This window comes from Podarcis pityusensis (assembly GCF_964106645.2).
Source record: "Podarcis pityusensis genome assembly, chromosome: 11".
In the NCBI taxonomy this organism is placed as follows: domain Eukaryota; kingdom Metazoa; phylum Chordata; class Lepidosauria; order Squamata; family Lacertidae; genus Podarcis; species Podarcis pityusensis.
The window spans coordinates 45,550,499-45,838,856 of NC_138036.1; the positions used below are offsets into that span (position 1 = coordinate 45,550,499).

A 288,358-nucleotide genomic window follows, 5' to 3' on the forward strand; every position below is an offset into this window, starting at 1 on the left:
TGTCATTATTTAATATGTTTAGGTTTTGTATGCCCAGCTGGATATATTGTTGATTTTTTTGTTATTGTGTTGTGTGTGTGTTGGGGGTATGTATTATGCATACACAAGTGGAAACTGCAGCAAAATGTTGTAGCATATTCCAGACCCCAGAAGAGGCAGTCTGGTACACCTTTTTGAACCTTGGGAACTTTAGTTTACATATCAGAGCTATGATTCCCAGCATTCTTAAACTACAGTTCCCAAGAATATTTGGGGGGAGTCATGCACTTTAAATAGATGGCATGTACACATTGAGATAGGGATGCGGGTGGCACTGTGGGTTAAACCACGGAGCCTAGGACTTGCCGATCAGAAGGTCGACGGTTCAAATCCCCGCAACGGGGTAAGCTCCCGTTGCTCGGTCCCTGCTCCTGCCAACCTAGCAGTTCAAAAGCACGTCAAAGTGCAAGTAGATAAATAGGTACGGCTCCGGCAGGAAGGTAAACGGCATTTCTGTGCGCTGCTCTGGTTCGCCAGAAGCGGCTTAGTCATGCTGGCCACGTGACCTGGAAGCCGTACGCCGGCTCCCTCGGCCAATAAAGCGAGATGAGCACCGCAACACCAGAGTCGGCCACAACTGGACCTAATGGTCAGGGGTCCCTTTACTTACACATTGAGATACCCTTCAGTACTGTATAGTAAAATCTTGATTTCCCCACCTCAAGAGTCGGACAGCCATGATGTGCCCACTGAGCATGCAATGGGACTACTGGGGGCTATTTCTCACTAACACCCTGTCCCCAGGTTTAGTATCCATAAACCCAACCGCACTGTCCCCTAATGGCTGGTAGCAAAGAATACACATTTATATTATATATATTATAAATGTATTTGCACGTGTGCACACAAAATGGGGTGGTGGGGGCCTTGCAAAACGAGGCCAGATGACCTAGCAACATTGGTCGTTGCTGGGGGGAGCCGCTTACCCCCCCCCAAAAAAATCAAGTAAATAAATAAAAATACTTAACTAGAAGTAGACATTGTAGAAAGATTTTGACAGATTTTCCTGAGTACTTGGGGTCAAAAGAAAGCGATTTAAATGGCCATCTGCCATGGATGCTTTAGCTGAGATTCCTGCATGGCAGGGGGTTGGACTAGATGACCCTTGGGTCCCTTCCAACTCTACAAACAGTTGAGACATTTCGTTCCGAATCTGATAGACAAGAGGATGATGACAGACGGGCGTCCTGTGCCGGTTGAAGGAACAGGAGCGCAGAAGCTCCCAAAGGCGGGGCACTTCAGAAAGGAGAGACACGTGTTTCGCATTCCCGTTTCTTTACAAAGGATTAAACCATGGAGAGAGAGAGAGAGAGAGACCACGGCTCTCTTGCGCCTGAGACACGCGGCCAACAAAACTCCCCCTTTCCCGCTGGCGAGCAGCGGCCAACGCCCTGCCGCCACTGAGGGCGAAACCTCAGGCGGCGCACCTTTCAAACCTCCGGTGAGACCCCGCCCCCCAGCCCTCTCCTCCGCTCTGCGATTGGCCCGAAGTCTCAAGCCCCGCCTCTCCTTGTCCCCCTGTGGGGCCAAACCTCTTTCTTTCACCCGCCTGTCACTCCGAGCCGCGCTCTCTCGCACGCCCAGGGGAATTGGGAGAGTTGTGAGGAGTCGTCAAGGTGCTGCCGCCGCCGTTGGGTTTCCCCTCCCCCTCCCAACGGTTTCTCCACGGGCTACACAGTGAGTGTGACGTCGTGGCCGCGACCCTGGAGGGAGGGGTCGGGGGGTGTGAGGGGGGGGTCCTTTATGACGAGAAAGAAGCAGCGGCAGCTTCTCCCCGCCCGTGACGGGGAAATGTTCTTTTTAAATAGTTTACGGTGGGGGGGGGGGGCGCTCTGAGGGGAGGCTTCCCTTCTTGGCTGGGGAAACGTCTTAGACTTCGCTGAGGAATTCGTGGGATAGTGAGTGGTAGACACACACACATAGATAAATAAATAAAAATAAAAATCACAGGTTACCATGTTGGTCTTATTCGAAAACCACCCCCAGATGACGCTCACATAATAGTCCTGCTGGTATGGGATACAGAGCAGCCAAGGCCCCTTCGCCCCTCCCCAAATAAAATATTTGAGGGGCCAGCCCCTCCCCCAAAGTTGATGGACATTGCCATTCAAATTGTGTGTTTGTGTTGTGTGTTGCACCATGTGACCAACTATTCCAGGCAGGGCTTATATTGATTGATTGATTGATTGATTGATTGAATTTATATACCTTCCTATACACGGAGGTCACAGGGCAGTTCACAAATATTATTTATTGAATTTATATTCAATATATACCTTCACCCCAATTATTATTATTATTAGAATTTATATACTGCCCTATACCCAGAGGTCTCAGGGCAGTTCACAGATATTATTATTTATTGAATTTATATGCAATATATATCTGTCCCCCATTGGCACCCCAGTTGGAATACCAAGGAGAAGTAGGACTGCAAAAAAGGGGGTGCAAGATGGAAAGCTGGAAATCTTGCTAGCTGAGACTCTTCGTCTCGGGGTTGTGGGCAAAATATTCCTGCAGTGCAGGGGGGTTGAGCTAGATGACCCTTGTGGTCCCTTCCAACTCTACAATTCTGCAAACTCCTCTTTTTTGGAGGGCGGGCGGGGGAGAGAATAAGACGCTGTTGCTCCTGCAATCCCATTAAGCAATTGGGATCATTGGAAGGGGCGCCTCTTGTTGAAGTTGACTGTCTGCCCAACTCTCGCAGGTTGGGTTGCTGGGTCAGTTTGTGTAGCTGTGAAAGGCATATTGTGGCTGCTGCTCTGGAATTTCCAGAGGCTTGCAGCTCCAGAGCCCTTTCTATTCTTTTCTCGTCCTTTTGGGGGGTTCATTGTGGAGCTGGCCTTTAAAAACACACACATACACACCACTTGAATGGTGGGTTTACTTCTAGCCTGTTGTTCAATGTGCTTAGAGTGGCTTCTAAGTGTGGCTGTAGAGGTCGCTAGGATCTAAGCAACTGCACTGTGTAAGCAGGACTACAGCCGTAAATATTTAATGTTAAATATATGTTAAATGTACGGTACATTGTTAAGGCTATTTAAGGCAAATGGATACCAATTTAAAAGCTTCGGGGGTTGCCATTCTGTGCTGTACTATCTGTCCTGCCTGCTGCATTTGTACACGCAATGCAGTTCAAAAGACAGTTGCCAAATAATAGGAAGGGCCATAGCTCAGTGTTAGAGCAAAGATCCTAAATTTCATCTCTGGCATTTAATGGTAAAGCTGGGAAAATCCCCGTCTCAGACCCCGGAGAACTGCTGCTCCCAATCAGTATAAATAATACTGAGCTAGATGGACCAGTGGTTTGAATTGGTTTAAGGCAGCTTCCCATGCAAATAAATGCAGCCTATATATCGACCAGGGATGCGGGTGGCGCCGTGGGTTAAACCACAGAGCCTAGGACTTGCCAATCAGAAGGTTGGCGGTTCGAATCCCTGCAATGGGGTGAGTTCCCGTTGCTCGGTCCCTGCTCCTGCCAACCTAGCAGTTTGAAAGCACATCAAAGTGCAAGTAGATAAATAGGTACCACTCTGGCGAGAAGGTAAACGGCGTTTCCATACGCTGCTCTGGTTTGCCAGAAATGGCTTAGTCATGCTGGCCACATGACCTGGAAGCTGTACGCCGGCTCCCTTGGCCAATAAAGCAAGATGATCGCTGCAACCCCAGAGTCGGCCACGACTGGACCCTAATGGCCAGGGGTCCCTTTACCTTTACCTATATCGACCATCTCCAACTTGCAGTTCATTATCTTTGACTATTGACTTTGCTGGCTGAGGCTGATGGAAGTGGCAGCCCAAAACACCTGGAGGGCACCAAGTTTTGGGAGGCTTCTGCGGCTTATATACCAGGGATCCTCCAGATGTTGTTAAACCCCCCAACGCACATCAGTCCCACCCAGCATGGCCAGTGATCAGTGATGATGGAAATTATAGCCCAGCAACACCAGGAAAGGCACATCTTCCCCATGTCTACTATATGTGAAAGGTGTGTGTGCATGAGAAGAAAGGAAACAAATGCCTTGGGTTTTTTATGGGTGCAATTAGAAATTTACATATTCTGTCAAAATAAATGCATTTTGATTTCTAATTTGAGCAAGCCTAAAAGCAGGAAACAATATTAACCTATTCAAGGAATTAGACAATAATGTCTATTATTGATTAACCTCCCGAGAACAATGATTGTTCAAATTAAATTACTGCTGTGAAACTGTAAAAAGAAAAAAGGCATGATCATAATGCTTGACACATGGTGGTGTTTTAATGATGAAGTTTGTAGAATGGGAAAAATAGTAAGTTTGATGGTGATTGTAATCAAAGTATTTATTTCATGGGTTTCTGCCATGGGAAAACTGGGGGAAATGGAAGTATTCAAACAGGTGTATTTTGCTTCATTCGCCAAAATATATTTTCTTGAGTTGTTCGGAAAGAAGATAAAAAGTAGATTAAAAAATTGAATAAGTGTACAGTATGTGTATGTGCATGCACACATCTGTTATACATTGTATAACATGTTTTGGGTGATGTGGCTAAACCAGATTTCTCTGGTCAATGTTTTCCATTTGTAAGCAAACTAAGGTGACCAATGTAATCATTCTTTTGCTTTTCCTGTCATCTAAAGCAAATATTTGCTTTTTAATAGGTATATACTTGATACACCTGCTTTGTATGTATAATGTGTATTTGGTTGGGTGTAGTGCAGGAAGAATAGGACATGCATCCTGAGTTTGGCAATGATTCAGGTTTGTTCTGGTAGATAGTTCAGAACAATCTTGTCTTGCACCTTGTACCAGACTCCTGCCTTAAATATCAGTGAAAGCACCCACATTAGAACCAAAAATCCTGCGTAGGCCAAAGTTATGTTTCTCTGCATGCCAGTAATCCAGAGCTCTGTATTTTCTTCACTTAAAAATAAAATAATGGGAAAAGAATAGAGTAGGTACTGATACTCCATATTCTCTGTCAAGGAAAGCTAAATTCTGTGACAGTGCAATTTTTTATACATTTGATTTGTGTATATTACCTTGCTTCCACTAGTTAGTGGAGGTACAAAACATTATATAAGCCTCTTGGTAACCAGAAATCTTGCTTACTGCTCTCTCATACCAGAGGTTTCACTAGGCATTAACCTTACTGTTTCTAAAAAGAAAAAAGAGATTTTCAGGATGCTCAATTTTATATTCCTGTATGTATGTATGTATGTATGTATGTAAATTTCTACACTGCCCTTTTCCCAAAGGTCACAGGGCAGTTTAAAATATAAAACACAAAATATATACCATAGTACCAAACAAAAATCATACCCCCCAGTATTAGCATTCCAGTACCCATCTCTGTACTTGTGAAATGTGATTTGTGAACTACCTGGATCTTTTAAGGACAATTCAAGAAAGGAAAAGACTTGGGGCAATGTAATGTGTGGCCATTGTAAGATAGGCAAACATTCCAGTAATACAGGTTGAGGAGTTTCTGGCCCACTGCTTAGAGAAGAAATGTCTGGAAAGGGTGTGAACAGCCTTATTTATATTTGAGATACGGGTAGCAATCATTCAGAAATCAGATTGAAGTTTTGCAAGATTTGGATAGATTGGAATAATTTTTGAAATAGGATGTTGATAGGAGACAGTTTGGCCTTGGTTGTAAGTTCATCAACTAGTAAGAGCACTGTGATTAGAAATTTCCTCTCTTTTGGAGCCCTGTTTGGAGCCCTGGTCTACCTGAGTAGACTCCCTCTCAGACTTAAAACCATGATTGTGCAGCAAGACTGTGCACTGAGAACAGGCTCCTCCACAGACATGTCCCTGCAGCAAGTGGATGATGGGGCTAGGTTGGTAGGGATACTGGTACAAGGCCAGTGGGTGCAGCCTCTCATCTGAATGTTATTCTCATGAAGATTAATTCCAAATAGGGCTGCAGCGTGTTGATGGCTATCTCAGGGACATGGGTTCAAGCCCCAGTTTGGGGCCCCTTGCAGGAAATTGGACTTGATGACTCTCATGGTCCCTTCCTACTCTACAATTCTGTGTTCTTGCCTGATCAACAAATCTATGCCTTAACACTCCCACAATTTGAAGCAATGTTTGGTTTAGTCGTCTTTCCAGCGACCATCTGGACAGCTCTCCTGACTGTTGATGGAAGTAGGTAGCATACTTCCCTATACCAGTATACTCTTCAGAAAAAATCTTTCAGTTACTGTTGGAATTTCTGCCTTTACAACAGCAGAGATTAATTTGGAAACAACACATAATATTCAGCAGCAAATGTGTATTTGCTTCCATAGTGTGCATGTGACATGGAACTTGGGTCTTATATAAAGCCATATATGCCATGTACATATGTAACCTTTTTGTGTACTTGTAAAATATTTTAGTATGTTAAGCAGCCATTAGCAGTCCTAGTGTATTCCAGGGTCTATCCTTACCACATGAACTTGCAGACATAATTCTACATGTCACTGCCCAAAATGTGGTGAAGGGAGAAAAGTAAAATCTAAAATACATTACCATGATTTTAATAAGAATTGTATTTCCGGAGAGCTTGTTACAAGGGCAAATGGGTTTGGAAAAGTTATTGATTTTTTGCTTCAGTGGGGAGAAAATGAACAATGACAGATAGGTCAATACTCTTATGCTGGTGAAGCTCCATGTACATCATGTAGTAAGGAATTTGATAGGAAGCATTACCTTAAGTTGTCCTTGGTAAGGAAGTTGATCTCATTTGAAGAACTGTATCCTTTGTTTTCAAAGGCTAAACTAGATGTGACTATGGCAGCCTCACCGATCACATATCTGTTCCATTTTTGTATTTTCAAAAAGCACAATGTGGGTAATATTTAACATCAAAAAGAGTTGTATAGCTGACAGCTATACCCTCACATGCCTTATCTTCCCATGGCCCACTGGTAAGAGCCCTTTCCCCTCAACCTGGTGCGCTTCTAGCGTCGTTCAGATGGTAAGCCCCTGGAGGGTAAGTGGGAGAAGATTCAGTTGTCTTTACATGTGTACTGTACACTTTTTGCTGTAAATGTTAGCTCCCAGGTGATGTGCATAAGCAACAAAAATGGATGGCTCCGTGGATCTAACAAAGTACTTTACAAGAAAAGAAAATACAAAAACCAATAAATTTAAACAGTAACAGAAAACACTGAATACCATGACAAAGTTAAAACCTCCAGTGTCAAGTTAAAATTCATTAAAAGCCATGCTGCCTTAAAATATGTACACTATGTGTATGATGTAAACCAGGTTTTTCTTCACACACGTGTAAAGGCATTTCCTGTGTATGCGTGTTCATTCATCTCAGCACAATGTAGGATAGCAGAATTCTTGGGCAAAGTCTCCTGTATGAATGGGACTACAAAATACTATGAAGTACAGAAGATTCTTTGTTTACTTCATTTTCCATTCTTCTGCATGCGCCTGTGCGCTGTACCATCTGGCACCTGCAGGCCAGAAGATTGGATCTTGCTTCTGTTTGGGAGGAACAGCACCTTCATTTAGCAGGGTGGAACCAAGGAACTGTGCAGAAAGCCTAAAGTTTTTGGCTGTTTCCCAACATAACCATTTAATAAGAGGGTGTATGATGATTAACGAATGTCTTCCTTACATGAGCATAATTGCTAAGTTCTTGTTCACAGCTTAGACTTTCAAGATGTTGAAAAGACAGGAGTGATGGGAGTGAGGAACTTTTACATCTGTAACCTGTGCTTATTTGGGCACCTCCTTAGTGCATCTTTTGTGGGCACCAAGGAGTGTTCGGAGGTAACAAGACTCTTTCTTGGTGCTGTTTCAAGAGGTGCTTGCTGGTGGCTTCTTCAGCTACTGCGTTCATTTAAAATGCTATTATGGGGCAAGCTCTATGTATAGCCTGTAGGTTTCGGCTAAAACTCTCCCCATCACTGATCATTGGAAACTGGCCAAAGCCTGTTGTTGTAACATTCATTCACAAGTCACCAACCTGTTTAGACCAATGGGCACATTCAGATTTTTCAGTGAGATCCATGGGCAGTATATTCACTAGCCACACAAGTCGGAAATTACTACACCCAGATCTTGCCATAAGGCAAGCAGGTAATATTAACACAGTTAAAGGGCATATTACAGCCAGTCAAAAGCACTTAAGAGCATGAAAGCATGATGATGTGTAGCCTAGGAATGAGGGAGGCATCATCTGGGAAGACTCCAGAGTCTTCCCAGAATAGAGAGGCCTAGGAGGCTGATTTTGGTCCAGGGTCCCCCACCTCATCCTAAATGATCCTATCCACCTGCCTTTGGTACTAGGGGAGGCTTCACTTAGCAGTGTGGGGTGCACTGGTGCTTTTCTTTTCCTTAGTATGACTAAACATATAGCTGCATTGCCCCCCCCCAATTGTTGACTTTTATATTAAATTTGAATTTTCCACCTGAATGTTAATGATGCTGTATATAAGATGGAGGAAAAACAAAAATATAATTTTCATTAGAGAAACATGAATCGTAGAGACAAGTGGAATACATTTTCATAATGGTGTCTGTATTTCATATTGTCATCTAATCTTCTGTCTATGCTTACAGCAGTGCAAACATGGCTTTCTTTGCATAGCTCCTTATTTAGATTTGCATAGCAGATTCTGGAACTAATTTGTGGATGAGCTGCGCAAATGAATTAAGCATATAATTCAATTGGTGTATGCAAAGAGAGTTAGTGGGAGGCCTTCATTCTGAATATGGAAGAGGCCTTTGTCTAAACTGAACATGGTATGGTGGTAGCAAAAGAAGAATGCCATCTCATGAATGAGAAAAGTTACTGGACATTAAGATTTGACTTTGTTAATATAGAGCACTTTATTTTTATCATCTGATACTGGTGAGTGGCAAGAAACATAACCAAGCTGTAGAAGTATATAACACTAAGCCATGGTTTGTTAAACTATGGCTTTTTTCATCATCTGAACTCTGCCCAGAGACTTAACTATGGTTTATTAATGTCCAGCGAACTGCAGTATGAAGCAATAGTTTGTTCTTAAGAACAAACTTTGACTATGTTTTAACAATGGCTTAGTGTTCTGTCCTTAACTACGATTTGTTTGCTGCCTTTTCAAGTTCACTTGCCTCTCCAAGAACCTGTGCAATGGAGCTACCACAACACCACCCAGTGCAGGATGAAAGTGAGTGCCTTCAAAAAGAAGTCAAGAAAATTGCCACACGAAATACTCAGTTGTATTCCTTTGTATTCCAATACCATGGTGATTCCTTTCTATGATAAGCTGACAGCCATCCTTTTAGACCAGAGAGCCGTATGTCCTTTAGCATACTGCCCTCTGGATGCTTTGGACTAAAACTCCTAGCATGACTCCAAAGTAGCAAAGTTTTCAGTTTATTGAATGAGCCTGGGAAGCAAAATAGTGCCGCATCCGAGGGTGGATTGATGCTCTGCACCATGGATGCCATGTGCTGAAGAGTAGGGGCAGGGCAGAGGCAGTAGACTAGTGGCAAAATTGGCATTGCCACATTTCAACTAGGAAAGACAGCAAGGCCCCTAAGAGCAAAAGAAAGCTTGTTAGTACCCTGGAGAGCTCACTTTGGCCAGTACTGACTAGGATTCTCTCTGGGAGAGCTGTGGTCTCAGTAGCATGCTGATGCCTTTTAAGGACTCCTGAAGGCTGGCTGGCCTAACCCACCACATAGCCCCTATTTCCTCTGAGGAGCTGTTCTTAAAAGACCATTGTCTTTTTCTGTAACCACTGGCTTCTATGACATGGAGGTGGTGAGGGATGATTTAGAGGGGCATCAACTGAGCTGGAGGGGTCCAGTGGTCGGAGAACACAGAAGATAATTGGGAGGCTGCAGTAGGAATGGGGTGTGGGCTTACCCTCTTTTTACCTGTTAGAAAACGGAGTGTGAAGAAGTGAGGAGCACTGAATTTTACATTATTCAAAATAATGGGTCAAATACTTCTGAGCTTTAAAGGGCAATAAAGACATTCATATTTTTTAGCATTTTATAACACACACACATATATACACACATATATTATAAACTATGTAGTTTACTTAATAAAGAATATTTTATTAGACTAAAATATAATATATAAGAAAATAATACATAAATTAAAATAAATCTTCAAAGAATCAGGAAGCGATCAGCTGTGACAAAATGACATATTGTGTCTTTGTCCTTTCTTCTGCTCAGTTAATATATTTTCAGCTTAGTAGTAGATTTTCTTCATGTTTTCGCCTAGTATTTAATGCATCCATGTGCATATCAGTGTCTTTTCTTTGAATAATAGGGAAATAGCTTTGTGCTGCAGATGGAAATGGAGCTATTTGAATACTTAGTTAACACATAATAACCTAAAAGACAAACAAGTTAGGCTGACTTCTAGAAAGGTTTCCCAGAATAAATAGGCAAATAAGTAGTGAAGTTGTTGAAAGAATTACATGAACTGTATGTGAAATAACATTTTGCCCCCTAGTCAAAAATTCACAGAATGAATGGGGGAAATCACTGTGGTTTACATGCAGTATGGTTGCTCTAACAAAGGAAGGCTCTTTGATTCCAGCAGAGGTTGTTGTCAGCCAAAAAGGAAAGGAGGCTATTTTCACCAATTTGTACTCCTCCTCACACCATTTCCCATGCTGTTCTAAAAGAACTGCCAAACTTCTGGAAAAGGTTTTGGGAGGTTATCAGTGCTGCTAAAGGAAGGGTGAAAATCACATTCCTTCTCTCTTCCACTGATAAAACCTCTGCTGGAACAAAGAGTCTTCTTCCATGATAGAAGCTTTCTGGTTATTTTATGTTAGAGAGCGTTTGCCTTTATATTACATGAACTCCAGCTTTTGTGTAAGCTGCTACAAGTGGTCTGCACGTCAAGCACCCCTAATCCCCCTGGCTCTATGTTAGGCCTTGTGTTGTCCAGACCCTTGTTTATTTATTTATCTACTTTTGTTGATTGTGTTTTTCCACTGGCTGATGCTGGAGGGTAGTTTTTGCAGAGAGCTAAACTGGGAAAGGCAAACAATATAGAGCTTACCAGTGTGTATCTATGTATATGCCAGAGGGATGAACATCATCTATTGATACTAAGAGAAATGCTGTAGTTGCATACTTTCCAAATGAGGTCAGAGAAGCGAATTGTGTTTCTCTCTTTGATTTTAGTGCTCTGTAATTAGTGTTCTGCCCTCCACGTTGCCATTTGTCTGTCAGGTATTCCTTTAACATTGAGTATGTCTAGCACTTTCCCTATGCAGCTTTCGGCAAATACTGAAGATGCACCTCTTTACCCTGGTCTTTGACACCTTAGATGTGTATTTTCAGGACCCACCCTATTCATGCAACTGTGATTTGTTTTAAGTATTTATATGTCTGAATTTTAAATTATTGCAGCAGCAGCAGCCCTCCTAGACTTGTTCGTGAAGGATGGGTAATAAATTACATAGTCTAGAAAAGTAGTATGCAAATAAAGTGACAGTGACCCAGTTTGAATGTCATGCTAAACCATGGTTTATTGTTATGTGCTGTGCTTTTTAAGCAAAAAAGGTGCCTTTACTCACCATGAAATTGTTACAGTAAGTGCCACACTTTTAACTTGGGGGGGGGGGGGGGAGAGATGTGGATACTGCGTACCCTTGAGTACCCGCAGAAGAAATATAATAATAATAATAATAATAATAATAATAATAATTTATACCCCGCCCATCTAGCTGGGTTTCCCCAACCACTCTGGGCGGCTTCCAACCGAATATTAAAAACAATACAACATCAAACATTAAAAACTTACCCAAACAGGGCCGCCTTCAGTTGTGTTTTAAAAGTAAAATAGTTGTTTATTGCCTTGACATCTGCTGGGAGGGCATTCCACAGGGCAGGCTCCACTACCGAGTAGGCCCTCTGCCTGGTTCCCTGTAACCTGTAAAAAAGCATGGGTTATGTACATGAGCTACAGCAAACTCCAGACTTCTTAGCTCCCCACCTCTCCTCCTGCCATATTGTTGGGTGAAGGAAATCATAATCCATAGCTTGTTAAACCATACTCCCCAGTTTGAAAGAGATGAGAAGCCATTGCTTAAAAAAAGTGAAACTAAAAGCTTCACATAAAGCATAGGAACTTGGGAAGCTGTCTTAAACTGTGTCAGACCTATGGTTCATCCAGTTCAGTATAGTCCACACTGACTGGCAGCAGCTCTCTAAGGAGTTCAGAGTTCAGGTCTATCCCAGCCCTACCTGGTGATGCCAAGAATTGAGCTTGGGACTTTCTGTATGCTGAGCAAACACTCTACCACTGAATCTCACTGTGGCTCATGTGTGATTTATTGTGATGTGCAAATGTGGCCAATGAGAACCTTTTAGTAGGACCAGCATTCTAACTGGTCCTAATAAAGGTAGAGGCAAGTTTTTGTGTGTTTTCGACTCCTGACTTCAAATTAAGCTCAATATAAATAAGAGTTTGCAATGAGAAATGCATGAACAGTAAATTGTATTGGTTATTATTTCTGAACGATAACATAACACATAGGTGCCTATTTGTGTGGTTTGCATTTGTGTACAAAGTATAAGTCAAGAGATAATACCTCATTTGTAAGAACATGAACTCCGCAGCATAACTTAACATTTTGCAGTTAATATCTCAATTTATTTTCTTGAATGCTCAGTGACCCAAATGCCCCTCCCCTGTTAATGGGCCAGTTTAAAGTGTGTGTTAGTGCTCAAAAGACCACTAAAATCCAAATGTAATAATGCAACAATTCTAGTCTTGCTCGTTTTTGTTGTTGAATCATTGTACTTTAAGGAACACTTTTATAGCAGGATCCTTGAAATCATTAGATGAGCTTACAAAACACATCACTCCTCTATGTTTTCACTCCTCTCTTTCCTGTGTTCTTAAGAGTCTTTATGACTCTCCCTTTTAATGTTTCCAGAATTCACTCTGTGACTATTAGATGTTTGAGCAGTGATACTATGGGAACACCCATGTTGTAACATGACTCATATTTGTTCTTATTTGCAAGGAGGCTTAAATTCAGTTGTGTCATTCCTACTACTTGGGATGCATTTGCTTATTGTTGTTGAGCAAGAACTGTGATTGCATTCCAGCTTACTACATCAGTTTCCACTTAAGATAAATGCCATGGTCATGGTTGCATCAATACTAGGCTGTTCTCTAACTGGGAACAATCAAATATTGCATCTTATCACTAGGTATATAATTCTGCAGAATAATTTAGAATAATGTTTCATCTCAATCCAGATAATATGGAAATGTTGACAAAGTTTCATCAGTTTGATCAGAGATTTGCCTGTTCTGTTCACACTCTCTCCACTTTTAATGATAACGTATGCAGCTTGTGTTTGCTTTTAGACGTAGAACTGCATATCCTGGTGGCTGCTAAAGCTGAAGTGCCTTAAGTACTTAAGACTGATGCACCAGTGCACCAGCTGGTACAGTAGAAGACAGAGTCTTCTGGCCTCTTCCATATATGCTTTGCTTCTCTCCAAGCCTTAAACGATTAGGGCTGAACTGTCAGGGTAAGGAAAGTTTTGTATCTAGGCTGGGGCCAAGGATAGGGGATAGAAGTGAAACTTCCATCCCAATGATGATTGTAGATAGGGAGACATACAGAGGTGGGTGAAAGTATATAAGTGGGAGAGAAGGGCTAATTACATCAAAGCCCTTTGCCCCTCTGCTTTGACTGCTGCACTTCAGAATCTGGGAGTGCCTATCAGCTGTTCTCGTGGCCTCGTGGTGGTGGTGATGTTAAATGATGGGTCTGTCCAGAATAAAACATCCATCATCCAGAGTTTGATCATGAAAGAGGGAGCCGGCTTGGCATATATAGCTGAGACCTGGGCAGATGAGTTTTTGTGGTGTTGGAGAAAGCTTTTACTGTGGTTTGGGGGGACTTCAGTATGTGTGATTTTCACACAATTACTCCTCGCCATCACTGTTAAGCATGTATGTCACCTTGGTACTCCAATGACCTGTTGATAATAAAACAGGAGGGCTACAGGCTCTCCAAAATCTAGTGTCCAGACTTGAAATTTCATCCATCCCCATCCCTAGCTGCTTATGTGTATCTCCAGCTGTGAAATCACCTATGCATGAATAAAGGGAAAGGCTGTGTGGCTAACAAATATCTGAGAAGCATTGCGAGCCTGTTTAAAAAGTGATGATTGGACTGAGTTTGAAATACTGTGCTATACAGAAGCACTGTAAGGTAGCTTCCCTGACGAGTTTTGAAGCTAAACATCTAGAAAAATAAGTACCACCTTTTATTTCTTTGTTGACTAAACATATACTTTGTTTGCTGCTCAGATGAATTTGTTTGCACTGTGCATAAGCTTTGTTACATGGCTATTGGAATAATCTGGTTTGAACAAGAAGAAAGCAGAATCCTAAGGTCAAATGTAACGGCTGCAAAATAGCTTTTCACTCTGGTTTTTAGCACACTTGGATTCAAACCATTTGGGATGTGGTATCGATACTAATAACAAACTTAGAAAGTCTCTCAAACTATATATAGGAAAGACTTGATGAAATTTTGACTTTTCTTCTGATACTACTATAGAGTAGTATTCAATGCTAGTCCTACTTTGAGTAGACCCATTGAAGTTAATATGCATGACTAATTTAGGTTCACTAATTTCCATAGGTGTACTCTGGGAATGTTTTAGTTGAATGCAACCCATAGTAACTTGTGTCAAACTTATCTAATTCTTCTCTCCTGTATTTTAGTGAATGTGGCCATAAAAGAAATTGATATTTATGTTCATGGATTTGTGTGATTATGTGGATTGCCTCCAATAACCTTGTTGAAAATTAATCATTTTAACTGATATAGTAAGAATACACACATATGTACAGTGGTGCCCCGCAAGACGAAAAACTCACTAGACGAAAGGGTTTTGCGTTTTTTGAGCTGCTTCGCAAGACGAATTTCCCTATGGGCTTGCTTCGCAAGACGAAAACGTCTTGCAAGTTTGTTTCCTTTTTCTTAACACCGTTAATACAGTTGCGACTTGACTTCGAGGAGCAACTCATAGAACGCGGTGTGGTAGCCTTTTTTGAGGTTTTTAAAGACTTTGGTGATTTTTGAAGCTTTTCCAAAACTTCTTTTGCAGCCATTTGGTAAGTTAAACTTTTAAAACTTTTTTGGGGGTTTTTGGATTTTGGGTTGGGGTGTTTGGAATTCAAGGACTTGGTGTTGGGGAGGGGTTTGCAAGAATCTGGAAGCTTGTGTGTTTTTTTCTGCATTTTTATGATTTTTTGTGACCATTGGGCCACTCTGCTGTTTTTTAAAAAAAATTCTGGATTTGAATTTCTGTGTGGTGGGTGGCTGGGGGAACAGTTGAGGAGGGGTTTGCAAGAATCTGGAAGCTTGTGTGTTTTTTTCTGCATTTTTATGATTTTCTGTAACCATTGGGCCACTCTGCTGTTTTTTTAAAAAAATTCTGGATTTGAATTTCTGTGTGGTGGTTGGCTGGGGGAACAGTTGAGGAGGGGTTTGCAAGAATCTGGAAGCTTGTGTGTTTTTTTCCTGCATTTTTATGATTTTCTGTGACCATTGGGCCACTCTGCAGTTTTTTTAAAAAAATTCTGGATTTGAATTTCTGTGTGGTGGGTGTGACTTTAAAGAGCACTTAATAAACTCTTGTTGTACCAAATTTGGTTTTGTTTTGACTTTTTATGACCATAGGAACGCATTAATTGAATTTCAATGCATTCCTATGGGATTTCGTGCTTCGCAAGACGAAAAATTCACTAGATGAAAAAACTCGCGGAACGAATTAATTTCGTCTTGTGAGGCACCACTGTATATATATATAGTGTGTGTGTGTGTGTATACACACACACACACACACACACACACACTAAACTTGTGTAAAATTCTTGTGAAGTTTTAATGCTTCTAATGGTTGTGTTCCAACCAGCAGCAAACTTGTTCCTGTGTAAAAGGATATGGTTTCTTAGTGATGAAGTGCCATCTAGTGCCATGTTGATGTCAGGAAAAAGCACCAAGGCAAAAGCCAGCTCCAGATGGCTGGAATGCAAAACAGTGCAGATGTACTGTTGGAGAAAAGGTGGAGCCTATTCTCTGTACTGAGCACCGGATGTTAGCTCAGTGTGTCATATGACCTGTGCTGGAAGTACAGGGGAGGAGTGTGAGACTCTTCTAATGGAGTCTGAAGGGAACAGTCACATTTCTATGTACTGTTGACTGACAGGAATAAAACATGTAGAAAGGACTCCTGTCTGTCTCATTTCTCCTCCCTGGGGAGAATGCAGGGAGGGAGAGAAGCGGAGAGAAGCAGAGGGTGTGTTTTCCTCACACCTAATGAGGGAAATCGCCGGTTTATGACCTAGCCTGCCGGGTGAAGCAGCGGAGAGGTCATCCAGTATCTCGCTCAATTGCCTCGGGGGAGGCCAGGTACCTCTGCCTGTGAGTCAAGAAGAAGATACTGACATATGGTAGCAGAGGATGGTTGCGATTCATCGGACATCTGCATGAGAGGCTGGTGGATTGTCCTCCTCTGCTCCAAGGGAGAAGGCAAGCGTCTGACAGAAGCCAGAGGCTCCACAGACGGCTGGTGGAAAGAAGAAGTGTTTTCCAGAGCAACAAAGTTCAAGGTATGCTGCATTTCGGGCTAAAAGTGTGAACGCAGTCTGATTAATTCACTGGTTCACGGGGAGCTGCGTTTTGGAAAAATACAGCTCCGGGAGAAGAGGCCTGCATTCCACAAATTCTTGTGGTTGATAAGATGTCCTATTGAAATGCATTGTTGCTAAGTAACGGAAAGTTACTGGCAGAGGGGCTGGACTGTGAGCCTGGGAAAGCGAAACAAAACGAGAGAATGTTTTGGCTACAAGGTTTACGTGCCCTTGGAAGGGACTGTCAATAGCAGCCTGAGTTTAGCTGCCAGGTGCAAAAGGGCGTAAACAACATGCAGTTTGCCTGCCTGCGTGAGAAAGAAAAAAAACAACTGTTGGATTTTACAGCTTGTTTGACAGTGTGAGCTGGAGGCTTGGATTCAAAATGGATGCCAAGAAGGGGGAGACTTGCCCAACTCATCTCCCCTGACCAGAAACAGTTATTCATCAGGGTCTGGATGGATAACTACCCCAGAAGGGGTGAGCCAAGATGATGCTGGCCAAGTTCCTAAGAGCTCAACGAAAGCTGAGGAGAGCTTTGACCCCAGAGGGGAGAGTGCAGGAACTGTGGTTGTTGGAACTGTTGGTGTTCCTGAACAAGGTGCAATGGGTGTTGCTGACAGGGGGAGGGAGGAACGGAGTTCTAATTCCCCCACTGCTGATGCTACTGGGAAGCATGGAGTAGCATGGAGTGCTGTCCAATGCTACAATTGTGGACAGACTGGGCATTTACAGCGAAACTGTAAGAAGCCGCGCCAGTCAAGAGGAGCAAAGAGCAGCTCTACGAAGCCTGAGGCGTCAGGCAAAAGCCGTACCAAGTGCCAGGTGAAACCTGCAAAGGCTATGATGGCGAAAGGAACCACGCCAGATGTTGGGAACTCGTTCATAATTGACACGGGCGCCACGGTTCATATGTGCCCGCACAGACAACTATTTTCGACGTTGAGGAAGCAAAGCTTCACTGTGAAACAGCCCAACGGTCAGGAGTTGGAAGCGACTGGAATTGGGACTGTGTATCTTGAGAGTCTGAACTTGACTATAAGTGGTGTTTACCTGGTTCCAGAACTGAGATTTAATCTGCTGAGCGTGTCGCAGATTGCGAAGAAAGGACTGAAACTGTCCTATGATGCTAAAAGCTGCAAGATCTACAAAGATGGAGAACTGTTTCTTACTGCCAAAGAGAAAGATGGACTGTATTTGTTGACTTTTGATCAAAGTGATTACATGAAATGTAATTCTTCTGTTTCTAATGAAATCTCTCTTGCAGGTGTGACCAGTGTGAGCACCAGGAAGGTGTCGAAGAAGGTCGACAGAGCATTTCAGCGGGTGTATGCTGATGTGATTGGTCCTCTAGAACCATCTAGAGGCAGTGCAAAATATTACCTTTTGTGTGTGGATTGTTTCACTAATTATTCTTGGGTTTATATGATGGAGAAACCGCAAGAAACTTTAGAAAAGTTTCAGGAGTTTTGTGACAAGGTTAAAAATATGCATGATGCTAACATTGATTGTCTTTTCACAGATGACAAACAAGTTTTCCTGTTACAGAAGTTTCAGAAGTTCCTGGATGGAAAAGGGATAGACCACAAAGTTGCAGTTTCGCAAGAAGCGTGGAACAGGGGGGTCTGTGTGAGGGTGAACAAAGAATTGCGAAAGGGGATGAATGCGCAATTGCTGAGTTCACATTTGTCACATGAATATTGGGCCGAATCGCTAGCGTCCTATCTTCATGTGTGGTTGAGAAAGGTCTCAACAGAGTTGGGATGTTCTCCTTTTGAGAAGCTGTTCAATAGAAAACCTTCTGTTGCCTATTTTAAGGTTTTCGGGTCTCATGTGAGAACAGAAGCTCCAGGTGGAGTAAAGAATGCCAGAGGCATTTTTGTGGGTTATGAAAAGGGTCTCTACAGAGTAATTTTGTCTGAATCTGGTCAGGTGATTCTCACAAAGTTCCTAGAGAGTGCTCCAGAGCAAGAGCGGGTTGTAGAACACACATTTCCCACAGGAAACGATTCAGATGATGATGATGATTTTTCTGATGTCACAGATTACAGTGGTACTGATGATGATGACACTGATAGCTCAGAGAGTTCAGTTGTAACAGTCATTGAGAGAAAATCTCACACAATGGATAGACCTTCACAGATGAAGGAAGAACCACTGATTGCTACTGGTTCTCAACAGAGTCCAAAGGTTGAACCAGTGAGCACAGAGGATCAGAACCTCATACGCAGGTCTGAGAGAGTTACAAAGGGTGTACCACCAAAGAGGTACTCAAAAGAGTTTGCTAACTTAGCTGTTGCATGTGTTGCTATTGTTAACAACTCAAAGCAGGTTGAAGCAGTGTCTAAGTCAGAGACAAAGACACAACAGAGGGTAGCAAGCCAAGGTAATGCAGAAGCACTCATTCCTTGGAAGCCAGACAACCAGAGAGGTACACTGGTGAAACCAGTGGTGGGGAGTTCCAAGGGTGGAACTGAAACAACAGGGGACTGTTATATGTATAACAACTGTTTGTTCTTTTCTCTGGATCATGTTTTGCCAATTGATGCTTTTGGGGGAGGATGTCAGGAAAAAGCACCAAGGCAAAAGCCAGCTCCAGATGGCTGGAATGCAAAACAGTGCAGATGTACTGTTGGAGAAAAGGTGGAGCCTATTCTCTGTACTGAGCACCGGATGTTAGCTCAGTGTGTCATATGACCTGTGCTGGAAGTACAGGGGAGGAGTGTGAGACTCTTCTAATGGAGTCTGAAGGGAACAGTCACATTTCTATGTACTGTTGACTGACAGGAATAAAACATGTAGAAAGGACTCCTGTCTGTCTCATTTCTCCTCCCTGGGGAGAATGCAGGGAGGGAGAGAAGCGGAGAGAAGCAGAGGGTGTGTTTTCCTCACACCTAATGAGGGAAATCGCCGGTTTATGACCTAGCCTGCCGGGTGAAGCAGCGGAGAGGTCATCCAGTATCTCGCTCAATTGCCTCGGGGGAGGCCAGGTACCTCTGCCTGTGAGTCAAGAAGAAGATACTGACAGTTGATACAACTACATTTTCTAAAGCTTGAACCAAATTTAGAATAGATAAGAATTCCTTAATTGGGGTCTGTTCACACAGTTTTAAACTGAGTCCAGATTACTGAATTATGCATTTATCTTGGGGAAAATAACTAGATCAAATCTGTAACATTAATTCTATCTAATTTCATATGGGATTCATACACAGATACTACTGCATGGCAAAACTCTTTTGAAGACAAAAGCAGACTTTCAAGAGAGAGGCAGGTGCCATGTGTGTTTAAGGTTTTAAAATGAGTGAGTGCAAAAATTAGCTGCTTGCTTCCAAGCCATTATTAGATGTCTTCTGTGTTTTAGTATGCAGTTTAGATGACCTGTTTTGCATACATGCATTGCAAATGAGCTTTCATTTGGCCTTATCATACATCTGTGGAAGGCAGGAACCAATTATGTTGGTTTTGATCACATTAAAACCAATAGCTGTATGGGAATTCAACTTTTCCTTGAATAAAGCATCCTAAAAATGTCTTTAAAAAAAAAAAAAAACCCCAGGAGTTGTGGAGCTTCCAAGTTCCTGTAGAACTCTTGCAGGGAGGTGGGACCAATTTGGATGGTCTGCCCCTGCCACTTAATGGATCCAAATGGTTTCCAAAGAGTGGTAGGGGATGCTTTATCCCATGTTGATGGCCTTTCAGCTGATTCCCTGGTTGCCCGCTGGAATGTGGAGTTAACCAAGGCTATTGACTGTTGGCTCCAAAGCGCGCTCTCCGGTTGCATGGAGCCCGGACAGCCCCGTGTTTTTCCAAGGATCTGAGGGCAATGAAACAATCGCTGAGATGGCTAGAGTGCCGGTGGCAGATAACTCATTCTGAAGCTGACCGGACACAGCTTAGAGCTCAATGTCGAGTCTACCAAATGGCGATAGCGATGGTGAAGAAGACATTCTTCACTGCCTCTATTGCATCTGCAGAAAACAGCAGCAGGGAAGAGGTAGACTCCACTGTGGGAGCAGGGCCAGGGCGGGAGAGTGCTAGAGTCCTGTCTAGTCAAGTTGTGTGGGATCAATTCCAATCTGTTGCCTCTGAGGATGTGAACAGGCTTCTTGGACGAGTGAAACCAACCACCTGTCTCCTTGATCCTTGCCCATCCTGGCTTATAAAAGCTAGCTGGGAAGGCCTGGGCAATGGGCTTCACGGGGTGGCGAATGCTTCTCTTTGTGAGGGAGCCTTCCCAGACCTGCTGAAAGAGGCAGTCATTAAACCACTTCTTAAAAAAAATATCTCTAGACCCGGCCAATATAGCCAACTATTACCCAGTCTCAAATATTCCATTCTGGGGCAAGGTGATTGAGCGAGTGGTTGCTGAACAACTCCAGGAAGAAGAAGGATCATTTGGATAATTTCCAGTTGGGAATCAGGCCTCATCATGGAACTGAAACTGCCTTGGTCGCACTGGTCTCTGGCGGGCTAGGGACAAAGGTGAGAGCTGTTTCCTAGTTTTGCTGGATCTCTCAGCGGCTTTTGATACCATCGACCATAACATCCTTTTTTTTTTTTTTAATTATATTTATTAAGGTTTCAAAAGACGGATACATAAATAAGAAAGAGAAAAATAGAAAAAAGAAAAATACAAAATACAAAAAAAAACAATTAAAAACAATTCCATCTTTTCATCACTTCTCTTACATTTACTTGTTTCCCGGACCTCCTCATACCTCCCTTTTTTGTATTCCAGTTCAATTTATTAGTCCAGCAATTCCTTTCCCTCCTTTTTAATCCTGATCTTTAATCTTAATATATTATAGCATTAGGTTTTTACGTATTGAAAATCCAATTTTTCCATATTCTTTTATACCAATACAGCTAGAAACCACTTAACTTCAATCCAACATCATTCTAACATTCATTAATTTTACAATATTTCTGTAAGTAGTCTTTAAATTTCTTCCAATCTTCTTCCACCAACTCTTCTCCCTGGTCTCGGATTCTGCCAGTCATTTCCGCCAATTCCATGTAGTCCATCATTTTCATCTGCCATTCCTCCAGTGTCGGTAGATCTTGTGTCTTCCAATGCTTTGCAATAAGTATTCTTGCTGCTGTTGTAGCATACATAAAGAAAGTTCTGTCCTTCTTTAACACCGATTGGCCGACTATGCCCAGGAGGAAGGCCTCTGGTTTCTTCAAGAAGGTATATTTAAATACCTTTTTTAATTCATTATAAATCATCTCCCAGAAAACCTTAATCCTTGGGCACGTCCACCAAAGGTGAAAGAATGTACCTTCAGTTTCTTTACATTTCCAACATTTATTATCGGGCAAATGGTAGATTTTTGCAAGCTTGACTGGGGTTATGTACCACCTGTATATCATTTTCATAATATTCTCTCTTAAGGCATTACATGCCGTAAACTTCATACCTGTGGTCCACAACTGTTCCCAGTCAGCCATCATTATGTTATGTCCAACGTCTTGTGCCCATTTAATCATAGCAGATTTCATCCTGTTTCATCCTGAGTATTCCATTTCAACAGCAAGTTATACATCCTTGACAAAATCTTAGTTTTGGGTTCTAACAATTCTGTTTCTAATTTTGATTTTTCCACCTGGAAGCCGATTTTCTTGTCCAAATTGTATGCCTCCATTATCTGATAATAATGAAGCCAGTCTCGCACTTTGTTTTTTAGTTTTTCAAAACTCTGCAGTTTCAATCTATTTCCATCTTGTTCCAAAATTTCCCAATATTTCGGCCATTTGACCTCCATATTGAGCTTTTTCAGAGCTGTCGCTTCCATCGGTGACAGCCACCTTGGGGTTTTATTTTCCAATAAATCCTTATATCTTATCCAGACATTAAACAATGCTTTCCTGACAATATGGTTTTTAAATGCTTTATGTGCTTTGACCTTATCATACCACAGATATGCATGCCATCCAAATACATTGTTAAAGCCTTCTAGATCCAAAATGTCAGTGTTTTCAAGAAGCAGCCATTCTTTCAACCAGCAAAAAGCTGCTGATTCATAATAAAGTTTGAGGTCTGGCAGGGCAAATCCACCTCTTTCCTTTGCATCTGTTAGTATTTTAAATTTTATTCTGGGCTTCTTGCCCTGCCAGACAAATCTAGAAATATCTCTCTGCCACCTCTTGAAACAGTCCATTTTGTCCACAATTTGCAATGTTTAAAACAAAAACAACATTCTGGGCAATACATTCATTTTTACTGCAGCAATACGACCCAGCAGTGAAAGCTTCAAATTTGACCAAATTTCCAAATCTTTTTTCACTTCAGCCCAGCATTTTTCATAGTTATGTTTAAATAAGTTCCCATTTTTTGCTGTCATGTTAATCCCCAGGTATTTAACTTTCTTAACCACTGTTAAACCTGTCTCATTCTGAAACCTCTCTCTCTCCATTGGTGTTAATTTTTTCTCTAAAACCTTAGTTTTTAACTTATTCAATTTAAACCCTGCAACTTGACCAAATTCTTGAATCAGTTCTAAAACCCTTTTGGTACTAGATTCTGGCTCCTGTAACGTCAGTACTAAGTCATCTGCAAATGCTCTCAATTTGTACTGTTTGGCTCCGACCTGTATACCTTTAACCAACTGGTCCCTTCTTATCATATTCAGCAGAACCTCCAGGACCGATATAAAAAGCAATGGGGAGATTGGGCAACCTTGTCGTGTCCCTTTTTCTATCTTAAATTCTTCCGTCACCACATTATTTACAATTAATTTAGCCTTTTGTTCCGAATATATTGCACTTATACCATTTTCAAAACCTTGGCCTACCCCCATACCCTGTAGATTTTTTTTCATAAAAGTCCAAGAAATATTGTCAAAAGCTTTCTCCGCGTCCACAAATATTAAAACTGCCTTAGTATTTATATTCACTTGTAATTTTTCTAAAATATTAATTATGTTTCTCATATTATCAGATAGATGTCTTCCTGAGACCATAACATCCTTCTGGACCGTCTAGAGGGGCTGGGAGCTGGGGGCACTGTTATACGGTGGTTCCGCTCCTTTCTCCTGGGCCGTGTCCAGAAAGTGGTGTTGGGGGATGAACATTCAGACCCCTGGGCTCTCACTTGTGGGGTGCCTCAGGGTTCTGTTCTCTCCCCCATGCTTTTCAACATCTACATGCAGCTGCTGGGAGAGATCATCAGGGGTTTTGGGCTGGATGTTCATCAGTATGTAGATGATACCGAGCTCTACCTCTCTTTCAAATCAGAAACAGTGAAGGCGGTGAAGGTCCTGTGTGAGTGTCTGGAGGCAGTTGGAGGATGTATGGTGGCTAACAGATTGAGGTTGAATCCTGACAAGACAGAAGTATTGTTTTTGGAGGACAGGAGGCAGACAGGTGTGGAGGACTTCCTGGTCCTGAATGGGGTAACTGTGCCCCTGAAGGACCAGGTGTGCAGCCTGGGAGTTATTTTGGACTCACAGCTGTCCATGGAGGCGCAGGTCAATTCTGTGTCCAGGGCAGCTGTTTACCAGCTCCATCTGGTACGCAGGCTGAGACCCTATGTGCCTGTGGACTGTCTTGCCAGAGTGGTGCATACTCTAGTTATCTCTCGCTTGAATTACTGCAATGCACTCTATGTGGGGCTTCCTTTGAAAGTGACCCAGAAACTGCAACTAATCCAGAATGCGGCAGCTTGACTGGTGACTGGGAGCGGCCGCCGAGACCACATAACACCAGTCTTGAAAGATCTACATTGGCTCCTAGTACATTTCCGAGCACAATTCAAAGTGTTGGTGCTGACCTTTAAAGCCCTAAATGGCCTTGGCACAGTATACCTAAAGGAGTGTCTCCATCCCCATCGTTCTGCCCGGACACTGAGGTCCAGTGCTGAGGGCCTTCCTGCGGTTCCCTCGCTGCGAGAAGCCAGGTTACAGGGAACCAGGCAGAGGGTCTTCTTGGTAATGCCACCTGCCCTGTGGAACGCCCTCCCTCCAGATGTCAAAGAGAAGAACAACTACCAGACTTTTAGAAGACATCTGAAGGCAGCCCTGTTTAGGGAAGTTTTTAATGTTTAACAGACCACTGTATTTTAAAATTTTGTTGGAAGCCGCCCAGAGTGGCTGGGGAAACCCAGCCAGATGGGCAGGGTATAAATAATAAATTATTATTATGATGATTATTACTACTACTACACAAAATACTGAACCATAGGGCTTGGAAATTTGTGAAACTTAGTAGGAAAGGGGCTGACATGTCATGGTCTGTTACTGTGCACTACAGTGTCAATGTATTGCCACTCTCAGCTACATTACTTACAGTGCAATCCTATACATGTATACTCAAGAAGCGCCTTGAATTCAATAGTGCTTATTCCTACTTAAGTGGATGTAGGATTGTAGCCTAAGGGTTGGATCCAGTAAAGTTGTACCATTTGCACAAAGACTTTTGCTTGCACAGCAGAACTTTACTTCCCTCTCCATACCCACCCCATCTCCTGTGGAGGGCTTGGGAAAACACCCAGAACAGGATGCATCAGTAGCGGAGGAAGGGAGTGTGTGTGTTTTGGGGGGGGGGGGTGACACGGGCAGCACTGGGGCTGCAGGGTACCCTCCAGTGTATGGGCCCAGCACTGCCTGAAAATGCAGCATGGGACGCATGTGGAGCGTGGCCTGTAGGCTGCCCCAGCTGCCGCCTTTCTCCCTGCCACGGTTGCCCTCTAGCTGGCCCCTGCCTCAGCTCACGCTGCCCAGTGGACAGCTAGCTCTGCCCCCATGGTATCTCATCCCATTCCCCATGTGGATGCTCGAGAGGCTAGCTATGCTGCTGGTGTGGGGGGCGGGGGAGAAGCATTCACCAGGCTGGGGAAAGTCGAGTGGTGCAGCCACCCACCGCTGGCGCCCCTGTGCTTCTCCTTCCCTAGACTTTAACGCCTGCTGACTACTTGCTCTGACGTGCGCCTGGTAGCTCTGGCTCCTGGCCTGGCGAGGGGAGGAGTGTGGCAGTGCTGCTGGTGTGGAGTGGAACCCTCTCCTCCGCCTCCGCCTCCTGCTGTCAGGAAAAGCTTCAAGGAAAATATTTCAGATGTTTCTCTAAGTTACATATTGTTTTCCCCATATTTATTTACCTACTTAATTTATACAGCTGCCCCATAGCAGAAGTACTCTCGGAAGCCAATGTGGTTCGAGTGTCAGACTGAGACCTAGGTGATCAGCCATGAAACTCACTGGGTGACCCTGGGCCAGTCACAGCCTCTTAACCTACCTCACACGATTGTTGTAGGAGAGGGTTGGACGTAGTACTCCTTGGAGAAAAAAGGTGGGATATAAATGCAATAATCTCTTCTGTTTACCTGCTTAAGAAAGCTGGAGAGGCCAGCCAGATTGAGAGTTTAGTTGCCAGCCTGGCATCCAGAGATCTCCGCATGCTCACAGTTGGACCCGCACCAGTCGCAAAATGTGCCTTGTGCCTGGCTACTTTCTGATACTGCCTGTGCTTAGTGGAGAGTAGCTGGGTACACTTGCCCTGGGCTTTGAAAGGCTAAGCCAGCTGGGGGGGGGGGGAGGCTGCCTGACTTAGGCTGTTGTGCCCAGAATGCCCTATGCTTTCCAGCAAGAGAGAGGCTGTAGGATGCAGAGCTGGAGGTTAAGAAAGGGGGGAAAGTGAGAAAATGAAAATGGGCAGTGTGGTTAACTGGCTTTGAAGGAAGGAAGGAGGAGGGGCTGGTGAAAGGAATGGATGGTTTGAGCCTCCTTTGAAGAGGGGGGATTAAAGGAACTTAGGAGAAATCCAGTATTTATAATATGAGTACTGATAAACCGGGAATAAAGGGGAAGCAGGGGAAGGGAAGCTGTTAAAGGAGAGATTAAAGAAACTGACAGTTTGTGGAGTGGGGAAAGGGTACAAGTTAAAGGGGTGAAACGAGAGGGGAAGATGAAATTTTGGATGGGTAAAACTATTTTGAGTCGCATGTGGAAGTGAAAATATAAAAGCCATCTCTGCTTAGACATAGATCAGCAAATTCTGCCTAAAATAAAACATAAACCACCATGGATGTTCCTAAAAAGATAGTCTATAAATAATTGTATGACTAAGAACAAATTTATAAAATAAAATGGAGAGTCTAAATCATGTTGCCTTCGAAGCCAATATCTGTTCTTAACTATTGGATTTCCCTGCCACAAGGAAATTGCTGTGACAAAGAGATTAGATAGAAGTGTCAGTAATTGCTCATCAATTATACCTATTTCTGTCTCTATTGACCATCATTTTGTTATCAACTCTGCTCCTTCACTGCCATTTTATGAGTCATGGGCCATCTCAAGTGAGCCCTAGGAGGGAATTTTGAGGACTGCTGGACCTTATTGATCAAAAGGAGAACTTTGGATTGAGGTCAGAAACATACTGGAAAACAATAGGGATATTTCAATAGTGGCAAAATGTTAATTGTGGAAAACCCCTGTTAATATCTTCCTGTATTCAGAACCAGATGAAGTTTCTTTGTGAACACTTAAAAGGCAGCCCTATTTGTCATGAATTAAAAACTATCCAGTCTGGATGTTACCAGGGCAAGACAAGGCCAGATTCAAAAGCACTCCCGAGCTTTGAACTTGCTGTTACAGGAAAAATACAGCACTCTTAAAAAAAACCAAGTTAAATATTGTTCCGTTGCTCAAGTAAATTCTCTACCAACATAACTTAGATTTTTCTGTTTTGCTTGTTTTCATTAACAGTATTTAATGCTCAAGAGATTGGTAACTCGCCAGTTGCTGTTTGAGTTGACAAGGCACAGGGAGAGCTTCTTCACATGTAGTCTAACAATCACCTCGGGCACTGTTGGTACGAACAGTGCCTCTTCCACAAGAGACCAATACATCTCATGGCAATTACCATGACTGACACAATTGCAGCAGCCTTTGGTCTTACAAAGCACCACAAAAGCCTATTGAAGAAGACACTTAGATTGTGCAGAGTTGTTGCAAGAAGAAAGCGCAACATTAGTAATGATATTGTCATCCTGAACTGTAACATTAAAACAATTTACCTAGGACATTCTTCAGTAGAAGCAATTTCAAAACAAAAGCATAAAACTTTTAAACAACTTAAGAATAGGCTAATTACAGAGCTATGTCACTATCAGTAAAACCGATAGGTCATACAACAGTAAAGGTTCAATATTCAATGTTGTAATTTTATGTTGTAAACCGCCCTGAGACCTGCAGATGAAGGGCAGTATATAAGTAATAGTAGTAGTAGTAGTAGTAGTAGTAGTAATACAGATGCCATCCTAAATGATGGTTAAGGAAACCGAATTATGATTCTGTATCATGTCTGAACTGATGAACCTTTGCTTGCAATTGGACACCATAGTTTGAAGTGGGGTTGGAAACTATGGTTCACACTCAATTTGAGCCAGTTGAGACAGGGCTCCAAGTACTTTGAGAACCATGAACATACCTGCCTGTCCAGAGTACTTGACCCACCTGTGGTGGCTCCACACCTGCATGTGGGGACATAATATGTGAATGCTGCCCACATACATACACTAAGACCTCCCAGTTGATTTCCTAAATGAAATCTGGTATATGCATAGGCATAATATCACACACATGCTCGACCATGCACATAGTGAGACTCGAGTGGTGCTTGCATGCTGTCTGGGTGAGGTTGGCAGGCAAGCTTGTTCTCCCCTCTCTATCCAGTAGATGAGGCAGGTGTGTATCATCTAAACCAGCCCCAAGATTTGGTATACAGTGGTACCTCAGGTTACATACACTTCAGGTTACATACGCTTCAGGTTACAGACTCCGCTAACCCAGAAATATTACCTCGGGTTAAGAACTTTGCTTCAGAATGAGAACAGAAATCATGCAGCGGCAGCAGGAGGCCCCATTAGCTAAAGTGGTGCTTCAGGTTAAGAACAGTTTCAGGTTAAGAACAGACCTCCAGAATGAATTAAGTTCTTAACCTGAGGTACCGCGGTAATGCCTCCGAAACCACAGTTGCAGACATTGTCTCCATATGCTTCTGGCCCTTTCAATTTAGCAAAGCTGAAGGGCAGAATGTAAAAGCAGACAAGGTACTGCAAGTCATGGTTTCCCTTGTGCATTTGGAAGCACAAACCATGATGATGATGAATATACCACCCTATACCCGGAGGTCTCTCAAAGCCATGGTTTGGGTTCTAAACTCTGCTTACAACAAACAGTGGTTTAGCACCAGATCTATCTGATCTGAGACATTAAAGGTGCGAAATGCACAGATAAGGGGGGCAGGGGCAAAAATATTTCACCAAAATTGCTCCTGTTGTGGACAGATAAAAAGCCACAGTCTGAAATAAAGCTGGAAGAAACAATGCTGAAGTATGTATATTTTTATTTTTTAAAATATACCTTTTCCTTCCTTGAGTCTTTCCCACCCACACCCACCCTATAAAGCAATTCATACTCAAATATCAAGTTAATTCTTAATAGCTCAAAACACTGTTTTAGACAATTACAGTTGGAGGTTGTAGGCCCATGCTGCTTGCCAGCCTCTTAATGAGATATTAAAAACTTAGTGGCTTTTCTGCTGTTTTGTCTTAACTGCCTTTCATGTGCATGTGTGCGCTCACACTGCTTAGCAGGCTCTAACGAGTAGAAGTCCACCATTTGAAAGGCTAAAATAGAATAAAATATATAAACTGTGATTCCTAGCAAATGAAATGGGTGTCTGCAAAGGTGCTCCTTTTCAGACAGTTGCTCAGAATGCCATTCCGAAAGAGGCGGAAACTTTTAGAGCAGCTGAGCTGTGATTCGTTGGTTTCACAGAACTTTTCCTCTCTTAATCCCAGCCCCCCTTTTTTTCTTTTGAGAAGTTGACTTTGCTGCTTCTCAGACGCGCACGTCATCTGCAATCTCCAGAGATTTAGTGTGATACCATGAGCGCCGAGGCAGATGAATCTAAAGAAGGTATGACTTTAGTGTTTTCTAAGATTTGGGTTTTTGTTTTTGAAAAAGTTCGCGACTCCTTCAGAGCTGCTTCTGGCAGCAATATGAGATGATGAATAGAGATTTGTGCTCTCTGTAGCACTGAGCTCTTCGTAGGGGAGGGGAGAAAGCAAAAGGCATCTAAAGACTGCTGTTCAGATTTCACTGAAAATGCAGAAACACGAGCCTTGATGCCAATGGCGTTTTGTTTGTGCAATGATAACTATATACAATACACAGTATTATTAATGTTCAAAGGGCTGAGTGCTATGTATTCACACAAGCAACAATGGCTTAAGTTGAAAGGGGAAGATACTTTTTTTTTAAGTAGATGCAGTGTTCCTTTTGCAAAAGGAAGTTGTGTAATACAGAGAACTGAAAGATCGTTATTTTTAGGAAGGAGGTTTCTTGGCGTTAACAACTTCTTTTTCCAGTGTGGGTATATACTCTTGATGTATGTATGCTTTTAAGTAAGACTAGGTCTGAAACAAAGCTTGTCAATGTGGAAAACGATTTCATTTACTTTTATGATATGGAAGAGCATGTGGAGAGCTGGAAATACCCCAATTATCTGTGTAAACACAGAGGAGGGGGTATCTGGTGGAGGAAGGGAAGAAATGGCTTTCTGAAATGTTAATACAAAACCCATTTAAATCAGAGGTTTGGTGAAGGGGTGGGAATGGGGTAAGGACAATGCCTTAAAAAATGTGGGCACACTTTTAAAAACTGGAATTTCCTGACTTGTTAAGAAGCCAGATAAACTTGCCTTAAATAAAGGGCTGGTATAAGCTAGTCAGAGCACCAGTTTGTAGTAAATCAGGAAACTTTTCAAAACACTGGAATGCTCCTCTATTCTCCCCATGGCTTATCTGATACCCCCACCTTGCCAGTGTTTTCAACATAGCTCTTATCCTTCCAGTTGGAGTTGAAGGAGTATGTATTTCTTAGCACAGAAAAAACACAGCCTACTAAATGAAATCCACAAACTGCAGCATAGCTAATTAACAAATACATTGATGCTAAAAACATTTTAATACTCATCCCTTTCCTTTCCTCATCAACCAAGAGGATAAATGTGAATCCATTTCCATTGAACAATTGTAAAACTGTACTAAACCTTTCTCCACTGGCAACTCCTCAGTGCAGTGTTCTCCTGGCGGCACGTTCATTCCAACCCTCCTGTGTGCGAGATGAGTAAGCAGCATGCATGCTATGACATGACACAAGGATTGCAGGAAAACCTTTTGAAAGTGGCCTTCGTTTCACATGAACATTCAGTTGATTTAAGATAAAACATCCAAATTGCCCCTGCTATCTTTGCTACAGGGTGATTGTTCTTCTGCTGACATCTTGAGATGCCCCTATGTGCTTCTGTTTTCTACAAAACTCCTGAGTTTCACATGGAGCAAGGTGAAACTTCTCTCAAGGGGGGTAATTAAGGAAAACAAAGTAGAACACATGTTGGCGTTTGTAAAAGTTGAATACAGTATATTGTGTCTCAGTTTACAAACCTGTTTCAGTGTGTTGGGGGCACCTCTAGGGCACATTGGGTGGGGGGCTATAGGGAGAGGGGAGAATGGCAGGAAATTACCTACCCCCCAATTCGGTTGATGGATTTCTTCTGTCCACCCAAAATTTAGGTTGAAATATTTCAGTTTTAAGCGGGATTGATGGCTGTTGTAGTTAGATCTTACGATGTGAGACATAGAATGGAGAAAAAGGAAAATAATGATGAAACCAAACAATATATTTGTTATAAAGAGGTGTATCCAGAGTTCCACTCAGGTGTTTAAATTAAAGACCACAAACTTTTGCTAATTGTGTTGATGTAGGTCATTACAAAAAAAGCATTGTAAACTTTTGGGCCTGATAACTTACCTGTTCCTCTGTAGATGCTGGGATCATAAATGAGCTCCCCTTGCCAGTGCTATGCCTCAGTTGCAATGCAATCCTATGCATTATTGCTCAGAAATAACTGTTCCCAATGGGGAGCTGCTTCTAGGTAAGAGTGCAGAGGACTCCAGCCTTGAACAGCAAGTTAAAAGGAACAGTAGCATATTGGTAGTCACACTCTCCTAAAAAGACTTATCAGGCCTGTTTGTTTTCCATCTTTCGCTGGCCATCTATGCTTTTTCTTTTCCGACAGGCCTTTGGACAGTGTTGATCCTATTCCTGACTCTGATTACTGTGTGTGTGGCTTTTTATTTAAGCTGCATTTTGTGTTTGTGTGTGTGTGTTTGTCTTATAAGCTGTTTCAGAAGGGCTGCAAGGGGAGAGATAAAAAATAAAAATAATGTATTGGGTTAGGAAATTTGAGTTAGGAAAATAGGGCTCTTAATTTTTGTTTTGGCAGAGGTCTTGTTAATGTTGTTCATTTCATTCTTCCATGGCTTTGCAGCATTTGTGTGTTTCTTTCACTGTTTTCTGTATTTTCCAGATGAAAATTGCTCACATGCTTGCCTTTTAATATCCCATAACAAATGATGCTGCTAAGGAGCAATTGCACTGGAACATTATAATTGATTTCTAAACCTCAATGGATCAATAGAATTGTGCTTTTTGCTACATTCTGTATTAAATTTTGTATTAAATTTTCAACCACAAACTATTATTAGAGGTATTTGTACTGGACTGATGTTCAGCACAACTAATTTTAAGCTAAATATCTGTAACATCATGTTCCCTTAAATACTTTGGGGGGAGTGAGTTAATGTGAAAATTGCCATCCTGGTTAGAATAATTCCTTTCTTAGTTGTGCTGGAACACATATTTTCCCCAATTTAGTAGTAAAGCTTCTCCTTCTTTCACAACACAGTCATGTTGCAGTATAGTGTGGGCAGGGTTAAAGTTAGAGGAGGTTTAAAGTTAAGTCAGACAGATGTCTCAGCTACTTCCTTGATTTTGGGATAGATGGGGTGGGAAAGGTTGGAGGACATTCTTTGCTAAATGGTGTATCCCACGTTAAAAAGCGGCATTTTGACACTTATTTTTTGGGTTTGAATCTGTTAGGTGTGCAGCCTCACCTCTGTGCTTTTTCACAGTATACTTCTGGGTAAGATGGAAAACTGTATTCGAACTACTAGGACTTAGTACTACTATTAGAACTTACTAATGCTTCATTATTTGTATGATCAATAAAGTCACACCAGAATTGTGGTGGTGCTGGTGGTTCATATTAAAACTGCTTACCACCTTCAGGCAGTGGTTGTTGTTGCAGCTTGGCATGGGGCCACGAGGAGAGCTGTTGTGAGAATCAACTGCATGGCCAGCTGATGTCAGCAATGGTCTTGACGGCTGTGGGGAGCTGGCAAATGGACCAATTGGCACCCTAGTGGGGGCGCAGTGCCCCAGTGGCAGACCTGACAGTCCCAGTCTTCTGTTTGGTCCACCATCAGCCATAAAAGCTGGCTGCGCTGGGTGTGGGGCATTGTCAGTGAAGTTAACTCTCTTTATTCAGAGAAACACAACAGCTCAGGCCTAGTGAGCGCAGCAACTCTTTCCAGTAGATCTTGCCCCAATGAGGCAGCTATGAGAACTGAAGGTACCCGCTGGTGCCTGCTGTACTCCTCTGCATCCAGCCAGTCCATGACACAGAGTTTATCAATATAGCAATTGCTATGGCTTAAATATTTAATAAATCTTTCACGATGTCTGTAGAAAGAGGAAATGGATCCAATGTTAGTATGCATTTGCTTTAAGTTATTTGATTATTCTGCGATAGTCTGACCATTTACTCTTCTGCAAATGACTGAACTGAGGTGGCAAACATTATAAGGTCAGAATCTGACCTGTGGTGGTTGTTTAGAGTTAAATAAGAGAAGCCAATCAATACCTCAATGGGTCTTGAACCAACTTGCAAGCACACTACATCATAACGCAGCATGAATGATAGTCTGGACATATTGAATGATGTGGACATTTCATGTCACTATTACATTAAACATCCACATTATCTGTTGTTGTTGTTTAGTCGTGTCCAACTCTTCATGACCCCATGGACCAGAGCACGTCAGGCACTCCTGTCTTCCACTGCCTCCCGCAGTTTGGTCAAACTCATGCTGGTAGCTTCGAGAACACTGTCCAACCAGCTCGTCCTCTGTCGTCCCCCTCTCCTTGTGCCCTCAATCTTTCCCAGCATCAGGGTCTTTTCCAGGTAGTCTTCTCTTCTCATGAGGTGGCCAAAGTATTGGCACCTCAGCTTCAGGAGCTGACCTTCCAGTGAGCACTCAGGGCTGATTTCCTTAAGAATGGAAAGGTTTGATCTTCTTGCAGTCCATGGGACTCTCAAGAGTCTCCTCCATCACCATAATTCAAAAGCATCAATTCTTTGGCGATCAGCCTTCTTCTGCATGTATTTAGAAGTTAGCCCTTCTTGTAAGCTTCCCATAGATAACTGACTGGGCATTCTGAGAAATAGGATGTTGAACTAAATCAGATCCAACCTCCAGCAGGACTCTTGCTACATCCTTATTTGCACTGATTTGAATGGTTACTTAATTTCAGTAATAATTTATGTTCACAACCTTCAAGTTACCTGTTCATGTCCTTCTTTCAGATTTCTGTAATTCTGTTAAAATGTCAACCTGCAGACACATTTTCCGTTTCCATATATAGCTAACATGTTCAATATCATAATTTTCCAAAGTTTCATTACTTGGCAACAGCTTTTCAAAATTACATATTACATGTTTTTTGTTTTGTTTTTATGCTGCAAACTGCCCTGAGAGCTATGGATGAAGGGTGATATGCAATTTAAAACACACACACACACAAACACACAATGACTCAGAATTTCTCTAATTTTCTTCTAGTGTTCAAATACCTTTTCCAAGAAAATAGAGACTAGGTTAATGGCACTTGATTTTATTCATAGTTTTATTTTGTCATTTGGTGAACTGACAAAAAATTTTTATGTTAGGAACAAAATCAGATGAGCTTGGGACAATGAAACATATGTTGAATGAGTATGTTATTTTTGCCACAAAAGCCTGACCTCAGCATCTCCTTATCTTTTTTTCTTAAAATAATTAAGGTTTATAAAGAAAAATACAAAAATTATTGTCAAACATACTTTCTTTATCCAAACTGAAACATTAAAGGCAAAAAAGAGGGAGAGGAGAAGGAGGAGGAAGGAAGGAAAATGAAGAAAAAGAGAAAAAGGAATAGAAAAAGATTTAAGAGAGAGAGAAAGAGAAGTTAATAAACTAAAGAACTTCAGAAGTTCTTTAGAATTTGATCTCCCTTTGGATCAGCTGATATGAAAGGAGAGTGATCCTGCTCAGCACTGATTTCCTGCTTCGTGTAGCATTTCAAAGGCTCCTGACAACCAACTGGTTGCCGGTTGCTTTCGGAGCTGGACAAAGCAGCTTTGGTCAAGCCCCACCGTTACCTGTATGACATCAGGTGTCATGGGGGTGGCCATGGCTTACACATGGTGGACTCATGTGCCAAATGGGGAAGTCTGGTGGGCCAAGATCGGCCCATGAGCCAAAGGAGGATCTCTGATCTAGAGATACAGAAGTTCACCTTGGGAGCTGAAGGTCTCTCACCTTTCCTCAGGGGAACAGTACAGCCCTGTGAAAGGTTGAAGGCAGTCTTGAACACAAAATGAATTTTAACACAACGTAAAAGAACACCACAAACACAGGGAATAATGTCCCTATGGGAAATGTGATTATGTGGTTAAGGCTTGCCAGGTTCCACAAGGAGGGATTGGGAAGGAGCATGTGGTTAAGCAAATTACATGTGCACTGGCCATTTGCATTGCTGAGGCTCACCTCTCTCTTAGAATCACTACCATTAAAAGTAGCAAAACATTTCTAAGTGGTTAGCAATGTACTTCCCATACCTTAGCCAGTCTTAGCATGAAGCTAGCCACATTCACAGCTTTATAATTTCTGGGTTGTGTAGTTATGTGAACAACAAGAAAATGAAAGAGGGAAGTGTTCTCAAAGTTTATTGTAGTTTAAAGGTCCAAGACATTTCACTATTCTTTTCCTTCTTCAGGGGCACTTCTTTTCATTGGATCACTGCAAATATACATACAGTTAATGCACACACACAAACACAAAATTGAGACTTCCTCCTTCAAGCATGTGGATTCAAGCATGTGAACAGTAACATCTACACAGCAACAATAGAGACATGGCTTCATTTTTTTCATGGGCTGGTAAATGTTAAACACTTTGTTTGCGAGGTACACTAAAAGCTAGTACAAATATACCTAGATCAACTATCAAAAAATGTTTGATAATGTTTGGTGATTTGAGCAAATATAAGGGTGTTGGTTTTTTAAATAGCAAATACTATCTTTGCAATGTTGCACATAATAAATGCATTTGCACCTAACTTTGCTAACTCCCTCCAAGTGAGTAAATATACCTTCAAAAACTCCCCTTGAATTAGTTTTGGAAATTTGCATATTTTTGACTTAAAAATAGAATTTGTAAAATAAATTTCAGTGCTACAAGTGTGACTTTAAATATTCCAAATGTTTTGTTAGTGCATATATCCATTCAAGGTAGTACAGGATACAAAGGTAAATGATACATAAATTAATCAGTGTATTGAAGTAGATACCATGACTAGGTAAAACAGTAAAATATTAAAATGTCCATAATGAGTTTTTATGGTAATTAATTTTTTTTTTTTTTTAATTGCTTGGATTCAATCCTTCTGCTATCTCTTGAGCTCCCTGAAAATCTGCTTTGAATATTGGGGAACCCACAGGCCAAATGTTCCCTACCACAGTTAATTCTTTCACATCCTTCCAATGAGGTGACACTGAACCTGTTGTTCACTTGAACCGAACAGACATCTGAAGGATTGGGTGCTTGGAATATAATCTAGATCATGGTTAGGCAAACTAAGGCTCAGGGGCCGAATCCGGCCCAATCGCCTTCTAAATCCAGCCCACACACGGTCCAGGAATCAGCATGCTTTTACATGAGTAGAATGTGTGCTTTTATTTAAAATGCATCTCTGGGTTATTTTGTGGGGCCTGCCTGGTGTTTTTACATGGGTAGAATGTGTGCTTTTATTTAAAATGCATCTCTGGGTTATTTGTGGGGCATAGGAATTTGTTCATTTCTTCCCCCCCCCCCCAAACAAAATATAGTCCGGCCCACCACATGGTCTGAGGGACAGTGGACCGACCCACAGCTGAAAAAGGTTGCTGGCCCCTGGTCTAGATGATGCTGGAAATTCCCATCATCCCTAACCAGCGTGATAAAAAAATCAATAGATGGGAGTTTAGACCAACAATGTCTGGAAAGCCACAGGCCCCCATCACTTCTCTTGAAAGTCAGCTAGCTTCTTCCTAGAGAGGCAACATAACCTGCCATGTCTCTACCAAGGATGTTCCTAACCTGGGTTAGAGCCTCCCCTACCCCTCTCTAACAGACAAGGCTCTCCAGCCACCCGCAAGGTCTGAGGGACAGTGGACCGCCCCCCTGCTGAAAAAGTTTGCTGACCCCTGATCTAGATCATGGAACAGTGTCAGATCTGGACACCTGGACCATGAAACCCCTGCTCTGCTTTTACACACCTCAAAAGGAAATGAAGAATCAACCTGATGTGCATCAGAAAATGTTTTCTCAACCTTGGAAGTAAACTTTTCATTTCAGGCAGTCCCACAGTATCTCCAGGGGTTTCTCTTCCCTCCTTACCTTATTTTTTCCCCTCTTTGCTTCCTCCTAAAGGTATTGCTTCGTTCAGCAGGAAGTGGAACATCACTTTGGGGTAAAGAGATGAATAAATTAAAAATGTGAAGCTGCTGTACAGCTCATTGGTTTCCTGAACAGTAAAATAGTGCAACAGAAGCAATGACTCACAATTGGCCTTACACTGATCAGGAAAAGAATGTGGCACTTTTCCAGTGGACTCAGTCAAAATGCAAACTGTAAACTACTTTGAGAGGTCAGCATAGAATTTTTGATGCCTTTTTGGAGAGGTTTAGCCTTTGTTTTTTGATAACTGTGGCTTTTCCAGAAGCTTTTTCTGTGCAAGATGCTTGAGGTCACAAGCTTGTTTGCAGCAGTTTTAGATGAGAATCCATAAAGCTGCATGTCATGACTTTATCTCCGAGCTCATGAGAGGGGGGTGATGCTGTGGCAGGGATGGAATTGCACGCAGGATAACTTCAAGAGAAACTCTGCAATAAACTATTATACCAGCTGCTTATGCTTTGAAACTGAAGAAAAAGCCTCCTTGCTTCATAACAGTATACTCACAACTTATGGACATTTAACTTGTGTGCATTCAGCTTTATGTGCTTGGCAAACATTAAAAAAAAAAATTAAAAGGGAGAGGGCATCTGGGGAAAATACTATGGCAATCCCACTCACCATTGCACCCAATGTGTTTTGACTATATGCAAGTTTGGCTTTACACACTATCCCCAGAACATAAGCCCTTCATAAATTGTGGGTCTACTGTACTTTAAAAACACAACCCTCTTTACAGCAGTTTCATTGCAACATCCATGTGAGGGAAATGAAGTTTGAGCCCAGAGTTCATGCTGTCACTCGTGCTTTTTATACAACTCCCCACATACCCCTGAAGGAGAGAAACTACAAACGGGGTTTCTGGAGAATTGGACCCCAGCATGGGCACCCAGATCATATGTTACTTCCCCAAACACGACTTGGATCATGTATGATCCAAGATAAGAACAACCATAAGGTAGATGAATATCATGAAGCCATGGATTAGTCCTGACTCCACAGTACATGCCCACTGTCCTATGTTTTAGATGCCAAATTTTGACTGGATTGTGTTATGGTTTGGGGAATGAATACGCCTTTATGTTCGTACATTGAAAATGGTGTTTTCAGTCATTAGATTTGTCTATAGGTTATAAAATGTAAGTGCTTGTATTTCATACATGTTCATTGTGTACATGCCAGAAGGACATTCTATTGTGCTCAGACCACTACCAGAGTGCAGTGAGGATTTCTTTAATTTAGAGTACCCTCCCACAAAGTTGGCAGCCTGATCAGTGATTTTGCACATTTTCCTGTTGTTGCCTCCTTCCAGTAATCTTCCACAGCATCCTGGGGCAAGATAATTCTTTCATATATTTGCATCTGATGTGATTGGATCATTCAATCAATCCAGGTGTAGAGATGTAGCAGAGTTGCCTGTCTTCAGAAGAGGCTGCCCATTGAGTCTCACAATGTATTACTGCTCTGAGCTAGTTGCCTTCCAGTCAAGAGACAGGGAGCGGCCAGCAGGAAGGGCTGCTGCTGTACATCTGGCCTCCTGGTAGCAGCATTGCTGCTGCTCTTTACTGAATGGGCTGAGATGCCAGGTTGGGTCTGTGAGGGCTCATTGGCAGGAGTACCAGGTTGGCTCTACTGGTGCATCCGTGCAGTTCCCATCTCCACTGCCACCTTGCCCCTGTCACTCTCAGCAAGCAGCAGAGACTGGGAGGCCAGGTGCTTAGTGTCACCCCTCTCTGCTGACCACTCTGGCAGGAAGCTTATCCAGAGCCAGTGTGGTGCAGTGGTTAAAGTGTCTGAATAGTATCAGGGAGATCAGATCTGTATTAAACTGTGAAGCTCACTGAGTGACCTTGGGCATTTCACTATTTCTCAGCCTGAACTACCCTACAAGGTTGTTGTGGAGATACAGTTAGGAGGAATAAACCCTGTATGCTGCCTTGAGCTCCCCTGAGAAGAGGCAGATGCCTTGGTTATCTGAAATTTGAAAAACATTTTCATTACCCAGCTACAGTAGAGCTGGTAATATCAGTTTTTTAACCTCTGCTTTAGTAATTTGAAATTGATACTACTCACATTGCATGACTTTCCCCTGCTCATTTTGATGCTGGTTCTCCCAGCAGAATGGCAGTGCTTATCATTCCGCAAGTTTAAGAATTTAATGTTGCCTGAGGTACCAACTAATAACTGTAGCACAGCAGTACTTGTGCAGATGCACTTATTGTTACAGAAAGGCAAAGAGGAAGGAAATGTGTTAACGTTCTGTTATGTTCCCTCATATAGATAGAAAGAACTGTGAATCAGCATTCTGTATTTGCATACACCATATTTCTTGGCTTAGAATATATGAATGCCTAGGCTAAAGCACTTAAGAATCACTGCCTTATGTTTTAGTTGTAAGAGAAGGTAGAAAGTCATTGCACATAAATGAGAAAAGAGCAGTTCTTGATTATGATAATCCAATGCTAGCTACGTTAATAGTTGTGTGTTTTAAACTAATCATTCGCATCTAATTCACAGGAATAGTCTCACTAACAACACTCTGTGCACTCTCCTGTTAAGTAGATCCATGTCATTCAGAGTATTGAGAAGAATTACAGGCTTATACCTTGTTCTGAAGGTTGCTCCCATGCTGTGTTTGTCCACATTATAATTCTTGTATTGCAGAAATGAGTGAGTGTCATGGTTTGAAGGGGAAATAGGATTTTATCTAAAACAGTTCTTCAAGGCAAAATCAGTAAATATTTCAACAGAATATGCAATTCAGTCACAATAATAAAAATGGTGATTGTGATATACTCCACATAATGTTGCTTAAGCCTTCTCTAACCACAGCTTTGGACAGCTAAGTATATGCTTTAGCTGTATGATTAAAATAAAATGTGTGTTTCTGGGTTATATTGTTGGTCCATCCATCTAAGCCCTACTTAGATATTCTGATACCTCATATTAGTGGGCTAGTTCCCTTCTCCCTCAAAAAAAAAACAACAACAACAACAAAATGCTGTACCATCCACAAATTGGAGCATTAATTTCTGAAGTATGGAATCTTTTCTAAATGTATAGGCTCCTTGTGCTGTTTAGGACCCAGCTCTGCTTTGCATTGCAGACATTTGCCTCTAACTTGGAGAGAGTGGTGAGAACAGTGACAGAGAGCTGAGCTAGCAACTTGTTGCCACTCTTCTTCATGTGATTCTAATTGCATAGGATAACTGGAACACTCAAATAGGGCTATAGCCCTACAAACTTTAGACAAAATCTCCAAGAAGTTAAACTAAGGTTAGTTATACAAATGGGACCTGTAATACATGTTGCAGCATGGGGATGTTTAAAGTGCCCACTGGCCAGTTGTGTCCTTTCCCAGGATACTCCATTCCATTTTTGTCATCCTGGTTTTTGGTCCCCACCCCACAACAGTCAGCCATCATCCCACACCAGCTGAGGATGCTCAGTACTCATTTGGCTAGTTTGTTGTTCTTTTCACCCTCTTCTGGCTAAAGATTAACACTTGGAAGATGAGATCAGTATTACTGTATAGCATGGCACTGTCAGAGTAATATGTGAATCTGTGTCGTCCTGCTTCTGTCCGATTGCACCTTTACCCACATCCTGTAGCAAATTTCCTCCACAGCCTCTTATGGTTTTCAAATGGAGCAATAAAGAGGCTTGAGTATATCTGCTAGAAAAGAAGTGTGGTTAGATCTCCTCATGTTCTGTTTTGTTCCCCTCTTGGAAAAAGATAATATTTCTAATATTCTCACTTTGCTTGCAACCCATATGTATCCTGCAGCAATGACTTTAGAAGTACTCAGGAAACTGTAACTTGAATGCAGAAGGGTGCAACTCTCACTCAGAGACTTTGTACTGATTACTATGTGGAATTATTTTTTTTGGGGGGGGGGACACCTATGGCCCTTTAGATATTGTTGGAGTCTGATTCTCGTCAGCCCCAGCCAGTATGGCCTAGTAGTCAGTTGTGCTGGGAGTTGCCCAACAACAGCTGGAAGGCCACAAATTTCCCATGCCTGGTGTAGGACAGTTTACTAAAACTTCTTAACAGCCATTTGCTTCATTACTAGCAGTGAGGTTGATACCTGGACTTTAGGATTTTCCTGGATCAGTGGGCCTAGGCTGCTTCTTTATTGACTTGAGGATAGAGTGTGGTAGGGCATTCCCCCTTTACGAGGTGTCATACCTGTAAGGACCCCGGCAGAAAAATTCTGTGCAATTTTTGGGTAAAATAATCCTCCTGGGCAACTGCAGTCTCACCATCTGACCTGATAAAAGCAGCTTGGCCTACTCATCTTCCTTTAAAAAAAAAAGGTTTGAGATATGCAAATCAGCAGGTGAAGGTTTTTAAGGCATGGAACGAAACATTTCCACCTGCTAACTGCTGCAGACCTGGCTAGTGGTTAAAGGGCAGCTACAGGACCTGTTTCTAAGGTTGTCAGCTCAAATTGGGAATAAGCTGTATCACTGAAGCTGCTATCTCATTATGGTACTATCAGTCTTCTAACAGCAGAATCTACCATGTGATTGTGTGAGGTCAGTGTCTGCCACTTTGGGGTTTTTTTACATGATACAGAATTGAGATGGTTTGAGTGCAGAAGCAGACTGTTTGAGAAACAGATATTATGAGTGATGGCCCTGCTAGCCAGCCAAATTCTGCTATTAAGCAAAATTTCCTCATTCTCTTCGAGATAAAAAATGGTAAAACGTTTGGAGCATGAAGCGGTGATGTACAATAATCCATTCATTGTTTTAGTCATAGTCACCTGTCATAGTAGAAAGGCAAATCTGAATGTATGCATTTTGAATATAATGGTCTCAGTGAGTCACCTTTGGTACTATGATCCTGAAAATACTCACAACAGAGGTTTCAGTAGTCTATAGCCAGGCTTCAGTAGAGCAAAAAACCCCAAACCACTGCAGTTTCCAGCATATATGTTACATCTTGTCTAATTAGTTTGTAAAAATGCCAAAGCAAATAGTGGAAAGAAAGCGTCAGGGTGAGAGTAGTTTGACTGCTGAAAATGTGTTGGGCAGGGCCAGAGTTAAAAAATGCCATCTTTATTATGAAGTGAAAGTTAACCATTGGGGTTCTTTTATATTTTGTTTCCAGGTCATTAGCTCACAATTATAAATATGCCCAAAGTGTTCTTTTATATCCCTGAGAGCAAAATATGTCCTTAACACTGAAGGTTATCAGGTGTTTGACAGCAGCATCCAAATGTCAGGATGTGGAATTAGACATGGTTAAAAAAGAAGAAGAAAAAGTCTGAACTCAAGTTAAAAGAAGTGGCCTGTGTCTGTTTAGCATCACTCTGGTCCTGTAGTTGGCGGGTGGGGGGGCGAGGGGGAGGAGAGGAAATATCTGGCTGATCTTTGTGTCTCTTCTGGCTGTTAATGACATCCTTCTCTCCAGTGTGTTTATCCAGTTCACGTCTACTCCCCCCACCCATTGCTCTGTATATGTTTGCACCTCCACCGCCTAGTGTTCTCTTTGTGTCTGGCCTAATAGTCCTTTCATCTCTAGTTGTTTCCTTCCCTTTTATTTCCCATATCCATCTTCTTCCTCATTTTGATCTGAACAGCTCAGGACCACAATACCTCAAGGACCACCCCTTCCCATATGAAACCTACCCAGACCCTGAGATCATGCTCTGAGGCCTTCTTCATGTGCCTCCTCCTTGAGAGGTCAGGAGGGTGGCAACATGAGAATGGGCCTTCTCTGCAGGCTCCCTGTCTGTGGAATGCTCTCCCCAGGGAGGTTCGCCTGGTGCCTTCACTATACACCTTTAGGCGCCAGGCAAAACATTCATTTTTAACCAGGTCTTTGCCTGACTTGATCTACATCCTATACCCTTTTTAAAATGCTGGCTCTTTTTGGGGTGGGGAGGTTATTGGGTTGTTGTTGTTTTGATTTTTATGTATTTGATATTTTATGTGAACTGCCCTGAGACCTTCAGGTATAGGGCAGTACAGAAATTAAATACATACATACATACTTTTGCTCCTCTCTCTTGTATCTGCCCAAATGCATTATCATGTTCCTCATTTACCCCATTATCCCAGACTATTTATTTTTCCTTTCCATGTTTTTCTACCCCTCATTTCCTTGACTTTGTTCAACTGAAGCTTAACCCAGATAAGGCTGAGGAAGTGTTAGTTGGTACCGGATAGATGGGATTAATCTGCCCTGGATGGGATTATGATTCCTCTGAAAGAGCAGGTATGTACGTAGCTTGAGAAAATGTCTGGATCCACTGCTATCACGTGAGGTTCACGTGGTTTCAGTGGGACTGAGTGTCTTCTGTCAGCTTTGACTGGTGCCCCAGCTGGACAGGGATAGCTTAGCTTCCATTGCTAAGGCTCTGGTAACCTCTAGGTTGGATTACTGCATTGTATGTGGGGCTTTAAAGATGGTTAAGAAACAGCAGCTTGTGCAGAATTCAGCAGCCAGATTGTTGACCAAGGCAAGACGGTCCACAGATATAACACCAATTATGGTATGACTGCACTGGCTACAAATTATGTTTCTGGCCTCAGTTTAAAGCACCAGTTTTGACCTGAAATGCCTTCAGTTGCTCGGGACCCCAGTATCTCAAGGACTGCCTCTTCCCATGTGAATGAACCCAGATCCTTAAATTGTCGTCTGAGATGTTTTCTTTGTGTCCCTTCCACAGGAGGGCAGGAAGATGGCCACATGAGAACAGACCTTTTCAGTGTTGGCTCCCCACTTGTGGAATGCTCTCCCTGGTGCCATCCTTATTTCTTAGGCGCCAGGCAAAAGCTTTCCTTTTTACTTAATTTGAAGGGTTTCATACATTTGTTGCCTCTTTTAGTGTGGTGGGATATGTATGACCCGTCATCTGCATAGATGTGCTTTTTAGGCATTTACTGGTTGTGTGGGTGTTATAACTGGTTTTAATGTTTATACTATTTTTGTAAGCCGCTTTGCATCACTTTTGTGAGGAAAAGCAACTAAAAAATTAATGATAACGTCCCTGTGACTCTTGTGCAAAGAAAAACAGAGTGCTTTTGCAGTTAAATAAATGTTAATACATGCTGGTTTTAAAACTGTCAACTGCCATTGGCATGCAAAATCTAGGCTTGATGGATAGAAAGTTGGAATGTTAGCACAGAGGTTGTGCTGAGGCAAAGCCTGCAGCAACAAATCCACAAATACCATAGCCAACTGTCACTCTCTCTACTCACATTCATTTGGTTTAAAATCTTTGGTCAAGCAGTAAGCTGTGTTTGTCTGCAGCTGTCCCATACGTACAGGGATCAAACTGGCTACCTTGGTATTTTCAGCACCATGTTCTAACCAATGGAGCTATCCAGGCAATATTATTAGTTATAGTGTGGCATGCTGCTGCCTCTTTTGTATTCTATGCAGTTTTGTTGTATTAAGCAAGTGATACAATCTTCTATTCGCACAACTTTCATTTCAAACATGACTCCAGTTTGCAGTTTTGATTCTTACAATTGAGACTACAAGTGAGCCATTAAGTTCACTATTTATTTCTTAAATCGACTCTCCCTCCATCACATGGTTAAAACACAAGTTTGTCCATCATGTGATCCCAGTTGCTTCTCTTAAAATAGATCACAATAGTTCATCTGGCATCTGAGTAGCTTCATCTGTGAAAATTGGGCTATTAAAAGACATGTTTAAATGATCTGGGAGTTAAAATAAACTGTTTAGACTGTGTCTAATAGCAGAATCTTTGTCATGAGCGCTAGTAGGATATCTTGGATACATTCCAAGTTCCAGGATTTGATCGGTAGGAGTCTTCCAGATGTACATATTTTGCTCTTGGAGTAAGACTTTATTCAAAGTTCATTAGCTATTCTCTCAACAAATATTGTCTAGGAGTAGACATGCATAAAGCTTTGTGCTAATCCATATGCATGTGATTAGCTGGATTTTAAAAACAACAACAAATAAAGCAGTATTCCCCTTAGCTGTTGCAAGATCTAAACTGTCTTTTGGAGGGCCAGATCATATTTCTCAGAATTGCTCTATTTTTCTTCCAGTGGAGTAGTGTGTCTGAATTAGCCCACTTGTGTAACTTTCCAAGATAAGGATGGCTCTCATGATGGACTTTAGTTTTGTCTCTGCAGATATTGTGCCCACAGCTGCTGTGTTGGGAAACAGGGGCTAAAGCTTTTGTGGATTTAGGAAAAGCAATTGAGGGAGCATAATAGAAGTTTATAAAATAATGTTGTGATGTGGAAAAGATGAATAGAAAGAATCCCCTCACCCCCCCCCCCCCCAAAATCCTGAATTGTTTGGCACTAGATTCAGGACAGACAAGGTGTTTCTTTATACAGTGCAGCTTTTTGTGGTGTTGCAGATGGGTCATGTGTCCTATGGGGAGTATGTCAGCACAGGCATGGAAATCTGACACTTAAGACAAAGAACCACAATCCTATATTCCACTCAAAACAAACAAATTGTCCTTACCAACCAAAGTGCACATTTAGTGTTCAAATATGTACATTCAAGGCGCAATCCAAGATCCCACTAACTACCTTTTTAGCTTTTTAGAGCAACAGGGCCACTGCTACATCTGCAGCCCTGCTGCTCATAGTGGTAGAAGTGGAGAGGGCAGGATGATAGAGCCTAATGGTGGTAGTGCTATGCCCACACCAGCTCCATGCTGGAGCACCAGCCAGCCAGATGCCATCATGTAACAGCAGTGAGACCGGCTCAGGATATACTCAATCCAGGATTGGCTCAGCCATTCCACAGCCCTCAGAATATCCCATTTCAGGACTTTCTAATGGCTCCCACCAGCATGTTTGGTAGGCAGAAGGGAGAGTCTGGCTTCTGGCACAGATAAGCCTCCGCTCAATCAGTCCCCCAGCCCAATTTAAGGGAAGCTTTCATTGCTCAGCCTCTTCTCATCTCAGGATAAACTGCTTTGCCCAGTAGCTACCACCCTTGCTTCTTGAAAATTCTGGGTATTTTGCCTACAAATAAATAATCTTTCTCTGTGTTCTTCAGGTGTACTTCATCTTTTTTTTAGGATTTTTATTTTTTTTAGGATCTGTAATTAGCTTCCCATTGGTTTCAGGATTCCTTTAGGTGATTATATTTCAAGTAAGCAATATAGGGTACCATTCACTGAAATAGTAATACCAACATCAGTACTTAAATATAAAAAATATACCCTCCTAAGTAGTATAAAGGTTTTAGTTCTTTTAATTGTTACACAAGGAAATTAATCAGCATTTTAATACAGGAAATATATGTAGTGGGAAACTTTAGTTATTTCCCCCTCACACAGTGCTTTAAAATGCTTTCACATTCAATGGATTGCATCAGATGGTCTGAAGGTACTAACATCTACTCCTTTTCTTCCAGTGGCAACAGATGTCTTCAATTCCAAAGGTTTGGCCATCCAGGCCCAGAAGAAAATCCTTGGCAAAATGGCATCTAAATCCATAGCAAATGCTTTGATAGATGACACTAGCAGTGATGTGTTGGATGAACTTTACAGAGTGACAAGGCAATACACACAAAGCAAAAAGGAAGCGGAGAAGATCATTAAAAATCTCATTAAGACTGTAATCAAGTTAGCAATCCTCTACCGGAATAACCAGTTTAATGAAGAAGAGATCATCCTTATGGAGAAATTCAAGAAGAAAGTTCACCAGTTGGCCAAAACTGTGGTGAGCTTCCATCAAGTGGATTATACCTTTGACAGAAAGTTTTTGTCAAAACTCTTGAATGAATGCAGAGACCTGCTTCATGAAATCATTCAGCGTCACCTAACTGCGAAATCTCATGGACGAGTCAACCACGTGTTTGATCACTTCTCAGATTGTGAATTTTTGGCTGCCTTGTACAATCCATTTGGATCTTACAAGTCTCACCTTCAGAGACTCTGTGATGGTGTCAACAAAATGTTAGATGAAGGGAATATATAAGTTACTGCATCGGTGGTGTATATTCATAGGCTGAGGACTACTGATGGTCTGGATTCAAAGAAGGAGGGCTAGAAAAACTGTGTGTGGTAATGGCAAAATTGAGTACCAAAACAAATGCTAAATATTTAGAAATTTCTTCATCAAATTGACCCATTTATTTGGAGTCATCTATTGCTATTCTTTCTTTTTTGCAGTACTTTGCTTTAAAACGTGGAGCAATAAAGCCATGAAACGGGATTACTTGTGAAACAAAGCTTTTGTAAAATAGACAGGAAAAGTGTACAGCAAGATAATCAGAATCAAAATGCATATTTCTACATGTAGAAGAGTATTTATAATCCTACAAAGGATCAATATTTTTTTATATACACAAATCATGACTATGGCACATATATGATAACTGGAATTAGATTTAATAGAACCTATGCTACTTAATCTAGATCCATATATGCTATACATAAATGCTTAGGTCACATGGTCTTAGTTATACTGTTAAAATAGTTCTGCTTCGTAGGGCTGGTTCTCATATAAGACAGTAAGAGACCACACAATTGCCTTTGAAATGTGCAGGGCTGCCGCCAGATGCATCTGGAAATACTTCATTGGCATAAACTGACATCTGTACATGACAGTCCCTGTTCCCATAACGATAGTAGTAGTTCATCAAGCTGTTGTCCTGTAGTTATTGCATCTGCATATGCTTCACATGTATTGGCATAGTTTCACATAACATACTTCCACCTCTAAACCTCGTGGCATGTACTCTCGAGGGAATTCACAAAGGCTGTTTCCATATGACCCTACCCTTAATCATATCATTTAAGGCTTTGGATTGTTAATCTATAGTACCATAATTTTGTGTGCTTTATCAGCTGAATGGTCTGGATTTGATTGATGTATTGCTATTCTTAGTTGGCTACAGTAATAAAGTGTGGCCAGGAAAACTATACATTAGTAGTGTGTGGTTAAATGAAGCACCCATATACATTTTGCCATTCTGCTAACAATACCATCACACAAACCAAAAATTAGCTTAATCCAAAATTACTGTCATCGCTAAGGGGCTTGCTTTTAAATAGAAATTGTCCTAAATATTCCAATCCCACAGTGGGCACATGGAGTTCAGTTTGCATATGCCTTTTCTTATTTCTGTAGAAGAAGGTACTTCCAGATCAAGTTCCTCAATAAAATGAGGCACCCTGCATGCACAAGTCAACATTTTGTGTATGTGAGCACATGAGAATCTATAGTGTGGGGTGACAAAATACAGTAACTATTTTATATATACCGTATTTTTCGCACCATAGGACGCACTTTTTCCCTCCTAAAAAGCAAGGGAAAATGTGTGTGCGTCCTATGGAGCGAATGCAGGGGGGAGGCAGGCGGGAAAAGCCCCCAAGAGCCGCACACAAGCTCCGTGCGCTCTTGCGGGCTTTTCCCCAGGAGGGAGAAGGGACTGACTGGCCGCATCAGTCCCTTCTCCCACCTCCCAGAAAAGCCAGGAGAAGCTACGATCTCTTTAAAGGGGTTGGGCGGCTTCTGTGGGCTTTTGGGAGAGGTGAAGGAATCCCCCCACCTCCCAGTAAAGCCAGGAAAGCCCTGCACAGCGTCTCCCGGCAAGGAGAGGCTGCACGGGGCTAAAGGGGAAGCCAAAACAGCGAGCGGGATCCATCCCGCTTGCTGCCTTGGCTTGCTCCATAGCTGTGCGCAACCCCTCCAGCAAGGAGAGGCTGCACGGGGCTATGGATTCTTTAGCCCTGGGCAGCATCTCCTGGCAAGGAGAGGCTGCATGGGGCTAAAGGGGAAGCCAAAACAGCGAGCGGGATCCATCCTGCTTGCTGCCTTGGCTTGTGCCATAGCCCCGCTCAACCCCTCCGGCAGGGAGAGGTTGTGCGCAGCCTGTACGCTGCTCTTTGGGGCTGGGGGGGGGGGGAAATATTTTTTTTCTTGATTTCTCCCCCTAAAAACTGGGTGCGCCCTATGGTCCGGTGCGCCCTATGGTGCAAAAAATACGGTATATATAAATGGGTGGTATTGTGAATCTGCAAACCATAAGTACCAGCACCAAATTCTGAACGATATTGTGTACATTGCCTCTGAAACAGAAGTCACTGTGTAGAACCTAGAATAAATGTATAGCAAATATGGTGAAATGCATCTTATAACTGCAGCAGCTTGTATAAGATTTCTTTAAAATACAATATTGAGGTGAAAATAGGACTATCCAAAGGAATTTGCTGAAAATGTAATGTTTTTTGTATGTCACACAAGTCTTTGCTGATTGCCAAGTTTTAAAAAGAATTGTTACTAAAAGAATATATTCATTATAAATGCTGTGCCTGATTTTCTATGGCATAACGAATCAAAAAATGGATATGCACTACTTAATTAAATCCAAGCCATGTTTTGTTCCTTCTTGACAAGTCTCTAATAATTTTTGTACATGCCATTTCTATTATGGGTAGTTGCTTTCCCTAAGGTATTGCAAAATATATGTTTTATTGCTGCGGGAAGAAACTTGATTTCCCTTAAGTTTTACCACTCATTAGCAGAGTTTGAGATCATTCTATTAAGACTTATTTAGCTGCCCTTAACACCACTACATTTAGATTGAGATGGGTATAATTCAAAGCATGGAGAATGCCTAAGAAAAAATATACACTGGTACCTCTGGATGCAAACGGGATCCATTCTGGAGCCCCATTCGCATCCTGAAGCGAACGCAACCCGCGCCTGCGCCTGCGCATCTCGCAATTTGCCACTTCCGTGCATGCGCGTGACGTCATTTTGAGCGTCTGCGGATGCAGCGAAACCCAGAAGTAACGCGTTCTGTTACTTCCGGGTCGCCGCGGAGCACAACCCAAAAACGCTCAACCTGAAGTGTATTCGACCCGAGGTATGACTGTACTAGAAATTTGAGTGCTATCAAACCCTGGATAATGTATAATACTTCTGTTATATAGGTGGCACATAATATTCTAAGGCTGCAATCCTGTACATACCTTAACTGGGGGTGACCCATTGAACTCAGTGGGACTTATTTTTGAGCAAACATGTTTCTGAATGTGTTATAATTGCATTTTAGCTGGCAAAATGTCATATTGGAATATCAGAAGTGGTACAGAGTAGCTATACAAAGCATCATCTAGTGGAAAAAGAAATCTATGGAATAAATTACTGAACATTTCTACATTTGTCTACCTATTGCTCTTGATTCTTTATTTATGTGCACCAACTATTTCTAAGGCTGTTTTCTCCCCTTCTTGCAAGAAGATAATGAATCAGTGTCCTATAACATTCATCACTTTTTAATTTTTTAAAATACTGTAATCATTACATGATAGGCAAAAGGGGTGTGCACACACAAAGAAAGATGGAAGCATAAGTGTTTTCTCCCATAGCAGAAAAACTGCCCACCACACTGGCTTTTATCATCCCTCCTTAATAAAAGAAGCAGCCTCAGGAAGTGTATGTTGAACATAGGACAACTAGCTAATGGACATGAATTAACAGCAAACTGTATGGCAGTTGGTACCTCTGTTTCAGCTGATGTGAAATAAATCTCATAGGCCAATAAAATGGTGGCCAAAGCAATCAAAAGTGCAAAAAAAAGGCAGATGACAGTTGCTGCAGAGCTCCTCAAAGAAGTAACAAAATAAAACTCATCTGTAAAGTGGCAGGCTGCCTTCAAAAATTGCTGAATTAAAGCATAAAATTAATAATTAAAATGCACTACTATGGTACCATTGGATATGGGGATGAAAAAGTGTTTTAAATATGCACTCATGGAATTTTCTATTAAAACTGAATGACCAGGGAACTTGTGGGTTCTATAGGAATGTGAGGGTGAAGAACGGGGACAGTATAGGATTCCAGACTGGAGGGTTGGGCTCCTGAACTATCTAACTACCTGCATTGGATATAGATGGCACTCATCACAGTTTAGCCCCCAAACCAAGGGCAAACTCATTCTCCAGAGACACAAATAAAACTCTTGAAAATTTTTCAGTGAAAGGCAAACTGATGAAAGCTATCGGGACTAATAGTGAAAATAAATTAAGGGAATGTGTAATTAAGAGATAACCATGGATGATTGCCAGGGAAGCTGAAGGAAGTCCAAAAGAGATGTTTTGTTACAATTTGGTTAAAGATGTATAAATGTATTGGAAAATTAATAAAAAATTATATATTTTAAAAAAATAGTGAAAATAAATTTGAAAGGAAACCATTGGTAAAGCTTCAACATCTGAATGATGAAACAGATGCTGAATGGCTCTTAGTTCAACCACAAGAAGGTTCCAAGTGACTAAAATACTGTACACTATTGCTGAGCTTCCAGTTCTGTCTGGTTCACATTGATAGAATGCCTCACTTTGCTACCACCAAAAAACCACTCACAAATCCTGATACTGCTGAATATAAACCTTTATAGAAATAAAGGTGAGCTAGAGGAAGCAGTGGCTGGAAAATGGAAGACAATACCATCTAAGGAAGTGGCTATCGAGCAAGATGTGGATGTTCCAAGATCAATGCGCCAGTGAGATCTGGTTCAGTCTCCACCTAAAAAACATTACTGTTAAAAACCACAGGGACTATGATATCTTGTCAATAGAAAGAGCATTGCTTGATTTATGATTCTTACCAGGTCATTACATAGATGGCCATCTTGAGCAATAACATAAATAACATAGTATGTAAAATGGAGATGGGAAGAAGGGAAAAAGTGAGGGATAAATAAGGGAAATGTGGAAATGAAAACAGGAAAACGAAACAATTTGGAATAATGTTGAGTTACTGGAAGAGGGGAGGAAAAAGAAATACACCAACACTTGCTAGGCACAAAACACTCATGGCAAATTTTAAAATGGAGTATCCGTTATTGCTAAGTACTATTGACTGGGATAAGCTCAAAATGGAGAAGCCAGTATCATTTTCTGTTAGTGTCAGCAAGAACACAGTAATTTTTTTCCGTTTCTTCTGTTTGCTTTTTTCATCACTAGTATAGATTTGGTGTTCCCTCACAAGATCTGAATAGAAACCATGTATTGATTACTGCATTATCTTTTGCCACAGGGAAAAAAATTGTCCTTCAAATTCTACATTCAAAGTAAGTTATTTCTCCCTGTGTTGTCCCCACATGAGCACTTTAATACTTTTATCTTTAGGTCTTCTGAATTTCAATTGAAAAACTGAGAATAACAACTGAACTCACTAGAATAAAGAATAATTTTTAGCCATATGTTCAGCAGCCTGATTCCACTTCATTTCACATATGTACTCAACTACTTCCATCAGTTACATATTAAACAATGAGGCTTTCCTACAGGTCAGACCCAATGGATCCAACTAGTAGAGAACTAAACTGCTGTCAATATTTATCTGAGCAACTGTCAATATTTATCTGGAATTGTCATATTCTGTCTGAATATGCAAACTCCATCTCTGAATAGCAACTACAAATACAGCTCAGTGACTTCATCCAATGTTCTCTCCTCTCACCAATAATTATGGTGGTAGTTTTAACACACTGGATAAATTCTACAGATTAATTCACTCAATGACCAAATGATCCACATTTGTCCCCCTATGGCTGTAAATTTCTACCATTTTAAGTTAAGCTGCAGTCCTGAAAGTAAGCCCCATTGAATTTGATGGAGCTTACATCTGAGTAGACATACACAGAAGTAGATTGCTAAGAGTTCTCTATAATTCAGACTACTGCATTGTATCTCTAATAGTAGCAAGCCATATACAGCACTTATTGTAACAATTGTTTGTTACATTATTTGTGGCCAACCTAACTAGTGAAACCAGTATATTAGCACAATGAGACACTGGTGCCTTGGGCACAACCTAACTAGCGGAACCAGTAGCTTGCCAGACCTGGTGCCTTAGGCACAACTAGTTCAACAAATACATGCATTACAAATGCAAAGCTTGGTTCTTGCAAGAAAACAGGGGAGCAGACCTCTCCTATGAAAGTGGAAAGTTAAGTGCTTCTCAAATGTTTACCTTTGTCAATTTGTTCTTTAGAACTTCCCACTGTGTGTTGCACAATATGCAGTTGTTTGCCATCAAATCCAGGAAGCAGCTTTTCAGATACCACTGCTGACAGATGATCAACTGCATGTATCTGAAAAGAGGTTGACTTCACTGCTTTTGAAGCAACGAAGCAAAGGAAATAACATGTTTATAGTTAATCTATAGGGACACTACTGAATTAGTGATACACCACAGTTGCTACAAACACTACTTCCAGTGCAGGCATTTCAGAAAATATATTGCAAACTGGGGGAACATAAAAATAGCTGTTAAAACAAAGGGAGGAACTTTCCCTCCTTATGCAAGGTATTTCAGACAGGAAACTGAATTTAGGATAAGTATAGCTCCTTCATCAAGATACACTTTTCAGTTTGTTATCAATAGTTGTAACTTGTCTTTTACATGGCAGAAAATGCCTTTTTTGTGCAACCCAGTGTATAAGGGTATGCCATTGCTCTGCATTAAAAGACAAGTTGTACAAGCTTTGATTTATTCATGGAGGACATTAGCTTTGATGCATGAAACCTAAAAGGGTTTCAGAATTCAATGAAAATTTTGTCTCTCTTTTCCAGGGGCATGTGCTAAAATCAAAGAAGTAGGAAAATAAAGATTGCTTCTCTGGGATGAAAAACACTAAAGCAAGCATGATAAATTGTCTGAAGTTAACACATACAACACAGTAGTCAAAGGTCTCTAGTGTGTATGTAGCTTCCAAAATCATTTTTTATGTTGTAGCTTGAGTCTGGGGGCAGGCGGGAAAGGCATATCTCAGAGCACATGCAATGTTTTCCTCACTACTAAGTAACCAAACACAGCTGATGGAAGCCTGTTCTACTAGCCATGATTTTGCATGCATGATTTCCGTCACTGTCCTTTATACAAATGAGGGATGTGGATACAATTACTACATCTCTTCCTAAATTAGGCTCTGGTGCCTAGTGGAGAAAAGTGCTCTTCAGGCATTTGGAAGAATCTGTGTGGGTTTAAAGTTTAAATCCCTACCCCAATATCCCCTGTATACTGAGTTCTTTGCTGACCTTCACATATTCTGTGCAATGGTTCAAAGGGGAATTATAACAGTGTTCAGTTGAATGTGATCCTAATACTCTCTGCAACTGGGAACCCTGCACAATCTGGGTTCCAGTTAGAATCTTCCTGCATACCTTTATGCTGAATGAAAAATGGCAGAAGAGGAAGGAGTTGGGAATGTTGGGGTGGGGCTAGAATACACATCCCAGCACCCCTACATAGTTTGAACTCTCATACATTATGAAAGACTGAAGATGCTAAGCAGTTGGCTGTCATTCTTGTCACACTGAAATGGTGGGCTGCACAGAGCCATTGACACAACTGCTACTGAGTGCCTTTGGTGTCACCACCAGTGGCAGAGCTTCATGCTCTGGCACCGGGGGGGGGGGGGGCAGAAAACAGACAGATGCTTCGCTGGTGCGCATCCTGGGGGTGTGGCACACCGCCCACAGTGGCGGAGCTTCATGCTCTGGCACGGGGGGGGCAGAGAACAGGCAGGGGCGTGGCTGGTGTGCATCCTGGGGGTGTGGCACACCGCCCACAGGGGCATGGCACACATCCTGGGGGTGGCGTGCTGCCTGCAGGGGGCAGGGCAGCCGTGATTGCACCCCACCGGGATCACGCTGCCAGGGGCGGTGTGCTGTCCCCGCCCCCTCTTCCTCCACCAGTAGCCACCACTGCAACTGCAGGTAGCTGTCCAGCAGAGCTTCCAAGCAGCAAATGGGCTGTTGTCATCTGGCCAAGAGAGCTGCTCTGACACCCTGAGCAGCCTGCTGTGACAAATTTGTTCTGCACTTTAGGGACAAAATTGCTGATTCAAAGCAGGACAGTACAGTTAGGTAGAGCCATCTATACCTACTTATTTTTCTCAACCTCTCAGTGACTTTTGATACGGTTGCCAATGGTATTCTTCTGAAACAGCTCAGGGAGATCAAGGTTGGGGACACTGTACTTCAGCAGTTTCACCGTTACCTGCAGGGTGGCTTTCAAAAAGTAGTTATGAGGGCATCATTGTTTGGTGCCATGCAAGTTATCTAAAGGCAGCCCTGTTTAGGAAAGTTTTTAATGTTTGATGTTTTATTCTGTTTTTAATCTGCTGGGAGCCACCCAGAGTGGGGTGGAGTATAAATAATAATAATGCTCCATGCAAGCTGACATATTATTTAACAGCTATGTGAAACTGCTCAGTGTTTCGTAGTGAGGTGTCACCAATATGGAGGACACCCAGTTCTGTTTCATCTGAATCAGAAGAGATTGAAATGCTAGAATGGTGCTTGGAGATGGTGTAAAACATACTTCAGTGAATCCACTCCTTTAAACTGGCCCTTTTTTCTCTAATATGTTAAAAACAAACAAACCAAAAAACCTTGAAATTAAAGCAGCAATGTTCTCTCTTTAAGAAACTGAAAACATGCCAGCAGCCAGTCCTTTCTACAGTAATAAATCAGGTTATCTAATTATTAAGATGCTAGAGATAAAGCAATCCTGAGGTTGGTGCAAAGCACTGGGAGGGTGCAAAATTGTGTAGTTGTGTCAGCAGTACAATACTCCCCCTAGTGGGGAGGAAATCAGATTTTGATGTAGTATTCTTATCAGAGAATATGCAGCTCTCTTTTTTGCAGGATTACATATATCCCTTACACGTCCTGTGTTTGGGACCACCGGCCTTGAAAAATGCAGAGATCCCCTTGTGTAGTTTTATTTAATTTAATGTTAATTCGTTTTCAAACGTTTCCATAGTCTGTGTGTTGCTACTTGTGTGGCTTTTTGAGGTTGACAAATTGGACATTAAAAAGGGTTTGAGATTTATATTACAGCGCCGGGAGGCTCGGAAAAAAGGCGGGGTTTTGGGCTGGGAATAATTACAAAAAAAATAGCACGAGCGTTCCTGGCCATGTGCAGAGGGCACCCACCAGCCCCCCCCCCCCATGAGGCGGGCGCAGTCATTCCCCTTCCTCCTTGTCGCCGTCACGCTGCGTCCGGGCAGGTCGCGTCTCCCACGCCTAAAAAGAGCGTGCCCTGCCCTGCCGGCCGCCGCCGCGCCTTACCCATCTGAGAAGACGCCTCAGCGCTAAGCGCCGCCATCTTGTCTCGCCGACCGAGCCCTCGAAAGCCCCGCGGCCCGAGCGAGGAGCGCCCCCATTGGCTGGCTGGGCAGAAGAACTCGGGTGGTCACGTGCTACTCCCAACTGCCAACTACGTCGTATCGAAGAGTAACTGCGCGTGCGCTCTCTCTCTCTCTCTCTCTCTCTCACGCTGGCTTCTGTCGGAAGAAAGCAAGTCTCGCGAGATTTGAGAGTACTTTTTGCAGCACTGTTACAGAAACGGACTAAAGTATTGCGGTGCTTTTAAAACACCGCTGGGCACCTAGTGTATTACCCATTATTTTTTTTTAGAACTTCCGGAGCAGCTGCCGTAACCTTAAAAGATTCACCCTTTTATTATGGCACAAACCTTTTCCTTGTAGGATGCTAGGGTTGGGCTTTTCGGTATATAAAGAAAAATCTGCAGCGTCCTTAACAAACGACAGTGCTCAGAATATGTTGAGGGAAATAATGTATTTCGAACGGATGGTGGCTTTTAGTTCCAGCAGTAACCTGAAACTTGAATAGTCTCCAGACAGCTTAATGACTAACATATGGACTATGTAGTTCACTTAACCATATGCATGCATCTAAATTTCCATATGGAAATTAATTGGAGTATGCTGTACTATCTCATTCTGTGACTAAATGTATATTCTAATGCCAAGCCAGCTTCTCTCCCTTTCTCCCATGCAGCCTAATAAGAGAACAGAGGAACACTAAAAGTTGGCCCTGTTTTGTTACATTTCAGTTGGTCTTAACAAATATTGTCTGGCCATGGATTTTGGATAGTCTTTATTTTTATCCTGCATCTTGCACTTCTTGGCTACGAAGAGAAGGGATGGATCCCGTCTTCCAATTCCACAAGCATGCCTCATACCAAGCTTTGCACCTCGCATTTCTCAAACTTTTAACATCCTCTGACGAACCGAAGTTTCAAACATATCTGTAGGTCTCTTTAACTGAACAAATTGTCCCATGACCCAGCCAGCAGAGTTGACAAGATCAGAGGTGCCTTTTCTGTTTCCATTTGAAAGATACATCTGCCGTGGTTTGAGTAACTCTGTGAACTTGAAAAACTGCAACATAGCAGTAATTGAAAGCATCTGGCAAAGTTTAATTTTTCAGGAGACTTTTTGCCTTCTCAGAAAATGTGTGCAAATTAACAGAATGCTGCTGGTATTCTTTTATAAATATGTTTTCCCAAGCCTTCCCTCCTCTAGAACTAAAACAGCACTCGAGTTTGAGGCTGCAATTCTAAACCCACTTACCCAAGAGTAGGTAAAGGTAAAGGACCCACTTGTCTCGTTTCAGGCCAAGGGAGCCGGCATTTGTCCGCAGGCAGCTTTTCGGGTCATGTGGCCAGCATGACCAAACTGCTACTGGCGTATATTGGACCGTGACAAATGCCAGAGTGCACTGAAATGACATTTACCTTCCTGCTGCAGTGGTACCTATTTATCTACTTGCACTGGCGTGCTTCCGAACTGCTAGAAGTTGGGACAGAGGAACATGAGCTCACCCCCATTGTGTGGATTCAAACCACCGACCTTCCAATCAGCAAGCTCAAGAGGCTCAGTGGATTAGACCACAGCGCCACCCATGTCCCTTTTACCCATGAGTAAGTCCCATGGAACTCAATGAGACTTACTTTGGAGTAGACATGTACCCTATTGTGCTGTGAGGCACAAATGCAACACGCATTAATATCCACAGCATAACCTACACATCCTTTGCCCTTCCCATTACTTTTACACCTATTGCCAGTTTCTACTCCAGCCTTCCCCAACCTGGTGCCCTCTGAGCTACAGCTTCCATCAGCCCCAGCCAGAACAACTGATGGTGAAGCATGATGGGAGTTGTAGTGCACAACATCTGGAGGACAGAAGGTGCGCTTCTGCTCCTCCCTGAACCACCTTTAGTCGGCTGCATGAACAAGGAATCAGATTTCTTGGTTCACATGGGCGCTGCCATTTTTAAATATCTCCTGGGGCGCAAGTGAGAGCTCAGCTGCCAGTTCAAAACGGCCCCACCACTTACATTCTTCATTCTTAAAAAACGGGAAGGCTTCTCTTTGCTTTTACCACCTTTTGTTTGGAAGTGCTCAAGAACCTCTGCGTTTAACATTAAAGGGAAGGTCTCGATTCCACCTTCAGAGGGTCTATGCCAGTTGGCCAAACTTGGCCCTCCAGCTGTTTTTGGACTACAACTCCCATCATCCCTAGCTAACAGGACCAGTGGTCAGGGATGATGGGAACTGTAGTCCCAAAAAACAGCTAGAGGGCCATCACTGGTTTATGCAGTGTTTCCCAAACTTGGATCTCAGACTACAATTCCCATCATCCCTGATCATTGGTCCTGCTAGCTGGGAGTTGTAGTCCAAAACAACAATAACATATGGGGACCTACGTTTGGGGAAATCCTGGTCCATTGAAACCGATCGTTAGTACTGTATTTAAGCTGCGCGGCTCGGAGGAGGTGGCCGCTTGCTCCAACGAACTACAGTTCCCAAAATGCAACGAGCCAACTCGCGCACGCGCTCTCCCCTTGCCCTTTGGCCGGCTTCTTCCCCGCTTACCCTCTGCGCTGTGCAGCTGGGGAGGAGTGTTTCTCGAGTTATTGAAGCAGCATGTCCGCTCCCTTGAGGTTTGACGGGCGGGTGGTGCTGGTGACTGGCGCAGGGGGAGGTAAGCAGCAGCGACCTCGAGGGCTTGCAAGGTTGCTTCTTAGTTAGCTTCTTAGGGTGCAGGTAGGAGGGGGCCGCCTGCAGGGTCTGCAGACGTGGGTCCCAGGCTTCTAGGTGTGTGCTGTCAATAGTAGGTTGTCATTTCTTTGCGAGGTTCTTTTTGGGGGGACGAAACTAAAGCTGTGCCCTGTTACCTGGGAGCAAGTCCCACTGGGATCTGCTTTTGAGTAGACATGTACTGGGCTGCAATACATGGGATCTGCTTTTGAGTAGGCTGCAAAGATCTTCTATGCATTTAACCTACGTTTCATTTTTGAGTAGACACTTTTGTACTAGAAGATCAATCTAGTTTCTGGCAGTGTCCACGCAGATTCTTCTGGAAAGCTCACGCACACAGTCTTGTTTGTTCCCAGAATTTCTTGTTCAGTGAAATCCTAACCCCTTTTATATGCAGCTTCTTTTTTACCTGTTATGGCTGGCAGGTATTCATAGACCGTTTGTGTTGAGAGTGTCAAACTAGAAATGACAAGACCCAAAATCAAATACTCAGTGATGAAGCTCCCTTTCAGCTACTTCCCAGCCTAACTTGCTTCACAGGACTGTTGAGAGGACTAAAGCAGGGGAGAGGTTAACCACGCTCATCTCTTTTAGTTTCTCAGAGGAAAACATAGGTAACGAAATAAATAACAACCACTAATGGCTTTGCTTATTGCCACATCGGTTTGCAGTGAATTACGCAACTTAATGCTGAATGTGATAATGTAATTGTTGCTGACACGGGGACTGCAAAATGGTCCTTTTACCTCCCCACCCTGCAAAACGGCTGTTGTTACAAAAATGACAATAAAAAAACTTTGGAGTAAGTTGTTAAGTTGCAAATCTTTTCAACTTCATATTCTTAAAAAAGGTAGGCAGTGTTCCTAACTTCACTTCAGAATATTGCCTAGATCCCTGAGATTGTGGGTGGGAATACGTGAGTTTCAAAACCTGCCCACTCACAGATGAAACAGTTCCCAAGGAAGATAATAAACATGCATAACAAGCCAAGCCTGTGTTTTGCAATATGTACTGCCACAAACTTCTTGAACCATTCAACGTGTAGGTGCCCTTAATGCAAAGTATTCTGATTCTAGAGTTAGTACCAGTGTTTTATCCTTTTTTATTAGAATAATAAAATCATCCAGTTGTATAGTTGGAAGGTATCAAGGGTCATCTAGTCTGAGATTCCTTCAGGAATCTTAGCTAAATCATATATGATTTAATGACTTTGCTATCATATCTTTTCAGTTAGTATTAAAGCCATATATCTGAACAGCCATCTTTTCAGAGTCAATGATTACCAGCTTCTAGTATACATTCCTGTTACTGCTTAAAGCATAAGGGACGATTCACCTCCTCTATGGGCTAAGTGAGATCCAACTATTCAGCCCCACTACCAGGACATGAGTGGGAAGACTCAGGGAAGATGTGCCTCCTTTACCTCAGATAATAATAAATAATATTTTTGTTATTTGTACCCTGCCCATCTGACTGGGTTGCCCCTGCAACTCTGGTCAGCTTCCAACATATATAAAAACATAACAAAACATTAAACATTAAAAGATGACTTCATTGGGCTCCTCTTTAGTAGGCAGAGGGCAAAATGCATACGCTTGCCATACGTCAGGAAAATTCCTGACATGTCCTGGTTCTTGGGTGTAAAAATGGCATCGGGGGAATTTTGCCAGGGAGAACCCGGATGTATGGCAACACGATGGGAAAAGCAGCGGGAACAGCTCACTATTTTGGGGGCAGGTCAACAATTTGGGTTTGTTCCTAAAAATAGCTCAACATTTCTGGGGTCTTCCTAAAAAAAGCTAAACAAATTTGTGTGTGTCAGGAATTTTACTTTTTGAAGTATGGCAACCCTCAAAAGGCAGCACCTGAGAAGACCAAGAATGAGGGCAGGAAATGCCACCTAAATGATCCTGGCTCTAATAAGGTACTTTAGTGTTTGTTTTGTGAGCATTTTTTGTAAGGGACTTTGAGAGCTTCTCGGGGCCAAAAAGTGCACTTAATCCACAAAGCATTTTATGAACTGGCAGGTTTAGTCATTCAGTTCTGGCTTAGCGTCAGCACCAAGCATACTGGGACATTGGATAGTGCCCATGTGCCCTGGCACAGCCCACCAGGGCTGATGCCTGCCTTGGTGGATGCCCTCAGTGCCCCTTGAGTCCCTCAAGTGGAAGTGCTGCTAAACATGCCAATCTCCTGCTTGTGCACACTTGTGCGCTTACCCAGAAACAGCGGTGACTCTGCTGTATTGTGATTTAATTCTTTAAAGCATTTCTAAATTGCTCTTTATCTTAGGGTACACAAATGGCTCGCAGCTCATTTTGGTGCCATTGCCACTGGGTAAACCAGTAAAGGAGAGGAGGGCATTTATAGCCTAGCTGCTGCAGGGAGTAGAGGCACTGGAGAGGGCTGGTGGCCCCCACCCCTTGCTTGTCCAGGGCCTCCCAAAATCTATAGCTAGGTCTGACCCAATTAAGCAAATTGCAATTAATTGTATGAGATTAGTTGATTCATTAATCACCTGAATCTTACTAAGTTGCTGCATGAAACTGCTGTAGATCTTTTTGCACGTGAGGTGTGGGAGTGCAGGTTTGGAATAAGGATTCTTGAGCAGGTTGTTCAGCTAGATAAGCCATGCAAAAGAGGAGTTAGACAAAACCAAGGGAGGGACATGAATTGCCCATAATTAATAACTGGCTTGAGATATGAGTTTCGTCCAAGTAAAGTACATTTTGCCAGGGCTTTGTTACCAGCTTTGGCACAAAGATCAGTTGTGGGAGAAGGTGTCTGTGTATCAGGCCACTTCAGGTTTGCTAGTGAGTCACATTAGCAAGTTATTTGGTGCCCATTGGCTACACAAACCGTGGTATAACCAAGATGCAAGCTTCAAGAGGGGTAACTGTCGCAGCAAAAAGCTCAAAGCGTCTCATGACACTGTGAAGTCTAACAGACCTATTGTGTAATAAGTTTTTTTTGTTTTTTGATTAAAAAAAATTGTTAATTTTATTTGTGTATTTTTCGGTTTACACTTTGCACCATCTTATCTTACTATTACCTAGACTTCCCAACCTATCCCTTTTCTTTGATTTGCTACATTACCTTTCTTTTTCTACCTTTTCTATCCCTACGATTCACTTACCTTTCCCCCCCTGCTTTATGTCCACTTGAAAGTTTGCTTGATTCCATCTCTTTTTAAATATTCTCGAAAGCAATCCCGCTCACTTTTTATTTTACTGTATTTTCATCCCAGTTTCTTATTTTTGCCATCATACTCGTTAGTTCCGCAAATTCTGTTAATTTGTGTAACCACTGCTCCTTTGTCGGAGTAATCCTTTCTTTCCAGTTTTTTGCGTAAACTATTCTAGTGTCATAGGTTTTTGCAGACTTCATTTTGTTTGCTGCATTTAATTTCCCACTGAACTCACTGTTTACAGTTCCCCTTGCATGCACCATGTGTATATATCCTGAGTTATAGGCAGTGCTTTTTTCGGTGGGGGGGGCACAGGGTACACATACTCCTAAACATTTTGTGAATCTAAGTTTGGCCTCATTGAGGGGCAGTATTTCAATATGAGAAGGAAAATGAGAGTACCCCTAAACATTTTTTAAAGAAAAAAGTACTGTTTATAGGTATAGAACACTAAATGCATCTGATAAAGTGGACTGTAGCATAGCTGTCAACTGTCCCTTATTTGGCGGGAAAGTCCCTTATCCCAGTGCCGTTTCCCGCTGCTGTCCCTTATTGATGATGTCCCTTAAATTTCCCGGGTTTCAAAGGAAGCTGATCCTCTCCCTCCCTCCCTGCCGGCCAGGTAGGAGGGAGGCTCCAACTGTGTTGCTTGGCTGCGTTGCTCACCCAATAAGGAGTCTAAGAACGACTGGGGGGTGGAGCTTGCATGCCTTGTGCCGATCAAATTGGCCGCGTTGCCTGGGGACTTGCCTTTGCTCAGCGCTTCCCAGCGGAGAGGTGACGGTGGTTTCCCTTCCTGCATCCCCTTTTCCGGGTTGCTGCGCAGTGGGAACCACTGCTTGAGGCTTTGTTTGGCTGCTGGCTGGGCTTTCTGCCTTTGGCTCGGAGGGGCTCAGAAGTTGAACATACCTGTGCTTGGAAAATCCCTTATTTTGGCTGCTGATCCCTTATTTTTGAGGCTGCTGGTCCCTTATTTTCAAATCTGTAAGTTGACAGCTATGCTATAGTAATAAGGAACAAAGGAAAATACCTTATATCAAAGCAGATCATTGATCTGTCTAGCTCAAAATTGTCTATGCATATTGACTGTTGTTCTGCATGGAGATGCTCTGGACTGAACCTGGTATCTTCTACATCCAGATAAGATGCTCTGATCTATGGCCCTTCCTGAAATGTTCAGGAAGTCCACAAAAGTTTAGGCCATAATAAATGAGTTTTTAAAGTTGCACAAGGCTCTTTGTTCTCCAAGATGCCTATAAATGTTAAAGCTGCCAGTGTCTCAATGCACTTGATAACTGAATAGAGCATTGATTCTATTCACAGAGCGTTTGTTGGGAAAACAAGTTCCCACAGATACGCTGCACTGGTCACTTGCGAATAACCGATTCTAATTTATAAATGCTTTTAAGAAACCTTAGATTTAAGAACATTGCACTACCAACTTATCTTTTTCGTGGGGGGCATCTCAAGAGTGATCTCATGAATTAGCCCAACAGTTGGGTATTGTGGGTTGTTGAAGTTGTGTGTTGCTATTTTGCTTAGCCAAGTGCCTGTTCAAGTTCGTTTTTGAAGCCACTTCATTTGTATGTAAAAGGGCTTCAGTTTCTGTCTTTGCATTCTAAAAAACTTTTCACAAGGATCAATTATTTTCCCCCCACTAAAGTGGCTTTTGTAATTCAGTTGTCCATGGGCTCAAGGCTGAAATAAAAATAGGAGAAGGACAATTGGATTCTGTTACAGTGCTGTTGTGTACATGTTGAACAAATGGCCCCTACTGAAGAAAGAGTTTTTGCCTTTAGTGCAAAATGAGGAAGGCAATCTAATGCTCCAGCCCTAAACTCCCCTACATTGAGAGTAAGCCCCAGGACTTACTTCTGAGTAGACCTGGTTAGGATTGTACCGTAAGGTTGCAATCTCATACCCACACAGTCAGTGGGATTTCTGTGTAGACAGGCGTAGGATTGCACTGTAAATGTATTTGTTGGCATCCATCTGTTTCAAAAGACAATGGAGTGTGCCTCTGGGGGTGATCGCTGGAGAATCACAGCGCCTGCTGCGGCTGCAGAGACTGGTAACTTGTAACTGCTGCCTCTTGTGTTGTTTTTGCTGTGTTAGCAGCATCAAACTGACCTCTTTAGAGTGTAGGCCTGGGCTGTGTACATGGAGGTCCTGGGCTGCTCAGATGGCAGAACCCCTATCGCGGCCTTGCTGATGTGGTCCAAAGGAAAGCAGAGCAATCATTTGGACGCGGGTGGCGCTGTGGTCTAAACCACTGAGCCTTGGGCTTGCCGATCAAAATGTCGGCAATTCAAATCCCCGCGACAGGGTGAGCTCCCGTTGCTCGGTTCCAGCTCCTGCCAACCTAGCAGTTCGAAAGCATGCCAAAAAATGCAAGTAGATTAATAGGCACCGCTGTGGCGGGAAGGTAAATGGCATTTCTGTGCACTGCTCTGATGTCGGTGTTCTTTTGCGCCAGAAGAGGCTTAGTCATGCTGGCCACATGACCCGGAAAAACTGTCTGCGGAGTGGACAAACGCCAGCTTCCTCGGCCTGTAAAGTGAGATGAGCGCCGCAACCCCAGAGTCTTTCATGACAGGACTTAAGTGTCAGGGGTCCCTTTACCTTTACCTTTTTACCTGGCTGCAGGAGTTGCCAGAAGGAGGTGTACAAGATGCCATCCCAACTGTCTTAGGGACTCTGCTCCGGATTTGTGTAGTGTTTACCCTTTAACCTTTTCTTTTCACAAAGATGTCTCACAAAGTAGCAGGTACGAATTTTCCCTCAGGGTTTACTCCCAAAGCCTTTCTCACAAATGAGTATAGCCGCTATTTTGGGTGAAGATGAGCATACATTCTAAAGTATGGTGGCTTGAAATGAACATACACCTGCTGTATGTTCAGAAAACATAAGCATCAGAATATGTTTTCAAACTACAGTGGTACTTCGGGTTAAGTACTTAATTCGTTCCGGAGGTCCGTTCTTAACCTGAAACTGTTCTTAACCTGAAGCACCACTTTAGCTAATGGGGCCTCCTGCTGCTGCCGCTCCGCCAGAGCACGATTTCTGTTCTCATCCTGAAGCAAAGTTCTTAACCCGAGGTAATATTTCTGGGTTAGCGGAGTCTGTAACCTGAAGCGTATGTAAGCTGAAGTGTATGTAACCCGAGGTACCACTGAACTTCCCCCACTACAATCTCCGTGACGGAGGCATATTCTAAAATGTTCACTGATGTTAAACTTAAACTTGCAAGGCTACCATATTAACTTGGGAAGTAGTAGATTAATCTACCAAGTTTATTTTCCTTCACTCCATCCATCTTCCCAGAATGAACCATGGCTGCCTAATTTCCTTCTCTACTGCACAGCTTAGTTAAATAGATTGTTCCAAGTATTTCTGCAGATGAAAGGACTTAAGCGATTAGCTTCTTCTGGGATAGCCCTCTTGGGAACAAGATCAGCAAGTAAGCCAGGAGTACTGATGACATTCGCTTTGGATATCTCTTTCTGAGCCTCTGCTTAATTCCCTATATCAGATGATTGCACAAAAAATGGATGTGAAGCAACCTCAGAATAAATGTTCCTTTTCTTGTTGGGTCATCCACACACACAAACTCGACTTCTTTTTCAGTGTTTAAACTGTTGAGATTCTAAAAGAACTTCTTTTTAATCCCTGGTAGGACTGGGCAGAGCCTATGCCCTGGCGTTTGCTGAAAGAGGAGCTTCTGTGGTTGGTAAGTTATTTACTTGATTTCTTTTGCCAGCAACCTTTGTCATTTGTGATTTAAAACGCTGCAACTTGTCCCAGCAACCTTTGCACTTCATTTATTTATCTATTAATTGTTGCATTCCTTTCTTGTGGAGATCCACTGTTAAGCTTTTCCGTTTTAATTTCTCTGACCTAGTTTCGATGGCAAGACAGCTAGGGGTTTTATCTAATGGCATACTGGCATTTGGGTAGTACATCTTCTTGCCCACAGGCACAACGTGTTTATAGGGAATCTGGTGTTAAGTTGGAGTGGTAGCTACTTACTGGTAAGGAAATGTTTCCTGAAAACAAAAACACTTGCGGTTCCACAACGCCACATGCAATATTTTAGAAGAGTGTTGTGTGTGTGTGTAATTTCTTTCATGTCATGTTAATGGTGCTCATGCAACATTGCGGGACTTTAGTGATTAATTGACTTGTTTTTCATAGTTGGGCAACAGCAGCTTCATGTGATTCATTAAAGGGAACCAAGCAGTTCCTGAGTGCGCATATATGCACATAGGTTAGGAGCATACTGGAACATACTGGAAACTCTGGAATGTGTTTAATACATTGGAGGATAAACCAAGTTATGGAAGGGTCTAAAGACAACAGCAATATAAAATGTGTGTTATAGATTAAGTCCTCTTAGTTTTCCTACATGCATGGAAATGTATGTTAATCCCCTTCTGCCCATTAAAATAACTCGTTTCTAATTAGCTAACGACACTTCCAAGGCTTATTGAACCTTGAAATAAGCTAGGAAATAATATTGAACTAGGAAATAAAACTCACTGCATTCTGGGTAAATTAGTTCTGAGTGAAAGGCCTAGTTTTGGCCTAATAATCACTTGCGTTCCATCTTGAGTTCCTCCTTCTACTAGTTAGGGCACTTTTCAAATTGCACAACTTCTAAGTGTGTGTTGAATTTTCATGTAGGTTTACATAATTTGAAACCTTGAAATCTGGAGCAAAGCTCTTAACACATGGCCTGAGAGCTCTTTCAATGAGTAGCTGTAGTTTCCCAGGATTGCACTTACGGTAGATGCCTTTTCAATGCCTGTTTAGCAAGAACATTTTGAGCTTCGGTTTTAGCGGCAATGGACAAAAGTTCACAAATTAGTGCAAAAAATTAGAAAATGCAATAGCGGGAGTGAGTTGAGCATGTTCCATTTAACACTCCACTCTCTGTGTTAAATTTAGCTCATCGTAAACTGATTTGGGTGCATAGTGGGTTGCAAATTTGCACCATGTATCATTAACCCTGATTAGGGTTTGCTTCAAACCATCGTTTATGATTTTGGTTTGGAAGACAACCATAGTTAGGCCATTTGAACATCACAGCAAACTGCAGTCAGTGCTAAACAGGAAAATGACAGGGAAGGAAAATTGGAGGAAAAGGAGGTAATGTCTGAGGGGATGGTAATTTGATCATGAATTGAGTCAGTGACAGAAGGGTTGGTGGCGCTGAATTAAGGCACGGAGAACATGTTTTTCAGATGTTTAGGTAGCTCAGAACTAAGCAGAATTTCAGGCTTCATTAGCGATGTAGCCAGGAATTGCTATCCTATTTGCTAATAGCAGTGGGCAACTCTAGCAGTTTATAAATGGCAATTAGGAAAATAATATATATCACTCATATTTTTCTACCAAGCAGCTATTCTGTTTTGCAACTCGCAAATTTACAATACAATCTAAAATTCCTGTTTCGCATTGCAAACTGCATGTTGCAGCCAGGGCTTTCTTCCACTGCCACAGCTCCAACAACCAGTGCGACAAGCTGTTTAAACCAAGCAGTTGTCAAAGCAGCTACAGCACAAACTGCTCTAAAAGCTTCAGAAATGTGTGCAGTTCCTTTTCATTTTAGCTAACAGCTGCTCTGAATTACAGCTTTTATTCTGGAAGTGGTTAAAGTTGTTTGAAATGCGAGCCTTCGTCATTTTCAATGTAAGAATGTTCAAAACATACTCAAAAACAGAGGCTTTGCAGCACTGTTAGAACAGAAGCCTAGTGAACCAAACCTTAAACCCTTCTTAAGTTGGCGTCGTATTCTAACTTCTTTTGTCCTTGTGATTCTCAAGTCTTTCAGTACAAGGTTTCCAGCCACTTCAGTCTAGTTTAACATGATACACTTCCAAACAATTGTTAGCCTTTGGGAAATAATCCTAGACATTTGCAGCAGAGACGACTTGGAGATCTATTGCTTATTACCCCAGGTCCTTCCTTTAATGCCATATGTTTTCTGCATAACTGTCAATGTTTTGTAAGTGGAAGACCAGAACACTGCAAATATATTCAGCGCATAGTTTCTATATACGCATAGTTCATTTGTGAGTTGTACAAGTCTCGGTCTGATGGCACGTGAGGCCTTGCAGTACTTAAGCAAGTCTGGGACTGGTTAGTGCCTAGTTGGGTAACAGCTGGGAATCTCATGTATACAGCCTTGGGGTCAGTGATGGAAGGCAGGTGGCACCATAAACATAAAAAGGAAATAAATAAAATTCGTCCTTCAATGTGGGTTTCCAGAGATGCCAAGTATACAGACCCTATATCCATGAAGGAGCATCTCCACCCCATGGTTCAGCCCAGACACTGAGGTTCAGCTCCGAGGGCCTTCTGGCGGTTTCCGTCAATGTAAGACTACAAGAAACCAGGCAGAAGGCCTTCTTGGTAGTGGCACCCTCCAAGTGGAATGCCCTGCCATCAGATGTCAAGGATATAAGTAACTATACAACCATTAGAAGACATCTGAAGGCAGCCCTGTATAGGGAAGTTTTTTAATGTTTAATGTTTTGCTAGGTTTTTGTATATGTTGTAAGCCGTCCAGAGTGGCTGGGGCAACCCAGTCAGATGGGTAGGGTACAAATAATAAAATTATTATTATTATTAAGATGGCTACTTGAAACTGGCACGAAACAGAAATATAATCCTTACCTGTCAGTCCATCTGTCTATCATCTACAGAGCTTACTGCTCTCCCTTACAATTAATCAATACCCATTTTGACATTTGGAAGGCTAATAGAGATATGCATGTTTAAGCCTCGTGCGTGCAAGCAAATAACCACCCACCCCTTCACTCCCAGTTTTTGATGTTAGAAGTATATGTAAAAATAGGAATATTCAATAAATCTATTCATTAAACAATAAAAATGGTACCCACTTATAATTGGTATCTTTCTGCTGTTAGGTCATAGGAAGAGCCCTTAAATGAGTTTGACTAGAGGTCTGTTCGTTGTCTCCTGTGAAGTCTCCTTTTTTAGCTTTTGCGATCTGAGCATGTATTGGAGCTTCCTCTGACACGACTTTCCTTATTTCAGCTTCCAGGCTACTGCAGAATGAATTTTGCTGTGGGGGGAAAAACAGGGTGTGAAATCAAGAATTAAAACTGGCAAGGCTTCCTCTTGCAAGCTCTGTTACGGAGGACATTAAATCTTCTGGGTCTCTGGAAACCGCTTTGGTTTTTTTTTTTGTCATCGCATTAGAGTTGGCAGTCTCGAAGCCTTTTCTGTTCCCCTTAGTAGCGATAGCTGTGCTTTGACCAAAGCCAGTATGATTCTGAATACCAGAATGCAGTCCTATACCCTCTTACCCACTGAAGTCAATGAGACTTGCCTCTGAGTAGACATATATAGGATTACACTGTAATTAAATTTGAGATACAGACTTTTTTCTTCACTCTACCCCTCTCTCCTCTCCTTCTATCACAACTGAAAAGAGTGAACAATACAATCAGAACTTTAGCTTACTGTAACATTCTATAAGGGACGTGGGTGGCGCTGTGGGTTAAACCACAGAGCCTAGGACTTGCCGATCAGAAGGTCGGCGGTTCAAATCCCCATGACGGGGTGAGCTCCTGTTGCTCGGTCCCTGCTCCTGCCAACCTAGCAGTTCGAAAGCACATCAAAGTGCAAGTAGATAAATAGGTACTGCTCCAGCGAGAAGGTAAACGGCGTTTCCGTGCACTGCTCTGGTTTGCCAGAAGCGGCTTAGTCATGCTGGTCACATGACCCGGAAGCTGTGCGCCGGCTCCCTCAGCCAATAAAGCGAGATGAGCGCCGCAACCCCAGAGTCGGTCACGACTGGACCTAATGGTCAAGGGTCCCTTTACCTTTTACCTAACATTCTATAGGTTTCCTTTACATTTGTTGTTTTATGCAATTCTAGCTGCTATCATCTGTGGAGATCTGCAACTCACACACCTCACTAGAGATCTCAGTCTGTGTAATTTGTCACATGCATGTGATTCCGTTTACTGTTGGATCAAAGATCAGTCTCCCTTCAGTAAATTTGTTTGCGAACACCTGGCTTAAAGTTGTGCTACTGTGCTCCACTTCTCATTGGTGAATCTGTATTCTTTATTGGTTTCTAACATGGTCCACTTGGAAGTAAGTTCTATTGAATTTAGTGGAGCTTACTCTCAGGTAAAGTAAGGTTGGGATGCAGCCTTAGCCAACACTTAGGCTAGTAAAATGCTTTTAAACAGATCATGAGGTGTCTGCATAAGGATATTAATTTTATGCTATCCCCTGATTCTGTGTATTTTTCAGAACAAATTTTTATGGACACCTTTTTAATGTACTTCATTAACCCTGAAGAATTATTGAACACAGTGGCAAATTTTAAATTGCATTATTTAGTTTGACCACATGGGGGTAATCCTGCTTCATAAATACGATATATATACATATCCACAAGCACAATTTGCTTTCCTTTTTGAGCTCTCCAAGATGAGTTGCTTTGCATTATTATTACGTAACCTGGATTTTCTGCATGCTCTTGTTATATGTCTGAAAATATGCAAATAATCCATGCATGTTTCTTACAGTTCAAAAACGCTGAATTGCAATGATGAAAATAAACTCTTTCTGCCTGGCTATGAAGTCTAATTAGTGCGCTGCAGGGGAAGAAAAGAAAAAGATTTTGCAGAATAACTGCATACATCCATGATATTGGGGGCTCCTGTTTTAACTACTGAGTGTGCTTTTTAAACAGAGACTGCCAATAGATGGCCTTCATACGGTCCTGAAATACTTTCGCTCACCCTGTAAGCTCTTGTTGGGTTTCTGACAATTTTAGCTCAAAGTTTATATGTAGTCTTAGCCTTCCCTGTTTGCACAGGTATCCAATTACAGAAAAGCTCTCTGTGCCAGAAACATTACATTAAATGTCCCAGAGTCATCTGCTCATGATTTTTCAGTCTAGGAAGTGTTAGTTTAAATAAAGGACATGGAACCTGTGACCCTCCTGATGTTGTTCGACTCCAGTCCAATAACATCTGGAGGACCGCAAATTCCTTATCCCAGATTAAAACTTAACATTGGCAGACTAAATGCGTACTTATTCTGACCCATATATAGTGGTACCTTGGTTCTTGAACTTAATGCATTCCAGGAGTCCGTTCGACTCCTAAAACCGTTCAAAAACCAAGGCACGGCTTCTGATTGGCTGCAGGAGCTTCCGGGTTTGCGGCATTCGGGAGCTGATTTGTTCGACAACTAATCCATTCGGGAACCAAGGTACCACTGTATGTTAGGTCTGGCTCACACATCTTGATAAGCATGACTTTCTGGCATTTTTGCACAGTCGTAGTTCCCAGTGGGGAGCTCACTCTTGCTTTGCTCCGACCCCTGAACTTTTTTGTTGTTGTTTAGTCGTTTAGTTGTGTTCAACTCTTCGTGACCCCATGGACCAGAGCACGCCAGGCACTCCTGTCTTCCACTGCCTCCCGCAGTTTGGTCAAACTCATGCTGGTAGCTTCAAGAACACTGTCCAACCATCTTGTCCTCTGTCGTCCCCTTCTCTTTGTGCCCTCCATCTTTCCCAACATCAGGGTCTTTTCCAGGGAGTCTTCTCTTCTCATGAGGTGGCCAAAGTATTGGAGCCTCAGCTTCACGATCTGTCCTTCCAGTGAGCACTCAGGGCTGATTTCCTTAAGAATGGAGAGGTTTGATCTTCTTGCAGTCCATGGGACTCTCAAGAGTCTCCTCCAGCACCATAATTCAAAAGCATCAATTCTTCGGTGATCAGCCTTCTTTATGGTCCAGCTCTCACTTCCATACATCACTACTGGGAAAACCATAGCTTTAACTATACGGACACAGAATGGCAACTATGCCAAGGTTTAGCTTAGAGTGTCATCTGACCCCAGAGTCATGGTCAACATACTGTAGGAGCCAATTCCTAGGGGCCCAGGTCCCTTTGGCCTTATGTAATAAAATATTTGAGGGCCCTGGGTCTCCCCAAAGTTGATGGCCATTGCCATTTAAATGCTGTAGGTTGCACCCCAACATTCGATCAATCATGTGGGGCGGGGATTACCCCCCCCAATATTTTATTTAAGTTGGCGCTGCTGATCTTTAAGTCTGGCCCTACCCTAAGTTGCAGCAGCTGGTCCTAATTCTCATTACAATCTTCTCTGTTTGATAACCAGTGAATGATCTCGGAGGTGACTTCAAGGGACATGGAAAGAGCTCGTCAGCTGCTGACAATGTTGTTGAAGAAATCAGAGCCAAAGGTGGAAAAGCAGTGGCCAACTATGGTATGTTTCTCCCCTCTCATCTCTATCCCGCCTCTCCCCTGCCCAAGAAAACACATGCTGACAAAGCTACTATTTCTAACGCTTGAAATATGTAAATCCAGGTGAGGTTCTTAGAATTTGGCAAAATTATATATAATCATAAATGAAGTTTTAAATGACTGTTGCACGATTAGTGGTTTCCTAGAATTTTGCTTGCCAATTGTTCCTAATCTCAGAACTGGGGGGAAAAGTTTGGGAATTATTGTCACCCAGCTGAAAGGTTAAGAGTACCCAATATTATTGGGTCTGCTGTGACTAGGAAGTCACATGAACGATAAGCCCACACATTTTAGAAGGATTTGAAGTTATGCGATTCATTGCGGCTATGTAAGTGTGATTCACTTTCCAACAATTATCGTTTTTGCAGCCAGTGCTGTTCAGAAGCATGCTGTACGCTGTTGCATTAAATGAAAACGTACACGTTTAGCTTACCTGGGGCAGGTCATGAAGGCTAATATTTATGCTGAGTCCTTAAATGGTAGCTCTGTTTCTTTATTCTTTAAGCATCTGTGTGCTGCTTCATTGTGATCTATCTGGTAATTTCTTAGTGGCCATGGGATGAGCGTACTGTTCTCTATTCGCAGCGCATGCTGCTGCCTTTTGAAAGTGGTTTCCAATCTTGCATTTTATAAAGGCTTAAGTCCACACACAAATGTAACACACATATGACATGCATGTATTTACCTGCAGCTCCCATCCACCTGCATAGACTATGGCAAGCACTATGAAATGCATGTGCAACTGTGTGATGTAGGCTGACCCTTGTGTCAGAAGAACGTCAGAAAATAACCTGCAACATGTCGTGAAATTTATTGATTCATGTCCTTCTAGCTTCAAGGCACAGCCAGGAACCGAAGATCATGGTCTGGTGCTTTAAATGAGCTTAGTGTTTTACCCATCTGACACATGCAATTATCCTTAGATAATAAAGCAATATATTGCTTACTTGACTACAATTCCCATCATCCCTGACCACTGGTCCTGCTAGCTAGAGATCATGGGAGTTGTAGGCCAAAAAAATATCTGAAGGACCGAGGTTGAGGAAGCCTGCTTTAGATTGTGATGTCTGAAGCCCAGGCATCGGGAGATATTTGATGCATTAAAAACCACTCAAAATGCTGCTTGTTCCCACATTTAAGCCTTTTTTTTTTTTTTTTTTTTGGTTCAGGGTCTTAAATATGTGTTACCTTCCAAGGACATGTGCTCATACAGTGGCTTGGATCCAGACAACAGCAGTACACATTGTGCCATACGCAAAGCAGGGTTTTTTCCTGCTTCATACCCCCTGGTGCCTCTCTGCAAATTTACTTCTGAGAGCCAGGAGACCCCCCTGGAATGGCATGTGCCGGAGAGGCTGCAGCTGGGATGGGTATTGGCGCTTCCTGCTATGAACAAGCAGAAGTGGCTTCCACTCACCCAAAGGGCTCATAGGATCTAAGGCGGTGTTTTCTTCCCCATTTCGGCTATTGGGTCTATCCACAGGCATCTATTTGTGAGCATAATGTCTCTGGTAATTATGAATGCAGCAGGAAGAAATCGCAGTAGCTGCAGTTGCAGGAGTTACTGCTGTCTATGGTAATCAACTTGTTCATGCAAATGCATAGCCCAGATACTCTGTGCATGAGCAAAATTTGACGTGTAATGGCCTCTAGGGATCACATTCAGGTTTTCTAGTGTCCTGCTTTCCACCAGCATGGGTGTATTCTATCTAACTAGAATATTCTCATTGGTGATTGAGGTTTAAGTTCTTTTTCTATAACTTCTTTCTGCAGATTCAGTGGAAGCCGGCGAGAAGCTTGTGAAAACTGCACTGGATGCTTTTGGGAGGATAGGTATGATTATTTTTTTTTTAATGAGACAGGGTGCTTCTGTCCTAAATGGAGGTTTAGGACAGACTTAGGAGGTTAGCTCCCACATAGCTGCCCTGATCTTTCAGATGCAGCTCATGAAAAGGCTTCTGTATCCACTTGTGTGGTGGACAGCTGCATGAAGGCATCCTTCTGTTATCAAGAGCCAACCATCCTATTGATGAGAAGAGGGAGGATTTCAGCTCACCTGGAGCACCATGTGGGCATCAGGGCATTTGAGGAGTCCTGTCCTGAAGCTACTGTGATTAGGGCAGGACTGTTAATCTCTTACTCATTAGGGCCCAGCCATGTACATTTTTGAATGTCACTATGGACGCGGGTGGCGCTGTGGGTTAAACCACAGAGCCTAGGACTTGCCGATCAGAAGGTCGGCGGTTCAAATCCCCATGACGGGGTGAGCTCCTGTTGCTCGGTCCCTGCTCCTGCCAACCTAGCAGTTCGAAAGCACCTCAAAGTGCAAGTAGATAAATAGGTACTGCTCTGGCGGGAAGGTAAACGGCGTTCCCGTCCACTGCTCTGGTTCGCCAGAAGCGGCTTAGTCATGCTGGCCACATGACCCGGAAGCTGTACACCGGCTTCCTCGGCCAATAAAGCGAGATGAGCGCCGCAACCCCAGAGTCGGCCACGACTGGACCTAATGGTCAGGGGCCCCTTTACCTTTACACAGATGCATAAAACGGCAAGGCAAAGTTTTATGGCGCCACTTCAAAATACGTAAGGAGTATTGAATTTGAATTAACTCTCTTTTTCACATTGCAACAGCATTATATATTCATGCTAAGTTGTCTGGCGGCCTGAACCTTGGACTTGCTGTTCTAGCAAATGCTTAGGATAGAAAGCATAAGCATGTCCTTGTCCTTTGTTTGAGAGGCATTGCTTCATTTAGATATGCAAGTGCCCCTGAATTTGAATGAGGCTGTTAGGCCAGTTACGTTCCAAGAAGCACTTTCGTTTGCCCAAATTTTAGTAACTGTTCATTCATTCCAAACAAAAATGTGGGGCGTTCTTTTCTCTCTTGCCAGTCTGTTACAAGTGGCTGGGGCAACCCAGTCAGATGGGCAGGATACAAATAATAAAATTATTATTATTATAGTAGTTGTTGTTGTTATACCAACCTGATGTGCTGCAGCCAGAGACTGGAGTCACGTCCAGCCTTTAACAAGTGCAAGCATTTTGCATTCCTGAAATGTACTCTCTCTGTGTCTCAGGACTGGCCAGATTTGCTAAAGGCAAAATTAAATGCAACTCAAGTAGTAGTGAAGATTTTAGCATGCATATCAAAACTATGTATAGCGAGTATATGTCTATATAACATTTTGTGTGCATTTATTTTGCAGACATACTTATCAACAATGCTGGGTAAGTAGATCTGACCGACAAAAACTTTTTCTTCTGCCGCAGATTCATGACGTTGTGATGATTTTGCTTCCTTTTCTTCTATTTAGGATACTGAGGGACCGTTCATTCGCTAGAATTAGTGATGAAGACTGGGGTGAGTTGACTAAGTAACAAAGCTCAGTGACATGGATCAGTGGTGGGGAACAGAATCTGGTCGGTGGGGCATATCATTATCTCCCAACACCCTCCCCCCATGTTTGACAGGCGGGTGGACCAGCCACCTGTCAATCACCTGATGCAACAGTGACATCAGGTGACCCATTTTTGCCCACATACTTTGAAATGAAACAGTGAGGCCGAAGGCACAGCCTGCAAAGTGCCAAAGGTCAGCTGATCACTGGGCATTATGAACCCCAGTGCACAGTTCTTCATCAGACCTGATAATCTTCTAGTCTTTAGCACAGAACTTTCCAGGTGTTGTTGATCATCAGTACCTGTAAATTCCTTTCAGCTGAGCCATATATTTACCTGCCCCACACCTGATGTCATATATGGTGTTGGGCTTGGCTGAAAAGACGTTGTAGGCCAAATGGGAAGCTTTGGTGGGCCTAATTAAACTCACAGACTGAAGGTTCATCCTGTTGGCTTAGATCCAAACTGAGGTTCCATTGATGGAGCAGAGCAGAGTTCCACTAATAGGATCCTTTTTCCAACAGAAGCTATTATGGTAGTTTTTGCAGATCTTACATTTACTCTGCAGACCCTTTGAAAATCTGTTCTGGATTGTTGGGGGACCGACCGTAGCTGCACGAGAAGTGGCACAGAGGGCTAGTCAGACTCCAGGCCATTGTTCCAAAGAAAAGCATCCATATTGCGCTTTAGAATTGACCTCTTTCACTCATTCAGGAAACACATGCATTAAACTGCTTGAATTCCTTCTAGATATAATTCACAAAGTTCACCTGAGGGGGTCTTTCCTGGTAACCCGAGCTGCATGGAACCATATGAAAAACCAGAACTTTGGCAGGTGAGTAGATTGGATTGGTCATTGAACATACTGCAGGAGGGATCCAAAACTCTGTTGAATTAATAAGAGTTAAAGTACTCTGTGGTTATGTTACCACCTGTTTCTCTGTAAAATCCATAATACTTTAATCTTAAAAAAAGAAAAGAATTCATCTTTCCTTTTAAAAAGGAAAAAGAACCCTAAGGTGGTAGACAACCATCAAAACCATGATGTAATGGTTATTAAATATAAGCAGTAATAGTTGTTGTTGTTGTTCAATAATACTAACAATAATGCTTAATAGCTGTAGAGCACTTGCATGTGAGGAACCTTGAACACTGGTATTATCTAGTTGTCCTCCATACAACAGCCCCCTAAGGGATAGCAAACATAGTCCCTTCCAGATGTTATTGGACTACAATTCTCATCCCTGCCCATCGGACATGCTGGTGTAGGAATGATGAAAGTTGGCAACATCTGGAGGGCACCTTCTTGGCAACCCCTGTACTAAGGTTAGCCAATATTATTGCCCCAAATAGCCAGGCAGGGGCAGGGGGCTGAGTGAGAATAAATTTGCTATGAGCAATCATGGTAACATACCCAAATGTCTCTCTTAATCACTGCCATTTCAATAGTTTGTGGGACTCTACCCTGAGATAATCAGGGTTTATTTAAGGAAATCAGCTCTGAGCTCACTGGAAGGACAGATCCTGAAGCTGACTCTCCAATACTTTGGCCACCTCATGAAAAGAGAAGACTCCCTGGAAAAGACCCTGATGTTGGGAAAGATGGAGGGCACAAGGAGAAGGGGACGACAGAGGACAAGATGGTTGGACAGTGTTCTCGAAACTATGAACATGAGTTTGACCAAACTGTGGGAGGCAGTGGAAGACAGGAGTGCCTGGCATGCTCTGGTCCATGGGGTCACGAAGAGTCGGACACAACTAAACGACTAAACAACAACAACAACCCTGAGATAGCAGAATATCTCCTATTTGCTAGTCACTAACTTGCACTTCCAAACCTTGCTAAATGACTTGGCTGTTCTCTTACTAGATAAGAGGGGAAATCATTTTGCCTGGTGCTGTTTGCTGACTTGCCCTATCACATTACAGGATTCATCTCCCTTGCTTTTACTGGCCTAGTCCCCTTGTCCCCTTTCAAAGTGTTTTCTGCCATGACATATTAATGCAGGAATTCACTGCATTTTGTTTTCCAGAATAATTATGACTTCCTCAGCTGCTGGGATATATGGCAACTTTGGCCAGGCAAACTACAGTGCTGCCAAACTTGGTCTTTTGGGTCTTGCGAACACACTTGCAGTCGAAGGCAGAAAGTACAACATCCATTGCAACACCATTGCTCCCACCGCAGGTTCTCGGCTAACGCAGACTGTCATGCCTCAGGGTAAGCAATCTAAATATTAGCAAAGTGGCTGATTTAATATCACAGAACTGCCCATCTACTTTTCTGTTCCTGACATTTCTTCCATTTCAGGTGAGCTTTGGCTGTGTCATTAAATCACCGAAACGGTGGCAAAATTACAAAGGATCACACAGTCAAATGTTTTTCCTTTTTCCTTTTCTTTATTTGTTATGTTAGTAATATGCCACTTCTCCTCTAAGGAGCTCAAAGTGGTGTACATAATTCTCCCCATGTTATCCTCACCAAAGCCTTGTGTGGTAGGTTAAACTGTGAGTTGTTGACCGTTCAAAGTAACCTCATGGCTGAGTGGGAATATGAACCCAGAACGCTAACTACTGTTCCACACTCTGGTGTGTCCCTAACTACCCTGAATCAAAAGCAGACTAGAACTTCAAGTTTTGAAATGTTATTTGTTTTGACTGGTCCCCAGCAAGTGCAGATTTTTTTTGAAAAGAAGGAGAGAGAAAAAGAACGGAAAAAAATGTAACAGAGAATAGATCTACCATTGGCTCTTCGCCATAATATTTAAAATCAAAATTCTGGACTTGGTCGCTTAACTTTGGGTGCTAAGAAATTTTGCACTAGCAGCATGTCTGTTTTTCTTTTGCAGTAATGATACCTTTTCCTGGATCACTGGAAAAGCTATTGTTGGCAACACAGTGTCTGGGATTTAATGGAACTGTAAACTAGATTAAACTTTTAGTCTAGTCCTTCAAGGAGCAAAGAGATGAGCTGATTCATGTAACTCACTCACCGTAAGTGCCGCATAAGACTTTTAGAGAAGCACATGCTTTTATTTTTCCAAACAACAACTGAGGAACAACTCAAAACTTATTTTCACAAAGCATGCTGGGGATTAAATAGGTCTAGGCTCAGTAAAAGCGAGGCCTGAGAAAATTTCCTGCCCCCTGTTTGGAGACACACCTCTTTTGACCACCTCTTGCCTGGCACTGATGGATTTGACTGCTTCTGTATGAGACCACCAGTGCTGCTGATTGTGGTGTTTTCAAAGCAACTTCCGTTTGCTTCATTGCATGATGCTTGCGATGCTGGAATAGATGTGCTTGTGTGTGAAGCTCACTTTAATCCTGTATCTTCATATCGTTCCTCTTGTCTTCCAAAGACAAACGCAGACCACTAAGACTCAGAATCAAGCTTTTGGTCTTTGATGTGCTGTCACTTGGACTTACGCATAAAGCGCAATGTTCTGCATTGATGCACTTTGGAAATAGTTCTTCAATGAGCGATTCAGCCCAGTGGCTGCTGCAAACCTTCCAATATCTCCCAATTTTAAAAATAATAAATAATTTCACCACTTTTAGCGGTATTGTTTCAAGCACATCCACAAATGCAGCATACAGTGCCTCTTATGAACCAGTTGCATGTTCCATTAGAACAGGCATCCGTTTCTGGGGCCTAATGTGGCCCACCGGTTGGTTTAAATCCGGCCCCTGTGGCAGTTTATTTCCCCAGGGTAAAATCCTAAAAAACGCTCAACAACTTCAATCCTAAAAAAGGTCAACAACTTTGGTTGGCCCTCATGCATGTTCACTGCATCAAATCTGGCCCTCTTTGAAAAAAGTTTGGATGCTCCTGCGTTAGAAGAAAGCAGTTAAAAGCTTCCCATCTGATACAAGCAAAGTTATCTGCTCATAAATGGGGAGAAAAGACTGTTCAGGACATAGTGTGCAAGATTCACCCTCCTGAATTGTAGCGAGCTACAGTTGTATCATCTTTAACTGGATATGGCTTTCCGCCTGTTTATGGCCTTTGTTCTAATGCAAGGAAGCAATATGAGATACAACGGCATTTGTGAAATCCCAGTTCCCTTTCTCCCCCAACTCCTAAATATATTAATCTTGGAGTGTTACTTTGTCATCTTCTTCCACAGACATTCTTTTAGTGTCCTACACAGACTCCCATTTCATTTCTGATTAAGGTTAAAGTAGACATTTACTTGAGTGTACCCGGCGTCGACATCCACCTCTTAAGTGCTCAGAAAAAACTGTGCATGTTTTATAAAAAGTAGATGCCAACATTTTTGTTCATCACTCAACTTAATGCCACATGGGTGACTTCTAATGTGAACCTATAAGGGCCGGCATATTTTATGTGAGCACCATGTTATTGAGTTTTTAAACTGAAATTTCAGTCTTCAGCATGCGTTCCTCCAAAGTGACAGCGGAGGTTTTAGGGCAGTGCAACTGCTTCCCTCGCACTGGGTGCTGAGTGGAGGGCACCCCATAAACACTTGCCTGGCTATGGGAAAGAGTTGTGAGGGCTCTGACAGGGTCCTCGAGTCCTTCCACCTTCTTCCCAAAGCCTAGTTAGTTCTTGCCCAGCTTTGGGAAGGAGGTAGATGGACTTTGAACCCTGCTGGAGCCTTCATGCCTCCTTCCCAAAGCCTGGCACGGCAGGAGTGTCGTGCCATCTCCAGAGGAGGAAAAACTTAAAACACATTGCAGAGTTTCTAAGAAAAAAGATCAAAGGCAATTGTACTTCATCCAGCAGAGCTTTACTGCTACTGAAGGCAAATGAGCACAATGGTCACAAATCCAATACATTCAGGATTGGCAGAGTCTATAAAAATCCAGTTGCAGCTCTTACAATAAAACTTACAATACTTATAAACCTTAACGCTATAGCACACACTACAGAACACTAGAACAACGAGATGGAAAAGAGAAAGTAAAGTGAAGGCCAGGCTCCTTCTGGCCTATTATAGTCAGCATGACCTTGACAGAGAGATAACAGAACCAGTTTAACCCAGCTGTACTCAGCTTCCCAGAAGAAATAACCCAAACAAGAACCTTCTGCAAGATTCTCTCATGCAGAAAGAAACTTTCCAGAACACTCCTGAATTAAACAGAATAGGAACACATCAGATCAATATTTTCTGTAGTAAGAAATACAAACTGACAAGGACGTCTGCTGGGGAGGGTGCCAAATTTTGACCTAGCTTAGGGTGCCACAGTATCAAATTCCACCACTGAAAGTATGTATGTCACATTAATAAAAAGCATTTGGGGAAAAAAGGAAGAAAAGAAAGTATGTATGTCACATTGCAAAAGGAAGAGCAAGAGGAGATCGCACGCCAGACTAACGTTGATATAGGCAAAGCTAATTTGGGAGGGTTTTGTTGTTTTTTTGCTCTTGGTGCGTGTGAACCAATGTTTATTGAATTTGTCAGAAAACTTGATAAGCTGCTTGCTCCTGCAGCAACCATATTTCTTCTGTAGGCTTGTCCCACCATTTCCTGCCTCTTGGTGCAACATCTGTTCTTCCCATGGGTCTTTGTAAAAACCATGCGGTGTACATAGTAGTTAGGGTGTCAGACTAGGAACTGGGAAGGTGGGACTCAAATGGCCACTCAGCCATGAAGCTCACTGGGCGGCCTAGGACCAGTCACTGACTCTCAGCCTTACCTACCTCACAGAGTTGTTTTGAAGATAAGGAGATGGGGAGAGCCATGTAACACTCTTTGGAGGAAAGGTGGAATGATACATTGAAATGTGTCCCAACTTCTGTCTCTGTGCTATCATGCCTGGATGAAAACTCCATGCTGGGTGTTTTTGGACAGCAAGTTATCACTTGCAATGTTTTATTTTGTACACCACATAACGCTCTTAAATTCTGAAGGCAAGAAGAGAGGCAGATTGGCTCCTAGTACATTTTCAAGCACAATTCAAAGTGTTGGTGCTGACCTTTAAAGCCTTAAACGGCCTTGGCCCAGTATACCTGAAGGAGCGTCTCCACCTCCATTGTTCAGCCCTGACACTGAGGTCCAGCTTTGAGGGCCTTCTGGCGGATCCCTCACTGCGAGAAGTGATGTTACAGGGAACCAGGCAGAGCGCCTTCTCGGTAGTGGCACCCACCCTGTGGAACACCCTCCCATCAGATGTCAAGGAAATACAACTATTTGACCTTTAGAAGACATCTGAAGGCAGCCTTGTTTAGGGAAGTTTTTAATGTTTGATGTTTTGTTGTATTTTTAATATTCTGTTGGGAGCCACCCATAGTGGCTGGGGAAACACAGCCAGATGGGCAGGATATAAATAAATTATTATTATTATTATTATTATTATTATTATTAGTGCCCCCTCTCCCCAAGGAGGTTACAGTCTAAAATTACGGGGAAGTGAGGAAGAGAAACAAGGATAACAAAGGATGAATGTGAGCATGCACTTACGAGTATCAGTTAAGCCTGGTATTTTATCTCTTTATATACAACTAGGATGGGGAAACTGTGGCCCTCTAGATGTGCTAGGACTCCCAACTCTTGTCAGCCATGGAGAATGGTTGAGGATGATGGGAGTTGTAGTCCATCAGCAACCTGAGGACAGCAGTTTTTCCATTCCTGGTGTGCAACGTCTGTACTAGAGTGTATATTTTTGCAAACTTACATTATTTTAAACTCCATCTAACCTAGATATGCTGGATGCTTTCAAGCCAGAATATGTGGCTCCTCTGGTTCTTTGGCTTTGCCATGAAAGTTGTCAAGAGAATAGCGGACTGTTTGAGGTAATATCCCTGTATTATCCTTTCCCGGCAACAAATTGTTCACATGGTCAGCTGTGAATCTTTGAGAAACGAGAGTTAAAGTGAGGTACATGCGTGTGCAAATTAGGGTGAATAAGGTAATCGGTGGGGAATTTACATTCCCGATATTGGGTTTGCCTACCCACCTAACAGCTTTCTTGAAGCTAGGAGAATAATATATTAGGGTTAAAGATACATGTGAAAGAAACAAAATGCAGAAAAAATTAAGGGCAATATTCAACCAAGTTGTACTCAGAGTAGACCTATTGATATTAACGCACCTCACTTAGCCATGTTAATTAATTGCAGTGGGTGTACTCTGAGTAAATCTTAATTGAATACCACACAAAGAGTATATACTGTTTGACTGTTTGATGTATTGGCTACATTCTGATTATACCTCAGCTTAATACATGGATAATGAATAAATCTTTTGCTTGCCCGTTCAGCTCCCCAACTCTTGCCTTCACAACAATCAAACCAAGAAGCCTCTTATTAACCATTGTTTCTTGTTCCATCAAAATCAGGAAACTATGATTAGCTGCTTTGAAACAGGCTAGGATGTTCAACCAAGGGTTGAAGCTGGTTTAATATTATGACTTGTTACAAAGTAGTAACCATAATTTCCCATTTCAGACAAAGCAGGCGATGATAGTTAATTAGAGGCTTCTTGATTAGATTAGCTGGGAGAGGAGGACTGAAGAGGTTGAGTGGGTGGGCAAAAGGCTCATATTCATATAATCTCCTTATTAAACCAAGATATGATCATCTGAATTGGGCTATTGTTGTCATCCCTATTGAAATGAAACATACTGCTCTCTCCAGTATGGCTAGAAGTACAGTTCTGTCACTGCTTGCTTTTTAAGGTTATATTAACTTTTAAAATTTTATATTGCAGGTCGGAGCTGGGTGGATTGGAAAATGTAAGTGGTCTTGTACAATCTGGTCTAGTACTTGCAAAAGAATCTGAATTTAATATGAAATGAAATCTTTATGTTCTCATCAAATAGAATATGGAAACTTTAATTTGTTGCCTATTAAGGGTAGTGGACCTTTATGCCAATACTTCGGAATTATACAAAGGGGTATTTTTATCCATTTTAAAACCACGTTTTGGTAAGTAACTGTGGATTGAACTCACATTTATACTACAAAGGCATATAGTATTATTTATTATTGTTATAATTAGTTATTAAATTTGTATACCACCTGATACCCACAGGTCTCAGGGTGGGCCACAACACAAAATCACAATACAAAAACACATAATACGTAATAAAAACAAAAACAAGAAAACCCAATAATCCTGCCAACATGTTTTAAAAGGGCTTATAGCGGAGCAGTTTACCATACATCCATGAAACAGTTCCTCAAAACTCCATCTCTGCTCCCTTTACAGGTGTTTTATGGGCACTCTGTATTATGTGGACCAGCTTTTTGGTCACTGATGGCAAATGATAGTGTGTTTTTATCAGATCTTATTTGAAACTGAATAAGGTGCTTTTATCATTCTTACAACTACTGTTCTCTTTAAGCTTTCAAAATGATGCAAGCTGTGAATGCAGATAAACAAAATGGCAAAAAGCCATATTCAGCAAAGCTCTTAAAGGTCTGAGCTAGAATTTCTGCTCTACGTGGGGGGTCTGAATTATGTAAAAATCAGGTTCTATTCTTGGCAGGGAGAGATAATCTAGACTTTTGTTTTGATGGGAAAGGCTACTACTTTTACGAGGAAGCAGTGGTCCTGAAGTTTCAACAGTTGATGGCTATCTCTTCCTATCGCTGTTTGCTTAGTACGCTGGGAGCGATCGCTAGGAGCCATTGTCAGACAGAAGAACCAGCCGATGACACCAGAGGAGGTGCAGAATAAATGGGAGACGATCTGTGACTTCAATAATGCCAACAAACCTCGAACTATCCAGGGTATGGGCACTTAAAATTCGCTATATTTCTCAAATAATTGTGTGGTGGTCTTTTCATTGAAGAACCAATTTTATTCTTTAAAAAAAAAATCAAAAAATCACCCAGCTAAACATCATGGTACATGACTCATGTTGCACTTTTGGAAGTGTCAGGTCTTACCATAATGCATATTAAGGGAAAACATGAAACTCTGTTTCTTTCCGAGGAGTTTTCTAGCTTTCTTGAAGAGCAGTCTTAGATATTTGACACTTGTGTTCGCGTTCTGATGAATTGGAGTAGTCTGGCAGTGAGACTCTTAGGAGCTCAGTTTGTACTAGGCTGAACAATGTATTGATATATTGTCCAAAACCAGTTTGAAGTCCATATTATGATACTGGTTTCATAATTTTTGACATGGCAATATATTGCGAATCATGGGGTTTGTGTGTGTGTGTGCTATGCAAAAATCATGAAGTGGGAAAAACTGTGATGCCAGCCAATGCTACATAGCTCTATCCTTATTTCAGGCATTGTGATATATCAGAATATTGAGATATTTAGCTGGTGATATATCACAATGTTGAAAACCAGATATTGCCCAGCTCTAGTTTGCTCCTCTGATGAACAAATTGGTGGGGCTAAAATAATCAGATATGTCAATCTGAAGATATGGTACCCAGTAGACTTCTCCATTTCAGAGCATATACTCTTGATTCTAGGAACTGAAAGCAGCAAAAGACAAAGGAAACATTGTGGAAATTGTACAAGGCTAAGTCATTCTTGGAAGAGACTTGATGGGCCTTTGAGTTTGTCAGAATCAGGAATGCTACCCTTTTTCAAGGGACTGTTCATACCTGATTCCTGTGAAGAAGATGATTTTTTGACGATATGTTTATGAGTGGTGGTTTAGTTGATCAGATCCTAGAAAGTTCAGGTTTTACCCTTCAGTTGTGGACCGTGTTTGCAACCCAAGTTATCTACTAATAGTGTGGAGGATCATGGCTACTAACTAAAAATAAAAAGTGGAGTTCTAGCTATACATCCCAGCCTCTCTCAAAATAGCTTATTAATATGCCCCCCACTACTGGTACAGCCTTAACAGATTATGCTAACACAAGGACGCCAACTACTAAAGACTAAGGGAAGAGCAGTTGGGTACATTTAGAAGGAGAGTAGGATGCTCTCCTCTCTTGATCCCTCAGTTAAGTCCAGTCAAAGGCGACTATGGGGTTGTGCACTCATCTCGCTTTCAGTCTGAGGGAGCCGGCGTTTGTCCACAGACAGCTTTCCGGCTCATGTGGCCAGCATGACTAAACCGCTTCTGGCGCAATGGGACACCGTGATGGAAACCAGAGCGCACGGAAACGCCATTTACCTTCCCGCCGCAGCTTTAGCTATTTATCTACTTGCTCTGGTGTGCTTTCAAACTGTTAGGCAGGAGCTGGGACAGAGCAATGGGAGCTCACCCCGTTGCGGGGATTCGAACCGCCGACCTCCTGATCGGCAAGCCCAAGAGGCCCACAGTTTAGACCACAGCGCCACCCGCGTCGCAGCAGACACTGTCAGCCATACAAACACCTAGTCCAGTACCAGATTTATTTTGCCAAGCACTCATTTCTCAAACTAGAGAAATCATCCCCACTTCTCTTCTCCATCCCAGTGAAGCCAGGTTGGTCCCTAGATGTGGGAATCGGCCATGATGTTGTTACTATTTTCCATATGGGCTGAGTGGCTGATGGCTTGTACATAAAAATAATAATATAAGTATGCGTTGAATATTCTGATAGAATAAACTCCACCCAGGAGCTACTCTATTTTGCTGGCTGAAAGTTAAACTAGTTGTTAACATTCCAAGGGAAATATAGCATGCTCGATCCAGTGCGCTTTTACATTTTTTCTGCTGGGTGAAGAATTCAGTTATGTTCTTGGCTGTGGTTTGGATGGGAACGTGCCTTTGATTAATCTCTCATCTGTGAGAATTAGCAGAGAGCCTGGTAAAATGCTGCTGATATCTGACATCCTAATTCATTTAATTTTTCAGTGGAACGACATTAGAAAATTTCCCTTGGTAAGAAAGTCCCTTTCCTTAGTGCCTCAAGGCACCGAACTGTTAAGTAAGGAAAACTAATTAGAGTATTCACATTTAAAAAAATGAAAGCTATGTTACTTTATATCTGCAAGTTCAAGCTGTCCCCAGAGATTTCATTAAAAACTATTACCAGCATTAATGTAAGTAATTTGATGTTGTGAAAAGCTATTATATACTAAACTATCATATATAATTATACAAAAAATGCCAATTAGTGTAATTATTTACCTATCATTTGCGAGAATAGCCTAGAATTAGAACCACAAAATGTGGCTTATAATGGTGTGTGTGGCTATTTAGATGCTGCGTGTGTAGGCCTGATTTTCATTTACCCCAGATTAAAAAGCACTGAAATTTGAGCTGTATCATTTTCAAAAAGTGATTTCTTCCTCTATAATGATCTCACTCTAATTAGGCTTAGGTCTTAGTCGGGGAAGGGCAAAACAAGAGGTTTTCTGTGTATCTTTGCTGGAGTTACAGCATATTTGTCTCCAAACATTATTAAAGAAACTAATAATGAATTCTAAATTAATTTATGCTTGACACCCCCACCCCCACCATTTAGATGGAAGCTGATTCAATAGCCGGTCCTCTAATGACCTTCCAAATATATTGAGGCAAAAAGTTTGGGCGGCAGTATGCTATGTTGGTTTGTGTGTGGCAGATTAAAGTTTTAAAACCCATCTAGGCTCTGATGATCACCTAGCAGCTTCTGACAAACCACTCTATGCATGTTCAGGCATTTGCCTAAATATGTGAAGCATTAAACTGGGATAGGGGTAAAAGGTAAAGGACCCCTGACAGTTAAGTCCAGTCACAGACGACTCTGGGGTTGTGGCGCTCATCTTGCTTTACTGGCCAAGGGAGCTGGCATTTGTCTGCAGACAGTTTTTCAGGGACATGTGGCCAGCATGACTAAGCCGCTTCTGAAGAAACCAGAGCAGCGCACGGAAACGCCATTTACCTTCTCACCGGAGTGGTACCTATTTATCTACTTGCACTTTGGTGTGCTTTCAAACTGCTAGGTTGGCAGGAGCAGGACCGAGCAACGGGAGCTCACCCCGTCGTGGGGATTCGAACCGCCGACCTTCCAATCAGCAAGCCCTAGGCTCAGTGGTTTAGACCACAGCGCCACCCGCATCCCTAGGGATAGGGGTACACCCCCCAAGTCCCACCCCATGTGTCCAGCTGCTCTTCAGATCTTCACACAGTTAGCATGCAGGTCTGAAGGTTTTCAAGCATGTTTGAGCACTTCCAGAAATTTCCCTATCAGTCCAAATCCTTTTCAGGGTTTCATGTTGTGGGAAGAGATTCGAAGCATGTTTAGCCCCTTTCTGCTAGTTGTGGGGAGGCCTAAAGTGTAGCTGGCATGCTTGGGGACATGGAGGGCAAGGCTTGCATGCACTTCTCTGTTCTAGTCCTCAGTTTAATGGCCCATCTTATTTCCTCATGAAGGGACCAGGCCCTTGACAAGCAGAGGTCGAAAGGGAACGTTCTACACCTATCTTCCAAACACTGAGCATTGCTGTTGGTTGGGAGAAGGATGAGGCACAGGGAGGGAGACATGGCATGGGGAGGATTGTTGGATTGGCATTGCTACTGTGCTGGCACTCCTGCCCACCCTTTCCCCTCTTTGGAACTGGCAGAGACGCTCAGTGTTCAGGTAGCTGGCAAAAGAGAGAGAGAGAGTGAGAAACACACACACACATACTTTTCAAGTTTATATATTTCACTAATTTTATACATTTCACTAATTTAACAATCATTTTGACATTTCAAAATTTGACTTCCTTCCCCCTCTTTCTGTGGTTCCTTAAATGTATTTTTAATATCTTCTGCATAACCACATTAACTTAATTTGCTCATTTAATCATCTTCTTTATATATATACTCTTATGAAACTGCAGGTTATTACATTGATCCTGTCAATGTTTTTATTTGTTTACAATTTATCTGTAAATATTCAAGAAACCATTTCCATTCTTTTATTTTTTAAAAAAGAAGTTATCTTGATTTCTTATTCTTCCGGTAATTTTTGCCATTTCTGCATATTCCATAAGTTCTTGTATCCATTCTTCCTTTGCTGGGACTTCTGCTTCTTTCCATTTTGGGGCAAGTAACATTCTTGCCACTGTAGTAGCATACATGAATGGATTTCTATACATTTTAGGTAGTTCTGTCCCTATAATTCCCCAAAGAAAAGCTTCTGGGTTTTTTTTAAAAAACAAAGGTTATTTTAAACATCCTTTTCATTTCATTATATATCATTTGCCAGTAAGAGGAGGCCGGCAAAAGATGTTGTGCGTTGACTGCCACTGCCCTTAGAGAAGCGTCCATTGTACAGGTATAGGCTCTCAAAGTTGTGAAACAAATCAGAAATTTCCCAAAATTTAGATGTGAAAGTGGAGAAACAGAATGACAAACGTGGAAGGCTGCATCTCAGATTGTGGTATGCTTAATTCCCCCGCCACTTTGTCTCCTTGTCCTTTTTACAAAGGGCTAAGTGTGGTGGTTTAGCCTCATAACAGCTCCATGAGGGAGGTAGAGAGAAAGAGAAAATTCTAGGTGAGATTCAAACCACTATTCCCAAGGTATAGCTGTAGCCTTCATACTGCATTGTTAGTTCTGCTGTATAGCTCCTTTGGGGAAGAACAGTGATTTAATACATACTTTTAATAATAATAATAATAATAATAATAATAATGCTCGTGTCTGGCTTTTGCCTAATGCACCAGTAGCACTTCTAACATAGTGAGTTTGGTTACTGTTATTTTTTTACTTGTCAGACTGTTAATGCCCAGACCTGATAACCGCCACAGGGCACTTAAGTTTCAGACAATTCATGTAATCCAATTTCCTTAGCATCTTGGTTGGAGACACTGGAAGTGTGACGTTGCATAACACAAGTTCCGCAGCCTATTCAAGTGCTAAAATATCATTGCAAATCTAATGCTGGAGGTTGGGACTGGAGTCGAGTTTCCTATGCCAGATAGCAGAAGGTCAGCACTCTGTGCTATTGCAGTTCTCTCCCCCCCCCCCTTTTCTTCTTGTTTGTGTTCCCTGTGAGAATTAATATATAGCAGAAGTTACTCCCAAGAAGCGGAGAAGGAAATTGCATACCAGACAATCGGTAGGCCTAGAGAAATAGAATAGGTGACAGATTGCTATTTGCACCAGAAGTTGTGCTTTTGAATAATACTAGAAGGAGTCATAGCTTACTGAGAGACCAAATGCTTGGCATCAAGAAAGCTGCAAGTTCAATCCTTGACATCTGCAGGTAGGGTTGGGAGAGACACCTGTCTGATCTTTTGGAGATTCACAGACATTTAATGGAGATAATACAGGAAGAACAAGTTAGCGAATCAACGGTTGAAAGGATAATGAAAGGAATAAGGTAAAGGTAAAAGGACCCCTGACCATTAGGTCCAGTCGTGACAGACTCTGGGGTTGCGGCGCTCATCTCGCTTTATTGGCCGAGGGAGCCGGTGTACAGCTTCCGGGTCATGTGGCCAGCATGACTAAGCCGCTTCTGGCGAACCAGAGCAGCACACGGAAACGCCGTTTACCTTCCCGCTGGAGTGGTACCTATTTATCTACTTGCACTTTGGCGTGCTTTCGAACTGCTAGGTTGGCAGGAGCAAGGACCGAGCAACGGGAGCTCACCCTGTCGTAGGGATTCGAACCACCAAACTTCTGATTGGCAAGTCCTAGGCTCTGTGGTTTAACCCACAGCGCCACCTGCGTCCCCTAATGAAAGGAATAGATGAGATTAAAGTAAGCAAATTTAGAGAGCTGGAATTTAAAAAAGTTCTAAAATGGTACAGAACTCCAGCCCGGCTAGCTAATATGGTAACAGGATTGAATTCTAACTGCTGGCACTGTAAACTAGCCAAGGGATGGTTTTCCCATATGTACTGGGAATGCCCAGAGGTAAAGGAATTCTGGAATAAAATCCAAAGGTTATTAATGAACTGTTTAAAGTGAAGCTGTCAATAGACTTTGATTTCATGACAGTGGGTATACTTGGAAATGCGGCTATAGAGAAAGGGGACCAGTTTACTTTCAAAGCTATGATATTAGCGGGAAAGGCAACGATAGCTTTAGGTTGGAAAGATAGAGAAAAATGGACAGTAGAGGCATGGAATAGTTATTTGTTTGAACTTACCGGTACTCAGTCGGACATTGTCGCAGTAATGTCACAGGAAACAATGTGGAAGGTCAAGTCCACCACAATAAGGAACAGATGAAACTCCTATCTTCAAAGGATAGAAACTACTGGAACAAAAGACATTCAGTGGAAACTAAAGACGCTGTGCCCGTGGCTGAGGATAATTGTTTGAACCCTTCCAATGGATATTGGGGGGTGGGGGGTGGGAAAGGAAAAATTGTACGGGAAATTTAAAAATTGGAAGAAGATAATATAATGTATGTAAAATTCCCCACATTTTTTTTTTTAATGGAGATAATACTAGATGAGCCAGTAGTCTGGCACAGATGTAAGGCAGATTATTCTGTTCTGAAGATATATGTGGGGAAAAGAAAAGAAGTTGATAGAGATGCTAAACACGGGGGTGGGGGGGAACCTTAGACCTTTGATGTAAGTACTGGAAGACTAAAAATATACCAGCTTTGGAAGAGGTGTTCAAATACTTCGTGGTGCAAAGCTGGTACCTGGCAGTATTTTTAATTTGCCAGTTCAAGTACACTTCCTTCCGTGTCTCGATTACTAAGTTAACACTGATTGTTTCTGATGTTAATTTAAGCAATATTTAAAGGATAGTGGGGCATACTTCGAGAGCTGTTCTCCAAACTCTCCACTCTTTTAAACAGTTAGCAGGTTGTGAGGGAAGGGGGTGGGTGGGTGGGTGTTTGGGGTGAGGTGTGCTGTGGGTAACAGTCGTAAAATGGCTGCCATGGGGTGGGAGGTGTCGCAACTCCAAATGTAGCTGGTGGGATGTGCTGTGTAACACAAAATAGTTGCTACATCTAAAAGAGTGCGGGGGGGGGATCATAGGAACACGTAATAGCGCTGGCCTGCCCCCCCCAGTCAATGGGAAAAAGGCAACCACACCAGCCATCACCATTCTTGCTCACAGAAACAAGCTATTTACATCTTTCCTTTGTTCAAAACAGAAGGAAGAGTTGGTGTCCAATTGTGTAACCCGGCAAAAAGTCGGCATGTTTAAGGGGAGATGGGTTGTTCTATGTTGCAGAACTGAGCAGAAAGAGCAAATCGCATCTCTCACATTGTGGATTTTTGAAGGGGTATTTACTGAGACCTTTAACAGGCCCTGTAGGAAGTACAGTCGTACCCTGGATCCCGAATGCCTTGCAAGTCAAACGTTTTGACTCCCGAACACTGCAAACCCGGAAGTGAGTGTTCCGGTTTGCGAACGTTCTTTGGAACCCAAAAGCCCAGCAGGGCTTCCATGGCTTCTGATTGGCTGCAGGAGCTTCCGGCAGCCAATCAGAAGCCGTGCTTTGGTTTCCAAACATTTTGGAAATTGAATGGATTTCTGGAATGGCTTCTGTTTGACTTCCAAGGTACGACTGTACTGGCAGGCACTGGAGCCCACAGACAGCATTGGGAACCTCTATAATTAATATGTGAGGGTTCACATTAACAAGTGCAATGTAAAGCATATGAATGGTTAGGAGGCACTGTGTTAACTTCAAGAATAAGGGACTTCCCCAAAAGTGAGGTTGAAGTGTCATGTTAGCATTTTGTGACGGTTGTATTTTTGCTTGGAATGAAGCTGTGGAACGACTTATTTTTGTGTGTGTGTGGTTTCAAAACCATTTCCCTTCTGTATTTCCAGAATCAGTCAGCATGCTGAATGATGTGTTAAGTCAAATAGAATCCCAAGATGTCTCCCCCAATCCCACAAGCCACAGTGCATCAAGATCCTCTACAGGCTTTGACCCTGTAAGTAAAAATGCTTCTGCAAGGTACTTGGCTTGAAGATATTCCGTTGCCTGGAGCCAGGAAAAGCTACTGTGACACATGAATCGGAAGATGCAGTGTACTGTCTCAAAAGGTCAATTTTAAAATGTGAGCTGGAGAAGGCGGTGCTTTCCCCCACACTGTTCCCTTGTACACTATTCCATAGTGTAAAGTAACATTTATGAGAACTGATTAGACTAGAGAATTTGCTACTTCTTCTCCGAAGAATGCAGACACTCTAGTTCTGCAGGTTTGCTAGTCAGGTGTAATTTCTCCAGGCATTGGTTTGTAGGGCAGAGTAACATCTCTTTCAGAAAGTTAAAAATAAATGATCCCTCTGTTTCGTTTTGTACCGCAGCTGCTAAAATCTAGCATCACATTTCTCTTTAAGTGTGTGTGTGTGCAGCAAACATGCATTTTGAGAAGCTTGGCATAATTTGTGGACAAAGATATGTGCTGCCTTAAGGTTATTTGTCCCTAATGGGCTGCTGTCTCACTGGGGAAAGGGGAAGGCTGTAGCTCAGCGTATCTGCTTTACATGCAGAAGATCGCAGGTTTGATCCCCAGCATCTCTGGGTAGGACCGGGTATGTCCTGTATCTGAAACCTTGGAGTGCTGCTGAGAGTCAAGTGTAGACAGTAGCAAGCTTGAAGGAGCAATGATCATCCCTGACTACTGGTCCTATTAGCTAGGGATGATGGGAGTTGTAGTCCCAAAACAGCTGGAGGGCCAAGTTTGGCCATGCCTGCCTTAGATGGAGTTGGAGGACCCTGTTTCAGGCAAGTGGAGTGGCACTGAGTTTTGAAATATCCTAGTTTTGCGATACCCTGGAGCCGTAGTAGTTTAGACATAGAACAGTTGTCCTAAAAGAGAATCGGTACAAAATATTTAACTGGCACCCGGAAGGGATTATCTCTTCTCAATTTCCCATCACCATTTTGAAGATCAACTATGAATGAGTTTCTGCGGTCTTGACTGGTATTCAGGTTGAGTATGTGTCCCTATATGATATATACAAGAAAGGAGGAGCCAGTGTGGTGTAGTGGTTAAGAGCGGTAGACTCGTAATCTGGGGAACCGGGTTCGCGTCTCCGCTCCTCCACATGCAGCTGCTGGGTGACCTTGGGCTAGTCACACTTCTCTGAAGTCTCTCAGCCCCACTCACGTCACAAAGTGTTTGTTGTGGGGGAGGAAGGGAAAGGAGAATGTTAGCCGCTTTGAGACTCCTTCGGGTAGTGATAAAGCGGGATATCAAATTCAAACTCTTCTGGATACATTTTCTCACACATCCTTTACCTTTTCCCAACTTTTGATATCAGTGGTGTGAAGACTTTCCTCTTTCGGCTGACCTATTAATGGATGAAATCAAATTTAGTACATTTGTATGAGATTTTCACTCTGCATGGGATTGAGTAAGATTTTTTTTCCTTCCTATTTATATTTCAACCATACATGTGAACCCATAAAAGTTATTAGACTGTAAAACAAATGAGCATCTTATAAATTGGAAGCAGCGATGGGCGTCATGTGCCACTCCTAGATGTTGGTGGATGTTCAACTCCCAACAGACCCAACCAGCATGGCCAGGGGTCAAAGATTATGGGAACTGTTGTTCCACCACGTCTGGAATGGCTACAGATTCCATCTCTGGTTAATACACACTTGTGTCTATTTTATTTTATTTTTAGCATTCATATGGCCTGAGAGAAAATCCAGTGTCTTCACCTTTTATAACAGCTTTCTCTCTTTGCCTTGAGGTGCTTCTCATTCACCAAAGACTACTTGTTAATCACTCTGAGCTTGCTTTTGGTAGGAACGGAAGATCTAAATTAATAATACTAATGTGCGCTCCTGTTTTCAATACCCACAGTCGCAGAGCATTGGCCAGAAGCTGCCTACAATGTCTTATGAGTACAGCCATTTGCAGCCCATCTTGTATGCACTTGGCGTGGGCATGTCAACAAAAGATCCGGACCACCTGAAATTCCTGTTTGAAGGAAGCGAAGAGTTTTGCTGTCTTCCAAGCTTTGGAGTTATACCAGCTCAGGCCTCTATGCTCGATGGTGGGTTGTCTAGCGTTCCAGGACTTAATATTGATTTTACTAAGGTGAGTGTGAGCCACAACAATTGAATTGATTTTATGTATCAAACTGTTAGCAAATGAAACAGCATGCATAGCAGATGCAGATTTAGCAACAGAGGGGAAAATTTTTTGGATACATGGAAATCTAATGCATTAATCATCAGTAGTAAACATGGAGTCAATATTGCTTGGCTTTGAAATGAAGCAGTCTGCTTTGCCCTCATTTGCTGTTGCCCCGGATGATACATTCCATTAAAACTTTGGACAGTGATGAAAACTAGAGCCTAGCAAGCCCAACCGACTGCAACACATGGCAAATTCCAAATGCGAGTGGTAAAGAAATACCGTATTTTTCGCTCTATTGGACGCACCGGACCATAGGAGGAGGAGAATAGGGGGAAAAAATTTTTTTCTTGTTCTCCCCCTCAAAAACATGGTGCGTTCAAGGTGCGTTCAAGAGGAGGCCTTGCCGCTGCCCCCCAAGCTTGTGGGGCTGGTGGTGGGGGGAAGCGCTGCTTTCTCCCATCGCCAGCCTCAAAGATCTCTGAAGCCTTTGGAGCGCAGCTGTACTCCAAAGGCTTGAGGCTTCGGGGACATCCTTTGTAGCCTCCGCAGGGTGGCGGGGTGCCTTCACCCCGCCGCCCTGCGGAGGCTTTGCGCAGCCATCCCAAAGCTGGAACAGCGAGACGGAGGGCTGCGCAGTGCTCCGTCTCGCTGTTTTGGCTTTGGGGACAGCAGGCTGCTATCCGCAGGCTCCACAGGCTTGCGGAGAGCTGCCCAAAGCCCGGGGTGCACAGCGCCGTGCTCCCTGGGCTTCTGGCTGCAGGCAGCTGTCTGCAAGCCTGCGGAGCCTGGCGGGAACTCCCACCGGGCTCTGCAGGCTTGCGGAGAGCTGCCTGAAGCCCGGGGTGCACAGCGCCGCGCTCCCCGGGCTTCAGGCTGCAGGCAGCTATCCGCAAGCCTGCGGATAGCTTCCTGAAGCCTGGAACGCGAGAGGGATCAGTGCGCACCGACCCCTCTCGCTCTCCAGGCTTCAGCGAAAGCCTGCATCCGCTCCATAGGACGCACACACTTTCCCCCTTCATTTTTGGAGGGGGAAAAGTGCGTCCTATAGAGTGAAAAATACGGTACTCATTACCTCCTCAATATCTCAACATTACAATGTCAGTCACGATACAAAGGAGAAACAAAGAAACTGAAAATAATGTGCTATGCATTTCACTTGCATCAGGGAAGCGAACCTATCATCTTTCCAGATTTTTCTGGGCTACATTTCCCCTCACAATTGGCCAGTCTGAATGGGGCTGAAAGGGTGTGTGACTCTAGCGGTATCTGGAGGGAGTGGGTGGTGCTGTGGTCTAAACCACCAAGCCTCTTGGGCTTGCCGATCAGAAGGTCGGCAGTTCGAATCCCCACGATGGGCTGAGCTCCTGTTGCTCTGTCCCAGCTCCTGCCAACCTAGCAGTTTGAAAGCATGCCAGTGCAAGTTGATAAATAGGTACTGCTGTGACGGGAAGGTAAATGGCGTTTCCTTGCACTCTGGCACTCGTCATGGTCTTCTGTTGCACCAAAGCTGTCCGTGGACAAACGCTGGCTCCCTTGGCCTGAAAGCGAGATGCGCACTGCAACCCCATAGTCAAGTTTGACTGGACTTAGCCATCCAGGGATCCTTTATCTGGAAAGCCACAAATTCTTCTTGCATCAAGTTTCTCCTATGACCCATGAGAGGCCTGGGGAAAGCATCCAGAGACTTCCAACCTTCTTCTTTAATAGTTAAAGGGCAAAGATAATGTTAATAATGAGGTGAGATTCCCCACCACCACCACCATAAAGAATACCTAAGGTGTTACCTGTTTAACAAAATGGAAGCAAAGTGTGAATTGGACAAAGAATTACTCTTTAAACAGAAAAAGGTGAGGGATGGCGGCTATGTATCTGATAGTTTACCCACCTCAGACTGAAAATTTACAAGGCCATAAAACATATGATAACTATTATCCCTCTTAATGGGCAAAGTGCAAACCCTTTTGAGGAAAAGCGACCTAAGTGTTTGTGCTTTGATTCACATCATGTTTCCAGATCAAATAATAGACTGTCTTTACCCGAGGGTCTAATATAATATAATATAATAAATATAATAGAATAGAATAGAAATAAAATAATGATACATTGCGTTGTCATGTGTTAACGCAGTAAAAAAATAAATAAGTAAACATACTTAATCTCTTTATATCGTTTTAAAAACTGCAGCAGTATAGACTGCAGTTTGCTGACAGCAGTGCAAATGATGCAAATTTCTGTCTTATTATAGGTGTTACATGGTGAGCAATATTTGGAGGTGTATAAACCTCTGCCAACATCGGGTAAGACTTCAGCAACCCTAATTAATCTTTGTGTGTGTGTATGCGTGTGTGTGTGTGTGTATATATATATATATATATAATCATATATATGGTGTAGTACTCTGTGGGTGTTTCTACCAAGAGTAATTAGTATTATTCTTCATGATCTCTGTACAGTTTCACGTGGAGTTTCTCTACCTGCAAAAAACAGCCTTCAGCCCATTCTTTATCCAGGGAACTGATTCTCATATCCTCTCCCTTCAAGGGGAGGTTTTTATTGTATTATGCATGTGTCAGGGGCCAAGGCTCTGTTCTCACCTTCCAGCTCAATTCTCACTATTTAGTATGTTCTACAATATACTTGATCCAAAATTCAAATCATGCCATGCTATTCTTGGGTGTGTGTGGATTTTATATCGCAAACTTTAGCTATTGATTTTCTTGGGAGGCCTGTAAGTATTTCTGTGTTACTTCTGTGTCATTTCTTTTTCTTCTTTTCGATTTTAGGAAAACTAACTTCGGAGGCCACTATTGCTGACATCCTAGATAAAGGCTCAGGAGCGCTTATTCTCTTGGATGGTAACTCTCCTACTATGTGTTAAGAGCAAATGGGCAGAGAAATCAGTCTTTAAAGCGGTGCCTTGAAGCCGTCTTGGAGGAAGGCTTTGTAACAGCTACTGGAATCTTGTCTTGCCCTGAGGGCAATTTCAATATTATCTGGGTTTGCCACACATCTAAAGACATAACATATGTGAACTGGCCTTGATATTTTGCCAGCCTAGTTTTAAACCCCCAAAAGTGGTTAGTGTGTTTGTTTGTGCATGTTCTGGAATGCATTACAGTGGTACCTCGGGTTAAGTACTTAATTCGTTCCGGAGGTCCGTACTTAACCTGAAACTGTTCTTAACCTGAAGCACCACTTTAGCTAATGGGACCTCCTGCTGCTGCCGCACCACCGGAGCACGATTTCTGTTCTCATCCTGAAGCAAAGTTCTTAACCCGAGGTACTGTTTCTGGGTTAGCGGAGTCTGTAACCTGAAGTGTATGTAACCTGAAGCGTATGTAACCCGAGGTACCACTGTATAGGTTTAGGATATAAGAGTTTTGGGTTTTTTTTCAGTGAAGACTTCGTGGGGCCTACCCCTCCCCACAGCCAATCTCATATTTATTGTCTTTACTCTGTATTCATAAAGCTCGTCTTTTATTTCAAATATTCTTATGCCACTCTTTAGTAGAGATTTCTAACGCAGCTTGTCACGTAAAATAGCAGAATTCCAGAAAATAGAGGAGCGTGGGTGAAGATAATCTCAAGACAAGTGCAACAAGGCATATAACCAGCTTATATTAAATGACAAAAGCCCAGGCAAATGAAATTGTCTGTGTATGGGCCCAAATTTAACTTCAGAAGGTAGGGGGACATGGAGGAAGACCCCTTAGAAAATGACCGCAAGGTTCAGGCGGCCTCATGCAGTTAATGAACTTGGGTCAGGGCAGTGAAAAGGAGGGGCGTTTCAGTAGTTTTTAGACAGAAGCAGGGTTTTTTTCCAGCCAGAACTCAGTTCCAGCACCCCTCAGGTGGGTGCCATTGCCATTCTAAGCACATGAGGTAGGTGTCCATGGTGAGTTCTGGCATCTCTTTTTCTAGAAAAATAGCACTGGGTAGAATGAATAGAGTAAAAGAACTATGTAGCTCTTCTCACCCAGTTCCCTGAAAATTTAAGTCAAAAGTTCTCCGCAGATTTCTTAGTTTCGCTCAACACTATGTTAGTTTTTACTTTAGCATGCTGTAAACAGAGCCGCAGCTAATACCCTGCAGTTATGTCATTATGGGTTGTATTTTAATAAAGGAAGGTATGTTGTTTGCAATTGAACTAAAATGGTTCTTTTTTTGGCCTGATCTTGTCTAGTCAACACATACTCTGGAAAGGACCTTTTGTGCTATAACCAGTTCTCCGTCTTTGTTGTCGGAGCTGGCGGTTTTGGCGGGAAACGCTCATCTGAGAAAACCAAGGTAATAGGAGCTTTAAGTTGGGCAGCATGGGTAATTTGTGAACGAATTCAAAATGTATTTTGAACCAGGGTTAGACAGCCTAAAGCCAGAGCGTTCCAAATTGTGTGTCGCGACACATTAGTGTGTCGGCTGCAGTGCGTAGGTGTGTTGTGCAAATGCTCCCCACGCTCCTCCCGGGGCTGGAAAGGGATTAGTTTAACTTCCGGTTTGCTAGTAAAACTGAATTACTGTGTTGTGAAATGTTGCATGTCTAAAAAATTTGTCACCAGTATGAAAAGTTTGGCCTAAGGCCTGGAATCTGAATCCAGATCTCTCAGGAGGGATTATCAAGAGTGTGTGGGATTGTGCATGGAAACCACTGGTCCCAACTCTATAGGGCTGAGGTGTCTGGCCCCCTCCATATCTGTGGGGAGAGGGTCAGGCGCTCATAAAGTTGAGGGGGTGGAGGAGACCAAGTGTGACACAGCTTCAGTGGTCAGCTTCTTCTGGGCGAGAGAGAGAGGAGGAGCCACTGGCCATTGAAGCTGTTCCTTGCTGAGCTCCTCATGATGATGTGACGTCACACGTGCATGATGTCACACACATGGAATGCATGATTTGCACATGACATCACACTCACCCCTGCCGGACACATGATGCCGTACGCATGACATCTCTTCGGCTGCCCTCCCCCACTGATTTTCTTCCAGCTCAAGTCATGCCGTTTCAATAGCCATCTCCTGCCCTTTTCCTAAAAGCTTCTGAGGCAAGGATGACCTTTGCATGCCTGAAGGACTGGCAGCTCTCATGATTAAGTCCTCATGATTAATTAAAAAAAACAATATTGATACTTATTCAGAGAGATACAAAAATACATGCCCCTTACAAAATATATTTTTATATTTGAAACATATATGTTTCATATATACATAAACTGATATGAAACAACTACTTAGTCTAAAAAAAGAAAAAGAATAAAGACAGAAAGGAGAAAAGACAAGGAAAGGGGAAACCTAGAGAAAGAGAAAGAGAGGAAAGAGAAAAAAAGATTAGAAAAAGATAAAGAAGAATAAAAGGAATTCCAGCTCTCTGTGCTCCAGCTAAATATAGTATTCACTCCTTAAGATCCAAACATCCTATCTTCTATAAACCAGTATTTTTCAGTCTTCAAATCTAACTATGACAAGTTCGTTTTTTCTTTCACGCAAAAAGTCCATGAGAAATTTCCAATCCTTAGTAAATGTCAGTAATTAGACATGTTAACTTCTCTGCTGTCTCAGCCAAGTCCAATAGTTTTATCAGCCATTCTTCTATAGTGGGCGAGGCTGTATCTTTCCACCTTTGTGCATGTAGCAAAAGACAAGAGAAGTTCTCAAGCATCTTTGAGAGTGACCATTTCCACGAAGGAACATACAATTGGCCTAGCAGCCATTGAAAACTGTATTCCCTATGCTGTTTGGCTTTAAAAAGTACTCCGTTTGAACATCTGGGCTTGCAGTACTAGTCTCAGCGGTTTTGGCTGGTGGTGCCTGGCTCCTTTAGAAAGACGAGTCTCAAAACTGAGTAACGTACAAAACAACCAGACATAAAATGTTACTAAGAACAGGGGCAGAGTGCTTATTTATCTTTATTTCCAGGTCACGGTGAACCCACCCAACAGACCACCAGATGCTACTGCCATGGATCTCACTACAGGAGATCAGGTAAATAGTTTACTTCCTGCCAAATATATATATATATTTAAATATCCCTGTGAAGTTGGAGGTGTGGTATGGAGTCTTGTATTTAACAAGTCACCTGGTCGCCATAGGTCATAGGGATTTCAGGCAGGCAGGCGAGCAGGCTGATGGAAGAATGGCGAATCACTTTGCTGCGAATCACTTGGTTTCTGTTCTAGCTTTTCCCTTCCAGACATGCATATTATGAAACAACTGCACAGTCTACTTTCTTTCCTTTTTCCTATTCTTTGCAGAGTAACTGAGTTACTGTGTTCGCTTCCATAAATCTTTGAGTAAAAAGGAAGTGTTGACAGAAGATCAAAACCAAGTCCAAAAGCATTTAAATTGTTAACAGTTTGTGGAGAGATGAATCAATTAATTTCAGCTCTACAGGGGGACTTTCTACGTGACTATGGAGTTTAAAGGATCATCTCATTACTCTTTCCTGCCAATTATCAGATTGATGTTTCAAATCAATGAAGAAAGAATTGTTCTGCCAAGGGATCAATCGCACTATTGAAATATGTGTTCTGTGACCCATGTCCCGACTGATACGTTTTTTCTTGTTAGTCCTTTCCCAAAATGTATATTAAGAAACATTTTTCGTAGAGACCAATGGAGAAAACCCTCAAGTGGTGATTTACAGGTTGTTGTTGTTTTTTTAAAAAAATACAGTGAAGAAACTATCACTATCTGGCAGCCTGAGTACAGAAGGAAATACTGTGTCGTTGTAATACATGTCTTCTGTGATATTCTGTGTTTCTCCCAGGGAATAGGTTTGAGCTTAATAGAGCTTTAATTAACTTCAGTAAATGACTTTTTTCGCAACTTGCAGTATTTGTGCTGGTTGTAACAAATGGTGACAAATTGGGATTTTCATGAATATCATTTCAATCTTGTTACCTTTGTTCCTTTTCATTCCTGATTTTAATACTTCAGGACTTTGTTCTGCTTATTACTGCAATCAGACCTAAGAAGCCTTAACTGGCAAAATCTCTCTCTCTCTTTATGTTTAGAAATTAACTATGTTCCACGTACTGTAGTTATGCAGCATCCTGTGAATGTATGGGAATATGCATAGTCTCACTAAAGTTGTGGTTGAGTCTAGTTAAAAAAAAAAGAGGATTTTAAATATTGATCACAGCTTTTCCTTAATATTCGCTCTAAACCACACCCAAGACTCTGTAAAGTGCAGAATTTACACCAGCATTGCTGGCTGCCTCGGACATGCTTTCACCTCTTTTGATTCTTTTGCTACCTCAAATGCCCTTTCGTGGGGTTTTGGAGTTACACAAGAGGACTGGCCTTAATTCACAACGCTGCTTCTTGTTAATCTAGCAGATAATCTTGTGTGGGGAATTAATCCCATATTGGGCAGAAGTAATTCTATCTCGGACACACTCAATAGAGTCCCTTGGCCTGCCACTGATTGCCAGACGATGGAAAAACACAGCCTTGGGGGAACAGTTATTCCCTCGTTCTTTTCTCCTTTCTTGAAGGGATAGCCATCCAGCAATTCAGTTCATCTTTACCAGGCATAGGCAAACTCGGCCCTCCAGATGTTTTGGGACTACAACTCCCATCATCCCTAGCTAACAGGACCAGTGGTCAGGGATGATGGGAATTGTAGTCCCAAAACATCTGAAGGGCCAAATTTGCCTATGCTTGATTTTTACAGATGCCTTACTCTGTTTTGAGTCCCTTACTACTACTACTACTACTACTACTACTACTAATATTTCACCCATCTGGCCAGGTTTTTGAATGTTTTATGTAGTTTTATGTAGTTTTTATGTAGTTTTTTCAATTTCATTGTTCTGCATGGGACAATGACAATAAAGATATCGTATCGTATCGTTTCTCCAGCCACTCTGGGCGGTTTTGAGCACATATAAAAGCATAATAAAACATCCAACATTAAAAACTTTCCGATACAGGGAAGTTTATGCAACAATTTTGAATGCAAACATTCCTGACAAGGTCACATTTGTATGTGTGTGATCTTATTAGTAGTCTCACTCACGTGCACACACACCACATTTTTGTTGTGTATAGGTGAAAATTCAGGAAGTCCCTTGTGCGTGAAGCTAGATAAATTTGCACATTTTTAGGCAACACATGTCCTTTTCAGAATGCACTGAAAAGTCAGGGGGTTTTTTTTATCCTTTCTCCCTTTCATGCTAAGCACTTGCAGATTTAGTATATGCAGCTATCTGATGTAGCATAGTGGCAAACTGCATAATCCTCAGCATATGTACTCGGAAGCAAGTTCCACCTTGCTTCAATGGGATTTAGTCCCTAAAAAGTGTGTTTGAGATTTCAGTCTAAGAGTGAGGTTTGAGCCACGAAGCCCCTGCCCCACATCCACCCCAATCAATTATTTTTGCCTCAACAACAACTTTTTCAGGGCCCAGTAGGGATTGCAGAGAAAATGTGTGTGAAGCTCTCTGTAGAAGTAGAATTCCTCCTCAGGAATGTAGAAATGAAACCGCGGACACAGTTTTATTACTTTACTCTCTCAGACAATAAAAACTTGATATTGCGGGCTGCTTTGAGTCTATTTAATAGTCATTTTCTAATACGAGGGCCAGCCCTTAAAATACGTTATCAGAGTAGCTCACAATAAAGTATCGTATGTTGTGAAATAACTGATGCAATAAAATAAGCTAAAAACTGAAATTCACTAAAAGCAGCCGCTTGGGTAGCAAATCAGTGTTGTGCTATCAGTGTTTTAAAGCTCAACAAAAGTTTTAAAAGCTGAAAGCCTGTTAAGGAAACAACAACCAATGCTTTCACTTGGCACCAGAAAGAAATTGGAGTGAGCTGGCAGGCAAGCCGCTGAAAAGGTCCTTTCTCCAGTATTTTAGGTACAGTCTTTAGGTATCAAAGCCCTTTTCTGGGTTTCATTGCTAAGGATTCAGAGTATGGACAAATACCTGTCTGGGCACAGTTGGTGCTTCAGGTAACCTGGTCCTAAGCTGCAAAGGGCTTTAATTCAAAAGCATTTTGAATTTAGCCTGGAAAGCTCTGTTTTGGTTCTACAGCAGGGATAGCCAGCAGGGGCGCTTCTGTTGTGGATAACAAGTCCCTCCAGCCCCAGCCATTATGGTCTTTGGCCCAGGATGGTAGGAGTTGTACTCTCCAACAACTGGAAGGCGCTGCTTTGATTCCCCCTGTTGTGCAGCAATTGCATGTGTTTATTGTTCTTGATATCATTATTAGTATTTGAATTTATATACCGCCCTATACCCAGAGGGTTCAGGGCAGTTCACAGAACAAAATCAAAACATAAAACCACAAAATATATAATCAAAATAAAAACAACAACCCAGTAACACCCCCCCCCAAAAAAACCCCCCACCATATTTTAAAAGGGCATTGGATATCAATCAAATCAACCAAAGGCCTGGTTAAAAAGGAATGTTTTTGCCTGGCACCTAAAGGTGTATAATGAAGGCGCCAGGCGAACTTCCCTGGGGAGAGCATTCCACAGACAGGGAGCCACTGCAGAGAAGGCCCCGTTCTCGTGTTGCCACCCTCCTTGAAGAGGTGGCACACAAAGAAGGGCCTCAGAAAATGATTTCAGGGTCCGCATAGGTTCATATGGAAAGAGGTATTGCAGTCCTGATAAATGAGGAGATGTGTGATAGAAGTATACATACTGTGTAGAAAATGATCAGAAAGAGGGTTTTCTCCCTCTCTCATAGTACTAGAATCCCGGGACCATCTAATGAGGTAATAATAATAATATTTTTGATCAGGCATCGCTCTTTATGCTGTGAAGTTATTATTTTAATTTTGAGTCCTGAAATCTTACTTTCTTTTAATATTCTTAAAATTATTTGGTGTATTTGTTAACAAAACCATTTGTTTCTGAGAAACACTTTCCTAATATGTAGCAGTCCCCACCTTCCCACTTCCTTGCAGTCCTTCATTTTGTCATCCATGATGCACAATAGCCATAATTAGAGGGGAACTTGCAACTGACAATCCCATTAAACAGCTATGCCTTTACACCTATTAGTATCGGCTTTTGTGACAGCACTAGAGTTACTAGCACCAATAGAACCTGAAAGAAAAAGGGGGGGAAATGCCTCTGGTTAGTACTTGGCAGTGTGTAGAAATGCACAATTAATCCAATTTAGAACATTGTAAACGATATCGCGGCCAAAAATTTAAATGCATGCTTAACTCGAAGCAATGATTGTTAATCTCACCCTCGTTGATAATTTAACCCAAGTGTTGGATTACTTTGCTGCTTCTCTTTTGTATTGCTACTCCGAATCGAGAGATAAAGCTTATTTTGATGGCATGGTTTCAAGTGCTTGCCTTGGCAGAACGTAGTGGGAAAGAATGAACCACTTTGAATTTATCTGAATGGGAACAGCAGATGCAGCAATCACTCAGGCCTGGAATATACAGATCATAAATACAAAGGTTTTGCTCGTGTATGGAATCGTGCACAGTTGGTTTCTGGAATAAATCTTAGACCAAGAGTGTTCATTTCATCCCAGTGCAGTGGAACTTGCTGCCAGACTGCCGCTTCTTGCAGCCCAAGGTAAAGTGAGAAATCTTGGGCAGGAACATCTTGCAGCTCACTCCAATTCTTGTGTTAACTCTGTTTGTGAAGGAGTTGACGCTGGCATGGGAAGGAGCTGCAAGTTGGGTTCCTCCTGTGTATTACGGGCCTTCTCTCATTACCTTGCAACGCAGGTTAGGTGCAAAACAGCTTCCATGCCTACACTTGCAGGCTGATTATGACAACTGAGAGCTGTTCTGTGCACTGGGCAAAATGAATTGTTTGATGGAGGTGGCAGAGTTTTACACTGTACCACTTTAGCCTGCCAGTTTGGGGATGGGTGGATTGCACTTTTCACTTCTCTTCCTGTATATTGTAAACGAGCATATCAGAAAGAAAATAAAGCTTTCACATAGCATTCTCCCTGGTGTGCTAATTTGACCACATGCTGAAGCCTTGTTATGCAGGAAAGCATTCACTCTGAACTGCTTCTTTATATTGTCAGGTATCTACCAAAGATGGGACGCGGGTGGCGCTGTGGGTTAAACCACAGAGCCTAGGACTTGTTGATCAGAAGGTTGGCGTTTCGAATCCCCATGACGGGGTGAGCTCCCGTTGCTCGGTCCCTGCTCCTGCCAACCTAGCAGTTCGAAAGCACGTCAAAGTGCAAGTAGATAAATAGATACCGCTCCAGCTGGAAGGTTAATCGCGTTTCCGTGCGCTGCTCTGGTTCTCCAGAAGTGGCTTAGTCATGCTGGCCACATGACCTGGAAGCTGTACGCCGGCTCCCTCGGCCAATAAAGCAAGATGAGCGCCACAACCCCAGAGTCGGCCATGACCGGACCTAATGGTCAGGGGTCCCTTTATCTTTACCTTTATCTACCAAAGATGTATCATTTTAGGCTCTTATGAATCTCTTGCCTATCTGTTGTTGGTCACCATTGCCCTCTCCCTTCTATTTACATGCTGACAGTGGTAAAGATTATAAACTCCTTGGAGCTAGCCTTTTTTTTCATTGTTAGTCCATTTATTTGCTTGCTTTTTTGCCACCCATCTGACCAGGTTGCCCCAGTCAATCCGGGCGGCTTTCAACAAACTAAAACATCAAATGCAGTAAAACATCAAACTTTAAAAACTTCCTTGCCTTCAGATATCTTCTAAAAGTCAGATAGTTGTTTATTCCCTTGACATCTGATGGGAGGGTGTTCCACAAGGTGGGTGCAACTACTGAGAAGGCCCTCTGCCAGGTTCCCTGTAACTTCACTTCTCACAGTGAGAGAACCGTCAGAAGGCCCTTGAAGCTGGACCTCAGTGTCTGGGCTGAACTATTGTGTCAAATACACTGGTGGTACTATATTGGACCCCTTACAGATTGACAGCTTTCAGGAAAATGCCACAAAGATAAAATTAACATATCCACCCCCCCTTCAAGTTCTAGTCCCAAATCAAATTGACACACAATCTCTTTTTTTTTTTGCCAAAAGTTAAAGATGCAATTCTTTTAATTGGGTCCTTTGCTCCTAAGTATCTGTGTTTTATTACCAAAGTATTGCATGCTTTTCCAGAGAAAAATTATTTTCAGTATGGAGATAATATTGTATTGGAACACCTGCTATTGTGACAGACCCCACCCTACCCATTCATAAAACAGTATGTGATTGTATAACAAGACTGCTGTTTCCCTTAGTTTTGCCAGTGACCTTTATTGTTGACAGCAGGCAAGACTGAAAAATTGATGCCGACAGGTTGAATATTGCCTTTCCTCTTTTGATCTGGCAGAACTCCTAAATTGTTAGGAAATAAAACTTGACAATTTGTGTTATTAATTGGCGAGCAATCCAACCATATTATGACCAACTTCAGTCTAATGCTGCTAATCAGTTGACTTTTGTTATGGTCTAAAGACGGATCGGTTTTTATATGCTAATTGAAATAATACCATCGTTGGAGCAGTGCGGAAGTCAGAGCTTTTTGAATCTCTGCCTTTGCAAAGTCTTGTATTTTTTTTAAAGACTATTTACTTGTTGAATTAAGACACAGTTCAGAAGATTTCATTTCCCCATATGGCATCATTGGCATAGCTATAATAGAAGCATAAAGAAGAAGTAACCAGTTGGGATATTGTTAAGTCTAGGAGATTTACTAAATGCCTGTTGCCCTGGTAGGAGTTCTGTCCATGTGAAACAGCTGTTCTGTGCCTGCATCCTCACACTGGCTCCATCTCAAGAGGCAAGTGCGCATTAGCAGTCCATCCACCCTCCAAATGTAGAAGTTGCTGTTTATATGCTTCTGTGGTGGGCAAACTAAATCTGGACTCATAAACAGACAGGGTATGCAAATTGAGACCCACCACACTGTATTCATAAGCCAGAGTCAGGTCACACCAGCACAGAACCTATGAGTCCTCCATCGCTCTGTTCCTGTGAACCCATTTCAAATGCTGTTGTCTCTGTCACGGCGCATGTCATTAATTGTACATCAACATGTTTTGCATGAGGGTTTCTAGATTTGCTTCCTAGCACAGGTAGGAGCAACATAACAGACACAATCTCATCTTTTCTGGTTGTTTATACCAGGGATGGTGAACCTGTGGCCTGCCTGAAGTTGTTGGGCAACGGCTCACATAATCCCTGACAATTACACTGGGCAACAATTTTTTACTTTTTGAATGTTGTCTAGATTTCTACAACTGATTTACGGTATTTTTGCACTGCTGAATCAGGAAATGGCATCTGTTTCTCTCCATCAGGTCAGGTTTACTGTAAACTGCATGTACACGTAAATTGCATGTTGCTTCACCATTTTTCAAACTTCAGGGCTTGAACTTCCATTTCTTGGAACTCCTGGAATGCTCAGTGGCAGGGAGGTCTCTCTTCAGAGTCCAACAGTAGTCAGCCATCATGACTGCGTCCCAGCGACCCTGATACCTGGTCTCCATCTCTTTCATGTCCTGATGGAATCTCTCCCCCTGCTCATCACTCATTGAACCCGGGTTCTCAGGAAACCGGTCCATATGTGAAAATAGGTAGTGCATCTTGATGCTCATGTTGCAGCCCAGGTTTCTGAAAGCAGTCAGCATGTTGTTAACAAGTTCTGCGTAGTTTCTGACCTTATTGTTGCCCAGAAAGTTCTTCACTACCAGAACAAATGCCTTCCACGCTTCCAGTTCCACTTCGTTCATTGAGTTTCCGAACTCTGGATCTCTGATGAGCTGACGGATCTGAGGACCGTCAAAGATGCCAGCTTTCAACTTCTCCATGGTCAATCCTGGAAAAGCCTGGCACAAGTAAGTGAAGCAGTCACCATCCTTGTCCAGAGCCTTGGTGAACTGCTTGATTAAGCCGAGCTTGATGTGCAGCGGTGGGAAGAGTATTCTGTCTCTGTCCACCAGAGGGTCATTGATGACGTTCCTTTTTTTGCAAGGCACCAATTCCTCCCACACAGGCCAGTCCTTCTTTGTGTAATGCTGAGCACGGTCCCTACTATCCCACATGCACAGAAAACATGGGTACTTGGTGAAGCCAGACTGTTGTCCCAACAAAAACTTCACCATCTTCAGGTCAACACAAGTAAACCACTTATGCTGATCATAACCAATTTTCTCCAGCACATACTTCACCGCTTCATAGTTCTCCTTCAGTGTACTCGAATGAGCCAGGGGTTTAGAGGCAAACTGGTTGCCGTTGTGTAGCAGAACACATTTCAGTGATCGCTTGCTGCTGTCAATGAACAGTCTCCAATCTTTGGGTTCATACTGTGGCACTCCAAGCTTGAGCAGAAGCTGCGCAATATCTGCACGGTACACCAAGTCCTTCTCTTCCGAGAAAAAACGGAGGTACTCTTGATGCCTGTTGCGGAAGAAGCTGATGCGAGCACTGTCAGAGAGGAGGTTTTTTTCCTTCAATCTGGATGCCAACAGTTCGGCAGAGTCCTTTGACAAGCTGAGGTCGCGAACTAGATCATTCAACTCCTTTTGGGAAAATGGATGTGGAGCATCATCTTCAAGAACCACTTCTTCTTCTTCATGTCCTTCAACACTGGAGGCATCTTCGTCACTAATGTCAGGAAGTTCTCGGAAGATAGGCACTGGAATTTCATCACAATGAGCTACAGGACGACGTGCTGATTGAAGATCAGGATTAACTTAGTTTTGATCCCCCAACTTTATGCTTTGCCGCACCAATTTATGGAAGATTTCGAGGTTTTATGACTTCAAACTGATCCCTTTTCGACATAATCACCCAGAACTATAGGACCTGAATACTTCTTGTCATTAAAATAATCATTTCCAATCAAAACAATTATTCAACATGGCATTTTACCCCCACCAACTTCTTCTAAAATGCTCCACACAAGCGTACATGTGAACAAAAATGTAAAAAAATGACATGTGGCCATAGCTCAAAAACTTGACCTGATTGAGCAAAACCAATGTGATTTTTGGATTCAGTGCATCAGATTCGTCCTAAATCAACTGAAAAAACGCAGACAACAAATTTGTTGTTGACCAGTGTAATCAATCAATACAAATCTGAGGTTCTGCCCCTTCTCACAAAAGACTGCCCCCCAACAAAAACCTGCCCCCTAACAAAATCCTGGCTATGCCCATGCTGGCTGGAGCTGCTGTGAAGTGGAGCTCAACAACTTCCAGAGCCATGGTTCCCAATGTGGGGCATATGCCCCACAGGGAGGCAATTTGATTTTTAAGGGGGGCAATTTGAGAATGAGTTATTAACAGTTAATGGCCTTTTAGGCTTCCTCCATGTGAATAGGACTTCCCTTTTTGAATAATAAGAATTATATGTCACCGGCGGGGGCTGGGGGGAGCATCAGGATATTAGAGATGCTTAGGTGGAGCATGGCTCAAAAAAGGTTGGGAAACCACTGTTCTAGAGGACCACAAGTTCCCATCCTTGCTATTAATAAACAAATAAAGAGGGACAGGGTTACTTGTGGAATGTCCCCGAATGATCAACCTTGAACCATGTTCTAACAGCCTCACTGACTTGATCCTTTTGAGTCAGTATAACCTTGTAGTGTGGGTGTCTATGGATGTTAAAACTGTCTGTACAGTGGTACCTCGGGTTAAGAACTTAATTAGTTCTGGAGGTCCGTTCTTAACCTGAAACTGTTCTTAACCTGAGACACCACTTTAGCTAATGGGGGCTGCCGCCGCCACGCAATTTCTGTTCTCATCCTGAAGCAAAGTTCTTAACCCGAGGTACTATTTCTGGGTTAGCGGAGTCTGTAACCTGAAGCGTCTGTAACCTGAAGCGTCTGTAACCTGAGGTACCACTGTAGTTTAGACAGCTTGGGTGTTATCTGCCCATTCGACCCCAGAGTCACAACTTCCAGAAAGTAGGAGTGATTCTGAAAAAGTCAGAAATGATGTGCTCGTAGCTCTCTTTAAACTTTGCAGCAATGAAAAGCATTTGTACTACGGTAAAGAAATCTCATGCATAAACTTGAGTTTTGTTCAGTCACACGTGTAATCAGGTAGTGTATGGGAAAGCGTACAGTGTGCATACAGACTACGGGCTGCCCAAAGGATCAGTCTGAGGAGTGAAAAGCAATAAGAAGCGACGTGAATGAATCTTTGAAAGCTGAAGGTTCCTGTGAAAGTAACAAATACTGAAACTCTGTGGCTCTTGGCTATATTTAAAATATCTCCCTTGATTTTGAAGAAGTGTCTTTAAATATGACTTCGGTGCAACCATAAAGCCGTGCGCACACACACACACACACATATGAATTCTGTCCTATGTACAACAGCAAGCTCTCATTTTCTTGGGTGCTAATCCTTATGTAACCCAAAAAGGGCACAATCCACACCTGCGAGAGATGACAGCAAGTGTGCAGAGCCCTAATGTTTGCAGAACTAATAAAAACATTTTAAGACAAAAAAAGGGTGATCTGAGCATGCTCAGTAGGCTGACTCTTTGAAGGGGAGCCTGCGGGAACGGGGAACGAAATGGCTGGCTGGAAACCCTGAGCAGCAACGTTTTGTTGCAGACCTCACCTAAAAACAGAGCTCTGAATTCAGTTCTTTATTTAAGATGAACACAAATGGCATGTCTTGTTTTTTTGGATTACTAGTAGTTCTGAATCATTTGCTTCAAAATGAAGGTTGTGTTTCTCCCCCCACTGCCACTGCCCTTCTGCCTTGGCACATTCAGGTGGGCATTTATTCGGGCACTGCAGTCTGGAGAAGTTATGGGGAATGGTAATTATATCTTGTCTTCAGCCTGTCCTGCCTACTGGGTCGAGGAACGCAGCTGTCCTGAGCTCATTATGTTTTATTATGGTGTCTTACGACAGACATCTCCTGTCTGTGTTTTGCTTGCTGCAATTCATTGTGAGGTTCTTGGGATATTAATTGCTTTGTTCTATGATGCTGGCCATAACATTTCTTGAACATTTCTAGGCAGTATGGAAAGAGTATCAATTGTTCGGCATATAAATAAATAAATTGTGCTCCTGGCAAAAAAAAAAAAAAAAAAAAGTTGCCGCTGTTTTCAGTTGTTTAATAATTCCTAATATTTATTATTTTTTTATCCATAGGCTGCTTTGTATCGCCTGAGTGGAGATTGGAATCCTTTACACATTGAACCTGGTTTTGCTGCCCTTGGAGGTAAGTTTGAAGGAACTCTCTTTTGCTTTATTTTATTGACAGGAGTCACAAATGCATTTTCAGCTTTTTCAGCAATATTCTTTTTTTTTTTTTTTTAATGCATTTAAGGTTTGAGAATTGACAACTGCTATCCTGAAATAAAAAAATTAACCAAATGTTGAATTTTCAGCTGGTAACTGGTATTTTTGAAGTATAGGTGGTTTCCCATAATTTTGAGTTCTAAACCAATTATTTCATTCTACCACTTTCCAGGTGGCAGGATTGCAAGTTGTAGTTATCTTTTCCTGCCTTTCATTTAGCTTACCTCGGAACCTTGCTCCCATGAGGAATATATAAACCAAAATTCAGAGAGCTGCTCTTAGGCACTGAGCGTGTCTGCTGCATTTATTTATTTTTTTTAGCGTTTTACTTGAATAGCAATGACACATCAGAAACAGTTTAGGGGGTGTTCACACATTACATTCAACAAGTATGCAATCTTTGTACAAAACAGTTGAGCTGCAAACCTGTACAAGTATTCACATCTAACGTTCAAAAAGTAAATAATATTTGTTCATGTGTACTCAAGAACCGAGCTGTAAAAATCAGCAAGCACACACTCTTTCACATGTACATGGGTGAAGGCAGCTTTTATCAGTGTCACACGTGAACAAAGCTTTTCAAATGGGGTTTTCTATAAAGTATGGCAAGAAATAGAAGTCCAAAGTCTGCTTGAGTATACTGAAATCTCCTGTGTTCCTGTGTGGCAGAAATTGACCCCTCTGTGCCTTGTCTGTCCACTATATGGAGAGTTGCCAATATAGCACACATAATTACAATGAATGTAAACATAAAACTAACTATGTGCTGGCAGGCTGTATGTTCTTGGTTTCTTGCGGTAGCTCTTTTTCATACTTCTGTTGAAATTTCCTATCAATTTTATTTTTTTTTAAAGTATGGCAGTGCTCACAGAGAAGGCTGTAAGAATGTTTCAGATTTATAGGAGCTGGTATCATGTTTTGGTAATTCAAAACAATAAAGCATCTTGTGGCCTGTTAAAAACAAAACAAAAATGTAATGAATTGATGAGGTGGACTGTGGTCCGTGAAAACTGATGCCAAAATAGATTTGTTAATTTTAAAGCGGCCACAAGATGCACTGCTGCTTCTGGAAAAGGGTTAAATTTGAAAGCAATTGCATATGGTTCCCTCACTTTGCTATATATAGGTGTGCGCAGATTGAGCAAAAGGTTAATTCTTCCCAGCTATTTGTGACCCATCATTATGGGTACCTCAGATTCCATTCTATCCATATTTGTTCTTTTCCCTCTTTTCTTTGCTTGCACACCTCCCTTTATCTGAAGATCACATTTGTATTCCACCTCAATGTTGTAAAAGCACCAAATGCAGCTGTTCATGATAAACAAAACATATAACCCAATCCAATAACAAAACTAAACAAATTTTGAAAACCGACTAAAACAGCAGAAATAGCAATGCTAATGAAATCAACCATCAAGCACCTAAAACATTGGGGAATTAAACATTTTACTCAGTTCCAAAAATGCTGCAAAACTTGAACCATTCTGGACTTACTGGGAACAATGTTCCATTAATGGGAAGTCACTAAACACTCACTGTCTGTCTGTCTGTCTGTCTCACTCACTCTCACTCTCTCACACAGATAGGCTGCCATATAACTACAGTGGTACCTCGAGTTACGAACTTAAATTGTTCCAGAAGTCTGTTCTTAACCTGAAACTGTTCTTAACCTGAGGTACCACTTTAGCTAATGGGCCTCCTGCTGCCGCCGTGCTGCCGCCGTGCGATTTCTGTTCTCATCCTGGGGCAAAGTTCTTAACCCAAAGTACTAGTTCTGGGTTAGCGGAGTTTGTAACCCGAGGTGTTTGTAACCCTAGGTACCACTGTACTCTACAAAGATGATGATAATAATAATTTATACCCCGCCCATCTGGCTTGGTTTCCCCAGCCACTCTGAGCAGCTCCCAACAGAATATTAAAAACACGATAAAACATCAAACATTAAAAACTTCCCGATACAGGGCTGCCTTCTGAAAGTCAGATAGTTGTATTTGCTTGACATCTGGTGGGAGGGCCTTCCACAGGGCTGGCACCACTACTGAGAAGGCCCTCTGCCTGGTTCCCTGTAACCTCAATTCTCACAGTGAGGGAACCACCAGAAGGCCCTTGGAGCCGAACTTCAGTGTCTGGGCTGAACAATGGCGGTAGAGACGCTCCTTCAGGTATACTGAGCCGAGGCTGTATATATGGGGAAATCAAGGAAAAGATCTTACAAGCTGATCTTAAGGAAGAGGCAAACGTCAGATGCTAAGAGCAAAATCATCATTTTTGCATTGTATCTAGAATCAAACCGTGAGCCAGTGAATATCTTTACTCCCTAGCCAAATAGCCCCTTCTTAATAATTGGTTTGCCTTTTTCAAAAAATGAGGTGAAGTGTCCCCAGGCTTTATAAAGGTTATAAGAGGATATGATACTGCGGACATTTTATCTGAGCATCTCTGCTTATCCCATTTTTGGTTAACATCCTCTTCAGGTGTTACTGGCTTGGGGAGGCCACAGGAGTAGAACGGGGCATTGGAGCCACAAATTTAGCCTCGCCTTCAAAGTTGTGCAAATTCTTCCACTCCCTTGCATGGTGAAGATGAAGTTCTGCAGTGGCCTTTTCTATCTGGAGGCAACTGAGAGCCCTGGAATATTGGGGTTTCCTCATCATGAGAGTGGCTGGTAGAGTCATGTGACCTCTGGGGCAAGCCCTCCCATAATGCACCTGTATTATGCACCTCCCATAATGCACCTCCAAGCCACTAATTCCTGAAAAGTCCTTTAGCAGAGTATGAGTTAAATGCCGATGATCCTTGGAGCGCATTTCTAAATGTAGGCATGTTGTGTAAGAAATGCAACACTTTATTTGTATTCTCTTAATAGGATTTCAGAAGCCCATATTGCATGGACTTTGTTCTTTCGGATTTGCTGCCAGGCATGTTTTGAAACACTTTGCAAATAACGATGTGACCAAGTTCAAGGCAATTAAGGTCTGTTAATGCTTCTCCTGGGATATTTTGTGTTCATTGCGAGATGAAGACAAGATTTCTTAATTGCACTTAAGATGCAGACATAAAATACAATTTGTTGTGTCACGTTGACACTTGATTTGATGTTACCTCACGTGTTTTACATACACTGTACTTTTTTGTTTGCCTCATTATAAACGCCTCAATTATACTTTCCTTTTTCTTGTTCTATTTATCTGCAGTAAGTATTTGTCATTTTTCAGCCACAAAGTTTTCGAAGCAATTTACATAATACAACGCAATTTGCGTAGTGGCTTACAAACATATTTTAGAGAAGTTGTTTACAGTTCCATTGGGGCAGGCTTGCATTTGTTGATGCTGCCCTTAAAATAAAGGGAATAGGCTCCTGCAGTTCTTTCCACAGTCTTAATGGTCTTTAGAGGATGGAGTTTGTCAACTTCGGTGGCAGTGCTTAAGCTGAGTAATCCAAACTGCATCTTTCCACAAGCAAACACATAAAGTGAATGTGAGGGATAACAGCGAAAACAGCCATAGCAAAATGTTTTTAATATTTCATAGGATTCCTCCCCGATCCCTGTTAAAGCATACCTATCTTTTCCTTGTGTTAGGTGCGGTTTGCAAAACCAGTTTACCCGGGACAAACTTTGCAAACAGAGATGTGGAAGGAAGGAAACAGGATTCATCTTCAGACCAAGGTCAGTAGGGTGAAACCAAGATTTGTGGCAGTTAAAACAAAACAGTACCCTAGAATGGATCTCTTCCTGTGCGCATAAATCCCATTCATTTCAGTGGGGATTGAGTGGATCAAATTGTATGCAGCTAACATATAGTTCCCCCATCTCCCCGGAGAGAATCTGTAAAGATCCCATGACAAATAACCACACTTGTGTCTCTCCAGAGTGGTGCATGCTCTGGTTATCTCCCGCTTGGACTACTGCAATTCACTCTATGTGGGGCTACCTTTGAAGGTGACCCGGAAACTACAACTAATCCAGAATGTGGCAGCTAGACTGGGGACTGGGAGTGGCTGCTGAGACCATATAACACCAGTCCTGAAAGACCTACATTGGCTCCCAGTACGTTTCCGAGCACAATTCAAAGTGTTGGTGCTGACCTTTAAAGCCCTGAACAGCTGTGGCTCAGTATACTTAAAGGAGAGTCTTCACCCCCATCGTCCAGTCCGGACACTGAGGTCCAGCTCTGAGGGCCTTCTGGCAGTTCCCTCACTGCAAGAAGTGAGGTTACAGGAAACCAGGCAGAGGGCCTTCTCAGTAGTGGCGTCCGCCCTGTGGAACGCCCTCTCATCTGATGTCAAGGAAATAAACAACTGACTTTTAGAAGACATCTGAAGGCAGCCCTGTTTAGGGAAGTTTTTAATGTTTGATGTTTTATTGTATTTTTAATATTCTGTTGGGAGCCACCCAGAGTGGCTGGGGAAACCCAGCCAGATGGGTGGGGTATAAATAACAACAACAACAAAACAACAACAACAAAACAACAACAATTTATCATCATCATCATCATCTTGTCGTTTACCTCAGGCAGCAAAGGGTCTTGGGCCGACTAGGGAAACCAGGTGTATTTATGGCTCATGATTGAGTCTGCTGACGACAAGGATAATATTGAACTCAGGAGTCTTTGGAAGTGGAGTCAGTGTAATTTACCATTTATAATGTCTGCCAAGACCCACGTTCCAGTCTCTACTCAGCCATGAAGCTCACCCAATGACCTTGGGCCAGTCACCTTCCCCCAGTGTAACCTACCTCACAAGGTTGTTGTGACAGAGGAACAGAAACCTCGTATGCCACCTTGTGCTCCTTGCAGGAAATACATGTGGTCATAAATTGGGTGTGGAAGTGGGAAGTTAGTTCTGTACTAAAGACGTCTGGGAACAAGCGCAGGTAAGGGCTAGGAGCATAAGAAGCTACATCTATCAGGTAGGACTGTTTGTCTACCTAGTCTGGTATTATCTCATCTGCCAGCATCTCTCCAAGGTCCCAGGTGGAGGTCTTTCCTATCATCTGCAACCTGTTCCTTTTAAACTAAAGATCGCAAGCATTCAACCTGGGACCTTCTGAATGCAAGCGTTGTGCTTGGCCCCTGAGCCACAGTCCATCACTTGTCCTCATAGGACTTCGGAATAGCTACTCCACTTCCTTTGCCCCTGATATTTTTTTTCTTGTAAAAACAAGGTTGAGGGTTCTGGAAAGGAGAATTAGAATAGCTGTTCAAAACCTCAGTTCAGTTTGCTCAATCTCTTCCAGCCCACATGCATACTGCTTTTTTTTAAGGCAAACTTTGTTGGCATCTTTAAAAATGCATGTAAAGAGAGTTTTTGATAATGCTGTTGACCTTGAGTCTCTTGGCGTCTCTTCCCCAGTCTTTGTGGTTCTATAATCTGTTTTTGGAAATCATTTTCGTTCCCTTAATTTCATAGAAGACCCAGAGTGGTAGATAAACTGAAAAAGGCGATTGCCCCCGAGCTTTAAAAGTAAATAAAGATGTAAAAAGCAGCAAACAACATTTTCTTTCTTCCTATCCTTTTTTTTTAATAGAGCCAATTAAATAGCAGCAGCTTGTTAAACACTGGCAGCCTGCCCTCAATGTTTATTCATACACAGTATGTTTGGCTAAAACATGAAGCCCTTTCATTGACAAGTCTGTATTTAATATTTGAAATGATTGGAACTGATTATTTCCTCTCTGCTCTTGTGGCTTTTTAACCCACCGGAACATTGTCACTGATTGTTCTTAGGTTTTCTTTCATTAAGCCATACTTGATTTTATGAAAGGATGCAAGCAAAATGGTTCTGGCTTTAGGATAGTTTGCTTAATTATTTCTATTTCAACCCTTTCTTTCCTTTGCTAGATTTGACCTGTGCAATTTACGATGCAAAGAAGATCTTTAAATTGTTCTAATATAGCTATTGTTCTGTTTATAATATGTTCAAATTTTTTAAACACGCACTGGTGCTGTAGAAATTGCTTATATTTGATTTTTTTTTCCAGGTCAAAGAGACAGGGGAGGTTGCAATTGGAGGAGCATATGTCGATCTCACCTCATCCTCTGAACAGCCTTCAGCTAAGGTAGCGAAAGTGTGAAAGTGTGAGACATTGCTTTGTATGATGAATTCAAGAACAGTTTATGTGCTACACTGAATAATGAAAATGAGTTGGATAGAAAACTAGTCACGCTTAGAGTAGACACATTAAAACTGATGGGACTTAAGTTAGTCATGAAATGGTAATAATAGCAGCAAACCTTTGCATTATGACCCAAATCCTCCACCCTCCCAGAAAACAGTTTCTGTGATGTATTTCACTCCAGCCAATTTGCATTCATTTGTTTAATTTTGCATAAATCCTGGCTTTGCAAGTCATCACGAGAGGAATTTGGTTTATACAAACCACTGAGGTCACTCTCCCTAACCTGACCGCTAAAGATAGTGCTCCTCAGCTATCCCTTGTAGACCTATCATTTTGCAGAAGACATTGCCGCCACAGATGTTCAATTCCATATTTCTAGTCATCAGGGCTAGCAACATGGCTTCTGTTGTAAACGAAAGCAGAGGATTCTCATGTAAATCCAGTAGTATTAGACTCCCGTTCACTTGTTTAATTGATTGGTTGGATGGGAGGATGTTTGAATTGGAAGGTTTGAGTGTTTGCGAGGAAGTAACTAAAATATGCCTAAAATATCATCTCGGCCCTTGTATACCCAGCTGTGTTCTGCAGGAGAAGGCATCTTGCCAATACCATTTCATCAGGAGCTTGATTCTACATGATGTAGAAATTGGGCCTATTAGCATTTTGGCAGGGGGGAATTGGAGCTTTTAAGTGTCTACCCTTTTGAATGTCCTCCTGTTACCTATTATTATTATTATTATTTTATTTATTATGCAGTGCTTTATACAAAAATACAAAAAGCGGCTTACATGTCAGACAGGAGCTGTCTTTCCTATCTTTTCAGCCTTCCTTTTCCCAACCAGCCATTTAACTGGAGGTTTTTTATCTCAGTCTGTTTCTGCTTAAAATTGAGCTTGTGATTCTGTTTACATGTGCTTTTTGCCATTGATGTTTTTGTTGCTTGGAGATGTTTTGTGAATAGTGGTTTATAAATGGAATCACTTTTGCATAGCTTAGCTGAATAAAGGCTTTAATTGTAGTAACACGTGGCTGTGAAGTATTTCTACCAGGAAATACTGCTAGAGCAGTTTCCCGTAATCTTTCATCTAGAAACCTGTCATTTGCCCCTTCAACCCTTCCACTTTTGTATCAAAAAGAGTAGGAGCATATTGAGCTCTTTTTCGAGGTGGGGAATATGCTGCCTGGGGCCTATAATGCCACAGAGAAGGGCCACAAAATATCCTGTAAAGAAGGAAGCTAGAATTCTCTCTAACTGTGCATGCGGTAATGAATCACAGGATATGGGTTTGAGTGTGAAATCCCTCAATGGCCATATCTCTTTGTATACGTTAGGTAGTAGGACTCAAGAGTGACCTTGTGTTTGGGGAAATTGGTCGTCGCATCAAAGAGCATGGCAGTGAGCTGGTGAAGAAAGTAAATGCCATATTTCAGTGGAACATCACTAAGGACGGAAAGACTGCAGTGCAGTGGAGTAAGTCGCAAGTTTAATTAATTTACGGAATGCCTTATTGCGTCGTCTAATGAAGTGAGAAACCTTATGTGGTTCTAAGCCCTGCTAGATGAAAGGAAGATGGCAGCCAAAGAAGGTTCGCTTTCTAATAAAGCGAAGGTATATTTTATTACAGTAGGGCTCGTGGCATCAAAAACAAGACTTTAGCATCTTGTCACCTTAGAGCTGGTGTGCAATGAGGTTGCTATGCAAAGAGTTGAAGTCCTAGTTCAGATATATCACAAAAGGACACTATTCCTCAGTAACAATATTTACACAGGGGATCATGTTGCGTAGATTTGTTGCAAAAGTCACAGTGGTGATGTGTGTAGTTTTGACAGTCAAAAGCACTATACACATTCTGAAAATTCTCGTTTATTTTCTTCCTCCTCCTCTCTTCTGTGGATAAGGTTTTCCTTTTCATATTTGTCACTGTAAGACATCGACTTATTTCCCCGTTTGCAAGCAGACGTAATCTACAAAGCAGTTGGACGTGGAAACGATAGATAATACTTTCTGTTTTGAGTAAGACACATCCATGTCTACAGAAATATTCATTTAAGGCTCCACTGGTCTTCATCTCGGGTTTGGAAACCGAATCCTGAGTATTTAGATCTGACTCAATCCTATAATGTGCTGTTAACAATGAATTAGATCTCAGTAGATTGGATTAAATCCCAGTTCTCACATTATGCCTGCCCCCTCCTGCATGTGGGAGGATCATGCTAATGCTTCTTTGGCCTGACGGTGAAAAGCATTTGATGATCATTATGTAAATGCCCTCTTATACTTTCTGTCGTCATTATCCTCTATTCCGATCACTCTGTTGTGCTAGGATACATAATATGCTATCCCCAGTGGCAGCTGCGTTTTTATGTATGACTATTCCACATTCGTATTTATGTATGGTGTTCGCTGTTGATGCTAAAAGTGCCGTGATGAAAAAACAAAGCACATGAAACATGCATGCCTTGAAAGCCTCTGCTCTTCTGTGCCAATGTCTTTCCTGATCATAGTGCAGAGCTAGTGTGTATATGTGTGTGTGTGTGTGTGTGTGTGTATGGTTGAATCAATGAGTTTAAGTAATTGACCTCTGTTGCAAAGCAGTGGTGGGGAACCTATTCGTCTCCATGGGTCAGATGCTGATCAGGATCGGCCTCATGGCCCAGATGAGCGCAGCCACCCACTTCTCCATCACGTGATGTCATTATGACATTATGTGATTGACAGGTGGGTGGCTTCCACCACCATGCCAGCTGTGGGGAGTCCCGAGGCTTCTCCTGTTTGTGTGCAAGTTGGAGAAGCATCGAGGCTCCCTCAGCTGGGGGGCAGGATGCCTTCTGAGGCAGCAGAGCTGTTCAGCTGGGGGGGGCAAGTGACCTCTTCCACCCCCCAGCTGAGCAGTTCAACGAAGCCCCGATGCTCCTTGGCTCACAATTGAGGCTGAGATGCATTGGGACTTGCTTGCCGTGTAGGGCTAGGTCATGTTGGAACCTGCGTTCGACCGAGCTCCTCCGAGCTCCTCTGGAATTGCCCTCTGACGATAATTAACGACCAGAGCCTCTGATAAGGCTCCAAGCACGTTTCCATTACGCAGAGAATCAAAGCAGCACGCAGAAGTGATGAGATTTATGAGCTACATGGCTAAAGAGTTTTATTACTAAGCTACACAGACAGAAAAGAAATACATCCTCTCTCTGTGAGAGCAGAGAGCAACTGAAACAACAAAGGAACAGGAAACCAGTAACGTCACATCCGTCTCCCCTCTCCCGTGAGACTTCCAACAGTATGGAATGTCTGGAATGCAAAACAGAGTCTTGTGACTCCAAAGCACTTCACAGTGGCAAACAGAAACTAACAGGTCGTGTATCTTGGAAGAAGCAGCCAAGACAAATTCCAGTCATCGTGATATATCAGCATATACTGGTTTTTGAGGTGGGTTGTTTTTTTTTTAGGAAACCCCTAAAATTGTTTCCTAAAAACTATCCTAAAAATCCCCCCCCCCCCCCGAGCATCACTTCTGCCTTTGGAATCCCAATAATGTCTGGGAAATCCCAAACGTATGGCAGCCCTAACTAAACTAAATAATCAGAGGTGAGTTGTTGTGCTAACGACAGCGGCAATTTGCTTAGCTATTTCCCCTGCTGGACTTCCAAGATGAGACATGAATCCCAAACTCATAAGGCAAGATTCACTGATACCTACAAGCAGTGGGAGAGTTCTCTAATCTTGATGGTGGAGCAAGCCATTTGTGTGGGGTATCTCTATCTCTCTATCATCTCTCTCTCTCCCTCTCTCTATATCTATCTATCTCTATCTATCTATCTATCTATCTATCTCTATCTCTCACTCTCCCCGCCCCCAATCGCAAGAGCCCCATGAAACTGTGTCAGAGGTTTTTGCCCAGTCCCAGCTCACTTGCCACCCAAAACACTTTCACAAGTTTTCCCTTGCCGGCAAGCAGGCCCTGGTCACGAGCACAGGCTGGGTGATTCGTGGAGCCTCATTGTGGCTTTCACTGTGCAATTATCAAGATAAGTGAGTCCCTGGCAAGTTATAGTGCCGCGGATCCCTGGGTGTGTTCCGCAGACCCCCGGGGTCCCCAGACCCGTAATTGGGAACCACTGCTTTAGTATGTTCTTTAACTTGTGTTTTTTTATATGTTAGTGAATCCTAAGCAACACAGACATTTAATATAATATTCCAAATAATACAAAAAACACATCAACGAAAATGCTGATTATCAGCCATAAATGAAAGATACCAAGATTAATTTCAGTACAGAAACAAAATCATTAAATTTCAAATCTCCATATAAGGATTTACTTGGTTGACCCAAAAGAAAAATGAATTTTGTCCATATAGCTAAGTCTCTCTCTCTCTCTATATATATATACACACAGAGGAAACTTGAGAGAAAGTAGTTGGTACAAAGTCTTCTAAAACTTTTGAAAAATATCAAAACTAATCTTTAAGAATAATCAAGAATACCTTTTTTGAACATCTTCTATGTCAGAGAGCCATCAAAAGTAAAGAGCATTGGGAATTTTCTTCCCTTAACACTAAGAACGAAGCAGAAAGATCCCTGTTTTCTTATCTCTTTCCTTCCATTTTCAAACCCGAAACCTCGTACGCTGAAGCCATCTAGGTCAGCAACTCTCATGGGGCAGTGGAAGAAGAAAACAGCTGCAGACTGTGGTTATTCAGTGCTTCATTGTATAAGCAAGCACTGCTGGGCACATTTAGGCTTGATATAAGCAACATTCAGGCATTCTGCTCATGGGTGAAAACCCACATGCAAGTAGGGGCCAGGCATGCGAAGCAGTTTCGCCACATCTGCCATCTTCCATCTCATGGATGGTGAAGGTCTGAACCGTGGAACCTCTTGTGGAGACTCTGTATGATTTAGAACTCAGATTATTGTGTGGGGAATGTCTCCCTGAGTAGAGGAAGTCTTGACCTCCATGAGTTGAAAGGCGAGGGTCAGGAGACGCTTGTTGCGCTCGTCCCCATTCACCATGCTTGCAAGTAGATTTTATTTGTGACCATAACACTTGACTAGGGCTGCAGATTGTTCTATATGCCTAACTTCCAGCCTGAGCTTCAGGTGAGTATTCGTATAGCAACCATACATTCCTGTTGCTCTTCCTTTTATGTAGCCTTGGATATCCTCTTCAAAAGGTTATAATGTACTGGGGCTCTTTTGACGGACAAATGGCAGCTTGTTGTTGTTCTTTAGTCGTTTAGTCGTGTCCGACTCTTCATGACCCCATGGACCAGAGCACGCCAGGCACTCCTGTCTTCCACTGCCTCCCGCAGTTTGGTCAAACTCATGCTGGTAGCTTCGAGAACACTGTCCAACCATCTCATCCTCTGTTGTCCCCTTCTCCTTGTGCCCTCAATATTTCCCAACATCAGGGTATTCTCCAGGGAGTCTTCTTTTCTCATGAGGTGGCCAACGTATTGGAGCCTCAGCTTCAGGATCTGTCCTTCCAGTGAGCACTCAGGGCTGATTTCCTTAAGAATTCTTGCATTCCATGGGACTCTCAAGAGTCTCTTCCAGCACCATAATTCAAAAGCATCAATTCTTCAGCGATCAGCCTTCTTTATGGTCCAGCTCTCACTTCCATACATCACTACTGGGAAAGCCATAGCTTTAACTATACAGACCTTTGTTGGCAAGGTGATGTCTCTGCAGCTAGATCTATTTTAATCTTGCCTTATCGTTCAACCTGCTTTACCCCCTCCAATCTGACTAGGTTCCAGTTAGGGCTGGGTGATGTATAGATACACTGTCCAAAATCAGTTTGACGTCCACGTTGTGGTAACGGTTTCATTGTATTCAACATGGTCACATATTGCGAATCATGATGTGTGTGCATGCGCTATGTAAAAAATTGTGATATGGGAAAAACTGTGAAGCTAGCTGTCGCTTCTTTCATGATTCCTGCCACCCTTTTGCTCTGTAAAAATGTGTCTGTTTTAGAACCCTAAGCAGTAGCAGTTGCCAGGACAGTCCCCTGTTTGCCTCTACATAGCTCCATCCTTATTTCAGACATCAGTATATTTAGCTGGTGGCATATCACAGTGTTGCAAACCAGACACCGCTCAGCGCCAATTCCAATATGTCTGGTGTTTTCCACTAGGAAGGGCAACGATAATAATAAAATCTCACAAGCTTTTTGTTAACATTGATGATGTTGGACTTTGATTCTCTTGGGATCTGCTTTGAAACTTTGCTGCTAAAGGTTTGCAGCTAGGTTTTAGCCAGCGGTGCCTTTGCTTTGACGGCTGCCTTTGTTCTCTTGGCCCACCTGCTAGGCCTCTTCCCATTGATAAATCCACGGGGCTGCTGTGTTGGCACTCCATCTTTTGGCTTGTCGCTTCTCCCTTGGCTTTCTTCTCTGGTGTAATCTGCCACGGCTGCTGTTGACAGCACTAGCAGCCTTCTGGACCCCTGCAGCTCATAGCCGTTGTGGGTGACGGCCGAATCTCTGGTGTCTTTAGCTGATGTCCTTGGGCTGAATGTCAGAGGAATAAATGACGAGAAGCAGCCCTTAAGGAAATGATTTGTGGTTCTGGTTGACACGGCCAATAATTTTATTCTTCCCAAATTCACAAGTGCCAAAAAAGCTTTTATTGCTTAGTGCAATTGACTAGAACCTCCTCCCTTGTATCATTCCATATCATGCCAGCCTCTTCATTTCGTTACCATCCCTCAGCAGCTGGGACACGTGAACCGGAATTAATACTTGCGTTGGAAGTGGAAATTCTTCAGCATAAATGCAGAAGAACAACAATAAGAATTCCTTTTATACACTGCATGGAATGCATTTGAGATCTTATCAAGACAATTCATTGTTTCCCTCCCCCATTAACAACAACAACAACAACAACTTATTTATACCCTGCCCATCTGGCTGGGTTTCTCCATCCACTTTGGGTGGCTTTCAACAAAAGATTAAAAATACATTAAAACATCAGTCATTAAAAACTTTCCTAAACAGGGCTGCCTTCAGATGTCTTCTAAATGTCGGATAGTTGTTTATTTCTTTGACATCTGATGGGAGGGCGTTCCACAGGGCGGGCGCCACTACCAAGAAGGCCCTCTGCTTGGTTTCCTGGAACTTCGCTTCTTGCAGTGAGGGAACTGCTAGAAGGCCCTTGGAGCTGGACCTCAGTGTCTGGGTTGAACAATGGGGGTGGAGACGCTCCTTCACGTATACTGGGCTGAGGCCGTTTAAATCAGAGACCATTTAAATCAGAGACTTATTTCTCTAATGGTAAACTGGTCTTTACCAAAAGGCCTCCTTCGTAGTAATGAAAGCAAGACTATTTAGCATTTACATTGTATACCTCCAAAATTTGTCCAATTTAAACAGGGACGTCTTAGTCAACAACAGCAACAACAACAACAACGATGTTGATGTTATTTATACCCTTCCTATTTGACTGGGTTACTCCAGCCACTCTGGGCATCTTCCAACATATATAAAAACATAGTAAGACATTAAACATTAAAAAAAAACCCTTCACTATACGGGGCTGCCTTCAGATGTCTTCTAAAGGTTATATAGTTACTTCTCAATCAGGGATTGGTAACTCCATACTCTCCAACATATCTCAAATGACAACAGGGACACCCTATCGTCTCCTCTAGCATTTATCCGTTGAAAATAGGGACGTCCTAAGGAAAAGCAGGACATTTCGGGATCAAATCAGAAACTGGGATGGCTTCTGTAAATCTGGGAAAATAGGGACACTTGGAGGGTCTGATATTGTGCTTTAGATGTATTCAAGGCACTGTGCATGTCTACTCTGAAGTAAGTCCCAGTAAGACTTGCTTCCAGGTAAGTCTGTATATAGGATTACAGCTTCATTTGTACAACAGCCCTATATGGTTAGCTAATGCTATGTTAATTTACAAATGGCTGGCAGAGAGGAAAGTGACTCAGCTAGCGAGTTTTTGGGTGAATTGAAATTTGAACCAAGCAGTTATCCAGTATACCATTAAATGGTTTATATTGCAAACCTCCCTGTGATGGTATGGAAATAATAATAATAATAATAATAATAATAATAATAATAATAATAAATAAAATAAAAAATAAAGGAAGATACTTGTTGTACCCTATTTTTTCTCTGAAACAGCTGGCAATGTTTCTCCATAGGAACCATTTCTGTGGATATCTTATATTAAGAAAAAATAATTCATTTTTTTTTTTTTAATGAGTATGGTGGTATTGCAATGTGGCAATGTTCTCATCTTCAGAAAGGATTATGTGAAATCTTTTAAAGTGTTTTATGCAAAGTTCATCCTAAACTGGAGAAAGCTGTGGGGTTTTTGTAAAGGAAAAAAAAGGCAATAATTTTATTGGGATCCATCAGGTAAATGCTGAAGCCCTCTGTATTAAAATTCCATGTAAAACTGCTTCAGGGATATGGTATGTTGCGTAGCATATAGATAACATCTCACAAAGACAATTCTTAGAACAAATACAAGCACAACCTGTTCTTTGTGAAGCTGTTATTCATAGGACAACCTAGAAACAAAGAATGCAGCTTCCAACTTCTTGTCTCCCCGATGGTAAAATTGCTTGGATATCATAATTAAAAATGTCAGGTCCTTACAGGAGCATTAGCTTGGCAATGGCGTTGTTTTTATACACTCTAGCAGGGGCAGGAGAGAAGAGAGCGGCTCTGGAAATTTGCAAAATGTGAAAATGAATTGGCAGAGCAAAATCTTGTCATAACATTCTCCATTGCAAGCTACACGATACCTGACAGCTTATACACCCTGTAGTAGATCATTTTGGCAGCACATTTTGTGCAGGAAATAGGACTTTGGGAGAGCGGACATTTTGAGAAATTGTTGGTGTTCCGTAAAGAAAGGAGAGATACTTGGCTAAGATTTAAGATAGTCTTGAAATGGAACATTAAAAAAGCACTATAGTACAAAACAAAACATCCCGCATCGTATCCTTGTGTGTGCTTTAGCTTAGAAGGGGGAGAAGCCTGTATGCTGAAGGAAAGTAGGACACTGATTTTTTAAAAAAATAAGTTGGCCCGGATAATAGTTGGCCCTGAAATATATCACAAAAAGATTAAATGTGAATACTGCCTTCATTTTTCTTTTCTTTTTTGCGATAACTACTCTGGGGAAAATCCGTACAGAATATGCTGCTGCCTTCATACACTTATAGGCAATTTTGTGTTCCACTTGGTAACCTTTTTAGCAGGATGCAGAGGAAAGAATCCAGCATATTACTATTGAACTTGGCGATACTGAAGTACTTACTATTATCTTTACAGCTGTGACTTTTTCAAGCACAAGAGTTCGGTAATAAGCGATATACGTCCTCTATCTGAGCAGATAACTTCCTGTACTGACAGAGAAATTTAGTATCTGTCTGTCTTCCTCTTCATTTTCCAGGGAGAGACTGCTTGAGAGTACCAATCAAAGATTACATCTTTCCTACTAACTGCAGCAGTATAGTATAGAAAGTGCTTGAGAGGGGAGAGATGAACTGTAAAACCCATTTTTATACAGACATTTATTTATTTATATTGTTAGATCTATCCTGCCCTTTCTCCTGTTACGGCCCAGGATTCTGTACACATAGCATGGTATTTAACTAAGTTTCACTCAAAGTAGACCTATTGGGAGGAATTCAGTGTTGTACCCAGCCAGGTGGGTGGCACATAAAATAATAATTATAGCAGCAGCATCAACAACAACAACAGAAAGCAACCACCACCACAACCACCACAACAAGAAAGAACGGGAAATTTTTTAAGTTATTTAGGAGACCACTGTAAGCAGATGAAAACATTAGGAGGATTCTAATAACATTTGTAATGTAACAAGCACTATGGATAATATGGACAGATGCAAAATATAGATTATGAAATTATATGCAGCTGAAAATGTTGACAATAGGACCCAGAAGGGGGATGGTGGGAAGTCTCGAGATTCAGAGAAATCTCTATATATGGATATGCATTTGGTGTTGTTAGAACTTTACATTTGTAAAATCCAATAAAAACAATTCCAAAAAACAACCACAACAAACTATTACTATTATTGTTGTTGTTGTTGTTGCCTCTGTGCTGCTGGCTTTTGCTCATACACCAGTTTAGTTAAAACCATCTCCACATCTTGTGGCAGTGAATTCTATTAGCCCACTCCAGAAATTAAGCTCCATATGTTCGAAGAACATTGGTGGAGGAGGTTGTGCGCAATGGACACCCCACTTTCCTCACTGGCTCTACCCCCCAGACCTTCTGCACATTGCCAGAAGGTCTGAAGGAAGAACCTATACATGTTCAGATGAATAGATTGTGGAGTTTGGGACTCTGGGTCCCATGGAGGAGCCTGTCACCTTCAGCTGAATTCAAAGGTTCCCCCATTTGCCTAACGCACTGAGGTCCTGGGGTGGAGCCAATGGGCAGTTGTGACTCTGAGAGCAGGGCCAGCCCAGAGCCCACTTCCTTAAGTGAAGAAATACTTCATGTTGTATGTTCTGAACCTGCTTCCAGTCAGGGATTTCACTGCCTTCTCCAAACAGCAGCATCATTCTGTGTGCCCCTACCCCCTTGGCACCGCATCTCAAATGGCCTGGGAAATAAATGTTTTGAGGCAACTCGCAGAGATTCTGAGCCAACACTTTTCAGCAGAAGCAATTTCCCCAGGTAATTAGCTATTAAAGCATATGTACAACCTCTTCACTCGGATGCTTAATGAGGGTAGGTTGCAGGATACGGCGGAAAGCCGAACAGGTTGTCATCTTGTGAGGGGGCTCAAAGGACCCGAGTGCCTGGGGATAACGAGTTTCATAAATTGAGCCACTCTCCGTTGGAGCATCCCCACAGCAGGTAACTCAAATGACTGAACGGGAGGCACGTAATTAGGTAGACTTCATTACTTCTGTGTTAATAAATTAAAATAATTTAGGAACTTATATGGTTGGGAATCTGGGTGTAGTGATAAAAGAAATGTTTGCTTTTGTCTTTTTTCTGCTTTGATAATGTTGAGCTCTGGTGTGTTTGTGTGTTTGCTAGTTCAGACTAATTAAATTCAGGAATTAATCTCATTGCTGTTAACCACTGTTGTCTTGTATCTTTTAAGTTCCCAGTGTTCTGTATGACTCTCTTCTTGATAAAAAAAAGTTCTTAAGGGAGCATGTAACATTCAGTTTTTGCTTTTCCCATTTTTTTTTTAAAAAAACTCTTATCAATTTCCCCCAGCCATAGACTTAAAGAATGGCTCTGGAGAAGTGTACCAGGGACCAGCCCGCGGGAAGGCTGATACCATTTTCAGCTTGTCAGATGACGACTTCGTGGATTTGGTGCTAGGCAAGATCAACCCACAAAAGGTACAGATGCAGAATTCATGTATTAAAGGAATGACTTTTAATTTGCAGGTGCTTAAGAGATGCTAAAGCAACAAGCCTAAACAAAGGATGGCTAGGGCAGCAACAACTTCCCATATTAAGAAAATACCTAATTTGTTGGTCATCTTGGACATCTTGTTTCAGTCATTACAATGCTATGTACAATACCTGAAGGCTCACCTCTCCCCATATGAAGTGTCCTGGCCCCTGCAATCTGTCAGGAGTTCAGCCTACACTTGAGTAGGACCCTGGCAGAGACACATGCCCGCCTGGCATGTTCTCTCCCTCCTGGTCAATCGTTCGGGAGCTTCATAAGCTTTCTTCAGCCCAAACATCACAGCGACCGATGCCAACCAACACCGGCACACTTAGGGATCCACAGAGTTTGCGCAACTTGTGTGACAGACCTCAGCAACTCAGCATTTGGGCTAATCTACTTTATTTACATGTAAACACACACGGAGCACTGCAACATGGCTCCCTCTCTCTCTAGCATCAGACAGCAAAGAGAAAAAGAGCAAAGGACAATAGTCTCACTTCACAGAACACAGTAACACAAACATCCTGTTTCTGTCTCTTCCCATTCTGTGGAGTCAAAACATAGACCGTCATGTGAAAGACAAAAATCCCATGACTGCAATCATGGAGCAGGAATTCTAACACATTCATCATCCGAGTCCCTTCTTCGTGTGCTTCCTCCACGTGAGGTCCAGAGGGTGGCAACACAAGAACAGCCCTTTTCTGTAGTGGCTCCCCATTTGTGGGATGGTGTTTATCTGGTCTCTTCATTATATATTTTTAGGCGCCAGACAAAAGCATTCCTCTTCAACCAGGCCTTTGGCGTGTCTGGAATTTCCTGGCATGTCTGGAATTTTCCAGGCGTTATGGCAAGCCTAGACATGACAGAATAGTGTGCACCAAGCCATAACGCTTAGCTATAATAGTGTGGGTTTATCAATTTCATTTTGTGCATCCTAAAAGTGATACATTGCTGAGAATTCGCCTCTTCATGTTCTGCGCATGCTGTAACGACTGGTTATGTATAGCCTAAGAATTGAGCATCAGCGTTGCTGAATTGATGACTTATTGTGCTAATGTGCAGCATTTCCTTTCTACCCATGGTAACATTTTGCAGTAGGCAATACGAGACTTTGCAGTCTCATAGCTCTACACTCCTAACTGTGGAATGGTCCAGATCTTCAAAATCCCTATTCAGAATTATTCTATTCCTTTCCTTTAGTTCAAAGAAAAACAACTCCTGGTGATTCGATAGGTTTGACCCCAATTGTCCACAGCAGATGCCGCCCCCGTCCCCAGTTAATTCCTCGTTGTCGCATTCTCTTGTAACTGTTCTTTAAAAGTGCAACTCTGGAAGAGCAGAGACAGCCTCTTTAATTGTTTTCCCCCCACTCTGCTTGCTGTAGGCATTCATCTCTGGTAAGCTGAAAGTTAAAGGAAACATCATGCTGAGCCAGAAGCTGGGGACGATTCTTCAACAGTATGCAAAGCTGTGAGTTCCCTGCTGGATTGAGTTCGCCTGGGAAGAAAAAAGGAGCCGTTTCCTTTTTCAGATCAGCAACCTGAAACCTTTATGCAAATCCTGTCTTAGATAACTTCTAATAGACTTTATTGCTAACTCGCAAGTTGCCTTGATTCTTGCGGATACAGAAAATTGGTGTGGATGTTGATGGGTTTAACATGATCTTTCTTCTTTCTTCAATGTTGCAAGCATTTATACCTTCCTTAGACCTTGTTCCTTGGAGCTACTTCCAATTAAAACACATTCAGTTAATATATTTCTATATGAAATTTAAACGTAATTCAATAAAACGTAACTTTGATACCATCCTGTTCTGGCTTATTGTTGTTCAGAAGCCTAAGCCATATTGCTCCTGTTACTTGGAGGGGCGGAGTCTACAATTATGAATAATATGTGGGGTTTGTGTCTTGTACTTCAGTTTGTAGATTGCAGGGATAATCAGGCCAACAGTTGCAGCTATTTATTATTAGAGGTCTATCTGAACCTCCATAGCAATAGGAAATCTGAAAAATGGAGTGAATTTACCTATTGTATAACTACAAAACCAATGAGAGTTACAATAATGGTACTAAGTATGGGTCAGAGAAGGAATCATTTTATTACCCGTACCATAGTTTAGCATTACTTGCACAACCAGAGCAAGCCAGAGCAAACCCTTGAGTCTGCATGCAACACCTCTTGACCCACATGCCCAAGAGAAGAATATTGTGTTGTTTTTGTAGCATTTTCTGGTGGTGGTAAGTTCCTGAATTTAATCCACCAGAGATGTTTGCACACATGCATCCAAGCGTGTTATAGCATCATGTTCCCTACCAAATTTCACAACTTGCAGGAAGGCGAGGCTAACTATCCCAGCATGCATGGCTGATGATGTTGATGATGGTGATGATAATTTATTACTTATACCCCGCCCATATGGCCGGGTCTCCCCAGCAACTCTGGCCGGCTTCCAACACAATATTAAAAACACGCTAAAACATCAAACATTAAAAACTTCCCTAAACAGGGCTGCCTTCAGATGTTTTCTAAAAGTCAGGGAGTTTATTTCCTTGACATCTGATGGGAGGGCGTTCTACAGGGCGGGCACCACTACACCCTCAATTTCTCCACTATAACTTTTTCAGGACTCTTTCAGATTGCATGACTCCGGGGGGAAATTCATAATACATGGAGCTTAAGCATAAAGGTATATGATAATGAAAAATAATGAATCTGGACACCAAATGTGAAATTGGCAAAACAAGGCTACAAGTCCCACTTACCGTACTATTCACACTATAAGACGCACTTTTCTCCTCCTAAAATGTAAGGGGAAATGTGGGTGCGTCTTATGGAGCGAATGCAGGTTCCATGGCTTCAGCAAAAGCAATGCAAAGCCTCTGGAGCGCAGCAGGAACTCCTGCTGTGCTCCAGAGGCTTCTGGCGGCTATCCCTGAAGCCAGGAGAACGAGAGGGGTCGGTGCGTACCTACCCCTCTTGCTTTCCTGGCTTCAGCGATAGCAACGCGAAGCCTCCAGAGGCTTTGCTGGAGAGGCGCTGCGCAGCTTTCCCTCTCTGCGCAGCGCCCCTTCAGCGAAGCGGGAGGAGAAACGGAAGGGGCTCAGTTTCTTCTGCCGCTTTGCTGAAGGGGCGCTGTGCAGAGAAGGAGAGAATATTTTTTTCTTGTTCTCCTCCTCTAAAACTAGGTGCGTCTTATGGTCGGGTGCGTCTTATAGAGCAAAAGATACGGTAGCTTATGGTGCCATTTTCAGTGTTTTTTTCCCCCACGTAGGCTTTGTGTTGCTATTTGTTCAATATGCTCTAGAGTTAGTGCTGTCTTGATATTTATGGCCAAACGTGCCATTTTGTAGCTAGCTTGACATTAATTTTCCACTTTACATGTGAGCTGGCCTTTTGCACCTCCTCTTGACAAAATGCAGCACAGATTTTCATCTTGGGCCCTGAAGACTTAGGATAGCAGGCGATTTATTGGAGCAAGGATCCTTCAGCATCGCTTCTGCAGACTCCTCTCTTGTCAGTTTCTCTCTTCACTTTAATCGTCGGGAGTGCTGAACGATGTTGCCCTGCAACACAGCTCCATTAGCCCTCCAGGTCTGGAGCATCTCTGTTTTCCTTAGACTAGCGCTGCTGACATATTCATGGTGTCCTAATTGTCAAGTCAGGCTGGTGGCAGACATTGGCAGATAGCAATGGGCAAAGCCATCGGTTTCTATGAATTCCTCATTTTTCTAGTCTTAAAATCAGTTATCCGCATTTCCACACCAGTTTGTGGGGTGTTGTTTTTAAAGTCCTGGATATTCTCCAGCATTTTCATGCAGATATGTCCAAATATACATGTTTTCTTAGGCAATTTTGCCCAATGTACATGTTTTTGCAAATCAGCTTTCCCCAATATAATGCATCTTTTGTGTTATTTTCACTAACACATGCATACAGAATCTGGATTTTTGTGTGCATTACTTGGCTACATTACAAAATTGGGGTAAGTGCCCATTTCAAAGGGGGACTGCATTTCGATTCATGTGTTGCTTTGGAAAGAGTGAATTTTGAATTTAAATGTGAAGTCTCTTAGCTGGGAAGGGGGTCCCAGGCATGTTTCAAACTGGTGATGCTTTAGCAAAACAGAAGGATGCTATGTGTTCTGTAGCACAGAACGAAGTCAATACACTGGATATTTGCTAAACTGCAAGTTCTGCCTCCAAAAATGAGAAAGCAACGGGTTGATTTAGAGCTGCATGTAAAAAAAAAAGTTGCCGTGGAATAGCTTGGATCATAGGTAAGCTTGTCCAATTTAAGTTTCTTTGAATGCTTTCTCCAGCAAGGACTTTATGCATTTTCCCCTGTCGTCTGCATTGTCGCCTTACGCAGTTCATTCCCATTTCCTGCAAACCAATTGAAGCATTGCAGCTCAACATCCTTTTAAGTGACCCATTTAATGGCCTTTTAAATAACATGCGAGAATAGAAGTGAAATAGGGGTAAAGCCCTTAATGTGTTTTGCCTTTGCTTCAGCCTGGCTTTGGGCCTCTGGCTGCTCTTCCTATAAGCCACTGGAATTTCTCTTAATTAGGTTGTTCCGGAGGATTTGACTGCCCCTAAGAACTGTCCTCGGGAATTACAGACATTTGCGCTTAAATGTCGACAGGTGCATTCCTTATTAAAGAATCGCTTTAAAAATGAATGTGATGATAAAAAGACGGGAACTTTGCAGCCCTATCTGAGTAGTAGAAAAGAGAGGCCATTGAAATACCTCCATCTGCTATGCAGAACACACATCGTCTTCCTCGAGGTGCCACTTTCTATGGCTTGGAGTACCAACATGATATCTCAGGCTTGGGCATTTATGTGTCATCTGCAAGTGACATCATTAGTGTCATGTGTAAAAAGGTAAAGGGACTCCTAACCATTAGGTCCAGTCGCAAACGACTCTGGGGCTGCAGTGTTCATCTCAATTTATTGGCCGAGGGAGCCGGCGTACAGCTTCCGGGTCATGTGGCTAGCATGACTAAGCTGCTTCTGGCGAACCAGAGCAGCACACGGAAATGCCATTTACCTTCCCGCCAAAGCGGTACCTATTTATCTACTTGCACTGTGTGCTTCCGAACTGCTAGGTTGGCAGGAGCAGGGACTGAACAACGGGAGCTCACCCCGTCGCGGGGATTCAAACCACCGACCTTCTGATTGGCAAGCCCTAGGCTCTGTGGTTTAACCCACAGCGCCACCCACGTCATGTGTACAGAGGCGCTAACGATTCCCATGATGCTCCCCTTAGTGCGTTTGTCAATCAGTTCTACGAATTTTGTAGAAAAAATCAAATCCACAATTATGGATTTGGATTTGGATTATGGATTTAGAAAAGGCTGTCAGTGTATACTATATATAAAATGCATATACTGATTCTTGCTTTACAATATGTTTTTATAACCCATGAAGCCCACATTTTAAGAACGGTGAAACTAGTTTTATGAGCCTTCGTGATTTAGGCTTATTGCTCTTGAATGACCAAAAAAATCAGGGCAAATTTAAAATAATGTGAAATTCTAGAATTTAGCTGACTTCTGAATTTGTGCAAAACCTTGCTTTGGTTCTGGCTATGGGGCTCACTGGGGAGTGATGAATGCTTAACACCAACCTCCATACCCTGGAATATTTCTCCAATGAAAATAGAGACGTCCTATTTAACAACAACAAAAACAAATAAAAAAATTTAAAAATTAATAATTTATACACTGCCCGTCTGACTGGGTTGCCCCGGCCACTCTGGGTGGTTTCCAACATATATAAAAACATAATAAAACTGTGAGGTGCTTATTATTATTATTATTATTATTATTATTATTATTATTCTCTATACACGCCTGCCTTCATATGTCTTCTAAAGGTCGTATAGTTACTTATATCCTTGGCTTTGGGGGTCGCATTACTCCATACCCTCCAGCAATTCTCAGATGAAAACAGGGGTGTCGTAAGGAAAAGTGGTGTGGTGGCGCTGTGGGTTAAACCACAGAGCCTAGGACTTGCCAATCAGAAGGTCAGCGGTTTGAATCCCCGTGACTGGGTGAGCTCCCGTTGCTCGGTCCCTGCTCCTGCCAACCTAGCAGTTCGAAAGCACGTCAAAGTGCAAGTAGATAAATAGGTACCGCTCCGGTGGGAAGGTAAACGGCATTTCCGTGCGCTGCTCTGGTTTGCCAGAAGCGGCTTAGTCATGCTGGCCACATGACCCGGAAGCTGTACGCCGGCTCCCTCGGCCAATAAAGCGAAATGAGCGCCGCAACCCCAGAGTCGGTCACGACTGGACCTAATGGTCAGGGGTCCCTTTACCTTTACCTTTAAGGAAAAGTGGGACATTCCGGTATCAAATCAGAAACCGGACGGCTTCTGTAAATCTGGGGCCATCCCTGGAAAATAGGGACCCTTGGAAGGTCTGCATACTCTGGACAGTACACTATTTTGAAAGCAGCCAATGACTGGTGGAGAGAGACATATATTCAGGTAGAGGGATAAAGGTGGCGCTGTGGTCTAAACCACTGAGCCTCTTGGGCTTGCCGATTGGAAGGTCGGCAGTTTGAATCGCTGCAACATCGTGAGCTCCCGTTGCTTTGTCCCAGCTCCTGCCAACCGAGCAGTTCGAAAGCACACCAGTGCAAGTAGATAAATAGGTGGGAAGGTAAACGGCACTGTAGTGGGAAGGTAAATGGCGTTTCCATGCACCCTGGCACTCATCACAGTGTCCCATTGCGTCACAAGCGGTTTAGTCATGCTGGCCACATGACCCAGAAAGCTTATGCAGACGAGCACCAGCACCCTCAGCCTAAAAAGCAAGATGAGCACCGCACCCCATAATCGTCTTTGACTGGACTTAACCGTCCAGGGGTCCTTTACCTTTACCGACATATTCAGGTGTGTGGGGGAGAGGTATTCTCCAAAGTGATGAATATGGCTGGCTGCTGAGTTATCTGATCAGAGAGACAACCTCTCTAATGAGAGAGACAGAGAGAGAAAAGGCAAAATGCAGAGTCTGATAGCAGACACCATAATGGACTAGCTGTTTACCCAATGATTCACGTTTATTTCCTCTGTAGAATAACACACACACACACACACACACACACACACAGTCACAGGCATTTCCAAGGCTTAAAAAAGGCGATTCGATGTAGAAAGTAAAAATGCCTGTAAAGTAGTTCAAATGGTTTTCAAAAAATGAAAGCACAATTCAAAGCTGCAGAAATAACATCCTTGAAATTGCATTTAAAGCCTAGGGTGCCATAATTACGAGAATTTCCTCAAAAGGAAAGAATTCAGAAACGCTGGTTCCCAGAGGAGATGGATTTCAACTGACTTGGTGCCAATAGCTTACTCAGTGCAATGACTTGTTTGGCTGTCCTGATTGGACAGGGTCCCTGTGCACAAGGCGGCTGCAGAAAGAAGGCCCAATTGCTGGGGACAAGGTGAAAAAGTGTGGCCCTGCTCCACCATCAGCACTGACACTCACTGCATGTGAGTAATGCATGAGCAGAGATAATAATAATAATAATAATAATAATAATAATAATAATAATAAATTATTACTTATATCCCGCCCATCTGGCCGGGCCTCCCCAGCCACTCTGGGTGGCTTCCAACAGGATATTAAAAACACAATAAAACACCAAACTTTAAAAACTTCCCTAAACAGAGGTAATAAACCATCCCGGAACAGCATATGCTTTACACTGCTGCAGTTCAGTTTAAACAAGTGGCTTTGCACCTCTGTTCCTGCCCTTCTTTCTTTTTTTCATCTTAGCTTATAAACTCATTTTGCATTTAGCATGATACCGGTTGGATTAATGGTGTTGAAATTGACTTATTGACTGTTGTTTGGAGATTTGTATTTGTGTTTATGGTCACCTGCGTTGTGCCTCCTTTCACAAGTGAAATTGGATTAAAAAAATTTTTTTTTTTCAAAAACCATAAGCATTTCTTTTAGGTATTGTGGGAAATGAAATAAATAAAAAGGAATGTAAGCTCTTTTTATATGCAGTAACAGCAGCAAGAATATTATTGGCCCAAAAATGGAAACAAGAAGAAGTACCAATGATGGAAGAATGGAGAATGAAATTAATGGACTATGCAGAACTTGATAAATTAACAGGAACAATCCGAAACCGGCGGGACCAGAAGTTCACCGAGGACTGGAGTAAATTTACAGATTATCTGAAAAGTATATGCGATGATCAAACAACGTTTGTTGGTTTGCAAGAAGCTCTGTGAAGAATTAGTATTAGAAATATTGTAAGAATGAAAAAGGAAATAGGATATGTTATTAATATAAGGTAATATTAAATTAGGAAATGCGTAAGGAGTGAATAAAACGGAGGATTATCAGAGGAGCTGAGGGAATTCCAAAAAGAATGTATCTGTGATAAAGTGTGTGGTATGTTTTATAATTTTGTATTGTAAAATCAATAAAAAATATTTATAAAAAAATAATAATGTTTTTTTCAAGCAGGTAGCTCCATGACTGTAATGGTTCGAGGGGTTGCTCGTGCGTAAGCCGGTGCCCACACCTGGCTGGGTTGCCTAAGTGAACCTTTTCTGTCCAGACAGCCACTCACCCGTGGCTGTCTCAATCGCTGGCAGAATCCGTCAGTGGGCGTTTCTTAAACTTCTTCCAGCATAGAAGTTCTTTCACGCCCAGTCGCCTCCTACTTTCCCTGCGCAGAAGCCTTCTGCACAAGGAGGGCGTAGGCAGTGGAGGACCCTTCCTCCCCCCACTGGTCCCAGGCAAGGAGTCATGTGACTCCCTCTCAGATTCCCCCATCTGCCCCCCTTCTCCACTGGAGCTGAGCTGATTCCCTTCCCCAGAAGATGGGCTGCCTCTCCCAATCCCGTGACGCTCTCTGGGATCCCTCTGGAGCTCTCTCTCTCCCTCCGGCACTGATGGCAGTTCCCTGACAATGACATATGTAAAAGATCATCTTGCCCCTTATATACCCAACTGATTTTTGAAATGCAAAAACACATTAAAAAAATAGCTGTCTGACCACTCCGAATATGGGAAGCTTTGGTGGCAAATGTTCGACGCAGGAACTTTATGAGGAAATACAGCTTATGCCTGCCCTTTCATCCACACTTGCCATCCCCTCTTCCTCCCCAGTTTGTGTGAATTCGCAATTCACCTTGAGCCAATTCTACATGCTCACAAGCTGCCTTAGAATGACCTAATATTGCATGGCCTAACCCAATATTGTATTGTGTGTCCTGAAAATAAGGAGGGCAGCGAAAGTTCAGCACAGTTTTTTATTTCTCTTACCCTCTATTGACTGGCAGCTTTCCAAAGGTTTACAGAATATGAATGGCAGGAAATTGGCTGGGGAAGCCGGACCGCGTTTGGGCCAATTTCATTTGTGTTGAAGTGGCCTTGGTTATCTTTGAAAGAACTGAAAGCTTGTGTCATTCTTTTCTTATTCGCTTTTATTGTAGTCTGCACTAGGCTATTCTTGGGAAATGAACAGATGAGCAGGGAGCCCCTTACATCAGGAAGCAGAGCTGCTCCGAGATTGTAACACAATGAACACAATCTCCTGGCTTGCCTGTCACATTTCTCCCATGAGTAGAGTTGTGAGGACAACTCGTTTTTGTCCGCAAGATCACCCTCAAGCTTAGCAAGACTTGATACTCGCAGGAGAACAAATATCCATGGAGACTTCCGGATAGGTTCGTTTAGGATTGCAGCGGAAGGAAGGATGCAATCTTGCTATATGGCTTATCTTTGGTTAGGATTCTTTTCTTTTTGTCAGGTTCACTCAGCCTTGGAAGAGACACCAGCGTTTTAATTTTACACTTGGTTCCCCAATCCTGTTAGCATCGTCTGAATGCTTTTAAGGAGGATTTTCATGTCGAGGTATACACTGAAACATTATCGGTCTGGTATAGGGAATTTGATTGCAGTGCATGTCAATCACTATTCCTGAGAAAATTAAATTTTCAATGCAGAGTAATGCATCTCTTCCTAATGTTTCCCTGTCTGGGATTTGTGCTCTGTCCTTGCCTTACCTTGGCATTCTTTCTTCAAGATCAAAACGCCCCACTTCTAACATATGATGCTGTCGCCTCTTTCACCGACGGTTTTGAAAATACTTCCAATTTTTCTAGAGAAGAAAGGACATGGCAGATATACATTTCCATCTCTATCTGAGATAGAGTGTTTGCCCCTGCCTTCAGATTTATAATCTAAAAAGACCTGGCACAAAAGGAAGACAGATTGGGAGGGGAGAGGAAAAGTGTAAGCTCATACAAGTTCTTAGTTGCAAGTTTTGGTTTAGTCATTGAAGATGCTTCTGTCTCAGCTGTGCTGAGGGAGTGGTCCCGCATCCTTGCATCTTCCATCTTCAGCAGCCCAATCTAATGACTGCTGCCAGGTTGATGTAGAGAGCAGCCTGGCTTCTTCAGAGAGCCGGTGGTCACCCAGTTCTTTTCCCGATACAAAAATGGACAAATATACATGTTTCTTTTATTTTTAATATTTCAACATGGTGAAAGTAGTTGAACGGACGTAAGAATAAAACTCTTAGAGGAGAAAGGAGCAAACATATTACAAATCAATTGGTGCACCCCATATCAAATATGATTGGTTTCTTAAATTTTCAGTTGCCTTGCATTACATTTGACATTTAGTGTTTGTAATACATGACTACACATCTATAATAACTTTCGTGTAAGTTTTAATTGGCCATGTAATGGTTCTGAAAGTGTAGACCGGCCTTCCCCAATCGGGTGCCCTCCAGATAGTTTGGACTATAATTCCCATCAGCACTAGCCAGATCGCAGCATCAGCTCATGGGAGTTATAGTTGAAAACATCAGGAGGGCATCAGGTTGGGGGCCATAGGCACAATCATGAAAAAAGATGACAGAGTTAAATTTACTCCTGAATAGCCCTAAAATTAATAATAATTGGCAGTAGTAGTACAGTGGTACCTCGGGTTAAGTACTTAATTCGTTCCGGAGGTCTGTTCTTAACCTGAAACTGTTCTTAACCTGAAGCACCACTTTAGCTAATGGGACCTCCTGCTGCTGCCACGCCGCCGGAGCATGATTTCTGTTCTCATCCTGAAGCAAAGTTCTTAACCTGAAGCACTATTTCTGGGTTAGCGGAGTGTGTAACCTGAAGCGTATGTAATCTGAAGCGTATGTAACCCGAGGTACCACTGTAATGCTGAGAATTATTATTATTATTATTATTATTATTATTATTATTATTATTAACAACTCCAGAAGAGCAGCCATGTTGCAACAAAAGGGAGCTCAGACCTTTCAAATGACCAGTGCATTTACTGCCACGCCTTTCATTCTCTCATTTCATTTATTTCTCACATTCCTCCAAGGAACTGAGACCCCCCCCCCTCATTAGGTTGAAAGACAGTGGCTGGTCCCAGTCCACCCACCGAGTGAAGATTTGAATCTGGGTCTCCTCGGTTCTAGCCTGACACTGTGCCCACAATGATGTTCTGTGTCTGCTTTCAGTTTGTACACAATGTGTTCGTTTCCTGCAAGGGATCCAGGTGTTTTTCTTAAGATGATACTTCTCTTGCAAAGGATAGCGTGGGTGCCCCAATTCACTTGCCAAAGTTGCCGTTGTCAATTTGGAGCTCAGTTGCTTGACGGCTGCTCCCACCTGGCAACCCGTCTGTGTGAATAATAAGACGGCTTCCCAAATGACCTTGGCTTATTTCTGAGTATATTGTACCTCCCTCCTTTCTCTCTTTCCACTTTCAAATGTAGTTGAAATAGCTAGAAGTGTGTGAAGAGCCACTCATGCAAATTGCTTGCTATGTGGAGCTGCCTCTGTGTGGTAAATTACAATGAGTGAATTGAGCCTCCGTTATGTGACCAGTAGCAAAATCCTATCTAGTCTAGTCATTTTTACTGTGAAAGACTGAAGGGCCTGTTTATCTGTGTGCGTGGGAGCAGTGGATGAGTGTGCCACTCAAGTTTGGGAATACTCACTCTTTTTGGATGGAAAGGATTCTGGGAAGTCATTGAGTTTTGAGAGGACAAAATTCCAGACAAATCCATGCAAGCTGCGTGCTCCCTGCCTAGGATTCCAGCTTCAAAAAAGCAAAGTAGTGCAAGCTCTGAAGTCTGCGGCTGGATCTACATTGATCTTCTAAACGTTATTAAATATAACGCTCTATAACTTTTAATGGCAGTTTCCCTGCTCTGCAGTGCCCTATGGTATCAGATTTTAATAATACATTTAATAACGTTATAAACCAGGAGTGTGGACCCACTCTGTATCTTCATATTATACTTTCCAAGTAACTGAATTCAGGGTTGGAGTTGTAGGCTGGCACAGTTGGTCAATTGTTGAGGCCCACATATCCCTGCAGATACTCTCTACCAAACCTCAAAACCTCCTGACCGTGTTGCTGTTCAACATACATTGGGACATAGGATGCTGCCTTATACTGGGTCAGACCATTGGTCTAGCTTGCTCAGTATTGTCTATCCCGAAAAGCAGTGGGTCTCCAAGGTTTTAGACAGGCAACATTCTCAACCCTACCTGGAGATTATATGAATTAGGGCTAAGTGATATATCAATACATCGTCCAAAACCAGTTTGAAGTCCATATCGTCATATCAGTTTTTGACCTGGCAATACGTCATGAATCACGATGTGTGTTAGGGCTGGGCGATATATCATCCAAAATCGGTTTCAAGTCCATATTGGTTTCATCATTTTTGACCTGGCAATGTATTGTGAATCACGATATTTGTGCACGCGCTATGCAAAAACCACAATGTGAGAAAAAACATGAAGCCAGCCAATGCCTCAACATAGCTTCATCCTTATTTCAGACACTGCGATATATTAGTATATTGTGATGTTTAGCTGGTGATACATGTTAGAATTCCTGCTCCATGACTGCAGTCATGGGATTGTTGTCTATCACATGATGGTGTATGTTTTGACTCCACAGAGTGGGAAGTGACGGAGACAGGATGTTTGTGTTACTGTGTTCCGTGAAGTGGGACTATTGTCCTTTGGGGGTTCTTTCTCTTTGCTGTCTGATGCTAGAGAGAGAGGGAGCCATGTTGCAGTGCTCTGTGTGTGCTTATATGTAAATGAAGTAGATTAGCCAAAATGTTGAGTTGCTGAGGTCTGTTACGCAAGCTGCGAAGACTCTGCAGATCCCTAAGTGTGCCAATGTCTGTTGGCATCGGTTGCTGTGATGTTTGGGCTGAAGAAAGCTTTTGAAGCTCCCGAATGATCAACCAGGAGGGAGGGAACATGCCAGTCAGGCATGTGTCTCTGCCAGGGTCCTACTCAAGTGTAGGACGAGCTCCTGACAATACATCACAAAGTTGAAAACCAGCTCCATCCTTATTTTGGACATTATGATATCTCAGTATCTTGCGATGTTTAGTTGGTGATATATTGTGATGTTGACAGACAGGTATTGCCCAGCCTTACTGGGAACTGAACACAGGTCTTTCTATTTGCAAGGCAAGTGCTCTATACCCGAGCTATGGTCCTCCCCTTTCAGGTCTCCGGCGATGCTGTCTGCTTGCCTTCTTTCTCCAAGCATGCAAGCAGAGGAGATGGTGAGAAGATGGAGCAGAAGCCACCATGTTCCTTTCACCTTGACTATGGGTGGTTGTCATGTTTGGATCCAGAAGGAGAGGGAAACCAAATGAGAGCGGAGGCAACAGTGGTCCATTCAGAAATGGAGACTTGGGTTGAGAGCTGGCACTGGCTATGCGGAATTTAGAGATGCACTTTTCAGATGCCGTCATGATCAAGCAGCGATGAATCCCTAAAACGCAATTGGCGTCAAAACCTTTATTTCCATTGTGTTGTGTGTATGTAATAGGGACAGCTTTCATTCATGCTTCTGATGGCACCGACCACCCTCATTGTCTGTCGGCGCAGCCATGGTGGGTTACAAGAGAAATGCATGAAGCTGATAAGAGATTATTCTACAGGGTAATTAGTTTTTAGTTACATTCTTCTGAGAAGGCAACGGGACGTGAATGTTATCAGTAATTAATATATTCTGCACTATAAAGAATGGTTACTATGTTCAACAGAAATAGTGTATCTTTGCTTTTTAATTGAGTCAGAGAAAATGCCGCACCTTAAGATGATCTATTATTTGGTTCTTTTTTTGATCGTGTGGGTAAAAAAATGCAAATAAACACTCAGTCTGAAATTCTAATTAGCTGAACATGCATTGTTATGTGAAATCAGAGGAAATAATTAAACAGTGAATTAACTTTGGGCATACTTTGGAAATGGAGATCCGTTCTGGGACTTGCAAGAAATGACTTCCGGAAAAAGGGACTGTGTTTGTTGAAATGCTGTATCTCCACTCTTTTTATGCGAGGCTGCTTATCATTAAGAAGACCTGCTCGTGTTGATCTCATTTTGGGCGGGCATGCACTTGTACAAATTTATGTTGACGGTGGATCTCTATAGCTCCCCATTTGAGCACCACAACAGCAGTTTGAAGAACCCCAGTGAATTTGTCTACTCTTATCACAGTGGTTTTGGAGTTCCACCCAAATCTTCAGATGATTTTTTCTGAGCAGGAATCTTCATATACCATAGGAACCTAAGCAGATGCCACAACTAGTTCAGGTTTGTTGCAGCCCCATCTGGTTAAAGCCTGAGGGATAACCTCAAGTTGTTGCAGCCTGAGGGCGTGGACAGTAACATCTAGGAGAAGGAGACAGACTGGATGGTCCAGAGAGTTGTTAATGCTTTATTATACGAAGGAGTTATGCCCACTGCCTTCAAAGAGGTTCTCCTTTGATCCAGAGGTTTTAGAAAACCTTTGAGAGACCAAACTAAGCCTCCCGATGTATATGGTGCTCTACGAGGCTTCATTTGGTTTCAGAATCAAGACTTAACACTAAATACCTTACTTCTGATAGAGGAGCCACCATAGCCACTAGATGGCCGTGAAAATTTGTTTCCCAGGCTTTCTAGACTCATCTACCCATGTACTATCTGAAAACAAAAGGGCACATTGGTTGCCAGATGTGATTTCCCCCTCAGCTATCCTACCCTGCTATTGTCATTTAGTGTTGACAGTACTGAGTCAGACTGACCAACGGTCTGTCTCATTATAAGGCAGCTTCCTATATTCCTCTGCTCTTCAGACCACACTATTTCACACTGAGCTGTTGTTTGTATCCAGGTTGTAGAAACACTACCTGCATAGAGGAGATTACACATTTCTTAATGGCCCACAGGGAAGGAGGGGAGGTTCATTATAACCTTAAGGGGTCTGGTCCTCCTGGCAAGACTGTTGTTTTTTTTTAAATACAAAAAAATCCTCTCCATTCACAAGGAATTTCATTTCCAGCTGGGTATTTATTTATTTATTTATTTATTTTGTGAAGGGGGGAGTGTTGCTAAGTGAGCGTAATCTATTTGCTGTAATGTAACCTTCAAACCCGGGTGGGGATGTGGGTGGCGCTGTGAGCCTAGGACTTGCCGATCAGAAGGTTGGCAGTTCGAATCCCCGCGACGGGGTGAGCTCCCATTGCTTGGTCCCTGCTCCTGCCAACCTAGCAGTTTGAAAGCATGTCAAAGTGCAAGTAGATAAATAGGTACCACTCTGGCAGGAAGGTAAACGGTGTTTCCGTGCGCTGCTCTGGTTCACCAGAAGCGGCTTAGTCATACTGGCCACATGACCCGGAAGCTGTACGCCAGCTCCCTCGGCCAATAAAGCGAGATGAGCACCGCAACCCCAGAGTCGGCCACGACTGGACCTAATGGTCAAGGGTCCCTTTACCTTTTTAACCTTTAAACCCAGAAAACAGGATGATATATGTATACATATCAAAAGACATGTTGGATTGAGCTGTAGTGACTTACTCTCAGCTCATCCCGTGAGCTTCAGGCACCCAAATTCTCCTCTCCCTGATTAAAGCCTAGAACTCTTCAAATATCACCACACTGGCGCCCTGCTTATTATATAACTTAACCAGCTAAACCTTGCCAGCAACAGCCACAATAAGGTAACGGAGGGCTTGTCTTTGAGGTAGGGCTTTAATATTTGAAGGGTTTAAAATTTTGCGCATGTTGTTGTGTTCTAGTGGTTTGTTCCATTGTAAGGCTTTGTGCTGATTCCATCGTTTTCTCAAACATCGCACCAAGATAACAGCTGCAACGTTTGTATAAAGCAGTACCTTCCATTCTGAAAAACAGGTTAAATTCCATCATTCAGGGGTGGGGAGGGGGATGAAACAGAGGCAGGGAAATAATAACAACTAAAAAATCTCACCAGAAACTCTGATTCACAGTGTTATAATGACTTGCTGATAGATGTCCTCTGGAGATGTCCTTTAGGTATAATTTTGGATGATAACATGTCTGACTATTATGCATTAAGCAATTACAGCAATTATATCTATTCTGGTGGTTTTACTGATCCAGATGCTAATTCCATTATCTGTTAAAATCAGAACCAGTGATTTGATCATATCACTGTAAGCAATTAGCAGAAACAATGTCACATTAATGACTTGGTATGTGGCTTACTACACATTATGCGCTATCTTTCAGAGACCGCATCTACTAATTATAAGATTAGGATAGCTTTGTTTCTATCTTAATTTTTTGTAATTTCTTATAGAGATTTGCTAAACACCTGAACAAATTAATGCACTTTCCACTTCCTTGCAGTTGGGATATTGGTGCTATTAATTCCGGGCAGGCAAGGAAAGATGGTTAGGATAATAATGTTGTTTCAGGTTTTTATTTTACCATTTGTTCCATGAAATGACCTGGCAGCAAAAGATAAACTGTTTGTGTCTCCCCTCCGTCTTTCTTTTCTAGTGAGTTCTATAATTAATTGGAGCTGAATTCTGAACAGACAGATGTGTTATGTGTTCTGAGTTCTAAGGTGGGGAGGCAGCCTGTTCTGGATGGCATTGTGCTCCCTTGGGGTCCATAGCTTGGGGAGCATTCTGGATTCAGCCTTGTTGCTGAAGACTCAGATGGCTAGGTGTGCCTATTTCCAGTTACAGCTGGTTTACCAGCTATGGCCCCTTTTGGACAGAGCTAACTTAGCCATTGCATTCCCCGCTCTGCTAACTTCCAGAATTATTGCAGCATCTGAAGAAGACTTTGTAAACTTCCAACTGGTCCAAAATGCAGCGGCTAGATTACTTTTGGTTTCCATTCAGAAGCCACATAAACTATTTTAGAACAACTGCAACACTTGGCAGTTAGTTCCCAAGCTGGCAAACCTGCTCCATTTAGATTCAGGTGTAAATATGCAAAGAAATCATATTTCTTAAAGTTACAGCAGCCTCCGCCACATCGTGATTCTCAATGGGACACAGACCCTGGGGGGGGGGGGCTCCTGGAATGCCCTGGAATTTTGCACCACTTGGCAGTGAGTAGGGGTGGCACACAACCATTGTAACAATATGCAACAACCACCATTAAAAGACCTTGCTGCAACAGACAGTTTAGCAGTCAAAGGCCTGTCTAAATAAAGAACTATTTGCCTGCCGGGGAAAGTTGAGCAGAGTGGGAGCCAGCTTAGCCTCCTGAGGAAAGGAGTGCTACAATTTGGGGTTGCTGTTGAGAAGGTCCTCTGCTGTGTCCTCACCAAATGTGCCCATGCAATGCCAGATTTAGGGTGGTGTGGGCACTACTACTACCTATGTTTACTTACTACTACCTATATTTACTGTACTTACTGAGAAGATCTATAAAAAAGTGACTGTACCAAAGGGGTTTATTTTGAAAATATTGGGGGGTTGGCCGCACCAAATGTTGTCTTCGCTCAGGGTGCCATATTACTGAAGTCCATCTGTGAGGATGATAGGTCTGACAGAAAGGTCTTCCCTGAAGATCTCAAAACCCACACAGGGAAACATGGTTCTTCAGATCCAAGCTGTGTAGTGGTTTATAGGTCTTAATCCACCCTGATCTGAAACCTTAAATGACTTGAGACCAGATTGCCTGAAGAAGAAGAAGAAGAAGAAGAAGAAGAAGAAGAAGAAGAAGAAGAAGAAGAAGAGTTTGGATTTGATATCCCACTTTATCACTACACTAAGGAGTCTCAAAGTGGCTAGCATTCTCCTTTCTCTTCTTCCCCAACAACAAACACTCTGTGAGGTGAGTGAGGCTGAAAGACTTCAAAGAAGTGTGACTAGCCCAAGGTCACCCAGCAGCTGCATGTGGAGGAGCGGGGAAGCGAACCCGGTTCACCAGATTACGAAACTACCGCTCTTAACCACTACACCACACTGGTTCTCACCCAAGCCTATGGCTACTAAGTTCTGCCTTGGAAGCAGTTCTTTTGGTCACCCTACCTTCAGACATGAAGCTGGTGGTGACATGTGACAGAGCCTTCTTGGCTGAGATGCCCCAACTCTTCTGTGCTAGCACCAGGAAAGGCTTCTATGGTACCAACTTGGATGTTTTTCCATCACCAAATGAAAAACTCTTTATTTACCTAACCCTTTTAGACACATTCATTATATACAGTATTCTGTATGTGTGTATGAAACCTGGCTGTGAGCTTCTGTTCTGCTTTTATTTCATGATGCTTTTACATGACATGATATTATTGTATCTTGCTTTAATATTTAAAATGTTATGTTATGTTATGTTATGTTATGCGGGTGAGGTAATTACCTGAAAAGCTGGATAGCCATTCTCTAAATGATGAAATGTAGACTAGGAATGGCTAGATTGAAAATGGCTTTCTGGAAGTCTCAAGAATTCTCAAATCCCATAACTCTTACAGCACATAGTTACTCAGAAGGAAGCCCCACTGAGTTCAGTGAGAATTATTCCCCAATAACTTGGTATTCCTGAATCTACTGAATGACTCTGACAGAAAAAGAAAGAGAAGATTGTATTTCTATAAAATTGTACAAAAGTCTGGTGCTTGGAGAGACTTGTCATAGTCCTTAGGACTGCCATCCCCTACCTGCTCTTATGCTATTATATTTTTTAGGCTATTTCTGGAAAAGCATACTGGACTCCATTTCTTTATTGTATAACAACAGATTCATTGAAGAAGTGTTCACTTTCCTGCAGTGTTCCTTGCATGAAATATTGTCCCAATCAAGCTTGCCACGTAAAAGGGCAGACTGGAATTCCCCGCTACAAGTAAATTTGCATGTAATTAATTTACTGTCTTGAGTGTCTCCACCCTTTAGCTTTCCTACCTCTTGGGATCTATTCTCACTCAGCCTTTCCTCGTAGCCATAGATTTAGAGACACTGTGTGAGGTTAGAGTTCCAGCCCAGCTGCTCTCTTACTCCCCTCGGCATTCCAATTAGCTGGTTTTCATCCTTCAGCATTTCTAACTATCCCAAGCATTTCAAGGCATCATGCCTTAGAACTAGACGTTATCACAGATACATGATGGCTCTTAAAAATAGCAGCCCTGTATCATCTTACTCTTTCCCATGTTAATCTTGAGTACCTGGGCTGCCTTTGGATCTAGTTCAACAGTTGCAATTAGTGCATATTCCTACAGCCAGACTTGCTTGAGGTGACAGCTCAGCTCTTCGTCAACATAGAACATCAGTATTGAAAGATCTACACTAGCTGCCAATATAGGCTATCAATCCAAAGTTCATGTTTTGATACATAAAGTCCTAAATCAGGCACCCCCAAACTTGACCCTCCAGATGTTTTGGGACTACAATTCCCATCATCCCTGACCACTGGTCCTGTTAGCTAGGGATGATGTGAGTTGTAGTCCCAAAACATTTAGAGGACCCAGTTTGGGAATGCTTGCCCTAGATGATATGAGATCCATGTGCCTGAAAGATCACCAGCTTCCTTATACACTTGACTAGACCTTGAGGTCATTGGGGGATGTGTTAGAATCATAGAATCATAGAATCATAGAGTTGGAAGAGACCACAAGGGCCATCGAGTCCAACCCCCTGCCAAGCAGGAAACACCATCAGAGCACTCCTGACATATGGTTGTCAAGCCTCTGCTTAAAGACCTCCAAAGAAGGAGACTCCACCACACTCCTTGGCAGCAAATTCCACTGTCGAACAGCTCTTACTGTCAGGAAGTTCTTCCTAATGTTTAGGTGGAATCTTCTTTCTTGTAGTTTGGATCCATTGCTCCGTGTCCGCTTCTCTGAAGCAGCAGAAAACAACCTTTCTCCCTCCTCTATGTGACATCCTTTTATATATTTGAACATGGCTATCATATCACCCCTTAACCTCCTCTTCTCCAGGCTAAACATGCCCAGCTCCCTTAGCCGTTCCTTATAAGGCATCGTTTCCAGGCCTTTGACCATTTTGGTTGCCCTCCTCTGGACACGTTCCAGTTTGTCAGTGTCCTTCTTGAACTGTGGTGCCCAGAACTGGACACAGTACTCCAGGTGAGGTCTGACCAGAGCAGAATACAGTGGCACTATTACTTCCCTTGATCTAGATGCTATACTCCTATTGATGAGGCCCAGAATTGCATTGGCTTTTTTAGCTGCTGCGTCACACTGTTGGCTCATGTCAAGTTTGTGGTCAACCAAGACTCCTAGATCCTTTTCACATGTACTGCTCTCAAGCCAGGTGTCCCCCATCTTGTATTTGTGCCTCTCATTTTTTTTTGCCCAAGTGCAATACTTTACATTTCTCCCTGTTAAAATTCATCTTGTTTGTTTTGGCCCAGTTCTCTAATCTGTCAAGGTCGTTTTGAAGTGTGATCCTGTCCTCTGGGGTGTTAGCCACCCCTCCCAGTTTGGTGTCATCTGCAAATTTGATCAGGATGCCCTTGCGTCCATCATCCAAGTCGTTGATAAAGATGTTGAATAAGACCGGGCCCAAGACAGAACCCTGTGGCACCCCACTAGTCACTCTTCTCCAGGATGAAGAGGAACCATTGATGAGCACCCTTTGGTTTTGGTCAGTCAGCCAGTTACAAATCCACTGAGTGGTAGCATAGTCAAGACCGCATTTTACCAGCTTCTTTACAAGAATATCATGGGGGACCTTGTCAAATGCCTTGCTGAAATCAAGGTAGGCTACATCCACTGCATTCCCTTCATCTACCAGGCTTGTAATTCTGTCAAAAAACGAGATCAGGTTAGTCTGACATGACTTATTTTTCAGAAATCCATGCTGACTATTGGTGATCACAGCATTCCTTTCTAGGTGCTCACAGACTGTTTGCTTAATGATCTACTCCAGAATCTTCCCTGGTATTGATGTCAGACTGACTGGGCGGTAATTATTTGGGTCCTCTCTTTTCCCCTTTTTGAAAATAGGGACATTTGCCCTCCTCCAGTCTGCCAGGACTTCGCCTGTTCTCCAGGAATTCTCAGTTAAGTATAGTCAGTTAATTCACTGAAATTGCAAATACTCAGTTAAGTATAGTCAGTTAATTCACTGAAATTGCAAATGCTTGTGTGCATTACTATGTGTTTAAATTTGATTGGTTGGTAACTGAATTCTAGAGAGTCCTCTAGTAGCTTTCATGTGATTGGCTAACGCTGGTCACATGGGAGGTATCTAGTGAAGGAGAGACTCCAGTTTATGTGATGCAAGATGACTGTGTTTTAGAATCCACTGTGAACACTGCTAAGTTGTATAGAGTGTCGGAGTGTTTCTTTCCTGCTTGAAAGAAAGAGAGCAAAGCTGCAGGAGAAGGTAAAAGTGGAAATCTCTCATAGGAGCTGCAATTGAGATACAGAAGGCTGAGTGCTGAGCTCTGGAAAAGAAGGAAAATAAAGTTGCTTGGAAGTTAAAAGAAGAGACTATAAACCCATTCTAAGATAAGCGTGCAACTGTAAATATTAATTTTTGATTCATCTATAACTATAAGTTTCTGCATGCAAAGTTTTTGAATGTTAAAATCTGGACACTGGTTTAATTTCCAAAGAAGGGTGTCAGTCACATATATAATTTGAGTGTCTTAGCTGCGATTTCGCTACTTGTACTTCAACAGGATGCCCTTTTCATGGGTGTCACAGTTCTCTGAGATATGGTACATGGTGACTCATGAGAAGGTCTTTTCAATAGTGGCGCTCCAACTTTAGTTAGTCCTCTACAACAAGTGCTATCAGCACTAATGCTAATAGGGCTTTAATGCCTGGTAAAACCATGGCTATTCCCTCAACCATTTGGCTTGGCGGATGTGGTTTTCGTTGTTAGCTTATTGTTTGATTTTATATTGAGTTGTATTTAGATGTCATGTAGTTTCATGGTATGTTAACATTCTTCACTCTGGGATTGCATGAACAACGAAGAGCAGGTTGCAAATAAATGCATAAAATACCAAAAAATGTGCAATGTGATATTGCCACACATCATGGAGCTACTCTGCTTCCTCGATGCAACTTGTGAGGCCTAGAGAACTTAAAGCATAGCAATGCCACATCACACATTTGGTGCTTCAGGAAATTATGCTATAGGTTACCTCCAGATTCAGAGGAGGCAGTATGTCTTTGAATACAAATTGCTGGGTAGCAACAGTGGGAAATGGCCAGTGCTATTTTTCTAGAAAAATAGGTGACAGAACTCAACATGAATGCCTCCCTCGTTTTCTTAGGATGACAATGGCACCCACCTGAGAGGTGCCGGAACTGAGTTCTGGCAGGTTCTGGCCGAAGAAAAAGCCCTGGAAATGGCTATCACCCTCATGTGTTGCTGCGGGGTTCCCAGAGGCAACTGTGGGTACCATGGGAAAATGGTGATAGACTAGACAGACTTTTGATCTAATCCAGCACACATCCTCTTATGTTCTTAATATGGGCAAGAGGAAGTGATGCAGTGACGGTCCTGCCATGTCTGGTTCTAGAAGCTTCATCTGCACTGCCACAATGCAACTATAGAGGTGTAACAATGAATGATAGTCCTTCGCATGACATTGACATGGACTCAAATGCCGGGCATCATACTTTTTAGTTGATTTGAGGAGCTGAACAAACAGGGACGGCATAAACTGTCTCATCCATTATGCAGATCTGTAGCAACAACGGTAGTGTTAGTAGCTAATCTGCTTTTCTCTTGCTCATACTCGGAAAAACTAAGCCAACAGCAAAGCCTAACAGGAAACAAACGGGAGCACGTTCTTCGTTCTCTTTTGGAAGCAAAATGCAGAAATAGGCATGAATTGACTTTTGAGTCTGCAAAATATCAAATTTATAGTTTGAACAGGCTACGTTAGACACAGCACTAGTTGTGCCATGAAGCAAAGTGAAGCAGTTGGCTTCAGGCAGCATAATGATAGAGGTATTCTGGGGCCTGAATGGTTTTAGAAAGATGTTTCGCCTGGTTATGGGGCATTTATTCCCTGCTTCCATCACCAAAATGCCCTGGGCTCGCACATTTACACACACATTTTATTTGATGGCATCAGAGGTGTTTGTGTGTGTTTACTGAAGCAGGTGGAGAACATTTAAATTCTTTAAAATTAGGTAAGTTTTGGTTTAAATAATGCTTGGATAAATATAATGCATCTTGACAAAGCAGGTACAAGGTACAGTGGTACCTCTGGTTACGTACTTAATTTGTTCCAGAGGTCCGTTCTTAACCTGAAACTGTTCTTAACCTGAAGCACCACTTTAGCTAATGGGGCCTCTTGCTGCTGCTGCGCCAATTTCTGTTCTCATCCTGAAGCAAAGTTCTTAACCCGAGGTAATATTTCTGGGTTAGCGGAGTCTGTAACCTGAAGCGTATGTAACCCGAGGTACCACTGTATTGGTTATTGTTCTAAGTCATAGCTGCTGAAAGATGCTTACCAAGATTCCTTCAGAGCCTCAGTTTCGTAGAGGCTCAGTAGGTCCCCTATGCATTCCATTACTAGAGAGCTCTGGTACTCTTAATTGTACAATTACGAGGCTTAATTGTACAATTGCCCCCTGCTTGAGGCGGAGACCGGCTCCCACCCACAACCACTCCCCTCTTTTGCGGGAGGAGAGTCTTTGTACAATTACAAGGCTTAATTGTACAATTGGCACCAAGCAAAGACTTTCTTTTTACCTGTGTATTTGGCCCTTAATTCGAAGGGTGGCATTGTGGCCAGATAGTCTAAACCCAGACAAAGAAAACTGATGTGCATGCATTAAAATGATAACAATAATGATGATAATAATGATAATGATAATAATAATAATACATTAGTACAAAACTAGCAGATATTCATAGCTCTCCAGTGTCTTTTTTTTTTAAGGCCCTATACCATGGGCACAAAGTATGGAGGGCCATGGGGGCCAAGCCCCCCCCCCCAAATCAGAGGGCCGAGCCCCGCCAGACTGACAGCTGCATGTTCATGCCCCGTAGTGTGCGCATGTGGCGCCAGCATGCTGCAGAGCACACTGACAGCATGCACACGTGGCATACCAATGTCATGCAGCCCCAGACTCCCTCAGTCCTTGACATCTGATGGGAGGGTGTTCCACAGGGTGGGCGCCACTACCAAGAAGGCCCTCTGCCTGGTTCCCTGTAACTTCAATTCTCGCAGTGAGGGAACAGCTAGAAGGCCCTCGGCACTGGACCTCAGTGTCCTGGCTGAACGATGGGGGTGGAGACGCTCCTTCAGATATACTGGACCGAGGCCGTTTAGGGCTTTAAAGGTCAGCACCAACACTTTGAATTGTGCTCTCATTGTGCCCTATTTCACTTGAAAACAGAACAAAGGCAAGTGAAAATCCTGATTTGCAGTTCCTTCAAAATGAGTTCTGTGTATTTGTGCCTTTCTTTCTTTCTTTCTTTCTTTCTTTCTTTCTTTCTTTCTTTCCAGTTAGAATTCTATTCTCTTTTTGACAGATGAATGTGGGGTGTAATGGGAAGAAATGATTAGACGTGAAGAGTAATGCTCATCTTACACCGTTCTTATATGCTGGAGGGAATTCCTTTCTGTTGCAGCAATGAAAATGAGACTAGCCTTGAACTCTGCTGGCCTTGTCTGATGGGGGATGCATAATAATGAAGGTTCATTTCCCATGAAATTTTTTTAAGGTGAAAGATCCCCCAGGACTTTACCTTTTTATATTTTCATATTTGTATTGTGCTTTCCCCTGTACAGTTTATTTCAAGATCCCATGCATACTGACTTAAACTCTTTAACCTTGATTTGCAGTCTTGCTTAATTCTTCTCTTTCACTTGCTGTAACATATTCTCAAAGAGTTAGAATTTGTGGGTCCCTTCCCCATGGAGGGGAAATCACAAAAACCCGACATGGTATAAAATACTACAAATTTATTTAACCAAATCGCCATTTGATTTTTGCAACTGCACACTGAAGGCTTCCAGGGGATTCCATGTTTTAGAACATGCTTTGCCATATTAATTTATGGCATATTAATTTCTTCAAGTTGCAGGTGCATTACTGGTGTATCCAATAAGGTCTCATTTCCAAATGTCTACAAGTATGAACAGATTACTCCAGCCCTCACTAGCCTGGTGTCCACCAGATGTTTTGGATTTCAGCTCCCATCATCACCTACCTTTGGCCATGCTCTCTGGGTCTGATGGAAAGTGTAGCCAAAACAGCTGGAGATCACTATGATGGCAATGGCTGAGTTACTGCATGGCAAAGGATACATGACAAATTTATGGTTCTAGATGATTCAAGCAAGCTAAAATCTGTAGGAAAGCTGGAGTGGGGACAAGCAACCATAATAACAAGGAATAAATGATTTTCTAATGAGGTGGAAACAATGATCACAGCTCCACCAAAAGCTGCCAATAATGCTTAGCAACGTACATGGCTGGCAAATTAGGACTCATGTCTGTCTGTAATGACTACCTATAAGTTTGCAGTTAATTATTTTGCAAAGCTGTTAACAGAGACAAGAAAGCAGTGTGGCTTTCTCGTGGTCAATTAGAGTGAACAACACAGCTCCCGTAAGAAAAGAGAGAGTTTGGTGGTTATTTCAGATGCCCTTCAACCCAACCATGCTGAGCTTTCTCCTGGGCAAGTCTTGCAATCAAACTGTAGATAGGTTCCTGCAGCTGGGGGGTAGGGGAAGCTGCTGTGACAATTCAAGACTGGAAAAAAGAGAGAAAGTGGAAGCGCCTTGTTGCATCCTGCCTGTTGAGTTCAAACCAAGAAGCAAATGGCCAGAAAGACAAATTTGAGTTAATTGTTAGCCAGTGGGAGTCGGGGACACCTCATTGTAATGTGTGCTCATGAATAGAAAAAGCTGCCTGGGGAAGTTGCAGAATCTTCTTTCTAGATGATTTCAAGAAAAGGTAGATGTGAAATTTAGGAATACTTAAAACTGGGATAATCTGTTTTAGGGAAAGCACTTGTATTTGCATTAGTAATGTTAGCCATGTTCAACACCATTTGGTGGAAAGGAAAGATACAAATCTAACAAACAAGTGAACAGACTATGTGATGGTACATTGAGTCACATCTAACTGGATTAGTTTTATCCTTTTCATTAACGTTAGAATGGGATCTAGTTTCTGGCCACGCCTAAGAGTTAATGGTAGATGTTCTTCGTAGCCCTCCGGGGGCTGCAAAGAAGTTCAGGCAGGGGAAAGGACGGGAATGAGGCATAAATTCTTCTGATGCTTTCCAGTGGGGTCTGGGGAGTTCACTGCGTCCTACAGTGTCTTGTAATCCCGTTTCGAAGGCAGAACGGGAGCTATCTGGGAGTGTGCCCCTGTCATGGACGAGCCTCTGTTACTGGCATGATTAGGAGAAGGTTCTTCCACAATCTGGATAATTGGCATTAATCAAGAGGTCCTCACGAAGCATCATATGCAAATGGACTGCATTCAATCAGCTGCCGAAAGAACCAGGACTGGTTTTCTGAAGGTATTTGAATGGTTTTCTGAAGTTTGTGAATCCCTACCATAGCCATGAAAAGAAAAGGGAGGACAAGGTTCTTTGCGCTTTCTTATGGTTTTCTAATGGTTTTCTTCTCCTGCGTCCCCTACATAATGAAGAGACGTGTGTAGTTGCTACTCTGGTTGATACTTTGAAAAAAGGGGGAGGCCTTGATCTACAATGAATTTAATAAGGTTTTGTTATGCTGCCCCCTCAACTAAGGATGAATGGATTTTATTTACGACCACCTCTGGATGGGGGTGTTGTTGGAGAATTGCAGTGGGAGAAAGAAATGGCCCATCGCTGGACAGTTGTTGAAGAGAGGCTGAATCTGAGAAAATATTTTTCTGTGTGTTGTGTGCCGAGAAAGAATTGCAGAGGTGAATTTAATGGCAGAAGTCTGGAAAGTTCACTCTGCGAGTTATTTATGGCTGTGGCTCACATGTTCGTTTGATAACAGCAGAATGAAATGGAATGTGACTTTGTACCACCCAGATAAACACTGCAAGGAACTGAACTCTTTCAATACACCAGGTCTGGAATAGAAATGTAAATGAAGAATACACATGTGAAATGGATTATGTACATATAAGATGAAACCGAGGTAGTTGACTGTAAGGTGAAAAAGCAGACAGCTGGAAGAATGGCTTAGTGACAAGGGAAGGATGTCAACTGGAGATTAAATAAGAAAGGAAACAGCTATGGGAAAATATCTTGGACGTATGATTGCAACGGGAGCAGGAAACCTGATTTTAAGAAATTGTATGAAATTAAAGTAATTTGATTTGATTTGTAATAATTTGGAAAAAACAATGAAAATAATTAAACAAAAAAGCATTAGAATGATCTATTACAATACGCTGAGCAAAAAAGCACAACAGAAACCATTGGCGTGAAATCTAAAGTGAATGTGAAAGAGCATTTTATGATCTGAATATTCATTTATAGTGGACTTCCGGGGGCGGCGCGAACGGCAATGGCGGTCCTCTTCTAACCGGGAGAGGAGGCTCCGCAGGCAACGGGTCGTCCGCTACGGCGAAGCGGAGACCCACTTCGGAAAACCCCAGGCGGCAAGAGCCTGGGGTCCTGAGGCTCGGTGGGCGCCTAGAGCGACCCTCCAAGTGCAGAAGGAACCCCGTAAGGGGCTCCGGAGCACGGAGGGGGGTTGCGGCGCTGTGAGCTGTTTCACAGCCTGAGGAGCGAAGCCGCGCTGCTACTGTCGGTGAGCGCTGATCCCTTTTCCTGCTAAATTACGGATTCGGACGAAAAAGCAACTAATTTGTGAGTAAAAGACTGAATCACTTGAAATTTGAGATTTTAAAAGGGAAACTTGAATTGGCTTGAACTTGGCTGTGAGCGGAGAGACGTGGAAGCAGGAAGTCCGTCTTCCGCAGCCATTGAACTTGAAAAAAAAGCAATCAGCTGGAGGAGTGGAGGCTGAAAGAAAGAGACTTTAAGTTTTACAGATCTAAGCATCTATTTGAACTTGCATTTTAAAGTAAGGACTTTAAGTTAAAGATTTGGGATTTCTATCTGCACTTGACTTTCCTCCTCTTATTGGATTACAAATTAAAAGGTGAAACCCAGAGTCAGGAGCTGCCTGAGTACTAAGGGAGCTGTCAGCACTGCAGATTTGGATACTGTATATTGGAACTTGAAACAATCTGAGGGTATTGAGACCTTTTAAATTTGAAACATTCTTTTTGGAGATAAATAAGCACTGTCTGCAACAAGGTGACCATTTATAAACTCTGCTAAACATTTGTATTTGAAGGTTCTTGGACATTAAATTAGACTCTGAAAGACAGATTAAGCTCCCTCTAGAGGATTGGATTATAACAGTGATTTTACATACACTTTTTACTTTCGATTCCTTTGCTGTTTGCTTGCTCTGGACCTTTCCATTCCCATGGGAACAACTCAGTGTGACCTTGACTGACAGATAACGTTGGAATGAGTGGCACAAGAAAAAGAGGGAGAGCTAAACAAACAACTCTAACAACTCTAACCTCAGCTTCACAGACACGCAGATCATCTGTGCCTACTTTGCCCTCAGAAGTGGAGGGTGAGGGCGAAGCAGAGCAGTTACAACTGGAAGATATGGCCTCAGGAGCATCTGCTTCTGTACTAGACAAAATCTTTGAAAAATTGGAAGCTTTGGACAAGAAAGCAGATGCGCAATCAGCAAAGATTGATAAAAATACAGAATGTCTAAATAAATTAACCACACAAGTGGCACAGAATGCACAAGCAATTGGACAGCTAACGGAGGCCTCAGCAGAAAATCGGAAATTGACTGAGGACACCAGACAAAGATTTGAAAATTTAGAGCAAGAGGTAAGACCACTCACTAAACAAGTTGGGGAACACCAGATTTATCTCTCGATGATAGAACTGTGAAACCGTGAGAACAACTTAAGGATTAGATCACTACAAGAGGCAGAAGAAGGAAATCTAACTGAGTTTTTGACCAAAGAATTCTCCAAGTTCTGGAACTTGGAAGAAAAGGACTTTAAAATTGTGTCAGCTTTCAGACTTGGAAGATTCATAAAGAAGGAGAGGCCCAGAGACTGTTTGATAACATTGAGATCAAAGGAGGAAAGGGATAAGATTTTGGGACTACACTTTGTAAAATCACTGGAGGTGTTGGATAGAAGAATTGAAATTTATAAAGATATCCCAAGACTACTGCTTGACCTTAGAACCGCCTATTCTGAACTTGTTAAACTACTAAGGAGCAACGCAATTCCATTCAGGTGGGAATTTCCTCAAGGATTATCTTTTACCTTTAGAGGGAGAAAGGTCAAAGTGAGAACACTGGAAGAGAGAGACAAATTCCTGTCTACACACGGAGAGGACCTTCAAAAAAGAATTGAACTACCTTCTGGGCCTGAGGCAACGCCAATACCAACATCAGCATCTGTGGAACCTGAAGACCCTGAGAAGATACCACCCCTTGAAAAATAACCAGATAGATCAGGATGTCTCTGCAACTGTTGAGCTGGAATATTAATGGTTGTAACATTCCGGAAAAAAGGAAGAAAATATTTCATATATTAAAAAAAGAACAATTGGACATTATTTGTTTACAAGAAACACATGTGACGAGGCTCCACAGAAAAGTGTTAATAAATAAAAGATTGGGCCAGGAATTTGTATCGTCGGACAAAGTTAAGAAGAGAGGCGTGGTGATATATGCAAAAGAGAGCCTGTCACCTAAATTCCTATTTAAAGATGAACATGGAAGAATTTTGGCTATTGAGATACAATATCAAGGAGAGAAACTGCTGATATTAGGAATCTATGCACCTAATGAAGGGAAATCGGAATTTTACAAGAAGTTGCAGGAGACAATGCTGGACTATCTAGACTACAACAACATCATAATGATGGGAGATATGAATGGGGTCGTATCAACTAACATGGACAAGTCACAAAGTCAAAATGTTACAAAAGACGGCAGACTACCTAAAACCTTTTTTGAAATGACTGACAATATGGATTTGATTGACATTTGGAGGACAAAGAACCCACTAGGAAGAGAGGGAACATTCTTTTCTGAAGCCCAACTGACCTGGACAAGAATCGACCAAATATGGATTTCTAGAGGCCTGGCACCTAAGGTCAGAAAAGTGGAAATCTGCCCAAAGACCTGCTCCGACCATAATGCAGTAAAGATGGATATGACACTATTACCAACTGGATCCTTTAGATGGAAGATGAATGACAATTTGTTTAGAGATCAGGAAATTACCAAGAAGGCCCAAAAAGTTTTGAAGGATTACTTTGAGATAAACATGAATAATATGGTGGAAAAAAGAATAATCTGGGACGCAAGCAAAGCTGTAATGAGGGGATTCTTGATACAACAGAATGCAGTGAAGAAGAGAACACAAAATGAGAAAAAAGATAAGATCTTGGATAAAATAAAAGAATTAGAGAAGAAACTAAGAGTGAATCCGAAGTCACAGCCAACTCTGAGAGAAATTAAACTCTATCAAACACAATATTCTAAATTGATAAATCAGGAAATTGAATGGAAGGTTAAATTAATGAAACAAAAAACGTTTGAGTCGGCGAATAAATGTGGAAAACTGCTAGCTTGGCAGTTGAAGAGAAGACAAAGATTAAATACTGTTACAAACTTAGAGGTTGATGGAAAAAACATTCAGAATCCAGTGGACATTAGAAAGTGTTTCCAGAGATACTTCAAAAAACTATACACCCAAGGGCCGCAAGATGATGTTGAGATTAAACAATTTTTGGCAAAAAACGGATTATCTAAATTGTCACAAGAAAATAGGACAATCCTGAATTCTAAAATAACACGACAGGAGATCGAACAAGCTATCCAGAACATGCAACTTGGCAAATCTCCAGGACCAGATGGGCTGACCTCCAAGTACTATAAGACATTGAAAGACTACTTGATACAACCTTTGATGGAGGTCAGCAATGAAATTATGGAGGGGAGGAGGGCACCGGAGTCGTGGAAGGAAGCGTTTATCACATTAATACCAAAGTCGGAAGCTGAAAAGACACAACTTAAGAACTACCGTCCCATCTCTCTCTTAAATGTGGATTACAAAATATTTGCAGACATTTTGGCAAATAGATTTAAAAAAGTTTTAAATGAAGTAATTCATAAGGACCAGGCTGGCTTTCTCCCAGGAAGACATCTGTTTGCTAATACAAGGAACATTATTGACATTTTGGAACTTTTGCAAACAGATATAAATACAAAAGCAGTTTTAATTTTTATAGATGCGGAGAAGGCCTTTGACAATATCTCCTGGAAATTTATGATGGGAAATTTAAAAGAGATGGGAGTGGGACGGGGTTTTGAGAATGGGATTGAGGCGATATATTCAGAACAGAAAGCTAAACTGATAGTTAATAATGTGGTTACGGAAGAGTTTAAAATTGAAAAAGGGACACGACAAGGTTGCCCTATCTCCCCTTTGTTATTTATTTCGGTTCTGGAAGTGCTATTGAACATGATTAGAAGGGATCAGTTGGTGGAAGGAATTCAGGTCGGTCAGAAACAATATAAATTAAAAGCTTTTGCAGATGACCTGGTTTTGACCTTGCAGAAGCCAGAGCCCAGTACGAAAAGAGTATTACAACTGATTAATGACTTTGGTCGGGTGGCTGGATTTAAATTAAATAAACAGAAAACTAAGGTTTTGGGGAAAAACTTGACTAATACAGAGTCAGAACGGTTTCAGAATGAGATGGAACTTAATGTGGTGAAAAAAGTAAAATACCTAGGGGTAAACATAACAGCAAAAAATCTAAGTCTATTTAAGGATAATTATGAAAAATGTTGGACAGAAATTAAGAGAGACTTAGATAGTTGGTCAAAATTGAAACTTTCTTTGTTAGGCCGAATTGCTGCTATTAAGATGAATGTATTGCCAAGGATGTTGTTCTTATTTCAAACACTTCAGGTTTTGGACAAAACGGAGTGCTTTCAGAAGTGGCAGAGAGACATTTCCAAGTTTGTCTGGCAGGGCAAAAAGCCCAGAATTAAGTTTAAGATATTAACCGATGCAAAACAAAGAGGGGGCTTTGCCCTGCCAGACTTAAAGTTGTATTACGAAGCCGCAGCGTTTTGCTGGCTAAAAGACTGGCTACTTCTTGAAGACACTGATGTGTTAGATTTGGAAGGGTTTAACAATACCTTTGGATGGCATGCATATTTATGGTATGACAAGGTTAAAGCAAACAAGGCCTTTAAGAACCATATTGTCAGAAAATCATTGTTTAATGTCTGGTCAAAATATAAAGACTTGCTGGAAAATAAAACACCAAGGTGGCTTTCACCTTTGGAAGCCAAGGCCCGAAAAAGACCCAATATGGAGGCTAAATGGCCAAAATATTGGGAAATACTAGAAAAGGATGGAGACAAATGGAAATTGCAGAGTCTAGAGAAAATGAAAGACAAAGTGCGAGATTGGTTACATTACGCTCAGATCAAAGAAGTTTTTAAAAATGATAAGAAATTAGGGTTCCAGGTGGAGAAATCGAAACTAGAAACAGAATTGTTAGAACCAAAGATTAAGGTACTTTCAAGGATGTATAACTTGCTGTTGAAATGGAATACACAAGACGAAACGGTTAAATCGGCTATGATAAGGTGGGCACAGGACATTGGGCATAATATCATGTTTGAGGACTGGGAGAGGTTGTGGAGTAATGGATTGAAATTTACTGCATGTAACGCCCTGAAAGAAAATGTAATGAAAATGATTTATAGATGGTATATGACCCCAGTCAAACTTGCTAAAATTTACCACCTGTCTGATAATAAGTGTTGGAAATGCAAAGAGTGCGAGGGAACGTTCTTCCACCTCTGGTGGACTTGCCCTAAAGTGAAGGCGTTCTGGGAAATGATTTATAATGAACTGAAAAAGGTATTTAAATATACCTTCACTAAGAAACCAGAGGCTTTCCTTTTGGGTATTGTCGGCCAAGGGGTGGCAAAGAAGGACCAGACATTTTTTATGTATGCAACAACAGCAGCAAGGATACTTCTCGCAAAACACTGGAAAACTCAAGATCTACCCACACTGGAAGAATGGCAGATACAACTGATAGACTACATGGAACTGGCTGAAATGACTGGCAGAATCCGTGACCTGGGAGAAGAGAGGATTGAGGAGGACTGGAAGAAATTTAAGAACTATTTACAAAAGCATTGTAATTTGAGTGAATGCTAAATAAGATGCTAGACTAAAACAACTGAGCACCACTAAATTTAGAAGTTTTTTTTAAGAAAATAAGTAAGACTGTGAAAACTTAGCTCCTTTTGAGAATTATATGATGATGAAATATAGAAGGGATATAAGATTTTAAATAAGATGATAAATTGCTGACAAAATGTTTCAACGATGAAAATGGGAGCGGGAGATGTGAGGAAGTCCAAAGAAAATGTGAAAATATGTCAAGAATGATGTTACATTGTTTATCATGTCTATTTTTATTGTAAAATTTAATAAATTGCTTTAAAAAAAAATGAATATTCATTTATAGTTCTATGAGACTGAAATGCTTGAATTTCTTTAAATTATTGGTCCATCTGATAAGGTATCTCATTCGTTCCTTCTTTAATTCCTACACCCCATAACTAACTGTGTACTCTCCTTTTTTAGTTCATATTTTTAAGATTGCATGCATTGCTGTAAATTGGTGTTGCAGGCATGCCATTATATATCATAGCATAATTTGAAGAAAATCGAAATGAACCCCAGATATATGATAGGCTTCTCATTTCTCTTTAGGGAAATAATTCAGTGAGCCATATCATGTTCAATTGTCTTAAGCTAAGCTGCTTAACAATAATTGCAAAGTAAATACTTTATTTCAATGCACTTCTAGGCAGTGGGGGAGATATACAAAAGGAGATGAGGAACATTTCTGATTATTTATGACTTAAAGCACACATTTCTTCAAATCTCTATGGACCCTACTCTTCATTCTACATAAGTTGTTAGCGTGTTTTCTATATGGACCCTCATAGCATTACTTGACATGATGTAAGCCATTTTGCAAATCAATGCTGACTGAACCAGCTGCTATATTTATTGTGGGCTGTAGCTCCTGAGTTGCACAGCTGCTTCAGGTGGAAAGCTATTAAATTTTCATTTATGCTGGCATCTCACTAGGCTCATTTCAAAAGTTCTACAGTTGGAAATGATCACATTCTAAAACAATGATATTCACCATAAATCTAGATATCTTAAAAGTAAGCTGGAGTGTGCCTAGTTCTGTGTTTTGCATACATTCCTTGCCCACTAAACCAATTTATGATACGGAGAACCACTATTTAATAAATCTTCAGTGTCAAGGTGGACTTCTATATTTTTTATTCATTCGTATTTGTAGCTCTGCTGTTAGTAGGCTGATTCCCTCATCCCAGTTGCTGGTAATATATACAGCCTGGTCAGAGAGTGTTATACATGCAAGGTGTGTGAAATAAGGCACCACATGAGTTTAGTGTTTGCTAAACTGGAGCAAAGTGGGACAAAAGTGGGTGGGGATTAAATGTGACATAAATTGTGAAACTATGACCTGGGGGACAATCTTAGACATGATGTTACTTGTGGCGATAGACCTGGTGGGCATTTAAAAACAAACAAACAAAAAAACCCAAACAATAAATACATGGTACAGGAGAGAGACCACAGCCTTCACTGTGGTCCCAATCCTAACTCAGAGCAGTGCTAGCTGATAGAGGGCTCACCAATAAGGTTAGGGATTGCAACAGGACAGAGTATTAATGACCTGGTCCTGATCTAACTTGACCCAGTACTGCTTCCCTTGCTTTCTTTTAACATGTGTGCATGTATACGTGTGTGTGTGTGTGTGTGTGTGTGTGTGTGTGTGATCCTGTCATATCTTTAGGCTGGACCTGAAAGAGGAGGATAGTTGATTCAAAATGAGAGAGAGAAGGGTGCTAGTGGTAGTCAACCAAATGTTACTCAGTGTAGCCCAGGGGTCGGAAACGTGCAGCCCGTGGGCCAAGTGCGGCCCATGAAGACTGTTTTATCGGCCCACGAGCTGCCCCTGAACCGACCTGCGAGTCCCCCGCGCAGTGCTCTAAACTGGTGCAACGTGGCACGGGGACTCACCAAGCAGCGCTGGAAATTGTGCCTGCACATGCACAGATACTGGAAATTGCTTCTGCACATGTCCAGATGCCGAAAATCGCTTCTGTGTAGGCACGATTTTTGGCGTCTGGGCATGCACAGAAGCAATTTTTGGCCCCACAGACATGTGCAGATGCAATTTCCAGCGTTGCGCTGTGCCAGTCTGGCCCACAGACAACCTCCGTGGGAGTGATTCGGCCCATGGACGGTAAACCTTGTCAACCCCTGGTATAGCCCCACTGAAAAGAATGAAAATGCCTAAGTTCGGCCCATTAATTCCACTGGGTCTGCTCTTAGTAAAAATTAGCTGAATATCACCCAGGGTTTAAAACCTAACTTAATCCTGGGTACAGATAGGTAGCCGTGTTGGTCTGCCATAGTCAAAATAAAAAAATCCTTCCAGTAGCACCTTTAAGACCAACTAAGTTAGTTCTTGGTATGAGCTTTCGTGTGCAAGCACACTTCTTCAGATACACTGAAACAGAAGTTGCCAGATCCTTCTATATAGTGAGAAGGTGGGGAGGGGTATTACTCAGAAGGGTGGTGGGAATGGGAGATTGGCAGATAGCTGGGATGAGCCTGCTGACGACTCTTAACGACTGTAATGGGTCTTACAGGAAAAGGCAAGGGGTGAGAAGGTGAGAAATGGCTTAGTCATGTATAATGGGATAAGAATCCAATGTCTTTGTTCAAACCAGGTTTCTCCATGGTTTTAATTTTGATTAGTAGCCTGTAGGTTGGAAAGGTTAGAGAGTTTCTTGTTTTTCTGTTTTTTCAGTAGCTCCAGTTGAGAGTGGTAAATATTTTGTTTTTCCTTTTGGAACTCTTGCCAAGCTTGGTGGTTCCTGATAGAGTTGTCTAATACAAGGAGTTCCTCCTTTATTAGCTTCTGTTTAGAGTAGAGAACGCTGATCAGATGTTTGAGCAGCTTCTTAGAGAAAGTGTTGCATAGTTTTCTTGCATATTCAGTGGGATACGTGGATTGTAGAGGGTTCTTAATTCTAAGACCCTTGGGTATAATGTCCAGGTTCTTGCATTTAGTAAGAAAGAAGATATCAGTCTGTACCTGTGCAAGTTTCTTGGTGAGGTTGATGGACTTCCATTTCATGCGGCTCAATGTGGTGCCTTCCATGGTTCCAGTTACAGATAGGTAGCCGTGTTGGTCTGCCTACCAACTTAACTATCTTTCTAGTAAGAAAGATATCTTCTTTCTTACTAAATGCAAGAACCTGGACATTATACCCAAGGGTCTTAGAATTAAGAACCCTCTACAATCCACGTATCCCACTGAATATGCAAGAAAACTATGCAACACTTTCTCTAAGAAGCTGCTCAAACATCTGATCAGCGTTCTCTACTCTAAACAGAAGCTAATAAAGGAGGAACTCCTTGTATTAGACAACTCTATCAGGAACCACCAAGCTTGGCAAGAGTTCCAAAAGGAAAAACAAAATATTTACCACTCTCAACTGGAGCTACTGAAAAAACAGAAAAACAAGAAACTCTCTAACCTTTCCAACCTACAGGCTACTAATCAAAATTAAAACCATGGAGAAACCTGGTTTGAACAAAGACATTGGATTCTTATCCCATTATACATGACTAAGCCATTTCTCACCTTCTCACCCCTTGCCTTTTCCTGTAAGACCCATTACAGTCGTTAAGAGTCGTCAGCAGGCTCATCCCAGCTATCTGCCAATCTCCCATTCCCACCACCCTTCTGAGTAATACCCCTCCCCACCTTCTCACTATATAGAAGGATCTGGCAACTTCTGTTTCAGTGTATCTGAAGAAGTGTGCTTGCACACGAAAGCTCATACCAAGAACTAACTTAGTTGGTCTTAAAGGTGCTACTGGAAGGATTTTTTTATTTTAATCCTGGGTGAAAGAGCACTGAGAACAAACACATCCACAAAAAAACCCCTGGTCAGGTGATTAATACTAATGACTATTGATTGGATGTTCTGACAATAGCCGTGACATATCGCTTTGATGAAGCAGAGGGAAGAAAAAGGAGTCCCAGGCATCAATCTGTGGTTTAGAATTAAAGTCTGGAACAAATAAGTTCAACTGAAGGAAATGCTTTCTCTCAAGATAATTCTTTATGGCTTTTCACAGGCTGTCCAATGCCAAGGTTAATGCCTTTTGGGTGTTTTCTTTTTAAACTACCTCTTGCTGATTAGTTCATATTGTTTTGTTTTGTTTTCTCTGTTTCACAGTGCTTTGAATTTCTTTAATTTTGGAGACCAAACAAAATAATAATAGTAAAAATTCAATTAATCTTTTGGCTCTAAATGGCTTTAAATGTTTGGTCCAATATACTGAGGAACAGAATAGCAAAAATTCACACTGAAGTTCTGCTGATTCTTGCTTTCCACTGCAGCACCCCTGTTGCTCTGGGTAGTCTTCCAACACTTTGGAGCATATTTTGGAGGACGGGGGACTGCAAGGGCAGAGAAGGTAATTGGTGAGTATTTCCTCCTCCTCAACCACTGGCAGGAGCAGTGTGTGAGAAAAATTCCACTCAGGGAATACTTCTGCTAGCAAGAGAAAACTCAGGACCCAAGGCAATAAAAAGGCAATATAAAAGTAGAAAATACAAACTATATAAGGGCAACTAAACTAAAACACGCCAAATGGAAAAACAACAACAGCAACAACAGAGCTGTCTAATCAGTTGTTGAGATGTTGTATGGCAGGGGTCACCAACCTTTGGAGAAAGGGCCAAGCGTGCCATTCACAGAACGGTTGCTGTAGGAGTGTGGCAGAACACAAAATGGCTGTTGTGGGGACTTGGCATAACATGAAGCAACAGCTGCATCCACAGGGTGAGTCTTTTAAAAGAGGCCCTGTGGAACATGTTTACTTTATATCCACGGGGCCTCTTTTAAAAGACTCCCCCTGTACAAGAGTTTAAAAAGATTCAGGGCTACCAACTGGTGTGGGTGTACCCCAAATCAGCCACCTATCAGGAAAGCACCTAAATCAGCCGCTTGCATACTTGTTGTTTAGTCATTTAGTCATGTCCGACTCTTCGTGACCCCATGGACCAGAACACGCCAGGCACTCCTGTCTTCCACTACCTCCCGCAATTTGGTCAGACTCATGTTGGTAGCTTCGAGAACACTGTCCAACCATCTCGTCCTCTGTCGTCCCCTTCTCCTTGTGCCCTCCATCTTTCCCAACATAAGGGTCTTTTCCAGGGAGTCTTCTCTTCTCTTGAGGTGGCCAAAGTATTGGAGCCTCAGCTTCACGATCTGTCCTTCTAGTGAGCACTCAGGGCTGATTTCCTTAAGAATGGAGAGGTTTGATCTTCTTGCAGTCCGTGGGACTCTCAGGAGTCTCCTCCAGCACCATAATTCAAAAGCATCAATTCTTCGGGGATCAGCCTTCTTTATGGTCCAGCTCTCACTTCCATGCATCACTACTGGGAAAACCATAGCTTTAACTATACTGACCTTTGTCAGCAAGGTGATGTCTCTGCTTTTTAAGATGCTGTCTAGGTTTGTCATTGCTTTTCTCCCACGAGGCAGGTGTCTTTTAATTTTGTGACTGCTGTCACCATCTGCAGTAATCACGAAGCCCAAGAAAGTAAATTCTCTCACTGCCTCCTTACTCCATACTTACTCACTCACAAAGAGAAGCTTTTTGACATTTCTCCATTGTTCATATCAGAAGGGATAGTTGGGTGTGCAATGGTCAGGGAATGGTCTGGATCTGAAGATTGCGGAATGCAGTCATAGGCAGATCAGCTTCTCTCAGAAGAGGAGGGGGAGAATTCGCCCCCCCTCCAGTGTTTACAGAAGCAGGGAGACATTCAGACACAGAAGCTTAGGGAGGAGCTACCCAGATTAGGGAGGAGCTACCCAGCTACGAGATAATGACAAGAGATCCAGAAAGGAGGGGGCAGCTGGGAGACACATCAATTGAGAGTGTGGGGGAACCCCCCTCCCCACAGACTCGGAGGTCCGAACGTATCAGAGAACAAAGGAGGCAGAGAAGGGGAGGAACTTCCCATTGGCACCTCCCTGCTGCGGAAGTAGGAAGACTGATTCAGAGTAGGCAACTGGCCTCCTTGTGGAGAGCTGTGTATTTGTGATCGCAACATGAAGCTGTAATAAAAGGACTATAAATCTATCAACTGCTCGTTAATTCTTATCTGTGAAGTTATCAAAGGGAGGGGAGGACTCTCCGAGCTTGATAGCAATCCTGGCATCCAGTGAAATGTGGACATGTTTAAGCAACTATGTTCAGCGTAGAAGAGGAAACTGAAGTTTCTCATTTTAACAACCTTAAGCTCAATTTTGCACATCATTTTGTGATTTTTTAAAAAAAAGAAATCCTCATGAAAATTCAGTGTTTTAGTGTGAAATTATCCTAATATACACATTTTTGTATCCATTTTTGTCTAATATATGTAATTTTGAACAGCTATTTTCCTTTTTAATGCATTTTTGTATGTTATTTTCACCAATATATGCATTTTTATGCACACTTTGCCCTAGTGTATGCTTTTCAATACACATTCCTTGGCTGGCAAACTGCACCGCAAAATTCACAAGTCCAAATATTGAAGGGTATTTCAGAATGTGTATTGTTTCAGACAATTAGGTACGTTCACCTTTAAATACAAACTGAATAAAGTTTTTTTTCTACCCCTAGTTTTGTTTCAAGAAGATGGGCAACAATGAATGAATGTATTTTCTTTCAGACTCAATCAATTTAGTCTCTCTTTACTGAATCTAATACACATCTGAAGGCACCCCTGTTTAGGGAAGTTTTTAATGTGTGATGTTGTATTGTGTTTTAATTTTTTTTTGTTGGGAGCAGCCCAGTCAAATGGGCAGCATATAAATAAATTGTTGTTGTTGTTTCAAAATCATTCTCCTGTTGTCCTAATTGTTGGGTTTGGAACTTAACTGGTTAAGTTGTTCCCATGATGCCTCAACATTCTGACGTCAGCTTTCGAAGCTGGGAGGAGCTGGGAGGAGTTACGTTCTGTTCCTCTCTCGGTCTCTGAGGGAAAAGGTTGCAGTTCTGTCATGGCTGCGGTGAGCCCAGGAGATTCCTGGGGAATGTCGGAATAAAGAACTGTAAATAGACAAACCGGGCTCTGTGTGTTTGTCTGAAGCTAAGTGAAGCTACGTGACAGTTTTTTGCTGCTGTGTTCAACTCTGCTGAGGCGTGACTGGAGAGCTACTGGAGACGGAGCTGAGTGGCGCAGCTCGGAGGAAGCGCGCCGGGCATAAAGAGCTAATTGTGGATCGTAAATCAATTAGCAGGGGTCACGCCAAACCAATCAATCAATTCCACACTAATTCATACTCATATGACTATATTTTCCATCTTCTTTGCCTTTCAAGGTATTTGGAACCCCCAAAACTGTTGGTGATGCAGAGATCTCTTTAACTGCTGGGTGCTGACTGCTCAAAGAAGGCTTATTGCTCATTTGCTGTTTTGAGTTTGAGTATAATTTACACCCTTACCTTATGGCCTGGTTTAAATCTTTGCCTCCAACTTGACTTCACTCAAAGATCTAAACAAAAACAGTATCATTGTATCAGTATCACTGGAAAAAAGAATTAAAATCCCCTCCCCCTTTTGCTTTTCATTTCTCAAAACATCCAGCCTCAAATAAAAACCATGATACTTGAATTCTTTATTTGAAGGCATTTATTAATTATAATTTCTGAATTTAGTTCTTTCCTTATTGCCAAAGTCTCAAGGTGGCTAACCATAGTAAATATTTAAAAGTAACAGGAATGAGGCAGACATGTGCACATTTACCATATACAAAAAATGATTAAAATGAAGGTGTTTTCCCACAGGAATGCTGAAAGTGTAGGATGAGGTTTGATCTTCTCATTGAGATTTTGAAGAAACTGAAGAAACTACTCAAAGCCAGAAAACGACTGTTTGCAGAAGAATCTTGCAGTGATTTATTATGTCCTAGTTTTGCCCATAAGCTGGCTCCCTTCCAAGGCCACATCTTCTTAACACTCTGCACACACGGTGAGAAATGCCACCATCTCGACTTTCCAACTGCTGAGCCAAGAGGGGAGCGTGCTCAGCTTGAACCTAAGATGGCTATACATAATTTGACACCTGTGATAATTTGAGCAAGTTCAAAGGCTTTCAGAAAGCACTTTTCTGCCACCTTGTTAATTATCCATTCCATAAGGGTGAAAATCCAACTGTTCGGAATGTGTGACAGCTGCGAAGAGCCTTAGCAAAGCTTTCTTGACTTGAAGCATTTTGTTTTTGCATCTAGTTTCATAATGCAAAAGTGGAGAATGCAGAAAGGTTTAACTTTTCAAGAACTTGTATTTAGCTTTTGATCAATAGTTGGGTGAATCATTTAGGAATAATCAATCTTCTCCCCTGCAGGGAGTTACCATGGAAATATCTCCTAATTTTCTGTTTTTCTTTTGTCTTGGCCTGAGTCCATTATAAGCATATCTTGATCTCTATCTGAGCTTCCATATTTGCGTTTTGTTGGCTCCAGAAAGAAAAACAAAAATGTATTGCAATCTTTCTGGCTAAGATTAGGTCGAGAGTAACAGATGTTCCTTGACCAATTACTCTTAGACTGTGTTGGATAATTTCCACCTTTGGGCTCAGGTGAAGAAAGATGGAGTTTAATGTGGGGAAAACATACTTTTTGCATAATAAACTAAACACCTCCATAGTTTTAGTTGCATGAGTATTATTGACTAGCTTCTCTAGCTAAATGTTCAATGCTGCATGAAATGTTTACTCAGAACTGCACCAATAATTCTGACTGCAAAAAATACATTGGCTGCAATTCTACACTGAGAAACCATTGGTTTCAGCAATCTTAAGTAAGCCTAAGTCTGCATTAGACTATGGTTCTTTTAGGTATCCTAAACAAAAACCAAACATTAATGCAAAAAAACCCCCAACAACCTAAAAATGTAAGCTGGCTGTGTATTACCATAGACCATGTGCTCCAATTATCCCTTCTATAAAAATTAGAGCATACAATTTCAATTTTATTTCTTTGGGGAAGGGAAAATTAATTCCTTATAAGATTGTTTATTCCTGACGGGGGAAAGAGTTATAAGTGATACATCTTAATTAGTGTCATGCATGCATAAACCAGATGAAGTGTAATCCTTAATTCTTCCTCAAACACAAATTGTGCTGCTGTTCTTCATCACCTGACCCTTCGGTATATGCGTACATGTGTGACAAAGTGCTCACATTCAATGGCTTTTAGTTTCTCTAAAAATAGGTTTAGCATTGTACCCAGAGATTCATCCCCCTTTCTCTCTTTTGAGATGCCATTTTCAATCCCTTCTACCGACTGGCCCTGGTGATGTGTAAAGATACACAGTGGTGGACTTCGCATCTCAAATTTCAACGGTGCCTTGTGCGACACTAAAATTCGGTGCCCCCTGCCTCTTGCTTCATTCTATAGCATTGTTGTGGCATTCCAGCAGTGTGGCGCCCAGTGCGGCCAAACCAGTCACTCTACTCTAAGACTGCCTCTAAAGATACATACTGCATACCCTCAAACCCACTCTGATCAGTGACAAAAAAAAAAAAATCGATTTATTCATTCATACCCTCCAACATTTCTCCAGTGAAAATAAAGACATACCTTCCAGCATTTCTCGGATAAAAATAGGGGTGTCCAGTGCTTTTTTCCTAGAAAAAGAGGTGCTGGAACTCACTAGGAACACATCCTTTGTTATCTTATAATGGCAATGGGGCCCACCTGAGAGGTGCCGGAATTCAGTTCTGGGATGGCTTCTGTAAATCCAGGACTGTCCCTGGAAAATAGGGACACTTGGAGGGCCTGATATTGAGCGTAAGAGGAGCATGGAACATCTATATCTTATGCATTCGAAGTTCAGCCTACTGCTTAATAATCTGTGGGACAGTTAAATTTTGTGGCTTTTTTACAGAATAATTTTCTTCTGTTTTGGTTCAAAGGATATATATCTCTTTTAGATATATCTGAACCATCCTGCACTGTGATTTTGTACACATTTCACTTCTTTTGTTTGCTTTAGAGCTTCTTATAAAAACTGTGATGTGCATTCTTATTTCTTGGACAGTGTTGTTGTGAATGAATATATACAAGTTTCATTATCAGTTTTTATGACCCATTTGACTACGATCAAGTCATTCCAAGGAGCATAAGAAATAAATATAAAGCAGTCTGAGATAGCTGGGGTATGAAAATTGTTGAGTAGATGGTTTGAAAATGAACATATTACAAGTTCCTTACCTTCCATAAAGCAGTGCATTTTGGTGCTACAGTATTAGCAGATTGCTAGTTCTACTGATATGTATTTTTTTCGTTCCTTTTGTTTTGTTTTTTAGTTCATACATTTTGATGAATTGATTTTTCTAAGATACCTCCTTGGAAAATGCATCCTTGCCTGGTCTAAAGTTTGACTTACACATTTTAATATTGTCTACCCATTTTTGATAGATTAATGTGTTGCTGTTTTCCGAAAGATTATTGTAAAATGTATTGACCCACTCTTTAAAGCAGTACATTTTTAGAGCATTATTATTTTTAGAGCATTATTATTTTCTAGTATGGATGCTAGTAATACTTTTAACTGAGACACAGCGAATGCCAAAAACGGGAGGGGAATCCCCTAAGGAAATAAAACTGAGCTATTAATGGCCTTGGTGATAACCAGGCTACCTTTAACAGGCGCCAGTATAATAAATGAACACCTGTGCAAAATTGTACACTGCCAGCTAAAATCTGTGGGTTGCATCCAAAGGTGACTTTGTACTAGCAGTTCCAGGATTTCCTGGAGGATATGAATCAACAGGATCCATTTCAACCTGGCTTCAGACATGGTTGAGGGACTGAATCAGACTGACTCCTTATTGCACTTCCAGGTACTGGAATGAAGACTTGTTTCTCTATTCCACCTGGCATTTTAACTGAAGCTTGATTTTATCGTTTTGACTGATTTTTTGTCTTTTCTCAGTTGTATATTTTTGTACACATCTTACAGACTATTGTAGTTCAGTGTTATATGAATTGTTTAAATAAAAAAATGAATAATGCCAAGTGTTTTCCATTAAAGGTTGGCAGTCCATAAAAAAAAAAGGGATTGGGAGAAAACCCTGGTCATCCTATTGCCCATCCTTGCCCTAGATATTTCATAGTCTAGGCATGTCCAACTTCCATGAGACTGTGATCTACTCCCAGTATAAAAAAAACTGGCAGTGATCTACCCATTGTCATTGGAGGAGGAGGAGCGTGTGTGGGGTGGGTGGATTGCACAGAGGTTTTTTAGCTCCCCCCTGCAACTTTTTGTACACGATGAGGATCCTGCAATCTACCAGGATCAGCCGGGGATCTACCGGTTGGACATCCCTGTCATAGACCATATGATGGGCATGGGATACCTGAAAATGTTCTTTGTCTCAATCTGTTCTCCAAATAATTGATTGTGTGGGTGGGCTTTGCAGGTACCTTTGACAATGATGTATGAACTGATTCCTCAGTTCTGAATGTCAGAAGAAAGCTGAGTGCTTTGCTATGATTGTGTGGCGGAAAAAGGTTGCAACAAACAAAGAGTGAGCAGACATGAGCCCGTTAACATTTGCAGAACATGTCACTGACTTTTCCTGGAATCATTGCAGCATTTTATACCTTTTTAAAAATCTTATCAAGTGGAAAAATGCCCTCTGTGGAAATCATCCTTTGTCACATTTGTGTGTGCAGTGTGTTCAACACTTACATAAAATGCTTTGTATGAATGCAGAAGACTAAATATTTTTTTGAAAGATCTGCACTTTCTTATTTTCATAATACCTCACTGAGTTCATTGGCATGGTCTCAACCCTCGCTTTGTGTGAGTCAGAGTGAAGATCCTGCAAAGCATAGGCCGGAGACCTAGCTCTGAGGGCTTTCTGGCAGTTGCCTCACTGTGAGAAGTGAGGTTGCAGGGAACCAGGCAGAGGGCCTTCTCGGTAGTGGCACCGCCCTGTGGAATGCCCTCCCTTCAGATGTCAAGGAGATAAGTAACTATATGACATTTAGAAGACATCTAAAGGCACCCCTGTATAGGGATGTTTGTAATGTTTAATGTTTTATTATGTTTTCATATATGTTGGAAACCCCCCAGAGTGGCTGTCAGTTGGGCAGAGTACTATTATTATTATTATTATTATTATTATTATTATTATTATTAGGTTGTGGGAGTAGTTTGTGAATACAGCTATGTTACTTTACTTCATGGGCAGGCAAACTAAGGCCCTGGGGCCGGATCTGGCCCAATGGCCTTCTAAATCCGTCCCGCAAACTGTCCGGGAATCAGCATGTTTTTACATGAGTAGAATGTGTGCTTTTATTTAAAATGCAACTCTGGGTTATTTGCGGGGCATAGGAATTCATTAATCCCCCCCCAAATATAGTCCGGCCCCCCACAAGGGCTGAGGGATAGTAGACCGGCCCCCTGCTGAAAATGTTTGCTGACCCCTGCTTAGTTGTTTAAGATGTTTCTATACTGTCCTTCAGTTAAAAGAGAAAAAAATCATTGAGTTTACAAGAACTCAAATGCTGTAATCAATAAAGCAGCTTACAATACCAAAAAAGAATCACAGCATTTTTTTTAAAAAAAGTACTTGAGTGGTTAAAAGCTCCCCTGTCCAAAATAAAAAGGTGTGTGTGGCATTGTTGAGGAGTAAAGGGAAGGATAGCTTTGGTGGGGTGTGGGTAGGTGTGGTTGGCAAGCAAATGGAGCAGAGGCTGTAGCTTCTAGTAATAGTAATATACACTTAAAGAGAAAAAGAAGACGATAAAGCCTAATGCTTTCTGTTTATACACTAGCCATGTAACATGGGACTCAGCAAGGTTGGCAAAGAAAAAACACTTTATGTGCATTGTTTATGCATTCTCACCCCATGACACCAGATGGCGCTGTGGAGTTCTGTTTTTGCCAACCCGATTTCTCAGACAAAGTTTGCAATGAGTTGAACTGAAACGCTTCTTTGATGTGTCTAGATCCAGCCATAGATAGCTTGCTTAAATCAGAGAACAGCGCACCTCTAACTTTTCCTGCTTGGATTCTGTCTTCGTGGGTAGGCTATTAGTTATATCTGTGCCTGAGGCTTGAACCCACCTGGAGCTTCCAGCTGAGGCTCTGATTTCTTAGGATGCAACGACAGCGTGTTCCTCTTACCTCTTCAAACAATTTGGCTGAAGATTGCTGCTGATCAAGTGGGCTTGTTGTCTTCAGGTGGGAGTATTTTTGTATGTAGATGTGCAACTGGAGCAATCTTTGGGAGTCAATAGGCAAATGTGAATGAATTTGAATGCTAACTGTTTTTTCTTTGTGACAGAAAGAATAACTCATCTTTATTTTATGCGGTAGCTCCTCGGTGCCTCTATAAATTATTTAGTCTCTTTTCTCAGAGTTTGCCGAAGTATCAAAAAATAATGTAGCCTGAATGTTCTGAGATGAGGGGAGAAAAAGCAGTTTAGTTCTCTTTTTTTGGAGGGGGGAAGAATCTTTCAGATAGCCACTTGATGGAAAATATATTCATAGCAAACAGCTAGGTATCAGGGTCAACTTACTAATTACTGATGCCCGTGAGATGGTGTAAAACTGCTCTATTTTTTTGTCTGCGATTCTGGCAAAGAATTGATTGAGAGCCTAACCATGCCGTTATGCACTTTATGAAACACCACTGCAAACTTTTATTTTAAGGAATTAGTAGAGGTCTGGTAGAAATTGTCCGATCTTCATTATAAGTCATGATGTAGCAATATTAAAGCAGTCTCAGTATGGCAACCCTACTGTATAAACACAGCCTTGGTATATATTAAACTTTCCCAACCTGGTGTCCTCATGATGTTGTTGGACTACAACTCCCCTTAGCTTCAGACAGCACAGCCAGGGATTATGGGAACTGTAGTCCAAAAAGTCTAGAGGGTACCATGTTGGAGAAGGTTGGTGCCAGCTGATGGAGAACTTTTCACTTCATCCAGTAGGTCTCAAAAGCTCTGAGTAAAAGAGCAACTATCTCAGCTCTGTTTCACTTTGTTTTCTCTCTGTTGCATATAATAGGCCATCATAACATATGTTCATAGATACAGAGCATCTGGTGCATACCATTACTCCCTGCCCTTAGAACAGATATGGGTCCTGGTGGACTTGTAAAAGGGTAAAAGAGTATTGGGAAATAAATAATCCATAATGAATTGAAAAAAATGTTTAAAAGTACTTAAAAACACACACACACCAGAGTCTTTTTTGTTGGGGATAAGTCAGACTGAAATTCCCAGGTGTCAAAAAAGGTTATTTATGTATACTACTATTGTGGCCCGTGTTTCGTTAGCCCCAAAATGGAAAACGAGCGAGGTCCCAACTAAAGAAGAATGGCAACTTGAACTGATGGAATATGCACAGCTTGTGGACCTAACATATAGAATAAGGGAACAAGAAGAACATATGTTTAGAGAAGATTGGAAAACGCTTATTGAATATATGGGAATGAACTGTGTACAACTGAAAACGCTGGAAGCATTAAGATAAATTCAACAGTTTTGATGGATGGAATAAAGGAAGACTGAATGGTTTAGTTCTTGTTAAATATGCAGGGATTTGTGATATGCAAAATGAACCATGGAAAAAGAGGAAGGGAAGTCATTGGTATTTTAAGGATGTTTAAATTAGTATTTTAAATTGCAAAACAGAAAAATTAATAAAAATTAGAGAGAGAGAGAGAGAGCCTGCGCAGATATGAGTAGCTGAAGTAACACAATAAATATAGAACAATTGTGCTCTCCCAGTGCTGCTCTCTGAACTTGGTCATATCGGTAGGGCCAGAAGCACTGAAACACAGTGTCTCCAATTCCCACCCCATGCTCTGGATCCAGCCAGTTAAACCCCCTTTGTTTTATTTAATAAGACAAGAGGAATAGAGGTCAAGAGGGCACATGACATGGCCACAAGCACCCTGTCCATATCATTGGGCTGCAGAAACTGACAATGATCCCGCAACACACCAGACTTGGATACGCTGAACGAAACTGCAAGAACTGCAGAGTTAAGTCCCTCTGAAGCCGAGTGACTTCATCCTCAAAATGTGCAGCCAGTTGACGATCATGGGTCCTTAAATGTTCCCACAATGGGAGCCAGCAACCTTTGTGAATGTAAACTATGATATTTTATTGAAATTGTTTTATGGTTTTATTAAGCCACCTTTGTGTCTGGAAAGGCATCCTGAAATATTTTGAATAAACAAATAAAATATAAAATGAAAAGAAATGGATGAAAAGAAGACAGAAGGTGAAGGCAAGGTTGAAAAGAAGCACTGGCAGGGGATATATATACGAGGATGTCTAATACTGTATAGCTTATATGTAATATATTTTTTCTCTTCTGTTACAAAATCTATGGAGGGAATAATTCTAGAGAGTGTGGCTGAGGGGATGCAGGGGTACCAGCTGGGGGGAGGGACTTTGGCCGCCTGGAATTTTCCAGCAGAGGTCTGGGCCACCTCAATATTCCATGACAATGTGCTCATGTCACTTGTACATGCTGGTGGGATGCCAGTGGACTTCTTTCTTTGTAGATGGAGAGGGAAGAAGCCTCCTGGTTGCGGTGGTAGAAAGCCCATCCACCCACTGCCTGTTCCACGTTGGAACTGTCCAGTGGGGTGCATTTGTTCAGCCAGTGAGGTAGACCCCTTGGACACTCTATGTCAGGCGTGGAGTATCCTCTCCTCCCTCAGTAGTGTCAGAGGTAAGAAGATCAAACAGTTCGTATTTTATGGCTTTATAGAAGAAGAAGAAGAGTTTGGATTTGATATCCCACTTTATCACTACCCGAAGGAGTCTCAAAGCGGTTAACATTCTCCTTTCCCTTCCTCCCCCACAACAAACACTCTGTGAGGTGAGTGAGGCTGAGAGACTTCAGAGAAGTGTGACTAGCCCAAGGTCACCCAGCAGCTGCATGTGGAGGAGCAGAGATGCGAACCCGGTTCACCAGATTACGAATCTACCGTTCTTAACCACTACACCACACTGGCTCTTTTATTCAGTCATCTGGTTGCAAGACAAAAGATCCAGATCTCCACGCATAGGAGACGTTGGCTGCTCTGAGTCCCTCCTCTTCGGTCTCCCACAACATCCTGGAAACCTATGGGAAGTCACAGGAGTCACATCCCTTCACATTCTCTGTTCTTGAATGCGAGCCCTTGAACTAGGAGGGTCTCCCATACTCTCCAGGGAGGTCTCTGCCATCTGCTCTCCAACTTCCCCCTCCTCATCCCCCACTATCTCGTAACTAGGCATTTCCTCATTCAGCTGTACATCACCTGTCTCCCTCTCCTCCTGAAACTGCTGGAGACAGGGAGGGCCAAACTTCCCACTCTTCCTCCTTTTCTGAAAGGAGCTGATCTGGCCAAGGGCTCATTTCCCATTCCTCCTGTTCAGTCCAGTCCCTCAAGAACATTTGGTGGTCCTCTTGCCCAGAGGCAAGAGACAAAAGGGGTGGAGATAAGGGGAAGCCACAGATCCACAGGATCCAAAGCCTTTCTATTCTTCCCCATTGCCCTAATATTCCCCCAAAGCAGCACAAACCCTGGAGATGACATAGTTAACTTTCCCTTTGCAGCCAGTGTGAGAAGAAATTAAGGAAAACTGAACTGCAGCAAAGGTGGTTTCTCTGCTACAGTCCCCAATCTCTACAGGATTGGTCTACTAGTGAGAGTCTTAACCTCATTTAATACAATGGCAGCTCTGACTGTGAGTTGTTTTCTTCTTAATGTTTATGTATTGATTGTTGTTCTAGCAATCTGGTATTTCACACACTCTACTTGTCTTAATTATTCGCTCCAAGCACTTCTTTCTAGCATTGTTGTCACATATCTAAGCACTCTGTAACATCTCCATATCCGGGTTGCCGCAAAAACCTTACTATAGCTATGTGAAGTGATTGTTTCATCAATCGGTATATCTGTGTCTGATGCGCAGTGCTCTAACTGTTGCTAAAAGTTTTTTTTTTAAAAAAATGTCGTTCATTTGCTGATGATTTGTTTCTTCGCTTCTTTTTCTTTTTGCAATCCATTTGTTCTATTGCTTTATAAACACACAGCTTTGTTAACCAATATGAACCATTCTTTCTTTATTCATACGGTCAACTCATCTGCTTTGTCTCTATCTTGATGAACATCTATCTATCTGCCATCTATCCATCTATCAAACAAACAGCTCACATGCAACAGGGTTGCATATAATGTTATGTTCTTTAAATTCATCTCGTGGTTTCCCTGTATTCAATTCAAACTTAAATCTTCATTTAGCCATTTGCTGTTGGTTAAGAGAAAATATTTTTGTTTCATTAGCATTCCACAGAGCAAGTCACGATAGTGTGATGTCAACATGCCCAGATGAAATGCTAATTTCTCTTTTAGGACCCAGCATCACAGCACAAATCTGTGATGCATAAATATTTTTGTTTGTTTGTTTCTTTTGGTTTTATTTAGCTGAGTAGAAAATGCAAGGCTGCAGTTGCATTCCAAATGTTGGGCTGGTTTTCACTTCTAGTTTTAATATAGTAACCTCCTCACAGCTTGAAAAGTCTTTGCAATTTTGTTAGAGCTGGTGAATTTCTTCAAGTTCTTGCTTGGAAACTATCTCCGGAGACTTGTCTACCTCAAAGGAATGTGAGCTTTAAGAGCTAAAAGTCTTTGGCTTAGATTGAAATTTGATTGGGAGAATTCTTTTTTAAAAAAATATCCCCCCACCTTTCTAAACCCTCTCCATCACACCTTTCTTTCCACTTGAAACCTTATCTGACCGGATGGCAGCACCAGATGCACCTGCGGTACAGTGGTACCTTGGGTTACATACGCTTCAGGTTACATACGCTTCAGGTTACAGACTCCGCTAACCCAGAAATAGTGCTTCAGGTTAAGAACTTACATTCATACTCATATTGTACTACTTTGGCTATGTGTTTTATAAAATATTGAATTCATGCATTGTGAAAAACAAAGATTATGGTGAAAAGCGAAAAACATGAACTGCAAAAAAAAACCTAGAGCTTACAGAACAAAACCAACTTCAGATATGAAATCAGCACGTCGAAATTAGGTTAGAACAACTGCAGGTGTCAATGCAACAAATTTTTTGTTCCCCAGTGATATTTACTGAGCCGTTTCACTGCACCAGAGTTCTAGTGAAGGTATGTTCATAGTAAACTTGCTGTTGAAAATGCCCATGTGATCTTTTCTCTCATACAATGACCTGGCACCAAATAACTGCTTTAAGCATGCACAAAGAATCGAGCATATCCAATGAGATTTTGAGCTCTTGTCCTTTGAATGGTAGGCTACTACTGTAATGCCATATAACGTTAGAAAGTTCCCTCAGTTTTAAACTGGGTTTGTCATGTGGTGGAGGCTACTAGTTAAGATATAAGTGCCCAGAGTCCCCAAGGGCACAAGGAACTAGCAATGACATGGAACTTCGAATCCCAGGCAATGTGAGGACTCTTCTCAAGTCTAAAGCACTGCAAGAAGGCACGAGTACCATTTTGATTTGCTTCCTTAAGCTATTGTTCATTTGGTTTCTGTAAAAAAACCAACCAGTTACTGAAAATATGTTTTGGAGCCTATTGAGAGTACGTAAATATTGTCATGGAATTTTGCTCAGGCTTGACCTTCTCTCTCTCTCTCTCTCTCTCTCTCTCTCTCTCTCTCTCTCTCTTTTTTTTTTCTATTAAATTTATTCCTAGAGGGAAATGTTGTTTACCATTCTCATTCTTTCCCCCCTCTTTTTTTCTTTCTATAAAACTTCACACAGAATGGTGGCAGAAGAAGAGTTAGGCTACCTTCATAGCAAATGGCAAAACATGGGAAACAAATCAACACTTAGGGCCCTAGGCTGTTTATTTTTATTTTAATAAAAAAAACAGCAACACCCAGATTTAACAGAATATCCAACTTGGGAAGATGGAGGCTTTGAGAAGTGTCTGAGCAAACACCAAATTAGCATTTAGACAATATTGCGCTACTCAGCTGTAGAGCCTTACAATACCAAATTTAATTAATTTAAAATTTGGCAGAGATTCTAATAGGTACAGCAAGCAAATAATTGAGCAAATGTGAAGTTTGCAGGAACATGTGTTGGAAGAAAACTAGTAGATCAGTGCCAAAGCACGTAAGTTTAAAAACATGCAGCATAGGGAAAAATTATCTGTGTCCCATGGTTCCAACTCCTTTTTCAACAACAACAACAAAATGCCTTCTTAAAAAATGAAATATCATTGTGGATGTTGCATGCCTTCACTGATAAAGTGAATTGAGGTCCTAACACTCTTAAGAGAAGATCCTATTCTACACGAAATATATGACAGAATGTTTAAAGAGAAAAACATAGGACCTGTGATATAACACCAAATAGTAGTAAATATAAATAGTTTAAAGATGCACCTCTAGAGACATTTACTCTGGAGTAGATCTCATTAATTGAAAGGAATGCCCTTTTGTGTTGATTTGCACAGGACTATACTAGAAATATACAAAAGACTGTTGCTTTACTATGAATATCTTTTTAATGCCTGGTGTTGCATTGATTGAAAGAAAGAAAGGATATTATTAGATTAACAAAGTATTTTTAAAAAGCAGTTATATAATATTTATACCAATAAATTGTGGTTGGTACTTTAGTATATGTTCTAATCATTCTTGTTTTTCACTACAGTTAGACTATATATTGGCAACATTTCCCCCCTTTTCCTTGTAATGCCCTAGTTTATGATCCTTTCAGTGGCTTATTCCTGTTTATGCTGGATCAGTGTATGCACTCTATATATTTCTCAATGATATGGATAGAAATCTATATAGCAGGACTTATTAAAGCAGATCCTTATACAAAGGATTATAGTAGAAATATTAGAGGCTGCTGAAACAATGACTTGGTTGGCATCTGTCTGTTTTGGCAGACAATTGAAGAATGCACCTCAGGGGGGTAGAAATTTACTCTTAAAGATGTTGGATTGAACAACAACTATACCACTACAAATGGTATAGCTTCGTTGGAGGGTTTTAAACATAGGTTGGATGGTCATTTGTCAGAGATTCTTTAGCTGTGATTCTTGCATTGCAAGGGGTTGAACTGTTAGAATTCCTGCTCCATGATTGCAGTCATGGGATTTTTGTCTTTCACATGACGGTGTATGTTTTGACTCCACAAAGTGGAAAGTGATGGAGACAGGATGTTTGTATTCCTGTGTTCTGTGAAGTGGGACTATTGTCCTTTGTTCATTTTCTCTTTGCTGTCTGATGCTAGAGAGAGAGGGAGCCATGTTGCAGTGCTCCGTGTGTGTTTATATGTAAATAAAGTAGGTTAGCCAAAATGCTGAGTTGCTGAGGTCTGTTACACAAGCTGTGCAAATTCTGCGGATCCCTAAATGTGCCGATGTCTGTTGGCATCGGTCGCTGTGATGTTCGGGCTGAAGAAAGCTCCTGAAGCTCCTGAACAATTGACCAGGAGGGAGAGAACATGCCAGTTGGGCATGTGTCTCTGCCAGGGTCCTACTAGAGTGTAGATGGCCCTTGGAGTTTCTTTTGACTCTACTATTCTGTGGCAAGTACAGAAAGATGCCTAGTATGATCTCATTTCCCATTGCAACTGCATTGCCCATGCCTGCTGTTGCTATGGCTTGTTATCTCTATACCTTTGCCTGGAAACATTTTTTAAAACAAGGACACGATGGAAGCTGACTGGAAAAGGTTACCTTGAATTTCTTACCTCTCAAGGAAGGAGATAAACAAACATATATCACATATCATTGCTATAGCTGTTTGTGAGAAAGTCTTTGCTTAACAACTTAACAATGTTTAGCAACTCATGAGGCGTTGCTTAATCTTGTGAAGTGCTTCAGCCGTTTTCCTTTGGCTCAATATTTCACTTATATTGGCATTGGAATTTGGAATGGAATCTTCTGAAGGCAGCAAATCACTCCATTGGTTTTTATCTGCTTATTTGAGGACGTATAATCAACGTTTCATCTTAAATGACTTCTCACCTGTTCACAGGGAGCTGGAGTCTAATCTTTGATCTACAGATCCTCTCCTTGAAGCTAGATGGCTAGCCAGTGAGTGGGAGAAATTATAAATTTGAAGGACATATAATATTATACTGTATTACATTTCTGCAGCATAATTTTATATGTATTAATACATAATAAGTGCCATACAGCTATATACATTGCTGTACATATCTGCTTATATTCTGGTTACTTTAGGAGATAAGAATGTATATCATAATACATATGTGAGAATTGTTCAAATTTTAAAGCTCACCAGGCTTATTCAAATGTTGTGAAATGAATATGCAGACCGAAACACTACTATCATTGGAAATTCGCTGTTCTCTGAACTTTGGGATGCAGTTCTCCAATCAGATAATATGTATAGCTATTTATTTATTTATTTCATTAAATTTTCTACATTGCTTGATTGTAAAAAGTCTCAAAGTGCTAAAAGAATAAAAACAATAAACATGCAAAAGTTAAAATACTAAACCAGATCAAAATTATCTCAACTTTCTGATCAAAATATTATAGGACAGTATACATAATATTACAATTAGAGGAAATTATTTGAAAAAATATGTATATTAAGTCAAATTGCATACAAAATATGGATATTAGGAGAATTTTGCCCTGAAATGCTGATGATTGTTTTATGAGGACTTAAGAAAACAAATTACAGAAATGCAGGAATGTGGAGAACTGAACTTACGACTGGAAAAACGATAAACCAAAATTGATTCACCCCCCCATGTCAGTATACTGATGACAATTCACTCTATAATTATGGAGAATCTCTCCTCATGATTTGAAGTGGTGCAAAGGATGAGCTACAGACTAGTTCAGAATAGTACAACTTTCTGGAAGGCTTGAAGGCACAAAGCAGGCCTCCAGATTCTCAGTCCATGCAAGAAGGATGCCATGATGAATAAAATTGAAAGCTATGTCAAAGAGAATCCACAAGGTCCCTTTTGGATGTCAGCCAGAACACTTTCAGTCCTGACTGGCAGCTGGGAACCAGATTGCAAAAGGAATCTCAGAGCTGGCACCATCTACAAGTAAACTACTTTGACAAAAACACACACACATTAGAATAAAAAATGGGTGCTCTGAAACTGAAGCTGGGGCTCAACTGAAGGCTTCAAAGGAGAAAAGAACCAAGTAGTGGTCTCTGTACTGACTCCTTCAAACAAACTAAACAGGGCCCTCTTCCAGAGAGGAAGAAAAAGGTGCATTATAAAGCAACCAAGCAAACATTTTCTCCTGGGTGTTCAGTCCCAGCCAAAATGGGCAAAGGTTGAGGAGACATACTGAAAACAGCAAGGTGGTTCCAGGGATTAGCATCATTAGGTACCTGCTGAAGCCCACGGCCCAGCAGGGGGTTCGCTGCCAATTCCTGGATCCTCATGGTCCTGCAGATTGCTGTCTTTGATGTTGCTGTGTTATCTCGCTTGCTCAGAACAAGCATCTCTATGCATATCTGCAGACTCGTGAAAGAAGAGGATGATCCTAGAATGGCAGTTTCCCAGAGTACAACAACAACCAAAAAACCCCCCACTGAATTATTTTTGTTCAGCAACAAAGAAGGAGAAGTCTAGTCTTCAGCTGTTCTGCTTCTTGTGAAAGATGCTTAAGTTCTCAGGGCTCTCTGTAGCTAATAGATAGGTGATCTTGAGCCTAGGTTAGGACTTGCAGGAAGACAGAGCATTGCATGATTTCAGGAAGAGTGGGCTCACTCCTGTCCATATCAACAGATGGTTTCAGCAGGAACGTCAAGTGCATTTTGTTGTAGTTTGTAAGATACTTGCTAGTTCACTTTTCTCTGACAACCTTAAGCTTCAACCTTTAAATGCCTGCTGAGATGTTTTCTCTACTGCCAGGCTTATGCACACAAGTAAGAAAGCATCTTTCCATAATACTTAGTTGATGGTCTTTGATTTAATTTTTATATGTTTTATTATGCAGTATATAGATCTTAATATTAATGGGACGCGGGTGGCGCTGTGGGTTAAACCACAGAGCCTAGGGCTTGCCGATCAGAAGGTCAGCGGTTCGAATCTGCACAATGGGATGAGCTCCCATTGTTTGGTCCCAGCTCCTGCCCACCTAGCAGTTTGAAAGCACATCAGAGTGCAAGTAGAAGAGTGGCGGGAAGGTAAACGGCGTTTCCGTGCGCTGCTCTGGTTTGCCAGAAGCGGCTTAGTCATGCTGGCCACATGACCCGGAAGCTGTACGCTGGCTCCCTCTGCCAATAAAGCGAGATGAGCGCTGCAACCCCAGAGTCGGTCACAACTGGACCTAACGGTCAGTGGCCCCTTTACCTTTATATAGATATTATAGTAAACTGCTTTGATATTCTTTATGATAGGGCGGTATGTAAATGCAACATCATGCTCTTCTGATCATGCCGCCAGTATGAGCTTTTTGGCTTACCAGATGGACTAATCTTCCTCTCCTTCCCCTGCATGCTGTTTCAGAGTTCTCTTGACTGGAGTTTTCCCAACCAAAAGGGCAATGGGCGATTTAAAAGCAATAGACCCTTAAATGAACTCTAAGCCGTTTGTTTGGATTAGCCATGTTCTTTTCTCCACCTACACCCAGGCTGTCTTCCTTCGTTGCTCCATTAAATCATCAAGTGGGCTGAATTCTGGTAGTCAGCTGGGAGAGAATGCCTTGGGGCTGTCATGACCACCTCCTAGAATAACTGTCTACTCCAGTTATCAATTAAGGTTCAATGTAACATCCTGCCAGATCATATAAATAACCACCCAAAGCTATTAGAAGAAAAGTCTGTTCCATAAGCTTCAGGGGTTGACTATCCTAACGGGTCAACATAAACAGGACTGGAACAGAACTGTTCAGGACAACAAGGTCAATCCTTCATCCACAGGACATCCACTATTGGAGCTCCATGAACCAGGTAAAAAAATGGTGTGGGTTGGGGGGAAGTTACTATTAAAATGAGCACATGCTCAGCCCAGGAATTTTTCATTGTGGTTCGAGGACCCGATCCCCGCTTTGTGGAATAAAGACACACGGACACAGTGTATAAGGTTAATGGGCAAGAAAAGGCCACAACTTTATTGATTACAGCAAGTGAGAAGGTATTGGCTTAGGCATTGGACCACAAAAGATTGATTCCACCCACTCAAAGAGGGGTGAGCCTAAAGAGGAGCTATTCACCAGTAGGGGGAGCCTGTTGATGCTAATACAACTATAAGCTCTCCCCTGATGTCACCGAGGGTCGTGCCATGGCCCCCCGCCACACAGGCATCGGACAGGATCCACGACTGCCGGATTCCTTTAACGGAATACCCAAATTTGAAGGGATAGGCGATGGCCACACCTTGCCCTTCCACACACCAACAACACATTCCAATGCCTAACCGCCACCCAAGCCCAAGAGGCTCCTTTTTCTCCGAATCTAAGCCACGTGCAGGTGAGCCTACGAAAGCGACGTCCCGTTCTGACTTGATTCGCGACGAGAAGGTGAAAAGTGAGGCGAATGGCTGGCGCGGCGGTATCTTAAACCGCAAACCACGCCCCCACCAAGCCGCCCGGCTGGGCGCCTACCTGTGGGCATGGTGCACCAGCCAGGTGAGTGGGGCAGGGGGCATAATGCCCCCTGCGTGACGCAGAAATCGTGTCCCGCCCACAACACCTCCCCTCCAGGAGGAGGAGAGGCTTTACCAGAACCAAGCTTGCTGTTCTATCACACAAAAATTCGCTCCTGGCTTCCTTCTCACAAGTTTTCATCCCAGTAGTTCCCAGTACAGTGGTACCTTGGGTTACAGATGCTTCAGGTTACAGACTCCGCTAACCCACAAATAGTATCTCGGGTTAAGAACTTTGCTTCAGGATGAGAACAGAAATCGCGTGGTGGCAGTGTGGCAGCAGCAGGAGGCCCCATTAGCTAAAGTGGTACCTCAGGTTAAGAACAGTTTCTGGTTAAGAACGGACCGCCATAATGAATTAAGTTCTTAACCTGAGGTACCACTGTAGTCTAATTTTGAGGTAGGTGGAATCTTTTTTGACTGGGGCAACCCAGCCAGATGGGCAAGGTATAAATAATAATATTATTGTTGTGGATGTTGTGGTTGCTCGTGGGAGTCAGAATCCTTACTGATCAACTGCAAATCACTCTTAAGAACTCCTAGGAGATCCTGATTTACCTTCGCTCCATCCCTGCTCTAGATAAAAGAGGGAAAATGTAGATCCTAAGGTAAGTTTAGAGAGGGCACCTAGGGGACACAATGGTTTGCTTCCTTGGTCATGTGGACTCAATATCTTACCTGGCACAGTAACATCTGAAGTGAAGCTGTAGGAGACAAGAGCATGCTCTGGATAGCAGTGAGGTGGTGCACCTTGGTACCAGTAAAACATGGAGCAGTGTTAAAGCAAGATGCAGCTGACATAAACTCTGTTTCTGCATGCAGATTGTGTTAGTTAGGTTGGGTTGATTGTCTTTTACATGTCTCTCTCACACACAGTTTCAGCATCTTGGTTCTGTGGTTATTAAAACAGGAGGTGTCCAAAAACACTGCGTTTCATTCTCAAATGGTTGCCTTGCAACACGTCGGCTTATAAAGTAAAGAAAAATGATTCCCTCCAGACAGGATTCAGAGGAAATTCCATGACCTGTGTTATTCTGGAGGTCAAGCTTAGAGGCTTGTAGTAGTCCCGTCTGGCCTTAAAACTTATTAAAATCTCAGACAAAACAAGCTAAGAGCAATGTGAAGAGAGACCATAATTTTAAGCATGGTTATTTCTGTGATTCAATTTTGTGTTCTAATCTGCAGGGATGGAAGAACCAATGCAATCTTTCCCCTGTTCTTTTCTTCCTTTCAGCATCGTGCACTTGCTTCTCCAATTGTTTCTTAGGAAAATAATAATGTTATTGTTACATTTCTTTTTTTTTAAAAAAAGTCAATAATTTGGTGGTGACTCAGAATGCACTCTTCAAATTCAAAATAAAAAAAATCCTTCCAGTAGCACCTTTAAGACCAACTAAGTTAGTTCTTGGTATGAGCTTTCGTGTGCAAGCACACTTCTTCAGATACACTTCTTCAAATTCAAGGCAGTCTTGCCCAGTGAATTTTTCTCCAATACTGTCAGCGACTGGCTGGACAATGAGGGGTGGCGACTGGATACTGATGAGTGGGAGAAGCAGGATTGGAGACTGACTTGGAAGAATGGATCAGTGATCTGGGTGTGTGTGTGTAACAGCCAGGAGACAAGAGTCAGATGCAGGAGAAGTTGCAGGTCAGAGGCAGAGTGAATCACAGGTTCAGGAAGAGGAAGAGATAGATCAGGCTGGTGTAATAAAAATAATAAAAGTAATATTTTATTATTTATACCCTGCCCATCTGGCTGGGTCTCCCCAGCCACTCTGGGCAGCTCCCAACAGAATACAGTGGTACCTCGGGTTAAGTACTTAATTCGTTCTGAGGTCTGTTCTTAACCTGAAACTGTTCTTAATCTGAAGCACCACTTTAGCTAATGGGACCTCCTGCTGCCGCCGTGCCGCTGCCGCATGATTTCTGTTCTCATCCTGAAGCAAAGTTCTTAACCCGAGGTACTATTTCTGGGTTAGCGGAGTCGGTAACCTGAAGCGTATGTAACCTGAAGTGTATGTAACCCGAGGTACCACTGTACTAAAACATGGTAAAACATCCCTAAAAACATTAAAAACTTCCCTAAAAAGGGCTGTCTTCAGATGTCTTCTAAAAGTCAGGTAGTTGTTTATGTCCTTGACATCTGGTGGGAGGGCATTCCACAGGGTGGGTGTCACTTCTGAGAAGACCTGGTTCCCTGTAACTTCACTTCTCTTAGTGAGAGAACCAGCAGAAGACCCTCGGAGCTGCAACTCAGTGTCCGGGTTGGACGATGGAGGTGGAGATGCCCAGGTATACTGGGCCGAGGCTGTTTAGGGCATTAAAGGTCAGCACCAACACTTTGAATTGTGCTCAGAAACGTACTGAGAGCCAATGTAGGTCTTTCAGGACCGATGTCCTGAACAGGACTGGAGACAGAAGTTGCAGGAGGAGGGAGAGACAGATTAGGCTGAAGCAGAGTCAAGGGCTTCCACAGCTCCCCTCTCCTGCTCCACTGTCTCCCACAACCAGGAAAGGATTGAAGCATGAGGAGCAGCAACAGGTTACATGTAGGCATTGTCTTCACCTGCTTGTGAGTAGTTCGTGTGTGGGAGATAAATAAACCGAGGTTGGGGCAGGGCTTCTCTGTTGATGCAACCGCCTCATCGGATGCACACCTGGGAGTAGCTGAGAGACATAGGACTGATGGACATGCCTTTCCTAACTTGTAAGTGTACTTTGGACAATAAAGAGTTAAGTCCTAGCACCAGACATTCCTTGCCTGACAGCGCTGTGACAAATAGCCTGAAAGCTTGTTTATGAATTAAAAATGTCACATATTTGGTTAAATGACTGATCCACACACCTTTCCTATACTTACGGTTCACTGCAGATGGATGAATCAGTTCTTCTCCTTGTTTTCCCCAACTTAAATTCAGTTCTCCACATTTCTCCAGTAGTTTGTTTTTAGTGACAACAACAACCAATCTGCATGAAGTTTCAACTGCATTTTAATTTACTAAATTTTTTATCCCACCCTTCTTCTCAAAGGAGTCTAGGATGGCGTTTTAAGGAGAATTTCTACTAATCTACACATTTTTGTATGCAATCTTTTTTTTAATTTTTAAATTTTCAAATTTACAAACAATCATCAATCAAAATGAAAAATGAAAAAAACAATTCCATAAATTACCATGGATTTCCCCCCTCCCATTTGTTGGTCTTTATATTAACTTATTTCTTCTGCATCTTCTCTGTTAATCCAATTCTATTAAATCTCCTTTATAACCATAGTCCAACATTTAACTGCAAATGTGATTCCACATTTTTGTATGCAACCTTGCCCAATATGCACATTTTTGCAAGCAACTTCACCTGATATAATGCAGGTTTTATGTTTTTGTTGTTGTTATTTTAAGCAATATGTGCATTTTTTTGTACATGTTATATGGTTGGATAATTTCATCACAAAATCCAGAGAGGTGAGGATTTTGAAAAACAGCTCCCTTTCAGGTTGTGCATTGTTTTGTTGTCATTTTGTTTGTTTGGGAAGCTTAAGATCCCCTCTCTAAACTAGAGGACAGTATGATCACCACTGAAAGCTGTAGATCAGAGAAGCCTACCTGTGTAATCGGGGGAGGTCAGCTAGGTGGGGAGAACCTAACCTGCATGTTTGATATAGCCACTCCCGACATAAGGAGGAGGGGGGGTTGCGGGCTCACGCCCACCATCACCCGCGCGGGGCTGGCTGTGGCCCCATGCGATCAGGGGAATCCTCGGGCCGCGTCATCCCCTGGGCCAGCCAATCGGCTGGCTGCAGGGGTGGGGCTAGGGTCACTTAAGGACAGCGCGGCCCGAGATCGCCCCTTTCATGCCTCGTTCCAGCTGCGGTTTAGGTGGTATCTTGTTCCTGCTCACTTTCAGGTTTTGCCTTGGCCGTGCAGGGATTTTGGCCTTGGCTTTTTTTTTATTTCCTAGGTTTTTTCTTCGATTGCAGCAACCCCCAAATATTTAAGGGTAGTCCAATAAAGGATTCCGGGGGGCATTGCCTCGTCCGAAACCTATGGAGGCTAGGGCCTAAAGCGCCCCCCCCCCCGAGCTGGAGTGCCTAGAGATGTGCATCTCAGGGGAGTGCCTAGGGATGTGCATCTCAGGAGCTCCCCCTGTTGGTGTTAACCCTTTCCGGTTCTATGCCGGATAGTCCAATAGGACCAATGCCTAAAGCCAATACCGCTCTTACCTGTAACCAATAAAGTTGTGGCCATTTTTCGCCCATCAACCTAAAATTCTGGTGTCCTGTGTCTTTATTTATCCCAACTGGGGGTGGGGGGTGGGAATCGCCACGCAACCCAGAGGAGTGGTCTTGTGATCGGCAGGACAGCAAGGCATTGACTGCAATGTGTGTAGCAACCATGAAACTTTCTGTGCTCCCAGTGTCTTACCTTAGTGGGACTTGACCTGACTCCTGCTGCCACATTCAGACTAAAATCAGGCTCTGGGCCCATCTACTTTGCCAGACAACATTTATCAGTTGGCTTTTACTGGGATGGGGATGGAGATCAGGAAAAGTGCTTTGAGGAAGGAAAAGATGCAACGGAAAGCTTTTCCAAGGAAGCGTCTCCTGTAAAAGCTGTCAACATCCAACCCCGCAAGCATGCATTTGCAGTGAAGAAAGAACAACAGCAATCTGTTCAGGAGCAGTCTCTGGGGAGTAAAGCAAGCAGAATAAGGAAGCCTGCATTGAAGGGAGAACTGTGCTTATGAGTTCTGATAGAAGAAACTGGAAGATGGGTCTATTTAGAGCTGATCAAAATAAATAAAAAAGTGCACATTATATGAAAAAGAAAATAAGAAAATGGATGCCTTCTGCTACATCTCCCAGGTTGGGGAAAACTCAGCTTTGGTTTGAAGACCAAGGACAGTAGCTGTCTTCTCCTTCCCTGTTTTTTTCATTGCCTAAACACAGAGGATATCCCAGTATATGTTGAGACAGCTAGACCCCAATAGATCAACCCACCCACTTCCCTTCTGGCTGGTTAGCCTGATCTTCTTGGCTTGGACAAGCATCTCTAATCATGGGACTCAGCTACACTCATCAATTATATTGTTATAACTGTGTTCTAAACATGTGACACCAGATGGTGTTGTAGAGCTATGAACTGTCACCAACCGGTTTTGCATTGAGAGCTTTTATAGCATTTTTTCCTATAGCGTTTTTTAAAATCAGTGTAGATCCAGCCCATAAGGATTCAGGGGACAACTTGCATTGCCTTAAACTGGGTGGAAAGTAGGATGCCACAGATCGTAGTGAAGTGCTGGAGAAGAGGGGAGTGTCTCATATCAGGAGTGGCTAACATGTGACTCCTCAGGTGGCTCCTCCAACAAGTGAAAGGACCCAGGGCAAACCATATCTTGCCCACAATTTTAAGACTATATAGGGCAATAGCCCACTATATAGGGCAATAGCCCACTGTGATATGAACTGTTTGCTTGTTTAAGTACATTTTTCAGAATTTAATGTGTAACAAATCATTTCTTCTAAGGATCCTGAATATCTAGAGATTCGTTAAACATTTACATACAAAATCAATGCATTTTCCCACACATCATCTTCAGTTGCAATCCTATTCTTCTAAAAGGGACGCGGGTGGTGCTGTGGGTTAAACCATAGAGCCTAGGACTTGCTGATCAGAAGGTCGGCGGTTCGAATCCCTGCGACGGGGTGAGCTCCCGTTGCTCGGTCCCTGCTCCTGCCAACTGAGCTGTTTAAAAGCACGTCAAAGTGCAAGTAGATAAATAGGTACTGCTCTGGCAGGAAGGTAAACGGCGTTTCTGTGCACTGCTCTGGTTCGCCAGAAGCGGCTTAGTCATGCTGGCCACATGACCCGGAAGCTGTACGCCGGCTCCCTCGGCCAATAAAGCAAGATGAGTGCCGCAACCCCAGAGTCAGTCATGACTGGACCTAATGGTCAGGGGTCCCTTTACCTTTATACTTCTAAACTCAGAAGTAAACCCAATTGAGCTCGCCTCTAAGTAGATAAGTCTCTAAGTAAGTCTCATTATGCTCTGGGGAACTTACTTCTGAACAGGCATGCATAGGATTGCTCTATTAATGAAGAGTAAATGCCGTGCATAGTCACTGCATTTTACAATATACATTGCACTGTAGGAAACTGAATAAAGGAGAGCCGTCTTGAAATCTTACACTCCAGAAATCTTTTATACTTTGCATCTGTTCTCCATAATTCTAACGTTTTGAATTTTGATAAAAAAGAATCACATTGGGGATTTTCAAGACTGCCTGTGTGCTTATGAGCTGCTAAAATAACCATTTGATAAATTCTATTTTAACAGCGCAGATCATCCTCATAGAAATAAAATTGCTTTCCTATACATTACAGCAAAGGCTTGGCACTGAATACATTTGGAATCTGATAGTAACCTGCAAAAATGAAATTACTGCTACTGCCACCAGCAGCTTTGAATGTTATCCCGAAATGGAAGAAACAGGATGTGTGAATACCTTATGCTCCCCTTCCTCTGACTTCCTGATGTCTGATATATATATTTTGCAGCTCCCCCAGTGGGGTTCTGCACAAGCTCTAGATATGGGGAGAGGTTTGTATTTGGCTACTACAAAATATGATAAATCTATTTGGGACAACGGAACAAGAAGTACAAGAGGATACATAAATCACTACCTGCTCATTCATGTCCTCTGTTTATGATGATGCAAATTGTCTTTTTTGGCCAGGCATAACTGACCACTCTATTATTGGAGTATACTCAGGCATATCCAGAGCCTTTGTGGTTCGAGGACCCGAACCCCGCGCAGTGGAATGAAACACAAGGACACGTGATATAAGGTTAATGGGCAAGAAAAGGCCACAACTTTATTGATTACAGCAAGTGAAAAGGTATTGGCTTAGGCACTGGATTACGTCAGCTGATTCCACCCACTCGGAGAGGGGTGAGTCTAAAAAACAAAGGGGGTTTATTCACCAGTAGGTGGAGCCTGTTGATGCTAATCCAACTATAAGCTCTCCCCTGATGTCACCGAGGGTCGTGCCATGGCCTCCCGCCAAGCAGGCATCGGACAGAATACACGACCGCCGGATTCCTTTAACGGAATACCCAAAAATTGAAGGCGCAGGCAATGGCCACACCTAGCCCTTCGACACCACAACACATTATTCCAATGCCTAACCTACCCACCAATACCACGAAAGTTGTGACGATTGCTACAAGGTAGGCGAAAAAACCAAAAGGCCTAATGCCAAATGGAAAAATTCCTACCAGCCCTCCGGACAACCAGGGCGACCAACCTAAGGTCCATAGCAAGGTCAAAAGAAAACTGGAAACCCTGCTCTAAGGGAGTGGAGGGTGGGTGACTCGCGACAGGACGACAAAAAGTGAGGGATGGAGGCTGGCGCCACAGCAATTTAGGCTGCTGTACACGCCCCCTTGAAGGCACCTGGTTGGGTGCCTGGCCGAGGGCGTGGGCGCCAGCCAGGTGGGTGGGAGGCAGGGGGCAAAAGCCCCCTGCTTGAGGCGGAGTCCGGCTCCCGGCCACAACCACTCCCCTCTCTTGCAGGGAGGAGAGTCTTTGTGGAGTCCGGCTCCCGGCCACAACCACTCCCCTCTCTTGCAGGGAGGAGAGTCTTTAGGTCACTAGTGATACCTCTTCCCTTGACTGAGCAAAGAAAGGAGAGGCACACAAGCCTCCATTAAATGTTATACCTATGCCCCCCCCACCAACCATGCAAGCAGGGAGTGGGGAGACGCACAGTTAAGCAACCCATAGGCATTGAATCTAGAGTAGGATGACTCAAACTTGAAGTGCCTTTGCATTGTGCTCATATTGCAGGCTGGAGATTGCCTGTTCTTTCATCTCTGATATGTTGTATTTTGATCATGAAATTCCCATTATGTTTTCATGTCCGTGCATACACATTAAAATGCGTTTTTAACTCAGTAAATCATTCCCCCTTCTTTTTTTTCTGGCTGGCTGGTTCATACTTTGTAGTTTTTATTTTTCTTGTGAGTGTCTCATGGTTTGTGACAGTTCAATTTTAGCCAGGTATAATTAATAGTGCTTGAAACATTTATTTTATGGTACCTTGCAAGAAGATCTACAATGCCTTTCTGCTTTAGTGTGTTTGAACCAAATAGGCTCTGCATATGTTTAAGTACCTGGTGGAATCAGCAATTACTAGCTTTCGCTTGCTTCTTCCCAACAGGCTAATAGTGCAAGCTATATGCTGAATTGTGAATTATGGTGCCTAGATGAGGATAAGATTGCACCTAAATCCCATTTGGCAGCTCAATTCTAAATTATGATAGTGTAGTAATGATGTTACTGTTATATCAGTATAAATATGCCGTTGCAACTGTGATGGTTAAGGGAGAAAAAAGGATGGGAGTGTTGCGGTCGGACCAGAGGAGTGACCAGATTAGCAGACATGCTATTGATCCTTAATGCAACATTGCTTATTCCCTCCTGGCATTAAGAGGAGACAGTAGAAAAGCTCTTCTGAGCAAGTAATGCCAAAGGAATCAATGGAGAGTCCAGACTGGCAAACACTCCAGCCAAAGAAGAGGACAGAAAGCAACTTACTCAGGAACCAAACAAAGCACAGCACCAGGTCTGCGTACATGAACAGACACTGATAGGAAACATGCAGTGTGAGGCATTTCTCCATGACTAGAGAATGGGGAATGCACAAGTGGAGTGGCTGTTTTGATAAGCAACAAGCATCGAAAGGACTATAGAAAGGGCAAATAAATGGGCAGCACAGCCTTTGATCCAGACGGGGATCCTTGTGTGTTTGGGGTGGGCAGGAGATGTTAACCTTTTGTCCCTTCTGTGGTCCGGATGCATAGACAATGAATGGGAGTTGTCCTCCCACAATGCAAACTGGAGCTGTGTGAGGCCTAATTCTGATAGAGACTGCAACAGGTGGTGAACGCTTAAAGCCCTCCTACTCCCCACGCCGTAGAACTGATTCTGTTATGTACTGAGTTGAATAGGATACAAAATGCAGCAGTCCGATTGGTCCTAGAACAATAGGACCCAGAATGCAGCAGTCTGATTGGTCCACAGGAACCACCCAATCCAGCTCCAGGTGGAATTGAATCTGCAACCTGATTGGCCTACAGGAGAATCCCGGAATTAGCCAATCACGTGGGGCCCATTGTGCAAATAATGTATATAAAGCAGACATTCTGGGGGAACCTCCATTCCTCCTCACCACTATGAGCTGAATAAAGAGCATAAAATCCACTCTCGACTCTGAGTATATTTCAGATTCTGATCAGACTCCCCACCTGGCATTTTAAGGAAAAAGAACCCCACAGTATACATTGGCTCCCAGTATGCTTCCGAGCACAATTCAAAGTGTTGGTGCTGACCTTTAAAGCCCTAAATGACCTTGGCCCAGCATACCTGAAGGAGCATCTCCACCCCCATCGTTCAGCCCGGACACTGAGGTCCAGCACTGAGGGCCTTCTGGCAGTTCCCTTCCTGCAAGAAGTGAGTTTACAGGGAACCAGGGAGAGGGCCTTCTCAGTAATGACGCCCACCCTGTGGAACGTCCTCCCATTAGATGTCAAGGAAATAAACAACTACCTGACTTTTAGAAAACATCTGAAGGCAGTCCTGTATAGGGAAGTTTTTTTTTACGTTTGATGTTTTATTGTGTTTTTAATATTCTTCTGGGAGCCGCCCAGAGTGGCTGGGGAGGCCCGGCCAGATGAGTGGGGTATTATTATTATAAAGGCGCCACTAAATAGCTTGAAACTTGTAGTTGGGCCTTCAAAACCTCTGAAAGCATTCTGCATCAGGATTCCAGGTAGAAACATATCCCAGGAGCCTCTGCTCCTGTTGTTATCATCATCATATATTTATATATATCCCCCCTTTGCCCCTGACAGGGACTCAAGATGGCCTACAGGTAAAATAAGACTAGCTAAAAACATTTTTAATCATAAAAACAACAACAATTGAACATTAATAGAGTTAAAAACTATAAGGGGCATAGCATGGGGGAGGATGTCAGCAAGGGCGTGGCCCCGGGTGCAGTTTTTTGAGGGGGCCTGAAGCAGGGCAGCCTGGCCCAGCACTCCTCTCCTGACATAGGAGGAACCAAAGCTCATGGGGAGGAGTACTAGTCTGGGCCACACTGGGGGCACTGGTGTGGGTGTTGGAACCAGGGGATGAAAAGCCAGCTGGCCTGGCCCCAGCCGGAGCGTCTCCCTTCTCAGCCTTGCCACTGTGGAGATCCATCAGTCACCCTTCTCCGACGTGCGTCTGCGACTCAAGCTGCACTGCAGGCTAGAACACAAATTACTCAGCAGAGTAAACACCCAACAGATCAGGCCTGAGGCGTGGATACAATACTAAACTACGCATTTATGCTACATAAATCAGGACAAAGAAAAACATGGTCTCTCTCCTTGTCGTTCTTCTTGGAGAGAATAAAACAAAAGCAATACAGAGTGGAAGTTTTGGTCATGCCAGCAATCTGTGCTGGAATGTAAACAGACATGTGACATGTAACAATCCACATACCTGCAGCACGGGAAGTGTGTAATCTCAACAGTGGGGGCACCTGGTTCCTTCCTGCCAAGTGCTGCGTTGGCTGGTCGGGCTCCCCCCGCACAGAAGGGCAGGAGTTGCAGCGCAGCCCTGCTTGCCTCCAGTGTGGGGTGGGGTTGCTCTGGTGCTGTGGGCAGCAAGGGTTTGGGTGCCATGGTGGGATCCTTCACCCTCCACACTTCATGCCTCGCTTCTGGGGCACGCGCACGCCCCCCCGTGCATGTGCGGCCACCCCAGGGGCGGGGAGCTCATGCTATGCGGCTGGTCCCATAGAAGATCTAGCACCAGTTACTTGCATGATTGGGCAAATGCCTGGGTCTATGGCCCCAGAGAGCCCACCACTGCTGACTCTGGCATCCCTTGGTGTTTCACTTTCACGATGTGTTTCAAAAACACTTTTTAGGTCTCTAAAGAAAAGTCTCAGGTGAGGAGGCTGCAGCTGCCTTCATCTTCATCTGCTCAGAATACTGTAATTTGTTAAGGGTGCTGAGAATTGTAGCTCTCTGAATTGTCTGCTAACAACTCTCAGCACCCTTAAAAAACTATAATTCCTTGGACAGTTACAGTGCTTTAAATGGATGATGTTGATGTAACAGTGTCCTTTAGTGAGCAACAGATATCTCTCTGGATCCTGTTAAAGAAATAAACAAACAAAAAAAGCCCACAGCTTACTAATACATATTACTTGAAAACAGCCTTCTGCACCGTTTCGAGTTTTCCATTGACCTTGAAAGTGCATTCCTGCACTGAAACAGACAAGGTTAATGGAAAGCTGAAAGGGGTACATTCATCCAAATTTGATGGCTTAATTTTGGATCATGAACTGAAAATGGATAAAATGTAAGCTTGTGCTCCCTTTTCAGCTTCATATTGACCTTATTTGTTTCGGTGTGTAGGAAAACACAGGCACTGAAAACTTGAAGAGGTATTCACCCGTCAGGAAACTCGGGCTGTTCAATTTATTTATTTTTCCCTGAGGAAAATTACACCTGGTATTTTAGAATTCAAGCTATTCAAATCACTTCACATTTAAACCCCCAGCGTTGCAAATACAAGTGAGAAGTTGCTGTCGTCCAAAACATTGAAACACTACTTCCTCAACTCTGCTTCATTACAATGTTGTCAGCAGCAGCAGTAGCAGGGCCTCACAATTTATACTGAGATTTGTGGCCTGTGAAATTAAGTAACACTTTGAAGCCCACCGGCTACATATTATCCGGAGAGAAATATAATCCTAGAAGTGACCTTTCCTCTCTCAGGTATGTTTTCTCATCATCGTGACCTCTGATGCCGGTTTTTGAAACAGCAACAATAAAAAAAAGCTATTCATTTTCCTGCTATATCCTGAAACTACAGGAGCATAAACTGTGATAGCAATGAAAATGTTTGTTTGTGTTTTATAAAGCTTCACTTGCTCACACCTTACAAATGTACTTTGGAAATGCCAAGATCATCATAAAGGGGGGTGTGTGTGTGTGTGTGTGTGCAAATGAAAACCTGCAAAATGAAGTTGTGGTGTGTGCATTTTTCCTTTTTTTTTTGGTACAGTCTTTTATGTTATATCTTAGTCCCTTTTAAATATAGTAATCATCCTTTTGCTTTGAAACAGTTTTCTAACTTTCATCTACTGTATATTGCTTCCTCTATTCCATTTTAAAGAATGTATTTGAAGTGAGAGGGAGAAGAGAAGCACTTTGGAAGTAAAAATATCAGTTCAGCTCTCCTGACCTCAGTAAGCCATCTTTGTTAAACCTAAAGAGAAAATAGCACTTACAATGAGAAACAGTGTCGGAGGACTCCGTTTGTTTCCCTTAAACACTGACCTTTCCATCCCGGCAGAATATTACACAATGATCACCCCTTTCCTCACACCTGAAAAGGTTCAGCTGAGCGTTATTTATATGCATGCATCAAAATATACGATGCGTTTAGCAGTCTGAGCTGCTCTGGGATATTATAAAATACCAGAGTGCTCCAGCTACACTCTTGATTAGGTTTGTAATGCTGCTATTTTCTGTTTTTCTTTCCTATATTCGCATCTATACTTGCTGTGATTTTACCCATACTTGGAGGGCACTTCCCAATCAAGCTGTGACCCAGTCTTGCTCTCTTCCTGGGCCTGTTTTGACTCATGGCTTCCACAGTATTTAAAAGTGCTTGAGGCTGGCTGAGACCTGTCCAAGAATCCTGCTTTATTTACTATGTAATGATCATTCCATTAGGATACTTGGATCAGTTAAATTTGAAGTACCATTGATGCCAATGGGTGATGAAGCATATGATTAAATCTCCCCACTTGAAATCAATGGGAGTGTAAAAGCATTGCCTGGGCTAGACATCTTGTGCTTTACAAAGAAACAGAAAACTAGGAATGTGCTTATATCTCACTTAATCAACCAAGTCTGTTGGGTGGTCACTCACTGCTATTGCCCCCTGACAAATACTCCAGACTTCCAAGCAATCCCTCAAAAATTTAGAAACCCTTGCATGTTGATTGGTAGGATTTCTTACCTGCCCTTCTCCATAAGGTCCCAGGGCAGGCTACCACAATATAATCATATGATTTACTTGTTTTTAACAAGGAATGCAGTTCATACAATTACAAAGAAGAGTTAACAGCATGGGAGAGGTGATTCCAGCTCCCTCACCCCTTGCCGTTGGAAGCCTTGGAAGTGGCTGCAGGAGAGATATTCTGAGCAAATTAATGGCAGGGGTGTTTCTAGGACTAAAGTAAAATTGTAAACCTCCTTTGTTATTTTTGCTATTGGATGCTGAATGTTGTTTAAGTAATCTTGTTATATTTATAGGATTGAAATGTGGGGTTTTTTGGGGGGTGTATGTTATTATATTTGCTATTGTTTTGCTACATTATTATGGAATTGTCTTTGTAGTGCTTTTTTGAAACGTATTCCTGTTTTCTTTGTCGTAAGTCACTTTGAATGTGATTGAGAATAGGCAGGAGAAAGAGAGGAGAGGTCTGTGTTTGCCTGAGCTTGGGTCTGGACTAAGGATTCTGAGCCCCTGTGTTCTGATTCGATACATGATATCCAGTCACAGAGCATTTCAGGATTTGGGCCTCTGCCATTGGCCCTTAAACTCTGACTTGTAATTCGCGCCTTGGAAGTTTAGACAGCCAATCACGTTGGGAGTGGGAGTGGCCCAGGCCTCCAGAAATGTATATAAGCAGTTGCTTTGCCCCTGTTGTCCAGTTATGCAGTTCAATAAAGGTTCTTGCTGTTATCACTGTGTCTTGCCTTGTGGGAACCCACCTAACCCTTCAGCACCCATTGAGTGAGCATGTTTTTTTCAGCTGAGGACCTGGGACTCAACTCAGGATCCCTGTTAAGAACTGATGCTCCGTGTACCATTTACCTCTAAAGATGAGGCCCCTACCCTCCTTGGTAGGAAATTGAGTGCCTTTCCCCACCATGGATCCTGGTACTTGTCAAGTCCCAAGCCTTTGGTGAGAAAAGGCATTGCTCTGCACATCAATGAGAGCACTTGCCCCTTCCTACCCACCCCAAATTCTGCCCAAGCCACATGGATCAATGTGGCTTGTGGTGCCAAACCCTGTTTGCCCACAACGTACCTCCCTGCTGCTTAAGTATGGCTTCTTACCTGCATATAGACCTTATAGAAATAAGGTTTCTGGGTGTATCCTTTTATTCACTGACAAATAGTTTGCTCTGCTGTTTTATTTAGTTCTTCATGTGTTTCTAGACATGAATTTTTCTTAGATTTGAAGTGCATTTTGTTTAAAACAGCTGTGATATTGCTATTCAGGAATGCCTCTCAATGCAAATACAAATAGTAGATTGTCAACTTTTCTCTAATTGGGCTTCCTGTTGATGCGTTTAGGAGTATGTGAATCACTTGTTGTCATCCCCAAAGCTATATAATTCATACAGAATTTAGGCACTTTGAGAAAAACTGTGATACAGCCACTTTGCAAAGATTCTAAAACAAGTTTCAAGCCTTTGGAAGCAGCAGCATGGCATGCTCAGAATATGAAGTAGAAAGAAATATTTTAATTTGATTACTCCTTTATAGCGGTTTTCAGTGTGAAAAACATGATTCAGTTTGTGCATTATTTACCTCTTCTTATTGGATGATAAGAAGCCATCTGGTCACACTTAAAGGTTTGTTTATTTAATTGGGCAATATTTATAATCCCACCTTTCTAGGATAAAATCAAACTCAAGGCTCCTTACTAAGAACAGCAAAATGTAAACAGAAATCTCACAATAAAAATTAACATCACTAAAGATGCTGCCATGACTTTTAATGATGCATTTAGGGATGGCATTTTTATCAAAAGCAGACTAAAAAAAAGAGAGCAAAGACTCAACTAAAAATGTTTACTTGAGTAACAGTTCTCTTATGAACCATTTAAAAAATGAGCAAAGCGGAAGATTCTTGTGCTGATAAACCTCTGTAGAAAGACTAAACTATTATATGGTTTAGGTACCACAACTGAAGATAACCTTTTTGTGTGTTCTCAGATGAGTCTTTAAACAGAGTGGGTGATCCCATCTTGAAACATTCACCTAGGCAGTATTTTTATAGCTTGTAAAGGTAAAGATAAAGGGACCCCTGACCATTAGGTCCGGTCGTGGCCGACTCTGGGGTTGCGGCGCTCATCTCGCTTTATTGGCCAAGTGAGCCGGCGTACAGCTTCCGGGTCATGTGGCCAGCATGACTAAACTGCTTCTGGTGAACCAGAGCAGCGCACGGAAACGCCGTTTACCTTCCTGCCGGAGCGGTACCTATTGATCTACTTGCACTTTGACGTGCTTATAAGAATGATTCGGTTTCACTGAAAAAAACCCACATTACAGCACCATCCTAACTGAGGTGGGGTGGGAATAAATGGGTGGGACATTTGCAGCTCCCAAAGTCCTGCCAGAAAAGCACATTTTTCACTAGCACAGACACATCTAGTATGGCTTGTGTCTCCTCTGTTTCATCCTATAGCGCTTGTTTGTTTTTCTGCACCAGAAAGGCAGTAACCCTGCTAGCTGAAGCTTATGTGGCTCACCTGCTGGTATTAGTGGAAATTACCACCCTATGAGTTCCCACTATCAAATAATTGCCCTTGCTTAGCAGCACTGAACAGGAAGTGTTTCACAATCTGCAGCGATGTTCTGGAAGATCCTGCCGTCGGTTGTCACTGCTGAGAAACCATGGTGTTCATTATTCTGCTTTAATACATATGAGGTTGATTTTGGTAAAGCAGTCAACATGTTATCTATTATTTCAACTTATAAGTTTCAGAATAAATGGAATTCTTTCTATGGAAGATACATGAGTCAAAGAAACTCTTTGATTCTAAGTTTTATGTAGCATTCTGTTTGCAATTAGCAGTGTTCCAGATGTTCATGCATTTTAAAGGCATCTTTTACAGACACTTATGTTTCCCATCAGAAAGCACCAGTGGTTTATGTTCCAGTAACTGCCTAAAGAAAATTTTTCTTGAAGCTCAACTTGAGCTAAGTAGAGATTTTTCAGAGGTTTTTCAGGTTGAAAAGAGAGGGTGCCACCCCACCCCACCCATTCATACTAATTTCATTGTGTCATGTTTACTGTGTGAAAATGAACATCTTTCTCACATAATCTTATTTACCTCTTGAAATGAACACTGCTATTTTCTTTAATCTTTTCCCTTTGAGTGAAGGAAAGTGTCAGGTGTGCGTGCAGGAGCCAGGCCCTGTGACCGGTAGGGCTTCGCAGGACTGGGGCTTTCCTAAGTTTGTTCTCAAGAGGCAAGGCGCTGCCACACAGGTGAGGCCGATTGGTAACTCACAGCACCTGGTGGCAAAGTCAGGAAGGGTTATCTGGTCAGCATTTCCCTTTGGCTCTCTGCCACAGCAACACGCTTCCTGCCTTGCTGTGTTTGGCTTCTTGACTCCTGGTTTCCTGACCCTCAGACCCTTGGCTTCTTGACTCCTTGCTTCCTGACCCTTGGACCCTTGGCTTCTTGACTCCCGGCTCTCTGACCCTTGGCTTCCTGACTCCTTGCTTCTGGACTCTTGTTCCTGCTCCCACCCTGGCATCTTGCCCCTGGTCCTGACGTCCTCCGCCAGGACTTCGACCGCCCGTAAACCGGACCATGACAGAAAGAAAAACTTTGAGTTTTTGGCAAATAAGACATTGGCCTCTTTGAAATATAATCATAGCATGGTTGAGTTGGAATGGGTCCCAATGGTTATCTAGTCCAGCCCCCTGTAATGAAGAATTGCAGTTGACAGAGGACCATCCAACCTCTCTTAAAAAAGTCCGATGAAGCAGAGTCTGAGGTAGTCTGCTCCACTCTCAAACAGCTCTTACCATCAGAAAGTTCTTCCTAACCTTAAGTCAGAATTTGCTTTCTTGTAATTTGAGTCCAGTGGTTTGGGTCCTATCCTGTGGAGCAGCAGAAAACAAGCTTGTTCCATCTGCTGCTACTGGCAGAAGCAACTCTGGATTGCACCCAACTGAATCCAACTCAAATTAGACCCAAATGAAATTAATGAACCTAAGCTAGTTCCCTTTATGGTGCCACAAGACTCATAACCATAGAACTGTAGACTGCGACAGTCATCTAGTCATGTCCATTAATTTCAACAGGTCTGCTCTGAGCAGGACTTACGTTGGATACAACCCTATAGATGAAGCCCATCATAAATAAACTATTGCAAAGCACCCCTAACTCCCCAAGACTACAGTCTCAGCAGCAAAGACAAGGACCAACCGTGAAAAGAAAAAAGCTAGGTCTCCACCATGTGATGAAACTTGAGCAGTGATGAGTCCACTGCAGGCCTCTTTAGATATAGCATTCTAAAGACACTATCGTTGAAAAAGCACTGTCTTGTACCTGCTTGCCAAATTGCGTGGTTGGTAGAACCCATGAAGTGGAGCCTATGATGCTGAATGTTTGGGAGGGTTTGTATGAGAGGAAACAGGCCTTAATGTCAGCAGGTCCAAGGCTGTTTAATCTCTCCCTCCCTCTCTCTTTCTCTCCCCTTAAAAAATGGTCCTGGCAGACTCCTGTCCTGTCCATCCTAATTAAGTCCTACTACTTTTAATGGGAATTGCTTTCAAGCAAAAATGCTGAGAAGCGACAGCCTTGATGAGACAGAAACTACAGTATTTCATGTTTATGATAGTGTTTCCTTTGTTACGCTGATTTCTTTATTTTGTGGGACAACATGTGGCACTTCGAATAGAATAGAAAGAAAGAATAATAATTATCTCTTCTTTTTGGGTGCTCCTTTATGGAATGATGGCAGCTCATTCCTCAAATTCCTGCCAAAACCAATCAACTCACTGTGTTTATTAAATATTTTGTCATTTCTTTGGCATGGGTGCCGTTCCTCAAAAGTCACTTCAAAATGATTGAATAAATGGTGCTGGTTTTACTACTCATATAATACACACCTCCCTTGAAACATTGTGATGGCTGGCGCATGGAGAATATGTTGAAAACTTATCTGCTAAGTAAAATGGGCACAAAAGCCCTTTTTGACGAGGTAGGTTGATGTACACATAAACACTCCAGAACCCAAAACCAGTCACTAAATTGAGATGGAAATTGGTAGATCTCCTCCGATAAGACTTAGGGCACCCAAAATGTAAGGTATCTTTTCAAGCTGATAAGAAGAAGAAAGAGGAGGAGGAGTTTGGATTTGATACCCCGCCTTTCACTCCCCATAAGGAGTCTCAAAGCGGCTAACATTCTCCTTTCCCTTCCTCCCCCACAAAAAACACTCTGTGAGGTGAGTGGGGCTGAGAGACTTCAGAGAAGTGTGACTGGCCCAAGGTCACCCAGCAGTTGCATGTGGAGGAGCAGGGAATCGAACCCGGTTCACCAGATTACGAGTCCACTGCTCTTAACCACTACACCACACTGGCTCTCAACTTGGATAAATGAAGCTGTGTTCTATTCTTCTTTCTTCTCCTGGGAACTTGGAATGAGGTCTCTAGCCCTCCCAAACAGAAGATCAGCACTGTCAAAATTGACAGTCCAACATCTGTTCTGCATCAGTCGGATGGGCTGGCCTACTCGCGCTGCAGATTGGGACCAGTGCATTAGACAGTATACCAGAACTTTTCTTTGATGAGGTATCAGTCCATGACGTGTCTTTGATAAACTGAATCTGCTGGCAAGGCAGCTCTTCTATGAATTTCATGTCAGATAAATAGTAAAATAAAAGGTTTTATTGACTACATGAGTGGAAGGAATCTTGGAGAAGTTTTCAAGCTAAACTGGCTGCTTTGTGCCTCTGGAAATCTTTGATAGAATGACAGTTGCTTTATACTGTTTTCAGCTGATAACCACTACAAAGATGGTAAAACTCTTCTAGCACAAAGAGACATTCAATATGTTGCTGCCAGCTGCTTAGATTTCATACATAATGGAGAACTTTACTTTGGGGCCCTTTAGGTGTTAATAATAACATAAAATGGGGGGAGGGAGGAGAGATAGAAACCCAAGGAATTATGAAGAAACATTTGCTGTCAGTGGAATACACACCATATAGATCCAGTTTCACAGGATGCAAGTGTTTTCAGCTGCCAAGAAAAACAATTTCACCTATATTCATTTCAAAGTGCCATGTTAATCTGTAAAATGATGATGCTTCATGGTCTTTTGCAGTATTTTTCCTTTAAGAAAGCAAGCATAATCTTTGAATACAGACTTTAGAATATTGCTTCTTTGCATACAAAAGTAGTGAGAATAACTAACAGAGAACGGAACAGAAAATATTTTTATTCACCTGGGGGCAAATGTGTGAAGCAAGCAAATGTGCACAGAATAAAGTGGTATGTGTTTTTCATAGACTCTTTTTGTCGTCGTCCCCTTAGATTTTGCTGAACTGTATTATTAATGGCAGCAGTGCTGGCACCAGAAACCTTAGAAAACTGCCAGGGTTCTGCCAAGGCCCATTGTTGACTCTGCCTTGGGCTCCCCTTAACTTACTTTCTGGCCTGGCATTCCAAGCAGCAACAGCTGGCCAGTGGGATGCACTGAAATTTTTCATAGGGGAACAGTTAGGGCCAGAAGCACCAGCTTGCAAGGGTGATGGGGGGAGTTGTGACGTCCTGTCGTCATGCATGTGACTTCCCTCCCTAAGCCAGACAGAAACTACCCAGGCATTAGGAAGGAGGCACCAGGCCTCTGACAGGATGCTAGAGCCCTTCTGCCTCCTTCCCAAAGTAGTGGACCCCGCTTGGACCCTATCGGAGCATCATGCCTAAGCTGGGTGAAAGTTTCCAAGCACCCAGCTTTAATACTTTAATACTCTAATTTACTGGGGACATTTAGAGGACTAACCTAGTGCTCCTAGTCCATTGACCACACGCACTGCAGCTGGCTGGGTCTAGCCACCACTGACATGTGTCACAGTGCCCCAATGCAGTATGACTCAGGAGCACAGTGGGAAATTAAAATGGTGGTCTTTACTCTAGACCCAGCTATGCGGCAGTGCCAGGATGAAGGCACTTTCCCTCAAAAATGGACCCAGCCCTACAGGGGAATAATGAGGATAAAGAAGCTGTAGTACCAGGGTTTAAGGGCCATAAATAATCTGGAGTGAAGAGTGAGATGGTTGATAGAAGAAGAAGCCCCATCCCAAGGGCTCCGGCAATATTCAAGCATAATAAGAAAAGGGAAGCTAGGATCTCTTGCATGCCTGGGCATGTACATACATTCCTTGGGTTGTATGTTTTGCAGAACATGAAATAATGGATAATAACAATAATGCTTGGACTTTAAGGAATTCATTCCATATGGTTTTAATATTTGATAGGACCAGTTCCAAATACGTTCATTGGAAATGTGAGATATTGTGGTGTTCCTGTTTCTATGTTCTGAGGCAGTTAACAGAGTAAGCTTAAACGTAGAAGAAACAGCTGTCATCCTAATGCCACATTCTACGGTTGTATTTAGGGACTGCTATGAGTGGTGATGTGAGTGACTAAGAGAAAAAAATAAATGCAAGCCAACAATACAGATTTTGAAAGCAGTGCAGTATGGGCCACATTAGGGACACCAGAAATATTTAAAATTCCATGCTGTGTTTTGCAGTGTTGAAAGAAAAACACGTTACTCATCAGCATGGTGCATGGAGAAAAAAGGAACACAATAATTGGGTAGTTCAATAGCAAATTCAACCAATTTCCATCCAGATCCTTATCTTTTTTGCATCTAGTAATGTAAGAGGTCAGGAAAAGAAATATCAACAGTATGAACCACACATACAGCCCATGGAAGTAGCCGTTCTGGCACACAATAACAATCCTGTGTAAACATGGGATTTGCACCATTCCTAACTGTGTAAATGATATTACATCTTGTTTGGCTTTCTTGAATAGAACAAATGAGCCCACAGCAATGAGTTATGAGAATGAACAGAGGCAATAATTCTTCATAGCACCAGGGCCCTGTCTAGGTATTGTCCTCTCTAGGCACAAGTTGAAGCAAAATGATAGCAAAAGTGGCAACAAAACATGTCTCTCCCATATCATTCTCTACAGCCACAGCAGGCGCTGTAACTCTCCAATGGTTTGCCTTCACCTCCAAAGGCACACTCTTCCATTGTCTCCCCAGACAGACAGATGCCAACAAGCAGTGGCATCACACTTTTTGTTGCAAGTTATTAAGCTGTCTAAATAACCTTTCTACAACTCAGGTTAAGACCCAGTATTTCGCAGTAATCCAGTTAAGCGTACTGAAGCTAAAGCACCTTAAACCCAAGTGCCCTGGCTTAGCTTTGGTTGGCGATCAGGCTGAAATGTGCCTGGAAATGTGGATACAATTATAATACTATAGCAGCCCAAGAAATAATTGAGGGTCAATTTTAGTGCAATAAGTGGGTTCTGTAATGGGCGGGCTAAGTCACAGCAATGCAGAGGGATGGTTTGCTGAGGACCCTGATTCAAGGGAGCCCAATGCTGAGGATTCTGGGGAGGGTCCCATGGGGGGGGGGATTTCCTTCAACCTCTCGCACCCTGCCAGCCACCACAGTGAGAGCCACAAGCCAGACCTTTCTCTCCACACCTGTCAGAAGCCATCTCCAATGCTTCTGCTGTGCCAGTCTTGCTACTCACTCTGCCTCCAGAGTTGTCAGACACTGGATCTAGCCCTGCCTTTCTGGAGGGGGATGCTCCACCAGCCCTGTCCACCTCTCAGGTCCCAGTGATACCTCTCTCATCACCTAGATCCTGGAGACACCAGCAGAGGCATGAACAGATGGGGTAGGTTCAGCCCTCTAGGTTGCTTGCTAAGGAACAGAGTCACTTGCTGCACTACGTTATGGCCACCTCATTCCTTTAGAACAGGATTGCAGGAGGGGGTGTCATCACTGGATCAATGTCTTCCCTTGTGTAGCCTGCGGTGCTTTTGCGGATTTGTGCCTTTGAAGTTATGTGTATTGCTTGCTGTGCCTTTGAATAGGGCTTTTGTGTAGGTATTGCATTGATCTGAGCATCAAAACTTTTTTTTTTTTAGAAAGGGGTGGAGGTGGAGGGAATCTTCTGCATTTGAGTTCATCATCAAGTGGAAGTCAGGACAGGAACCAAAGGAACTGATGATGTTGCATGCTTAAATCTTAAAGTCCATATGAATGTGTTATATTGTGATTCAGTGGACTGATCACATAATTGTAATTACACACAATATTGGAGTTCTTTCATTCTTTGATAAGTTAGAGCAGCTGGAATAACTGCACGATTAACTGAAACCGACGAGCTTTTTGATGAGTGAATTGATTTATTACTGCATTTATGATGGTTGATCATCAAGGAATGGCGAAGGCAGGAGATGAATCACTGCAACAGCACGCACAATGGAAAGTTGCACCTTCATGCTATTCTAAATTGTCAATACAATCTTGACACTTCACGAAATTTTAGCAGTTGACTTCATGCTGACTCCCTCCAGAGCTAACACTTACAAATGGTCTTGCTTTTCCTCCTTGCATCCATACCTTTTGTTAGAGTGGTGGTGGGAATCCAATTTAGATACCTACTATTAATCACACCTAAGCTCATGAAAGATGCACATCTAAGAAGAGCATCTATCACAATTATTGCAAAGCACCCAGAAAACCCCCAGAATTTGCATTTTGAAGGACTCCTTGGCATAATGTCAGTGATCAAAGTAATGTGCTTTTATGTGTGGCTCCTTCAATAAACAGCATGTTCTCAAGGTGGTTTTTATAAATGATCCAGTAGTAGAGGTCTTTGTCAGTATGATCACATCATCTATTTGCATTAGAACCACATTTGGCTTATATGTTGGCTGGATCTTAATGTTAACGGCAATAATTGAATACAAAACCAAGGTGAACTCAGGGAGAAAATTCAGGCTTCAGAAAGTAGTCCAATTGTGCCTTGAATTAGTAGAGAGAAAATAAATTATAGCTAGCACCCAGCAATAAATAAGTTGTGTATGGATTAATTGGAGAAAGTTTCAATAGCATTCAGCCTCTGAGGTAATAGAGTATTTTTATTAGACTGAAATCCTATACCCACTTACATTGGAGTAAGCCTGATGGGACTTGATGAGACTTGTTTCCAAGCAGCAGTCATGTACAGGGTGCATAGCTGTCAACTTTTCCCTTTTCTTGCGAGGAATCCTATTTGGAATAAGGGAATTTCCCTTAAAAAAGGGGAAAAGTTGACAGCTATGACAGGGTTGTGCTGAAAGTCTCTGAAAGCTGGATTTGGGCATCTAGTTTTGTTTTGAGAAAGGATTGGGAGACCATGGAATTCTTATTTGTCATTATTACAAAGAGAAAATACATATAAATGACCAAAAAGAGAGAGAGATTGCCCAGATGATCCCTAGTCCTGACAAAATCAGATGACACAGGGAAGCCCTTAGAGCTAGGAGTGGCCGCTGATACCATATAACACCGGTCATGAAAGACCTTAATTGGCTCCCAGTACGTTTCTGAGCACAATTCAAAGTGTTGGTGCTGATCTAAACAGCCTTGGCCCAGTATACGTGAAGGAGCGTCTCCACCCCCATCATTCAACCCGGACACTGAGGTCTAGTACTGAGGGCCTTCTGGCAGTTCTCTCACTGCGAGAAGTGAAGTTACAGGGAACCAGGCAGAGTGCCTTCTTGGCAGTGACACCCGCCCTGTGGAACACCCTCCCATCAGATGTCAAGGAAATAAGCAACGACCTGACTTTTAGAAAACTTCTGAAGGCAGCCCTGTTTAGGGAAGTTTTTAATGTTTGATGTTTTGCTGTGGTTTTAATATTCTGTTCGGAGCCGCCCAGAGTGATTGTGGAAACCCAGCTAGATGGGCGGGGTATAAATAATAAAGTATTTATTTTTTGTTAGGTATTTATGAGCCTGGGGGGCTGCATCTGGCCTCTGGGCCTTAGCTTGCTGACCCCTGGTGTAGGCGAAGGCAGCAGTCAAGGCTGTGCAGATGGTTTGGTGGGAGAGCCTGATGAGGTCTCTGATCTCATCACTGTCCTGTCTTACCCTGGTGCTGCCCATGCGAGCTGTAGAATCCGGAGGGTGGCTTTAGCCCAACATACTTGGCCACTACAGTGGTACCTCGGGTTAAGTACTTAATTCGTTCCTGAAACTGTTCTTAACCTGAAGCACCACTTTAGCTAATGGGAACTCCCGGTGCTGCCGCCCCGCCAGAGCATGATTTCCGTTCTTATCCTGAAACAAAGTTCTTAACCTGAAGCAATATTTCTGGGTTAGCAGAGTCTGTAACCTGAAGCATATGTAACCCGAGGTACCACTGTACTGTTTACAGCTCAAAGATCAACAAGTTAAGCAAGGATCCACAAGAGAAAGAAATAAGAGCCTACAAGGACTTGAGATTGAAACATAAATAGTCTCCTCCTTAAAATGAAAAATAATTCTGATATCCCAAATGATAATGGGTCTGCTGAATATACCAAGAAAAAAATGGGGTTAACTACTACATATTTACAATGCTCTTGAGCTCTGAACTTTGGGCTTTTCTCATTATACATGGCTGGAATTTGTTTGTTAGTCTGTGATAGAATGTATCACGAGTCATCCCAACCCAATACTAGAATACTAGCTTTGTGAAGTTTTATGCAGCCATATCTGGCTCTGGTTTGAGCCTCTTCCTTCCATGTATGGCTATTAATTATGACAAAAACATGTCAAGAAAGTGACTTCTGAGTTGTGAGGTATCACACTACCAAATTGATTGTTTCTATCTCTCCCCGCTGTTATAATCAGGGATTAGCTTTTAGTTCCTGAACAGAGAGCATGAAATTGATTCAAGAGGCCATTTGCAGAGCTGCTTTCTGTCATATGAAAGTAACCTTTTAGGAATGGGCTTTTCAGATTTTAATTCTATTTATTGCATTTTGTGTAGTATTCCAAAAAACATTTAGCTGAATATATTAGGTACCTTGAGAGTGAGAAACACAAACACCTGCCAGAGATCCATCATTTTCTTTAGCTTTCTGTGGGCTGTCTTGTTTACTTCCCTCCTAACACTCCATTTCATGTAGGGTTGCACTTTGATCTCAGTTTTCAATTTCCTGGTCCTAATGTCAACTCTGTTTGTTCAGGCATTCTCCAAATACTCAAAATCAAAACTAATTTTAAGCGTCTGCAGTGCAAATACTGAGCAAGAATCACACAGATCTTCATTCACCAGTGGAGGTCCTTGGACAGCTGCTTTGAAAAAAAGTACACATGACATTAATTTCAGGAGTCAGGTGCACTCCTTCAACATATCTGATCCTCTCTGGACACATGGGGATAGATGCTTCACTGATCCACCCAGCTAGAGGGACCATTATAACAAAACCAGATTAGGATGGCCAGCCTTTAAAGCTGTATATTGTCAGGATACACATTGAGAGGGAGTACGAGAAGGCTGTATATTGTCTCCCTGCTTATTTAATTTATATGCAGAATTCATCATGCGAAAGGCTGGGCTGGATGAATCCCTAGCCGGAATTAAGATTGCTGGAAGAAATATCAACAACCTCAGATATGCAGATGACACAACATTGATGGCAGAAAGTGAGGAGGAATTAAAGAACCTTTTAATGAGGGTGAAAGAGGAGAGCGTAAAATATGGTTTGAAGCTCAACATCAAAAAAACCGAAGATCATGGCCACTGGTCCCATCACCTCCTGGCAAATAGAAGGGGAAGAAATGGAGGCAGTGAGAGATTTTACTTTCTTGGGCTCCATGATCACTGCAGATGGTGACAGCAGCCATGAAATTAAAAGATGCCTGCTTCTTGGGAGAAAAGCAATGACAAACCTAGACAGTATCTTAAAAAGCAGAGACATCACCTTGCCAACAAAGGTCCGTATAGTAAAAGCTATGGTTTCCCCAGTAGTGATGTATGGAAGTGAGAGCTGGACCATAAAGAAGGCTGATCACTGAAGAATTGATGCTTTTGAATTATGGTGTTGGAGGACACTCTTGAGAGTCCCATGGACTGCAAGAAGATCAAACCTATCCATTCTGAAGGAAATCAGCCCTGAGTGCTCACTGGAAGGACACATCCTAAAGCTGAGACTCCAATACTTTGGCTACCTCATGAGAAGAGAAGACTCCCTGGAACAGACCCTGATGTTGGGAAAGATGGAGAGCACAAGGAGAAGGGGACGACAGAGGACGAGATGGTTGGACAGTGTTCTCGAAGCTACAAACATGAGTCTGACCAAACTGCGGGAGGCAGTGGAAGACAGGAGTGCCTGGCATGCTCTGGTCCATGGGGTCACGAAGAGTCGGACACGACTAAACGACTAAACAACTAAACAACAACAACACATGTTGAGAGGAATCAAATGGCCCAGTCTTCTGGCACTGTACTGCTTCAGATCAAAGCTACTTGAAGGCTCACTCCTCTGGAAAGAAGAACCACTTGAATTAAACAAACAACAAAACAAAAAATATGGTTGTACACACACCACACATTTACTGCACCTAACTCCAAGAGTTCTGGGAACTGTAGTTCATCCCTAGCAGGACTAATTTCTAGCACCCTTAACAAACTACAGGTCTCTGGATTCTTTGTGGTGCTGGATGTGCTTTAAATGCATATGGTGTGCATGAAACCCAAGTCAAGGAGAATCTTAAGCTAGAGTCCTGTTCCCTGCCGGGCTGACTTTCTACAGGCAATGAGTTTTCTATATGTTGGAACATTTAGTCATGTGACTGTTAAGTATAATTGGTTTAATTCACACTGAAATGAGAAATGCCTGTGTATTGATGAAGGTTTAAACACGGGGAGATTCCACTGAAGCTAAATAAGGCACAGCAATAAGATCTCCCTCTGAATTTTAACTAGTTGATAATTAGCTGGTAGGAAACAACCATCAGTGAGTGTTTTAACCTTATAACAGGTGATTAAGGTATTGAATTGCAAATCTCCATTTTGAAGGGAGTTGCCTTTGGTCTTTTTTGTTCCGAAAACTCTGTGGAGTGAGGATGTACATGAAGCTCTCCCAAGGAAGAACAAAACAGCTCCAGGGCTAAAAGAGGCTGGAGTGGGGACGTTATTAACTCAATCCTGTTTAAAGTATTTTCTAATAAGATGCTGAACTTGTGCAAGATATGGAACTGTGTAGATTTATCATTTACAGTTTTTTGTTATGTTTTAAAGAAACTTATGCAAGTTATGGGCTTTGACATTGCTTCACTCCCAAAGGACTCAGTTTTCATGCATCCAGTTGCTTCAGAGTGTGCAATATTGATATCTGCAATAGTGATCACCCACTTGCACAATGAGGTTCACATCATGTACTGTCTCAGTGCAGAAATGCATATGAAGCTGGAGTGTTTATACAGTATGTCTGAATTGCCTTAACCTCCAGGGAGATGCGACGATCCTGGAAGGGATATACAGTGGTACCTCGGGTTACAGATGCTTCAGGTTACAGGCGCTTCAGGTTACAGACTCCACTAACCCAGAAATAGTACCTTGGGTGAAGAACTTTGCTTCAGGAAGAGAACAGAAATCATGTGGTGGCGCCATGGTGGCAGCAGCGGGATGAAGTTGAGGGATGAAGCAGGAACAGGAAATTAGGTCAGTGGCAATAAGAATATCAGTCTAGCACCTAACGGAAGGTCAGCACAGGTTAGGTCAGAAGGACAGTCTGGGAAACTTGGAGGTCCCCCCCTCTCTACTCTTTCCCATGTAGCTACATCAGCCTCCAGTGCAAGCTGTATTGCACCCCAACACATAAAACAGGTTAGTACCCCCCAAAAATTGATAATACATTGGCAAGAGCAATTTATCCAAGGCTGTTCTTCTACTTAAGCTATATCTCCCCGGCATTATAGCTGTGCTTCCAGTTATAATGTGGTGCACTTTGTCATTTTTTATACACTTGAAATTTTTATTCTTTAAGAGGTAGAGGAATTTACATTTTGACATGATTGCAGTAGGCTCTGTCATCTACAGTTAACATAGCTCTAAAGGATCTCTTGAATTATAGAATAACACAACAGGAAATAGAGGGTGCCATTCAGAATATGCAACTAGGCAAATCTCCAGGCCCAGATGGACTTACCTCCAAGTACTATAAGACACTAAAAGACTACTTGATACAACCACTAATGGAGGTTTGTAACCAGATTATGGAGGGGAGGAGGGCACCGGAAACGTGGAAAGAAGCCTTCATCACATTGATACCTAAACTGGAATCTGAAAAGACTCAGCTTAAGAACTACCGTCCCATCTCACTCCTAAATGTGGATTACAAAATTTTTGCTGATATTTTGGCAAGTAGACTTAAAAAAATACTTAATGAAGTAATTCACAAGGACCAGGCAGGCTTTCTCCCAGGGAGACATCTGTTTGATAATACCAGGAACATTATTGATATTTTGGAACTTTTACAAACTAATATCAATACGAAAGCTGTGTTAATTTTTATCGACGCGGAGAAGGCCTTTGATAACATTTCTTGGATGTTTATGAAGAGAAACTTGGAAGGGATGGGAGTGGGACGGGGGTTTGAAAATGGAATAGAAGCAATTTATTCTGAGCAAAAAGCTAAACTGATAGTGAACAATGTGGTGACAGATGAGTTCAAAATTGAAAAAGGGACACGACAAGGGTGCCCCCTATCCCCTCTTTTATTTATTTCAGTCCTGGAGGTGCTATTGAACATGATTAGGGAGGACCGGTCGATACAAGGAATACAGGTCGGAGTGAAACAATATAAACTGAAAGCTTTTGCAGATGATTTGGTTTTAACATTACAGGAGCCAGAATCTAGTACAAAAAGAGTATTAGAACTGATTCATGAGTTTGGTCGGGTGGCGGGATTTAAGTTGAATAAGCAAAAAACCAAGGTTTTGGGAAAAAACTTGACATCTTCAGAAATAGATGGGTTTCAGAAGGAGACAGAACTAAGTGTGGTAAAAAAAGTGAAATACCTAGGGGTTCACTTGTCTGCTAAAAATTTGAATTTATTTAAAGACAATTATGAAAAATGTTGGTCGGAAATCAAAAAAGATTTGGAAATTTGGTCAAGATTGAAACTTTCCTTGTTGGGTCGAATTGCAGCTATAAAAATGAATGCATTGCCGAAAATGTTATTTCTGTTTCAAACCCTACAGATTGTGGACAGAGTGGAATGTTTTGGAAAGTGGCAGAAGGATATATCCAAGTTTGTTTGGCAGGGCAAAAAGCCCCGGATTAAGTTTAAAATACTAACTGATGCGAAAGAAAGAGGGGGGTTTGCCCTGCCGGACCTGAGATTATATTATGAAGCTGCGGCCTTCTGCTGGATGAAGGATTGGTTACTTCTTGAGAACACTGATGTCCTAGATCTGGAAGGGTTTGATAATGCTTTTGGTTGGCATGCATATTTGTGGTACGACAAGGCAAAGGTTCATAAAATGTTCAAAAATCATATTGTCAGAAAATCAATATTTATGGTCTGGACAAAATACAAGGACTTATTAGAAGGTAAGACTCCGAGGTGGCTTTCACCAGCAGAGGCCAAGGCCCGGAAAAAACCCAATATGGAGGTTGGTTGGCCGAAATATGGGGAAATTATAGAAAAAGTAGGAGAAACTTGGAGGCTGCAGAGTTATGAAAAATTAAAGAATAAGGTGCAAAATTGGCTTCACTATGCTCAAATTCAAGAGGTTTTTAAGTTGGACAAAAAAATAGGTTTCCAGGTGGAAAAATCGAAACTAGAGACGGAACTGTTGGAATCAAAGACCAAGGTACTTTTGAGAATGTATAACTTGCTGCTTAAATGGAACACTCAGGATGAGACAGTCAAATCAGCAATGATAAAATGGGCTCAGGACATTGGGTACAACATTATGTTTGAAGACTGGGAAAGGTTATGGACCACTGGCGTGAAATTCACGGCATGTAATGCCTTGAAAGAGAATATTATGAAAATGATATACAGGTGGTACATGACCCCAGTCAAGTTGGCTAAGATATATCATTTGTCTGATAATAAATGTTGGAAATGTAAGGAGGCTGAAGGGACATTCTTTCACCTCTGGTGGACTTGCCCAAAAGTGAAGGCCTTCTGGGAAAAGATCTATAATGAGTTAAAAAAGGTGTTTAAGTACACCTTTCCCAAGAAACCAGAGGCCTTCCTACTGGGCATTGTCGGACAGAAGGTGTTAAAGAAGGATAGAACTTTTTTTATGTATGCAACTACAGCAGCAAGAATTCTCATTGCAAAATACTGGAAGACTCAAGATTTACCCACACTGGAAGAGTGGCAGACGCAATTGATGGACTACATGGAACTGGCCGAAATGACTGTCAGGATCCGAGATTTGGGAGAAGAAGCAATGGAGGAGGATTGGAAAAAATTTAAAGATTATTTACAAAAATTTTATAAGTTATATGAATGTTAAGAATTCGCATGATTAGGGAAATTCAGCTCCAGCAATAAGATTAAGGTATGGTAAATTAAGTTATATTAATGAAAGGACTAATGTTTAAAAGAATATTATATATGTTATTAGTGTAAATTGACAATAAGTATTTTAAACGTAAATTATAAGTATTTGAAAGAACAAAAGAATGCACGAAATAAGGTTATAATTTGCTGAAAAATTTTATTGTAAAGAACGCACGGTGAGGGAGACGTGGGGAAGTCCGGTTGGTTATGGAAAAATGCTTTGAAAAGATGATTTTCTTTTTCTTTCTTTTTTCTCTTCTGTTATTTCTTTGTATATCTGATTTTGTATTTCTATCTGGAAAAAATGTAATAAAAAATATTTAAAAAAAATAAAATAAAGGATCTCAGGGTTCATCCATCAATATCTGGCTGCTCCAATGAAGAGGAAACAGGAGGAATGGGCAAAATATAGCTCTGCTCCGTACAAACACAAGAGATCTCTGCATGCAGTACAACCTCTTTAAAAATAATAATTCAAACTAACTCTTCCTTCATTTTTAGCCAATCAATCAACATCCCTCTTTTGAATGACTAAATTTCACTTGCAATCAAAACTGGAAATCTGAGTTTTCTGTGTATGAGATTAATTCTGGACTCTGTGCAGGAGAGAATAAACATTTGGCTATTTTATATTTCTTGCATTTGTAGATCAGAAATCATAGTTGCTATTGCTCCATCTTCCCATGGGTCACTTCCAGCAAAGAGCTCAACTTGCTTTTAGTGCCTTTGGTAAATTTCCCCCTAAAGCACAATTTGCCCTGGTCAATTTGAGCCAAAGTCAGACACTCTCACATGACAAGCCTTTCCTCTGTAATGAGGTTGGTTCTATTATTTCTTCAAGTAGATGGATTGAAAAGCAGGGTGCTTAATTTATGCAGGGTTTTAATATCAGCTGCATTACTTTGATGCATTCAAAAGGGTAAGAAGTAGACATTGTTATTATCTGCAGTTTATAATAATAATCCGAAGGGGATTATCACAGTCACATTATCAACACAGAGTCATGCAAAATGAGGAAAGTGAAAAACTGTCATTGTAATATTTTGCATCCTAAATGAATAAAAAAAAAATACATGAAGTTCTGTGATATTAGGAAAATAGATATTAGGAAGAAAGAGGACAAATATACAATTGCAGCGCAAGGCCCATGCAGTAAAATAACACAGTTTTTCACATCTCAACTTTAAGAAAGGTTCAAAGGCATGTTAAAATAAGAAATAAATAGAGATAAGGACTTCATTTCCTGTACTAGCCTTTTGTTGTTGTTGTTTCCAGTAAAATGAGTTCCAGGAACAATAAGTACAATGCTACAAAAGTTCCTGGCTTGTGGCAAAGCCTTTGATTGAAAATTACAAATGTTTGAAGAAAAGGGAATGCGAACTTCTAATGTAATACCTATCTCTCTCAGACAGTAACATCGGAATTCTTTTTACTTTGAATTGTTATTGAGACTCCGAGAGAACATTTGAGGAGATCAATATAATAATAGATTTGTACTAGATGGTCCGAAGGCTAGACAGATTCAAGGCTTTAGCTTCCCTTCATTTTGATCATTAAAGTTCCTCTTGCTACTAATGTGTGCAATTCTCTCTAATCCAAATGAAAACAGTGGGGCAGTACTTGGAAATGAGTGGTTAATGAAATGTTGTTTAATGTATTGCTCTTTTGTAATTGAAAAAGCTTCCAGTAAAGCAGTCTAAACAACAGTTGTTGGCGTATCTGACTGTCTCAGGAGACAACTTGAGGGGTAAATAAAATGAATTAAGGCAGTGATGGAGAACATGGATGTTGTTGAAATCTAACTCCTGTCAAGCCTGGCCAATGGCCAAGGATTCTGGGAGTTGAATAATAATAATAATAAGAATAATTTATTTATACGCCACCCATCTGGCTTGGTTACCTCAGCCACTCTGAGTGGCTCCCAACAGAATTAATGATAATAATAACAACAAAAAAGTGATAAAAAAATCAAACATCAAACACTTCCCTAAACAGGGCTGCCTTCAGATGTCTTCTAAAAGTCAGATAGTTGTTTATTTCCTTGACATCTGATAGGAGGGTGTTCCACAGGGCGGGCGCCACTACTGGGAAAGCCCTCTGCTTGGTTCCCTGTAACCTGACGTCTTGCAGTGAGGGGACCACCAGAAGGCCCTTGGAGCTGGACCTCAGTGTCTGGGCTGAACGATGGGGGTGGAGATGCTCCTTCAGGTATGCTGGGCCGAGGCCATTTAGGGCTTTAAAGGTCAGCACCAACACTTTGAATTGTGCTCAGAAACATACTCCAACGTGTATTCCAACAACATCTGGAGGGGGACAGGTTCCTCACCCCTGATGGTAAGGAAAATATAAAAGGGAAGAAGAGGACCCTTTCTTTGACTTGTGGAAGCTGGTATGCCTAGAAGAGAAGTTGTCGTTTTTATTTTAGCAAATAATCCTGAGTGAAATCTAAAGCACAAATAAATTTATTCTACTTGCTATTTTTATATATTTCGCATGCTACCATCTTCCCAGTATTTGTTTGTTTCGTATGATTATTATGTTTATCTCACACCATGACAGCAGGCCTTCCTCTTCTTTGCTTGCTTTTAGTTGTTGCCATGGTGTAGAAGTCTAGCACTCTTAATAGCTCCTTCGAGATAATTTCCTGTGAGATAATCCAGACATCTGCTTATTTTTTTCTCTCTTTCCCTAAATAAATGTTAGTCAGTGATCCTTTACCAACTTAACTGGGAGTACGTCATGCTTAATGGGGCACACTTTTGAGTAGACGTGTATCAGAGTCTGCTGTAAGTTAGTGAAGACATGGGCCATGGGATCCAGATCTGAAAAGCAAAAATTCTGCACAGAATGAGAAACACACCTAGGCTCACTTGCATAACTTCTAGTCTGCTTTTGGTCCATGATTTGCTAGGATTTATTTGTGCACCAGCCTTTTCTCTTTTAAAGAGAAGTTCAGCTACTGAGTTGACTCTGATATAATTACTTTAATGTGAGAGGTTGAAACTGTACACCTTACCTTTGATCTTCCAAGGACTGCAATTGTCTAAGTTCTAGTGGAGTTGCCCACAGTAGGAAGCTGTAAGGTTATCAGACCCCACTTGTTCTTGAGAGCTATGCTTCCAAATATGTTCAGGACCGAGGTTTTGCGAGATAACAACACAGACCACTTAGATCAAGATGAGAAAATGCATTCATTCCATTGGGACTCTATGGGATGAATTTCTATGCCAATTCCATGCTTATCTTTAGTAATGGTGCTTAAGACTACTTTCACAGTTTAGATATGTCTTCTGCTTAATTTGTGTAGTTCAGAGAGCCGTTTAGTAAGAATAAAGATTTCTATCCCTTCAATATTTTCTCTACAGTTCAATTTCTTCTTTTCTCCTGTTGGTCATTACCCTTGTAGTTATCTTTGAAGTCACAAGATGGGGCCTGTCCCATCAAGCTTTCTAGTTATACAGTCATTTAAGTAGTGGTTAGGGTTGCCATATTTCAAACAGTGAAAACCTGGACAGAAACCTTTGGCCAAAGTTGTTTTTGGCCAAAATAAATAAATAAACTGCCATTTTGGAGCTATTTTTATGAGAAAATGGCAAAAACGTCACTGCCAACACGGGCTGCCATACATCCGGATTTCACCAGACATTTAACCAATTTCTGCCCAGACACTGCTGCCGACTGCAGTGTTCCAGATATGTCTGGGAAAATCCGAATGTATGGCAACCCTAGTAGTGGTGGCATATTAGGAAGTGAATCAAGCAGACAAAAAGAAAGGCAAGCATACAGCTGTGCAATTAAGCCAGTGACCAGAGCAACTTAGAGAACTAAACTTTGAGAAGAGCATATGGGGCAGGCTGAGGATAGCTTAGGGCTGCCATACGTCCCAATTTTACTGGAATTTCAAAGGTGGAATTGACGTCTGGGGGGTGCTTTGTCCTGGATCTTAGGCAAGTCAACAACTTTCAGGGTGTCCAGGTTTTGACTATTTGAAATATGGAAACCCTAGGATAGCTCAACCTTTACCCAAGATTGGTCAGGTTGAAGAACCAGGCCAAAGCATCAGGCTTGATAGTCGAAGTAAAAAAATTCCTTCCTGTAGCACCTTAAAGACCAACTAAGTTAGTTCTTGGTATAAGCTTTCGTGTGCATGCACACTTCTGTGTATCTGAAGAAGTGTGCATGCACACGAAAGCTTATACCAAGAACTAACTTAGTTGGTCTTTAAGGTGCTACAGGAAGGAATTTTTTTACTTCGACTATGGCAGACCAACACGGCTACCCATCTGTAACAGGCTTGATAGTGTTACCGGAAAAATCAGAGGGCTCCCTTGGACAAAAACAAAGACACCAACCAGGATAACTTGGAGCAAAACAGCAGCCTGTAGGCTTGGCCTTTATTGAACTGTTGCAACAGGGTGTTCCCCTCACTTGCAGGAGAGAGGAAAGACACAGAAAATGGTGTGCAAGACCTTATAAAAACTTTTGAAATTCCCACCCTGTAGATCAAGCCCACCCCCAGAAACATCATGCATACATTACAGAAAGGAGGGGTTGAGGGAGGAGTTGTGGTGGTAACCTGAGTGTCCTGTCACCTGGCTGGTTCCCCTCTACCCCTCCCCATGAGTCATTTTCTGAAGACAAAAGGTAGTCGCAGTTTCCTGCCCCCTGAGGGAAGATCTGATCATTGTCCTTTGTTCCAGTCCATGCAGAATCCACTCCCATATGCAAGTTCTTTGTGATCTTGATGGTCTTCTGTCTAGGACCATCAGGGTTGGCATAGCAACTGGGCAGGGCTCCTGTGGATGTGCTGGGATGTTCAAGGGATTATGGCTGGCCTGTATCAAACCTTCCCCATTTTGTAGTCCTTCCTTCATGGAGTAAAATAAAAGTGGAACAGTGCAAATCCGATGTATGGTTGATTTTCTATGAATTTATAACAGAAGCGTAGCGTATGTAGTATGTGAGTGTGAGTGTGAGTGAAGTTTGTACAAACTGAATGATGGGGGGGGGGGGTTCATGCTACAATAGGACCAGGTGAAACACCGTTGGTCCCTTTTGATTGCCTGACAATCGCTGTGTCAGGGAGCTGCAGTACCTCATTCTAGGAAGATACGTTGGTGATGTCTAAAAGCAGAAAGTAGGGAGAGATACTGATCTGCCTTCTGGCAAACTGCTATGGTGGTGAAATGCAGAAAGCAAGATGCTTGGGTCTGGCTGCCAGCTTTCCTTAAGACCACTGATACAGAACCCAGGAGGACTCCATTCAAATGAAGAATGTTTATGCAGCAGTGCCTGATAGATATCTGTCTGTGTTATATGCCAAAGAGGAGATATTTATGTTCCCTGAAGTCCTATTTTGCAAGTCCAGCTATCATTGACTTTATTAAAATCTAATATACTGAATCTGCTGTGTTAATTCTATTTAAAAAGCTATTACATTTGTCTGCCAAGATTCCATCTCTCCTAGCTAGGAGAAAGCATTTTAGATGACAGAAGAATGAATGATGAATATTTAAAAGGGGAGACAATTATTTCTTTCTGTGTGTATTAATTGATATTTGCATACGAAATTATTGTGTGCCTTTGTGTGCTGCTTCCCTTCCCCCCCTCCCCGCCCAAATACAATAACTATTCTTAAGATATGGGAACTGTTGCAGTTTCTCAGAATATACACTCAGCAACCATGCAAAGTCACATTATGCTTGAGATCTATTATAAGAGTGTCAGGGCGTACAGTTAGACCAGTGTTTCCCAAACTTGGGTCTCCAGCTATTTGGGGACAACAGTTCTCATCATCCCTGACCACTGGTCCTTCTAGTTAGGGATGATGGGAGTTTTAGTCCCAAAAGGAGACCCAAGTTTGGGAAACACTGATTTAGACCAAAGGAAGATCTTTCACTCATGAAGGAAGCATAGATTCACTTCCCAAGGTTTCATAGGCGCAGCTATAAGTCTGCAGGAGTTCCTGAACTGGTGAAGTAAGTAAAGGCAGATAAAGATTCAATTGGTGCAAATTTTCCAGCCAAACATTGGTACCCGTTTCTGAGAAATGGGGAAACGAATCCATTCAGTCATGCGCTATGGAGGGGTGATGCAAAACTAGGCCACCTGTGAGTGAAACAACATGTGCCAGAGCCTTGCTCACTTTGTGCCAGACGTTGTTGACTCTAGCAGGCTCCCTTATGCCCTTCAAACGGTGCCCTATCACTTTTATCTGCTGGTCCTTGAACCCCCCACCCTGCTACTGAACTTGCTGAAGGACTGACTGCCATACTCACCTGGAGGGAAATCCAGCTTGATGAAGCACAACGCAGGACACTCACAAACTGGCAGGGGTGCCATCTTGAATAAAATATTGGGGGCCCAAAATATTGATTGCCCTGCACGATCAATCACATGACATGGCACACACCATTTTAATGGCAATGTCCATTAACTGGGGGGGGGGCTGGCTGGGCCCCTCAAATATTTTATTTTGGGCAGGGTACTTATTTTGGGTTGGCTACTATGGGAACTGGTGTCTGGTTCACAGAGAAGCATCACAGTGTATGAAAAATTGGCCAGTCACAGTCAGTCATACCCTCAGGTAGGCCTGAACATTCAGCAGGGGTCTTTTGCAAAAGAAGTTGTGCAAAAGGGAAGGCACCCTTCGCTTTCTGATCCATCTTGGATCAGTGAAGCATGATATTAATGTCTTACTAGTCTTACCAGTGCAGGGCCTGATCTGATTGATTGCCCTTTGCCGCTGCTGTAAATTACCCAACCTGCAGAGCGCCAAAAAATGGTTAAGGGGAAGGAAGGTTTCAAATCATACCAGCTCATTAAAGAGGCTTGACTTGCTAGGTGAGTGTCAAGTCTCTGTCAAGGCTTCAGGAAAGCTTGTCCTCCCCTGGTTGCAGCAAGAGCTGCAAGGTAGAGTCCTTTTTAATGAGTTTTATTCAATCCTGATAGTGAGAGACAAAAGAATGCAACAAGCCTTAACAATGGCTTTGCTCCAAACTGGGCTCCTCTTCCCTCCTTCCCAGCAACAGCACCTTCCTTTACGGTGGCCACTCATGGTCAAATGCCTCTGATTTCGCTGTTCCTGCACTCTTAACGAACGCCGCATTCTGGGAGAAGGGGGATCAGAAATACTCTCCAGCGACAACATGTTATCTGGCTGCCCTGCCGCAGTCCCTCCCCATCTTCTAACACTGCCCAACTCTTTTGTTCGTCTATCTCTGAGTTATGACTTCCCTCAAACTCATCAAAGCCCTGCTGTAATTCAGTGTTGTCTCCCTCTTCTCCTGCAGCATCAGGAGAAGAGATGTGTGATCTCCACCATTCCTTCTCTTCAATCTCTTGAGTCCAATCCCTGACAGTGAGATAGGAAGGAGTAAGTGATTTGTCTCCTAAAGTCCCATGGCGGTGGGTCTTGCCACCTTCATCCTTTTAGTGCCATCTGGGCATGGAAGGAGCTTAAGGTGTCAGCAAAACCTTGGGACTTGCTGAAGAAGGAAATTGTCACCATGCTATGTGCCCCCAAGTCCACCAAGTAGTGGACAACCAGTGTTTCTGATGCTGGTCAAGCGCCAATAAAACCATGAGCCCTAGAAAACTCAAAGAAGGATTCACCTGTGGTACTGTAGGAGTGGAAAGCTGAGGGTGCAATTGAATTTAATACTCCCTGCATGAGGACTTTAGTCCAAATTTTCACAGGTCATCCCAGAATGGTGGGCTTGAAACCTCTGTTTCTTAAAATGACACAAAATCTTGTTGTTCATCCCTGGAGTGTGACACATTGAAAAGGAGATTGGTTTGTGGAATTAATAAAATGCTGCTCTTGGTGTTGCCTCCCAAAGCAACTCTCTTTCAAATTTATGTTTGTTTGTTTCATAAAATTTATATTCCACTTGATTGTAGAAAAACCTCAAAGCTCCATAAATTATAAGGAGCCCAGGGCAGCAAACACATTGGATAATGAAAACGTTGTAAAACCTTGATATAGTTTGATCAACATACCAGCTCACTGCATTGTGGATAATTATACTTGGTGAGATTTGGCAACTGTTGCTTCATTTGCAACTGGATCATGTAAAGGGGGTTAATGGGATCAGTTCTACAGCCACCCAAGAATTGATAAAAGCAGTTTTGAGCGAGTGAGACCTGATACACAAGGCTCTGCTTCATTCATGAAAATTGGCTCTTAATGTAAACTGTTGTCAATACTAAAATCACAGGACACTCCTTACCTGTTCTACAGAGCCTAACAGAAAATCAAATCATTATATTGTCATCTATAGGTAATAGATATTTTGTTAGAGAGAATGATGCTTGCAAGCAAATAGCTGTGAGGTGGTTGTTGGTTGTTTTTTTTTTAAAAAAATACCCACCTTCCCTCAAACTGTGTCATGTTTTGTAAGTAGCCCTCAGAAATATTCAGGTTATTCAGCTGTGGAAGTCCATTAATAGTTGTCATGCTGCCCATTTCTACAAATTAGCTTTCTAAGATACACTCTATTTTAATTAGTGCACAGCACACATAGATTATGTTTTATTTCTAATTCAAGGGCATTTGTCATGGAGCACTGTCTCTTTTATGACAAAAAGAACTCCCATTCTGAAAACCACTAGATTGCTTTAAAAATGCTTTGGGGTAATTTATAAGACTCTTGGGGCAGTGAGATCATATTAAATGTGAATGGTAAATTGGAAATTTTCAGTAAGTTATTTATCATAATAAAGGAAAGATGGAGAATAATGGTGATTCTCTGTACTGGGAACTTGATTCACAGGTTCATTTATGCTTGATACTTCCCAAAAACTAGTGTTGAAACTGTTCTCTATATTGATCATCAGTATAAAGAGAAAATAATTTAAGTACAAGGCCGCCCTCTGTTTCCTTTAGGTTATTTTCCCTTGAACACAAATTTATATGCTACAATGGATGGGGTTTCCCAGCATACTATTATGGGTTTCCTGTCAGAGATTATTTTATTTTATTACAAATTTTATTGAATAATAAAATGTATACAATAATAAAAAAGAAAGACCATCTTTTTGAAAATGAAGTAAGTTGATCATGCAGATGATTCAAACACCATTTACTTCTCCCATACGCTTTTCCATGTAGAGCTCTCTTATTTTAAACGTATTAATTTACTATATTACACAAAGCAGTCCACACCAACACCTGATATCTGAAGATCTCTCTCTTTATTTTTACATAGGCTGTTAACTGACACCATTTATTTAATTCTCATTGGTAATCATCTCTGTTCTTTAACATTGCTGACAATTTAATCAAGCTTAATTGTTCCCAGATTTTTCTAATAATATCCTGTCTTGCTGGTTTATGGATACTTTCCCATGCTTTGGCATATAGCAGTCTTGCAATAGCTGAAACATGTAACAGATTCCCATCACTGTGAATTGTCCTGAGGCTGTACTGCTTTGCAGAGGCTTGCAGGGAAAGCAGACAGGGCCCTGTAAGGGCAAGTGAAGTCAGGGCACAGAAGGACAGGACCTTGGACAGCTCCTGCTGGCTGAAATGTTCTTCTGCAGCAGGCTAGAGCCAACTGAGAACAAACAGTAGCATTTCAACAGCCCAGTTCTTACATTTGATATGCCAGTGACGTAGCCTTTAGGATGGCATGTTGGGATGTTTGCCCCAGGAAAACTCTATTTAAGATTTGTTCTACAAATAAAAGGACATTTCAAGTTATTAAACAAATAGCATTGGGTTATTTGACACTGCAAAACACTCAAACCTTGGGGTCAGCAACGTGCTGCTTTCTCATGGGTGTTGGGAGACAGGCAAATATTAGTCTTGTTTTGCAGCAGCTTGAGGTCACTTCAGTGGTTTCTGGAGGCAGCAGAAGGCAACTGGGCAATGAGAACCAATGTACAGTACCCTCAACCTTCTTGTAGGCTCATTACACATATTATTTTCTGCATGGTGCAACAGCCATGTGGGAGCTAATACTTAAAATATATACCGTATCATGGGTGAAAGTAATGGAGCATCTTCTTTGCTATGTACTCACAATGAGCACTTGCTTTCAGCTGTGGTGTCTCAATGTGCACCAGGGTACATATGTAGCATTGTGTGTGGCTGAGAGAGAGAGGGTGGGGGGCTGCTATTTGAGGAATGTCGTGATAGTCAATAGGGGTTCAAGCAGTATCTGGTACAGGCAACTCTCCATTTGCACACGTTTGAGCCACGCACAACAGCTGAGAGGTGTGCCATTTTCAGCACCAGAAAGGATGGGGAAGGCTTACGTACGTCCCACAGATGTGTCAGAACGCAACCCCCACATAAATGGGAGGTTGCCTGTTGTTTAAAATTCACACTTGTTTCTGAATGAACATTTATTATCATACTTTTAAGTACAGTGGTACCTTGGGTTACAGACACTTCAGGTTACAGACGCTTCAGGTTACAGACTCTGCTAATGCAGAAATAGTACCTCGGGTTAAGAACTTTGCATCAGGATAAGAACAGAAATTGTGCGGTGGCGGCACGGCAGCAGCAGGAGGCCCCATTAGCTAAAGTGGTATCTCAGGTTAAGAATAGTTTCAGGTTAAGAACGGACCTTCAGAACGAATTAAGTTCGTAACTAGAGGTACCACTGTAATTGCCTCAGTTTAATTTGCCAATAAACTCTGAAAGGAAAACTGTGTTGTTGTTGTTGTTTTTGTGTGTGTGTGCCTGCACCATTAACATTATTTGTAATGGAGCATGCAATCTTAAAACACTTTACAGTCATCGTGAAATACCAGCAGATTGCCAAGCTGATACTTCTCAGCTGGAAAGATTGACCAAAGCAGTGGGGGGAATTATAGGACTCAAATTGGTTGTGATAGTTTTCTAAGTGCCACAATTAAAATGCAGTTTCTCATCCAGAAGTATTTAGGGCACATATATGTGACATATATTTCCCAAATATGCAACAAATACAAAGAGTGGTAAAACTGAATCAGGGAGCAATGTGATGCACAAGAAGCTGGCATAAAGCAAGCTGGTGTGAATTAAGATGGTGTAAAGTTATACTAGATTCAAACCCTGTTCAGCAGTAACTGAACGACTACTGCTGTTGTGCCTAAACTTAGTAGAGAGGAAACAAGCCTTTAAAACAGGGTTCTCTGCTGGGCTGCCAGGCCACATTACTGAGCTGAACAGGTTTAGGATCCAGCCTATGTCCCTCACCCACTGCCCCCCTGGTTCTGCTGCAAAATGACCCTTTTTGGGACTTACACCAGCTGTAAGGTAAAGGTAGAGGGACCCCTGACCATTAGGTCCAGTCGAGGCCGATTCTGGGATTGTGGTGCTCATCTCGTTTTACTGGCCAAGGGAGCCAGCGTACAGCTTCCGGGTCATGTGGCCAGCATGACTAAGCCGCTTCTGGCGAACCAGAGCAGCGCACGGAAATGCCGTTTACCTTCCTGCCAGAGCAGTACCTATTTATCTACTTGCCCTTTGGTGTGCTTTCGAACTGCTAGGTTGGCAGAAGCAGGGATCGAGCAACGGGAGCTCACCCCGTTGCAGGGATTCGTACCGCCGACCTTCTGATCAGCAAGTCCTAGGCTCTGTGGTTTAACCCACAGCACCACCCACGTCCCTACACCAGCTGTAGCTGAGCTGAAATGAATGAATTACATCAGCATATCTTCCTCTGAGCCAGTCTTGGGAACTTAATTCCAGCTGAGCCAGGAACGAGGCAGCTGAGTTGGAGATCTGTTGCATCCTAAATTGCGCATTCTAGTGGATCTTGCATAGTTCCCTTTACTAACTCAAGATGCAAAGGATTAAGATTTGAGATTAAAGAAACACACGTTTGCTTTAAGTACCCATGATGAGAGTCTAATTTAAAAATGCATGCAAGAATAAGAAGGAAAACAGCAGTTTAAAGATGTCCTGTATTTTGACCCTATACTTCATGGGCAAAAGCCAGAGTAAATCGACAACCCTTTGGTTCCCTTGTGTTCATTAGCACTTATCTTCTGTGTGGATCAGACTAGAGGGGTGCGCTAGTGTAATGGATTTGAATGGAGAACTCTTACATCCAACATTGTGCTCAGCCTTCGGCCTAACCTATCTCAGAGGGTTATTATGGGATTAAGTAGAATATAAGTTTCATATGCTAAAATGTGCTGAAGAAACTATGGCAATCCAGTCTAAGCTTGTGAGCAAGGCACAGCATTTTCCTACTGAGAGTTAGCGGGATTCAACGAAGACTTAGAAAATCCCAAATATATTAAACTGAATGCAATTGCTGTATTGCTGCTGTTTGTGAACCCAGAGTGAACTCCATTCTGAACAGATGTTTTGATCCTTAGTGGTGTATGTAGATAGTAATCTCTCTCTCTCTCTCTCTCTCTCTCTCTCTCTCTCTCTCTCACACACACACACACACACACAGTTAGATATCTGTGTCTGAGTGTGTAAAACATGATTCACAACCAGCAACAGGAGCCCTTACCTTTTCTTAACCTCCAATGAGGAAACATCTCCCACAAGGAATAGATACTGTGTTGTACACTGTGTTGTACATTTTTATTTAAAATGTGTGCCTAAACCTGGACCACATTCCATTCTCTTATTTTCATGATAGTGTCTGGCTGTCCCATCTGTTGTCTTCTATAGTCACATCTCCCAAATAGGCTCCTGTCCTCTTTGGAAAAAGAAAGCTTCATGTAGTTTGCTGCAAATGAACTGTGCATTACAGTGTGGCTGTAAAAACCACGTATAAACTACAAATTGTTAACAGATACCAAAGAGAGGGGTGATTTTGGACTTCTGGATTGGAGACTTTATTATCAGGCAGCATGCCTAGGATGGATTAAAGATTGGGTCATGCTAGATAAAACAGAGATCTTAGATTTGGAAGGGTGGAACAGTCACTTTGGCTGGCACACTTACCTAATTTACGATAAAGTGGCAGTAAATAGCGACTTTCTGAACCATATAATCAGGAAGTCTCTATATAAAGTATGGGCAAATTATCAATGGCTTTTAGAACCAAAGATACCATGGTGGGTATCCCTGTTAGTAGTACAGTGGTACCTTGGGTTAAGTACTTAATTCGTTCCGGAGGTCTGTTCTTAACCTGAAACTGTTCTTAACCTGAAGCACCACTTTAGCTAGTGGGGCCTCCTGCTGTTGCTGCGCCACCGGAGCACGATTTCTGTTCTCATCCTGAAGCAAAGTTATTAACCTGAAGCATTATTTCTGGGTTAGCGGAGTCTGTAACCTGAAGCGTATGTAACCTGAAGCGTATGTAACCTGAGGTACCACTGTACCGGTGGTAAAAAGAGTAAATATGGAGAAGGGCTGGCCAGCATACCAACAGTTATTAATAAAAGAACATGGTGATGTAAGAATAAGATCTTATGAAGAGGTTAAGAACTACTGTAACAGTTGGTTACAATATCATCAGGTACTGCACATCTTTAACCAAGACAAAAAAATAGGATTTGAACAGAAAATATCAAAACTACAAAGTGAACTTCTGCAACCAAACAGGAAAACAACATCAAAAATGTACAGCTTACTCCTTGAATGGGAACTGAAAGATGAGGTAATAAAAGAATCAACGATAAAATGGTCACAAGACCTGGGCCAGACAATCCATTTAGATAGATGGGAAAGGTTATGGAAAACTGATATAAATTTTACAGCGTGCTACTCGATTAAGGAAAATATAATGAAGATGTTTTATCGTTGGTACCTTACCCCAGTAAAACTATCAAAGATGTATAAAAAACACTCAAATCTCTGTTGGAGATGTAAAACAGAGGTGGGGACAATGTGGTGGGGGTGTAAGGTGTTCAGGAGTTCAATTTCTAAAAAACTAGAGGCATTTCTGCTGGGCTTAGTATTGAGCAATATCCCCAAGGATAAAAGGAATGTATTCCTTTATGCAACAGCTGTGGCCAGAATCTTAGTGGTGAAAAATTGGAAAACAGATAAAATACCAGAACTACTAGAATGGAGAGCCAAAATTTGCGAATTTGCGGAAATGGCAAAGTTAACAGCATCAATTAGAGGTTGTCCTAATCAAAAAATTTATAAAGAGTGGGAATGCGTAAAGGTTTACATGAAAAGAGTTGGTTTTGGAGCTTAAAAATTAATATACAATAGCTTAAAGGGTGTAAGGAGATAGGATAATATCACAACAAAGATGGAACAACAAATATAAACAGTGGTTAATGCAACAACAACAAAATAACAGTATGTAAAGAAGAACGCACATGGTTGGAGGGAAGCAATGGGTCTTGGGGAAGAGAGATGAGGGCACTAATTGAAAAATTGTTAAAGATATATAGGATTTAAGAGATCGAGAATAAGGAATAAAAACAAGGAGACAAACATTAAAGAATATTAAAATAATGGAATCTGAGAAGAGATTAGTATAAATGAAAACATGAGACTCAAGGTTTTGCCATATATAATTTTATTTTGGATGTGAAGTCTTTTCTTGTAAAGATTATACACTAAATGAATAAAACAATAAAGTACCAAACTAAAAAGAAAAAGAAAAAGAAAGAAACATGAGCATCACAATATTGCAAAAGGAAGAACTGAGCATGGGTGGGTCAGTTGCTGTTTTAGAACAGGAGTCCTTGATTCAAAAATAGCAGAAGGTTAAAAATATATTTTATAGTTCTGACCAGAGTTATTTGTACCTAAGCACACCAGGTTTCAGTAAGTATATATTTGCCTCTTCAAATACCTGGACTTAGTGCACATGTTTACTGCATACAGAAATTATTCATATATATATCCAGCTGCTTTAGCCTTCTAAAGCTTTTTACTTCTGCAGATAATTCATATACTGCATGAATTATTATGATTACTGACTGGTGGTACATTATCCATGTGATAGAAGGGATTATTGGTTAGTATACAGAAAGCTACCTGTTGAAGGCAATACGGGTTGCCATATAGAAACATAAAATGCAAATTTGTGTTTTTTCAGAGGCTAATGTGAAAATTATGTAAACCTGATTTCCTGGAAATGAATATTCAGCTGGCAGTGGCAATGAAATCCTGACAAGCTCCTACTGAGTGCTAAGCTGCTTTATTCACAGGTATATTTTGCTGAGCTGTGTGCCTAAGGCTGCAGTCCTGGGAGTAAGGCCCACTGAACGCAGTGGATCTTACTTCTGAGTAGATAAGCATTAGAGTGCACTATAGGACATAATGGGGAAAGGCCATAGCTTTGCGACAGAGCATCAGCTTTGCATGCAGAAGGTCCTTGGTTCAAATCCTGGCATCTCCAGGTAGGGCTGGGAACGTCCGCCATCTGAAACCCTGGAGAGCTGCTGCCAGCCATTGTGGGCTAGGCTGAGCTAGATGGATCAGTGCTGAGCTATATGGGCCAATAGACTGGATCAGTATAAGGCAGCTTCCTAAAATAGCTTTCCTAAAAGGAGCAGCCAACATGAGACAAACATGAGAGCCAGTGTGGTGTAGTGGTTAAGAGTGGTAGACTCATAATCTGGGGAACCGGGTTTGTGTCTCTGCTCCTCCACATACAGCTGCTGGGTGGCCTTGGGTTAGTCACACTTCTCTGAAGTCTCTCAGCCCCACTCACCTCACAGAGTGTTTGTTGTGGGGGAGGAAGGGAAAGGAGAATGTTAGCCACTTTGAGACTCCTTCGGGTAGTGATAAAGCAGGATATCAAATCCAAACTCTTCTTCTTCAAACCTCTACTGGGCCAGGCCAGAAATTTATCTAGTCTGGGGTTTCCCAAACTTGGGTCTCCAGAAGTTTTTGGACGACAGTTTCCACCATCCCTGGCCACTGGCAGAGAAAGGGGGGTACGGTGGGGCCGTCTGCCCCGGGTGTCATCCCTGAGGGGGGTGACATCACCCCCCACTCCCCTGGGATGCTCGCCACAATTGGCACCCCCCTGGGACGCTCGCCGCTGGCCACTGGTGGCACCCCCGTGGGCTGATAGTCCCACCCCCATGGGCGGCTAGCCCCGCCCTCGGGTGCACAGCATGTGCACAACATCCGGGTGCCAGAGCAGCTATCTCCGCCTCTGTCCCTGACAACTAGTTCTGCCAGCTAGGGATGAAGGGAATTGTAGTGCAATAACAGCTGGAGATACAAGTTTGGGAAACCCTGATCTAGTCCATTGTTCTGTTTTCAGCAGCCAACCAGATGTCTATGGGAAGCCCAACAAGCAGAACATGAGCACAGCAGTGCTCTACCAACCTGCAGTTCTCAGCAACCTTGAGTCCCTATGGAATTGCCATTTTGGTCCAGCAAAATGCACATGTTCCGCTTTTCTCTTCGTATTATCAATATTCATTCATTGTGGTACATTTTAAAATCTGGAAGTGTCTCTGAGTCATACTGCAGGATTTATTTTCTTTTCAAACAACCTTTGACCACCACCCCTGAAAAAGAAAACATTTCTAAAATATGTAGGTAGTCCTCTGCCATTTTTATTAGGATTCAACATTTGCTAGTATTGCTGGCCTCTGTTTTAACCACAAGGAATGAATAATATTGTTTATGTTTATTTTCCTAACAGGATTGCGTTTTGATGGCATTGTGGTCAGTCATGTTTTTAAATTAAAATAATTTGTTGTTGCAATGATGCCAAAAGCCTGGTTTAATTTTTCATTTTTTCATTCCCCCTACTTTGACATAAAAGCCTGACTGCATAACTCCACACAAGCTGAAATAGGAGCACTAATACTCTCAGATGGACCGTATTCCTGTCTTATGGTGAAATATGATGGTGCCGTAAGACATTGCATTGTAGGTTAACAATATGTTATGCTGTTATTTATATGCTCTTTTAAGATGGATTACTGATTATGATGTGAATACTAATTATTACTGCTTGATGTATGAATCCATGGACAAGCTCCTTTTGAAAAGGGATGGGGACTCCTTTTTTCCTGATGTGTGTTGCACTCCCTTGGGGACAATCTACTTAGGAGGGGTCCTATAGTGGTTGTGGGCAGGGCCAGATCCAAAGGTGTGCAGAGTTTGCAGGATTTCATCTCTCACTCTCTCTCTCTGCTTTCACCCATCTCTCCATCCATTTCCCCCTCTTTGCCAGAGATCTGAACTGACCACTGTTAATACTTGTACTAGTTACAGGTAGGTAGCTATGTTGGTCTGCTGTAGTCAAAATAATAATAATAATAATAATAATAATAATAATAATAATATTCCTTCCAGTAGCACCTTAGAGACCAACTAAGTTTGTTATTGGTATGAGCTTTCGTGTGCATGCACACATCTTCAGATACCACAAGACACAAGCATACTTGTACTGTATTTGTTAGAAAATGTATCTTACAAAAAACATAAATTGAGATATCGAGGGGGCCAAGGACATCTCCGCCCCCTAGAGTTGGCACACCTGGGTGAGGATGTGTGCGTTCTGGCCACGTTATGGTGGCATAGAGATGCAATCTATCACCCACTATGTTCTGCTGCTTCTGGAGACTTTGGTTTTCTGTTGAATGTCTAGGTACTAGGTGGGCAGTCATCTGTACCATCTGGTAACTATCACAAAGTGACTGCCACATCAAAAATCCTGGTGGCTCAATGTAGCCAGGGTGGGAAGTGTGTGAGAGCTTTTTCCATTCCCTCTAACTGGTGGTAACCATCAATGGCCTTGTTCTTGTTGGATATTCTCTCTCTCTCTGTGTGTGAGAATCATTTATTCCAGAAACAGAGAAGAAGTTTCAAGGAGCAGCAGAAGGCTGAGATTGCTTTGTCTATGCAAGGACATTTTCTGTGGGAACTGTTCTTTGGACATGCGCAGTGTGACAGGAAATACTGATAACAATGGTTCTGTGTAACTTATAACTTGTTGTCTCTTGCTTGTGTCTTGCAGTGAGAGAAGCATAGAGAGTCTTGGACTCTTGTTGGACTCAAAGCATGCCTTGACCATGGCAGTGGTGAACGTCTGTATATATTTGCTACTAATATGCTTTTATGCCTGTCAAATAAACTTCTACACTTGACTGAATCATGATGGTGTCTATGAGTGTTTGTTGCCTACGGCGTGTACCTTCAACCCCAAAGATGCTTCCAAGGAAGGAGCTGCGTTGAGATGTAACTCTGCTGAGTATGGATACTGCCACACACACGGGCAGCAAAGGTGATGCCAGAACCCAATCCTTCTAAATCATCAGAGGTTGATGGATCGATCCAACAGTTCTCCATGAATTTGTGTCCACCCCTTTACAAGTTATTCAAGTCACATCTTTTTGTCTGCCCAGATCTTCCAGCCTGGAGATGATATAGTTAATTTCTCCCTCTATTTTATTGGGTTTTTAAAACAACAAATAAACAAACAAAGAGCCATTAGGACCAAAAAGAGAGAGCACCCCCTCATTCCTTCTCGATGTGAGTCAGTAGGGCCCCAGGTACAGCAGTGGTTCCACTGCTCATCTCCTCCCCACACACTTCGCATTGAACTGTTAATGTATTAAAGCCGTGTGTTTTAAATATAGCAGTAATGAATCACATATGCAGCTCAGACTATTAGCATAACAGGACAGCGATGGTGGTGGGGTGCTCTAAAGAAGTTAATTGTCTGACATGTGTTTCGGGTAGGTGTAAAAGATATTTGGGGAGCCTGTGCTAATAGAGAAAACTAATCCACTTCAAGACCTTGAGTGTGAGGTGATTCTACTCCTTCCTTTAGAAAGCCTCTATTCTTCTGTCAGGCTGGCACTGTAGAGCCGGTCACTCTCCATGCTGAGGGAATCTTTTCTGCTACGAATGTGGTTGTCTGACTATGATAAAGTGTGAATGATATTACCCTGTCACTCCTCTCCTCACATTCTCTTTATCAAGGCAGCTTTCTGCATCTCCCCTGGAGCAGAAAGAAAGCATTTCTCTTTGATTCCCCACTTTCTTTGTTTGTTTTTGTTCCATTTATTTTCATTTACACTCCCTCCTTCTCCGCCATAAGAAATGGAGTGCCAGGGGAGAGACAGAGGCATCAATTGTCTGCGGCTGTAGATAATTGAAAGGGTTCAGGTGGAAAGTCAACAGCACCCTAGAGGCTACAGTCAGGTGGTCTAATGGAAGCCCAAGCAGGGTAGTGGCGGATCTGCATTGCTCTTAAAGGGCTTTGTCATATATTTTTTCTTTGTTATGTTTTGTCCCCTTGCCAGACAAATGAGGACTGGCAGATTGGGGTGCATCTGGAAGTCTGGAGTGGCAGTAGAAGCTGCTCTAATTATTATCTTTGTCCACACCCTACCCCATCCCAACTATGAAGCACCTTCCAAATCGTGTCCTCCCTAAAAGAGGGCATGTGTTGCAGTGAGACCTGGAAACTGAACTCCTGGTTGTGGGTGGGTCTATTGGATAGCCACAACACCCGATTTGTAGGCCCCTTGCTGCTGGGTATAATCTGGCCAAAGGGGTGCAAACGGATTGAGGGACCTATATAAACCCATGCATGTGACCCAGAGCTTCCTCTTTCTGCTTGTGCATTCGGAACACCTGCCCACTTCTCCCTAATTTTAGGGCATTTAGATTGACCTTGCTATGCTGTTGTGTGTCGTTGGGACAGGGGCACAGCAGAAATTTTCCACACTTGGCTGATTGGCTGTTGCCATTTGGGTTTTGCCTGCTGCGCAGCAAATCATCACAACTTGTAAGGTTGCGGATAGGCTCTGGTTCAGGTGATAGGGATGGGAGAACGCTCTCGCCATCCCTATGTGAAGCGTATTCCGTTAAAGGAATCCAGGGACTCAAATTGGTTTGGTCAACCCCCGAGAGGGGGTTGTGCCCGTGCCTGAGTCAAGGGGAGCATCTGGGGAGTGAACAGAGTCTGTTCCCAGGCTTTTCACCTGCCTCGGGTATTCACCCTTGGCTGACCTATGATAGAGCTCTGGGTCAGCGCTACCTGCAAGGGTGTAGGGAGCTAGTCGAACCAGAGCCTATGCAACCATTCACTTTTCTGTAATCAATAAAGTTGTGGCCTAAATTCTGCCAAAAACCAAAACTAAAATTTGAGTCAAATGTGTCTTTATTTAAGGGGGAGGTCTCTGGGTCTGAACACGCAAATAGGAAAGGCGATGAATTCCATGCAGGAGTGTAGTAGGGGGGGGGCAGGGGGTGGCCCCAGGCACACAATTTTTGAGGGGGTGTGAATCAGGTGCCCCCATGCAGACACCTCCAGCATGGTCCGGCCTAGTGCTCCTCATCATTGGTTTGTTTTTGTTTTATTATGTATTTTGTGTTCTCATTTTGTGTTTTTATGTCGTGAACTGCCCTTTGATCTTCAGACGAGCGGTATACAAATTCAAAAATGAATGAAAGAATGTAATTTGGAACTGGGTTGCAATATCTTGGTTTGATTTCAGATTTAGATAGTAACAAACTCCTATCTCGTATCTCTTAAAGACATTTTGTTCATGTAACAGAACGATCTTTAAGATCCAGTGAGTGCGGCAGTCTCCTCAGGCAGCTGATTCTAGGTGCCATGAAAGGGCAACTAATTGTTAGTCATTTAATTTATTACCACTACGACAACCACATTTTTACTTCCAGGTGGTAATATTTATGGGGTTTTCTGTTTTGGGTATGTAAGTATTTGGCCAGCCTTGGGAAATATCTGCTTTCATTGAGGCTGGGGCAGGGGGCTCTATTTGCTGTTTCCCCTCAGGCATCAAAATAGATTGGATTGCCCTGTGGACTGGGCCCTGCAAATCTTGCCAGATCCAAGTATTGTCCAAACTTACAAACAATGGGTGGTATTCAACTATGTTTTACCTAGAGTGGGTCAATTGAAATTAATGGAGATGACTAAATTAGGTCAGTTACTTTCAGTGAGCCTGCTCTGAGTAAAACTTAACTGAACACCACCCAATCTGTTTAGGCTCCCGATTACCTGGGAATTCATAGGACTTATTTCTGGGTAGACATAGCTAGGATTACACAGTTATCATGGCCAGTACTAAATATTGAGAAACGTTACCTATCAATAAGGGCATAAAGGTGGTGTTGTTGTTTTTAATTACTTATTACAGAGATTGGACTTTCTCTCCCTGTGTGTGAAGGCAGAATTGTGTGCAAGATCAATCCTGCTTCTTTTACGACAATTCTTTCTAAAAGTGCATGCTTAAATCCCTGTGGGTTTGACAAAATGTCATGGGTATGATGCATCATTATCACTGTCTCCAAAGGTTATATTGTAATAACTCATATCTTAGCATACTACAGACTGAGAAAGACACCAACTTTACTCAGAGGCAAAAAAGGAGGCAGAATTTGATTCTGGCAATAGTAGCAGTAAATAATGCATGCCAGATACTGGATCTTTCTTAGGACTTTCAGTTCATCTCTAAACTGTAGGCTAAAGGGGGATTAAGCTGAACAATAGATTAAAGCCCTGACATATTGTTTTATCAAGCTATTGAGCCAAATGTTAAGCTCCCACAAGGCTTAGTTTTGTAAGCCACATTTCACACCAGTAAGCACAGGGCACCATTCCCTGGTAGTGCTGAGGTCCATAGATTGCAACAAAATACTGGGAAAGGTTTTGCCTAGTATTTTGCCCATGTGATGGGCTCACATGAAAGAGCTGTCCCATGAGACCTTGCAAGGGGGAAGGGAGAGCCTATATAAGGATGCTTCCTCTGGGGCTCAGGGTCAAAATCAAAACCTTTATTGCATTAGCATACAGCCATAGCAAAATAAGACAAAAATACTAGAGACAAGCAACCAAACAAAATTCAAAGCGATATTACTGGCGTAATGACATTTAAATTACCCTAAGACAATAATGTAAAGATTTAGTTGCCAGCGCCAAGAATCCAAAATGCGGATGTGTATAAAACATAAAATGGCCCCAAAATAGGCTCGGCACATTGGGTTGAAAAAGTAATAAAAAGAATTAAAACAGGTCCAGGTCTAGGACACACTACCCAGTCAGAGTAGCCCTGAGTTTCAGAGCCTGCACTATAAAGATTGCCACCCCACGTGAAATTTGGGGATTTGCGTCCACAAGAAGCGATTTCAAACAGTCTTCCTTAGATGTAATGGTGGACGGGATCAAGAGGAGGAGCTTAGGTCTTATTGGCTCATAAATAGGGCAGTAGAAAAAGAAATGTATGAAGTCCTCTACTTCATTCATTGTGCATGGACATAAACGCTGAGTAATAGGGGTCTTAGAGTAAATCCCCTGCAGGAAGGCCGTGGGTATAGAATGGAAACGGGCCATAGTAAACGCTCTTCTCAAATTGGGCTCCGTCAGGTCTATCAAGTAGTTGGCAAGTGATCTTACCACTTTCACTTTAGGGAGCCACATGGAGAGGCGAGCTGTAATGGACTGTGCCCGGTCCATGGCCTCGTCTCTTGTAAGAATCCAGGCCCGGATTTTATGTTGGTCCCAAGATGACAGCGTGTCGAGATCTGGGAGGGAGTAGCGTGCAGTAATAGTCTCCTTGGCCTTGGACCATTTGTTGGTATGAGAACAAGTTAAAAAGGCTTGCCTAGCTAGTAGGGAACCTGGGGCATTGATTAATTTACAGTAAAAACTAATGATTCTAATGTGGGCTCTCGCAACAATGGAGGGGAGGCCCAGTTCTGTTCTTAACTGTGCAGCAACTGAGCCCTTGGGGAGGCCCAGTATCTTTCGTGCAAAAGAGTTTTGCAGAATCTCCAGCCATTGTAGTGTTTTTAAATTCCACCCCCAGATTTCAACCCCATACAGTAACATCGGGAGGACTTTGCTGATAAATGCTTTTCTGATTGGTGGAACCAACTGGCCGCCTTTTGCATAGAAGAATTTCTCCAAGGCTTTGATGGTTCTACGGGCAGCCAGGATGGTCATATTTAGGTGAGCTGACCAGCTAAGCCCATGCTGAAAAGTGATACCCAAATTTCTCTTCTGGGGGACACTCGGCTCAGGGTCATTTTGCTTCTAAAAGCTTCAGGAGGAGCTCTTATAATTCCTTGGTATGCCCCCCCCCCGAAATTGACTAACCCTGTTCCTTGGAGGCTCACTGGGTGCCAGTTGGGGGGGGGGATATGGCGATTTCTCCTACCTGCTCTTCAGGGGAGCCATTCAAAAATAAAATAAAATAAAGATTTGAAAATTATTTCACCTATTTTGGGATGGTGCAGGTTGAGGGCTGGATGAGAGGTCAGCCTCCCTTTTGCGGGCGGCATTTGTGCTGACATTTTTAAGCACTCTGTGGATGAGTGAAGATGCTTTCCTTTCATCTCGCAAACCATTTTGTGTGTCCACATGCAGAAAAGCAGGATGAAAGTAATGTCGGACAAGTCAACGAGGAATGTTAATTTTATTAGCTGCTGAGTGAGAACCTTATGCTGTGATGTAGGCAGCAAAGTGTGTCAGAAATGCAGGATCCCAAATAGCGTCAAGTGAGCAACTTGCTCAAACCAAGATTGTGAGCAGACAGGGCCTTTCAAGCTTTTGCCCTTAGACCATGTTAACTAGGCTCTGCCGCCTTATGACAAACTGTAGATTCTTAAAGGGCCAACACTCTATCCTGAAGACAGGCACTCCTCCTTAGTCCCCTAGCATCCCACCTGACATGCTCCTGGCGCCACTGGTCCTGTGGAAGGCATTTGCTTCCTCTAGGGTTGCCAGACGTCTGGGAATTCCTGGACACGTTCACTTTTGGGGGGTCCTACATGCCCATCTAGAGGGAGGGGAATTTTAGATTTTAAAGCAAATGTCCTGGATTTTGGGGGTTTTGGTTTTTTGAGCAGGCGGCTCTGGTTCAGGCTGCGACTCTGTTGTGGGCAGCCTGGACCCTGGTTCAGGGTCAGAGGGGCTTTTGGGCGTACTGCCCTAAATAAAGCTCAACAACCTTTTGTGACCAGACTTCTACCTCTTGAAATATGGCAACCCTAGTTCCTCAGGCTCAGGGGAAGATGCTCTTGAGGATCCTTATGAGAAGTTCTTTTAGGGGTTCCTGTCCATCAGTGGTCTCTTTATTTCCAGCAGCAGGACACTAGTATATATAATACCACAGCACACATATAGATTAACACTTGACCACTGCACTAGTCTTAAGCAGTGGAATGCAATCCATGGACTAGTGGGACTAGCCTAGTCCCCTTAGTGTTCCTGGCAGGACCTTTCCGTGTAACTGCTTAGCCAGTGTCTCCAGGCTCCATGTATGTGTGTGCATGCACCTCTCTCTAAGTTTGGTTTCCTCTGTAAAGGCTGTAAAACTGCACAACCCCGCAGACCAATACACACACATAAGCAGGACTACAGCCCCTTCTCCTTCATTTTTTAAGGAAGACCAGGTGGGAAGCCTGAAGTGCCTATGGGGTGGCGGTGGAAGACAAGATCCCTGCAACCTTAATATCTCACGTCCTCCCTCCTCTCCTTCAGCCACTGTGTATGTGTTTGTGTTTTGAAAGTGTGGCGTTTTAGTAAAATAAACCCCCAGCCCCAATCTGCCAGAACCTGAAGGATCTGCAGCAACATGCAACAACCAACGACAACACAATAATAGAAAGGGAGATGAAGAAAGGGTGTGTGTGTGTGTGTGTGTGTGTTAAAAATGTTTTTTTAATTGGGGGGGATCCATCCTTCTGCCTGGGGTTGTCTTTTTCAAAAAACAAAACAAAGCAAAGCCAAACTTTTCTTCTTTTTGCAAGCTGCTCGGAACTGGCAAATCGAGTGGCCGGGAAATGGACTTCCTTGGGAGGTTGTGGGCTCTCCTTCATTGAAGGTTTTGGGGCATCTGCCAGGGATGCTTGAGTGGAGATTCCTGCCTTGCAGGTGGTTGGACTAGATGACCCTTGCAGTCCCCAACTCTACATACAGCCCTAACTGTTCCCCTATGAAAAATTTCACCACTGGTCTTAAGAATATAGGAAGTTCAGACTATTCCCTCACCATTCAAGCCCATGCTTTGACTGGTGGAAGCTCTCCAGGGTCTTAGACAGTGATGCTTTTTATCACACGCTACTTGACCCTGTTAGGCTCAGATGCCAAGGTTTGAACCTGAGGCCTTCTCCAGCTCTACAGTAATTTTGCTGTAAGATTGTGATCACAGCCCTCATTAGTATGGAGTTTTGTGATTTCTTTGTACATTCATAAATCACTCTTCAAGTATGGACAAATATGTCTACTCCCAGCAGGATTGTTCTGCTACGTTGATCTTGCTCTCCCTCACTCAAGCCTCAGGTTGCGTAAAGCTGATGTTTATATGGATTGATGAGGTCTGGGTTATGTAATCACCCCAAAGGTTATTAGTTCCTTTGACATGATGGACATAAAATGCCATTTGATTTTTGTCCAGCAATCCATTAAATTACACATGAAAAGGGCAGTCCTGTTTTAACATGACTCATTCTGGCTTGATACAGTTTTTTTAAAAACAACAACAACAACAACTTTTGTTTGTCAGGAACTTATTGATTACCATTCATTGTGTTATCGATTTTGGATTAAGGTAGTTTTGCCGGCATGTAGTACCAAAACACATTTCTCCTTAAACTTTCTCTTTTGCTCAAATTGCATTCCCCCAAAGTCTCCGGTTGCTAGAGGTAGTAGCAGCAGCTGCCTTTGTAGTTTCTTCTTCGTCTTCTTCAGAGTCAGTAATTAGCTGGAACAAAATCAAAAGGGACTTAGGCAAAGACTTCATGGATGATGTAAGCATAAGCAGAATTATATGACTCTGTGGAAAACGAATTCATTTCAGTGTCAAGGGAAGTGGATTCTGAATTACGTGATCAAAAGTAACTCTGGCGTTAAAAGTTTGAAGCTCCACAATGAAGGGCTGGTGCAAAATTTGTTACTGAACCAGTGGCTCTGTTGACTTGAAAAAAAGAAAAATAGTTGTTCTTCCTCCTTTCTCCTCCTCCTCCTCCTCTCATCATCACTATTATTATGCTTACTGTGTCATATGATCTATAATATTTGTCAGTAGGATTATTTCCATTTTACAGATGGAGGGTTAACACTGGGACTAAAATGGTCAGGAGAATTGATTTTCTGATTATTATTTTTTTGTCACTTTGTCCACATTTATTTTTCAGAAGACCGGTGCTCAGAATACACACAATGCTCTTATCTGGACCAAACCTATAGTTTGTGGGGAAATAATCCAACCACTGAATTAATTTTGATGCGGCTAATACAGTAGAAACAACTATTGGTGTGTGGCTTTTATTTTATTTTTAACAATTACATCAGAATTGTGTGTTATTAAGCCTCCAAAATCTCTTCAAGATGTGCAGCTTTAACTTGTTGTAATTCTCATTTCTTTAAAATCCAATAAGAACCAAACCTGAGCACCAGCACTGTTGTACAGTCCTATTATGTTCACTCACAGTCTGTCAATTTGTGTTAACTGATCGTTCCATTTAACTATTCTAATGAATTTCTTTATTGCTGATTACCAAATGCTGCACTTTAATAAGTGTTCAGCTACAATTTGTCTCTATTATGTTTGACATGATAGAGATTCTTAAAATCCAAAGCACAGAGAAAAAGGCTGAACGGAGAATTATCCATTTTCTCAAAACACTAACGTACCCTTTAAAAGATGCTCTGGGGTGCCAATTACATGGAAAAGACCCATGCAATTACCCCCCCCCCCATATAGTTAAGTTATTTAAATGTTATCCTAGCCACAGGGAAATCATTCATTGATAAGAATCTCCCTATAGCTGGGGGAATATCTAAATAGTGCTTAGAACCTGGACTCAGTCAATGAAATTAACAGACCACGGTTTCTTTCTTTTTTTTTAAATGATTTTCATTAAAGTTTCAATAAAAAATTAAACAGAAAAACATAAAAGTAGAAGTACAAAAATACACAATACATAATACAATAAAAAAAGGAAAACACAGAAAACAAAATACAAAAGAAACAAAAAAAAAAAAAACCAACAGAACAATTAAAAACAATATCACTTTTCCATTTCCGTTTTTGAATTTACTTATTTTCTGGACTTCCTCATACCTCCCTCTTTTGTATTCCAGTCCAAATTGTTTGTCCAGCAATTTCTTTTCCACTTTTTTAATCCCAATCTTTAATCTTAATATAATATATAACACTTAAACTTCTTTAATCCTAATCTTTAATCTTAATGTAATATAACATTAAAATTTTACCTCTTAAGTACCAAATTTCCATTTCCTTAAACATCTTTAATCCTAATCTTTAATCTTAGTCTATCAATAACTTTAACCTGTACAGCTGGAAACCACTTATTTTCAATCCAACATCACTCTAACATTCTTTAATTTTGCAGTGTTTCTGAAGATAATCTTTAAATTTCTTCCAATCTTCCTCCACCAACTCTTCTCCCTGGTCACGGATTCTGCCAGTCATTTCCGCCAGTTCCATATAGTCCATCAGTTTCATCTGCCATTCCTCCAGCGTGGGAAGTTCTTGTGTCTTCGAACAGACCACGGTTTCACGATGAACAAAAAGAAATAATGCACCTCAGAAAGTGATTTATTCTGGTTATATGTTTTGCCCATTTTCCTAAATCATATCTCAGTAAAATAATAATTGTGCATTCATGATGGATTTATACTGCAAACTGTCCACATACCATTCTGCTTTAGCAGTTGTTCTGCTATTGTCTTATTGTTGTGTGGAGGGGCATTCTTGCAGTACAGAGCAACAAAAGTGGGACAGAAAAGAAACCAGAAGTTTTGTGGTATAAAAAAGATTACAGGATCTCATCAGGAAGTTATGGTACTTTCACTGGTGGAAAACCCAACCCAATCTGTCTGCCCTAAAACATTTTCAGACACAAACTGTATTGAATAGCTGCCCCAATACCCTCACGAGCGCAATTAATCATGAATACACAATACAAAGGATGTCTGGAGGGTTTGATAGATTCTGAACTAGAATGAGAGAAATTCACCCTTTTAACTTTTCTAGTGCTACGAATCAAGAACAGAATGTACACATGTGGGATGAAATGGCATGCCCATCCAGAGTATTTTATCACAGAACAGTTCCCACTGCTGAATACTTTATATATTTTAATTACTTTTAAACCACTATTCTGGAAAAGTGCCAAGCTTATAAAGAAAAAGAAACCACATGACTTAAAGTATACAAGATGAAAATCACAGAGCCATAAAATGACGAGCTTAGCACAGCAGATCGGCAGGTTTCACAAACCATTGGCCAGTTTACAGATTTGCTTGTCTCTTTGGATGCTTCCAAAGAGACGCGGGTGGCGCTGTGGGTTAAACCACTGAGCCTAGGACTTGCCGATCAGAAGGTCAGCGGTTCGAATCCCCGCCACGGGGTGAACTCCCATTGCTCGGTCCCTGCTCCTGCCAACCTAGCAGTTCGAAAGCACGTCAAAGTGCAAGTAGATAAATAGGTACCGCTCTGGCGGGAAGGTAAATGGCGTTTCCGTGCACTGCTCTGGTTTGCCAGAAGTGGCTTAGTCATGCTGGCCACATGACCAGGAAGCTGTACGCCAGCTCCCTCGGCCAATAAAGCAAGATGAGCGCCACAACCCCAGAGTCGTCTGCGACTGGACCTAATGGTCAGGGGTCCCTTTACCTTTACCTTTACCTTGGATGCTTCCAGACATGGGCAATTTAAGCTGGTAGTGAAATAGCTTCTCTATTTCCAGGCTTATGTAACAGTCTATAACTAAGTAGCCGGACCCTTTCCCCCAAATCTTGTAAGCAGGGCATTTTTCACTGGGATCATTCTGGGGTATTCTGGGGAAGACTCCCTTCTCTCTTGCTGAACTCCTAACCATGATTTCCCCTCCACTGAAATCGAGGGGAGAAAAAGGAAAAGACAGGGTTAAAATGATAGATCTGATTCTCGAAGAGGAGAGATGAATCACAGGAAAGAAAACAGGTATAGTACGATCTATACTGGTCATTAGTGACCTGTATAAGCTGCAATAGCTCTGTGATAGATCATCTACACTTGGGGAAATTGTGCAGCTGTTCCACTGAGTTTTTTAAAAAGTAAGATTTTCTGAGCTCTGGAAAAAAATGAAGTTGAATAGGGAAGGCATTTTTATTGCTATGGCATGCAGATGCCTCATAACAGTTGAGTGAGGCTGTGCCTGGCTGTTCCACAGCAAATGCCTAGCGTGTCAGCAGCCCTGATCAGTGAGGAAATTTGCAGCAAAACAAGCAGCATCTCTATCTATCTTCAGTGCTATTTTTCTAGGAAAAAGAGGTACCAGAGCTCACCATGAACTTCTCTCTTGTTCTCTTAAGACTATTCAAATAAATGTACAAATGTACAGATTGCCCATATGGCCCACTTCCACACCAGATCTTTAGGGAGACACCCCAAATTCCTCTGAGCTCACAGAGTGCAAACATAGTTCTCTCTCTGTTTCTTTTAGTCTGTCTTTTCTCTTCTTAAAACTTATTTTTTATTGTCTCTCATCACACAGAGACACCTAGACCACATCATTCTAAGCTACATGGATCTGTGTGCCTGCTTTTTGGCCTATTCTGAAAAATTAAAGAAGGTTGTCTAGCAATTAGTTCCCATGGAAACAAGCCACCTGTAGTTTCTTTAACAAATTACGTCCCTAACAAACTGATAAATGGTTTCTGGCAATGCGTCCAATAGCCCTTCTTTTCTACAAACCCCTCTCAATCTCGCAACAGTATGTCCTTTCTTTGTATCTCACCCTACAGTATTTATTTTAATTTTCTTGTGGTGAAAAACAACAATGTTTTCAAATAGTGGTTAAGTATCTCTGCAGGCTGTTGAGCAGATCTGTTACATTTGATTCTAGTTACATTTTAAGACACTTCCAGTTGAGAGAGGGGATGGCAGGATATTCTCAAAGCTGAGCAGGTTATGTGCGGGGATGCTGTTTTTGGTACTGAAGGCACTGTGCAACCAAAAGAGTTGCAATAACCTATACCACTCCTGCCTTTTTATATACTATCTATTATCTATCTATCATCTATCTATCTATCTATCTATCTTTCTCTATCTATCATCTATCTATCTATCATCTATCTATCTCTATCATCTATCTATCTGGGAAGTGGATGGTGCTGTGGGTTAAACCACAGAGCTTAGGGCTTGCCGATCAGAAGGTCGGCAGTTCGAATCCCTGCAACGGGGTGAGCTCTCGTTGCTCAGTCCCTGCTCCTGCCAACCTAGCAGTTCGAAAGCACATCAAAGTGCAAGTAGATAAATAGGTACCGCTCCGGCAGGAAGGTAAACGGTGTTTCCGTGCACTGCTCTGCTTCACCAGAAGTGGCTTAGTCATGCTGGCCACATGCTGTACACCGGCTCCCTCAGCCAATAAAGCGAGATGAGCACCGCAACCCCAGAGTCATTTGCGACTGGACCTAATGGTTAGGGGTCCCTTTACCTTTATCGATCGATCTATCATCTATCTATCTATCATCTATCTATCATCTATAGCTATCTATCATCTATCTATCTATCTATCTATCTATCTATCTATCATCTATCTATCATCTATAGCTATCTATCATCTATCTATCTATCTATCATCTATCTATCTATCTATCTATCTATCTATCTATCTATCATCTATCTAGCTAGGTTTTACTACTCAATAAACAGTTTAGTGAACAAATTCCATATCTGTTTTAAACCCCCCTCCCGGTGTATCTCTCAGCTCAAATCAATTTTGCAAATTGTATATCAAAGCCATTTTAAGAGACAAAATACTTTCAATGAACTTTTTTCCCTACCTGATATAATTTCACAAACCATCAACATTTACAGAAGACAGAACCTTCAGAAAGCATTAGTGTCTTGGTGTAACTCTGAAAGACTCCCAGGCTAATACATGACATCAGGAAGAAATGAATTCTTGCTGTACGTTTGAAAAAAACCTACCTTGATTGAAAAACCGTTAACAGGAAGCTGTTCAATGAATCTTAAAATGCATTTATCCAGCTGACAATTAAGAGTAATACCACTTAAACAATCACTGGAGTTTTTTCTAGAGAGGTGAATGAAGATAAATGAACCTTTACTGGGAGTGTGACATCTTTCATTGGATCACTGGTGAAAAATTGGACTTGCCATGGATTGAAGGGGTTGTACTTGGACTGCAGCTGACCTTAGTTCTAAGGGTGTTCCTTTGGAAATCAACTAAGAGAGACTAATAATTTGCCAGCCTATCAACATATCTCAGACTGTCATGTTATCTTTGATAGTGCTTCTAAAAGGAGTGAGATAGTTCAAACCTCAATATACAACATACAGTTTGTTGATCCAGGATTCTTTTTTAATCTGTTTTGGCTGTAGATAGGTATGAAAGAGTGTCACTGGCGAAGACACCACTAGGACCTATGTCATTTTTAACTGTGATATTAATGCTGTATTCTTAGTTTTAGATTTTGATTCATGTGGAAATTGTTTCCCATTTGGTTGTGCATTTTTTTGATGCAGTTTATTTATTGTTTATGACTTTTGTAATTATGTAAATCTTGTCATGCTGTGAGCCGCCTTGAGCATTGCTTTTTTAACTAGAAAAAAGGTGGAAAGGTGGCGTACAAATAAAAAATGATGGTGATATAGTGGTCGTCTGAATGAGGCCTGGGTTTGGCTTTGAAACAGCCTTGACTGTTTTCTTGAGAGAGAAAACATTCCTTTTCAACCAGACCTTGGGCTGATTAACATTCTACAGCCTTTTAAATGTGTCTGTGGGAAGGGAGGGATTACCATATTTTTCGTCCTATAAGACGCACCAGACCACAAGATGCACCTAGTTTTTGGAGGAGGAAAACAAGAAAAAAAATATTCTGAATCTCAGAAGCCAGAACAACAAGACGGATCGCTGCGCAGTGAAAGCAGCAATCCCTCTTGCTGTTCTGGCTTCTGGGATAGCTGCGCAGCCTGCATTCGCTCCATAAGACGCACACACATTTCCCCTTACTTTTTAGGAGGGAAAAAGTGAGTCTTATAGAGCAAAAAATACAGTACTGTTTTGCTGTTTTGTTTAGATTATTTACTTGTTTTTATTCTGTATTCTATTCTGTGAACTGCCCTGAGATCTTATGATGAAAGGCAGTACAGTCATACCTTGGATCCCGAACGCCTTGCGACTTGAACTTTTTGGCTCCCAAACGCCGCAAACCCAGAAGTGAGTGTTCCAGTTTGCGAACGTTCTTTGGAAGCTGAACGTCTGATGTGGCTTCCGATTGAGTGCAGAAAACTCCTGCAGCCAATCAGAAGCCGTGCCTTGGTTGTCAAACATTTTCAGAAGTCGAAAGGACTTCTGAAATGGATTCCGTTCGATAACCAAGGTATGTCTGTATATAAATATAATAAAGAAAATAAATATTGCAATCACAATGCCCCAGAAGCCACCTTTTCAACTCCTGTTTCCCTGTCCAAACTTTGTAACATTCTAAGAATAGGTGTTGCGCCTATAAACACAGACACATTCAGAAATGGTAAACAAATATTTCAAATCCATAATCTGGAGACCTGTACTGAATCCCGTAGCATGCAGCATCTAACAGCTGTTCATCTGTTATATGAAATTTCCTGAATTCTCCACAGCTCATAACCTTTCCTCTTCTTATTCTGCACTCCCTAGTTTTCTAAATTCCAGGGGGTATAAATTATTCTTTGTGTTTAGCCACAAAGACATGGCTGTTTTTGAAGCACTCCTATTTATCGGGTAGAGGTGGGAGGTCAGGGTTGCAAGAACCACAAGCTCTTAGTGGCAACAAAGCCAAGGCATTTCTGTATTTTGATGATTTATCACCCATGCAGCTAGAAAGAAAAGTGCAGAGATCACTGTGGAATAGTATTACTCATTGCAGCTTATCTGTGTGAACAGGAGCAGTGAATGAAATACGTTATTTGGGCCTACTTCAAATAATTTAAAAGGCGGTTGAAGTTTTGTTTTGTTGCAATTTTTATATGAGAACACATAATTCCACTTAAATCAGTGATGGGGAAACCTGTGGCCCTCCAGATCTTGTTGGACTCCAACTTCCAACAGCCCCATTAATACTACTAATACTGTGATGGGACGATGAGCTGCTTGTGTGTAAAATCCTAGTCCCTCAGAGTTTGGTCAAGTTTGCAAACCTCTGTCTGTAACGGAGCCCCTTAAACATGGCTCCGTCAGTCGCTGGCAGATTCCGACAGTGGTTGCTTTCGGAATCGCTTCCAACATAAAAGCTCCTTAACGGAAACACGTCTTCTGGACTCTCTGCGTGACAGTTTCCGGCGAGGAGTGGGTGTCCCTACAGGAGGTCCTGAAACCTCCCCACTGTTTTCGCTGGAAGTGTCTCTGAGCCATCCCTCCAGCTCCCTTTCCCTCAGCTCAGCTCCTCTCCCCCTACTGGTTCCCTCTTCAGCTGCTGAGTCTCTCCCAACCTGTGTGAGCCCTTTCACTTCCCTTCCTTCCGATGGCAGTTCCCTGACATCCACCTCCCCTCCAGGGCCCCCTTCATCCCCTCTCGCCCCCTCCTCTACGGGCGGTGAGGAGGCAAAACCCCGGAATGAACTTCCTTCATCTTCCGATGTCCCGAACACTTCTCTCCACCTGTTGCGGTTCCTGGTCTCGAAGTACTCCTCCTCCTCAGAGTCCATCTCCCCTTCCCCTTCCGATTCCGAGAATCCTTCCAACTCCTCCTCCTCATCGGTGGTCCCAAAGTATTCCCTCCGGAACCTCTCCACAGGCTGAGGTTTCCTTGGGAACCTTTGATGGAACGTTTCTATCAATACCTCGTCATTGATATCTTCTGCCATTACCCAAGTGTTTTCTGACTCCGGTTCTCCTTCCCACGCTACCAAATACTCCACCTGATCCCCCTTCCATCTGGCGTCGAGGATTTCTGCCACATGGCTGCTGCATTCCCTTTCTTCTATGACCGGTCCCCGAGTGGCCATCCCTTCTCGTCCCCCCTCATACGGTGACAGTAACGACCTGTGAAATACTGGGTGCAGTTTCATGTGGTTGGGTAACCGGAGCCTGAAAGCCACTGGGTTGACCTGTTGAATGACCTCAAAGGGACCCAATCTCCTGGGTCTTAATTTCTTACAACCTCCTTTGAACGGCAACCCTTGGGTTGACAGCCACACCCTATCTCCCACCCTTATGGTTTCACCTTCCCTTCGGTTCTTGTCTGCCTGCCTCTTGTATTCTTCCTTCGCCCTTTCTAAGTTGAGTTGGAGCTGACGATGGATTGCTTCCATTTCTTCTACAAAATGCTCGGCTGCCGGGACACCCCATCTCTCCCCTTCTCCCCCTGGGAAAGCCCTGGGATGACACCCATAATTAGCCAAGAAGGGGCTCATCCCTGTGGACACATTCTCGGCATTGTTGTAGGCAAATTCCGCCAGCGCCAACTTTTCTACCCAGTCATTCTCTCTGTCATTGACATAACACCTCAGGTATTGCTGGAGGACCCCGTTTGCTCTTTCCGCCTGCCCGTTGGTTTCAGGGTGCCGGGCAGTCGAAAAGTTGACCTCCACCTGCAGTAAGCTCATGAGCTTCCTCCAGAACCTGGAAGTAAATTGTTTTCCTCGGTCTGAGACCACCCTCAATGGCACCCCGTGCAACCTAAAAATGTGTTCTACAAATAACTTCGCTGTCTCTTCCGCCGTGACTGCATGCGAGCAGGCTACAAAGTGGCACATCTTTGTTAGTAGGTCTACCACCACCATGATGGCTGTTTTCCCCTTGGACTTCGGCAGATCAGTCATAAAATCTATCGACACTGCCTCCCAAGGTCGTTCTGGGGTTGGTAAGGGTTCTAATAGCCCCGCCGGTGCCCGCCTCTCCCCTTTGGCTCGCTGGCATTGCTCACACCCTCTTACATACTCCCGTACATCTTCCCTCACCTTAGGCCACCAAAATTCCCTGGTGACCAACCACATGGTTTTGTGTTGTCCAAAATGCCCCGCCGTGGGGCTGTCGTGCAACTGCTTGAGTACCCTCCCCCTTAAGTCTCCTTCAGGGATATACAGTGCCCCTTTGTAATACAAAGCTCCATTTCTTTCCTCGAAACCCCCTGGTTCCTCTCCCTCACCCCTAAGACCTCTGAGCTTATTCTGGGCGTATTCATCATTCTCTGTTTCCTCTACCAGTTCTCTTTGTCCCACCAATGCCGCCCCACACACCCAGCGGTCCTCTGGAATGACATGTCTCTCTTCGGGTGCTCCCTCCCCCTCCAAATATTCAGGTTTGCGTGAGAGAGCGTCCGCCCTAATGTTCTCTGGGCCTGGCACGTAACAAATCTCAAAGTTAAATTTGGAGAACTCCTGGGCCCATCTCACTTGCCGTTGGTTGAGCACTCGTGCCGTCCTCCAATACTCTAGGTTCTTGTGGTCAGTGCACACTTGCACCTTATGTTGTGCGCCAATTAGCAGGTGCCTCCATCTCCGGAACGCCTCATGAATGGCTAGTAGTTCTCGGTCATACACCGTGTAGTTCCTCTCGGATTTGTTCAGCTTTCGCGAAAAAAAAGCACACGGTCTCCACTCTGACTCCTCCTTCCCTGGCTGCCGAAGCACCGCCCCAATAGCTCTGTCTGATGCGTCAGTTTCCACTCTCATCGGTTTTTGTAAATCCACATGCAGGAGTTGTTGTTCCGAGGCGAAGGCCCTTTTTAGTTCCTCAAATGCTCGCTCCGCCTCCTCAGTCCAAACGAACTTCTTCTTACTGCTGAGACAGTCCGTAATGGGCGCCGTCAGGTGGGCAAAGTTTTGGATGAACTTACGATAGAAGTTCCCAAATCCTAGGAACCTCTGCACATCCTTCCTTGTTTTGGGTGTTTTCCATTCCAGCACCGCCTGGACCTTGCCGGGATCCATGGCCAATCCCTTGTCTGACAGGCGATACCCCAGGAATTCCACCTCCTTGGTATGAAACTGACACTTCTCCAGTTTCACCCACAGCTGGTTGGCTTGCAGCCTGCTCAACACTTCTCTGACGTCTCTCACATGCTGCTCCTCATTCTCAGAATACACCAACACGTCGTCTAAGAAGGCCACACAATTCTTGTAAAGCAAAGGCCCCAGGACATGGTTCATAAACGATTGAAAGCACGCGGAGCCTCCTTGTAGGCCGAAGGGCATAACTAAATATTCAAATGCCCCCAAAGGGGTGAACATGGTGGTTTTCCATTCATCCCCCTTCCTTATTCGTATCAGGTTGTACGCCCCCCTTAGGTACAGTTTAGTAAAAATCTTTCCCTTCCTGACCCTTGTCAAAATGTCGTCAATCCTGGGCATAGGGAAAGCCACTGGTTCTGACACTGCATTTAAGGCCCTGAAGTCACACACAAGCCTCGGCTTGTTCGTGTTTTTTTTATCCACAAAAAACACTGGGCTGCCCCCCACCGCCCTGGACTCTCTGATGAACCCTCTCTTCAGGTTCTTGTCAATGAACTCTCTTAGCTCCTGCATCTCTCTGTCTGACATGGCGTACAGCTTGCCTACAGGGAGCTGTGCCCCAGGGAGTAAATTTATTTGACAGTCAAAGGGTCTATGCGGGGGTAGTTGGTCAGCTTCCCTTTCGCTGAAGACGTCGCGGAGATCTGCGTATTGTCGTGGTACCTTCACGTTCTCCGTTACTTCAGTCCCTGCTAGGGTGGCTTGGGCCCCTGCCAAACCCTTTCCCTCTTTGCAGTGTTCTAAGCAATGTGCTGAACCAAAAGAAACCACTCTCTGATGCCAGCCCACCAGCGGATCATGTAACGCTAGCCAGCTCATCCCCAATATAATGGGAGCTCCTCCCAAGGTGGCCACATTAAACGCTATCAGTTCGGTGTGCCTTGCCACCTTCATTATCATTGGGACGGTCTGCAAGCTGACTTCTCCTCCCAACAGCTCCCTGCCATCGATCGTGGTCACCTGCAGGGGGTTGCTTAAAGGGATCGTCTGTATCTGGTGTTCAGCTGCAAACTCTTTGCTCATGAAATTGCAGGAGCTGCCTGAGTCCAACAGCGCCTTTATCTTTAGAGGGTGTCCGTTTGGCAGCTCTAGCGCCACTTCTATCACTAGGGCGGGTTTAGGAGGTTCTGGCGTGGGCACTTTCACTGCTCTTTGGCCTGGCTGCTGTGCCCCGACGGTGGCAGCCAGGCGTTGGCTTTTACTTGCTTCGGTATTTCTTCCTCTCTTCCCTCCACAGCTCCTACCATCCCTTGCCATTCCTTCCTCTGGGGGCAGACTCTGGCAAAGTGACCTGGCTGTTGGCAGAGATAGCATTTCCGGGCGCCTTTTCCCTCCTTCTTTCCCCCCTCACTGGGCTTTGAAACTGCGCGCGTGCGCGCTGTTCCGATTTCCATCGGCTCTGCCGGCGGGAAAGTTGGCTCTGGAATGTCTGGAATGCGGAACTCCTTCCAACGTTCCCCCTTCCCTTCCCGCCTCTCCAATGCTCTCGCCTCCTGGCGCGCTCCTATGGTCAGCGCTGATTTGGTCAGCTGGTCCATAGACTCCGCCCTGGGCGCCCGGGAAAGTTCGTCTTTCACAGCCGAAGAAAGCCCTTCTTCAAAGAGCATTTGAATGGGTTCCGCCGATAGATCCCACCCCAATTTATGGATCAACATGGTGAACTCAGTCCAGTACTCACGGACAGATCGGCTCCCCTGTTTGCAAGCCATTAACTGTCTGCGGACCACTCCCTGTTCAATATCGCTGGAAAACATCAGATCCATGGCGCGAAAGAACTTCATCGTGTCCTTTAGGACGTCACTATTCGCTGCCATCAGGGGTCTAACCCAGTCTCTCGCCCCCTTTTCAAGATGCCCAATCACGAAAGCCACTCGTGATTCCTCGTCAGGGAATTCATCAAACTGCAGATTGAGGGCATATTGCATCTCTGTCCGAAAGCCATGATAGTCTTTGGGCTCCCCCCCAAACTTCTGCACCAATCCTGGTACCTTTCTGACGAGCTGGGTGTCTTTCCCCTTTTTGTCTGCATCCTGAGCCCTCCTCTCCTCAAGCCTCGCCGTCTGCAGCGCTAGCTGGACCTCCAACACCCGGTACCTTTCTTCCAGGCTTGGACCCGCTCCAGCTCCTGCTTCTCCGGTTCCGGCTGGGTTGCTCATGATGCCTTCTCCTGCACAAGCTGCTCACGAAGACTGTCGGAATGCTGTGATGGGACGATGAGCTGCTTGTGTGTAAAATCCTAGTCCCTCAGAGTTTGGTCAAGTTTGCAAACCTCTGTCTGTAACGGAGCCCCTTAAACATGGCTCCGTCAGTCGCTGGCAGATTCCGACAGTGGTTGCTTTCGGAATCGCTTCCAACATAAAAGCTCCTTAACGGAAACACGTCTTCTGGACTCTCTGCGTGACAGTTTCCGGCGAGGAGTGGGTGTCCCTACAGGAGGTCCTGAAACCTCCCCACTGTTTTCGCTGGAAGTGTCTCTGAGCCATCCCTCCAGCTCCCTTTCCCTCAGCTCAGCTCCTCTCCCCCTACTGGTTCCCTCTTCAGCTGCTGAGTCTCTCCCAACCTGTGTGAGCCCTTTCACTTCCCTTCCTTCCGATGGCAGTTCCCTGACAAATACTAATAATATTTTTTTATTATTTATACCCTGTCCATCTGGCTGGGTTTCCCCAGCCACTCTCTGCAGCTTACAGCACATATAAAAACCTAGTAAAACGTCAAACATTAAAAACTTCCCAATACAGGTCTGCCTTCAGATGTCTTCTATTTTTTAAAAACTTCATTAAACAAGAAAAATACGCAAAGCAAACATACAATACAAACATTCTATAAGAAAAAAGAACATGGTTACCTTTAGAATAAGAATCAGTAAAAGAAAAGAAACTTCCGACTAAACCCATTGTACTATTTTGCATTAATAATTTTTTTTACACAGTTTCTTATTGATATTTTTCTTTATCTTAGTTTTAACTTTTTCTAACAGAACCTTATATCACAAGACTCATTCGATATCTGCCAGGAAACATTTATTATCACAGTACCCTTTGAGATATTCCTTAATTATTATTCATGCCTTATTAACATCTTGTTAACATCTTCAGATGTCTTCTGAAAGTTGTGTAGATCTTCTCTTGACATCTGATGGGAGGGCATTCCACACGGAGGATGCCACTGCTAAGAAGGCCCTCTGCCTGGTTGATTGGCCAATAAAGGTAAAGGGACCCCTGACCATTAGGTCCAGTCGTGACCGACTCTGGGGTTGCGGCGCTCATCTCGCTTTATTGGCCGAGGGAGCCGGCGTACAGCTTCCGGGTCATGTGGCCAGCATGACTAAGCCGCTTCTGGCGAACCAGAGCAGTGCACAGAAACACCGTTGACTGGTCAATAGTCAAGGGTAATCAGAGTTGTAGTCTAAAAATATCCAGAGAGCCACAGATTTCCTCTCCCTGCAGTGGCACAACATGGGGGGGGGGGGGCAAAGGGGTGGTTGCCTCGGATGCAAGATTGTTAGTGGGCATGAAATTTCAACACCAGGTGCTGCCTCAATACAGCTACGTGCTTCCGTAATCAGGCTCCGTTCAAAACAGCTTCTCCATGAGAACCAGGAAGTGACCCCTCCAGACAATGGAGCAACTCTTCTTTTCTTAGCTCTGCGGCGCCGATCTCCTGGGTGATGTGGACATTGTAAGGCAGTTGAATGCGCATGTGTACTTCATTTCCCTCCCTCCCACCTCCTCTGCACAGCCCCGAGCACTGGCAACCCCCACTATGCCAAAATCTCCTTGTCTTAACTGGTATTTAGGAACAGACTGTTCATGGTGTATGGGTATATGGCACGTTACATAAAGAATACATTTTTTAAAAAAATAGAAGGAAAAAATATGCACAGAAAGCTTCTCCCAACTCATAAACCACCTGATTTCAAGCAGCTTCCATAATTTTCAGGACAGCTGGACTGTTTCGATGTGCTCCCATAGAAGGCAAATTCTATTTGACGCATCAAAAGAAATCAGACTGGTAGAGTCTGCTTTCCCCCCCCTTTTTTTTGACTCCGTTCCAATAATCTACAGCAAATTGAATGATGTTTCTTTCGAAAGCGCAGGCCGAAGCAGTGTTGCTCTGTGAAATCAATTTCATACATTTTATCGGGGAGGAAATAACCAGTGCATTTTCCTGAAGAAACCAGAGGCCTTTCTCCTGGGCATGGTCGGCCAATTGGTGCCAAAGAAGGATAGAATTTTTTTTATGTATGCTACAACAGCAGCAAGAATACTCATACGAAGTATTGGAAGACACAAGATTTACCCACCCGGGAAGAATGGCAGATGAAGTTGATGGACTATATGGAATTGGCGGAAATGACTGGCAGAATCCGAGACCAGGGAGAAGAGTCGGTGGAAGAAGACTGGAAAAAGTTTAAAGACTATTTACAGAAATACTGTAAAATTAATGAATGTTAGAAAAATGTTGGAATGAAGTTATATGGCTTTAGTAGAAATGTTAAGAGGAATTAAGTATAAATAGACCAATAGAGTATTAAAGGGAAAAATAAGGTTAGAATCTGTTAAGATAATTAAAGGATAGAAAGCAGAGGAAGATGGAAAGGAATTGCTGAAACAATCAACAGAAGTGGAATACAAAAAGGGAGGTGTGAGGAGGTCGTGGAAACAAGTGAACGAAAGATAAGATAATGAAATGGTTTGATGTGTTTTAAATGGGTTTTGTTTTTGTTTTATTAGTTTTATGTATTAGTGTTTTGTAGTGCTTTTGTATTGTATTGCATTGTCTTCTTTTTTAATGTTTTTTCTTTTGTAGTGTTGTGTTTAAATTGTTGGAAAATTAATAAATATTATATATATATATATAAAAGGAAATAACCAGTGCATTAATTGGAACATGTTTACTGTAACTGGAAATCTTCCAAAAGAGCAACTGTGTTAGTCTGTCATGGAAAAGACCGCAGAGGACTGCGACATTCTAAAGGACAAGAGTCTTCCACACAAGGTAGCTCTAACTTAAATTGCTTTCTTTGTGATAGCTACATTGGCTCCCAATTTTGGGGGGTGAGTGGGTGGGCAACCCAAAGAGCTGTTCTCCCTGACCTTTAAAACCCTATATGGCTTGGGACCAGGTTACCTGAAGGACAGGTTTATCCAATAGGAACCTCAGCAAACGCTCATCAAATCACCTACAGGACAAGCTCGAAGGCAGAGCATATGGTCTGCTAGCTGTTGCTGATGAAAGTCATAGTCTAAAACATCTGGAATATGCCCCCTAGAAAAAGGCTGGTATAGATAAGATTGAGTGAAATGGGTCAATGTTCCTAGAGGCTTTTATGACAGCTTTGGGCCTCTCACAGCTGGCCTTTTGCTATTGATTCCCTAGGATGTTTTTAACCAATAATGGGTTTTAATTTTACTATCTTCTTGAATGAGTAGATGAAATCAGTTTCTTTGGATATGCTGCTGCTGTTGATTGAGATTCTATGCTGTTTTTATCTGCTGTTCATTCCCTATATTTTTAGAACAAAATTGTATTTTGTTCTTATTCAGCTTAAACTTCTTAAAACAGTAGAATATAGAAGTTTAAAATATAAAATAAAACCTAGGTCAGACAGTTTATTCACGTCACATTTTGTCTGCACTCTTTCCCGTGCAGACTGTGCTCAGACATCTACTCAAATAGTACAAGTGAGGCTTAGCAGCAATTGAAGCCTTGTGCGTGAAAATGCTAAAATTTATTGTAGCAAGAGCTTTAAAAGTCAACGGCCTATTTCATCAAAAGCTCATTATAATAAATTAGTTGGTCTTTAAGTTGCCACTGGCAATTCCGCCCCCCCCTTCTAAAATAACACTTCTACATCCTGTTTAAAAATGTGGGCTGCTGTGAATGAAATTTGTGCATAGTACATATCATGAAACATACAGTTTTAGTAAGCATTCTTCCCGCATGAATCACATGTAGAGGGAATCACATGATTACTGGATATGGGAGGAGCTGCCGCAGACATTTATGTGTGGGCATGGAGATCATCAGGAGTGAAAAAATCTACATGCAAGTCATTGCATAGGCTTCTCCCATTGGAAAAGTAATAATATATAATAATTTATTGTTTATACCCCGTCCATCTGGCTGAGTTTCCCCAGCCACTCTAGGCGGCTCCCAATCGAGTGTTAAAAACAATACAGTATTAAATATTAAAAACTTCCCTAAATAGGGCTGCCTTCAGATGTCTTTTAAAAGTAAGGTAGTTGCTTATTTCCTTGACATCTGATGGGAGGGCGTTCCACAGGGCAGGCACCACTACCGAGAAGGCCCTCTGTCTGGTTCCCTGTAACTTCTCGCAATGAGGGAACCGCCCTCGGCGCTGGACCTCAGTGTCCGGACAGAATGATGGGGATGGAGACACCCATGAAATCAGGAATCCTGATTGTGTGGAAGCATACACAGGTGCTCAAGTGTAGGTGTCATGATCATCAAAGCTCTCTGGACCACCCCATCTCACCAAGTTTGGTGTTCCGGATGCTCTTGCAAAGTTTGCTACCCGCCCGACAGTGACACTTTGCAAAGGCTTTTCCTCGAGGAGTAGGCCTTGCAGAGCCTCAAGCTTCTCCCCACATCACAAGGGCAGCAGTGGAACATGTTACTTCAGGCACAAAGATGTCTCACACTGCCCCTGGTGGTGGTGGTTGAACTAGCTCCCAACTCTATTAACAACTTTGTTCCTTGTGTTGAAGTGACATAATTATGCACTCGCTTCCTTTGTGCTTCAGCCTGGAGGTATTCACATGGTGCTAGCCAGGGTGCTACTCACTGTGATTTGATATCTGAACTCTGCTTTGCCTGACTCTTCTTATTGGAAGCTGACTGTTGCCTTTCTTGAGTTCCCCTGGGTGGGTGGATGTGAGGGAGAACAGGCTGCAGTTAGTTTCTGAGATAAGGGCAGATCCTTCTTTCGGAAGTGCCTCTCTGGTTCCTCTTCAATCAGGCCTTTATACAACAGGGGTTTGCGGGAGGTCACAGCTCAGAGGCAGATGAGGGGGAAAGTTGGGAAATAACGGGAGAGGAGGAGCAGTCAGAGCCAGAGCAGCAGCTGGCTGACACGTTGTCACTAGAAAGCATTCCAGACCCACCATCTCCCAGAACCCGGCGAGCCTTAAAAGTAGGAGAGCAAAGAGCTCAAAGGCAGAGGGCACATAGGAGCACCCGTAGAGGAGGTGATGATGATGATGATGATGATGATGATGATGAATGAGGAAGTGGGATAGAAGGGGGGTGGAGATTCACTTGGGACAATGTTATTATCCAAGAGACTGGGTTCTATAGTCTCTCTCTGTAAACTTTGAAATAGAAAGGGACTGTAAGAAACTTTTCCTTGTCTTTATACTTTCCTGGGGCAACCAGCCAGGAGCTGCTGACAGCACCCTGACACCGTGAGAGTGTTAAGCTGTGCCACCTTCCACCTGTGTTTAACCTTTACATTTGTGAGACAAACTCAGATATCATCCAGCGCCATAAAGGAAACTGGATGTGGGCAAACCCTGCACAACTCCACATCAGAAAGCTGGGGAGACCATAGCAGTAGGTTTCCTTCAGCTGGCAGACACAACCTTCACAAGAAAAATAACCTTTATGCATAATACATGGCACTTTCTTTATGAAGTATGGCTCGGGTGGTTAGTAACATGCTGGTTTTCCATTTATGAAAGTGCTTTTTAGCTCCACTCTGAGTTTTTGATAATAGGCAGCCTTTAAAACACCTGAGCTTAGGTCTCTTTAATACCTATTAAACAATTTCATTTGATTTAGATGCTAAGATGTTTCTCTCCCAAAATGAGTCTGAAATTAAAAAATCCCAAACAGCTATATTTTGCTGCCAGGAACTCCTTTACATGCTGGGGTGGGGTGGGGTGGGGGAACATAACTGCACTAGGTAAGCTTTGCTATATTGTTTAAAGGGTTGTGCCTTAAAATCTGGCTGTCAATTCTAATTTATGTGTTGTTCCCTCTCGAAGTTCCTAGGCTTTATTGCTACTGTGTGTTAAATCCATATCAATTCTGTGCCTGTTCTCTGCATAACAGATGCCCTGGGCCCACCAACCCTATTTTTCCAATTGATTTTACGATATTAACCCATTCTGGATAAACAAATCATGTGCTGTACTGGGTTGTCTGTGCCATATAGGGAATTATACAGCAACTTTATTTCTAATATTAGAATTCCATGCATGGGGGGGAAATAATTAACATTGAATGACAATTCATCAATCACTTGCAACTAGGGAAAGAGAAAAAGTTAGGAAATGATGGGCTCAGAAAGATTTTCCCTGCCTAAATTCATATAATCCTTTAGCCATTATAAGCTAAGCCAAAATTAGTACCTCTCCAGATATGGCTTCCGCTCAGAATTTTCAGCAACACCTTTCTCACTTGCATGTTCTCATTTAATTGTCTAGCTCCAAGTGATTTACAGCACCCCTGCAGTGTTGATCTTACAGTTTGGGGGGAGTTCCTGAAGTTTTTACTCATTGCTTTCGTCCCCACATTGCCCGTTAGCCTGGGAGAGTAGTCCACAGCCAACAGTAGTGTAGTTGATTGGCATATCCTATTGCAGATTGGAAGGCTGTTCTGGGATAGCTTACAGGAGCCCTGAAATGAAGCCCCCCACCCCCGTGATACTGCAAGTTAGATACTCAGTTGGTTGCCCACTCAAAAATCTGTACAATACATAGTTACTGAGTCACACTTGCATGCATGAAATGGTTAACCTGAGCCCTGAGCTCAAGTTGCCAGTGGGTGGAGCTTAGCAGGCTTCTAGCAGCCTTTGCATCCTCCCTTTCTCTTTCTCTACCCTATCTCAAAGAAGGAGTCATGCAGATTGGCTCCCAGCTTAGCAAATGCTGCATGTGACGGAAAAATCTTTCTAAAAGGAGATATATATATATTTACAGCCTGCATCTTTGCTAACACAAATATTTCATGATTCTTTTATAAGGAAGCCAAGTCTGCTTCTTATTTTATGTTCACTTATTTGCACAGCTAAGTGTACGTGAATTCCCCCCCCAGCCTAAGTATTTTTATGGGAATTGTTTGCTTAAAGGTGGATTAGAGCAGATGTAAATCTAATCATGTTTTAATGTGCTTGGAGCAATCACCATTGTGCTAAGTCTGCTATGAGAGAGTAAGAATCTCTCTTCCAAACCTCTCTCTCCAACAGAACTCTCCATACTTCTGGTTGACCTCTCCCCATGCTCGATCAAGCAGTCACATCAGAAACTTGCATGCAGATTGGCTGCAATTAAAAAAAACTTAATAAAAATCTCCTGAGTGAAATAAGACCAAATTTAGAGCAGTGACTTCTGTGTTTAATGTTAGGGCTTGTTTTTTAAACCCCTTCAAAGCATACAGCTAAGCAACACATTCATACCAGGGATACATTATGTTTCTTTCTTTCAGACTGCAGTACCCATTGCACTACGGAGCTGTGGCTTTTCTAATGATATACCAGCATGTCATGCTAAATTTCATTCACATGAGTGGGCATCATGTCACAAGAATGAACATCACTGGGCAATGTCACTACTGCCCCATGCTTTCCATAGATGTAGTACTTCTGTTCCCACATTATTCACCAATGGAAACCAATTGCAGCTGCATGCTGCAATACTACCTCAAATTTTGTCACTCTGCTCATGCATTTTTCTGGTTTAATGGGATGGCATATTTTCCCTCAAAGCAGTTAACACGGAAATGAGTGCAGAACCTCCTCTACATTCTGAGAGATTTTCAGAAGTGGCTTTTATGTTGTGTGAAAGCTCAAATACAATGTGGAAATTAACCATTAGGGGAATGTCAGGGAAGTGGAATAAACTAACATGTGAAATGCCCCCTAAGTGTATTCACCAAAATGTATCTCCCCTTCAGCGATGCAGAAATGCTGAGGGTGAAGAGAATTGGGTGAGTGATTGTACCCCTTGCCCACTACACAGTTCCCTGCTTCATATATTCTTTTGGATACCTGACTAAGGCTCTTATTTAGTCAGAATGACACCACTCATTCCTGAAAGGGAGGTATCGGCAAACCTGGTGGAACCTCGTGGGGAGAAATTCAACATCAAGCTCAGCATCATGCAATATTTGAATCGCAGCAAACATTTCAACTTCTAAGACAAAACAATTCCCCCCTCCTTCCCCCACATTCAATCCTGGGGGTTCTCCGGAATGTCCCAGAGCCAATTTCAGGAGGCAGGTGGGGCGCATGCAGTGTTGGACAAATGGAATTCCTGGCACAGGGCTTCTGCTAATGGGATTCTTTAGTTGAATCCTACCCACGGTAGATATTTTTAAAAAATAAAATAAAAACTAATGGTTCCAGACATACCTAATGAGGTCTGAGCATGCTCAGTGTTCATAGAATGCTGCCTTGAAGTTGGGGAGGAGAGGAGCAGGGATGGAACACCAGCAGGAATGGAATGGAGTGTGCTGTGAAAGGGCATGGCTCCCTGGCTAGAACACTGAACAGGAGCACTGCGCATTGCAACTTTTTGATGTAGGTCCCACTTGTTCCATGATGCTTCCATTAACTAAGAACCACTGGAAATTTAGCAAACAGAGAAAAACAATTCAGAGCATTGTCTGGAGATATGCCTTTGAGGTTCAATTAACACAGGGCAACATTTATAACACATTTAATTGTGGTATCCATTTAAGATCTGTCAGTGTAATGATGAGAAACTTGCAAGGCTGGCAGATGAAGCCAAAGGCTGGAGATACGTCCCAAATAATAAAAAGGCATCAAAGTTGTCCAAAGAAGCAATTATACAAGTTCATTCACTGTCTGAATTATGGCCAGTGGTCATGACCCAGTTTTGGAACTCCCTGTTAGGGAGGGTAACTTGTATGGATGAAAACTTATAGAGAGACGTACACAGACATATATATGATCCTTCAATTGATTTAGGTTTTGAGCTACAGGTTCTGTCCTTCGATTCTTTCTGTTACCTATTTTTATACTATGTACTATGGGTCATGTTTAGGGTCTCGGGTGGCGCTGTGGGTTAAACCACAGAGCCTAGAACTTGCCAATCAGAAGGTCGGCAGTTTGAATCCCCACAACGGGGTGAGCTCCCGTTGCTTGGTCCCTGCTCCTGCCAACCTAGCAGTTTGAAAGCACGTCAAAGTGCGAGTAGATAAATAGGTACTGCTCTGGCAGGAAGGTAAACACTTTTCCGTGCACTGCTCTGGTTCACCAGAAGCGGCTTAGTCCTGCTGGCCACATGACCCGGAAGCCGTACGCCGGCTCCCTCAGCCAATAAAATGAGATGAGCGCCGCAACCCCAGAGTCGGCCACGACTGGACCTAATGGTCAGGGGTCCCTTTACCTTTACCTATGGGTCATGTTTAGCTTGTTGCACCAGCAGATGCCAGCCCGAAGATTCCCACAAGCACAACAGGACTTTCCACCCTCTTCTTCCCTCTGCACCCCCAAATCTGCTCCAGTGGGTCAATAGACCCCCAAAATGGTTCACAGGGAGGGGAAGGAGAGGGGAGATTGCTCTGTGACACAAACAGAAAAGTATTTGGCTTTAAACACCAAACTGAGCACCTTTCTGTCCTTGTTCTAGTGGCAAACACCCTTTTGCAGTGCTCTGCTCAATTATTATTTTGTATCCCATCCCTCTGTCAAATACTCTCAAGTGCCATTGTGAGAAAATTCCCTCCTGGCAGGCTGATTTTTGGAAGTCCGCTCCCTCTTTCTTGAAATATAAAAGCCTGCCTAGTCTAGTTTTTTTATTGATATTATGCAATGGAATTAGCAAAACAATTTAATCAAATTTATGCACTTCTAAAATCATGTGCCTTTTAAATCCAAATCATACTTACTACCAGAGTTCAGATAGTTACATTTTGAATTGTAGTAACACGCACACATACAAGATGTTCCACTTCCTTTAAAATGCTATTTATTTAAGTCATCAATATTAAATTGCTTTGTGTTAAACCAATACAATTGTGACACAGGAAATTGAGTTTTTCACTATTTTTCTTGAATATATATTGTATATTTGGATGAGGTTTAAACAAAATGTTTTCTGTGTGGCTGACCATTGAGTACAACATTCATTAATGTGCAACCTTTAAGACTTTTTAACAGCCTCATCTCTGATTAAAGGAAATGTGAAAATCAGATCTATAGGGTCATAAAATGGCTTTATTGAATTTTTAGATTGTAGGAACAACTCAAATGAATAGCTCTTCTTAAGCTCTTCTTATTCAGGAGTGTTTGGCTGACAATACATTGAAAAGCTCTTATTGCTTGGAACCTCATATCTATGTTCTATTCATTTTCTGTTTTCCACAATTGGATAAGAATACAGAGCAAACAACAATGATCAACCAACAATACTACAAATTATCAGCTGGCTTTTGCCAAACACATCTTTCTGCTTATAACCATTTATTATATAATTGAGTTACAGAGCTGCATTTAGACTTGTTGATGGTTCTTTGTCCACCCCCCCCCCCCACTTTGTGGGGTTTTTATTAGCCACATATCCATGCAAGCCTATCCGTGCCTTCTCAGAAGTAAGCCTCACAGAGTTTAATGGGACTTATTCCCAGGTATGTGAGCATCAGGCTGCAACCCAACAGTGAAGTAAGTTCAGATTGTTGTCATTACATCTATGTGACTGACAGATGGATAGCATTTTGTATTGTTATTTATACTCTCCTGTGTGAGTGTCTGAGGGCCCTGCTCCTTCCTGCCACTCACCATCTGGCCCAGGGCAGGGCCTGAAGCCTCACAGGGACTGCTGTGCTCTGCTGCCCAGGAGGACTCTCCTGTGTGAGTGTCTGAGGGCCCTGCTCTTGCCGCTTACTACCTGGCCCAGGGCGGGGCCTGAAGCCTCACAAGGACTGCTTGCTGCTTGCTGCCTGCTGCCCAGGAGGACTCCCCTGTGTGAGTGTCTGAGGGCCCTGCTCCTTCCTGCCACTCACCATCTGGCCCAGGGCGGGTCCTGACAGGCCTCACAGGGACGGTTGCTGTCACTGCTGCTGCAGCCCAGGGGGATCCGGAGGGGCGCAGAGTTCTTTTTAAAATGTTTTTAAATTTTCCTTTTCCTTTTTATTTCTTTATTATTATTATTATTATTATTATTTATTATATATGCAGGGATGGGGATGGGGGTGGGATGGATGTTTAGTTGGGAATTTGTTTGATTTTGATGGATTTGTAATTTTTACAGTTTTTTATTTGTATTGTTTTTTGTTTTCTGGGGTTTCTTTTTTTGTTTTGTTTTTATTGTTTTAAGGTCTTATTTTGTTCTTAAGGGTCAGGGCTGCCGGGGAGTGGGTCCCAGCCAACAAAATGGCTGGGGCATGTTCCACAGAGGGGGATGCGCTGGGACAAACGATCTCAGTGATCACGGGTAGGAGGAGGAGTTACCCTAAGACCAGACCATGTCATTACAGAGGAGGCAGGTTTAGTCGTTGTCTGAGGACTATTCCTGCCTCCAGGTCTGGTCTTGACCGGATGGATACTAGAATCAGCAAGGGATACCCACATGACCTGAAGGTGCTGCTGTGCACTGCCAGGTCAATGATTCATAAGACCACTGCCATCCATGACTTGATCATGGATGGAGGATTTGACCTGGCATGTGTAACAGAGACTTGGTTGGATGAAGCAGATGGGCCTGTCCTTGCCGCTGCTTGTCCACCAGGTTTCTCTTACGCACAGCAACCCAGGTCATGTGGGCAGGGAGGGGGGTTGCAGTGATTTTTAGGAAGTCATTAGTTTGCACCAGGTGTCCTATTGGGAAGACCCAGTTCTCTGAGTGCATGTTCTGGAAGTTGGGCAATAGGGGCAGTATAGGATTCCTTTTGGTGTACCGACCTCCCCACTGCACCAAGGACTCCCTGCCCGAACTGCTTCAGGTCGTGGCAGATGTTCTCCAGGAGACACCTAGTTTGGTTGTCCTAGGGGATTTTAATATCCATGCCGACACGACCTTACAAGGGGCTGCTCGGGACTTCGTGGAAAGCATGGCCTCCATGGGGCTGTCCCTGAATAAGTTTGGCCCAACCCATAGCCGCGGACATGCCTTGGACCTGGTGCTTACCTCTACAGATGTTGGTGATCTGACACTAACTAAAAGTGAAACAAAAGAAGTACCATGGTCAGATCACTTCCTGGTGCAACTGGACTTCTCCGCGACCCTTCCCCTCTGCAGGGAGGTGGGACCGATTCGGATGGTCCGCCCCCGCCACTTAATGGATCCAAATGGTTTCCAGAGAGTGGTAGGGGATGCTTTATCCCATGTTGATGGCCTTTCAGCTGATTCCCTGGTGGCCCGCTGGAATGTGGAGTTAACCAGGGCTATTGACTGTTTGGCTCCGAAGCGCCCTCTCCGATTGCATGGAGCCCGGACAGCCCCGTGGTTTTCCACGGATCTGAGGGCAATGAAACAATCGTTGAGACTGCTAGAGCACCGGTGGCGGATGACCCATTCTGAAGCTGACCGGACACAGGTTAGAGCTCAATGTCGAGCCTACCAAGTGGCGGTAGCGACAGCGAAGAAGACTTTCTTCACCGCCTCTATTGCATCTGCAGAAAACAGCAGCAGGAGACTTTTTCAGGTGGTCCGCAATTTAGTGGAACCACCTGCTACATCGGGGCCCAGTACGGGCCGCATGATCTCCTGCAATGATTTTGCAAAGTTTTTTGCAGATAAGGTCGCTCAGATTCGGGAAGAGGTAGACACCACCGTGGGAGCAGGGCTGGGGCGGGAGAGTGCTAGAGTCCTGTCTAGTCAAATTGCGTGGGATCAATTCCAATCTGTTACCTCCGAGGATGTGGACAGGCTGCTTGGACGAGTGAAACCAACCACCTGTCTCCTTGATTCTTGCCCATCCTGGCTTATAAAAGCTAGCCGGGAAGGGCTGGGCGATGGGCTTCGTGGGGTGGTGAATGCTTCCCTCTGTGAGGGAGCCTTCCCAGACCCGCTGAAAGAGGCGGTTATTAAACCGCTTCTTAAAAAACCATCTTTAGATGCGGCCACGATGGCCAACTATCGCCCAGTCTCAAATCTTCCATTCTTGGGCAAGGTGATTGAGTGAGTGGTTGCTGAATAACTCCAGGCACGCCTGGAAGAAGTGGACCATTTGGATCCCTTCCAGTCGGGATTCAGGCCTCATCACGGGACTGAAACTGCCTTGGTTGCACTGGTTGATGATCTCCGGTGGGCTAGGGACAAAGGTGAGAGCTGTTTCCTAGTTCTGCTGGATCTCTCAGTGGCATTTGATACCATTGACCATAACATCCTTCTGGACCATCTTGAGGGGCTGGGAGCAGGGGGCACTGTCATACAGTGGTTCCGCTCCTTCCTCCTGGGCCGTGTTCAGAAAGTGGTGTGGGGGATGAGTGTTCAGACCCCTGGGCTCTCACTTGTGGGGTGCCTCAGGGTTCTGTCCTCTCCCCCATGCTTTTCAACATCTACATGCAGCCGCTGGGAGAGATCATCAGGGGGTTTGGGCTGGGTGTTCATCAGTATGCGGATGATACCCAGCTCTACCTCTCTTTCAAATCAGAACCAGTGAAGGCGGTGATGGTCCTGTGTGAGTGTCTGGAGGTGGTTGGAGGATGGATGGCGGCTAACAGATTGAGATTGAATCCTGACAAGACAGAGGTACTGTTTCTGGGGGACAGGAGGCGGGCAGGTGTGGAGGATTCCCTGGTCCTGAATGGGGTAACTGTGCCCCTGAAGGACCAGGTGCGCAGCCTGGGAGTCATTTTGGACTCACAGCTGTCCATGGAGGCACAGGTTAAATCCGTGTCCAGGGCAGCTGTGTACCAGCTCCATCTGGTACGCAGGCTGAGACCCTATCTGCCTGCGGACTGCCTCGCCAGAGTGGTGCATGCTCTGGTTATCTCCCACTTGGACTACTGCAATGTGCTCTACGTGGGGCTACCTTTGAAGGTGACCTGGAAACTACAATTAATCCAGAACGCAGCAGCCAGACTGGTGACTGGGAGCGGCCGCCGAGACCATATAACACCGGTCTTGAAAGACCTACATTGGCTCCCAGTACGTTTCCGAGCACAATTCAAAGTGTTGGTGCTGACCTTTAAAGCCCTAAATGGCCTCGGTCCAGTATACCTGAAGGAGCATCTCCAACCCCATCGTTCTACCCGGACACTGAGGTCCAGCACCGAGGGCCTTCTGGCGGTTCCCTCACTGCGAGAAGCCAAGTTACAGGGAACCAGGCAGAGGGCCTTCTCGGTAGTGGCGCCCTCCCTGTGGAATGCCCTCCCACCAGATGTCAAAGAGAACAACAACTACCAGACTTTTAGAAGACATCTGAAGGCAGCCCTATTTAGGGATGCTTTTAATGTTTGATGTATCACAGTATTTTAATATTCTTTTGGAAGCCGCCCAGAGTGGCTGGGGAGGCCCAGCTAGATGGGCGGGGTATAAATAATAAATTATTATTATTATTATTATTATTATTATTATTATTATTATTATCTTTTATCAGTCAAGGGGTTTAATTGTCTCTTGCAGTTGAGTGGAAAGAGTGGCTGGTGATAATGGGTGGAGATAGTGAGAGAGATATTGGAGTGATTAGGGGATGGTGTCTTTGTGTCTATTGGGGGGGGGGAGAGAGAGAGAGGGAGCAGAATGAGATGAGAGACCACAGAGCTTAGGGCTTGCCGATCAAAAGGTCGGCAGTTCGAATCTCTGTGACGGGGTGAGCTCCCGTTGCTCGGTCCTTGCTCCTGCCAACCTAGCAGTTCGAAAGCACGTCAAAGTGCAAGTAGATAAATAGGTACTGCTCTGGAGAGAAGGTAAACTGTGTTTCCGTGTGCTGCTCTGGTTTACCAGAAGCGGCTTAGTCATGCTGGCCACATGACCCGGAAAACTGTCTGCAGACAAATGCTGGCTCCTTCGGCCAGTAAAGTGAGATGAGCGCCGCAACCCCAGAGTTGTCCACGACTGGACTTAACGGTCAGGGGTCCCTTTACCTTTTAAGGCTGAGTCTAAGTGTGATGAGTAGTATTTGGAGAATCAGGATGCACCTGAAGGCAGCCATGTATAGGGAAGTTTTTAAGGTTTAAGGTTTTATTATGCTTTTTATATGCCCAGAGTGGCTGGTGCAACCCAGTCAGATGGGCAGGGTACAAATATAACAATAATAAAAATGATAATTGAAATTTATTGTTAAATTATTAAATTGTATTGTTCTTTGGTTTAATTTTATTATATCATAGTTTTTCAGTTTCATTGTTATATATTGTATCATTTTGCAAACAGGTTAAAGACTGTTTTAAGTATTAAACTGCACATACGTTAAGGGGAATGTAAGCTGAGTGGTTGATGTGCATAATAACCAGCCACTGTGCACATTTCCTGGTCAGTATAAATAACCTCCAACAGGCCTTGGGGAATGCACATATTTTGAATGTGTACAGAGCTGTATACACCAAAAGCAGCACCTTGAACTTAGCTTGGTAGCTGATCATCAGCCCATGCAATTCTTCCAGCAGTGGCATAACATGGTGATGATATCCTGCCCCAGTGAGCATTAAAGTCACTGTATTTTGCAGGAGCTACGGTTTCTGGACAAAACCCCAGGGCAGCCCCACACAGATCACATTCCAGTAATCCAGGGTGTGGACGGCAGTGGCCAGACCATTATTATATATAAGATTATAATGTAATATGATGATGTTAGCCCCTGTTCTTTTCCTGCCTAGAAGTCAAGGCTCCAGCCTAACCTGGTTACTTCATGGAAGCAGGGTTCTTTGTGTTCAAAAGGATTGTGAAGTAGAATAAACGTATCCTTAAAGAGATTCCCTTCACAGAGATTTCTCAGCCTTCCTTATCTCCTGTAATCTGTTCTGCTGCTGCCTTTATGTTGTTCTTATCTTCAGAATATTGCCAATAAGCTGAAAGCCACTCTGAGAGAGATTTTTGAGAGCTACATTAAGGGACAGGAATTGGAACTTGGAGCCGCTGTGCTTTCACATTTCTGAAATATAATACAAGCAAACCAATAAAAAGACACCTGGCTATTTCAGTATCACGTGTTAGCTCTGCAGTTTGATGGATTCCTGCACTCCCGTATTAAATCTCAACATAACTGTGTAATAATAACCAGTTTATCACTTAGACCTTTGTGTATTCCATTCACTACCCTGTCCTAGTCTGGTTTTTCTTTGACATATATAGCAACTGAATAAAACTATGAAACATGTACAGCAAAACTAGTTTCTTTCTGTATGTAATGTCCACTTCATGAATCTCTGGTAATCTTCTCTACGGTGCCCCTGTGAAACATAACAACTTGGTTTTTGTTTTCGCTTTTTTAGAAATTGGGGATGAGGACTGGGGATGAATAAAGAACATATTACATTGGTGTACGAAAAAATATACTTCAGAGTTTAAAAGAATATAATGCTTTGATTGTAGGGTACTAGGCATTAAGGGATAAAATTTCAAAACAATACACATCAGAATAAGCAGAAGCACAATAACAAAACAAAACAGCAACTGCAGAGCAAATCAAACAGTTTTAAAGTAGAGGATTGTTTTCTCACCTTTGGTTTCATTCACACATTACGTTTTTCAAAGGATCTTGCCCATTTCCCCGCTTGTATATGAGATATTAGGGATGTGGGTGGCGCTGTGGTCTAAACCACTGAGGTTCTTGGGCTTGCCGTTCAGAAGGTTGGCAGTTTGAATCCCCGTGGCAGGGTGAGCTCCCGTTGCTCTGTCTCAGCTCCTGCCAACCTAGCAATTTGAAAGCATGCCAGTGCAAGTAGATAAACAGGTACCACTGCAGTGGGAAGGTAAACGGCTTTCCCATGTGCTCTGGTTTCCGTCACGGTGTTCCGTTGTGCCAGAAGCTGTTTAGTCATGCTGGCCACATGACCCAGAAAGCTGTCTGTGGACAAACGCTGGCTCCCTTAGCCTGAAAGCGAGATGAGTGCCACTCCCCATAGTAGCCTTTGACTGTGGCTTAGGGTTTATAATAAAGAAATTTATGGCATTACTGGAAATATGTTGTTGTTGTTTTGCTTAGTGGATACAATAACAGTTGGCTTAATTAGCAAATGTTTCCCCAGAAAATCCACAACCACCCTACTATACACAAGCAACTAACTATTGCCTATGGCATGGGTTGCCAATGTGGTGCCCTCCAGATTTTTTTGGACTACAACCCCCATCATCTCTATCATTGGCAATTCTGCCTGGGCTTGATGGGAATTGTATTCCAACAAATCTTGTTGACTAGCTCTGCCTACTTGCTCCCCATTCAAAACACTGACAGGCTTTCCATTTCTCTGCAGACCAGGTTATTGCGCCTCTTTCTCTGTTCTCTGAAAACAGTCTCACTACTTTTATTGTCATGGAACTACAGTAACTGTTAGGAAATCTGTCGCTTTAGTAGGGACACTTATCAACAACTGTGAATATGTGTTTTTCACGCCTGCAAACTAAAGTCACCAAATTTGCAGAACCCCTTGTTTTCTCAGGTACATTTCTCATCCCGAACCCACTCACTGCATTCATGCGTCCTTCACAAATGAATTATTCTTTGCGCAATAACATTAGTTATTTCTGGCCTCCAACAAGGTCTGCTGGTGGCTGTGGGAAAAGAGCAAAGATAAGCAAGTTTCTCTCTGATGAGAGACTCTGACAAAAGTAGACATAACAACTGCAATCTCTTTTTTTTTTTAAGCCATTACTTACTATAAATGAAATGTGATAGTGTTGCAGATAACCTATCTCAGGGTAATGTCATACATTATGATTTTAACAGGTACACCTGGCTGAGCAGAGGTAAATGGAGAAAGCTTGAGACTGCTGTATCAACTCTGTTGAAAGAGCAGCTCCAATGAGCTCTTCTTTTCCACCAACTGTTTCCTGGCAGAAGCTATTCCACCTAGCTGATGAGCAGAGGGAGAGATGGAGCACTGGGGGTGCATTCAGGCTTGGGAAATATTTTCCTATAATTATAGGAATACCATCTCATTTTCTACTGTTCCTTTCGCACTGCAATATCTGTTGCATTATGGAACTGTGGCTTTTGGACACAGGTGGCACTGTGGGTTAAACCACAGAGCCTAGGGCTTGCGGATCAGAAGGTAGGCCGTTCGAATCCCTGCGACGGGGTGAGCTCCCGTTGCTCGGTCCCTGCTCCTGCCAATCTAGCAGTTCGAAAGCACACAATGCAAGTAGATAAATAGGTACTGCTCTGGTGGGAAGGTAAACGGCGTTTCCGTGAGCTGCTCTGGTTCGCCAGAAGCGGCTTAGTCATGGTGGCCACATGACCCAGAAGCTGTACACCAGCTCCCTCGGCCTGTAAAGTGAGATGAGCGCCGCAACCCCAGAGTCGGTCACAACTGGACCTAATGGTCAGGGGTCCCTTTACGTAGCATGTCAAGCTAAATTTCATTCACACTGCTGGGCATGGTGTGACACACCTGTGTGCTTCTCTTTCCCCATGGTTCTCCCATGAAAATTTCATCACTTTACCCCTGTATTTTTCTAGGTTAATTGGGTTGCAAACATTTTTTTTTCCTGGAACCAATTAGCACAAAGATGAGCCCTAAATTTCCAGCAGATTTCCAGAAGTAGTTTTTGCATCATATGAAAGGTCTATGAATTCCAAAAATTGCTATTTACAAAAATTTACCTTAAAAGGGGGGGTGGAGACCCTTCGACTGGCAACTTAATTCTACTTATTTATTCATAAAAATTATACCACACCATTCCAATTTGCATCACCTCAAAGCAAGCCATTTTATAAAAACCCAGGAATAAATCAAAGGCATAGAAATCTGGCTCATACTTGCTAAAATGAGGGCCTACCGCATGACAAAAAGATTGCCCTGAAAGACAGATGGTTTCTGGAACAAGAAAGCTTTAATTAATGGATGTAAAACAGTAAGATACCTTGAAGCACACCAAAAGCATTTTCATTGAAAGCCCTTTTGTACAACTATTTAAAATTTGCAATAGGAATACATGCCCATTGAACTTCTGAATAGATAATGCATAGGGCTGTGCTGTAAAACTATATTTCGTCAGTTTGATTTGCTCCCCCCCTCCCTTGACCTTGCGTATTTGGGTGTATGTGGAGATAAAGGAAGAGTGAGTGTCAGCATCTGTTTTGGCTGAGAGCTGTGAAATGCAGAACAGAATCTGGCATTGACCATGAAATGAGTTCACATGGAGCTGAGGGCTTCAGGGGGTCAGTATAATTGGTCATCAAAATCCAGTGACATATTTGCTGGCATTAGCCACTCACAGCACGCATCAGAGCGAACCGGGCTTGTCAGTCGCGGAAGGACGAATGACCAAGAACTACCTTGTGGGCTTGAAATGTTAAAGCAAATTAGATGTGATGGAGAAGCAGGCCGTGCTCTTGACACCCTGAACTGATGGAGACTAATTATTTAAAGCACAGAATACAGCACAAAGCAATACATAGTGTAACAATAGCAGTTCCAAAAATTGGGAATCCTTATACAGTAGGTTCTCCACAGACAGGTTTGTGAAGCTGGTGGAGGGAGAGCTTTACTTTCTTCTTAAAAGAAGGGAGACCAGGTTTCATCAAAGGAATTTTCCTTTATAACCCCATTTGCAACTCCTCTAAGCCCAGTTAGTCATTCTGAACCAGCTATATAACAAATATTATTGAACCACATTTCAACAGGTAGCTCCACCTGGGATTTCCAGTGATATGCTATCACTAGACATGTGGCTACTAATAGAAAAAGAATTTTTATTGAATTTATATGTAGCCATTTTACTGTATTTTTAATTAAAAAATAAACAAGACCAATTATTTTAAAGGGTTCTCTTTATTATTATTTTATTATGGCTTCCCAGTTTTTAAAAGTTATGTCAGTGGTTTGTTTTCTGTAAACGCCAAACTAATTATTATTATTATTATTATTGATGTAGTCACAAGGTGCTGCTTTTAACTGTACATGTGCAAGCAGGGGTCAATCTACAGCAGTGTTTCCCAAACCTGGGTCACCAACAGTTTTTGGACTACAACTCCCATCATCCCTAGCTAGGAGGACCAGTGGTCAGGGATGATGGGAACTGTAGTCCGAAAATAGCTGAAGACCCAAGTTTGGGAAACACTGATCTACAAAAATGAACCAGTAGGAAAGGTAAGGTCTGCAAAATGGATGGCGCTAAATAAGCAATTCATTCCTGTCTGGAAGCAAAAAAGTGAGTGTAAAATAGTGAAAATGCGACTAATGAATATAAATAACCAAATAAATACAATTAAAACTAGAGAGAAAGCCGTTGCCTGACACACAATCAACAAAGGGGCATATCCCCCGCCCAAAATAGATGGATGGGTCTGGCGTAGAATGCTTCTAATTAATCAATATAATTTAGGCCTTTCATATGACTACTTCTTTTAAAACCTCACAAGCCAGAAGAGACACGCTCATTGTTAATCTTAATTATTGTTAGTACATTACAGAATAATTGAAAACTTCTTTGACCCTGCTATTCTCGTTTTCTCAAATATTTATCTTCATAAATGCCAACGGGGTCTTTTGCTCAGGCTAGAAAATCCTATTAAAATGCTGTGCATGGGTTTGGTGACTCGATGCTACAGTCATACCTCATGTTACGTCCACTTCAGGTTGCGTGTTTTCGTCTTGCGTCCCACAGCAACCTGGAAGTCCCAGAATGGGTTACTTCCAGGTTTCGATGCTCGCGCATGCGCAGAAGCGCCAAATCGCACCACGCGCCTGCGCAGATGCAGGGCTTTGAGTTGCGGGCTTTTCACGTTATGGACGGGCCTCCGGAATGGATCCCGTCCGTAACATGAGGTACTACTGTGCTTCTAACCTAGCTCCGCTCAAATCTATCCACAAGCAACTAGGTAAATCTCAACAGACAAATATCTGAAGTGAAAAGAATGAAGTATACGATTGTGGAAGCCATAGAAGATGAACCTTATCTGCTTAATAATTTTTCTCCAAATGTTTTGGGGATGTAGGAATCATGTAGTATTGTAGAAGGGAGGGAAAGCATATGCTCCTTATCTGTTTTATAACTGCAAGGCGGGGTATGTGTATGTGGGCAAGTCACAGTAAGTTTGCTTCATTATACAAGTAGCACAAGCTGTAATATTATTCTAAGGTAAAGGTAAAAGGTAAAGTCATTGGTCAGCCACTGGTCAGGCAGCAGAAGGAGACAGGCACTGGGGTGGGCAAAACTGTAAACTTCCATTTATCTCATTTTTCCACTCTTAACTTCAGTTCTCCACATTCATTTGTGAATTTTTGTTGAAAAATTCATGAAAATTCATCAGCATTTTAGTGCAATTTTCTCCTAATGTACACATTTTTGTATTTGTTTTTTTCCTAATGTATGTAATTTTGCAAGGCCATTTCCTCTTATCCAATGCTTTGTATGTTATTTTCATGAATATATGCCTCTATATGCAGACTTTATGCTCTGCTACGTGCATTTTGGTACACACTACTTGGCCAGAGAACTGCACTGCAAAATTAAGAGAAATGCAGATTTTTGGCTGTATCTCAGTTCTCTTACTGTTTCATGAAGTGTGAATTGGGTAAGCTCACCTTTATGAGAACAGAATCAGATTCCTTCCCCATATCTACATAGCACTTGCCACCTATATGACTGTAATTTGACTTCTTAGCTCTATGGATATTGTTTTCCAGAAAGGCAAGCCCAGCTATGATGTATCTCCTCTTAGAAAGTAATTTTGACCATTTGGGGGCTGCTAGGGACAAGTACGCAGATATTACAAAATACAAACCAACCCATAATTCCACCGTTTAAGAATTGCTTGAACTTCAGTGCATTTGTTTTGAATTAAATGCCACTGATACTTTCCTGCAGTAGAATTTTCGTATGCCACATTGCCCTGTGGATGGTAAGTGACCTGAAACTAATAAGGTAACTCACGAAAGCTGACTTTCAGTTACTTTGAACAGTAAACACATTTTAGGTTGTTGGCACAACAGCCAGGCAGTGATCCTAAACATGATTGATTCTTAGTGCAGAAGAGCCATAATTTTAATTTTTAAACTGATATTGTTAAAATCTTGTTGTGTGTATATATATGTATATGTGTGTGTGAGAGAGAGAGTGTGTGTGAGACCCTTTTTTTACACTGGAGTCTCACTTTCCAGATGTTAAATGCATTTCTAAACGTGCTCATCAAAATATCCATGAATTATAAATAATTATTTTAATTTTGCAGTTTATAACTCCCGGTTGTCTGGTAGTTTTGGAATCACTAATTCATTAATACTAGAACACATATGCCACAAATTTCAGTAACATAATACGTAGCCTAGCAATTCTGTGTTTAAAAATTCATTAAATGCATTTTTAGATTGGAGCAAAATTGGTTTAGCATCCAGCAACAGGGGCTTAATCTGAAAAGAAAGCTTTTCATTTTCTGGATTGTGCATCGGCAGCAATTGTGAATAACTAATAACATCAAGCAGATAGAGCCAAATGTTGGTCTTGGCTAAATTTGGGCCTCGAATATAGTGATGGAATGATACTAATTATGTTGCAGGGCAAACACAATAGAATAGCTGCTGCCAATTTAATGTTGAAACGCATGCAAAAATACAAATGTAATCATAATTTAATAAATAGAGAAAATGCCCATGAGGAAGATAGATGGAGGGAACTTTCCCAGATCCCTAGTCCATCATCTAAACCGTAATGAGGATGGAATAAGTCCAAGGCTAGAACTGTCCTAGCTTGCCCTACAGCTGTGGCCTGGATAATGAACAACAAAGGAAGGAGGGGACAGTTCCCATTCTTATATTCGCCAGACTGTTATGAGATAGGGAACTGCTTTACAATGATGTCAGGCAATTTGCCTATTAGTCTCAGCATTTTTACTGGTAGGCAGTGCTTGTCCAGGGTTGCAAACAGGAGTCCTTCCACACCCGACCTGGAGATTGCAAAGACTGAACCTGAAACTTCCTGCATGTAGAATATTCACTCTACAACCAAGCTTCTCCTTAATAAATTGTGTGTGGTCTGTATTTCAAGGATAATACCATTCTGCTAAGTGCATGTACACACACACACACGCTGTCAGATGGCTGTTGTGGTTGCTCGAGAGTAACCAGGCAGGACTCCAACCTGTCTTTTACAGGCTTTATTTCGGTGCAAACTATTTACAGTGAAGAGCCCCAAAGCTCATGTCTGGCTCAATTGCTTGCAGAATCTGGGAGTGGTTGTCTTTTGGACCTCCTCCAACATAAGAGTTTCATTACCCCCAGCTTTCTCTTCCCCTCTTTGCGCCTTAGACTACTGCGCAGGATGGGCGAAGGCAAGGGCATGTTTCCCTCCTGTCCGGCTTGCCCAGGAGTGGTGTTAAGGCTCCCACTAGCATCCTCTGGTCCTTGCACCTCTTCCCCACTGGAGGTGGGGCTTTCCTCCTCCCCGGAAGGAGTTCTGGGTGCTCATCAGGGTCTGTGTTCCTTTCAGAATCAAGATGCAGCAGAATCTAAATGCAGGGTGTCCAAATGGAGTCCAAGGCATCTCTTTTGGCTGGCCAAAGATGGATCGCTCTCTCTGTTCTCCAGCTATCCCAAGCATTGTGCCAAAGGCCCCCAAACTCTTCATACCCAGTTACCCTGGCAACCTCTGAAATCCCCTGTCTCTCTTCACACCTCAGGGCAGGGGGGGGGCGACAGTTCTCTTGCATTGCCAATGACCCTCAGTAGCTCTGTATTGTTTCTTAATGACCCAAGCTTGGCCAGGTCTTTTCCATAGGCTAGACCAGAAATTCCTGAGCAGCTTGCATTTCCCCTTCGTATCCCTAATAATCAAAATCCTACCATTTATTAATTTATAGGGTTTGGGTTCGTGTGTCTCCCCCCAATTCCCCCCCCCCCAGATCTTATTTGAAATGTAACATATATACATAATAACCAAAATTCCCAATGATTCCCTCACATAAAATATAATATCTAAATTACAACAGCTGCATAATTATACACTTAATTATAAAACCCACCACCAACCCTCTACTTCCCTCCACAGCAATTTGAATTCTTTATATTTCTACCTTTTCCCCCTTGCATTCTATAATAAATTATTTTTGGAAAGTGAAATACTTGGGGGTTAACATGACTGCTAAAAATGTGAATTTATTTAAGGATAATTATGAAAAATGTTGGATTGAAGTGAAAAAGGATTTAGAAATATGGACAAATTTGAAGTTATCTTTGTTAGGCCGAATTGCTGTGATAAAAATGAATGTGCTGCCAAGGATGCTGTTTCTGTTTCAAACATTGCAAATTTTGGATAAGATGGATTGTTTCAAGAAGTGGCAGAAAGATATTTCCAGATTTGTCTGGCAGGGCAAGAAGCCTCGAATAAAATTTAAGATACTAACAGATGCCAAAGAAAGAGGTGGATTTGCCCTGCCAGACCTTAAACTCTATTATGAATCAGCTGCTTTTTGCTGGCTGAGAGAATGGATGCTTCTTGAAAACACTGATGTGTTGGACCTAGAAGGTTTCAATAATGTATTCGGTTGGCATGCATACTTGTGGTACGATAAGGTAAAAGCACACAAAGCGTTTAAAAATCATATTGTTAGAAAAGCATTGTTTAATGTCTGGATAAGATATAAGGACTTGTTAGAAAAGAAAACCCCAAGATGGTTGTCACCAATGGAAGCGAAGGCACAGAAAAAACTCAATATGGAGGCCAAATGGCCGAAATATTGGGAAATTCTGGAACAAGATGGAGACAGATTAAAATTGCAGAGTTTTGAAAAATTGAAAAATAGAGTGCGAGATTGGCTCCATTATTATCAAATAATGGAGGCATACAATTTGGACAAAAAAGTTGGTTTCCAGGTGGAAAAATCAAAATTGGAAACAGAATTGTTAGAACCAAAAATTAAGAATTTGTCAAGAATGTATAACTTGCTGTTGAAATGGAACACTCAGGATGAAATGGTGAAATCAGCTATGATTAAATGGGCACAAGATGTTGGACATAACATAATGATGGCTGACTGGGAACAGTTATGGACCACAGGCATGAAATTCACGGCATGTAATGCCTTAAGAGAAAATTTAATGAAAATGATTTATAGGTGGTACATGACACCTGTCAAGCTTGCAAAAATTTACCACTTGCCCAACAATAAATGTTGGAAATGTAATGAGACTGAAGGTACATTCTTTCACCTTTGGTGGACATGCCCAGCGATTAAGACATTCTGGGAGATGATCTATAATGAAATGAAAAAGGTATTTAAATATACCTTCCTGAAGAAACCAGAGGCCTTTCTCCTGGGCATGGTCGGCCAATTGGTGCCAAAGAAGGATAGAACTTTTTTTATGTATGCAACTACAGCAGCAAGAATACTCATCGCGAAGTATTGGAAGACACAAGATTTACCCACCCGGGAAGAATGGCAGATGAAGTTGATGGACTATATGGAATTGGCGGAAATGACTGGCAGAATCCGAGACCAGGGAGAAGAGTCGGTGGAAGAAGATTGGAAAAAGTTTAAAGACTATTTACAGAAATATTGTAAAATTAATGAATGTTAGAAAAATGTTGGAATGAAGTTATATGGCTTTAGTAGAAATGTGATAAGGAATTAAGTATAAATAGATTAACAGAGAATTAAAGGGAAAAATAAGATTAAAATGTGTTAAGATAATTATAGGATAGAAAACAGAGGAAGATGGAAAGGAATTGCTGAAACAACTAATAGACGTGGAATACAAAAAGGGAGGTGTGAGGAGGTCATTGAAATAAGTGAATGAAAGATAAGATATTGAAACTATTTTATGTGTTTTAAACTGTTTTTGTTTTGTTTTGTTAGTTTAAATTGTTTTTGTTAGCTTAGTGTTATGTATTGTTTTTGTATTGTATTGTATTGTTTATTTTTTCTTTGTAATGTTTAAATTGTTGGAAAAGTAATAAATATTATTAAAAAATATATATAATAAATTATTTTTGTTTAATTCTGATTTTTCCTTCTTTCTTTATTGGTTTTGTTATTGCTTACATTTTTTTATTCTAAGCCTATTAGCACGTCATTTTTAGAACAATATTTTGATATATAATCTTCGAAATACTTACAACAATACTATAAGGGGATGACAAACTAGTCTTGGGATCACAGTAGTGAAAATTCCCTGCTAGAGACTGCTGACATTCAATGAAACAGAGAGGAAAACTCCCACAGAACGACACAGCCATTCTGGCAACATAATATCTCACTGAGGACCACACCACAACATTTCAATCACCCCCTCTTTGTTTAGTTGACATTAACACTAACATAATTAACCCTTAACTTACAAACTGAATGATCCCCACTGTTACACTTTCAGCAGGTTGTTCACATTACAATAAAATATCACAAGTTCAGCGTGCCATTAAAACACAGCATATCAAATAAAACAAAGGAATGCAGAAAGTCGTAATGCACAATAAAACAGCTACCCTGAAAAAAGTTCACCAGCAGCCAAGACTTCAGTTCTATAAATCAACCACCCCCTAAGCAAAAAAGAAGAAAGTCCTATTTTGTTCCGTGGGGTTTACTCCCAGAAAGGCTGCCTGGGATTTCAGCCTAGGAATATTTTTTTTACACTGAAGAAAGGGAAGGGATAACTTGACAGATTAATAAGTGATCCTCACTTTGTAAGTAATCAGGGAACTCATTACTTGCAGTTTATTTTTCCTGTCTGATGTGTGCATTATGTAACTAGCATTTCTGTGAATAATTCTACAAGCTAAAACTGATTCCCATTGTGAAAGGAAGTTCATATTTATTTTGTGTACATCAACATATTTAACATTTATTTAACGGCTTAATATAAATTCACAGAAGGCAAAGAAGTCATAGTGTATTAACATATGGAAATGCTCAACTTTTTTTCTGAGATGAAGTAAGGACAGCTTGTGATTTAAGAATGTTGAATTCGCAAGATGAACTCAAATTATCTGCAACAAAAATGCTTAGGTTCTTACCTTAAATCAAATTAATGCAAGGAGAAAAGAGTGCTATTATTTTAATATATCTTTTGCACTGGAAGAAAGTGTGCATATTGAGCGAGGAAAAGTTTTTAAAGTTCAGCAATACTGGTATGATTGAATTTCATTGTTAATGGAATTTTCTTCTAGTAAATTAAACAGAAATTGCTGAATTAAAATGACTTTTTGTCCTTTATTTTCATATTTCTTTCTTGCTTGGCATACATCATACATTGGGAAAGCTAAAAATAAAAACGTTTCTAATCAGTCGCTGAGCGTTCTTGCCTTTTCCTTATTGAACAAAGATATGAGCAACTGGGGCAGAATCCATAAGTATTTAACATTATTTCCAAGACTTTTCTCTCTCCTCAACCCCATTTTGGGCTTAGAAATATACTTTTTTCACTTCCCTTTCTTCCCTAGTATCATATTTTCATGCATATAAATGTTGAGTCATCACAGCATCTCCTGACAGGTGGTAGTTGTATAATAAATTGGCACTCCTTGCAACTGCCTTCATAAAATAAGTTAGAAGTAAAAACTGAAAACGCAAGGTCACAAAAGAGATATGTTTCAGCTCTCTTTTAAAAACACGAGAGCCAAAAACAGACAAAAAGTAATGCTGTTTCTCAGTCCACAAATGTGGCTAGGTAACAGCAATATCTACTCTAAAGGTAAAGGTACCCCTGCCCGTACGGGCCAGGCTTGACAGACTCTAGGGTTGTGCGCTCATCTCACTCTAGAGGCCGGGAGCCAGCGCTGTCCGCAGACACTTCCGGGTCACGTGGCCAGCATGACAAGCTGCATCTGGCGAGCCAGCGCAGCACACGGAACGCCGTTTACCTTCCCGCTAGTAAGCAGTCCCTATTTATCTACTTGCACCCAGGGGTGCTTTCGAACTGCTAGGTTGGCAGGCGCTGGGACCGAGCGACGGGAGCACACCCCGCCGTGGGGATTCAAACTGCTGACCTTTCGATCGGCAAGTCCTAGGCGCTGAGGCTTTTACCCACAGCGCCACCCGCGTCCCTTTTATATCTACTCTAGGTTTAAGGAAAAACATACTTCTGACCCCTAAACACTATCTAAAGCACAGGTATCAGTGTGTTGCACATGAGGGCAATGGAACCCTTGAAGTCTTCCCTGACACCCACAAAGTCCCTGAGTGCCCTCACCCAGGTGGTGACAGTGGTCCAAGGTGCCGAAGGAGGATATTGGCAGCATGGTGCTCTCTCACACTTCCTCTTTCATCTCTGTGCCCTTTTCAAGGCTCGGGTTAATTCTATTGGATCTGACTTCTATCCAGGTACTAAACCTGTGTCTTTCTGTCTCTTAGGAGGGCTGTGTCATTGAAATTCTACTCAATATTGATCCAGAGTGGATTCCAATGTATAGTTAGCAGAGTAACAACTTAAACACATTGCAGGAGTCCCAAAAAACAGACCAGAGGCGATTAATATTTCATCCGGCAGAGCTTTACTGCTACTGAAGGCAAATGAGCAAAATGGTCACAAATCCAATACATTCAGGATTGGCACTGTCCATAAGAAATCCAGTTGCAGCAGAATTAACTTAAACTTACAATAACTTATAATACCGGTAAGTCTAAATCCTTAACACTCAGCATACTGTGTACAGAACACCACACCAGAAGGAAAAGATATAGAAAGATAATGTGAAACCCATGCTCCTTCTGGCCCTACTTTTATAGTCAACATGACCTTGAGAGAAAGAGATAACAGAACCAGTTTAAACCAGCTGTACTCAGCTTCTCTGAAGGATCCCACCTTCTGCCTGCTTCTTTCACACAGAGAAGCTTCCAGAAACCCTCTTGAATTAAGTAGAATAGGAAAGATCTCTACACATCAGATCAATACTTTCTGCACTAAGAAATGCAAACTGCCAGGCTGATCCAAGTGCATGACTCACTCAAAAACCCAAATGTCCCAATGGGCCTAAAGTGATTGTCCACTCCTGATCTAGAAAATACCTGCCACTTGGTAATACATAAGCTTGTCATGCTTGATCTAGAACCTACCCAAAATAAATTAAAAAGTGCATGGAGCTACACTTGAAAACTGTTTGGTACAGGCCTCTTGTTCCATTCCACTGAAGGGGTTTCTAGCACTCAGCACAGGGTTTTTCTAAGAGCTGCAACTTACATATTGTAACTCCAGTTTCTTTCCACCTGAATAATTCCTTCTTTCTGGTTACCTTCCAGTTTTATTTAACACTGGAAATTGCTAATAATATGGCGTGGATGTAAACATTGCAAGCCGTTTCACATGAGACAGGAATACGAAAGATTGTAGTTTGTTTCAACATTCAACCTCATATTCTCTCCGCAACTGAGGTGAAGCTCAGTTAATAAGTCTGAGAGAGCTCCTAGCTGTGCAGGTAAACCTTTGTTGTTGTTGGGGGATATCACAGAATTATAGAGTTGGTGTCAGGAGCTCGTCCTACACTTGAGTAGGACCCTGGCAGAGATACATGCCCGACTGGCATGTTCTCTCCCTCCTGGTCGATCGTTTGGGAGCTTCAAAAGCTTTCTTCAGCCCAAACATCACAGTGACTGATGCCAACAGACATCAGCACACTTAGGGATCCGCAAAGTCTTCGCAGCTTGTGTAACAGACCTCAGCAACTCAGCTTTTTGGCTAATCTACTTTATTTACATATAAACACACATGGAGCACTGAAACATGGCTCCCTCTCTCTCTAGCATCAGACAGCAAAGGGAAAAAGAACAAAGGACAATAGTCCCACTTCACGGAACACAGTAACACAAACACCCTGTCTCTGTCACTTTCCACTTTGTGGAGTCAGAACATACACCGTCATGTGAAAGACAACAATCCCATGACTGCAATCACAGAGCAGGAATTCTAACAGTTGGAAGGGACCCGAAGGGTCATTGAGTCCAACCCACTGCAATGCAGGAATCTCAGCTAAAGCATCCATGACAGATGGCCATCCAACCCCTGCTTCAAAACCTCTAAGGAAGGAAAGTTCACAATCTTTCTAGGGAGACGGTTTCACTGTTGAACAGCAATTACTGTCAGAAAGTTCTTCTTGATGTTTAGTTGGAATCACCTTTCTTATAGCATGAAGCCATTGATTTCAATCCTACACTCCAGAGCAAGAGAAAACAAACTTGTCCCCTCTTCCATGTGACAGACCTTGAGATATTTGAAGATGGTTGTTGTATATCTTCTCAGTCTCCTCTTTTCCAGGCTAAACATACCCAGCTTCTTCAACCATCTCAATGTAGAGGGACTGTGAAGATTGTTGGTTTTCACTAAAACCTTGGTGATTCTGAATGGCTAAACAACCTGAATTAGTCCAGGTGTATCCAATGTGCTTGGGATGCGGGTGGCGCTGTGGGCTAAACCACAGAGCCTAGGACTTGCACATCAGAAGATCGGCTGTTCGAATCCCCACGATGGGGTGAGCTTCCGTTGCTCGGTCCCTGCTCCTGCCAACCTAGCAGTTCGAAAGCACGTCAAAGTGCAAGTAGATAAATAGGTACCGCTCCGGCGGGAAGGTAAAAGGTGTTTCTGTGTGCTGCTCTGGTTCTCCAGAAGTGGCTTACTCATGCTGGCCACATGACCCGGATCTGTACGCCGGCTCCCTCGGCCAATAAAGCGAGATGAGCACCACAACCCCAGAGTTGGTCACGACTGGACCTAAAGGTCCCTTTACCTTTACCTTATCCAATGTGCTGCCTTTTAGAGGTTGCTGAACTGTGACTCCCATCCCCTTTGATCATTGGCCATGCTGGCCATTGCTGATGTGAGTTCTGGTACAACAACATCTAGAGTGCACCACATTGGTTTCTGCTTAAAAAAATTTGTTTAGGCTTCGAAAGAAGAGTACAGTAGCTGCTTTCAGACACCCGCAAATGGACTTGTAGAAAAAGAACTGAACTTCACCTAACTTTTGCTATTTTAATGTCTCAGTGTGATATCTCAAACAGCATAGGCATGGTGCCAGGTTGCTGCAGTGTGTGGGAAGAGAATCAGACCAACAGATTGTCGCAGTTATCAAAATAACTGATAGGAAAAGCTGAGCAAATCCCAATGTTCTGCTGTAATATTCTTGCACAAAGGAGGTCGGCACTGTAGCTTAATCAATAAATGGCACTTAAATCCAACTGTGGCACTTCAAAACTCAGTTGCATCCATTTAAGTTAATTCTGTGTGCTCATCTGGTCAAAGTCAGGGCACACCCATATGGCTGTACAGTGCACATACGTAGACTCGATATTTGAGATTGGTTTCCTTCCCTGGAGAGTTCCCACATAAGTCAAGCTTCAAGGCAAGAAAGAAAGAAAGAAAGAAAGAAAGAAAGAAAGAAAGAAAGAAAGAGTTATGTACTGAGTTGAATAGGATCCAAAATGCAGCAGTCTGATTGGTCCTGGAACAATAGGATACCGAATGCAGCAGTCTGATTGGTCCTAGAACAATAGGATTCAGAATGCAGCAGTCTGATTGGTCCACAGGAGCCACCCAATCCAGCTCCAGGTGGAAGTGAATCTGCAGCCTGATTGGCCTACAGGAGAATCGCGGAATTAGCCAATCACGTGGGGACCATTGTGCAAATAATGTATATAAAGCAGACATTCTGGGGGAACTTCCATTCCTCCTCACCACTATGAGCTGAATAAAGAGCATGAAATCCACTCTTGACTCCAAGTATATTTCAGAAAGAAAGAAAGAAAGAAAGAAAGAAAGAAAGAAAGAAAGAAAGAAACTAGCTGTCTGCATAGCTAGCTCCCTATAGTGAGCATGAAATTGTCCTGAGGGAACAGACTCCTGTGTTATTTTGCCGAAGAACCTGTATAATTCATCCAATACTGGGCAAAAAACATCAACTCTTCTTGTTTGGTTCAGTTCATAATGGTCCTTTCTTCAAGGTCAGAAGCTGTCATAAGCTGTATGCACACAATAGCCTTTTCAACACATTCAACTGACGGCTATAGTTCTGGGACATACCTGTGGGTGGAGTTTCCCTCCCTCTTTTATTTGTTTAACAAAAGAGGCAGAATGAATAAAAATGAATTGCTGGAAGGTACTTGATCCATGTTAGCTGAAAAACTGGTATACTTAGAATCATAGAGTCATAGACTTGTGGAGTCATAGGACTCAGTGAGACTGGTAAAGAAAAAGTGATTTATATGCGTTGGATCTGTGATATAACATTGTGCCACCAGATGGCGATGTGGGGTCCCGTTTTTCTCTAC

The 288,358-nt window shown here is 42.4% G+C and overlaps 2 protein-coding genes and 3 long non-coding RNA genes across 10 annotated transcripts; 3 read left to right on the forward strand and 2 right to left on the reverse strand.

Moving 5' to 3' along the window:
• Positions 1 to 1,577: 1,577 nt before the first annotated feature.
• Positions 1,578 to 50,452, forward strand: TNFAIP8 (TNF alpha induced protein 8). 3 transcript variants are annotated; one of them, XM_080973240.1, is made up of 2 exons: positions 1,578 to 1,716; positions 46,697 to 50,452. In XM_080973240.1, coding segments are annotated over exons 1-2 (567 nt in total). In that variant the 5' UTR covers positions 1,578 to 1,715; the 3' UTR covers positions 47,263 to 50,452. The 3 variants fall into 3 exon arrangements, with proteins under 3 accessions (XP_080829366.1, XP_080829367.1, XP_080829365.1); XM_080973241.1 differs by lacking the exon at positions 1,578 to 1,716 and adding an exon at positions 1,901 to 1,937; XM_080973239.1 differs by lacking the exon at positions 1,578 to 1,716 and adding an exon at positions 29,470 to 29,581.
• LOC308458394 lies at positions 46,685 to 58,917 on the reverse strand. 4 transcript variants are annotated; one of them, XR_013977348.1, is made up of 5 exons: positions 58,827 to 58,917; positions 56,382 to 56,596; positions 55,193 to 55,305; positions 51,745 to 53,418; positions 46,703 to 46,824 (listed from the first exon to the last, which is right to left on the reverse strand). It is a non-coding gene; the product is annotated as an uncharacterized lncRNA (long non-coding RNA). The 4 variants fall into 4 exon arrangements; XR_013977349.1 differs by having other exon boundaries at positions 55,193 to 55,316; XR_013977347.1 differs by lacking the exon at positions 55,193 to 55,305.
• Positions 56,875 to 58,530, reverse strand: LOC308458582. Its single transcript, XR_013977581.1, has 2 exons — positions 58,458 to 58,530; positions 56,875 to 57,487 (listed from the first exon to the last, which is right to left on the reverse strand). It is a non-coding gene; the product is annotated as an uncharacterized lncRNA (long non-coding RNA).
• Positions 58,918 to 58,965: 48 nt separating the features above from the next.
• Positions 58,966 to 131,490, forward strand: HSD17B4 (hydroxysteroid 17-beta dehydrogenase 4). Its single transcript, XM_080973331.1, has 24 exons — positions 58,966 to 59,104; positions 66,024 to 66,077; positions 72,523 to 72,630; positions 74,442 to 74,501; positions 75,875 to 75,896; positions 75,983 to 76,029; positions 76,818 to 76,902; positions 78,101 to 78,288; positions 82,736 to 82,827; positions 83,744 to 83,768; positions 84,640 to 84,768; positions 92,656 to 92,762; positions 94,650 to 94,886; positions 97,174 to 97,225; positions 97,712 to 97,783; positions 99,112 to 99,215; positions 100,832 to 100,897; positions 111,993 to 112,062; positions 115,009 to 115,115; positions 115,724 to 115,810; positions 118,125 to 118,202; positions 119,595 to 119,733; positions 129,499 to 129,626; positions 131,069 to 131,490. The coding sequence occupies exons 1-24, from the start codon at positions 59,047 to 59,049 to the stop codon at positions 131,156 to 131,158; spliced, it is 2,205 nt and encodes a 734-aa protein (XP_080829457.1). The 5' UTR covers positions 58,966 to 59,046; the 3' UTR covers positions 131,159 to 131,490.
• LOC308458541 lies at positions 123,670 to 129,467 on the forward strand. The gene is made up of 2 exons (XR_013977538.1): positions 123,670 to 128,208; positions 128,433 to 129,467. It is a non-coding gene; the product is annotated as an uncharacterized lncRNA (long non-coding RNA).
• Positions 131,491 to 288,358: the final 156,868 nt, after the last annotated feature.

Coding starts and splice junctions, on each gene's coding strand:
- TNFAIP8 (XM_080973239.1), top strand. CDS start 29,551: ATGAGCGCCGAGGCAGATGAATCTAAAGAAG. Junction 29,582..46,696: donor GGCAGATGAATCTAAAGAAG/GTATGACTTTAG, acceptor CTTTTCTTCCAG/TGGCAACAGATGTCTTCAAT.
- HSD17B4 (XM_080973331.1), top strand. CDS start 59,047: ATGTCCGCTCCCTTGAGGTTTGACGGGCGGGTGGTGCTGGTGACTGGC. Junction 82,828..83,743: donor AGAATAGCGGACTGTTTGAG/GTAATATCCCTG, acceptor TTTATATTGCAG/GTCGGAGCTGGGTGGATTGG. Junction 119,734..129,498: donor AAAGACTGCAGTGCAGTGGA/GTAAGTCGCAAG, acceptor AATTTCCCCCAG/CCATAGACTTAAAGAATGGC.